Here is a 288,358-nt window from a genome sequence, read left to right as displayed (position 1 = left end):
TCACACAAAATCACCAGCCTTTTGAAAAAATCAAACTTGGAAGATTTTTTCACCTCTTGAAAAATTATTTTTCTCCTTTATTCAGTCATTCGTAATGTTCTTTGTATTCCGTTGTGAACTATTGTTGTGGCACAGTGTTAAAACAGCTGCTGAATTGTCCCTTCCTACTATCTGAGTTACAGCTATATTTTGGTGCTTTGAGAAGCACAAATAGCATGTAAAGTGTTTTGGGATCACACATGATGAAATGAGTTAGTATAACTCAATTGCAAACTGAAGCTATATTTAAAGTTGTTGAAGAGTTTTCATTAGAGATCTTTTTTGGTTTTGTTTTCAGTCAGTCATAGCTTCCCAAAATGCTCACCTTTTGGAATGAAAGTTTTCCGGCCTAGTTTTTTTCTGAAGGTGACTATTTTTTGGAATGTTTGAGGGGAACATAGTTCAACTGTTTTCAAGTGAGAGAAGAATGGAATGGAAAGCACAACCTATTAAGAAGAAAATCTTAATCCCTTGCAAAGTGCCTCTTGTATGGTGCACATTGAATTAGGCTGGGTTCTGCAGAAGACCTTTATTAATTCACTGCATCTTGTATATAGCGGTGTGTCTACACGTTGAGCTGGAGATGTGACATAGCAGACTTACATGGATTCAATTTTTCTGGAATACATAAAATGGTACACAAGATGTTTTACTTGTAGAATACATTGTATATTATATTAATTATATTATAAGGTCAGGCTTGACAAAGCTCTGGCTGGGATGATTTAATTGGGGATTCGTCCTGCTTTGAGCAGGGGGTTGGACTAGATGACCTCCTGAAGTCCCTTCCAACCCTGATATTCTATGATTCTATATTATATTATTTGGGAAATAGTATCTGATCATCATGTAATTGAAGTTTATCATAAGAGGCAAAGTTAAGGTTGTACATTCAAACTTAGTTTTAGCATTTCCTGAATACTTGAGTACTTAACCATGCAACATTACTGATCTGTTAATGTGATGTTTTGATGGAGTATATAAGTATAAGATCAGCCTTCCAGATGAAGTGTAAACAAGCATTGACCATTTTGGCATATTTATTTTTATCAATATCTATGGAGAGAAATTTGTATGGTGTGCACAGAGCATGTCCTGATCAGATGAAAAAATGGTTTGATTTTCATGCAGGGGAAACATCAGGAAGAAATGAATGCAAAGATGATCGCAAAATGTCAATCTTTGGGATGAAATGAGAATGGACTACATTTGTATTATTTCCAGTACTCAGGTCTCATTACAGTCATTTTCCCAATGAATACATGAATAGTATGCTATTTCATCTCCTCATTACCATCTCTGTCATGAAAAGGAGGTTATCAGAATCTTAATGATTCAGTTATTTAAACCTTTTTGAAAGTCTGTCTTTTGAATGACCTGTTTCACCTCCTCCTCACAGGTTACTAAGGATGGGAGTGGGAATTGCCTTCAGATCAAATTACTAAACAATGAAAAGGTCAAAGTAGCACAGATTGCTATTATCTCTATGACAAAGATTATAACAAGAATGGGAAAAAGCCCCTATCTGAATCATTCAATAACGCCCAGCCTCCACCCCATCCAAAAGCAAATGACAGTAACTGTTCTGCAAGGGCTTGATCCAAAGATCACTGAAGTAAACGGAAAGACGCCCAAGGATCCAGATTAGCTTTAGACTAGGGTTGGGATTCACATGAATCCAAATCAGGGCTGGGGCAATGGCAGACAACTGCACTAATGTGGTTGTTCCCATGAGCATGCTCTCTATTTCATGCCAAAATATTTTATGATTGGCAGTTTGTGATAGCAGCTTTGAGCTGGAAGATAGACCTCTTCCAATTTAGGAAGAGACTTTGAATTAAAACTGTGGTGGCCAGTTCAGATATAAAAATTCAAATCTGAACCAACCTTTGAATTTGAAAGGATTCAGAATTAGAATTGCTTGTTTTTAGCCCCTATATAAAAGTAGCACATGACTAAAATAGAAACAAAATCACCATCCTTAACCTAAATTCCATATAGAATGGCAAAAAAAAATTTAAAAAACCTCTGTGTTTGCATCTCTTAATTTCCTACAGCCACTCTTAAGGGTACAGTGAGGTTCTCAAACAATCCAAAACCTAGCAAAGAATTCACACTTTGAGAGTTGTATGTGCTTGGCAATTCTCAAAATGTGTCCCCAAGAGGTTTATACATAACTTGTGACAAACAACCTTTTATAGAGTCTTTCATAATCTTGAACAAATTATTTCATTTGCTTACAAAGCAGCAAATCCTGTCCCCTCCTTTTTTGAGCTGGAAGACATTGACCTTAGAGGAAGCTGTGAGGTTCTGTTGCAAAAAGCATGGGGAGGAAAGGGCAGGACAAAGCAATGAGACTACGCCCTATGAGCCAAAGAATTCTGCTCTGCAGGGGGTTCCTGGGCCTAGCCTACAAGGTGTGGGTAGAAAGGGGTAGAAACAAAGCAGGAAAGAAACATGGGTAAAGCCCATGGATCCAATGACTATATCAGTTTGCTGACCACTCTCCCACAGTGGAAGACTACATTCACTACAGCAGCCCTGAGTGTCTGCTACAGGCTTGTGGCCTGGAGAATAGGGAAGGGTTCCTTTGCTGCCTAACCCCTGCAGATTTCCTGAAGCACGCTGCTCACCCATTTGGGCTATATTCTGGTTCTAGGAATGGTTATTGGGGAAAAATAAAAATTGAAAAGTATTCTATGAAAATAAATGTTTATTTTGCATCAGATTTGGAAGCTACCTCATTACATGGTCTAGCTGAAAGAACTGTCTTCTGCCAGGCGCTGTTTAAAAACATTTCTGAATGCTCTACGATGCTTCACAGACATTTGAGACACTCAACTGGGAACACTGTATGATAGAAGCTGAGATTAGGTATTTTCCAATATCGTTATGACCCTGCGTGTGTTCACTGACCATTTTAAATGGTAAGCACAATTCACAGGCATAGACACTTCATGTTTAAAAAACTGATTTTTCTACGGTAGCCAGTAACATCGCATGAGAGCCTCATGAAACATGCCCAAAGAACAAATACAGCAAAGGATTTATCTACAAAGAATTTTTGAGTCTAAGGTGGCTGTGTTTACCCACATTGTCCCATCTCCATCTGAATAAATAAAGCGGTGTCATGGGATATGCTGGAATAGTGATAATGAGTTTTAAACCCATTTGCCCTGAGAAGTTTCTGCTGATAGTTTGCCTATCAAATGGATTTAAAATTGTATTGTCACTGCGTTGTTTTCTGCACTGATTGCTTTTGTATTGTAGTTCCATGCCTCAATAGACAATTTGATTGTATACATCAGCCACATTGTTCACAGGAGTCTGTCTGTAATGACTTGTAGTCTGAAACCCTTCTTTTTTATAATAAAGCTCCACATTTTCTTCTAAAATGATTTTTAACTTGGGGATGCTACATCTGAAAAAGGATGTTTCACTTTCTGGGTTTTTTTTCCAGCGACATTGCATGTTAGGAGACACTCAGCTTAGTTTTATGAAAGAATGTTGAAGAAAATATTTAGAAGGTAAATACATGTTGTAGTTATAGCTGCAAACATTTCCATGCTTTACACTAGTATAACGTAAACCTCAAGTATCCTGTGTTTAGCTTTCTATTCTTTTAAGTTCATAATGCACTAATCCTGACTCCTGAGGCAAAAATATGTTTCAACAGGTGTGGAGTCTGAAACATAGGAGTAGTCCCATTGGAGTCGATGGGATTACTAACAGTCTTAAAATGAATCCCATATTTAAATGCTTTGCCTAACTGAAGCCTCAAAGATCAGTTTTGAGCCCCTTCATCCCAACAAAACTGAGCCAACCTGTTTAAAATTTTTTATATATTCCTCTGCCAAAGGAGGGCTTTTGGGGGAAAGTTTGGTGGGGAGTCTCAAACATATTTTTGGGGAAACAAATATACACAGGTATTTTACTGTTTGAAAATTATCCTATTTTTTTCCAAAGTGCTCAGGCTAAAAACTCCATATTTTTGTTTTATTTAGCTGGCTTCCATGATGACTGATGCACCGGGTTAATTTTGGAAAGGCTGGGTGGTCACATTGAGAGTTCTGCAATTTAGATTTTGCTAACCTGAACAGCACTCCTTGGTCCAAAATGGAGATGAAAATAACTGCAGACTGTGTTTGTGGACATTCTAAGTTCTGAACTGACCGTGGGCGAGAGAGATCATGCAGGTGACGAAGGACTTGGAGCTAAGGATTTCTGTTCCTCTCTCTGCCACATTGCATGGCCCCACTATATAGCCCTGCGATGGGGTGTACAAACCCCACAACAAGGGGTAAAGGGACTGCTCTGGGCTCAGCCAGCCCTGCCACACCACATCTGTAGGAAATGCTCCAACTGGAGGAGGAGTAAAAAGGCAGGGAAGCAGTTCATTTGGTGGCAGACCATTGGGGAAGAGAGCAGACCTGCAACTCCAGGAGAGCTGAGGGAATGACAGAATCTATCTCTAAGACAACTGTCCAAAGGTCCCTCCCTAAGGGAAGGGACAAGCTGCTACAGAGACAGCCTGAGAGGGAACCTTTCCCTCTCATATGGGCTCTAAGTTTTGTTAATTCCCTGTCATGTGGCTGATACGTCTGTCACCCTTTGTGGGTTGGGGAAAGGTGTGTTACAGCCCTGCTGTTGAGTCTGTAGGGCTGCTCCCACCCCAATCTTGGGGCTGTGTGGCCCTGGGGCCTTAGTCAGTAGCCTGGCCATTGCTAGCAGGGCAGGGTAGCCTAATGGCCAGAGTCAGTAGTACTGGTGAACTAGGCCACCACCCCGGGGCAGGCAGTGGCCAGGACAGGGGGACCTGGGCCCACCCTCAACACCAGGTCCTGATCCAGGGCCCTGTTGGTGGCAGGGTTGCCCACCACCAGCTTGGTGGGGATCCTGCTGAAACACACTGTGCCTGTCTATGGTTCTAGAACCATTTCCCTGCAAAGTTTCCCTGGGTCACTTCCTACCCAATTTTCTGTGGTTCGCTGTCTCTGGGTCTCCACAGTCTCTCCCCTCTCTGTGGCATCCTGAGCATTTGTGTCAGGGTCTGTCTCTGTAGGCAGTCCTCCCCCAGGAGTCAGCAGCACACCTCCTTTCTTGCCAGCAGTCATCCCAGACTGAGCTGCTCTGCTGCCTTTTATATCCTGCATCCAGCTGGAGCATGCCCAGCAGAGCTAGGGGGTGTGGCCTCCTCAGGCAAGAGAGAAGGGTTAACCCCTGCTGTACCAGTGCAGGGCTGTTACATCCCATCACATTCCCCTTTACTTTGTTTGGACTACCCCAGCAGGGGAAGGCCCTAGGACTGAGCTGGCCCAGAAGAGTGGTCCATGCCACGGGAGGAGGCAGTTGCCACCCAAGAAAGGAAGAGAACTACTGTCAAGGTTCCTTCCCCACTCTGAACTCTAGGGTACAGATGTGGGGACCTGTATGAAAAACCCCCTAAGCTTATTTTTAATTTTTATTTTTAAAACTTCCCCAAGGTACAAACTATTTTACTTTTTGCCCTTGGACTTTATTGCTGCCACCACCAAGCGTCTAATAAATATATAACAGGGAAAGAGCCCGCTTGGAAATGTCTCCCCCTCCACCCAAAATCCTCCCAAGCCCTACACCCCTTTTCCTGGGGAAGGCTTGATAAAAATCCTCACCAATTTGCATAAGTGAACACAGACCCAAACCCTTGGATCTTAAGAACAAAGAAAAAGCAATCAGGTTCTTAAAAGAAGAATTTTAATTTAAGAAAAAGTAAAAGAATCACCTCTGTAAAATCAGGATGGTAAATACCTTACAGGGTAATCAGATTCAAAACATAGAGGATCCCTCTAGGCAAAACCTTAAGTTACAAAAAGACACAAAATCAGGAATATACATTCCATTCAGCACAACTTATTTTATCAGCCATTTAAACAAAACAGAATCTAACGCATATCTAACTAGATTGCTTATTAACCCTTTACAGGAGTTCTGACCTGCATTCCTGCTTTGGTCCGGGCAAAAACAACACACAGACAGAGAGAACCCTTTGTCCCCCATCCCATCCAGCTTTGAAAGTATCTTGTCTCCTCATTTGTCATTTTGGTCAGGTGCCAGCGAGGTTATCTTTAGCTTCTTAACCCTTTACAGGTGAAAGGGTTTTTTCCTCTGGCTAGGAGGGATTTAAAAGTGGTTAGCCTTCCCTTTATATTTATGACAACTACCATACTACATGCAGCTGTCAGAAGATGCTTTGTGGTGAGTGGATACCCTTCAAGCTGCCTTAACCCAGATGATGACCTAGGAACAATCACAGGAGGGTGGCCCAGGGAGGGCAGCCTTAAGCATCCCCTGGCTGTCATATCACTGATAGCCCTCAAAGGGCCCTTGGTCGGAGTCCAGTTGACTGGGTTCCCCTACCAACAACCCCCCTGCAAGTCCAGGCCCAAGCCCTAATCAGTAGGTGATGCTACCATACCAACCAACCCCTGATCGAGGACCGTCACAAGCCCTCTTCATTCAGGAATTTGATAGCATTTCACAAACATGAATTATGTGTCATATACTGAGCGGTGGATATCATTATCTCCATTTTTGCAGATGGGAAAGCAGAGGCAGGAAAGTTAAGTAGCTGGCTGAAGGTCTCACAATGAGTCAGGGTGAGGATTAGAATTTGAAGTCACTGGGAGTTTTGCCATTGATTTTAATGGGGACAAATTTCACTCCTAGGGTATGTCTATACAGCAGCTGAGAGGGTGCTTTCCAGAGCAGATAGACACACTAGCTGTGCTCTGCTAGTGCACTAAACTAGCAAGGTGTCTTTGATGGCATGGATGGCACCTTGGGGGGTAGCCACCCTTGTATGTACCCACAGGGTTGTGGTTAGGTAGGACTGCACGTGAGCAGTTAGCCCATGCTGCTGCCTCTACTGTAGCAGCTACCCTGCTGTTTTTAGCATGCTGGCTCAAGGAGAGCTGGTGTGTGTCCAGCTACCCGGGCTGGGAAGTACCCTGCCAGTGACTGTGGATGTACCCGTAATCTGTTAGAACACATTACCGCCTCTGCAAGTATTTGTTAAACTAGAGTTGGGGTTTGTAAATATGCATCACCAGAACCTTAACATGACACTGTAGATGTCAGCAACCAAGAACCTTGACAGTGAAGTGACATTTAAAAAAAATCCACATTTGTACATTTGAATGTGAATGTGCACCAGCAACCTTTATTCTCAATTTTAATGCTCCCATTTTTCAATGTACGCCAGTTCCATAGTAAACTTAATGACATTTTTAAAATTAATTATAGCATATTATTTCTCTATAAGCAGAGGAACAGCCATTCCTGTTTCTCTTTGAAATTACCATTTCTGTGTTTTTGTTTAAATATTCTCTTGATTTTCCACTGAAAATACCAAATATTACAGTTCTTAATACCAAGTGAGCCTGTTGATGTCCAATGAACTGAAATTGTACACATTAGTCCTTCTTATTTCTAAAGTGAGAGTGTAAAACTTTCTAGTAAGAAGGCTAGAAAATGAGAAGAAAAATCAATAAATCACTTATGAAAAAGGATTACTTTCCCCAAATTATCCTAACGAAGCATTTATCATTTTTTAATCCTTCACTTTCTCCTCTAAACTGAATCCAATCATCTGTTTAACTCATGCTTTAGAACTTGCATTTTAGCTTGATGGCAATAATAATCAAGTGCGATAAATTAAATTAATATCCTTACAGATACAATTAGTTTAATAACTTTGCCAGCTCGTTTCCCTTATCATCCAGTTTATCACAGTTCAGTAATGTATTACAGTGCACCAAAGGCTCATTCTTTTTCTGTACCCACAATGGATCGATTAAGATTTTAAACATTGCTTGTTTTATTGCTCAAATTAAAATACCTTGCCTTTATATAGCACCTTTTATCTCAAATGGAAACTAAAGTGCCTTATATGAAGAGGAATATTTTTTGTAGGGTTGAAATACATGAACTGCTGGAGTAGAACACAATGTTCATTAACATTCTCAACAACGTTGCTAACTGTTTAGGACAGGAAGTGAAGAATATTATACCCACTGAAACTGCAAATAAATTTAATAAGAGTGTTGCTAGCACACTGGAGCTTATATTACATACAAGGTACATATGCATACACAATTATTCATGCTTGTACTCACACAGGCTAAAATCTATTCTGCTTGTATAACCTGAGTATTTGGGCTTTACGTTACTAGATCGTAGGCCCTGGTTCTCATGGGAGACTTCAATCACCCTGATATCTGCTGGGAGAGCAATACAGCGGTGCACAGGCAATCCAGGAAGTTTTTGGAAAGTGTAGGGGACAATTTCCTGGTGCAAGTGATGGAGGAACCAACTAGGGGCAGAGCTCTTCTTGACCTGCTGCTCACAAACTGGGAAGAATTTGTATGAGAAGCAAAAGTGGATGGGAACCTGGGAGGCAGTGACCATGAAATGGTCGAGTTCAGGATCCTAACACAAGGAAGAAAAGAGAGCAGCAGAATACGGACCCTGGACTTCAGAAAAGCAGACTTTGACTCCCTCAGGGAACTGATCGGCAGGATCCCCTGGGAGAATAACATGAGGGGGAAAGGAGTCCAGGAGAGCTGGCTGTATTTTAAAGAATCCTTATTGAGGTTACAGGGACAAACCATCCCAATGTGTAGAAAGAATAGTAAATATGGCAGGCGACCAGCTTGGCTTAACAGTGAAATCCTTGCTGCTCTTAAATACAAAAAAGAAGATAACAAGAAGTGGAAGATTGGACAAATGACCAGGGATGAGTATAAAAATATTGCTCGGGCTTGCAGGAGTGAAATCAGGAAGGCCAAATCACACCTGGAGTTGCAGCTAGCAAGAGATGTTAAGAGTCACAAGAAGGGTTTCTTCAGGTTTGTTAGCAACAAGAAGAAAGTCAAGTAAAGTGTGGGCCCCTTACTGAATGAGGGAGGCAACCTAGTGACAGAGGATGTGGAAAAAGCTAATCTACTCAATGGTTTTTTGCCTCTGTCTTCACGAACAAGGTCAGCTCCCAGACTGCTGCACTGGGCAGCACAGCATGGGGAGAAGGTGACCAGCCCTCTGTGAAGAAAGAAGTGGTTCGGGACTATTTAGAAAAGCTGGACGAGCACAAGTCCATGGGGCTGGATGCGTTGCACCCGGAATGCTAAAGGAGTTGGCGGATGTGATTGCAGAGCCATTGGCCATTATCTTTGAAAACTCATGGCGATCGGGGGAGGTCCCAGATGACTGGAAAAAGGCTAATGTAGTGCCCATCTTCAAAAAAGGGAAGAAGGAGGATCCTGGGAACTACAGGCCATTCAGCCTCACCTCAGTCCCTGGAAAAATCATGGAGCAGGTCCTCAAGGAATCAATTCTGAAGCACTTAGACGAGAGGAAAGTGATCAGGAACAGTCAGCATGGATTCACCAAGGGCAAGTCATGCCTGACTAATCTAATTGCCTTCTATGATGAGATAACTGGCTCTGTGGATGAGGGGAAAGCAGTGGACGTCTTGTTCCTTGATTTTAGCAAAGCTTTTGACACAGTCTCCCACAGTATTCTTGCCAGCAAGTTAAGTAAGTATGGGCTGGATGAATGGACTATAAGGTGGATAGAAAGCTGGCTAGATTGTCAGGCTCAATGGGTAGTGATCAATTGCTCCATGTCTAGTTGGCAGCCGGTATCAAGTGGAGTGCCCCAGGGGTCAGTCCTGGGGCTGGTTTTGTTCAATATCTTCATAAATGATCTGGAGGATGGTGTGGATTGCATCCTCAGCAAGTTTGCAGATGACACTAAACTGGGAGGAGAGGTAGTTACGCTCGAGGGTAGGGATAGGATACAGAGGGACCTAGACAAATTCGAGGGTTGGGCCAAAAGAAATCTGATGAGGTTCAACAAGGACAAGTGCAGAGTCCTGCACTTAGGATGGAAGAATCCCATGCACCGCTACAGACTAGGGACCTAATGGCTCGGCAGCAGTTCTGCAGAAAAGGACCTAGGGGTTACAGTGGACAAGAAGTTGGATATGAGTCAACAGTGTGCCCTTGTTGAAAAGAAGGCCAATGGTATTTTGGGATGTATAGGTAGGGGCATTGCCAGCAGATTGAGGGACATGATTGTTCCCCTCTATTCGACATTGGTGAGGCCTCATCTGGAGTACTGTGTCCAGTTTTGGGCCCCACACTACAAGAAGGACGTGGAAAAATTGGAAATAGTCCAGGGGAGGGCAACAAAAATGATTAGGGGAGTGAAACACATGACTTATGAGGAGAGGCTGAGGGAACTGGGGATGTTTAGTCTTCAGAAGAGAAGAATGAGGGGGGATTTGATTGCTGCTTTCAACTACCTGAAAGGGGGTTCCAAAGAGGATGGCTCTAGATTGTTCTTAGTGGTAGCAGATGACAGAACAAGGAGTAATGGTCTCAAGTTGCAGTGGGGGAGATTTAGGTTGGATATTAGGAAAAATTTTTTCACTAGGAGGGTGGTGAAATACTGGAATGCGTTACCTAAGGAGGTGGTGGAATCTCCTTCCCTAGAAGTTTTTAAGGTCAGGCTTGACAAAGCCCTGGCTGGGATGATTTAGTCGGGGATCGGTCCTGCTTTGAGCAGGGGGTTGGACTAGATGACCTCCTGAGGTCCCTTCCAAAACTGATATTCTATGATCCTATGAAAGTAATTGTGTTGCATCAGCACAATGTTAACACTGACAGTTTAAACCCCTTCATAGTTGTCTATTAGTATGTTTACAGAAAAGTTTAAAATATAGCTGTGAACTTTTCTGGCATACATGTGGGCTACTTAATCATTTACCAAGGGTTATCAGTTAGCTTCTTCCTTCCACTTATCTATTCTACTGCTGCTGAGAATACCTACAGCCATTTCTAGTTGAAGCAATATTCATTATTTGAACAGCTAAAGACTGGGATACTGGTACCATGCTATGTAGTGCTACATGAAAGAGTAACACATTTCACTTCATTTGAGAAGAAGGGTGATCCAGGAACTGGGGAGACCACAATTCAGTTTCCTGCTCCACCAATGACTTTGTGTGACCTTGGGCCAATCTCTTAATTTTGCTGTACATCTGTACCTGTAAAACATGGCGTATAGCACTTCTCCCTCACAGGGGTGTTGTAAGGATAAATACCTTAAGGATTGAGAGGTCCTCAGATAGTATGGTAGTGGGGGCCATATAAGGACCACATATTTTTCAGGAGGCTTCCTGTACCTGGGGGATTAACTGTAAACTGGACAGGTCAAAGTGTGTGGCAAAGACTCACAATGAGACAGACAAAAAAGTTCATACAGGAAATGAGCCATACTGTAGGATTCCTTCCACTAGTGTAAACAGGTTTTACTAAAACCTTAGCATCATGATTCTGTAATTCTGATTAAAATAATTTTCACCAATAAAAGAGAGGGGGCATCAAACATGTATAGAACAGCAGTAAGTTTAGCTCTAACATGAGGGACTTTTAAGTATCATTACCTTCTCAGTGCCTTAATTTCCCCTCGGATAAAGCAGTTTTGGGTTTGGCTCTCTAGCCAGACCTCAATAAGAGTCCCCATCTGCTTTGGGCTTCAGCAATCAATGTTGTTGATACAGGGGAGTTTCACACCTTCTCTACCTGTGTGGTAACACAATACATCTTCATTAGCCTTACCTTTATCTGCCCCGTTAATGTAGGGTTTCTAATTAATTTGCCTTCCCCTGGGTCTATCAATTGTCTTTCTCCTTCCTGTTTTTCCTAGTATTCACGATGCAGCAGGACTTCCTCCTACCCTCATCCAGCATCGAGCCCCTAAAAGAGGACTGCTACCATCTCTGGGTCTCCAGTCCACACCGGTATTATATTGCTCCAGGCCTCTTCCTTCACCTACTTCAACCCTTCCTGGGGTGCTACTATGTTCTGCTTCCTCTCAATATCTTTCCATAGTGGCCTTCCTACGATGAGTGCTTCCCTTCCTCAGGTCTCTCCACCCCCTCCTTCAGGTCCCTCCAACCCTCACCTCACCCCTTACAGACCTCTCCTAAACTGAACCCAGAACAGCTTTTTTATAGCCTGGCAGTCACATGATACCTTTGTAACATATATACCTTTCATCCATCTCTCCTGAGCATGACATATCTCAGAAATCTCTTGCCTTAACGGGACGAGCCCCATTAACAGCTGGCTGGTGGTGTCAGCTCTTAAAGGCATCAGGATGCTCTGTTACAGGAAGAAGCTCTCTGAGGCTAAATAACCAGGGCTCAAATTGGTCCTCATTACATTTGGTTAGTTAGGGTATTTTTTTTTTGAGCTTGCTATATTATTCAGAATAGGAACTTTCATTTTTTAAAAAAAGTAAGTCTCCAGGCTTTATAACTGTAGAGAAAACCTTGAAAACATGAAGTGTAACCAGTGTATTGACTCTTTCCTGCATTGGCAGAGAGCCTGAAACAATTGCTGTCAGAGGTATGAACTGTTCTGTTCATGTAAAAAGGAATAACTCAAAAGTACAATGATGATAAATTAACTTATTTATTATCTGTTTCACTGCTGCTCAAAGCACAAAAAAGGGAAAGGGAGGCTCACAGAACTGGACACTGTAATTTTGGTGCCATGAGTGGATGGTGTTTGGGAGAGAATTACCATTCCTTTCCCGCAGTCAATCTTATCTATGGAGACAAAAGGCCAAAAGGGAGGAGCGGAGCCCTTGACTACCGAGACCTGCCAAGAGGGAAAGAATCTCAGAGAGCACAGCAAGACCTCCAAGGTATCTCACCAGACAGTCCCATGCCCGGAGCAGGGGGTGCTAATTAGCTTCTTTAACTCGAGAGGCTGCTGCTTCTCTCCACTAGAGTCTGTCTGCAGACTCAGACAGACGTCACTGCATCTGTTATACTCAAATCACATTTCCTAGCTTTTCTTTGAAACCATGAAACACAGTTTTGAAGAAAATTAAAGCTGAGATTCTGAGGTCGTCACATGCCACTGGGTCCTAGGCCCCAGGCCTGCCCAAGAGAGTATCCAAACCCCAGTTAGGGTGAACTAACTTGGGGAGGCCACCAGAGCCCACGTGATCACATTTTGCACATCTATACAAACTGCTGTGAGTGGTGCCTCGTTCTGGCATCTCAAGTGGGTGGAGCTTGTCTTGTGGGTGGAGCTGTTTTGCAGTTTTGGCCCAACAAATAATTAAGTGTTCTCCTGAGCTGTTTTTTGGTGACAAGAGGAGTAAGGTCTCTTTTATGATGTGGGAGCTGGAAAACTTAATTAAAAAATAACCAATGACATAATAGCTCTTTGCAGTTATCTATCCCCTTACCTCTGAGGATCTCAGAGTGTATTACAAAGTTCAATTAACTTAATAACACCTCTGTGAAGCACATAACTAGGTGATACAGCCCTGGATAAGTTTCTATGTTGCTGTTTTTGATGCGATATTTGGATCTCAGGCGCTTCCAATCCTATTGAGTCTGAGCAGCATCCAGACGCTGTCTCTAAGTCCAGCCTATCAGGCACAATCTATGTCTGATACCTCTTCTTGGGATGGGGGTGCAGTGACCCAGCTGACTGAGGCCCCAAGACAAGTACTGACCCCTCCAAGTTTCCTCATTGTCTTATGCATGTCTTCCCCAGAGTGCCACCCCACATGGGCACTCTGTTTTACAGTTTAACCCTTTGAGGACTACATGGCAATTAAAGCTAGGAACATACAGGCTTTTCAAAAGACCTTATTAAACACACACACTTTACTCATGAAAAAGAACCAGAGATTTTATAGATCAATGGAAAAATAACAAGCACTTGCATGCAAACCCCTCCCTCACCACCACTGGGAGTCTGGCTTTTGGTCAGTGTCCTTCAGAGCATTCCAGTCCTTCCTGTTCCCTCACTCCTCTTGCTCAGCCTTTTTGTTCTGACAATGGTGTGTCCCCCTTTGCTAGAAAGCATCTTTTAAAAACTAGTTTCTAACACCAGGTTTTCTTTCTTTCTTTCTTTCTTTCTTTCTTTCTTTCTTTCTTTCTTTCTTTCTTTCTTTCTTTCTTTCTTTCTTTCTTTCTTTCTTTCTTTCTTTCTTTTTCTTCTGTTGGGGTTTTTCCATTTCATTCTTTGTAAGCTCACTGGCAGAGGATTGTTACCAGTTAATGGATTGGGCAATAACCTCCGCTGTCCTGCCAGGGCAAGGCTATCCAATTGCTGATAGCCTTTGATGGCCTTTTTTCCATTTCTCAGACATTTGCTGTTTTTCACCATGAAATGGAAGATTTAATCCACACTGAAGGTTATAGTCAGAAATAGATTTCAATAAATCAAATGGAATTCATGGGTTTATATAGACATATTCCCCAAACCATCACACTAGGGCACAAAGACGTTGCATAACTTGCTCAAAATCTTGAGATGAGTTGGTGACAAAGGCAGGAATAAAATCTAGGCATCCTTACTCCCAGACTCCTGCTCTGACCCCCAGACAACAGTCTCACTCTCAATATCACATTGTTATTTCATGTGATAGTTTGTATTTCAAACCTTTCATACATAAAAATGGTTGGTGGGTAGAAAGGAGAAGATGATACAACACTACTATGTTGGGCAGCTCCCACAAAGTGTCTCTTTTATCTATGGGCAGTCACAGAGCTTGATGGGTGTGATATCTGCTTTTCATTCATGCTAAAGGACGAGAGAGCAATCAAATGCTCTTTTGTTCAGTAATAACTAAAACAATGGAAACTGGGACTAATAACAAATGTCACTGACCAAAGACTAGACTGAATGCCAGGACAGGGGCTGAGGATTAACTGGATGGAACTATGTGTGTCTTTCAGTCAGTAGCAATTAGAAGCAGCCAGAAAGTAGGCAGAGAGGACCAGGAAAAAATGAAGAGACAGCAAGAGAACCACTTGTAATATGGGCCTGAGAAAAAGCCAGGAGAGAGAGCTTTTTGGGCACAGTTCCTGTTGGAAAGGCAGGCTTGGAATTGTAAGCTTTTTGTCTGTCCTGTTGTTGTGTTCAGGAAAACGAGGCTTTGTACATTCTTTTAAAATAAACAGGACTACAGCAAAACAAAATAAAACAAACAACCCCCCCACCCAAAAAACAAACAAACAAACAAACAAACAAACAAACAAACAAACAAACCCCTGACTCTATCAACAATTTCTCCTCCTAAAGGCAATCACCTGCCAGACCCCAAATATTTGCTAACTGCTTGGGTCAAAACTGGTAACCAACACAATTCAGCAGTGGAATTCTCTAAGTAGGCAGTAAAGCATGTTCTTCAACTGAGTTTTGAATAATAATTACATTTATGTTGCATGCCTAACTCAAGTTGCCTATATTTTACAAGGACAAAAAAAATATTCAAGGGCCTGATTCTAAACCCATTGATATCAACAGAAAGATTCCAACCGACTTCAGTGGACTTTGGAGCAGGCCTGTACTACTCATGCACTAAAAAATCTTCTCCAACTTACAATGAATTTATGGAAAGAATCCACTTCAGAAAGCCTCAAAACTGCAAGTATGCAGCTTAGTAAGGAAGCTAGTATCAGTTGCCTAAAAATAGCATAGATTTCACTATTCAAATCCAGATGCCTGACGGTGAAGGAGCTGCTGCCCTTGCATATTCTGTCTAGTTTTTAGTGGTTTGAACATAAGTGGCAGAAGACTATGTTTAAGGAAAGACTATAAGTGCCTCCTTTTATCAAATGTTCTGTACACCAAAATGGAACTACTCAAGGAGTTTGATTTCATGACATTTTTTCAATGAACTGTCTGGGGACTGATTTTAGGAACGGTACAGAGAGACTGATGAAATGATCAGTGAATTAAATTCACTCAGATGGATCTATAAAAGAACCTTGTACACAGTCTAATATAGTGCGAGGGTTCTTTCTCTAATACTAACTGAACGGGGCCACTTCTTCCTGAAAAGAGTTAGGGCCATATTCTGTCCTCATTTACACCCATATAAGCCCACTGACCCATGCAATCTTGTGAAATTAATTGCTGACTAGGTTTATATGGAGGTTGAATTTGACTCTACAATGGCTAGAGGCAGTTAATGGGCTCAGTAGAGCAGAAGGTGGTTTGGAGCTCACAGAATTAATTGAGAAGTCTGAGGGGAAAACAAAGTGTAGAGGGTAGAGATTTGATTGTGTGAGTCTGTGATGGGAGAAAGGCTAGAGAGTAAGTTGTTTGGGGAATCTGGAAGGGAGGAGAGAATTGACTAATTAAGGACAGAGAATGTATTGAATAGGTAGGGACTAGCGAATGGTCTGGAAGTGTCAGTGGACAGAGAATGGACTGATGGAGTTAAAGATGGACTGATGACGCTGAAGGGGGCACAGGAATCATTGGGGGCCAACAGGAAGGCAGAAGAAGATGATTGGGAAAAGAGATCTTTGATTTATTGATCTGGGGAGGCAGATAGTTTGGGGAGTTGGAGAAAGGGAAGAGGATGGTTTGGACAGGTATTATATTTGTGTCCTGGGCATGACATTAAATTGCATCCTTTACTGCCTTGTGGATACTTCTTGGTGAAGAAAGGCTGAGAGATCTCACCCCAACAGAAAAGGTGCTCACGCTGAAACAGTAGGCAGTTAGCAGCTCTATTTAGGTTGCTCTCTGGCAGAAGCTACAATGTTTATGTCATTGAACATCCAGACTCGCTCTGGCCTTTGGATTCTGGCTCAGTGTTCTAAAGGGGGACGGCAGGTCTATGGCAGCCTCTGTTCCTCTATAAATTTGCCTAGGCATATGCACTGAAGTTCTCTGCAAGGTGGTCACAGGGATCTGAGAGAGGCATAAGGGCCCTGGGGGCAGCTACCAAGTTTTCCAAGCAGCCCTGTTTAGGGATGGTCTCGTATGACGGTGGCCTTAGAAAAGGTGGGTCAAACAAACCCTGCCTCATTGTTTACATCCTGGCTCAACTGTTTTTATAAGCAGAATTGCTTGCTGGAATATTTGCACTTTGACTCCTGGATACGACTTTGAGGAAAACGGCTGTGTTTCAGAACTGATATTGCAGCTCTTTCAGAAACTTGGCTCTCAGACACAGACTTCATAAAGGAGAAAGACTACACCATTTACTGATATGGCAAACCTGAAGGAGTAAGGGGAGAGCATGGTGTAGGTTTTGCTAACAGAAATGAACTTATGTCATCATGTGAAGCTCCAATTGCAGTGTCCATACCTATCAGGACACTTCAAGTTAGCCTACAGAAGGGATTCATCAACCTCATCAGTGTCTATGCTTCAACTATGCAGGCTAGCAATGAGGAAAAGCGTAGCTTTTACCAACAGCTGGAAGAACTGATCAGCAGGATTCCTCAGAAGGAACCCATCCTAGAACTTGGAGACTTCAAGAGTTGGGTCCAATGCTGAGATCTGGCCCGGGATTCTGGGTAGGCATGGCATTGGACATATGAATGACAATGGTCTGAGAGTTCTCAAGCACTGTGCCAGTCAAGGCTTATCAGTGACTAACACCTTCTTTGTTGGTAACATCAGAAGAACAACTTCATGGAGACACCCGAGGTCCAAGCACTAGCACCAGATGGACTTGGTACTGACAAGACGTACATATTTGAAACATATCTTGCATACACAATCCTTCCAAAGTGCAGACTGTAGCACAGACCACTATCTTGCCTGCTGAAAAGTGAAATTTCAAGCTAAGAAGATTCACTGTAATAAAACTGCCATACAACTTCATATTGACTTGTGCCAAATCAATGATCCTGTCAAGAAACGGCTTTTGAATGAAGAAGTAGCAAAGACAGCCAGAAAGAATGAAACTGCTTCAGATGCATGAGAAGTCTTGAAGACAAGTATATACAATACAGCAATCAAGAGTTCACTGGTTCATAGACCATTTGGAGATACTGCTGCTACTCACTGAAAGGGAAAGATCTGCCCTGATCATCTACAAGTCTACTCCTACTACTGATTCACTCAACAACCTAAGAGAAGCTTGTAAGGTTGTTCAGATAGGTTCCAGGAGGTGTGTGCAAGAATTTTGGCCAGGTCTCTGGAACAGCATCCAATAGGCGACTGACACAGGTGACAGTAGATGGTTGTATGAGGGCTTTAGAAAGGCCATTGGGCTGATAAAGAACAAGATAGCCCCTCAGAAAGATCTGGATGGCAATATCATAACTGATAAAGAGAAGCAACTGGAGATGTGGATTGCGCACCATGCAATGATATACTCAAGGGAGTCTGTAGTAGACTAATGTGTGTTAGACAAATTGCCTGGGTTTGAAGTCATGACTTTGCTGGATGCCAAACCTACACTAGAGGAACTTGAATAAAGCATCAAAAAGATTCCTAACAAGAAAGCTTCAGGATCTAACTGTTTACCTGCTGAAATCTACAAATGTGTAAACAAAGACTTGCTGCAAAGATTGCACAAGGTATTGCCACTCTGTTGGAAGGAAGAAACACAAGATTTCCACAAGATTTTAAGGATGCTCATTTCATCCAACTCTATAAAAACAAAGGAGACAGAAGTGATTGTAATAACCACAGAGGTATATCTCTTCTTAACATCATGGAACAGATCTTAAGCCATATTCTTTTACCTAGACTTAGAACTTTAGCTGACAGAATCTATCCTGAGAGCAAGTGTGGCTTCCACTCGGGAAGATCTACCACAGACATGGTCTTCTCTGTAAGACAACTGCAGAAAAAGTGCAGAAAGAAGCATAATCCACTGTACATGTCTTTAAGAAAAACTTTTGACACGGTTAGTCGGTCAGGGCTTTACACTGTTCTGAAGAAGTTGGGTTGTCTACCTATACTGCTAAACATTGTGAAATCCTTACACAATGGCATGAAGGCAACTGTAAAGTATGGAAACCAAGAGTCTGACTTGTTTAACATCAACAATGGAGTGAAGCCAGGTTGCATACTGGCTCCTACATTGTTTAATATTTACTTCTCATTGCTGCTTGAACATGCATTCCGTGATGTTTGAGAGGGTGTCTATCTTAGCATTGGACATAATGAAGGTTTGTTTAACATTGCAAGGTTCAGAGCTAAGACGAAGATGAAGGAGATCATCACAAGGGACCTGTTGTTTGCAAATGAAGCAGCCCTTGTGGCTCACAGTATTGATGCCCTACAACATCTTAGTACCAAATTCTCTGATTCATGCAAAATCTTTGGGCTAGTAATAAGCTTGAAGAGGACTGTTATTCACCAAGGCTTTTCTGAACTCTTTTCAGATATCACCTTAGATGGTATTCATCTGGATGTTGTTGACCAATTTTGCTCCCTTGGCTCTACTGCAGGGGTTCCCAAACTTGGTTCGCGGCTTGTTCAGGGTAAGCCCCTGGTGGGCCATGAGACGCTTTGTCTACCTGAGCATCTGCAGGTGCGGCCACACACAGCTCCCAGTGGCCGCGGTTCACTGTTCCTGGCCAATGGGAGCTGCGGGAAGTGATGGCCCGACCCGTGCCACTTCCCGCAGCTCCCATTGGCTGGGAACAGCGAACCGTAGCCACTGGGAGCTGCGACCGGCCGTACCTGCAGATGCTTAAGTAAACAAAGCATTTTGTGGCCTACCAGGGCTTACCCTGAACAAGCCGTGAACCATATTTGGGAACCCCTGCTCTACTGTTACCTGCAATGTAGTTCTTGATGCTGAGCTCACTAATAGAATCGGCAAGGCAGCTAGGAACAATAACAAATTGTCAACTAAAGGGAAAATCCCCATTTAGGAGACATGTGTTTTATCCACTCTTCTGTATGGCTCAGAACCATGGACAACTTCTGTCAAACATGCCAAAAGATGAAACCACTTTCATATCGGATGCTTGCATAAAATTCTTCGAATAAGATGGCAAGACAGGGTGACATGTGGAAGTGTTAAATCGTGCTGGTATGTCATTCATGGGAACACAGATTAGTAAGAAAAATTGGCTTGGACATGTCAAGATAATGCCGGATTACAGAATCCCAAAGAGTGTGCTGTACACCGACGCTCACAAAGGGTCTCGAAAGAGAGGCAGACCACTGCGCACGTTTCAGGATGCTTGTAAAGATGAATTAGTATCCTTTGGAATCTCGGTGGATGATTGGGAAATGAGTGCAGAAGGCTGCTCTGGTTGGTGGAGTCAGCTTGTAGATGGATCGAGGCGTTGTGACGCAGACTGGATCGAGCTTTGTGATGACCGGCCTCAGAGGAGAAAAGAATCTGCTGCTTGAATTCAGATCATTGCTAGTGCTTGGGTGTGCCCTACGTGCGGATGGGACTGTCAGTCATGTATTGGACTCAGCAGCCATCAAAGAACTGAGAGGCACATACACCATACACGACAGTGCCATCGAATTGATCGTATTTGTGTGATAAGGAACATGTAAATTGTGTGATGAGGATGCGTAATCACAATAGAGTGAGCGGCAACAATCGACTCTTATAATTTTTTTTTGGCGGGGGGGCAGAGAAACTACGACTCATTGCCTTGTATCATGGAGAAGTCGCTGCAGGGACTCCAGCTGGGTGACTTTTTTTTTTTTCAGACAGCAACTCACATAGGAACTAACAGCAGTGCCCTTGGTGAGCACATCTGCGAACACGAAAAATTACAGCACCCCCTCTGCATACTTAACAATAGGGAAAAGAGATTAATGGATTGATGGAGCTGGGGCAGGGCAGAATATTAGATAAAACCACACATTTGTGTGCATGGTACCTTTAGATGAAGAACAATGTGGGGCTACAGGAATCCTGATGGTGGTTGAGAAAGGTCCTGGGAGTCTCATGCTCCCACAATCAGTTTTCTTTGACAGTCAGTTCAAGCACATCACATAAAGCCCTTACTGTGAACAGTTAAATGGATTAGGAGAAAAGTCAGTACAAACATTGATGAAAAAAATCCTTGGCAGATTCAAGGGCTCCATATCTCACATTATAAGAGTGTTGCAACAAACCTTACAAAGAGAGTGTCACTTCAAACAGGAAGTGCTTCTCATCTGCTAAGGTAACAGATATCCCATCAGCACTAAGGCTAACAATCCCTGAAGGTCAGGCCTACAAGAGGAGCAGAATACATCCAGACAAAAGTAGGAGGACACTGTCTCTGTTTCTTGAGGACAACCAGAATGGTATTGACAGAAATAACTCATGCTCGTTCAGGCACTGACAATGAAAACATATGGAGCAGCAAATCTAAGCTCAAGGTGTTGGATCTACTTGGACAGCTGAATACACAAAGTCAATGAGGTTCACAGATAGTGGTTATTGACAGTTGCCCAGTCAGAGGCAGAATAACCCTCACTTTTGTCAAAGGTTCTGACCTCTGTCCAGATGTCTCTATTTGTGAGTTTCATTAATTGGCTGTGTTATTTGTGGTTGCTATTTCTGATTTGTATCTCACAGTAGCACACAACAGGGGTTTAACTGTTTATAACCTTGGTTGATGTGATGTGTCTGAGGCCAGAAAATAACACTCTTGGGCCTCACACTTTTATTAGAGAGAGGATTGGAAACCTCCAATCCCCACACACCCCTCCCATTCCAATGGTAAATTTTTGTGTCATTCCCAGTTGCCAAGCTCTCTTTTTCTGATTCCATGGTGCTCGTGTCTGAGGAGATGCTTGAGCTGGGACCATTCTATTTCTTATTAGTGTTCGGAGGCTGTATCTTCTCCTTCTATTTCTGTGCTGTTCTAAGACCCAGAAGTTTTTTTCAGCAGAAAGGTGTCCTAGTATGTTTGTACCATTGTGAAATCCTATGTTGGTTCAGTATCCTGCTGTTTTAGATGGCGATTTTATCAGATCAGTGGGGAATTGAGCCAGAGCCCAGTGTGAATGCATCTGCTAATTAAAGCTGCAGCTCATGCTTTCCTCCCTCTTCCTGCCACCCCATCTTTCTGTTTTTATCACATTCACAAGCTGTTGATCACAGAATCCCAGTGTTTACATATTCAGCTCTGCAGATCAAGGAAGCCAAGGCTATGTCTACACTACACAGCCTATGCTGGCAGAGTTATGTTGGCATAGCCCCCTAGAGCAGATGCAGCATACACTGACAGAAGGAGATTTTCTGCTGGTGTCAGAACATCACCTCCCCCAATGTCATTAGCTAAGCAAATAGGAAGCACTCTTCCATTGGCATAGCTGTGTCTACACTGGGTATTTTTTGCCATAGCTATGTCGCTGGTGTGTGTGTGCCTTTTTCACTCACCTGACTGATGTAGCTAGGGTGTGTAGTTTTCTTCCACACCCTGACTGACATAGCTATGCAGATTTGTGCTGGAAATGGCCCAACTTGATTATCATACACATCGTAAGGAGAGTGATCACTTTAGATAAGCTATTACCAGCAGGAGAGTGGGGAGGGAGGAGGTATTTTTTCATGCTTTGTGTGTATATAAAAAGATCTTCTACACTTTCCACAGTATGCATCCGATGAAGTGAGCTGTAGCTCAGGAAAGCTTATGCTCAAATAAATTGGTTAGTCTCTAAGGTGCCCCAAGTACTCCTTTTCTTATAGCTATGCAAGTATAAGATATAAGTGTAGACTAGGCCTTAGCTGGTGTGCATTAATCATGTTCACAGTCCCCAAAGAGGGTGATCAAGAATGTACATACCTGGTGTTCGTATAGGCACCCTTTAGGAACTAAGGCCTGGTGCACACTACTAGCTACATCCCTCAGGGCTGTGAGCAAATTTCTCGCCCTGAGCATCCTAGTTAGGTCAATCTAACCCCTGGGTAAGTGCAGCTCGCTCGACAGGCGGATTTGTCTGGCAACCTAATGACCTCCTTGCAGAGCGGTGGCTTAACTATATTGACAGAAAAATCCCTTCCCGCAGTATAGGAAGTGTCTGCCCTCCAGTGCTACCGCAGGGTGGCAGCAAACACAGCTGCAGTGCCCCAGATGTGCCGCAGTGGTTGGCTGTACTATAGACATACCCTACGCTTCTGCAGTGCCAAAACATGTCACTATGAGTCGGTATTTTGGTGGGATTGCGTCATTATGTAGCTTGTGCTATGAAACATTTAACAACTAGTAGACGAAAAATAGTACATACAGAAACCCACGATATGTTTACACAGGGTGGGCCTTATTCTTGGTCTCCTTTGATAAAAAGAAGTTAGGCCTACAAGATGGTTGGCAGCGTCCCTTTGGGAGACGTTAACTTTTTAATAGAGGAATATGAGAAGAAGCTGTATAAGAGAAGTTTGATTTTTCTCTTTATTTTTATTTTTTTAAGTGGCACTTCGTCCCCACATCTGTTCCTTCAGGGCAGTGGAATCCTGCCATAGGCTGAACCCTGTGTCCCACACATTCATGTGCGGATGCTGATAGCCAAGCTGAGCCCCAGCTACGGACTTCTCCTTTGTTCCAGACCAGATGTTGTATTTCTCCTTGGTAACAGTTAGCATGGTGGTACCTTATTATACATCTCTCTCTGGAAATTATGCCAGTGCTACTTCAGAATCGGCTAAGAGCTGTGCTGAATCAATGAGACAGCTGGCACCCTCTCTGGGGACTGAACGTTTTACCTTTTGGATTCATGCAGTCTCCGCTTGCTGAGATGTAGGATGCCATGAATGATTTTTCTCAGAGACAGGTGAGAACAAAAGAGCTTTGTAAACCTAATTCAATAGAAGCTGGAGACATGATGGTCTATTGATTACAAAAAGCCCACATACACAGTCCAGTTGCATTTTCCCTGTAATTGATTTTTGTATGAGCTGGAGGTGGGAATTCTATCAAACAGAAAAATGCCATGTCAGGACTTTACTCGATATACTTGCATGTAAGTAGGATTTCAGCACATATCAATGTCTGTATGGTATTTACAAAACACATAAGTGAGCTTTTTGATCATCTACAGACCATACAGATCATATCCAATTGAAACTGAAGGGGAATATGGATAGGCAGAATGTAATAATTACAGATGGGATCTGACCAAGATACAGGAAATAATGCCCCCCCCCAAAGTGGCATATTGTCTTTAGTGACCACAAGTAAGGAGCTCAGTTTTATTTTATCTGAAAGATAGCACCCTCATCTGTGGGCTGCATCCTAACCGCATCCTGAGATAGTTAATTGATAGTGAAAAGAAAAGGAGTACAAGTGAGCTGTAGCTCACGAAAGCTTATGCTCAAATAACTTGGTTAGTCTCTAAGGTGCCACTAGTACTCCTTTTCTTTTTGCGAATACAGACTAACACGGCTGCTACTCTGAAACCCTTACTTGATAGTGTCTTTGATGGATAACTGCTACCTACTGAATCACCAGTATCTCTTCCTAAAGCCTCAAGATATGCCTTGGAGGGTTCCTGTGCAAATACTGACCAGGCTTAGCTTACGAGATATGACAGGATCACAGTACAAGGTAGCAAGGATGCAGCAGTTGTTTAAAGCTCCCTGTTCAAGGAAGAGTTATCCACAAAAATGTCTTGATTCCTTTTCCATAGGAACCCCCAGCCCATATAACTTGCATTTCTATTTGTAGAATACATACTTGTTTCTGCAAGGTTTCCTGGTGACATCCATAGAATCATAGAATCATAGAATATCAGGGTTGGAAGGGACCTCAGGAGGTCATCTAGTCCAACCCCCTGCTCAAAACAGGACCAATCCCCAACTAAATCATCCCAGCCAGGGCTTTGTCAAGCCTGACCTTAAAAACTTCTAAGGAAGGAGATTCCACCACCTCCCTAGGTAATGCATTCCAGTGTTTCACCACCCTCCTAGTGAAAAAGTTTTTCCTAATATCCAACCTAAACCACCCCCACTGTAACTTAAGACCATTACTCCTTGTTCTGTCATCTGCTACCACTGAGAACAGTCTAGATCCATCCTCTTTGGAACCCCCTTTCAGGTAGTTGAAAGCAGCAATCAAATCCCCCCTCATTCTTCTCTTCTGAAGACTAAACAATCCCAGTTCCCTCAGCCTCTCCTCATAAGTCACGTGTTCCAGTCTCCTAATCATTTTTGTTGCCCTCCGCTGGACGTTTTCCAATTTTTCCACATCCTTCTTGTAGTGTGGGGCCCAAAACTGGACACAGTACTCCAGATGAGGACTCACCAATGTCGAATAGAAGGGAACGATCACGTCCCTCGATCTGCTGGCAATGCTCCTACTTATACATCCCAAAATGCCATTGGCCTTCTTGGCAACAACGGCACACTGTTGACTTATATTCAGCTTCTTGTCCACTGTAACCCCTAGGTCCTTTTCTGCAGAACTGCTGCCTAGCCATTCGGTCCCTAGGCTGTAGCAGTGCATGGGATTCTTCCGTCCTAAGTGCAGGACTCTGCACTTGTCCTTGTTGAACCTCATCAGATTTCTTTTAGCCCAACCCTCGAATTTGTCTAGGTCCCTCTGTATCCTATCCCTACCCTCGAGTGTAACTACCTCTCCTTCCAGTTTAGTGTCATCTGCAAACTTGCTGAGAGTGCAATCCACACCATCCTCCAGATCATTTATGAAGATATTGAACAAAACCAGCCCCAGGACCGACCCCTGGGGCACTCCACTTGATACCGGCTGCCAACTAGACATGGAGCAATTGATCACTACCCGTTGAGCCCGACAATCTAGCCAACTTTCTATCCACCTTATAGTCCACTCATCCAGCCCATACTTACTTAACTTGCTGGCAAGAATACTGTGGGAGACTGTGTCAAAAGCTTTGCTAAAATCAAGGAACAAGACGTCCACTGCTTTCCCCTCATCCACAGAGCCAGTTATCTCATCATAGAAGGCAATTAGATTAGTCAGGCATGACTTGCCCTTGGTGAATCCATGCTGACTGTTCCTGATCACTTTCCTCTCCTCTAAGTGCTTTAGAATTGATTCCTTGAGGACCTGCTCCATGATTTTTCCAGGGACTGAGGTGAGGCTGACTGGCCTGTAGTTCCCAGGATCCTCCTTCTTCCCTTTTTTAAAAATGGGCACTACATTGGCCTTTTTCCAGTTGTCCGGAATTCCCCCGATCGCCAGGAGTTTTCAAAGATAATGGCCAATGGCTCTGCAATCACATCTGCCAACTCCTTTAGCACTCTCGGATGCAGCGCATCCGGCCCCATAGACGTGTGCTTGTCCAGCTTTTCTAAATAGTCCTGAACCACTTCTTTCTCCACAGAGGGCTGGTCACCTCCTCCCCATGCTGTGCTGCCCAGTGCAGCAGTCTGGGAGCTGACCTTGTTCGTGAAGACAGAGGCAAAAAAAGCATTGAGTAGATTAGCTTTTTCCACATCCTCTGTCACTAGGTTGCCTCCCTCATTCAGTAAGGGGCCCACACTTTCCTTGACTTTTTTCTTGTTGCTAACATACCTGAAGAAACCCTTCTTGTGACTCTTAACATCTCTTGCTAGCTGCAACTCCAGGTATGATTTGGCCTTCCTGCTTTCACTCCTGCATGCCCGAGCAATATATTTATACTCTTCCCTGGTCATTTGTCCAATCTTCCACTTCTTTTAAGCTTCTTTTTTGTGTTTAAGAGCAGCAAGGATTTCACTGTTAAGCCAACCTGGTCGCCTGCCATATTTACTATTCTTTCTACACATCGGGATGGTTTGTCCCTGTAACCTCAATAAGGATTCTTTAAAATACAGCCAGCTCTCCTGGACTCCTTTCCCCCTCATGTTATTCTCCCAGGGGATCCTGCCGATCAGTTCCCTGAGGGAGTCAAAGTCTGCTTTTCTGAAGTCCAGGGTCCGTATTCTGCTGCTCTCCTTTCTTCCTTGCGTCAGGGTCCTGAACTCAACCATCTCACGGTCACTGCCTCCCAGGTTCCCATCCTGCTTCCCCTACTAACTCTTTTTGCTTCCCCTACTAACTCTTCCCAGTTTGTGAGCAGCAGGTCAAGAAGAGCTCTGCCCCTAGTTGGTTCCTCCATCACTTGCACCAGGAAATTGTCCCCTACACTTTCCAAAAACTTCCTGGATTATCTGTGCACCGCTGTATTGCTCTTCCAGCAGATATCAGGGTGATTGAAGTCTCCCATGAGAACCAGGGCCTGCGATCTAGTAACTTCCGTGAGTTGCCGTAAGAAAGCCTCATCCACCTCATCCCCCTGGTCCAGTGGTCTATAGCAGACTCCCACCACGACATCACCCTTGTTGCTCGCACTTCTAAACTTAAACCAGAGACCCTCAGGTTTTTCTGCAGTTTCATACTTGAGCTCTGAGCAGTCATACTGCTTCCTTACATACAATGCAACTCCCGCACCTTTTCTGCCCTGCTTGTCCTTCCTGAACAGTTTATATCCATCCATGATAGTACTCCAGTCATGTGAGTTATCCCACCAAGTCTCTGTTATTCCAATCACATCATAATTCCTTGACTGTGCCAGGACTTCCAGTTCTCCCTGCTTGTTTCCCAGGCTTCTTGCATTTGTGTATAGGCACTTGAGATAACTCACTGATCGTCCCTCTTTCTCAGATCGTCCCTCCCCTCTTGCGCGCTCCTGCTTGTGCTTCCTTCCGGTATCCCACTTTTCACTTACCTCAGGGCTTTGGTCTCCTTCTCCCAGTGAACCTAGTTTAAAGCCCTCCTCACTAGGTTAGCCAGCCTGCTTGCGAAGATGCTCTTCCCACTCTTCATTAGGTGGAGCCCGTCTCTGCCTAGCACCCCTCCTTCTTGGAACACCATCCCATGGTCAAAGAATCCAAAGACTTCTCTCCGACACCACCTGCGTAGCCATTCGTTGACTTCTACGATTCGACGGTCTCTACCCAGGCCTTTTCCTTCCATGGGGAAGATGGACGAGAACACCACTTGCACCTCAAACTCCTTTATCCTTCTTCTCAGAGCCATGTAGTCCACAGTGATCCGCTCAAGGTCATTCTTGGCAGTATCATTGGTGCCCAGGTGGAGAAGCAGGAAGGGGTAGCGATCCGAGGGCTTGATGATTCTCGGCAGTCTCTCCATCACATCGTGAATCCTAGCTCCTGGCAAGCAGCAGACTTCTCGGTTTTCTGGGTCGGGGTGGCAGATAGATGACTCAGTCCCCCTGAGGAGAGAGTCCCCGACCACCACCAGCTACCTCCTTCTCTTGGGAGCGGTGGTCGTGGAACCCCCATCCCTAGGACAGTGTATCTCATGCCTTCCAATCGGCGGAGTCGCCTTCTGTTCCCTTCCCTCAGATGTATCATCTAGTCCACTCTCCGCATTAGTACCTGTGGAGAGAACATGAAAACGGTTACTTATCTGTATCTGCGTTGCTGGTACATGGACACTCCCCTTTCTTCTTCTGGAGGTCACATGCTGCCAAATTTCTTCACCATCCTCCTGTCCCCGCAATGCAGCCTGCTCTGAATCTTCAGAACATTCTGTCTGTAGAAGCATATCCTGACGTCTGTCCAGGAAATCTTCAGTTTCTCTTATGCAACGCAGGGTTGATACCTGTTGCTCCAGACCTTGAACCTTCTTTTCCAACATGGAGACCAGCTTGCACTTTGTACAGACAAAGTCACTTCTGTCCTGTGGAAGAAAGACAAATATGGCACATCCAGGGCAGGTCACACAGCTGAACACTCCCATAGCTAGAGATTTTTGCTGAGCTATGACAGTCCGAAGACTCTGTCTATCTATGAGATGCTGTGCGTTGGTGTGTCAGTGCAATGGTGCCCCCTCTGGCCAGGCATGGTGTGGCACCTAGAATCATAGAATTATAGAACCATAGAATCATAGAATATCAGGGTTGGAAGGGACCCCAGAAGGTCATCTAGTCCAACCCCCTGCTTAAAGCAGGACCAATTCCCAGTTAAATCATCCCAGCCAGGGCTTTGTCAAGCCTGACCTTAAAAACCTCTAAGGAAGGAGATTCTACCACCTCCCTAGGTAACGCATTCCAGTGTTTCACCACCCTCTTAGTGAAAAAGTTTTTCCTAATATCCAATCTAAACCTCCCCCACTGCAACTTGAGACTATTACTCCTCGTTCTGTCATCTGCTACCATTGAGAACAGTCTAGAGCCATCCTCTTTGGAACCCCCTTTCAGGTAGTTGAAAGCAGCTATCAAATCCCCCCTCATTCTTCTCTTCTGCAGGCTAAACAATCCCAGCTCCCTCAGCCTCTCCTCATAACTCATGTGTTCCAGTCCCCTAATCATTTTTGTTGCCCTTTGCTGGACTCTCTCCAATTTATCCACACCTGAGCTCACTCAGTCTGATGATGCTGTTGGATAATGTCATTCTGTACCAAAAATCACACCTTTGTTTCTTTGTGTTTGTGACACCTTACGTCCAATAAAGTGCCTTGTTTCAAGTTTAAAAAACCCCCAAACAAACAAACAAAACAATCTGAAAACTCTCTCTGCTTTTAAATCCATTGGAAGGAGGGGTGTTGGTAGGGGAACCCAAGCCAGCCCATTCCATTGGGTTCCAGCTCAGGGCCATTGAGCTAGATAAGCTGGATCAGCATTTGTTGACTCTGGCTGTGCGCTGAGCTCCTTCCTGCCTTCCCACTGGGTTTCTGCAGGCTCTTCGGCTAGTTGGTCTGGTCGCCTCTTTCTAGAGCATTGTCCTTGAGCGGCTCTTCAGGAGCTTTCTGAGAGGAATTCCCTTCTCCAGCCTGCACACTCATCTGGTAGCCACCCCAACCCTCTGCTTCCCCTCCCTCTTATCCTCCCAGCTGCTGTGAGTCTGCCAATGAGCAGGGGCCAGCAGGGATTATGTTTACCCTTTGGTTGCTGGGTGGCGTGGGTGCCTTTGCACTCAGGGATGCATATGAGGATGGAAGAATGGTAAGTGACCGCAAATAAGCATTTATAGAGAGCATTTGTAAGTACTCAAAAGATGTAATAGCAAGTTAGGTAGCAAGAACAACAACAAAACCATATGGCTGGGTCATGTTTTATTGAATGGGATAGGTCCATGAGGGGAAGGATAAGAGCAAAGAGTAAACACTTTCTGCATTCTGGTTGTGTTTGTCTTTTCTCTGGAAAGAAGCCTGAGGGGCTGCTGGGCTGAAAACAGAATTACTTTTCTTTTTTCATCCTCACATTCCTTCCTGCTTGACCAGATTTATCAAACAGCTTGGTCTGGGTGTCTTTTTTTGGAGCAAGTCAGGAAAAGTGTCAGTGCCGTGCGAAGGTCAGTTGCAAAACTATTACTCAATGCTGCTGAACAGAGAAACAACTACAGTCACAAACCAAAGCTTGTTTGTCAGGGCATGCATTACTGATGAAGGGGAGCAGGGCAGGGGAAGGGAAACCAGAACTCAGGGGTGAAAGCCTGATCCTGTCAAAATCAATGGGAGTATTGTCGTTGACTGTAGTGGAGCCAGGATTTCACCCCAATGTTTCTTTTGGGGAGACTTTATTATTATTATTTTTAAACTGCTTAATTTCCTCCTGTTGGATGCTGCTTTTCTAGCATGCTTACCTCTGAATGATCATAATCCTTTAATATGCAGCTAGCACCCTATTTTAACTGCTATAAGGAAGGGTGGGCAGCATTTATAAGAACTCTGTAGTGCATCCTTTCTCTAGGAAGAACATGGCAGTAGCTTTGAAAGAGACCTTTTAAAATAATTGTTCAGTACTCATAGCAGTTACATTAAGAGCTTGAATGGTCTCTTTTACGCACACCTGTTCCATAAATTACGCATTTGATTTTGACTTCACTGGTAAATTTGTACAAGCTGCTGTCTTACTTGCAGGAGGCATTCATGTCTCCCACATCAGGTCACAATAATTTCTGAGTATCATGGGGAGAGAAAGGTGTATGTGATCACACTATTTCTATACATTCCATACAGCTGGAAACGGTCACTTATGAATACATTGCCTTACTTTGTAGATCTGTCTGCAGATGGTAGCATTATATTTCCGAATTTAAGGAGCACAGCAGAATCTATACCTCTGGCATTTCAAATACATAGTCACCATTGAATTACACGAAGAAGAATGTGTTCTACACACTTCCTAGCAGAAAGAAGCAGGCACTGAAATAGCCAGTGACAGATAAAGACAAGATCCCCTGAGCACCAGGACATAGGTCCAAAGCTCAGAGAGGACCTCCAAATTTAGGAGTGTCGATCGTTCACTCCCAAGAAGCCACTACTAAAGAAGTACCCTGTTGCTCTCCCAGACTCAGTCACTTAGGTTTGTCTACATTCCAAAAAAAGTCATCGTAGGTTAGCAGCTAGAGTTGAACACCAAGCTGCCTTGTAGACTTGAACTTGAGCGGCTAACCTGCGTTCAAAGCTGAGGGCATGTCTACACTTACCTCCGGGGTGATTGATCTAGGGGTCGATTTATCGCGTCTAGTGAAGATGTGATAAATCGATTGCTGAGCGCTCTCCCGTCGACTCCGGTACAGCACCAGAACGAGACGCGGAGGCACAGTCAATGGGGGAGCGCCAGCAGTCAACCTACAGCAGTGAAGACACCGTGGTAAGTAGCTCTAAGTATGTTGACTTCGGCTACGCTATTTTTGTAGCTGCAGTTGCATAACTTAGACCAGCTTAGCTTGCCCCTCCCTCCCCCAGTTTAGACCAGGCCTAAGTTGCTGGGTCTTCACTGCTATTTTAACATGGGTTAATTAATCTGAGTTAAGAATGCAACTTTTTTTGCAGTGCACACAGACCTTATGTGAAGAGGCCAATCTTGAGCTTCTTTTACCTGAAGATTCTGTCAGAAAGCTGAGCCCAAAGTCACTAGGCATTTTAGAGACGCAAGGCTTTCTTCTACCCATGTGGGAGATATCAGCCTCCTCTCTTTTTCCCTCAAGCAAGTGAGAGTAGGGAGAAGGAACAGCTTAGACCCCACTATAGTGAAGCAGTGCAGGGAGATGAAACGGTTGAGTTGCCCACCACCATTCAGTGTGGGAAGCCTTCATCAAGAAAAAAGAATACAGCCTCACTGCCAGGAGATGTGGAAGGGAAGGAATTATCTCACCTGCTGCCTCCAGGAATGGGGATGGAGACAAGGAGTATGTGGGGCTTAAAATGTTGGTGGATCTAGGACCTGCAGTTGTCAAAGGACCAAATAGAAAGGTTGAAAAGATGAAAAATGACGTGCTACTCTTAATCTGATTTCAGTGTTATATGCAGGAAATTATTGACAGTAAAGTAGCCATGGTAGGTCTCCAGCAACAATGACAATGTAGAAGATTAAGCTAGTTGTCATTCTTTTGTCTCTTAAATATTGTGTTCTGAAATGACACACTGATGTGGGTGGCCATCTCATTTTGAGTCATATGACCATCATCTTGTGTTGGACATGGAGACTCAAAGCCCAGCAGTTTTGCCACTGGGTAAAAATTAGGTCTTTTTCAGAAACCTACCATTATTTCAATGGAGTTTTGCAGAACAAGCAAACCTACTATCTATTACAGGTTTGTCAAGTGACACCTGGGGTTAGCATGAATCAAATCTCCTCACAGTTTCTATGATGTATAGTTCCATCTCTTCCTCTTTGCTGTTCTGTGAGCTACTTTTTCTCCTATGCGGCCTGGTGCTTAGTCTCCCTCCACTTCATGGAGAGAGACAGGAAAATAGTCTGAGGGCTCACTTATTTTCTCCCCAGGGCAACACTGGGATCCAGACAAAGAACTCCATGACTCAAAAGTCAGTAAACGGTGACATGTAATGAGAAACACATGCAGGGAGAGCCAGCTAATGCCCACAACCTCTGTAAGACCATTGTAATGAAAAGAATCTTGCGTTTGTCACAACCTGTAATCCTAAAATTATCATATTACTTAATAAAATGGAAATTGACATCAGCATATTTCTACTGAAGTTTCATATCTTGCACCCGACTGAGAACACAGAAGCATCCAGTGCAACATAGCTAAATGAAATTCATGGTTAAGACTAGGAAAAAATGCACCACATGAAAATACAAGCGTCATGTGTTTATGAAATCCCATTTCATGAAAATAAGAGTAAAAAGTATGATTTAATTGGTACAACTATGTTTCCTTGCTGTAGTCCCCCTTTTAAAGGAGACTATATAATCCAAACATTGATTGGCTAGTATAAGATTCACATTTTACTTAAATCATACATCTACCCAATAAATGCAAATACACATGAATGTTGAAGTGTAACACTGTGAAGTCAATGGGTTTCCTCTGTGTAATTCAGGAAAAAGTCATGGTACATCCATGGTGAATATCTTAAATATCTTAAAATGCTTACTTGTTTATTAGCACATTCAATTAGCTGAAAGGAGTATGGGTTGCAAAAATGCTAACTACATGTTCATTTTTCTCCATATTCTTGGCCAACAGCACTCTTGCTGACAATTGCACTTTTCAAACAGTCCAGCTTCATACTTAGCATTATTTATGATTAATTTCACTTTACCTTGTATTGTAGTTCTGGCTACTATATCTCATTCTTATATCTCATTCAAGACAAGAGATGCTGTCCAGACTCCGGCTTTCTGTTTTGTATGTGCTCACATCTGTGTGCACTTGAGCTGGTCAAAAGTTTTTTTGGTCAAAATGAGTTTTCAGTGAAAAATATCTTTTTGGCCAAAATCAAAACATTTTTCAAAATGTGTCTGTTCTGACAAAGTTTCATTTATAAAATAAAATGAAACAAAGCATTTTCACCAGAGTGAAATGTCCCATTTTGATTTTTTTGAGTTCAAATGACTTTTAAAAAAACACATTGCTTTTTTATATCAAAAACCTTTTTAATGTTTTAAAAGGTCAACATCAAAATGAAACAATTTGATTTGATTGAAATGAAATGTTTTCATTGACCCCCAAATATTTTTTTCCCCAAAATGTAATTTTGTGGGAAATTTTGAAATTTTTCGGTTTTGTTCTTTTGGACCGGAAACTTTTGAACTCACAGAAGTCCGATGAAAGAGAAAATCTGGTTCCTGCCTAGATGGAGTGTGCACACTTGGCTGCACTAATAATTGCATGCCCAGATGATAGTTTTTGTACACAAAAAGTCCATTTATCAAAACAGATTTTGTGTGTGCAAATTTTACCATCTGCACATGCTGTCTGAATTGTATCTAAAGAAGCATGAACATTTGTCTGGAATTGTCTGTCTAATCTATCACTGTTCTTATCACTGCACTATTTGAGTGCCAATGGTGCTAGTTGCTCATGGTTCAGTTATCCTCCATATGTTTACAACTTCATTCTTTTCATATTTATTCCAGTATTTTAGTAGGGACTTAAGCTAAGTGCAGGAGTGCTATCCAAAAGTAGCAACAACATCAGCTGGAAACAAAAGAGTTGTACTCAAGATGAAGCTGTGTTGATATTTCACTTTTCTTCCTCCCTAAAGTCTTCATAACTCCTTCAGCAGTTTGGGACTATTAACTATTGTATTTCACAGGATGGCATCAGTTCCTAGACATCATCTTTTCCCATCATTATATGGCAAAAACATTTGTATAGAGCTTTTCTGTACTTCAGTTCTTCCTTGATCCTCTTCTGAAGCCACAATGATGTTCATTACACAGCGTTCCCACAATTATCTTTGTCTGTTAAGGAGCTGGTTAGCAAATGCTTTCCTGGGAACCCTGAAAGACGCTTGGCCCTTAATTTCTTACAGTCTTTTTTCAGCAACTACTTAAGTCTTCTCATGTGGAGGGATTAAAAGGTTGCTTTTTCTCTCAGATTTTCATGATGACGTACAGAGGTGAGTATTTTTCACTCAGTCACTAGGTCTTTAAGCAGTATACATACCTGAGGCTCTTCTTCCATTCATCTTCCTTCCTATCTGTTTCTCCTGTGTAATGTCACTTTCATCTCAGTTTTTTGTTAGCAGCTCATCTAGCAGCAGCTGGTACATAGTAGTACAGTATCCCATTTTCAAGAGCCTGATGCTGTACATAAAAGGATGCCTTTCATACCACGGTACTCTTTTTCATCTTTGTCAGTCACTGGTTCTAGTCCAATGACCTTTTCACTTATCTTTACAATACGCCTTTTCAAAATCACAAACAATTTCTTGCCACCAGCTCACTGCCTCTTCCATTTCCACTCTTTTCCTTTGCCAGAACTGTGTCATGTCACATCTTGTCACTGGGTTGTCACCGCTTTATTGAGAACTGATCTTGCATCTCATTTTTATTTTCATTTCACTTGTATACCACAGTGCCTATAACATCCTCATTTAGGGTTTCAAATTCTTGGCACCATTCCTTCCAACAGAAGAAAAAACAGGGTGAGGAGATATGAAGCTAAGCCAAATGACAAAGTCCTACTATAGCTAGAATAAACACTTATTATTGTGGGATCCTTCTTAAACACCTTAGTGCCTCGCTGTATAACAAGCTCAATTTTACACGGGACAGCATTAAAATGTTTGTATCTCATGATAAAATACTTTTATTATGCTAGGTACTAAATACAGCCATGGGTTGTCAATGTTCTTTGGTTTCAGTGATGAACTGCAGGGTTCATGCATCTTTAATGTCAAGAAGGAGAACACTTACTGAAGAGCTGCTCAATGTGCTGTCCATGTTATTAAACATAAAGACTCAAAAACTAATTCAGAAATGTCTGAATTCCTTAGAATATAGGGATGTTGTGAAAGCTGTGATTTCTGTCGGAGTTTGTTTGAGGAAGGACCAAAGGGAAACAAAAGTAACATTTCTCCCAGCTTTGAACAATGAGTATAAGTAGCAACAAATATATAATATGACATAGCTGGCATGCAGATCTTTTAATTTTTTCATTTTCTTGTCAGCAACTGTTAGATTTTGGGGGAGCCTAAACAGAGCCATTGCACTTCTGGTACTAACCCTCCTTGACGACAGGCCAAATGCCAAGTGAGTCAAAACGGTTGCTATTCTTACCCTCCTCAACTCCCCATCACTATAATCTTTACTCCTGTGTATAAGATCTGAGAAGGGGAAAGCCAACACTAAACGAACAGACAAATGTGTCCCCTTATAGAAGGCCTCCAAACTAACTTCACCCAGCAGAGTTCCAGTCGGGGGAGGAGTCACTTAACCCAGTCCGTAAGCCCCTTATCTCAGAGACTTAAATCAGAATAACCCACTTTACAGTCAGAAAAACAAGTTCCTCGGGCCTAGGTTAGACTAGTGACCTGGGGCCTGCAGCAACCAGCATGACTTCTGATGCACTGTCTCACCCCCATCAGCATCCTTTTTTCGTATATATAACCTAGCCTCAGGGCTTGATTGTGAGCACCAGACTGTCCCTTAAAGGGGTAGCACACCCTTCACACCTTGTTAAAAATGGATGGGATGTCGTTTTAGCTAGAAGTAGAGAAGCACATCATGGGAAATGCATAGAGCAGTGTTTCCCAAACTTGGGATGCCGCTTGTTCAGCGAAAGCCCCTGGCGGGCCGGGCCGGTTTGTTTACCTGCCGTGTCCACAGGTTCGGCTGATCGCGGCTCCCACTGGCCGCGGTTTGCCGCTGCAGGCCAATAGGGGCTGTGGGAAGCGGCGTGGGCTGAGGGACATACCGGCCGCTGCTTCCCACAGCCCCCATTGGCCTGCACTGCGAACCATGGCCAGTGGGGAGCCGCGATCAGCCGAACCTACAGACGCGGCAGGTAAAGAAACTGGCCTGGCCTGCCAGGGGCTTTCCCTGAACAAGAGGCGTCCCGAGTTTGGGAAACACTGGCATAGAGGATAGGTCTCTGCCCCCAGAAGATTACAAACTAGGCGCCAGATTCTGCAACTTTGCTTTCATTGAATAGCACTTATACATGCGAGCAGTCCCATTGGTGAAGTCAGTTGGGCTGCTCCTGAGAATTCATCTTGCTCTGTGTGAGTAAGTGGTGCTGATTCAGGCCCTGCATGGGTAATGGTAAGTGCACCCACACAGAACATCTGAACAAGGTCTTTACTTCACATCATCTCTTAGACAGCTTGTTATGGCTTAACAGCTCATTCCCTGGAGATGAAAAAGCAAAGGGGCAGCTCAACAGCAGAAGAGGAATTTCAGATTGACATCTAGGGCCACCTTTTTAAAAATAGCCTCTGCTTTTGCACCAACAATTAATTGTGACTAGTTGATGCAGCTGCAGATGAAATCAGGGAGAAAGTTGTCTAAATGATATAATTTGCACAGGCAGTTAACTGCCACCACATTTTAAAATCTGCAGGTGATAGAGGGCCCAAAATTATGGAGGCAAAAATATTGAGCAAGTTGAAGTCCCTTTAAATATCTGGTCATCAGTGCTGACAACATGATTCAGAAGGGGTTGATCGACTGGACAGTTCCTCAGGGAGACTGTCTTTAGCAGCAGCAACATTGTGAATATTTCCCTTCATTTTGGTTGATATTATAGGATCAGTAAAGCCTTCAGGAATGGAAGACATGCCACTGGCTGTATCCACTGGTTCAACGATGCACCAATGCGCTCCGATACTACAGATTTACTTTTGACTGTGAAAATGAATATATTGTAAGTGTTTATAACACTTGTATTATTTCCCTCAGGCACAATAGGAGAAGGTTCTGACAGCCAGGCCAGAAAGAAACACTGACCAGGAACTCCTGAGGCCCACTCCTGAAAGTCACCTATGGCCTAATCCTGAACCATTGAAGTCAATAGGAGTTTTGTCATGGTCTTCAGCGAGAATAGGCTCAGGCCATTAACCTCTCTGCGTCAGATACCACATACGTTAAAAGGGGATAATAATACTGATCTGCTTCAGTGGGATATTGTGAGAATGAATTAGTAAAACTATGTAAGTGCTAAGTATTCAAAAGTGCATGGAATTATTATATTGACTCATTTAATTAACAGTGAAGTTATAGTCCATTATATTAATTATATATATCTATGTTTAAATACATGTGTGTGTGTCAAATAATGGCTGAAGCTATATTGTGAGGGCTGTATGTTATAGCAAATGATTCAGCGTTTGCAATAAGTTTTCAGTGTAAGCCCTATTTAACCCTTAAAGAAGCACGGATTCCATTTATTTTAAACATATGCCCAATTCAGCATGGTTCAAGAAGGATGTCCAGCCTACCTTGTAATAAAATGCCACCTCAGCGTGGTTTATAGACGATGCCTTACAGGTATGTGTTGGCTTGGAGAAGGTGTCTGGTACAGCATGATGAAGAGAACAGTACGTTCATAGCAAAAATCCCATTTTGGAGCAGCTGTACGGAGCAAATAGTGTGAAATCAATTTTAACAGTGAATATTAAGTTTTACAGCATTATCAGAAAAAGATGCTATCACTAGTCCACAGATTTTACACTATTTTGTCTTAAATAAGGGTTCAACCAATTAGTCAAGAAGTTACAATTCAAGCCTTTAAAATAAGAGTATACAAATGTAAACTCTCTTCCTCTTTCTCTTTCTCTCCTTCTCTCAAGGTTATGCTCCTGCAAACATTTGTACACGTATATATACTATGGAACTGCTCACATGATTAATGTTAAAGCATAAATATTTGTAGGATCAGGATCAGCTAAAACGGCACTCATTTCCTGCACAATCTTGCACGGAGGAGGGACATATTCTGCATAAATCGGAAACCTCCATTACAATAGAAACTTCGTAAATAGAAACCACCATTACTATACATCTGTGCCACAAAGACATACAAAAGGATGTCCACAAGGACTTTAGTTATCTTTTATCTGCTTGAGGTTTAGTGGTGGAGTTTGTATGGTTGAGCTGATACTATCATTGTTTATATTCCAGCAGTGCCAGGAGGCCTCATTCAGGCCTGGAGTCCTGTTGTTCTGAGCTTTGTACAAATACATAAAAAGCCATAGTAAAGTAGGCTTCATCATCGGATTGGATTCATCTTAATTACAGAAGCCCATTTAGTTAGTATTTATAGCTGAAAAATTTAACCATTTGATGATCACATTTTAAAAATAAAATAAAGAGTATGAATTTCCCAGTTGCCCCAGGGTAGGTATATTGATGTAGCTTGTGGTGCTGAGAATCAGTAGAGTATGCCAGATATATGTTTTACTGAAGAGGGCTCAGGGTCACTGATCACTATAGGATGATTGAAGCCATGTAACACAAAATTAAGCTTAGAATAATACTGTAATAAAATGTTTTTGAGAAGTTGCGTTGTATTTTCACAGTGATCTCCTCAGCCCACGGATGCCTCCTTCCTTCTCTTATGCTCAAATAAATTGGTTAGTCTTTAAGGTGTCACAAGTCCTCCTTTTCTCTTTGCAAGAGTGGCTACTGGGGTGAGTTCCTATTTGAACTCCTCTGCTTTCCACTCTTCAACAGTATCCCCAGGTAGTGGATCTTCTCTTATATACTTTGCATTAGCAATTTTCTGCTTCACTGCACCTCCACTATGAGACAAGCTTTAAGATTTAGTGATCTTACAGCAGAGTTGAGTAACAGCACTTCCATTTCCTTTTACAAAAATTGGCATCTCTCTTGCCTTGTGAGAGCCTTAGCCACTGTCACTCAGACGACAGAGGCATCTAAACAGAAATAGCAACAGAGAAACCCAAGGAAAGAGCAACATCAGCCATTTGAACAACAGACATTTAGCTTTTGTATTTCTTCACTATCCTCTGTACATTATGGAGTAATTTTGTGCTCTACATTTGAATCTGAGCATACATCAAATTGAATCTTGGAATCATGGAAATGGTATCTCAGTTCCTGTGGGTGCATATATATTGTATATACACATCTATCTAACTAGTGTGCATTTGGTTAAGAAGCATAATTTCATTGAAGATGAGGTCTGTCCTTTAGGTTTACAGGCACAATTTGTGCCCATGAAATGAATGATGTTCACACATCTGGGTAGCTGCAGTCTTAAGGCAGGTTTCCACAGTTCAAATGTGGGTGTAAAAATGTGGACACAAGTTGGGCCCACAAAAGGAAAGGGACCCTTCCAAAAACTTATTCCTAACACTTGATTTTTTATGAACTGATGGTTTTATTATTGATGCATTGCATAAACTGAAGAAATTCAATAAATGCATGACATAGGACAACCTACTTGTGAAATAGTAGATGTGTTGGCGGTTTGCATGACTGACAAAGTAAACGATGGAGATGTAAGTAGGACAAGTGACCGACCCCCAGAAATGTGAATCTAAATTTTAAGGCCTGTTATGTGATGCTTGACTGATGCTGCATAATCTGCTGAGACGTCAGTGGACAAAAAGGTGATGTTCATCTTTTTGGTTTGGGCTCATTATGCAATTCTGGTTTAGCAGCTCTGAAACCATTTTTCATTCAAAAGAGAGCTCTTCATTTCTGGGTTGGGTGGAATCTTAAATGCATAAAATCAAATACCCTGATTCTCCTCAGTCTAATTTGTTATGTCCCCTAAATGTAAGGGGAATAGTTGTCTTTCTACAGAAAACATACCTCCTTCATCATCAGATTTAAGACAACCAATTATTTAATTGCTTAAGGCCCTGCAGGCATGCACACAACCAACTTACCAGCCACAGTTATTATCATTGATTATTATTTGTACTATGGTAGTGCCTAGAAACCTCAATTATAAATCAGTGGCCCCTTTGTGGCAGGTGCTGCCCCGGGCCACAAGCTTGATGACCGGCGAGGAGTAGACTGGATTGTACCCACCAAATATCATTTCACATAGTGTCTTGCAAAACCTAGAGTTGGCCATGATCTCCTTGCACATAGCTTGGGTGTAATAGCAATGAAGCACTGCTAAGCAGGCTAGGCACCTTAAGAATATGCAAAGTGAAACTCTTGATTAGTTAGGGACGTATCGTGTCTTCACAGGCCCATGTCAGGGCCAGTGCAAAAGTACATCACCCCAGTAAGTGTTTCAGCAGACGTTGTGTCTTAAACAGGCACAATGCTTTCTGGAGCTCACTGGCACACAGGGAGCACATATCTGTTGATGCAGCATGAGGTCCCCACAGCAGCTCACTAACACGGCTGAAGGGCTTAGATGTGAGGAGTAAAGCCATGGCTCAGCCTTCTCTTCTTCCCCCCATTCCTTTATGGTAGCTAGGGCTGCTATCACTATCCTATCCTTACTCTCAGTTATGTATGGGTTGCGGGATGAGGAGGAAATCTTTGGATACAAACATTCATAATGGTTTATGTTAACACTTATACTGTGACTCCAATTTTATTTGGAAATCAGCATCATATTGACATTAAATATAGGTCCTCCATGGATTTACATAGTGATGAATGTTGTTAAATTGGCAAATTGAGATTCCATGTTTTAAGCAAAAATTATAGCCCTACTGTATAATTACATAGCACGCTTTTGTAACAATGCTAAAACTATTCTATAAGGGTCTGATCCAAATCCCATTGAAATCAGGGGGAGTCTTTCCATTGACTTCACTAGGCTTGAGATCATGGTTACCACATAAAAATTAGCCTTAGGTACAGGTTGGAAAAGAGACGGCTAAGGGGAGATATGATTAAGGTCTATAAAATCATAACTGGTGTAAAGACAGTAGATAAGGAAGTGTTGTTTACTACTTCTCATAACACAAGAACTAGTGGTCACCAAATGAAATTAATAGGCAGCAGGTTTAAAACAAATAAAAGGAAGTATTTCTTCATACAAGGCAGTCAACCTGTGGAACTCCTTGCCAGAGGATGTTGTGAAGGCCAAGACCATAACAGGGTTCAAAAAAGAACTAGATAAATTCATGGAGGATAGGTCCATCAATGTCTATTAGCCAGGATGGGCAGGAATGGCGTCGCTAGCCTCTGTTTGCCAGAAGCTGGGAATGAGTGACAGGGGATGGATCTCTTGATGATTACCTATTCTGTTCATTCCCTCTGGGCACCAGGCACTGGCCACTGGCCCAGAAGACAGGATACTGGGCTAGATGGACCCTTGGTCTGACCCAGTAGGGCCATTCTTATGTTCTTATGTTCAGTGTTTACAATCCTGTCAGAGTGAAAAAAGACCGTTTTGCTGTATCGCTGACAGAACACTGTTAAATGCAAAATGTGAGAAAAGTAGAATATCTAGTCTCATTTTAAACATTGTTCTAGCTCTTTGCCTGTTATTTTAAATTTATGAATAGCTGTGTGCATAATTGTCAGTTTATGCTTGGGAAATGTCAGTTTAACGTAGGATGTATATTGCAGTATTATATGAAAACACAAGGTGGCACTGGAGGATTGTACCAATGCACTGTAATTAAATCCCCTTGTAAATCACATCATTGTCAAAGTCAAGGAAACCATAAATTTTTACATTAAATTATATAAACCACAAAAATTGGTCATTTCTCTTTCTTCTGATTTTGGCTTCACTTCCTAAGAATTTTTAGTAAAGTTTTGTCAAGAGGGAAATGGTGATGAGGCAGTACATAGCACAGCCATTACAAGTGTACAGCAAAGTAATCAAACAAATCGACATTCCTTTGTTTTCAAAACATGTATTTGCTAACAGTGTTGATCCTACAGCTGTCTCTTTTTGTGCCACATGTCCATACCTCAGTGATGACTGCACACGAGAAGATACATTTATTTCCTCAATAATTTATTTGCTACACTGATTGAAGCTTTCTTTCACATAGGTGTTTCCCCACCCTTAAATCACTCTAAATACAAAAGCTTTAGTCTGCATTTGGTTAAGGGGTCTTCCGGGATTCACCTGGGCTCTAAAAAGTTTTCACAACACACAGATCAATCCCAATGGTCATTCTGATATTTCACTTTTGTTCTTCATCTTTGAAAATAATTTACACAAGAAATTCATTATTTATCTTCTTACAACATATGAAATTTGGCAACTTTCTCCATCTACATAAGGCGTGGCCCCTAACCACAGTCTAATATTTCTATTACATCTCAAGAATACTAAATATATTGCTCCAGATTCTCTCTTGGGGTAAACTTGCATAACTCCATCAACTTCAGTGAAGCTATGCCAATTTACACCAGCCAGGGATCTAGTCCATTGCACATATTAATATATGCAGCATGTATAATTGAAGTGTCCAATGCAATTATATTTTTGCTTATGGTAATTTGCCATAAAAAGAACATGCTGTACATAAACAAATAGAAAATATAAATGTAACTTCAAAGGCAGACTGAAAAAGAACATAGTATAGTATAACCCTATGCCAGTGTAAGGTTTGCCCGTGTGGAGTCGCTTGCAGGATTGGGGCCTTAGAAAAAAAGACTGCCTAACTGGAACAATGCATGTCATGGCAAAAACTATTGGATAAGGACCTCAGTCTTGCTTCAGTTGAAGGTAATGCCAAAACTCTTATTGACTTCAATGGGAACGGGAGCTGGCCCCAAATTGTATGGGGCACACAATGCCATCAGACTTCAAAAGTATTTTGAACTCGGAAGTTACTATTCCACACACGGTTTGTATTGTAATGAAAAACTATGTCAAGTCATTTCATGATTACAAAAGAAATAGTTCAATGAAATAACTCATCACTCAAGTGCCGTACATCGTGTGCTGTCTGTTGAGTTAGCAGCAAAATCAGGATGCAGTAGGTGGAGCTTAGTTCACCAACTCATCTTACAGTAAAACAATTAAAAAAACCATGGAGTCTGAGTTCTCATGCTATTTAGTATAAGGGCCATTTCCCCTTACCTGTACACACCAGTGATTGTACTAAACATGAAGGAGATTGACAGATGAACCATGCACTTAGTCTGTTCCCTAAAATATCTTTGTTCCTTTATTAGAGGCTCCCCTAAGAAAAAAATAACTTACATGGCTACTGGAGCAATTCTATTCATTTACAGATCCGAATATTAACTTAGTAGCTGGCACAAAACAGTTCCTTTGCATATGTTAACAGTTGTATCATTAAACATAGGAACTGAGGCTGTTTGTTGCTCTACACAGAATGTGTGGCCTCTGTTCAATTCCCAGTGAGAAAGGGATCACATGACAAAAACCAGCACTAGTTTTCAGTCTTGCTCTCATGTGGATGGCCAAAAAGCCAAAGACGGGATGGGCTTGAAGAATGATCTGTCCTCTCACCTCTCAAGATGGTTGTTTCAGAACAGAGCTAAATAACACTGATGGGGCAAAAAGTGGAAACTTGCCCAGCTTTGCCTTTGCTGTGCCTGTTTTGTAGATAAACAGGCAACTTCTGTCCCCAGGTTTGTAAGCCCAGCGCTATTCCTGAGCATGAGGAATTCCCGTGAAAAGTAATAAGAAAGAATGACAGAAAGAAAGACACTATGAGAGTTCTCCCCAATTATAGTAATATTGGGATAGGAAGCTTATTCTTCCATGTGGTATGAATGGATGGCCCTTGACCACATTCTTGGGGAAGAATCTGACATTATGGGCTATACTGTACTACTTAGGCACTATCCCCAGCAAGTACGGGCCAGAGCTGTGCCACCCTAACCTCAGGGAGGGATTTTGCCTCAGAGGGATACAATCTGTTCCCCAGCTCTCCACTGCTCAGTTGCTCTCTATGGAGCAGCCTTCTCAATGGGGCATGCCTGGCCTACTCCATGGATTGATATAGTGCAACACAGCACCGCCCCCCAACCATTATGAGGCAATGTGCACTCCATGTAGTACATGGGAGGAATAGTTCTTGCCCTCCCCCAAGTTCAGGGACTGTGATTTTCCTTAGCCATTGTATGGGGCATGCAAGGGCCACAAGGGATGGCTTCTCAACCTTTCTACTCTCCCTGTGCAGTCACATGAAACCCCAGAGACAGCTGGACCTGTTGACTCTCCCCTACTTTAATTCCTTCTGTAGTGCAATTTAACGCCCTTACAGCTTCCTAACTGGTGCTATTCAGGTTGTGGTTTTTGCACACATACTTTAAACAGAACTTTTGTTACCAAGTTTTCTGTCTTCAACACATTTGGTCTCTGGGGAGTTATCACTTAATAATCTCTAGCGTAACCATCCTGAAGGATCCCAGTACCTGGATATTAAATAAGAGGTTCACTTAGACAGACTTTTTTTCTTTGTTTGTTGTTGAAATCTTATTGTGTCTTTAGGAAAATCACTCAAGTCTTTGTATTTTCTGGACAGACTATGCTCACTACACACTTCCTTCCCATTACTTTTCTTTATGGTGTTTCCTGGTTTTCTTGTGGGTGTAATTAACACTATTGTATCTTTCAGATAGCCACAGTATAACACTTCAAAGATCTAATAAATGAAATATCTGTGAAATGTAAATACTAAGATTTATTACACAGATTACAGTTTAGAAAAAAAGGCCTCCCATGTCAAGAAGATTAAAAAGCTCTTTTACTTATTTTTATTCATGATCTTGACAATTATTTTCTCTCCTTGAATTCAATGGTCTTGTTATTAAGCAACTGCTGAGCATAATCCTTGTTGTAAAGAAGTATACACATATAAATATATAAATTGCATTCCACTGAACTCAAGCTCACTGCTCAAGATTCTGATCATATACACAAGTGCAAATCTGGAATAACTCCACTGAAGTCCATAGAATCATACCAAATTTACACTAGCATAACTGCTATGAGACTCTGGTGCACCTTTGTACACTACAATCTACTCCATTCACAAGCTATTGAGAGCCAGCCTCAGCTCCCACTGAGGGCATGCCTCCTATTGAATTCAGTAGGAACTGGATCAGGTCCTGAAGCAGAAGGGGAAATTATAAAAACGTATCTCAGGAATTCAAGTCTTCTCTGTGGAAGGGGTTAAAATGTCTCTATTTTTTATATAGAATGTAGCAAAGTGTCACTTGAATGGTGTCTCTGGCTGTAATCACTTATAGGTCAATGGAATAAAAAAACCCCTCACAACCATTTTTTATGAAAAGAAATACGATTACTGCAATAAAATCAAATCCTGACCTTGCAAGATTATATAAATAAAATGTAAACAAAGAATGAAGACAAGGAACTCAGTTTGTACAATAATTATAAAAACTTGGTGAAAATACACACAGTTCCATGGAACAACAACAAAAAAAATCTATTAAATATGTGAAAGGGGTCTGTTTTAAATGGACCAAAGCATGGACATTCAGAGTTCGTTGCAATGGGACTATTCACATGAGTGATGTGAACAGGATTTGTCCCCATATACTCTGTAGTGCAAACACACAGAGGCAATGAAGCTAACGGGAGGCCACAATCTGTCTTTGTTGTGCATACACAACACCAATTGTATTCTTCAGTAGTTCAGCATGCAAACTGATAGAAAGATAAAGACTGTTTTGGTTTTTCATTTCAAGACAGCCACCTTGATATACTAATATAGCTCTTAAAGAGATGGAGCAAAACTTCCATTGACTTTAATAAGAGCAGGATTTCACCCATGGGCACTAAGTGTAACTCTGGATCCTAAATAAGCTGAACTTTGGGGAAAATTTAGATCGGGGCCAGATCCTCTTCTGTGTAAATCTCTGTAAGCTCCATTGATGCCAGTGGAGATATGTCCATTTACACAAGCTCAGAATCTGGCCTCAGACTGTGACCTCTGGCCCTCCTCTATTTCTTTTCTGGTTCATAGGTGTTTCCTTTATTTTTATTTTTGAAATGCTGTTTGACAGAAGAAAATAATCATTCATCGTTTGTGTGAGTTTTGTCATGAGGAACTGAGATCTACTTAGTATATACATTTCTTACACACTTATGCACATGAAATATAGTTTGCACAGCCAGCAGGTATGTTTAGGACAATACCTTGATAGTTATTAAATTATTGTTGTGATTTTCTTCTAATTCCAAAAGTAACTGAACTACATGACTATATGGACTAATCACTTGCCATTGTTTTAGCATTTTTTTTGATCCATTTGAGTCTTCTAAAACTATTTTTGTAATATCCACCCTTATAAACTCTTAAATTGGGATTTTTAATGGGAAAAACTCAGTGACTGAGAGACTGTCCTTTTCCTCAAACTGTTCTGCTAAGGACCATTTTATTAAACAGCATACAAATGGCTGCAATTAAAATGCTCTTTTGAAAAAATCCAATACTCCACCCAGGCTACGGTACTGATATTATATAGACTCACATAAAAGTCAAATTATTTTGTAAAAAGTCACTTGTAGTTAATGTCAGATATTCAATAGCATCACATTTCATATGAAAAATGTCACGTGTGCATATAACAGGAATCCTTTGGAACATTTTGTTTTTTTAAATCAATCACAGCCAGCTTCCTACTTGCTTCTTTAGCATGCTGTTTTCCTTCCATCAACCTCTCTCTGCCAACAATATAGATAAGTGACAATAGAAACAGCCTTTCTGAAGTAAAGCCCAATTCTACTCCAACTGAAGTCAATGCCAAAATTGCCATTGACTTCACTGGAAGCTGGTTTGGAGGAACAGCACCTGATCCAAAGTGGATTGAGGAGAGTCTTTCTATTGACTTCAGTGTGCTCTGGATCAGGCTCAGCATGTGTAGAAGAGAAGCCATTTCTTTCAAAAGTATATACAGCCAAAACCTCTCTCTTGTCCCTGTGATTAGACAACTACCCAGGAGTAGCCAGGAAGTGGAAAAGCGCATTCAGGGCCAGATCCTGCCCTTCTTATTCAGGCAAGACTTTCATTTAATTCACTCAGGGTGACATCCTGGCCCTGTTGAAGTCAATAGGAGTTTTGCCATTGATTGCAGTGGGACCAGAATGTCACCCTTGGGCTTTTACCTGGATTAGGACTGTGGGATTGGGCCCTCCAGTGTAATATCCTCTTAATGTGCCTGATTTAACACACATAAAGAAGAGTCGTCCTCCTAGGAACCCCTTTCAGATTTCCTTGGTGCCCAAGCACGCTGGACAGAACGTGGCATGTCCGTTAGTGCTGGGCAGATGCTCAAAGAGCACAGACACGGTCACTAAGGCTCATAACCCCTTTCCTGGGGTCTGATCCAGGGAGATGCTGAGCTCCCTGATCTCCCATTTACTTAAGATATGGGAACAGATCCTTTGACAGTAAGTCTTAGTACATGCGATCTCTGGACATATCAATGCCCAGAATCCTCTTCCACAGCTCACAGCTATCTGACATCAGAATTTGTGGCCAAACACTTGGCCAAACTGAAAGGATCCTATGGATCTTTCCTGCCTTCTCTACAAGTCTGTTCTCCCTCTTATTGAGCCCCTAGACCTGTAAATGAGAGACAGAGGGCTAGATTCTGCCCCCTTGGTCACAATGAGTAATATTTTACTCTGTGAGTAGCCCCATTGAAAGCAGGGGGATTTATTTGCAGGGTCAGTTACTACTCAACTCAGGGTCAGGTTTCAGTGGTGGCCGTGTTAGTCTGTATCAGAAAAAATAAAAAGAAGAAGAAGAAAAAAAGAGGAGTCCTTGTGGCACTTTAGAGACCAACACATTTATTTGGGCATAAGCTTACTGCTCAGTAGTCATGCTCCTGCTAGCACTGGGAGAGCGGTGGAATCTGGCCCAAGGCAAGGGCGGGGGTTATAGGATGTGTTCTTATAACAGTAAGTGGTTAGAGGCTGGCTGTGTGGGATAAAGCTCCTGCAGTAGAAGGCCGCACAATGGCTATTGACAGTGGCCAAAGGGGCAGCAGGTTTGTTTGCTTTGGGGTAGGAAGATGATGGGGCTATTGATCACCTGGGACTCTTTCCCTCCTACAGTTTCATCCCTGTTGGGGAAGGTGGCCAGGGAGCTAGCTAATCCAATGAATCTCTTCATCATTATTCATGTATATTACCGTAGCCTCTAGACCAGAAACCCAAGCCAGGCCTGGGCTACCCTGTGATGGGAACGGTTTCTGAAGTGGCAGAATATTGGGGTGATTTCCTCCAGGCTGCAAGCTTCATCCTCGATAACCAGAGAACCCTACATACACGGGGGCAGATGAGGCTGGAACAGGGATCTCAGACGCCTTGAGGCGTCCAACCTGTGGGTATCCTGAGGAAAGGACATTGTGTCTTACTGGCAGCGTTCATCTCAAAGCACTGATCACAAATCACCTTTTTATGGCCATGTTCCAAACGCAGCCCCCCCACCCCGAGTTTACACAACACTTTGCAGATCAGAATGGAGCCGTCGGGTTGCGGTATTAATCAGCGGGACGTGCTGGGGTGGGGAGCAGCAGGTATCTGGCAGGACAGCTGGAGCCGTGGCTTTTCCAGCCGACCATGCAGACAGGTTGGCTCTTGGTTTCCCTTTTGTCAAACGCTAAATCAAGAGCTTCGGCACGCGACCTTTGGCAACACACCCGGAGAAGGCCGAGGGCTTGGCTAGGGTTCTCCGGAGAAAACAATGCCCCTCCCCGCATTTCAGAGGACCGGGTGACATTTTTAAATAGCCCCCACCCCGTTTTTTTGTTCCAAGACAAAGCCCCGTGGGACGATCGCTGTACAGAAGAAGGCAGACAAGGGCGATCAGACCTCGCTCCTAAGTCACGCCAGTGAGCAGCACCGCGGTGGGTAGCGGGGAGCCAGGCTTCCCAGCTCAGCCCAGAGGGGCTGCAGCGCCCGGGGCTGCTCCCGGCGCCCCCTAACGAGGAAACCCTCCATTAAATCCACGAGGCTGGTAGGCGGCTCCCCCAGCACCTGTAACCCACCTCTTCGCCTGGCTTAGCCTGTCCACGCCGCCTGTCTGCGGTCACCCCACGCCCCGGCTCGCTGGAATTCGTCAGCCGGAAACGATCCACAGAAAGAATCGTACCATTCAAGGGGGGTTGTGTGTGTGTGTGTGTCTGTCTGTCTGTCTGTCGGGGTGGGGGGAAGCCAGCGGCTGAACAATTCTTTATTGGCGTGGGATGTTAATTGCTACTGAAGGGGAAACAGCCTCCCGGTGCTAATGCCGTGAAAAGGGCCGGCAGGCAGCGGCGTGTCCTGGCCGGGACCGAGGAGCCCGGGAGAGCCCCCTGGTGGCAGGGCAGGGCCAGGCACAGCGCCTTGGGCGGGCTCTGATTCGCCGCCCGCTTTGGAGGGACTGATGGGATGCTGCTAAACTCGCCTTTCTCTCCCCCCAGCAGGGACTCTCGGACAGTCCGCGGCTCAGACGCTTTATTTTAAAGACGCGATCGGCCAAGGTCTTTACAGCTAGGTTTGATCAGGAGTGAAACAGCCTCGTGCCCCCCCCCCCCCGACACCCCCCCCCCCTGAGCTCCAGCCAACAAGTCCCGTGTAACCGAGACAATCAGCCGGGAAGGCTTCGCAGCGCGGCGGCCGCGGCGCCTGGCTGCCAGACGGTAGCTGGCGGTCCCGGCAGCCTCTCGCTTCTCCCCCTTGTAAGTTTCCTGCGACGTGGATCGAGTCGGGTCCCAGCCAGCGGCGTCTCCCTTCCCGCACGCTGGATTCACGGCGGCACCTGCTTCCACGGGACATCGACGAGCGTGACATGGAGAGGCGACGCGAAGGGGAGCCCCGGTTCCTAGGAGGCTGCCAGCCCCTGTAGGTTTACATGGAGCATTCCTGGCGCGCCCTGGCTGCGGTCGGACCCTACAGGCAGTACGTATGGAGAGCAGCGCCGGGGCCCCGGCTTGCCCCAGGATGCGGTCCTCCGGGGGGCTAGCTGGGGAGGGGGACATCCGCTTAGCCACATGTCTTCGGGCGACCTGCGGCACGCTCGGCTCGGGGCAAAGCCAGGCACGAGTGAGCAGGGGCAGAGTCAAGGCAGCTGCTTTCTTTAAAGTGGGCGGGTGGGCGCGTGTTTGGCTTGAACAGAGCCCGGTCGGGAGGCGAATCGCGTTGCCCTGATCGTAAGCGTCTAGGCGCCTCCTAGGTCCCCAATCCCGGGAGCTCCTGCCCCCCCCTTTCCCTCCCTTCTCCAGCCTGCTGCTGCGTGGCAGTGGCGGTGAACTAGCAGCCGGCTGGAGCCCGGATCCTCCTGATATAAGACAGCCGGGCAGGTCTGGCAGCCAGTGGCACCAAAGACTCCTGCCCAGCCACCTCCCTCGCCAAAGGGCTCCGCTCCCAGGAGCGCCAGCCCCAGCAGCGCGCCAGCCAACCCCGGACCATGCGATCACTTGGCTCTGACGCTGGATTAACTCGATTTTAATCGTTATTTGTCCCCCACCCCTCCGCCTCTCCCTCCTGCTTCTCCCGCCCCCTCTTCCTCTCTTCCCCCCCTTGCCTCGAAGTCTAACCTTGTCTTGTGGTCATGGGGTCTATAATTTCATTTTTGTCTAGGCTGGTGAGAGCTCTGCTTGTTCTGTAAAGTGGATGTCAGGTGGATCTATGGTCTCGAAGGAACAAAGAGCAAACGAAGGGAAAGCCGCGGAAGTTTGAGCCGGGAGGATGCAGGCTGTGTATTGGTACGCGGTGCTTCTGCTGCAGCCTACTCTCTACCTGGTAAGTTTCAGAGGTCCTCTTATCTTGGGGGGGGGGGCGGAGGGGGAGAGGGAATCGGGCATCACAGACAAAACCAACCAACCAAAACTCATCACCCCACTCGGATCTCGGGCGGGAGCTCTCGGTTCCAACCGCGTGGTCAGGTTCCGGGGCTATTTCTGCTTTACTTTCCCTGCGTGTGTGAGTGTAAAGCCTGTAGGCTTTGTGCTGGGGCTGCAGCTGCACCTGCCGGCGACTTTCTGCTGGCGGGGGGGCTTGTGACACTAACCAGGAGGGGGAACATCTGCGCCGCCTCGCTTTGACAGCTTTCCCCCGGTGGTTTGGGGGGGGGGGGAAGGAGGGAGTAGGGGTCTGTAACTTTCTCTCCGGATTGAAGTGTAGCTTCCAGAGCTGCCGATTCGTTCAGAGGACAAGTGTATGCGCTGCAGGATACTCGGGAAGTGTATAAAGCAGGCGGGGAATCATCGCCCCAGAACACGCCCCAAATAGGTAACGGCTCTAAAAAACATCCTTTCCCCACACCCAGGAAGGTAATAAAAGCGCAGGCTTTCTATGCCGAATGCACATTTTCCGGGGCACGTTTCCCCCGTGCCTCTTCTCTGAAGGGTGTGCTTTGAAATACCCTCTCAGCGTGTCTTCCTCGCTCATTCTGTACGGTAGGCAGGTTCTTCTTTACTACTTGTTACTGCTGCTAGAACCCCTTCCGGGTGGGGATCACTGTCACCGAGCCACAACAGAAGACATTCCTTTGGCCATTGAATACAGTACCGTCGTGTAAACGCTCACTGACAAGCGCAGCTAGTGTTTTCTGTATGAATTGTCATTGACTTCCGTAGCAAATCCCCTTGAAGATTACCAGGGGAACACAAGTAAGCAGGAGTGTTATCGCCTTTAACGCACACTTTAGTCCCTATATAATCACAAAGAACAAAGCAGGGTAGACGGCATGTCTTCAGTTCGCATCCTTTCTTTCCTATGGTGCATAGCAGGCAAATCAAGCTCTGGGGATCCGTTCTCGGGTCGGAAAAGCAGTTGAAGCTGCTTCTAGGCTCAGGCTGGGTGAAAATAAGGAAGAGCTGCAACCACGTAAGTGTATTTTCATAGCTGCACACTTAATGTTCAGATTGGACGAGAGGTGTCTTTAACCGGTCACAGGTTCAATGCAAGGGTTCCGGGCTGCTTTTCTGTGCGCTGCTTCCTACACTTGCAGCATGTGTCCGCCGGAGGGCGCTGCGCGTCAGCCTCAGCCCAGCCCGGGACACGTTGGGGGCGAGCAGGTCAGCACCGGGGCACAGATGAGGGGGCACACGTCTGTGTGGCGCCTGCCCGTACACCCTCCCCAAATGAACAGCAGCAAGTCAAGAGGCATAGCTGAGAAAAGTGAAACCACCCCAGCTGGTCTCCTTCCTCCGCAGGACGAAGCAGACAGCGGGGTGTAGAAGGAGGCAGGTCTGGAAGCTTAGAAACGGGAAATGGATGAGGCGGAATATGATGTAAAACGTAGACACGACAACCATAGCAGACGAGAGGGATGCTCGGGTACCGCTCAGCTAACCCGCGGCAGGACTCGAACACACACACACTCCCGACACGATTCAGGCCCCTCGCGTCACAGGTCGGCGGCACATCTGCAGCAAACGTTGCTACTTTGCGTGAATTTTATAGCATATGGCAAATAATCTATCAAACCCAGGCGCGAGATCGATCCGTTGTGCTACATTTTGAATGTGTTGGCTGGTAGTTAAACTGTTTTGCACTCATTACAACAACAGTGCTGGATTTATTCTAACGCGCCGCAGACTGAACACAAGCGCATTAATTCTCCTTTAATTGTAAACTGGGAGCATTTGAAAACCATTCAGTGTGCAAATTATGCTGATTCAATTACCGTTTAGTTACAGACTTCATTACCTGAATGCCTTCTTTTTTTCGCAGGGCTTGGCATTACAGAGGGAAGGACACACTTTTCCAATCTCCCTCAAAACAATGCAAAAATATGATACAATAAAATAGAGAATAAAAGACAATTTAGGGGGAGGGGACACTCTTCAGCCGGGTTGTAGCTTCTGCCAAAACACTCAGGGAAAAAATAAATCCAAAGGATTTCCCCCCCTCTAACCAGATACTTATTTCTATCATGTCTATGAATGTCTTTATACATTGATTCCAACATCTTGCTATAGATTTAACCTGTTTTATGAGGGGCTTTAAAAGTTCGCATTAGGCCCTCATGTAATAACAATCTGATAGTAGCAATGAAGCAGGACGTTTTGATTAAAACTTTAATGCAGTGTCAGGAACCAGCAAGATGCAACGTTGTGCTATGCCTCTCCCGTGTGTGTGTACGTGTGCGTGTGTATAAGCCTTACACAAACGCATACAACTGCATAGAGCAGTTACAACCAGGATTTAAAGGTTCAGCCCCCAGCCATTTAGGATGTGAAAACAACTACGTTCGGATTCCCACGTAGTTTGTTTGGGGAAGGGTCGTATAGGGAAAAGAGTCTCCTTACATCTAAAACAGACAATACCCAATGACAGTGTACTTATCAAGCTTGGGCTGCACCAAGTTAAACAAATATAGATATTTGCCAGCCTGGACTTCAGCTCAAGCCAGTGTTCTCCCTCTTCTCCCCCCCCCCACCCGCCGTTTCCAATGAAGTCTTGTAAAATACAGTTCTGTTTTTATGGAGATATATAACCAATATTCCATCCGGCCTTATGTGAAATTTATAGAAGTCACTGCTGATACAGATGAATCTTAATGACTAGGAATTTCAGGTGGAGACTTTCCTTGCGAAAACGGTTTCACAGTATTATATTTATTTATAAACAAGGGGGTACTCCAGATTTGAACAGACATATGTTTCTCTCTCTGTTTTGTACTATCTTTCTGTCCAAAGAGGTGAACTGCTTGATATGGTTAGATTTGATTTGCACAGTAGATGCGTTTCCTTTGGCCTAAAGGAGTAGCTTTTTGGTGGAATTAGGATTTAGTCTTTAAGGGCACACGTTTCCTGTTTCCTCAGTCTGGAGGATATGATGTGAGGCACATTGCACTAGAGGAAGTATTTAAATGCTACACTGTTAGCCACGATTTTAACTAGCGAGCCTCAGTTTCACATTGTTCGTTGGAAAGCTTCTAGTTGCAATTTTCTGATTAAAGTTTTCTTAACTGATAATGCTGCATCAAAACTCAAAATCGCCCCTGACCTATCACTAAATGTAACTCAAGAAAGAAAACATCACGCATATATGTAGTCTTAGCACTTCTTAATTTTGAATGATATATATTAAAAGGGCATTTTAGCTTTACCATAATTGCTAAATAAAAAGCTTATTCTCATTTAATTCCTGTACACTTCCAATATGATGGAATAGAATAATAAAAGTCTAGTCAGACACTTTGTACTGGGTTGAAGCAACATGCTGTAGAAGTAGCGAAAAACAGATGGTTCTTGGCAAAGAGATCCTAAGTGGACTTATTTCTCAAGGATGGGCCAAAGAGATGAGTCGTACCATTTCCACACAAATTGCTAAAGCAATCCACTGTAAGAGTGCAAACGACTGGAGTTTGCTGATCACGGCACAGGTATATCCACGGGAATGTTACATTCCAAATGGAATAACAACTTAATTCCTGTGCAGCAGTTAAAGGAAACACGATTGATTTGATAAAGTAAGATGACAAGCATAATTTCACACAATCAGCCTTTTGGAAGGCTTGCATGCAGGCAGTTAAACCATTCCTACTGGAAAATCTTTTTGTCATTCGGCGGTTGAATGATGTACATTCTTCCTGGAAATCTCAAACAGTGAAGGCGAAGTGTTTGTTGGTCGCAAGGTTTCTATATACCTGTTTTCACAATGCACATCGCATAGACTATCCGAGTTCGATTGTTTTATTGTGAACTTCCAGTGCTTTATATTAAACGAACAGGGTGCATTTCTTTCACTCCCTGGCTAAAAGTGACCCATATTCACTGCCTAGTTCTCATCTGCCAAGAGTAGCTGGTGGAGTGCTAAATACAGTAGCAGCGCTGCGGTGGAGGTTGCTGGGAAAGGGGAGCGTATTGTCGCCTTTCCCAAGCTAAAAATGAAGTTACTCGCTACTGTTTTTTCTGTAAATTAAGCTTTCTACTATTTTTTGGTGGCCTTTGCAGTTTTCCATATATTAAAAGTTACATAGCAAAAGATTTAAATTAACTTAAGCAGGCACCACCTTTGGGGAGAATTTTCTGGTCCAGAGCCGGAAGAAAACACTGGTAAATAGTTCCTTTGATGGGAATTCTTATCAGGATGGCGCTTGTAAAAAAGAGGACTTGTGGCACCTGAGAGACAAAGAAATTTATCTGAGCACAAGCTTTCGTGGGAAGTGAGCTGTCGCTCACGAAAGCTCATGCTCAAATAAATGGGTCAGTCTCTAAGGTGCCACAAGTACTCCTTTTCTTTTTGCGGATACAGACGAACACGGCTGCTACTCTGAAACCTGAAAAAAGAGAGGAGATCCTGGTTTTCGCAAGACAAAGGGTCGCAGAAACCATTTATTCTGAGGAATGATTACGCTTGCCAATGGGTTTCAAAATGTACTGCTCGTGTCCTTCGGTGCTTCACCGGGTTTTTAAAACCATTCCCCAACATTACTGAAGTTTGGGGGCCTTCCGATAATCCGAGTGTAGCTTTCCTGGTGCAGATCGGCTGTTTAAAATTGTCCTCAGTGTACGTTATTTTCGGAGGGGGAGAAAACATGAAGTGAATGGCTACAGAGTTTGTGTACCTCTCTGATTTCTATATGTGTCGCATTGTTTGCGGTCATTTCTGCCTGTTTAATGAGAGCAATTGTTGCTGTGAAAGAAGATGTGGCTGTGAAAACAGAATGATTTTTAAGCTCGGTCCTGATGTCCTACTTTTCCAAACATTTCTCTAGGCTGCGAAGGAAAAAAAGATAGGCAGCATTGTCCCACAATAACCACTCTACAATATTTTCAAAGGGGTATTTTGAGCTGAAAGCACCTGGGTATTGCTTTTTCAAATAAGCAATTTCCTGCCTTTGGTTTATTTGATGGGGGACGGGGGTGGGAGGGTGAGCAGAGGATTGGGAATGTTTTTTAGTGAGTTCACACCATCTTGAACTAGACTCTTTTCGTTTTCAAATGGCGTTTAAATACCTAAAATGCTGTCTTTTATATAGAATAGCTCCTCCCTGGAAGACACTGCACTCTGATTGCGATGGGAACTGGCTTGCTTGCAGTTGGCAGGTTTCCTAGTAAGTGAAGAATGGTGATTTCTGTCCAGGGCTTAAGTTCCTAACTCGTGAAGAGGCATGTGCAGCAGGTAGAAGTTTAAGGAGGTTTTCTCTGCACTTAAAAGTCCCTTTTGCATAGTTCTTAGCACACAGCTAACTCTTTTCAATCGCGGAGGGAAGCAGTTTGGAATAGCTTTCGCCTTTTAGGAAAGGCACCTGAATGTAACCTAATATCCCCGCCTCCGTGTGATTAGCCAAGTCAGTAACTAGAGGTATCCATTTTAAGCTCCTTAATATTTCCCTGTCCCTCTAAACCGCCATTTTAATTAATAAAAAGACAATTTCCCCAGTAAATCCGAAATTGCAGAGAAGCTGGTTAGCAAATCAATTGCTCGGAATAAACAGCGCCTTGAGAAAATGACTCCATGACCCACCCTTCCTTTCCTAGGATTGGCTTCTGCCCTTCCGATTGCATTTTTGTTAAGTTACGATTGTGATTTATCAGATAGTTTAACTCACAGCTTGCTCTTCTTGTAAGTCAGCATTAAACCACCTCTTGGGTGCTTTGTAAATACGTCTGTCGCATTTTTATGCAGCAGATTGACATGTTGACGACTCTGCTTTAAGGAATGTGACAATAAAGTGTGTGTGTGGGGGGGAGCCAACCCAAAGCTTGGCAAGCACTTCATCAAGGATAAAAAGGTTCTCCGGTAAGGATGTCACTCATTTTATTGTGAAAGTCGAATGAATTACGTTTAATGAAAGTGCTCCCCAGATGAATATTACCAGCAATTTCCTGAGTTGGCTCTGTCAGATTGATATGAGGAAATGCCAACCTGTATCAAAAAAGATCTCCAATCTCAATTACTATGCAAGCTTTCGAAGAGCTGCTTTTATTGATATGCTATATATTGGCGGATATATTGCAAACTGCTTGCCGTTCAGCAGGACTGCCCACCCCCCTAGTTTATTGTTTAACCCTGCGGATTGTTGGCTGTTGTTTAAACTTCTACCGGGTGCCCTGCCTTCGGAGGGGAAAAAACAACCCACAGTCCTGAAAAGAGGAACAGAGACAACAGCCATGTATTTTACATGGGATCACAAACAGAATAGATTTTATTCTAGTTTTAGAAAGTCCCGTCAGCACGCGTGGGCCTAATCGAAGGTCAACCTAAAATGACTAACTTGAGCCACTGCAACACAACAGTATTGGATCACCCCATTGTTAGTGTATTTATAGGAGACAATCCATAGCATTATAATATTTGTTACTATTCGCAATAGCAATGTTCCCCCTTTCTGCCCCGGCCCCCTAGGGCCTCTTGGGACAATTTAGAATTTCCTTAAACCCAGGAGGAGACAGAAAATCTCTTTTGTGTTGTGAGACGCTTTTCTGTTCTATATACTTTATCTGCAATGACAAAATGTGCTGCTTAGAAAGACAGTTCCTTCCACACAATCCATCTTGCTGGGTTTCTCTGTGATTCAAAGAGGGATTCAAAATACCTCTTCCCTCGCACCACATCCTTTCAGTTTTCAACTCGCAGAGACTGAGCTGGGGGGGGGGGGAAGGGGGAGGGCGGCTGCCAGAGAAGGACAACCTACTGATCTATGAACCACAGTCAAGAACTCCTGACTGCAGGGATCAGGGCCAATGGAATCTGCATAAATGGAAATTCTTAGCAGGCATTATAGAAGAGGCGGGGGGGGGGGGGGATATAACCGCCCACCCTTTCCCATTTCTGGTTATTTTTGATTCCTAATTTCATATTCTTTATTGGAGCCGGGGGGAAACTTTATGTAATGCAAGATTAAGCGACTTTTTTTGAAAAATATCCCCCCTCCCTTGGAGATGTTGAATAGAGCCGAAGCAGTTATTTACATCAGTACAGAAGTAGGGGCTGAGAGCGTGGACCAGATGTTTTAGCTTCAAGCTTAATGGCTTGCACACTTACAAAAGTGACCTGGGCAGGCTGTTTTTAAAACGTTTGCCAGTCGCTGGATTCCAGGACAGTCCAAGCGTCCTGCCTTAGTTTTCAACCGGGAGTGGTAATTTGGAGCAGAAAGGGGTTTCACAGAGCGCCGGCCCGCTGGTAATAACTGGTGGTGTTGTGTCGCCGCGGATTTCCCTCTTGCCCAGAGTTCAGCCGGGGACCAAGGCTGGTGGAGGTGGACTCTTGTCTTTCTTGTCAGTACCCTGGACAGACCCAGTCTGAGAATGGCCCCTCTCCCGTCCCCAGCACACACACACACACACACTCACACACACACACACTCACACTCACACACACTCACACTCACACAGAGCTTCTGGGGCAGGATCCTTATTGCTTTTCAGAACATCTCCAGGACTTCCTTCACCTCTAATGGTTACTTGTTCTCAGCCACCCCAGCACTAGAGTCACGGGATGCCTACTGCTTTTCAGTACCCTGGACAGCTCCTGGACACCCTCTTCCCCCCCACCTCTGACCGCCCAAACACCCGACCACCAGTCACAGTTCGGGGAGCCAGACGCCTCCTGCTCTGCAGCACCCTGGACAGCTCCCCGCTCCCACCCCACCGCCCTGGCACTGAACCAGCCGTCACCTCTCGCCCCAGTCCGCGCTACCGGAGCTGCAAAGTGTGGGCGGGGAGTGACAGCTGCTGTACACTGGCGGCTTCAAGGGGCTGCGCTCCCGCTCCATCTGACTCCAGAGTGCAACTCTCTCTTCCTCGCTGCGGAAACAAAGAGACCGAGCAGCTGAGATTGATGTCTCGTTAACGATCGATGCTACGTTATGCGAAACCACTTGAATAAAACATTTCTCTTTAAGGCTCCCCGCTACTTAAACGGAGACACCTGCCTTTTAAATCACTGCTAAAAGGACCCGACCCCCCAAAACTGGGAACGAATTCCTTGTCCGAGTCACTTAAAAAAATCCCACTTAAAATGTCTCTTTACATTTTTAATTATTCCAGCTTTCAGAGGGGGCAGTGATTATTCACGGGTAACAAAAGAAAACGGCTTAGCAAGCAAATCGATATATTTACTATCATTACTGACTGGGTTTCTCTTAACTGATGCCAAGCCAGACTCATTGTTTTCTATGGCTAAACTGCCCAGGGTGAGGACTTGCGCGGGGAGGGTGGGGGGAGACCTTGAATTTATCATCATTAGATCTGTGGGAAAAGTAACTCATCTTGTTAGGAATGCTTTCATTTGCGCCTCAGTCTTGTCTCTTTCCGCAGCACTAGCTTTGGTCGGAGATATTCACGTTAAATGTATCCGAAATGGACCCTGGAACATTACTGATGTTGAGAAAACCACACTATAGCAAATCCACTTTGTGATTAATTAACAAAGGCACGTCACGTTCCTGGGGACCGACCTAGAGTCACTCTTTTGTTTAGTCAAGACTTGATTTTTTTCCTTTTTTTTTACGAGCACCACCCATTTGATTGAACTCTGAACCGTTTCCTAGTTAGGGATTGGAGCAGAGCAGCGATCATGCTCACTAGGAAACTTTCGGTGTTTGCTCACATGTGAAATAAGCGATCGTGTGGAGCGCCCACGAGCTGCCGTCTTCCTTTAAGTAAGAGATAATCATTAGCTATGTCCTCTGATCGCATAAATCCCAACTTACTATTGACAGAGCTGTCCTCTAGGGGTCTGCTAGCTGAAAGGTGGTTGTCAATAAAACACAGAGTTGACAAGAAAGGTGTAACTGGATGACTGATGGCAAGCCCCTTCAGTAACGGGCTGTGACGGGAACTGCCTGGGTTGGAAAAGGTTTAGGTCACTCTTGCATTGATGTTTGCACCAGTTAGAAGTAGGCGAAAGCATTTGGCGGCAGAGGCAGCCCCGCATCGGCTTAGAAGTGAGCCATTGAATTCCGCATGATCAAACTGTTACACCAGGTCCTGGGGACTGTATTGTCTGATTCGTAGAGATCGTTCTACCTACCAAATGCCATCTTCATTACTGCCTGTGTCTTGCAGACAATCCAGACACAGACAAATGTCTCGGGGAAGGGCGTCTGCTCAGCCCATTGCACCCATCCTCAGCCTATTGCATCCATCTACCGTCTCTTCTTCTTCAGACGGTAGCTGTTTCCCCTCTCTATCGTATTGTGAGGCAATTTGTCTACCAGCTGCTTGGCTTTCTGTTGATATGCCCTGTCAATTAGCACACGTGCCTGTCCAGCTTCGCCAGCGCTTGTTGGTTTGGCACCTCTCCTCTACCACTCCATCCTTAGATGGTTGGTTGACCGTCTGCCTGGAGAGATGATCTGCTTTGTATATTTACAGATTTCTGAAACGAGAGAAACTATATATTGTTTTACATTGTATTCCGGACGTCTATGAAATGGAAAACTCTAGTGCTTTGCTTTCCTCCAACCTCACTTTCTCATCCATGCTCAATCGGTGCAAAGATTTTCTAAGAATAAAAGCTTGGGGTATTTTCTTTTTGGGGGGAGGGGCGTTCTGATTTTCTGTTGAACTTTTAAAATCCACATAATGCAAATATGACTGCCCACTGTTTCTTTGCATATTTTCTAAACTTTTGCCGCTCCCTGGGAAGTGATCCCTTGAGTCTTCCTTTTAGCAGCAGAGCTGACTGCCAACATAATGCCAGGAGTGCAGTGATCTAGTAACATCATTTCTTGGAACCACAATGCCTTTTAGAGCGTCTGTAATTACAATCTATGAGAGATATGTAAAACATATTAAGTGGAGTGTCTTTTAAAAGCTATATTTATGTAGCTTGCTAACAAAGAAAATTAAGGAAGCACTTACTATGTATGTTGTACAGTTTCCTTGATTCAAAAGAAAATGTACTGATTATTTAACTTGCTAGTTATAAAGTCTGAGGATTATGGACTTGACTCAAAACCCATTGAAGTTATAGGAGTCTTTCCATTGACTCCAAAGGGCTTTGGATCATGCCTTATATGCAAAGTGATACCCATAGATACCTATGTTAGACCCAATTTCAAGAAAGTTAAAAAATATTTATTGACTTCTAACTTGCAGGAACAACCTCCCTATTGTTAACCACTGACTCTGAGTTTGAATGTGCAGTTGGCACAATGTTTTTAGCATCAGTCCTGGAGCTGCATGCAAATCAGTGGAAAGAATTAAAAATAAAGTAATGTGTATATACTTAGAGGGGTGATGAAAAGGCAACGTGTGTAGGACAAAACTGGGTTCTAATCTTTCAGTATTAGCTGAGGTAAAGTTCCTATTTAAGTCAATGGAAGATTTGCCTGTGCCAGGGCTGCAGAATTCGTTTCTTGCTGATCATGTAGAGCTTTTTGTCATTGCAAATTTTTTGTTGCTGTTTAGACTCCAGCCTAAATGGAATGCATACTATACTAAACATCTATGCAGCTCTTAAAAGTTTTTAAGTAAAAGTTTTTTTATGACAAAGTCTGACAATGCCAACATATTTATTTTCATATTCATTTTTTGTAAGTCTTTAATGATTGAACTGTAGCAAAACAATTCTTCAGTGATTGCCGTAGGCCTTCAGGTATATAAAACTGCTTGTATGAAGTTAATGGACTGCTTTGTATATTTACAATCTCATCAATAGTGTTTGCATGTATTTAAAATGGGAATAATGTAATCTGGATATGCAGGATTGCTGCACAATCAATAGCAATATACTATAAAATTTTGAGATGTTTGAATCAGAGTGTTAGTTTGATAATCTAACACTAATTTAGAGTCATCCTTGATGTCATTAATAGTTGCTACAGAACGCTTTCTCATACAGCAAAGTTCTCTTTTAACATTTATTTGGGGAATGGTTGACACAAATGAATCAAGAAGGTTTTATACGAAATATTACTAGGTAAAGCATAACAATATTATATTTTTATGAAGTATACAGCTTCTGATTTAAATGATCTTTAAAGATCACAGGAACTAAGATGTAGATGTAGAAAAAATAGAGAGATAGGACATAAAAAAGATGTGCATAGTAAATAACACAATAAACTCCTAGCCATTTGAAAACCATGGGCCGAGTTCTACCACCTCCATTCTTACTAGATATTACCTTACTATGGGATTCTGAGACATTTACTCACATTGAGTGGCATTTTACCCCAGAAGAAGTCCTGGTTACTTCAGTGGGACTACTCATGGTGTATGATACCGGTCATAGTAAGGGTCTAGGAGTCTGTCTCTGTGTGAGTAACTCCATTTATTTCATTGGCACTACTCAGCTATGTATAGATTGTAAACCACTTTTTTGCACAGGTAGGTAGTTACTCAGATGAGGAGTCTCATTGATTTCAGTGTAAGGGGTTCATAATCTGGACCTTAGTAAAGCAGTAGTCAGTGTTAGTAAGTGTAGCAGAATCAGACTCTAAACGTTTATATGGGGTCAGGTTCTGATATCCTTACTTATATTGAATAGCAGCTTACTCTGAGAATAGTTTCACTGACTAATAGGACCATTCCATCATGTAAGATACTATTCAACATGAGTAAGAATATCAGAACATGGACCAAATAGTGTGTCTTTAATAACATTTGGGAACTATAGTACAGCAGATGTCCCGTAGAAGTTAATGGGTGGGTTCAATGCAGTTTTGTTGTAGCTGAGTTGGTCCCAGGTTATTAGCAAGACAAAGTGGGTGAGGTAATATCTTTTATTGGACCATTTTATTTTATTTATTATTTATACCATATTTATTTTATTGTCTGTTGGTCAGAGAGACAAGATGTTGAGCTTACACAGAGGCCTTCTTCAGATGGTTCAAGGCTGATTATAGTGATACTTATAATGATTATAATGATACTTTTTAGTCTTTCAGTTTGTCATAATCAGAGTTTATAAACAGAATGTGTAAATGTGTGACTGGAGTAAGTTAAAGGCATGTATGAATGCTACTTATCTTCATCCCCACAATTTATAGATAGCTATGACATTGTAAAATTATAGTGTTGCACTCCTTTGCAGAGATTACATGTTGGAGAGAGGAAGGGTTTGACATCATGCGGTCATAGGACTATGAATAAATATTAACAGCAGGAGCCAACATCAACTATAGATAACAGGCTTTTGAGGATATAGGCCTTGAATCAGTAAGCACTTAAGAATGTGTTTGAACTGAAACACATATTTAAATTAAGTATCTGCCTTTTTGGAGAAAGATGGGATTATTCATATGTTAAAGATTAAACATATTCTTAAATGCTTTGCTGAATCGGGGCCATATCGAATTAATGCTACCTGTGTTTTGCACTTTTACAGGTAAGTTAAAATATATTCTTCTCCCACCCCAAACAAAATTCCACCACATTTGCTATATATCTAATAAGGTTACAATGTTGTAGAAAAATATCCTTGCCGCAGATCTTGCTGAATTTATTGCCACCTGTTAAAATAATGTATTATGTGTTGCATACAGCCTCTTATCCCAAATATATTCCATTCAGGAGTAATATATAGTAATTAGCTTCTATTTTTGTAAAACGCTTTTTCCGACTCATGAGCTGAGAACTGATCTGGCTGCTGATTCAACATCTTAAGAAATTTGCTGCTAAATATCTTCATCTTCTTTGAAATTAAATAAAAAAATGACTTTTCAAACATCTCATTCTGTTGCCTTTTATGTAATATGGCAATGCAACATCAGGGGCACCATCATTTACTGTTTCAGAAAATTATAAAAAGATGCAAACTGCGGCATATCTGAGGAAATCCTTCATGGTCAGTATACAGTAGTATTTCTCTGTTTTAGATTTGAAGTTTAATTACTATTGATGTAGAGATTTTTTGCTTCTTTCACAAGAAATATGAGTTTGAATGATGAACACAGAAGGCTAGATTTTTTAACCTTACTTATTCTAGCATAGGACACTTGCATATTGATTTAGGGCCCAAGTCTGTTCTGTTGAAGTCAGTGAGAGTTTTGTCTTGTCTTCTATAGAAGAAGAATTGTGTCCTTAGCTTGAGAAGTATCTTACTTTTCAATGAACATTTTGGAGCAATATTTCATTGCCATTTTAGAGTCACATGCAGCTGAATGCAAAACAAGTCCCTAGGCTATTCTTGGTCAGAGTTGGAAGGAAAAGAAAAAGAAAGAACCTTTTGGCCTCTCTAACAAATGTAATAAAACAAATATACATGGGCATGAAAAAGCTTAGAAATGTTACTAATGGTAAACAGTGGTCAGTATGAAATCAGTCCCACAAGGAGTTGAACAACCTCCGCTCACAGTGAAGTCAATGAGAGCTGAGAGTTCTCTAGTCTAGTCCTGTCTAGTTTATCCTTCTTATACTGCACACATCAATCTGGTAGTGAGTCCAGCAGAATCAGGTCCCAGCTTTGTTCTACCACAAGGCTCCTCTTTTAGAGCCCAGTCCTTTCTATCCTTCCACTGGCAAAGCTGCCATTGGCTTCAATAGAGTTTTATCCTGAGTGAGGGCTTTAGTCTCAATCTCTAACTTTTCATCTTTTCAACTCTGAGCTTTACTTATACAATTATAATATTATGAGTGAATCACACCTAATGATACATAATGAATCGATGCTGCTGACAGCCAGTGGAGCGTTTGCTTTAGCTCAATAGCCTACGAAAAGCTTGACAATGGTTAGGCTGCCAGTGTGAACAGACAACTCCATATGATGCTGATCAATATTGTCTCATTGTTTCCTTACACTCCCCCATCTGTGTATATCCATCTGTTGTCTCTTGTGTTGTACTTAGATTGTAAGACAGGGAGCAGCTTTTTGTTCTATGTCTGATGGGCTCTTGGTCCATGAAAATCGCCCTAGGAGCTACAGTAATACAAATATAATAATAATAATAAAATAATAAAAGAAGCAGCTACTACTTTGTTAGCTAGTGGACTCAAGTTCACATATTCATTGAGGTTGAGGCCTGATGGCCACCGGCACAGCTTACACTCATACAATTTGCACCTGCATTTTTATGCCCTCAGAATAGATTGATCACTTGAGCTCCCTAACCTCCCGACTTGCAAAGTGCGCTCAGGAAATTAGAGGCATAAGTGCACCAGCAAACAGGGACGTTACCCAGCTGAAAACATACTTCATAATATATAGATCTTTGGCTCAATTGTGCCTGTTAGGCATGGCTGTGCTTTGGGAGTGACCTGATGTCACTGCACTCCAGGCTAAGCATCAGAGCTATTCTGCTTCAGACTGCCCAGCATGTAGGGGGAGCATGCTTTCTCCTACACTCCTTTATGGGATGCAGCCTAGACCCTTTCAGAGTCACACACTGACTGAGATGGGGCCATGACCCTCCTTATGAGTTCCCCACCACCTCTGAGGTGTTGTGCACCACCCAGTGGAATAAAGAGACAGCAACTCCTACATTCTGGGGAGCACAGGGATTGCAATTGTGCCCTGCCTTTATGTGGGCCATACAAAGGTTGTGGAAGAGTCCTTGAACCCATCCCCCTCAAAGCACACCCAAGCATGGGCCAAACTAATGGAGCCAAATTTGTAATGTATGATGGTAAAAATAAAAAACTGATTAACTGGTATATTTTGTAACCACTTATTTATCCAGTACTAGTGTCTACCTATAGGCTGTGTCTACACTAGCCTTTTTCTCAACATTTCCCACCATTGCACTATCACTTGGGCAGGTCCCACAGTGGGAACCATGATGAGCGTACAGGTGTAGACCGGATGCAGCTGTTTTAACCCACCATGTTGCCTAGCCCTGCTCAGAGGCTGGTAGAGAAATGGTGAGAAATTCTGAGGAAAATACTGGAGTACAGAAAAGATCATAGGGCTCTTTACATCCCATATTCATCTCAGTAGGTACTGACCTGTGAGGGTTCCATAGACTCCCAAGGATATGCAGCCACCGAGACTGACACCCAGGTTGCTACATTTTTCACAGAAATAAGGCATCTGCCTGAATCTGAGCCACGCCCAGGGCCAAAGTCATGGACTCTGGCCTGCTTAGTTGCCACATATGATGACCAGATTCACAGAAATGATTTTAATGTTATTCAGTGTTCTAATGCTGTGAGCATGTGTGCGTGCATGATCTGTTCTTTCATAGAAAACTGATATTATTCAGCAGGCAATGGATGCGAGGGGGAGATGTGAATCCAAAATTGACATTATGCTTGTTGATCTCTAACCAAAGCAAAGAAAACAGCTTAGGCCCAAAGATTTCACCGTGCAATCAGATGGTGGTCAGGGTCAGTGGAGGAAGGAACCTTCCATGCTGGGAGAGGATCTCATCACACAAGTCATCCAGTCAGGGAGGGGGATCAATAACATGTGATACAGCTGCCCAATCACCCTATGAATAAAGAAAAAACACTTGTGATTAAGTGAAGCAAATGCTCCAGAGGCTGGAATATGCTTGCCTAAAGTGTTCCTTGGACACCTATGAATAAATCAGCAGAAATCAAATACATTCTGAATGGATAATACATGAACAGAAAAATGGCCTTATTAATAGCAAACAATGTGTTTGATTAATTTATCTGCCCAGCTATAGTAAGATTTCAATTCCAGGCCCTGCAGGGTGGAAACCCTACCCAATTGAAAGTATATCTATTTTTTATAAGGCTCCTGGATCCAGACATCCTTTGTGTTTATATATAGAGAACACAAGATGTCTGAACCTGGCTCCTTGTCCAAGCTTCTTTGTTCATCCAACCCCAGTTCTTCCTCTGAACCCTGACTCCTCCTCACCTCTGTCTCTCCTTCCACTCCTCTCCTTTCTCCCACTCCACTGCCCCTCTTTTCCCAGTCTCTTTGCCCAGCCAGACCCAGTATCCCTTCTGGCTCCACATTGTATCTCAGTTTCCATCTCTACCTTGTTCCCTGGTTTCCAATCGTAGTCTCCTTGCCCAACCAATCCCTGTCGCTCCTCTCAACTCCCAGTCAAAGTTTCTCTCTCTCCAATGATGCCAGTCTCTAGTTCCAGTTTCCCCTCCCAGCTTCTATCTCCAGTCTCCTTGCCCACCTAGTCCCATTCCCTCTCTCTTCACTCATGCCAGCCCCCAAATACCAGTACACTTTCCCACGCTCCTTGTCTTACTCTACTCGCCTGCCTTCTCAACCTCTCAGGTCTGGCTTTTATCTCCTCTGCATTTAAATCAGGTAGCTTCCTCCTCCACACTGTCTAGTCATCAGGTGCAGGGTCCACTGAGAGTACAGGAGAGACAGGGTCTGCTCTCACTTCTGTATCCCTGGGCCAGAGGGAGCAAACTCAGTCACTGTGTGGAGATGGCAATGGGTAGAGCTATGAGGACCTGGAGCATGCTCAGTGCGCACAGAATTTTTGGAAATGTCAGCTGCCAAAGTCAAAGAAGTCTCTACTGAGAATGTGCAAACTGAGATTTTTGAAAGGTTTTTAATGTGGCCAATGTTAGGCAGATTGTCACAGGAAAAGCCAAAGCATGTTCTTGGCACAAAGGCCAGGCCCCTGCCAAATTTCAAGTCCTTGCTCCAGAACTTGGGTGCACTTGGGCTTTTCTAAGAAAAGGTCATCAGTATTTTTTTTTTTAACATTGCAGAGCAACATGTTTTGTGCCAGCCTTGTTCGCGGAATTATTTTGGCTGAAATTTTCCACAAACATTCAGCCTGAGGTAGATACCCAGCATGGAAAATTTCAGCACAAATGGTTAAAGTTTGGCAAAGTTATAAGCAACTGAAAACAAGGTCTTAAGATGAGAAGAGTCAGGCAATTTTAATAATAGGCTGGGCTACCAGACTCGCCCATAGACATGCACATCCTACTGAGCATTCTTTTGAGGGCAGTCTATATAATGACAGTGTTTTATAAACATCTCCTGTCCTTATTAACACTGTATCATGGGAACCACACAGGTGCTAACCGGACATGCCAAACCTGTGAAAAAAATGCCAAAATTGGGCTTGTTTTTGGCTTAATTGGTTTGTGAGTAGCTTGTTGGCTAGGTTTTGGCTTGTAGCTTGTTGTGTGTTTGGCTTGTAGCTTGTTGCTTCTTTTTTTTGATCGGCTCCTGGCAAGCCGGGGCAAGGGGGGGAGAGAGTCAGGGGTGCACAGTGGGCCCACCACAGTCCCAGACTGCACGCCAGGGGGATCTAGTCACATAGAGTGTTGGGGTTCTTAGGGATTGGCTTGTTTTGGCCTTGTTTTGAATGGGATTAGCTTGATTTTGGTTTATTTACCGTGTGAAAGTTGGCAACTGTGGTGCTAAGTAAAATGTGAGAAAAATGTGCACTCTACCTTTTTAATGTTTGCGTCAATGTAATTATTAATATAGTGATTATATTAGTGCCCACTATGTGCTAGGCACTTTCAGGACGAATGTTCTCTGCCTAGAGGAGTTCACAGTCAAAGGACAGAGAAAGTGGACAGTGATTATGGGTGGGAAACAATAAAAAGAATAGTTCAAAATACTAACCAGTGCCATTTGCTGTAGGCAGCACGGAAGAAGTAGGATTTTAAGAAGGTCTTAAAAGTGGACAGAGTATCAGTGTTATTGATCAACTATTTTCTAAATGTACATGACATGATCTTTGGAACACACGCATTATGACATTGTTGATCCAGGTAAATATTACATAGTCTTTTATTTATCTCTCTCTCACACCTATAAGACCAGGTCTTTTTTAAACAGCCCACATGATTTAGCCTGTTACTGTAGCTGCAAATGTAATTAGTGACCAGTTTGTACATAGGAAGTTAAAGAACATCAGAAACAAAGTCTATCCTCATTGTTTCTTGTCTGACCATCATAGACGATGGGGATTTTTCTTCATCTGGAGAATGAAAACTGATCACTAGTATCACCAGACAAGGGAGAACTACACTGACAGCATGATGGAGAAAGCCTTGCTTCATTTCAGTCTTGTACTACATTTGACCTTGGGAGAGCTGAGTTATGCCTGGGGGCAAAAAATAAAAAATAGATGTTCAATTTTGTCGCAGTATCATCTTTCACCTTTATGTGGATTTAAAAATGTAAATAAAATTGCCTTCTGTAAATGGTATACATGAAGGTCATATTCATATTCTCCACCAGGATTCAAAATGCCATTTGACCCATCATTGGTTCAATAGACAATAATGCATTCTATTAGTTTCTAGTAATCTACTTTTTAAGCATTTTATAGGCCAATATTTTTATGCTTAGTTCCCAGTTTTGAAAATAAGAAATAAACGTTTAAGCACTTCACTGTAGATTTATTTATAGAATGAGCATAGAATGTGTATCAAACATTGACTTTTTAAAATGCCAGGCCTTCCTGGATGACATTCTTAGCTGCAAAAATGGCTATACTGAATATTAGCAGAGACAGGAGAAACCACTCAAAAGGATTTTAAAGACTCTCACCTACTTTTCTTGTTAACTTCACTGTACCTATCACGCTTAATTGTCTCATGGATCTTCTCTTCAGCATGTTGGGCATATTAGTATTCCTATAAAATTCAATACAAGCAAAAGCCAGTGTATTCATTTCTACAGAGAGTGTAGGTGGGTTGGATAATAGCAATAGGAGTTTGAAGATACTCACACCTTTTAAGAATTGGAATAACTGTTGGGGAGATTTGAATAGTATTGGACTATATTAGCTGCTCTATGACGTTGTTGTTTTGATGAAAAACACCTTATGTTAACTCCCCACTAAAAATCCGTGGGTTCATAACAAGATTCTACCTTGCAACATTGCTTTAAGACACTATGGACCAAATCCTTAGGCGCCTTACATATCTGCAGAAGGGTTTAAAATCTGTGGATCTTCTTCACTGGGAACAGAAAGAGTGTTGACTCTACATCTCCTGCTTGAAATGGAGGCGACTTCTGTAAAGGGTCATCTCAGTTCCCCATGGAGAATATAAATGTTGACATGTGAGGTTTGCCATGGCAAGGGTATGGATATGTGTAGATCCAGGTGGCCACAAACTCACATGTGGGACATCAGTGAGCAATGTTTTTTAGGTTATTCCATATATAGCAGTAGGTAGTCTGTGTGGCTGCTCCAGGTTGGAGTGAAGATTCCATCCTCCTCAACTGCCTCATAGTTCCCATTGGCAAACACTTTTTCTTGGTCTTTGCTTGTGGGCTTAGAGTTGGATCCAGTGAGTATAAGAGGGACATGGGGGAACTTATATTTATGGAAAGTGGAATTTGTTTGTAACATTCACACTACATATATGCTTGTAGAAGAGGGTGGGAAAGGAGCCATATGACATGATGCTAAAGGAAAACCTGTCTGTGTTTATTAACCTAGACAAAGTATTTTAAAGAGTGATTTTTTTTGAGAACTGATATGTTTAAAATTAGACTCCTGTAATTTCTGTCAAGGTCAGTGAGATCTAAGGATATGTGTTGAATAACAGTGGGTGATAAGACACCATTTTGTTTTTTTTAGGATTGCTGTATGGTTTGGAGAATTACCTATGTATAACTTGTTTTGATTTTTTTCTTCTGCTTCTTTTGTGACATGTGCATTCTACTTTTGCATAGTTTTTGAGATATATATACAAGCAGAAGACAGCGCCATAACCCAAATTTTAGATATATATTATAAAAATTATGTGACTAAGGATAGCAAAGCACACTAGCTGGTGATATTAATATTTCGGTGCAGACTGTCTGATCCAAAGATCATCAATTAAGTCTTTCTATTGGCTTCAGTAAATCTTGGAGCAGGCCCAAAGTGTCCTTCATCCAAAGATTTCAAAGCTCTTTACAAAGGTGGATAAATATTATTATTCCATCTTACACAGGCACAAAAATGTGAAGTTGTAAGTTTTCAAAAGGATCCCTTTCAAAAGGGTGCCCAACTCCAAATCTCTATATCACTTGCCTAAGTGACTTGCTAAAGGTCATTTGTGAGCCTATGGTGAAGCTAGATTTAGAATCCCATTCTCCTGACTCCCAGTCTTGTGCTGTAACTACTATACCTCAACCAATAAAGACAAACAGCAATATAAAGACAAACTTGATATCAAAGCTCTGATGTCTCAATGTGAGACAATTGTCCTATCTGCCATAAACAGGGACATTCATATACAAATAGCAATATTCCACCTAGCGAGAAAAAGTAACACTATGATAGTTTTACACATTTAATCTTTAACTGAAGCTGCAGAGCCCATCACAGAATAGAGCAATAGGGGACAGAAATACCAGGAAAAAGTATATAGATTTTTCACTGATGATTTTTAAAAATAGACTTTACTTTCTGCTCATTATTTCATTTCTAATCAATTTTTTCTGTAATATTATGTACATTTGCAACTAACTCCTTTAAAATCAAACTTGTTTATTTCACATTATGCTTTGAGCCAAGAGCAGAGTCGTGTGACAACGAACATAGTTGAAAAGAAAGCCAAACGAAACCAAATTCCCAAACGCTCCCTTAGAAAAATATTCAGCATTCATCACTGTTAATTAAGACTTCACAGAACAGTGGCAAACATCATTCTTCTTGGGTGCAGCCAGCTCATAAACTTTAAACAGCCCTAGACTCTGCTTTATCTAACCTTGCTTGCACAGCTGCACCAGACTTCTCCAGAAATCTTTAGACTTTACTGAACCCCTCCAGCCCTTCTTTTGCAGATAATGGCTTATGTACCAAAGTGTGGTAATTACAAAAGTCCATTGTGCTAATACAAACAAAACCAGTCTGGGATTTACTGTTAATTAATAAATTTTTCACTGGTTTCGGAGAGGATTCACTCAGTATTATTTTCACTGAGATGGAAACCACCCGCTACACTTAACCAGTCCAGCAAAAGCAGTTAAGCACACACTTAAGTATGCAACTGGTACTATTGACTTCAGTGAAGCTATTTAAAAAAATAAAGTTAAGCACCTCCTCAAGTGCTTTTCTGGCTTGGGGCCTATGTGCTGCAATGGATGCTGCGAGATCCTCAAGTAAATATAGGGCTAGATTTTTGTGTATCCTTAAAATGGACTCTACTAATGATCCACTATTAAATGGAATTCCCAATTCCTGTGCAAATCTTCCTTCCTGAAATTTACTTTCTATCAAGTCCCTTAGGATGATGTGGTGCCATCTTCTGTATTATACCATGAAGACTAAATAACAGGGAAGTGTCCACATCCACAGTCAGAATACATTGCCTGGACAGCATGCAGTGTACTTAGATGGGGATTTAACTAGAAAATAGGGCCAACCAAAGGTAACTGTTAATTATTTTACATTTTTGTATTATATCTTGGTGATGGAACCCGCTGTATTCACATGTGACAGGTTAGGAATGTCAGTAATTTTGTATTATATGGTAGAGAAATTCATCCCTTTGCAAAGTCCAAGCACCAGGCTTATGCCCTACTTCAAACAGGGCTTAATTAGGATGTCAGCAGTGAATAGGTTTAATATTGGCCCTCTATACGTTGCTGGATTTCACCCAGAGTTATTTTCACTGTGGATATTGGCAGACAAATTGAGCCCTGAGGTAAGTGGGTGAAACTCCATTGGCTTCCATAGGGTGACTCCACACCTGGCTTTGATGTTGTCTATTGTAAAATATTAATAGCATAAGAAAAGAAGAAAATGGTGAAGTGTACAGTAGCTGCAAATTGATGTAGACAATGGCTGTTGCATTGCCCAGCTTCCCAGATGTATTTCTGTTTAGATGTAGGCTTTGGATCAGGCCCGTGAAGCCAAACCTTTTACAGGGACTTTGCTCTCTAGTTCAGGACTTGGCCTTTGGTTCATGGAACTCCCATGAAGTTTTACATATATATATGTATATATATATGTTATAAATGAAAAAAAAACCCAACCCAACCCCAACAAAAAGCCCACCTCTCCCAATAATCCCCCCCATTTGTTTCTTACACAATCACTTCTTTGACAGTAACCACACTTTGAGCAGATCCTATATTTTAAAAGTTCATTACCCTTTAAAGATTGAAAGGGCCCAGCCCTACTCTTCTTGAAGGCAATGGGAGCGTTGCCTTTGGCTTCACCGAGGGCAGGACTGGGTGACTAAGCATCTTAGAAAAATGGATGAAAATTTTGCATCTGTCTGATCTATTTTTCTCTCTGCTATTTAAAAAGTAAACAAATGTGAAGATCATGACTAGTAAAGAGTTAACACATGGGCCTAGGGTAAAGCTTTATCTGCCTACCAAGCTGTCATGGCTCCCAATAAAGAGAAGCTTCTCTTCTTATGCAAACAGTTTTAACAATTTTAGAAGACTTTGTAGGCCTCTCTGCAGGAAAGCTTGTATTGCCAAGTGAGAATCTTAATTTCAGTCATATGCAAGGCCTACAATGCCAACATTCATAAGCAGTCTATGAATAGGAATCAGCAGGAAATTACCTACTTCTTATCAACAGGCACTGTTTGTTCTGTCTGCCAAAAGGTTGGGGGAAAGTATTTAGTATCTTTAGTACAGAAATTGCAAGTTATTTCCTATTTGAAGTGCATTTGCTATGTTACAGCACTAAAATATAACATCCTTTGCACATAGAGAGCACAAAGACTATTATACCTTATAGTACTGCATACCATATATAACAAAAACACTGTGCACTCACATCCTTTCAGATGCAGATACAAGGATCAATTGTGCTCAGCCCTATACAGGTGCATAAGGGAATGGAGGATGGGGCGTTGGAGAAGACTGAAGGAGCCTTCTGACCCCCTGCACAGGAGTCAAATGCAGACTAATGCTCAGTGCACAAGGAGGATTAGGAGAAGCATACGCTGGACCCTCTCAAAGTGTGTTCCCTTTGCCCTACCGAAGACCATTTCTTCCACCACAGAAGGACACTACCATTGACTATGTCAAGTAGGGCTTTTGGAAACACTGGGTCATATTCTCTTCCCACACTAATTTTACAATGTGCTTAATTTACACCAGTTCAAATGATAGACTCATTGTGCTTGCCCGAGGCAAAGTGCTTTCCAGCTCATTGCATTACTTCTTCCCACGGGTTGTGATTTTAAGCTGCAACCGAGCCCAGATAATTTTGCCAGCTAGGACAGCTGGTGGCTTCCTTATTCTTTGTTTGCCTGAAGAAAGTAATGAGCTGTAATCTCCAGAGTGGCACCAAGTGGCTGCTTTCTGGCTGGAGGTGGGCAGCAGAGAATCTACCTCATATCATGGAACTCTCCTCTAGTGTAAAACTGGTATAAAGAGATGGTAGAGGGGTGACAATCTATAAGTAGCTATGTGGGGAACAAATATATAATAAAGGCTCTTCAACCTACCAGAGGAAGGTATAATATGACTCAATGGCTAGAAGTTGAAGCTAGACAAATTCAGACTGGAAATAAAGTGTAAATTTTTGACTTTATCCAATTTATCCAATTATCCATTGGAACAATTTACCAAGGGTCAGGCTGGATTCTCCAAGCAAGATTCAATGTTTTTCTAAAAGATACGTTCTAGGAAATTATTTTGGAGAAGTTCTCTGGGGGAGGTCAGATTAGATCATCACAGTGGTTCCTTCTGGCCTTGGAATTTACAAGACAGTGTAGCTGCCTCTTGTGCGAGCCCCATGCCCAGCCTCCACTGTTGGGACATTAAAGGACTTGCGGGAGCAGAGCTCTGCTACAATGAATTTCCCACTGGCAGCTCTCTTAGGGATCTTATGCTGGTGGCAGAAGTTATAGCTGCTCTTCCGTGGCTCTAACTTATGCCAGGACCAAACAGCACAGGGCCAGGGAACCATAACCAGCTCCAGCAAGCACCCGTCTTCTCTGGGCCTGAGCTCATCTTATGCAGGATGGAGAATCTAACCCAATTTGACTGTATTTGCCAACTTAAAGGAAACTGGTTTCTTATCACAGAGACATCTGCTTCCATTTCAGAGATGACATTTCCTGCTTCAGCTGCTCAAGGCAGAAAATAAAATTGACACGATTTATAAAATCAACTTTTTTCTGTGGCAAACTTGAATTTGTCTTTCAATTGGAGTCTGTGCAGTTCTTAACCTGATGAAAATGGCAAATTGTCCAGGACTCAATCTTCGTTTAACTAATATCTTTACTGTTCAATTTTTTCTCTCTTAACTTTAATTTTTTTTAAAGTAAATCTATTACTGGCTTGACAGCAAAGGAGACTGAAACCTGATTTTATCCAGTGACCCATGGGCTAAAAGCTACTTATCACATTATCAGTCTCCTCAGCTGCCCAGTTACATATAGCTCTGCTTAGCATTTACATTTTCAGTGGTTTTCGAAAACCACCGTGGGAATTTGCAACTCTACAAAGTTACATACAAAATCTACAAGATGTTTTTTATTTTTCAGCTCCTTGACTGTAAATGGAGATTCCATCTTTTGTAAAGCATTTTCAGTGGGTAAAATTACTTCTTATAAATTCCCAGTTTTTTCCATACCAGAGACTGACATACAGTGAGGTTAATCTAACCCATGAACTAGAAAATACAAATATGTTAAAATAGATTAACTATAATATACATAGATATTGTGACAGGGTCGGGGCAGATGGCTATAGGAGAGTAATAGAAGGCAGATATATTAGCCCCAGGCTAAGTAGGTCCCTTTTTCCTGGGTAAGGTAACAGGGAAGGTTCCAGAACAATCAGGAACCTTCTGGAGACAATTAAGACAGGCTGATTAGAACACCTGCAGCCAATCAAGAAGCTGCTAGAATCAATTAAGGCAGGCTAATCAGGGCACCTGGGTTTTAAAAAGGAGCTCACTTCAGTTTGTGATGTGCGTGTGAGGAGCTGGGAGCAAGAGGCACTAGGAGCTGAGAGTGAGAACGCGGACTGTTGGAGGACTGAGGTGTATAAGCATTATCAGACACCAGGAGGAAGGTCCTGTGGTGAGGATAAAGAAGGTGTTGGGAGGAGGCCATGGGGAAGTAGCCCAGGGAGTTGTAGCTGTCACACAGCTGTTCCAGGAGGCACTCTAGACAGCTGCATTCCACATGGCCCTGGGCTGGAACCCGGGGTAGAGGGTGGGCCCGGGTTCCCCCCATATCCTCCCAACTCCTGGTCAAACACAGGGGGAGTTGATCTGGACTGTGGGTTCAGAAAAATGGCCAAGCTGAGGGCTGCCGTGAAGCTCCAAGACGAGCAAATCCGCCAGTAAGCGCAAGACACACCAAGATAGAGCAGGAACTTTGTCACAATATATAAACGTATAGCTATAGAGGTAAAGATGCTGATATAGTTACATATAGATATAGCTATCTAGATTGCTTAATAATACTCCTATGGTGAAAATAAAATAAATGGGCTAGATGCTCCACTGCTTTGCATCTTGTGTTGTCACTTACAGCTATGCAAAACGATTGGAAACTGGTGAAAAAACTGTGAAAGCAGAGTGATAGTGTTTACATCTACTTTGTACAAGCATAAATGACTACACAAAGTACAAGCATGTGTTGGCTTAAGCCCAATGTCATCTCTTGCATTTTTATGGTTGCAGAACTGCTGACCATTGTGACCAAGACTTTCAAAATTGGGAACCTAAAGCTAGGCTCCTGAATCCATCTAAATAAGTAACCAGATTTTCAAAATTGCTTAGAACCCACCAGCTCCTGTTATCATCAACAGATACTCAGGGGGTACAGTGCTTTCAAAAATAGGACTGTTGGGTCAGGTGTCTTTGAAAATTGGGTGCCTAAATAGGTTCTTAGGAGCCAAACTTTCAGCTCCTATTTTGAAAAAATCTTGGCCTACTCGTTTTTCATGGTGGGCGATTAATCACTTAAGTCACACGGTATTGTTCCAGCTGGCTGGTTGGTTGAAACTGTTTGAACATGAGAATAACAAATAATGAACAACTAATAAGTAGTAAAGCTTCAGCAATTTATTTTGTCTGCATATGGTATTTCTATGAGGATATGGTATTTTTATGAGGAACAGCTATCCCCAAAGAGTTGCATGAACTAAAAATCTGTTTGGGAAAATATTTGCAAAGAGGGAATAAAAGGAATGCAAACATCGATGAAGAGAACAGCCATTCTGAATTAGAATGAAGTTTGGTGAACATTGTTTTAGCAGTATTCATAGCTCATGAATACATGTGTCAGTCCAGTGGCACAGCTGTTTGCCCCATTCTTTGTTTTCTTGTCTTCTCCTAATTAAAAGAAATGTTGAGTTTGCTAACAGTGTAGAGGTTTAATTAGGACCCGACCCCAAGTGGTGCTGAGCACTCATAATCTCTCTTGAAATCAGTGGGTTTGATTCTGATCTCAATTTCCACTACTGGCCATTAGTGAAGACAGAGGAGTTATACCAAGTGAGATCAGAAACAGGCCCAGCGCTTTCACAGAAAGTTGAGGGCGTTCAGCACCTTGCAGGATGAGGTCCTTGAGCCATATATAGGACCCTTGATTATCTCAGGTGATGTGGAAAAGATAGATCTTCCTTTTATATGTATTTTTTGTTCATGAAAAGATATGAGAAAAGAATGATTGATTTTCAACATGTATACAATTTCCACGTTTTCACAAATTAAAGTAAAACACCCTTCATGAAAACTATTGAAGATGTGACGAGCCTATTTATACTCTATTAATTTAACTCTGTTAAGGATGAATCACAGATCTTAAGTAATAAAACACAAAATTAATTAGATTGCTCAATAGTGTAATTACTGCTTGATCAACAGTGACAACAAATCGTAGTGCTAGAATCTTCACACGGTATTTGAAAGAGTGTCTGAAATTTAGGGCCAAAGGCAGTCTTTTCCTAATGGGAGAAGGTTTCAGAGAGGGGAGAGGAACAGTATTGGCTGAAGAAAGCCCCCCAAAAGTCAGACAGCTAACATAGGGCAGGCTGGCTCAGGGCAGCCAGGGATGGGGTGTGAACATGCAGTAAGGCACACGTTACTGCTGCCCTGAAAAGGAATAGTATGCACCTGTCTGCTTGCATATATTGCATAGGATAGCACACATTGCTGGCCCTCCAACTGGCAGACCACAGACTTTGGGACTGTGACACGTTAGTGGGCACTGTCCCAGGGTCCTCCTCTGACTGCTCCCTTGTAGGACAATGTACTGTCTTGACTGCTAGGTGAGTAACCCTGCTGGGGCAGTATCTGGGTGTGCTGGGGAGGAGAGGAAGGAAGTGGCTTCCTGCAGCCTCGTCCCGACTGTGCAACAAAGGCCAGGATTTGGCTCCTAACCTGGGGAATGGTCTAACTGTGTTTGGATTTGGAGTACTCTTGCTTTAGACACGTTGGTACACACATATGTAGTGGTTTTTTTGTATTCCTAAACTACTGACACCAGAGACCAAGGTTTTGTTCTGCAGCTGTTGCTGAGGAATGCGCAGCATAACTCAGGAGGTGGTGGGGGTGCTTTTAAATCACCCTTTATGCTCCCAAAATCCTGGGAGACTCTGTGCTGGGAAGGTCCCCTGGCACAAGGTCCCAAGGGGCCATTACCATCATTGAGGTAAGGGATGCTCTGGTCGTGACCCTTACTGCCGCAGCAAGGGGTGGGGTGAAGATACCAGGGCTTTAAAAAGCCCACTCCTAAGTGACCAGAGGAGCTAGCGAACCGGAGTGGCTAACAGGGGAGTTTTGCGAGGGAGTTCTCCAGTGGGAGTGGGGCTAAAACTCAACATTCTTTAAACTTAAAAGTCAAAACCACCTCCTTGATATAAACAAAACAACAACAAAGGAACCAGCTGCAGGAGTAAAAAGAGAATGCAGACAGAAGTCCAGCAACAGAGTGAGGGCTACCCAGTTTAATGCACCCAATGCAGCACGTACGATTCCCTGCCTTATGGGCAAGTGGCGTGTGTGTGCATTCGGTTCAAGGAGCTCCTGACCCTCAGAGACCATGTACAGGTTTTGGAAACCAGAGTGGCTGAACTGGAGGAACTGAGGGAGACAGAGAGGTACATAGATGAGACTTTCTTGGTCACAGTAAAACAGTCCCACCCCCGGTCTGACAGCCTCTGTGCTGTTGAGGAGGATGAAAGTCCTAGGGAAGGAGAGCATCTAACTGGCACAGAGGGAAACAATCCCATAGTTGGGACCCTCCTTCCAGATGATGTTGTGGTATCCTCTCACACTGAGTTTACCTCCCCGGGGGAAGGAACTCTAGCTATTAGAAAGAGACAGATATTAGTAATGGGAGATTTGATCATTAGAAACATGGATAGCTGGGTTTGTGATGAACCGGGAGAACCACATGGTGACTTGCCTGCCTGGTGCGAAGGTTGCGGATCTCTCAAGACATCTAGATAGACTTATGCGTAGTGCTGGGGAGGAGCCGGTGTTCGTGGTACATGTAGGTACCAATGACATTGGGAAGGATAGGAGAGAGGTTCTGGAGGCCAAATTTAGGCTGCTAGATAAGAGATTGAAGTCCAGGACCTCCATGGTAGCATTCTCTGAGATGCTCTCAGGTCCACGCACAGGTCCAGGGCAGAACTGCAGAATCTCAATGTGAGACAATGGTATAGGGAGGAGGGGTTTAGATTTATTAGGAACTGAGGAAACTTTTGGGAAAGGGGGAGCCTATATAGGAAGAATGGGCTCCACCTAAACCAAAATGGAACCAGATTGCTGGCGCTTAACATGAAAAAGGTTGTGGAGCAGTTTTTAAACTAAGGGCTGGGGGAAAGCTGACGGGTGTGGAGGAGAACGTGGTTCGGACAGAGACATCCCTTAGGGGAGGATCTATTAATAGAGAATCTCTATGTCCTAGTGAGGACGAGAGGATGGAAAATGATAAAATACAGGCAGGGTCTGATCAGAAACAGTCAAATAAAAAAGAGTCCCATTCAATTACATCATATAATGGCAGACAGCTAAAAGGAGACAAGTTTTTAAAGTGCTTATATACCAATGCTAGAAGTCTAAATAATAAAATGGGTGAACTAGAGTGCCTCATATTAAATGAGGATATTGATATAATGGGTATCACAGAAACTTGGTTGAATGAGGATAATCAATGGGATACAGTAATACCAGGGTACAAAATATATCGGAAGAACAGAACAGGTCATGCTGGTGGGGGAGTAGCACTGTACGTGAAAGAAAACGTAGAATCAAATGAAATAAAAATCGTAAATGAATCAAACTGTACCATAGAATCTCTATGGATAGAAATTCCATGCTCTAATAATAAGAATATAGCGGTAGGGATATATTACTGACCACCTGACTAGGATGGTGATAGTGTCTGTGACATGCTCAGGCAGATTAGAGAGGCTATTAAAATAAAAAACTCAATAATAATAATAATGGGGGATTTCAATTATCCGCATATTGACTGGGTATACGTCATCTCAGGACGGAATGCAGAAATAAAGTTTCTTGACACCTCAGATGACTGCTTCTTGGAGGAGCTGGTCCTGGAAACACCAGAGGAGAGGCAATTCTTGATTTAATCGTAAGTGGAGCACAGGATCTGGCCCAAGAGGTGAATATAGCTGGACCGCTTGGTAATAGTGACCATAATATAATTAAATTTAACATCCCTGTGGCAGGAAAAACACCACAGCGGCCCAACACTGTAGCATTTAATTTCAGAAAGGGGAACTACACAAAAATGAGGAGGTTAGTTAAACAGAAATTAAAGTGTATAGTGCCCAAAGTGAAATCCCTGCTAGCTGCATGGAAACTTTTTAAAGACACCATAATAGAGGCTCAACTTAAATGTATATCCCAAATTAAAAAACATAGAACCAAAAAAGAACCACCGTGGCTAAACAACAAAGTAAAAGAAGCAATGAGAGGCAAAAAGGCATCCTTTAAAAAGTGGACGTTAAATCCTAGGAAAGAAAATAGAAAGGAGCATAAACAATGGCAAAGGAAGTTTAAAAATACAATTAGGAAGGCCAAAAAAGAATTTGAGGAACAGTTAGCCAAAGACCCAAAAAGTAATAGCAACTTTTTTTAAAGTACATAAAAAGCAGGAAGCCTGCTAAATAACCAGTGGGGCCACTGGATGATTGAGCTGCTAAAGGAGCACTCAAGGATGATAAGGCCATTGCGGAGAAACTAAATGAATTCTTTGCATCAGTCTTCATGGCTGAGGATGTGAGGGAGATTCCCAAACCTGAGCCATTCTTTTTAGGTGATAGATCTGAGGAACTGTCCCAGATTGAGGTATCATTAGAGGAGGTTTTGGAACAAATTGATAAGTTAAACAGCAATAAGTCACCAGGACAAGATGGTATTCACGCAAGAGTTCTGAAGGAACTCAAATGTGAAATTGCAGAACTACTAACTGTAGTCTGTAACCTACCATTTAAATCAGCTTCTGTACCAGATGACTGGAGGATAGCTAATGTGATGCCAATTTTTAAAAAGGGCTCCAGAGGTGATCCTGGCAATTATAGGCCTGTAAACCTGACTTCAGTACCAGGCAAACTGGTTGAAACTATAATAGAGAACAATTAGACATATAGATGAATTTAATTTGTTGAGGAAGAGTCAACATGGTTTTAGTAAAGGGAAATCATGCCTCACCAATCTACTAGAATTCCTTGAGGAGGTCAACAAGCATGTGCACCAAGGGGATCCAGTGTATATAGTGTACTTAGATTTTCAGAAAGCATTTGACAAGGTCCCTCACGAAAGGCTCTTAAGCAAAGTAAGCTGCCACAGGATAAGAGGGAAGGTGCTTTCATGGACTGGTAACTGGTTAAAAGATAGGAAACAAAGGGTAGGTATAACTGGTCAGTTTTCAGAATGGAGAGAGGTAAATAGTGGTGTCACGTTCTGGGACCTGTCATATTTAACATATTCATAAATGATCTGGAAAAAGGGGTAAACAGTGAGGTGGCAAAATTTTCAGATAATATAAAATTACTAAAGATAGTTAAGACCCAGGCAGACTGCGAAGAGCTACAAAAGGATCTCTCAAAACTGGGTGACTGGGCAACAAAATGGCAGATGAAATTTAATGTTGATAAATGCAAAGTAATGCACATTGGAAAGCATAATCTCACCTATACATATAAAATGATGGGGTCTAAATTAGCTGTTACCTTTCAAGAAAGAGGTCTTGGAGTCATTGTGGATAGTTCTCTGAAAACATCCACTCAGTGTGCAGCAGCAGCAGTCAAAAAAGCAAACAGAATGCTGGAAATAATTAAGAAAGGGATAGATAATAGGACAGAAAATATCATGTTGCTTCTATATAAATCCATGGTATGCCCACATCTTGAATACTGTGTGCAGATGTGATCGCCCCATCTCAAAAAAGATATAATGGAATTGGAAAAGGTTCAGAAAAGGGCAACAAAAATGATTAGCGGTATGGAATGGCTTCCATATGAGGAGAGATTAATAAAACTGGGACTTTTCAGCATGGAAAAGAGACGGCTAAGGGGAGATATGATTGAGGTCTATAAAATCATGACTGGTGTAGAGAAAGTAGATAAGGAAGTGTTGTTTACTACTTTTCATAACACAGGAACTAAGGGTCACCAAATGAAATTAATAGGCAGCAGGTTTAAAACAAAAGGAAGTATTTCTTCACACAATGCACAATCAACCTGTGGAACTCCTTGCCAGAGGATATTGTGAAGGCCAAGACCATAACAGGGTTAAAAAAAAAACTAGATAAATTCATGGAGGATAGGTCCATCAATGGCTATTAGCCAGGATGGGCAGGAATGGTGTACCTAGCCTCTGTTTGCCAGAAGCTGGGAATGAGCAACAGGGGGTGGATCATTTGATGATTACCTGTTCATTCCCTCTGGGGCACCTGGTACTGGCCACTGTCAGAAGACAGGCTACTGGGCCATATGGACCTTTGGTCTGACCCAGTAGGGCCATTCTTATGTTCTTATGATAATTTAGGAGCCGTTACCCTGGTCTGTGCTACAGGTTGTTCCCTTGCATTGGAATGAACCTTCCACTGGATGGCCATGCTAGCCTTAGGCCTGCTTTGCACTATTGGTGTAGCAAGAGCATTTCAGGTACAGCTCTGGATGGGGTCCACATAGTGACTGTCACACATGTATTCCTTACAGAATTAAGGAAAAAAGAGGACTTTGATCACATCGTAAACACAAGAGTGAGAAGTTCTCTCTGGTCATGTTAATGTCAAGCTGGTTTCCATTTATTTTTTAATCCAAGTTGTTTCTATACAACAATGAAAATCCTTATCCATAAATAATGGAGCATTAAGTGGCTTAGTATGCATTCCAGATGGGAAGCACTTGTCTTTTAATTTCAGAATATTTTAAACCTGCATCTGGTGGTTCTGCCCTGTAATGATATAAACTTTCCACAATGGAGACCTTTCTACAGTTGCTTGTTCTCTATTCAGGAGATGCTGGGGATGGCATGTTCCTGGAGGATTAATTAATCATAGAATCATAGAATATCAGAGTTGGAAGGGACCCCCAGAAGGTCATCTAGTCCAACCCCCTGCTCGAAGCAGGACCAATTCCTAGTTAAATCATCCCAGCCAGGGCTTTGTCAAGCCTGACCTTAAAAACCTCTAAGGAAGGAGATTCTACCACCTCCCTAGGTAACGCATTCCAGTGTTTCACCACCCTCTTAGTGAAAAAGTTTTTCCTAATATCCAATCTAAACCTCCCCCACTGCAACTTGAGACCGTTACTCCTCGTTCTGTCATCTGCTACCATTGAGAACAGTCTAGAGCCATCCTCTTTGGAACCCCCTTTCAGGTAGTTGAAAGCAGCTATCAAATCCCGCCTCATTCTTCTCTTCTGCAGGCTAAACAATCCCAGCTCCCTCAGCCTCTCCTCATAACTCATGTGTTCCAGTCCCCTAATCATTTTTGTTGCCCTTCGTTGGACTCTCTCCAATTTATCCACATCCTTCTTGAAGTGTGGGGCCCAAAACTGGACACAGTACTCCAGATGAGGCCTCACCAATGTCGAATAGAGGGGAACGATCACGTCCCTCGATCTGCTCGCTATGCCCCTACTTATACATCCCAAAATGCCATTGGCCTTCTTGGCAACAAGGGCACACTGCTGACTCATATCCAGCTTCTCGTCCACTGTCACCCCTAGGTCCTTTTCCGCAGAACTGCTGCCTAGCCATTCGGTCCCTAGTCTGTAGCTGTGCATTGGGTTCTTCCGTCCTAAGTGCAGGACCCTGCACTTATCCTTATTGAACCTCATCAGATTTTTTTTGGCCCAATCCTCCAATTTGTCTAGGTCCTTCTGTATCCTATCCCTCCCCTCCAGCGTATCTACCACTCCTCCCAGTTTAGTATCATCCGCAAATTTGCTGAGAGTGCAATCCACACCATCCTCCAGATCATTTATGAAGATATTGAACAAAACCGGCCCCAGGACCGACCCTTGGGGCACTCCACTTGATACCGGCTGCCAACTAGACATGGAGCCATTGATCACTACCCGTTGAGCCCGACAATCTAGCCAGCTTTCTACCCACCTTATAGTGCATTAATCCAGCCCATACTTCCTTAACTTTCTGACAAGAATACTGTGGGAGACCGTGTCAAAAGCTTTGCTGGTTTCCATTTACCACAAGGAAGATTTCTCATGGGTTATGGTTCAGCTCATCAGCAGAGCAGGGTGGGAAAGCTTGTACTTGGGCTGCCTGAAGTGCTGTTGACATGTAGTTAGATGGAGTCTAATTTTCAGTATCCTGTTACTAGACCAGTAAACTTCAGAAGTTTGTAGTTCAGCAGAGGGTATAGGTAAAGCTCTGCAGGGCAGGAGACACTGTACAATATCAGTTCTAGCTCCTAGCAACATCACCCATTTCCATCCCAATGCTCTGTTCCCTCTTGTGACAGACGTACAAAGAAAACATTTGATGTAGATATTTAACATCAAAATTTGCTTTATAATTTCCCCAAAGTCGGTGTCATTGGCCATTTGATCACTGAACTTCAATTTTACTTGGGATTACTAAAGCCCTGCATGTAGATGTGACAAATAAAATATACAAGCAAATGTCTTTAGTGTGCTTTCAGCCTGCAGCTTCTGGACTAATGGCCAAATTCTCCCCAATCCAGACTAAAGTCTTTGACTGAGTAGAAAAACAATTTCTATGGGCTATTCTTAGGTGAGTAGGATTTCAGGAGATTTTTTTTTTGCTGCATGAAGGCTTGACACCATTCACTGCATGTCTCAGAAAACAGGGCGGACTGAGGTTTTGCAGAGTTCCTGGCAAATTCCAATGTGTGGGGCTCCAGGGAGGATTGCCAGAAGATGCACATCTTGGTGAGTGAAGGGTGGCGCATAGGTGTTTTCATTTGGTTAGGTGGGGAAGCTGCAGAACATCAATGGAGCAGACACCAGTGCCCCCAACCCTGATACCATACACTGAGTTGTATGAGAATTTAAGCTCTGATCCTGCAAACACTCATGTACACATGAACATGACTAAGTGTAAGCATGTGTCTAAGTGTTTGCAGGATCAGGGCCATAACAATAGACATGCATGTGCATATATATTTGTGTATGTACCCACACCCCTGTCCATACTACTACTACTGAGTGATCTGAACTTCTCCTAAAGTAGAAACGAACAATAATAGAGCATTGTCCTTATAGCTTTTTGTTTTTTCTTTCTTTTCCGTTTCTCTTCCTTCACTTATTGTTCTTCTGTATCTTGATTAATCTTTCCCACAGTCTTTATCAGCATCTGTGTTTTCTATTCTCTTAATTTCTCTCATTTCATGCCTTTGAAATGTCATCTTCTCCCTTGAAAACTCTTTTCAAGGCATTTTTCCTTTCCTAGTTCTCTTTCTTTCACACCAGTTTTTCTCTTTTATCTGGTGTTACTGTTTACACCTTTGTTTATTCACTCTGGCTTTCTTCTCTTCTCTTTGTAGAACTTCTCTTTTTTTTTGGTCTAACCCGTACCAACCCATCCTTTCCATTTTCTCCACCAATTTGAGCCCTTCTATTTATATTTCTTTCCTCACCCCTTTGTGCACTCTGGCCTTTATTCTCCACTCTGGGGATACTGGCTTCTCCAGACAGCTCAACTAAACAAGAAGGAACAAAAATAAAGTCTCCCTGAGAAAGCAAAACATGGGTAATATGCTCTGTGACATGCTCCATCAATTCTGCCTTCCAAAAGGGCAGCTGGAATCAGCAGATTCCTAGAAATTTAAAGGAGCAGTACACCAAAAACAAATGCTAGGAGTTATATAGCTATGTGTTCCACAGAGCAAAGTCCTGGAATCTGCATTCTGGTTAGGGGAGCAGGAGTTAGCAACCATACAGTGTTACATACTCAAGATAGCAGCTGTATTCCATGATGTGAAGCTAGGTTGTAGAGGTCTGATTGGCTTTGAACTACTGACCATGTCAAGCCCAGATTTGGCCCTACATATAGGGGAGCAACAGAGGCACCAGACTGGATGGAAGGGGATTCTATAGTGATGCAACTCTCAAGGCAGGGAAGGAGGAGTTAAAATGGCTTTTGCAAGATTATTATTATTTGTATAACAGTAGTTCCCAAAGGCCACAACTGAGATTAGGACTCTGAGCTAGGCACTATACAAATACATAATCAAAACGGAATTAAGTTAAAGCAAATTAAGCGTGTTTATACAAAAGCTTACACTGGTTTAACGGAATCAGTTTAAAAACACACCTTTAGTTAAAGTGGTGCAAGTATGTGTGTAGACATGGCAAACATAGGTTGGGAGGGGAAACAGAGGCACAGAGAGGTGAAATGACATGCCCAAAATCACATAGCCAGTCAGTGGTGGTGCTGGGAACAGCACACTAGTCTCCAGATTCCCAGTCAAGTACCCTAGCCTCTAGACCGCCTTCCAAATATGGAAGCCACTGTCTGCTAGGTGGAATAACTGCAAATGCCAGGAGAAGACCACAGATGCTAATATTCTGAGCTTAGACATTTTCATACAAAAGTGACTAATCAAGCCTTATGGAAGGATGAATTACAATCTGGCTTTGTTTGTAATCAGGCTTTAATATTGAATCACACAATTTTGTGATAAATCAGAAGTTTTTTGACATCTGATAAAACCTGGTGTTATTTACTGCACTTTGTATACATACCTATAATTTGTGTGTAGCCCCTCCCTTAGGGTGTGGCTCAAAGCTCGTCCCTGGCGCTTACTAATTGGAATGGCTTCTCCCCCTCCTCATCCTGGGTTATTTAGTTCAGCACCTGGTGCCACCAACCACGGTGACTCCTCTCTGTGCCTGGGACACAAAGGGTGCTGTCCCCTGGGAAAATAACCAATTCTACTACTTTATTCTCAAGGAATATACTCAAATACCCAAACAACATAATACATTAATTCAAACCCAATCAAAGAGATGCCACACTAAAACTGAGCAATATAACACAGGGTACTTTATTAGGGACATGAAACAAAGGCTTTAGGATAGGAAAGTATTAAGATTAAATAAATCACCAGCAATATAACAAATCCCCCACCTCCCTGCATTTCCCACTGTACCCCCCCAGCTCCCTTCCTAGCACCTTTCCAGCCCAATTTCAAAAGTGACAGGCACTTAGGAATCCAAGTCTCATAGAAAGTCAATGAGACTTCACAGCATTTGAAAATCTGATGTAAGTTCCTAAGTGACTTAAGCACTTTTGGAAAATTTCCCCATAATCTCTCTGTGTAATCATAATCTCAGTAGTCTCAGTTGTAAATTGTAAATTGTGTCTTGTCTCCACTATGTTTTATTGTAGGATAGCTAAGGTGCATTAGTTATCCTACAGTAAAATCACTGTTTTTTTTTTCTTTTTACACAAAGCTTCTAAGGGTTCACCTGATTCTGCAAAGTGATATTATTGGTGATAACGATACTTCCTTTCTTCCACCCTGGTCTGTCTTTTCTGTTTAGATTGTAAGATCTTCAGGGCAAAAATTGCCTATTGCTATCTTGCTGTATAGCATGCCTAGCTCAAAGAAGGCCCAGTTTTAGCTGGGGACTCCAGGTACGAATGTAATAAACATGAAAAAATCCCCACCAATCTGTTCTGGAACAGGCTCTAGAATAAAAACAAAGATGTACAGTGGTCCATTATCCAGCATAATCAATCATCAGAGTTTTCCAAAACACCATCCACAGGGAGCTGTGTCTCACAAGAGCCAATGTAATTACTGTTGCCATTATGGAAGTCCTGGAAGCTAGGATTTTCATGGTTTTTAAAATTGTATCCTGGACTTCTAGTATATTAGGCTTATTTTCAGGAGGACCTCCACACATATGCATCCAGCACTGTGCACACACATACCGTACCCATCCTGAGACATAGTTACACTTGTGCACTCATTTGCACTCATGATGCACATTTTAGAATTTGCACCTAGAAAGTGGGGCAATTTTTCCTGCACATGCGGGTGGGTCTGAAAACATTCAGCCTTTTGGGATTCTTGAATGCATGTGTGTGTTTTTTGATGCAGGAGGGTGGGGGGGGGGGGGTTGGGGGGGATCGTGAGTTAGTAGCTGAGTTTAAGAGAATTGTTGAAGTCTGAGTCCTACTGAGTCATTTAGGATTGCAGAGGCTGGGGTCCAGTAAAGAGCAGGAGATGAGAGACAACCCTGTGGGGATGCAGAAGTTCAGAATGGATTTGTCAGGGGCTAGTGGTCACACTGTGACCATCACCACTAAGGGTTTTCTGGTGGTCTAAGAGCAGGTGCAAATCCTCATTACGTTGCAGAATCAGGTGAACCCTTAGAAGCTTTGTGTAAAAAAAGAAAGTTGTGATTTTACTGCAGGATAACTAATGCAACTTAGCTATCCTACTATAAAACATAGTGGAGACAAGACACAATAGTTTTACCACAAGATAAACGAGGTGACATCAACTCCAAGGGGGGCATTATAGTGTTGACCTTGCCGAGCTACCTCATAGTAAGCTTTTCTCCACTATGTGCATAACTATTCTGCACTGGTTTTGTGCAACGAAATGCACCACGAGACCAATGATATAAGTGAGATATGTTGATGGTATTTTCATCCTTTGGATTGATGACTTAAACTCCCTGATAGATTTCCACCATAACTTCAACAATCACCACCCGTCCATTGAACTCTCTCTAGAACACACCTACACTACCACCAGCTTCCAGGACACCACAATCAGCTACAACAATGCAACCCTCCAGACAACTACATACAAGAAACCCTCGGATCACCACACTTACCTTCATAGATCCAGTAACCACCCTAAACACATTAAGAAATCTCTTATCTACAGCCAGGCACTCAGTTACCACAAAATATGCTCTGAGATACACACCATAACACACTCAAAACTGCCTTTACCGAACAAGGACACTCTACCAGAGAAGTAGATCACATTATGGAACAGACCACCCAAGTACCCCGAGAGAACCTGCTTCAATACAGAAATAAACCCCATTCCAACTGCACACACCTAGTTGTCACCTGTCATCCCACATTGGAATCCATAGAGAGTGTATCATCAAACAATTACAACCCATACTCGATGGGGACCTCCCTGTCCTGAAAGATATTTTTCTTGAACTCCCTCTTCTGGCCTTCAAACAATCCCTGAGCCTCTCCAAACCCGTCATCAGAAGCAAGCTCCCCACAGACCAGGACACACCAACTCAAAGCGGCACCAGGCCCTGTCAGAACAACAGATGCAAAACCTGCTACCATGATTAGCATCCCCCACAAAAACACCTTTCAAGATCCATGGGTCCTACACATGCCTATTACACATATGGCGTACCTCATCTAGTACACTAAATATCTCAATAGCAACGATGTGGGTGAAACTAGACAATCACTATGCTCTCGAATGAACTCGCACAGGAAAAGATAAAAGACAAAAACACTTGCGTGAAAACTTTTCACAAAGCAATCACTCTATATATGACCACTCAGTCCTCATCCTTAAAGGAACCCTGCACAGCAGTTTTAACCCTATGATTACCGGGGTGTTAATGGACCACTTCACCTTGAATGGTCCATTGAAATATATGTTAACTACTTATGCTAAACTATCTGCTTGATCTTGTATTTAGCTGTGACTTGTGATCTTGTATTTAGCTAAGTACCTTTCCCAGACCTGAAGAAGAGACCTGGGTAAGCTCAAAAGCTCGTCAACAGAAATTGGTCCAATAAAAGGTATTACCTCATCTACCTTTTCTCTCTAATAACTATTGTGGCCTTAATTATTTCACTGTAATCAACCTCCTTTCCGCCCCCACCTGCAACCTTTTTTGCAGTGAGGATAAAGCCAAAGTGTTCATGACAACAAAATAGTGATGGGAACATGGTTAGAGTTTCCTGATATTCTAAGTCTCTTTGTTAGTTTAAGGAGATGAACTTTAAAGAGAGATGAACTATAATAGGAGGAAAGCAGCATCTACCCTCTAAAGTTCCTGGGGCTGGGCCTACAAATCTGAATAATGTATAAAACAAGCCTGGACATTTTGCCTTTGAATTTTTGTTACAATGTTCAGGATTTAACAGTTTTACAATGGTTAATGGGGAGGGAGGATAGCCTGGTGACTGAGGCATCAGCTGGGAGATGGCTGACTTGCGTTCAATTCCTTGCTCTACTACAGACTTCCTGTGATTTTGGGCAAATTGCTTAGCCTCTCTGTGCCTCCTTTCCCGATCTGTAACATGGTGATGATAATGCTTCCCTACCTCTCAGGGGTCATGTTGGGGAAACTCCTAGTACTGCTGGGAGGAAAGCAACCACCCATTGAAATTTCATGAAATGATGCTCCTGCAATTGAATCAGTCATGTGAAAAAAAATAGTGATCCATGACTTTTCAGAACTTACCGTGGTGACATTACAGCCCTAAATCATGAGCAAATGCATCATAATGGTACACTCTTTCTTGATCTTATGCAGAAACATAATACATACCATTCAGCAGAGCCCAACCAAACAAATTTGTAATTAAAGTTATTAGATTCTAAGAGTTACAAACAACAGGTTTCTTACGTCCCAATTATAAGAAGATCAATGCAGGCTAGTGCAGTCTGAAATTTTTATGCCATAAAACAAAACCAACTTTTTCATAATTTATAGCCTCTAGTACAGAGAGCTTGTAATAACTGAATGCATCCGATGAAGTGAGCTGTAGCTCACGAAAGCTTATGCTCAGATAAATTTGTTAGTCTCTAAGGTGCCACAAGTCTTCCTGTTCTTTTTGCGGATACAGACTAACACGGCTGCTACTCTGACACCTGTAATAACTGTATAGTGTCTAAACCATCTAACCAATAGGATTAACTTGAGCCTATTGTTTAGGTTTACAAATCACATAAAAAAACAGAGGAGATGGAGGCATTTTAAAGATTAAGGAAGAATTTTTGTTGAAAGCCTTTTAATAAGGTATGAAATATACATTTTCTGATTTGCTGCACTCTGGCGCATTTTACTGCAGGTCTGGTTAGGTGTGAACTACATCATTAGTCTTAAAAAACCAGAACCCACGTGATTCCTTGTGTTCTAGGCAAATGCCTGATGATCAAGCCAAGGTTTATGAACTTACATAGACCGGTACACACAGCTCATATGCCTAACCCCCAGGTGACCACCCTACCAGCTACCTGCATCCTTCAGCTGCTGTACCCACGTCCTTGCAGAGTTATCTTTGCAGTTTTCGGGGGGGGGGGGGGAGCGGTGATCTGATAACCACAATGTTGTAGCTGAATGGCCCAATCTGGAAGACATTAGGGGGCATCTGGTGGTTGCTCCCCACATTTTCTATCTTCAGGAGACAGATGTCCCTGGGAAACAGCACTGACTTCCCATTACCCTAACCATGCCAAACGTTTTCATGGGATCAGAAGTGTCCTCAGTCAGCAGAAGTTGTAGGGAAAACACTCCTGGCTCCTGCTGTCTTTGCTGCTAGGCTATCCCCACTGGAGTTCCATAGAAGCTTTATGTACTATGCTAAGTCTTGTGGGCAGCTATGTCTGTATCATTTAGTGTAGCCATGACTGCGGTTTTTTTGCTTCTGTTGTCTATTAGTGTGTGTGTGGGTGGATTAGCAAACACTTCCCATCTCCTCAAATTCTGTTGCACAAGGGATACAGCTGGTTCTAGACAGGGGTGGGTGTCATGCTCAAGGACAACCAATGTAAATTTGTTACAAACATCTCTAGGGGTCCTAGAGATGTTTGTGAGAAGTTATATCCTGAGTGGGGACACAACTGGAAGGATGGAGGAGTGTATGTGTGCATGTGACTGAGGAGTACCTTTGGAACTTCTGCCTGTAGAGGTTAGCCAAAGTAACCATATCATATCAGCATAAATCCAACTGACTTTCCTGGTTTCAGTGGAGTCTCATAGACTCATAGACTTAAAGTTCAGAAGGGACCACTGTAATAATCCAATCTGACCTCTTGCACAATGCAGGCCCCAGAACCTCACCCACCCACTCCTGTAATAGGCCCAGAACCTCTGGCTGAGTTACTGAAGTCCCCAATTTATTTGTTTAAAGACTTCACATTACAGAGAATTCACCATTTACACTAGTTTAAACCTGCAAGTGACCTGTGCCCTATGCTGCTGAGGAAAGTGAAGAACCCCCCAGGGTCTTGACCAATCTGACCTGGGGAAAAATTCCTTCCAGACCCCAAATATGGTGATCAGTTACACGCTAAGCATGTGGGAAAGACCCACCACGCAGATACCTGGAAAAGAATTCTCTGTAGTAACACAGAGCCCTCCCCATCTAGTGTCCCATCTCTACCAGTTCGGGATTTTTGCTACTGGCAGTCGCCAATAGGCCACATGCCATTGTAGCTCAGTCAAGCTCAGTCTTAAAGCAAGTTAGGAGTCACTGCAGATTTACACAGATGTAGTTAAAATCAGAATTGTGCCTGACAGGAAATCTGAAGAACTGTCAAAGGTATCAAAACAAATACTGATGAGTCCTTTAAATCCATCAAAAGTAGGGCACCTGAGGGAGAGTGAGTGGCTCTCCCAGACCCCCCAGGCTTTGAGGGTGTACTCAAGAGGGCAAGAAGGAACATAAGAATAGCCATACAGGGCATGGGCAGAGTTTGGGGGGGCAAGAGGGGTGTTGTCTCCCCAAACTATCTGTGTTGACAGTGGGGATTGACTTGAAAGTGGACTGCTGAAAGAATGGTGACTGGTGATGGCCTCAGCCCAGGGCTGGATGAGCCCAGTGCCCCTGGCAGGCAGCAAAGGGCAAAATAGAACCACCAGGCAGTGGGCAGAGGGCCAGGAGAAGGGGCCGGCCTTATGGGTGGGTGCCACCCAAGGTGCTGTGGTCTGGGGGGGCCCCTGTGGTGAAAAGGCAAGGAGTGGGGCAGTCTTGGAGTGTGAGGCCATGGAAAGGAGCTCAGGGCAATGGGAATGGGGAGGCAGCAGGCTCCAGGGGGCAGTGGGGTGGGTGGGGAGCCTGGGGAAGCAGCGGGTGCCAGGGGCAATGGGGGGTGGAGGGTGAGGCAGTGGGGAGGCAGGGGTGATGGGGGGATGGATGGAGAGGTGGGGGGCCAGAGGTGATTGGGTTCATAGGTGGGAAGCCCAAGGAAGCAGTGGAAGTACAGGGACACGGAATTTGTCCCCCCCACACACGTGGCCCCCATTGGCCTGGCTGAAGCTGCCCCCCCAAATATAGAAGTCAAACTATGCCTGTGATACTAGGTCTTCCAACAGTGGCTGGTGCCAGATGCTTCAGAAGGAATGAACAGAACTGGGCAATAAATATTGAGTGATTCATCCCATGTCATCCCATGCCCAGCTTCCGGCAGGCAGATGTTTAGGGACACCCAGAACATGGGGTTACATCTCTGACCATCTTGGATAAAAGCCATTGGTGGACTTATCCTCCATGGACTTATCTAATTCTCTTTTGAACCTTCACAACATCCACTGACAATGAGTTCCACAGGTTGACTGTGCATTGTGGAGTCTGCAAGAGATTGCATAGAAACTAAATGATTTTTAATTGATCTATAGCACAAGGATAATGAGTAAATATCTGCCCTAGGCTTGGTCTTTACATGAAATGAAAGCAAAGCACTGTTACAGGTAACGATAACGCCTCCAATCAAAGTCAATAAGTCAGTGGGAGCAGATGACATTCCGTAGAACTAATGATAACAATGGTAACGTGAACAATGGAAAGTTGTAACTTATCATTAAAAACAGCTGAAATCCCCATGGAGGCGTGTAGTGCGTCCAGTGTTGTACACTTTAACATAGACCGGGAAACATTGCTTCAGTACCTGGCAAAAGTAATAGACAGAGTTACTACTGTAGATGAGTATAAAACTGGTATTGCTTTTGTAAGAGTAAATGGTACCTCTAAGCTGTTAGAATTCTTTGAAAGAGTAGTTCTAAAAGGCTGGGGAAAGGAGAACTGGCTGACATAAATTAGGCTTTCAATAGACCTTTTGATAAATACTTTCACAAAAAGCTCTTGATGAAACTTGGTAATCCTAGGGTGAGAGGTAAAGAATCGTCATGGATTAAAAACTGGGTTTAAGATGGAAAACAAAGTAGGAATTGTCCTCCGTGTGTAGTGTGTAATAAAGAGGTGATCCAGAAATCACTGGTAGGTCCACCGAGGCTTAACATATAGCTTAATGCTCAATTTGCACTTGAAATGAAAAGGCAACGCATTTTAAACAGTTATGGTAACATACGTTTTGTGTGTATATGAACAAGCATCTATCTGTCTCGGTTCTTAGAGGATGCTCATCCCCATTGGATCTAAGTGTCAGCAATTGCACTTGGTTGAAGAACATCTACAGTGACTATGACATGTTTTATGACGTAAATTAATCACCACAGAAAAACATCGTTCCTAACCCCAGTGCTGTAATTTACTGGGGCCGGATTTTCAACTTTCATTTTGTATTTGACATGATATATAGGCCACTGTTGGAGGGCTGCTAAAGGGACTTGATGGACCATCCATCTCTTCTGGGATGGAAATTCCTGTGGACTTAGGACTGCATTTCTAACTGTAGTTTAGGGGCCTCTGAGTATAGGGATAGTAGTAGCTCCCTGCTTCACAGGGACGTTGTGTGTCTAATTTGCATGAATAGTTGTATAGTGCTGGACATCTTCTGATAGAAGGTTCTAGAGAAGTTTAAAACATTAGTATAATAGAATGTGTGCAGTCGTAAAGCAGAATAAAAACTCTCCTTCCAATGTTCCAAATGAACGGACCGACCGCCCCTCCCGAATCCAACCAGTATGCGATACTCACCATTGCATTAGCTTCCTGATATTTAGGATCGGTTACATGACACTGAAGCACTGTGGTCTTTCTAATGATGAAATGGCAGGAATGAGTCTCTTTCTGGACAGTCATGCAGCTAGCACTATCTTTGCCTGCTACCTTGCTAATTAACTGGACCAAAACAGACTGGGCCAGATCTTCAGCTTGTATAAGTCAGCATAGTTCCATTGAAGTGAATGGAGTGCTGTCAATTTATACCCTCTGAGGATCTGGCCCTAATGTGAAAGCAAGAGGAGTGACTGCATTACTAAGTCACTAGCCCATGGTGTGGTGCCAGGATTTTAAGAACTGGAATTTTCTCCCTTAGCCTGGCATAAGCCCTGTCCCAGGGGCCATGTCTTTGCAGAGAAGGAGGGATGATGGACTAGGGGGAATTTATTCATTTTCCTATTTAAACAAAAACACTTTCTCATAACACCAAGGCAATAACATCCCTTGACAAACAAACTCCTACTATGAAGCTGCTCAGGAACTATTAATGCTTTGTCCCTGGAAAATATAGAGGATATTGAGAGCACAACAGAACATTTTACTTGTGCGATTGGGAACAAGGGCAAAGACTTTGTATAGGGGAACAGGGCTATCATCATCCAGGACATTAAAAATATATATAAATCCTGATGCTTGATGCAATCTGGTGCATTAGAAAGACAACAGAATTGCTCTTCCAGAGAGCCCAGGGGATAAGTCACCTCTGGTAGGGACAGTTTATTGATATCCTCCAGGGGTGTGTATGAATGGCATCAGAAGCAGGGGCAGCAACCCTGCTTCCTTGCAAGTGGTATTTTAGCCAGGGGCGCCCCTCTCAAACACTCTCCAGCACATCACGATCTTAGCCGCAACTAATCCTCACTAGCCTACTGATGCGAGTGGCAGTGAGAGCAAGATGCTGTGTGAGTAAGGGTCATTAGTCACCACAGATTCTCATTTGTCTAATGGAGGCGGGCAACAAAACCGAAACGCTGCACGATCCATGCAACTGGATGCAGCAAAATATTGGCAATCTGATGCGGAGAAGCTGCAAATGCGTATGAAGCAAACTGCAGTGATTGTTGCTCTTAGCTAATTGAATCCTGTATAATTTAAATATTTATTTTGCTCTTTTCCTTACCATTCTGATGGTCAGAATGTGTACCGTTTGCTTTCATTCATTCATTTATTATTATTATTATTTGCCTAGAGGGATTGGGACCTTAGTATATTAGGCATCTTGGGCGCGTGTATGAAAAGATAGTCTCCAGCCTAAAAGTGCTTACAGCGTAAGTGCGTGGATAGAGACAACATGTAAATACAATAGCTGGGGGAGTACAAGGTGTAACAATTAGGATCAGTGAAGCAGCCGTCATGTATCTTTTGTGGTGGAGGGAGAGGAAAGCTCCTGAAACAATTCCTCTGTATGCAAACACAAGTGCAGGGAAATTGCTGTTTGCCAAACATTCTAGCAACAGAGCTACTCTCTACCAAGAGTCAGATTTTGATCTCAGTCTTTTGACTCTAGTGGAGTGATTCTGGGTTTACTCTGGTGTAACTGAGATCAGAATTCAGCCCCTAGACTTTTAAAACACGGCGACAGGCAGGGATATGTATTCAAAGCCTAAATTGTTGAGTGCATTGCACCGAGACATTGTTATCCATGGTGACTGTTTGTCTACACACTGTTGACAGAATGATGTGGATCTGACATTGGTAAGCATGGGTTATGCCCTTGCCCCCCCTGCAGGTTGTAAATGGCATGTCGACAGGAGTGCACTGACTTAAAAAACAATATTGCTCTCCACTTTCTCTCACTATCCCCCTCTCCCTTCCCCCTCCATTTCTCTCTCACGGTTTAACTTGTAAATGAACACTTTTCTTAGACACTCACTTGGGAAGCTTGAAAATCAGTCTTAAATGATGCTGGATTCCAAATAACACCTTGTGCTTTTCCAAAGCGTAAGGCAAAATTCCACTCATTTGGCGCAACATGCTCTTTCTAATTTGCGCAGCTATGGCACCATCCTTCCAAGCATCCTTCCAAGCATCTATCTGTCTCGGTTCTTAGAGGATGCTCATCCCCATTGGATCTAAGTGTCAGCAATTGCACTTGGTTGAAGAACATCTACAGTGACTATGACATGTTTTATGATGTAAATTAATCACCACAGAAAAACATCGTTCCTAACCCCAGTGGTGTAATTTACCGGGGCCGGATTTTCAACTTTCATTTTGTATTTGACATGATATATAGGCCACTATTGGAGAGCTGCTAAAGAGACTTGATGGACCATCCATCTCTTCTGGGATGGAAATTCCTGTGGACTTAGGACTGCATTTCTAACTGTAGTTTAGGGGCCTCTGAGTATAGGGATAGTAGTAGGTCCCTGCTTCACAGGGACATTGTGTGGCTAATTTGCATGAATAGTTGTATAGTGCTGGACATCTTCTGATAGAAGGTTCTAGAGAAGTTTAAAACATTAGTATAATAGAATGTGTGCAGTCGTAAAGCAGAATAAAAACTCTCCTTCCAATGTTCCAAATGAACGGACCGCCCGACCCTCCCGAATCCAACCAGTATGCGACACTCACCATTGCATTAGCTTCCCGATATTTAGGATCGGTTACATGACACTGAAGCACTGTGGTCTTTCTAATGATGAAATAGCAGGAATGAGTCTCTTTCTGGACAGTCATGCAGCTAGCACTATCTTTGCCTGCTACCTTGCAGTCTAACCCAAAGCAGTCTGAAAGCATCAGGGTGAAAGATATGCCTGTACAGAAGCACAAGGCTCATCACAACCCATTTAAGTCCTCTGCACAAGGATGCAGGTCACTCCTATGAAATAGACATGATCTCTGTTTTGCCGATGTGGAAACTGAGGCAGAGAGGCTCAATGTCATGCCCAAAGACAAACAGGAAATCAATGACAGACCTGTACTAGAACTCACCTCTCAGTCCTGCACCAGAGCCACAAGACTAATCTTCCTTTCTTTGCCTTAGGTGTGATTTACTTTGAAAGTCAAAAGTCATGGTGTGTTACTCTGAAAATGTAGCAGGATAATAAAAATAATGAAGCAGATGTTTAGAGGTCTAAGGGAGCTTTGTTTGAAGGCTACCCCACCATGAACTCTGGTTTCAGTCTCCAGTGAAAGTGTCTATTTGGATTTTAACATTTTAGCAAATAGAACTATTGTTAGCTACCTTAGTATTCAGCTATGTGATTAATTGAGGGACCCAGCAGTTAACGGACATCTCATTAGCCAATTCATGTAGGCATGCGGTGACTATTCGGGATCACATAGCCACGATTCAGATTGACAGCAGAAACCCAATGAAAAAGTAAATGCATTCTGATACATTTTAGCTATGGCGTTGTCATGGGGCTCGGCTTTTTCTTTTCTTTCATTTCCTTTTTCTCATTTTAATTATGTACTCATGATTGTGACAGGTTTCAGAGTAGCAGCCGTGTTAGTCTGTATTTGCAAAAAGAAAAGGAGTACTTGTGGCACCTTAGAGACTAACCAATTTATTTGAGCATAAGCTTTCGTGAGCTACAGCTTCATCCAATGAAGTGAGCTGTAGCTCACAAAAGCTTATGCTCAAATAAATTTGTTAGTCTCTAAGGTGCCACAAGTACTCCTTTTCATGATTGTGAGACACTAACACGGCTGTTTGGAGCCATGCTTAAAGGAAAGTGCTGGGTAAACTTCCCCACATTGCTCTGCTTTTTCACCACAATTTTGCAACATCCCATGCTATTCCAAGGCTGAGCCTCCTTGTGCAAAGGTTGTTAATTGAGTCATATTGCACGGTTGTATTGGGACGGGAAGACGTATTAATGTGGAACTATGCTGGGACTCCAAAACTCATCACTTACGATGTAAGCCATTGATCTATCTGAGTTTCCTGGGGTAAAAGTTATGTCCATTAAGATACAATGAAGCACAAATGATGTATAACATTGACAATCAGAAATGCCAGATAACAGATTTCAAAAGCATCACATTTTAGCTCCAACATCAGCTTTTTAATGGGAAACCTCATTCACTATCATCAGCATTTTGGTCAGCCAGGCATCAAACGCTAGTATTTCAAATGATCCACGTGAACAGTAGTTCGAGTCTCTAGACTATGTGTTCGATCACATTTTCTAGTTATAAATATATGCATTACATAGACAGATACATATTATAAAACAAATACATGCTAGGAACCCAAAATAGAGAGAGAGAAATTAATCCCATGTATAACTCTACCAAAGCTGGTTCAGTAATACTGTCAGGATTAGGCTGCTCTAATTGCACCAAGACCAGGGCACAGGGAGCTGTAACTGGCTCCCTGGCCATCCACCTCTTTACTGAGTCGAACACAGCAGGAGGGGGGAGGAGGGAATGTGCTTCACTCTTTGGGGTCCCACATACTCACATGGCCAGTTAGCTGGTGCTGGTGGGGCAAAGGCATGATTCTGCCTACTCTCTGCCCAGTACTTGCTTCTAGGTACCATCTAGCACACAACCCCTGAGCTCTCTCCAAAGCCCTGGAGCTAAGATCTGGGTTGCCTTAAAATGGCTGTGCAACTGCAGGGAGTCCTTTGCTTCTTAATGTGTGGCTTCATTAGGGCTCACCATAACCTGGTCTAGATCTGCAAACTGTGGGCTAAACAGCTCCAAGTGTCTCCAAAGAAATAACAGATGGACTACTGCTTATAGGAGTCTTCTTTGTTCCTAATGATCTAAAACATTGTATATGAATATGTATTTTCTGTGCTTCCCTTTATATATCTAATTTCCTTTCTCCAAAGGCACTTATAAATGATAGTATTTAATGCCTGCCTATTGGACTCAGAGAATGTTTCTGACACTTGAGTATCAAGGAGTTGGGCAATGAATCTGAGTGGACTAAATCTAAGTGGCTTATACAGTCTTTAGATTTCAGTGAATAGTAGCTAACAACTGCTGCAAACTAAAGCTCCCAGAAGCTACTGTAGATCTTTATTTAATCTACCCATCTATTGTGTGAACTTGCAACCTATATATTGTATCTGGAAAAATGATTCACTAGGATTTGTACACTTTAGAGAACAAGTTTTTTTCCAATCAGTCCTGGAAATTAAAGCCTCTTTTTGGTAGTGATTTGTGTAGCGTTTGCAATTTGTATCCTCACATTTAGGCGTTGCCAGTGTGGTTGCCGCTTCAGTATTTTTGATGTTTCATGGTCAGCTTCTTTTATCTTCTTTGCAGTTCAATTACTGACAAAAACTGCACATAAGTGCTTTGGGTAGTAAAGTTCCATTTGTAAATCACCATACAACGATGAGGCAGACATGTGTACTGTGACCAAAACTTAATGAGATACGGTAGGCTGATTCATTGACATTGATGGAGATTTCTGAAGTTCCAGACTAACTAGCGTTTTCGTCAATGTCTAAAATAAGCAGAGTGTTACTCAAAAAGCTATATAAATTAAACCAAAAGGTTATTTCTTTTTAACTTTTTATTTTTGTCATTGTTAACATGCATGAGTTGAGAAAGATATCATCATTTAAATTATACAGATGTTTATCCTTATTAACATCAACCTAATGCATTATCAAAGGGTTTTATTTTTACAAGCCATGAAGTATTTATTAACACCTGGTTTCCTTGAGTTGTACTGAGTAGCAAACCTTTTGTAACTCCCTGGAATTCATTTAGGTAGCATTTATTCAGTTTGAGTAGTGATTTGATCTGTGTAGTAGAGATAAAACAAATGAAAAAATATTCATCTGCCTCTGAACTATTTCTTGATCTTATGGGGGAGGAAAAAAAATAAAACAGGTCATCAAGAAATTAAACACATAAAGATCAGAGGTAAGATAATGAGCTCATTAACATTGCATGCAGGGTTTGTTCTGAACTTTAAAACATCATATTGCAGAGAAGTCAACATTTAAATGCTGCAATCTAAATTAAAGACTAAACCAAAATGGGCTTCTTTTTCATCCTCTAACAATTAGTCTCTAGATGGATCCATGTTCATGCTTTTTCAGCTGATCTTTCACTTTGTCACGAAGGCGAAGTTCTGAGTTTTAGACTGCTTTTCATTTGTGTTATACACATATAGTTTGTTGCTAGATGCTTGAACACTTTACTGTATACAATACTTAACAGAGTGTACTGGAACTGTGAGAGAGATTTTGGACATAAAACAAAACTGTTGATGTTTGACATTTCTAGCAGCTGTATTTACTTAAAAACATTTTGTGTTTCTATTGGTGCAATTCAAACCTTTGCTTGGTGTAAATGAGGCCTGTGCTGCCCAACAGATGGCTAGAGGTGAGGTGACTGATTGTAAGGAAAAATATCCTGTCCAATCTGCACAGCCATTCCTGAGTGGGTATTTTATAGTCCTTCCCAACTCTTACTGATGGCCAAATAGAGAACAAGCTAGTCTGATTCTCAGTGGAGACTGGAAAGAAGCAGCGATACTCTGGGCTAGGTTGTGGCTTTAGTGTTTTCCCGGAATAAGGGACGTCATGAAACTGCACTGCCCCAGGGCCAGACCAGAGAACAAACTGGGACTCAGATTCACAATTCCCCCCCCCGCCCCCGCCCCACTTGCTCTGGGAAGGGATGAAGTTACTTTATTTCTTTGTGTGGGACAGCTTACTGTCCCCAGGCACTTGACCAATTACTCTGGCCAGTGAGTAGGGTGGGGATGGAGTCAGGCCTTTTCCCACTCTCCACCTCCTGCTGCCCACTTCCTTGGGTGAGTAGCCCCTGCTCTCCCTACCATGGCTAGAATCACAATCTGAGCAAGGGACTGAGGGTGGTTGTTGGGGTCTTACTTCCCTTTATTTCCCTGCCCAGTTGAGTAATGGCAGTGACAAATGAGCCCTTTGTGATTAGTGATGGCTCAGCCATATGATGATGAGCTTATGGAGAGGGAAGGAGTTTGCAGATGTAGCATGGTAACCTTCTGAAATAGACAAAATTGCTTACACAAAATCAGCTCAAGTAGCCACATGTCACCTGGGTTTCTGTTTGCAATCCCTCCCCCACACTGTACAAGGGTAAAGTTATATTATTTTCCAATATTTAGGTCAGAGGTTCAAATCCAAGTTGCCAGTGGACCTGATCCTCTCTAAATAGCATGTGCTTGCTTTGCGTGAGCCATCAAACCAGTAACAGTGTGTGCAAAACTTTATCCACATTTTGCAAGCACAAAAGTGGAGGGAGATACTAAAATTTTTGACCTAAATGAGGAAAGAGCAGCTGAGGTTAGATTTTGCAGAAAAATCCTATGGAATCTATGGAAAACTCCTCTGATAACTGTTAGATACTTGTCTGCTGTCCATTGAATGTAACCAGCCAAACAAACCAAAAAATAATCTTGTTTGGTGCAGACCTCAGTTCTGGCACTTAAACAGCACCTAATATGCCAGCTGCTGCTTTGTTTTTTGTTTGTTTGTTTCTTGCTGTATTAATGGATTGGGCATCACTTTCATTCTCTAGTGAAAAATACGAAAAAGAACATTTAGGAGGACGTGTCTATGCAGAAATAGTGGGGTGGGATGGGGGAATTTGGCAGGGTGAGAGCTGCTTGTGGGAAGAGGCAATCTTTGCATATTTAAATGAACATATACAACCCCATAATTGTACTGAGTGAGTGTGAAGAATCCACTGCAGAATTTGTACGCATGCTCCTTTTACATCTTGCATTTAGTCTCTAAAGCAGCCATCACCATTACAAGGAATAGTAGAGGTCACACCCAGCCTTCATGATCCATTTCCTGCCCCATGGAAGAGCCGTGTTTCCCCCTTGCCTTCAATTATTCCAAAATTGGTAGTAAGAAGATTAAGGAGGAGGAGGAGGAGGAGGAGGAGGAAGGTGTGTGTAAGTTCTAGTATTTGTATTAGTGTTTCATGTATTTCTCTTTGCTTGTGTATTGTTTTCAGTGGCTATTTGATGAATCCTGGTGCCAAGAGCTGGTCTTAACATAATCTTTCATTCTTGGCTGGTAAAATACTGAGAGAGATCAGATACCAGATTATTTTGGCTCCACAAATGGCTCAGTGGGACACAAGTCTATGAAAATAATAAACATAAATACCAAGGTATTTCGGTTTCTGCTGATTTAGGATGCATACCCCTAGTGGTGGGACACAGTTTGCCTCCCCAGGTCCAATTAGCAATAACACACTCTCCTCAAAGCAGCTATGGGCTGATTTTAAAAACTGTCCCTGAGCTATCATCATGATTATTGACTAACTGCAAGTGCAAATGACCAGTTATGGGTCTAACTGTTGACCACCAGTTATAGCCATTTATGCACAAAATTATCATGACTGTGCACATTATCACGATAACTTGCCATGTACATTATGTACAGAACTAAATGTGCATGGTTGCATATGCAATCACATTCACAGGGTTTAAAAAAAAAACCATCAGGCTCCTACCTGTTCGAATGGGAAAGTAAGAAGCCTGTCGAACTGTTTTCTACCTTGCTCAGACAAAAAATCCATTGTATTTATGCTACAAATCTCCTAGAATGTTTTGGCATTTGGGGAGTATTTAGCTGGCCAGTGCTTATAGAGCACTTTGAAAATCCCTGGTTAAGAACTGCAAAGATCCAGAGTTTTCTACAAAAATGTCAATAGTTTTATAATAAGAAAAAGATTTAAGGATGTAAGAAGTAAAAAGCATGTAGCTTGACAATGCTAGTAATTTAATCAGTACCCCACCCTCTTGTTCTTTAACTTTTAAGTGAATATATTTAATGAAAAAATATTGGATGATTATATTCACAGCTGATAATTACACATCCACAGTATTATTCTTTATAAAGTGCATATATAGATGTACTACTGCGTATTGTTCTTTTCCATAAAAATACCTGAGTGCACACACACAAGTTTGCATCTTTTTTTGATGTGACAGGATACAGCACTTTTAAAAGCATTTTTACCAGTGTTTACCACTTGCTTTGTTTCCAGTCTGCATGGCTTACTGCTTATTGTAATTTGAAAAGATTATCTTACTAGGGTAATGAACAATAAAAAAATTTGTAATTCATCCTAATAAGCTTGAACGGTAACCCACATGCCATGGACATTTCCAGCCAGGCATAATTTATTCCCATCTTTGGCTGGGAGACAGTGTGTGTCTTCTTAACTGAGTCCCTGACAGATGGTTTAAGCTTTTTCAGGACTACATTTCCAATCATTTTGCCCATATTGCAAAATTGGCCTTGAAAAAGGGTAAAGAGTTGTTATGCTGCATTAACATCCCTTTTGAATTGCTTGCTGTGAAGGGCATGAAAAAAAGAAGGAAATCAAAAGAGTACTGCTTGAAAACTATGCTATTGAAAGTTCCAAATGTTAGCCATATTGATGATCTTATGTTATATTAAAAATCTCAATTGAAATGTGAAAGTGGACACATTAAATGCAATAATCAAAACACAAACATTCAATAACCCTGGTTCATAAGCCATTCAGATCATATGGGAAGTGTTAAAAGTGCCGGAATTTAGGAGACTTCCTATAGTCTTAAATCCTACTGATATGTACCACCGCCGACTATTAGGTGAACAGAGATTTTCATGGCACCTTTCAAGTTTTGCTACCAGCTCCTAATGAAGGCACTCAAATATCTGCATTCATTTTCCAAGAAACATGAATTGATCCCCTTTACTATGCCAAATTTCCAGTTTCTTTTGCAGCTTCAGCTGACTTCTTCATATAAAGTGCTGTTCTTTTCTTCTTGCCTCCTTTTAGTTTATGATCAAAATCAATGAGGACTGAAGCTTTCCACAGCCATTTATAAAATGCAATTACTGTATACAACACACAGTAAAGCTCCTGTGGTGTATATGTTGAGACAATTTATGCCACTTACCTCCAGAGAGTTATTGATCTTCCTCTGTGAATGTCTTACAAAAGGGCCCCTGAATGCAAGCTCAAGGAAATATGTGGTTATTGGGCTTGATCTATAATTTGATTAATAATGACCTATTACTTGAACTCTGCTCCTTTTCACACTGGTTTTTGTGACCTGGCCTCATATCTTTGATTTTTCCCCCCACTGATCTCCTTCAGATGAATACCTTGTGTTGCTGCCTCTAGGCTCCATCATCATAGTGCTCTCCAGGGTTCAGACCAATGGCACCACAGCAGGAGGCTGCAATAACATGGCAGGGTTCTTTTTTACAGAGATGGAATCTAGGAAGTCTTTGTTAATCCTGAAAACAAGGGGTTGTACAGTAGCTGCAACCGTGCATGTGACTTGATCCGTTTCTTTTAAGCAATTTCCTGCCACCCAAAGGAAGACAAAACAGTTCCAGATAAAGGGCCCACTTCTGCCCCTGACACATAAGCTGAGGCTTCCCTTAACTTGATTTAGCTCCTGTATTTCAGGGCCAGAATTGGGCCCCGGAACAAAAGGGAGAGCCCATCAATTGAGCATAAAGTGGGGGATATTTTATTTATAATCCTTTACAATTCTGGTGGCGGAATTACTGAACAGTAAAACACTTTGTCTGCAAAGACCAGACCTCTATTACTTGATCTCTCAGTACCTAGTCTTAGGTAAATTCCTCAAATAAAAGAGCATCTAGCAGAGTCACTAAACTGACAGTTTCCATTTCTAAGTTCACATTCCTTGGAACTCTGCAGGACTGTTAGTAATTTGCTATATTGTGTGAAAAAACATTGTGTATTGAACGAGTGAGGATCCAGAAGAATTTAATTCCCTTTGGGCATGGACCTGTGTGGCAATGTAAGCTTCGCCATTATATGATTACAGTAAATTGTTCAACCTTGTTCTGAAATAAATGCCCTCTTTTGGGATTAGATAGAAGTTAATTGCCTATTTTGATCACCTTGTAGGCAACAAATGCTATAGTGTGGCCGACAGCATAATACAGTAACATGCATTGGAAATGAGAATAATGGTTTGTTCAAAGGACATCGTCAGTATCATTTGGTCCAAAATTGTCCAAAGCTAATTAATGATAGGATCATTTGAATGGTTTCTATGACTTCCAATGAAAAAAAATGTTTTGGTCATTTAAAATATTCCTTTGCAAGGCTGTGAACCAAGCACAACAGAGCATCAGAATCAGACTGTGGAGCTTACTAGAACTTTAGCAAAACCAAAGTATAGACAGAAAATATAAGAAACAGATAAACAGAGTAAAAGGCGAAATCCCATTAGTTTTCAAAGTGGTTTTCATTTTAATAATCTAAGGTATTATAGTAAGAGAATTGCATCAGATGGGGAGTCAGCACCCTGGGCTGAAATCCAGGGCCCATTTAAGTCAATGGGAGTTTTGCTCTTGAATTCAATGGGGCAGGGATTTCACCCTGATTCTATTCCCAGCACTGGCAATGACTGCTTGGGCAAAGTCACATCACCGCTGTGCCTCAGTTTCCCCAGTGGTTGTATTATTTTAAGTGCTTTCAGATGTTCATATGAAAAGCTGAGTATTATTATTATTACTAATAAACAGATAGGGCCAATTAACCCCTAGAGAACTCTGCTGAAATCAGCATAATATAATGGAGGTGAATTTGACTCACGATTTTTATTGTTACAGCAATCCATGGAGTAATCTGTTGAAACCAAGAAACTAGATTGCAAATTTAGTAAGAGACAATAAAATCTTGGACAGTAGAGAGGAAAAGACCTAAAGTCTGCCAGTTTCACTCCCTTATCAATGCAGGACTGTTTCCTATCATATATTTTATAGTGTTTTGTCCACTCTAATTGTAAATAGATTGTCTAACATGTGAAGTTTATGGACAAAAAAGTTCACCTGAGAGCTGAATATGATAAACTCTTCATAAAGCAGAGTGTGATTTAAAGCACTCTCCTTCCCCATGCTACAGTAACTGTGTTTTTAAACTCAAATGGCCTAAATCTATCCTTCTTTACACTTGTGCAACCATACTGACTTCAGTGGGGTTGTATGGGAATATAAAAAAGGCCAGAATTTGGCCCTAGGTAAAGAACTGAAAGAAACCCTAAGCTGGAAAATTCAGTGAATGTTTGATTGTATTAAAAGTATCAGGATCAGCCTGTTGGTCGAGCTGAGCTATGCTTGGTGCAGGACTGGGGAAGGATAGGGAAAAAGTCCCCAAAGCCAGAAGGGACCACTCTGATCATCTAGTCTGACTTCCTGGGTAACGCAGGGCATGGAGCACCACCAAAATAATTCCTAGAGCGTATCTTTTAGAAAAACATCCAATCTTGATTGAAAAATTGTCAGTGATGTAGAATCCACCATGACTATAAATTATTCCAACGGTTAAATATTTATGCCTCATTTCCAGTCTAAATTTGTCTACATTCAATTTCCAGCTATTGGATCATGTTATAGCTTTTTCTGCTAGATTGAAGAGCCCATTATTAAATATTTGTTCGCCCTGCAGGTGCTTTATAGATTATGACCGAGTCATCCCTTAACCTTCTCTTTGTTAAGCTAAATAGATTGAGCTCCTTGTGTCTATCACTATAAGACATGTTTTCTAATCCTGTAATTATTCTCCAGGCTCTTCTCTGAGCCCTCTTCAATTTTGATGAGGGACAAGTCAGCCTGAGGCATAAATTAGAGTAGTCTGAGGGTAACAACCCTGAAGGGGACACTATACCAGCCAGCAACTGTGAGAGCAATGCAATGCTCTGGCTACGCTTGCTTGTCTCAATATGCATCTTATGCTAAGACCTCAGGAGTGGGTATTTTAGAGGCTATGCAAGCTCTATGCTGTCTGGGGATTGCCCCACCTGGATGAATTCTCAGATAGCTGATTAGGAAAGTTTTCTGCCCTTTTTGAGCTGCTGAAATGGGATCTGTCTAATCCTCCTTACTCTAAGGAGTTCTGTTTCTTTGTAGAGTAATACATAAATTTATGTTTGGCACATTTATAAGATACTATTGTTACACAATGAATGTTAAACACCTTTGACTCACCTGAGCTGACAATTGAAAGTTGTATTAATTTTTAAATAGGGATCTTTAGGAACTAAAACCAAGATGTGGACTGGTAACAGCAGCTTGATCTAGCTTGGGTGACCTGAGAGGGATCAATGAAAATAAGTGGTGTTTATTCTCAGTCTGGCAAACAATCCCTATGCCTGTGCCTTTTCATTGTCACAACAGCCCTTGATTGACACTGAAAAATTGAATTATAATATGGGCTTGATTCTCCACTGCGCCCAGTCTGAGCGTAGAGAGAGTGGGGGCTGTCAGGCAGCCAACTGCAGTTTCCTATCAAGCCTTGATGTAACTTAAATCCACAACTGTGGGACCTTATAGGAACAGAGAATTAGGTGTAACGGAACCTCACTCTGCCACAGTTCCTCCTCTCCCTTCCAGCCCCACACTCCAACACGTGCCCTTCCTTCCCTGAATGCTGAGTCTGGCAAAGGAGGTCGTGGATCTGGCTCAGCAGGCAGGGGAGCTGCCTCTGCCAGATTTATGCCAGAGGAGAATCCCCCTATAGAGGGGAAATTTTCTGGGTCACTCTTTTGCTGCTTTAAGTTCACTTTGCTCCATTTATGCGAGCCTGGCAGACGGGAGAATCCAGCCCTATACCTATATATTATATAATGCATCACCTATAGTATATAGAGTACTTTATATATATTAACTTAAATGGCTCTGACATTTGCTACAAATTACTCTAGGGATAAAAAATATATCAATAGCCTTTGAAGATGAAAACATACCACAGGCTAAATCATTAGAAAGCTTCCTGAAATCACAAGCGTCTCAGGAAGGACTTGTTTTGGTGACCCTGAGGGCAAGTCTCTGACATTTTCTTTTTCTCTGCAAAGGCACCTGACAAGCTTCCGTAATTTTGTGATGCTGTCAACCATGTACTTTTTCTGTCCTTGCATCACATAAAGTTCAACTCCTTATAGTATTTGTCAGTGTCACTCTATTAAGGTGGGTGATGCTATTTGGCTTCCTTATGGCCTTTGGCTCCTGCATTCTTGTTCAAAGGGACCTATGTCCAGTCACTTTCTATTCCCTAGTTGAGGATCAAGAGCTACATTGATATGAAGTAGGTTTTCTAATGATCAGTGACAATAGGAGATCTTGACTAACTTCTGAATCCACATGTACATGAAATCGGCTGGCTGGATGGCTCTTTTGATAGCATACCATTGAAGGTGCTTTTTATATGACAATCTTTTGTGAAAACAAGGCCAGAAAGCCATGCAGATATGAAAGGCCTTGTTTCTTGAGAAATCATCTCTTATGCAGCAAAATTTTGTCTAACATAAACAATCCCACTTGCTGTGCCCATAAGAACTCCTAGCACATGTCTGCCACAAATAGAGGAATGCAGTACATTTGATTTGATCACAAATGCATATACAACTAGGAAGCATATTTTCTTTTATCAGGTTGACTCAAAGGAAAACAGTAAGGGAGCCCAGCAGCAGACGGTCCCTACTCCAGCCCAGAGGCTGTTCTGAAGCCTGGAGCAAAGCCAGGGCAACGGCTATAAAGGAGGCCACTCACAGATGCAGATGCCTGTGCTCAAGAAGTGTAATCCAGATCTTGACAGCTGCCAGACTAGCCCCCAGAGTGGCCAACCAGTTGGCTCTTTTGAAGGAGATGACAGGAAGTGGCCAAGGGGACCAGTATGGCAGCCCTCCAATTGTAGGACTATAGCAAAGCCAAGTAAATACCGTGGTTGTATTGAGGAGTTCAGAAAGAGAGGTTCTCCCGTCAGCAGAATCCTAATCTGTGTACTGGTTGCAGCTGAATCTGTGTAACATGAAGGGTTTTAGAGTGAATGTAAGAATAATATGAAATACTTTTGCCTCCTCCCACTTATACCCAACTCCACAAGGGTCCAGGGCAACAGGAGCAGGATTATAAAAACCCAGCCTTCCCATCAGGAACCCATGGATGTCAGTACAGGCTTCCCAACTGGGCTGAGCATTATAGCCCTGTAGGATATCAGGCTTTAGATTTGTTATATTTTTATTTCTAAAAAGGCTATTTTAGTTTATTTCTAATGATTTTATGGCTCCCATTGAGCCCGGCAGAGCTGGCCTTATGTTAATGGTGACACTTGGCTTCATAGGCAAAAAATAGTCCCATTAATTTATTTTTAAAAATTGTCTAAAATCTTGTTTGAGGATCTGCATAACTCATTCATGGTTATGCCATTCATAAGTAATGCACCCATCCCAAACTCATGCTAATAAAAGCTTTATACACACCACAACATCGCCTCGTCTCTCTTTTATATATAGACACACAGCACACACACAGAGGGAAAGTTATAGCCTTGTTGGTATCTTGAATTGGGGCACCACATGTGTATAGGTTCTACAAGCCCTATACCTTCCATAACACTGTCATCCCTGCCTAGCAGTGATGCCTAAGCAGCATTTTTGTGGCCCAGAGAGTGGCTGGACTTTTCATATCCAATGGAATTATTTACATGCATAAATTAATCAGGTGTAAGTACTTGTGGGATTGGGGCCTCGGTTTTCCCCTTTGACATGATTTTACATAGAAAGGGGTGGCATTATAGAAGAGGAAGGTATTACTATTATTGTTACTACAAGAATGAAAAATGAGGTTTCCTACCTAAGATCTTGATTGTGCCTGGTCCAATACAGTTGCATAAAAGGTAGAAAGGAAATAGAAACCTCCAAATTATACTCTCATGGAGTGGCTGGACACAATGCCAGTCGTTGCAATAACATGAACCAACTGCTTTGGGCTAACACAGTGGCCAGTGTTATTATAATTATTAATAATGAACAGATTTATTACCATCGTGCCTAAGGACCAACCAAGAATGGGCCCCATTGTGGTAGGCACCGTATAAACACAAAGTAGTAGCCAATACCTGCCCTGGAGAGTTTACAATCTAAATAGACAAGACTGACAGAGGGTGGGGGAATGGTTCCAACACAAGCAGAGTGAACAATGTGATGGTGGCAAATGGCATGTCAGTACAATAGGTTTTTTGGGAGGTGGTTGGTTTACTTAGGAAGGGGATAAGGGATAGGGAAAGAAAGATATATGAAAAGGGGAGTCTGAAAGGAAGGAGGATGAGGGGGACGGGAGGGGAGAAGAGGGTGGGAGGGGCAAGTGTGGTCTTCAAACTTCAAGGTCTTCAAACTACAATTTGAGGACTTCAATAGCATAGATATAGGTGTGAGGTCTTTTTTAGGAGTGGTGGGTGAAATTCTGTGGCCTGCATTGTGCAGGAGGTCAGACTAGATGATCATAATGGTCCCTTCTGGCCTAAATATCTATGAATCTATAAGTGTGCAGTGAAGCTGAGGTGAAATGACTGCTCTAACCTGCTCCCCTCCTTCCTCACAAACAGTCAATCAGCACAGGGCAGAGAGAGTCCTGTCAGAACTGTAGAATATTCTCTGAATGTCCAGAGGTCCCTGCTTTGGCTGCTTCTGCAGCTGCTCCTACCAGCTCTGGAGTCTCTGGCTATTTCCTCCCGGTAGTTTTCCCCCTAAGGCCACATGATGGGGAAAGAGGGAGAGGATGCGCCCACTTCGGTTCTAGTTTCTCTAGGACAGACGGGGTCTCCTCAGCACAGTTCTGGATGCATGGGTGGGAGATGGGGTAGGGAAGGTTTTGGAGGGAGAGATGGCTCCTGCTGGGCTAGCCTCCATAAAGTGGTTGGTGTTTTGCCCCTGCACGAAAGCTGGTCCTGTATAGGAGAAGTGCATCTTGCGGCTTGAGGAAGGGTGATGAAATAGTTGTGTTCCTCCTCCACTCCTGAGATGCTATCCTACCTGAGGCACAAGGCCTTCAGGAGATCCTGTTGGTGCATTGCACTTCCATGCCACCTCCAAAGTACCCAGTGGCTGAAGAATCACAATCCAGCCTTAATCCTGTTAGCAGTTGACTAGTTCAGTGAGCACTGAAATGGGATGTACTTAATGGGAGAAACCTGTACCATTTATAACACCCAAATATCTTCTTTTTGCTGCTACTTTTCTGTTTTCTTAAAAGAACTGACATATCTGGAACGTGTTAGCCTTGCTGTCTTAGTTTGTCAGACAAATGGTTGAAACATGTTTTCCCATTTATACCCAACTCCACAAGGATCCAGGGCAACAGGAGCAGGATTATAATTTTTTTTACTTGGAGGAAATAAGTACAGTTACAATGAAATCACCTTGAGAATTCCCACTGTGGAGCAGACTCTGGAGCTTCTCTCTTTTTACATCACCAGAAGAATTAGTGGAAGCAGTTGCTCTAAGCAAAGGGAATGGTGTTGTATGAGGACTCTAACTTTGGTAATTAAAAGGTCCAATCCTATAAGGCGATAAGAGTCTTCTTCAACTCTCACTGGCTTCTGTTGGAGCTGAGAGCACTCAAATCTTTACAAAAATCAGACCCAAATATTGCAACAGTGAAGTAAATTTTCCATAGCATAGTGGCTATTACGCTGAGGCAAATTAATTTAATCACTGCAATATTAAAAACAGAGCAGCTAAAGACAAATATCTGTTGTAACGTTTGAGGGTTTTCTCCCTTTAACTAGATATTCTCATGTTTGTATTCATGGTCCTTTCTTTGGGTCAGACACAGCTCATGACATTTACAGCAGCTCTGGATCTGCTGATTTCTGTTTATCATTTGAATGCATATTGCTGATAAAATTAAACAGAAATTAAAAGCTAGAAAGACACACTCCCCAGCCAGGACCATCAACTACGCTTGAAAGAGGTTTCTGTTGGGTCCTCCAACGTCATTATCAGAGAAGCTGCTGTGTTTTCTCTGCAGTAGGAACGCTAGAGATAGTTTCCTCCTGGCTCCAGCAATTTCCTACAAGTAATAAAATCCCAGGTAAATGGGAAATCTATTTACATTTTCCAGCATCAGTCTGATATGCTGAAACAGGGAGCATGGAGAATGTGCTTACTTGTCCCATGTTTTCAAATGGTGTCAGCAGGTCTTTAATAACTTTTCTTGGCCATATTACTGTTTGTTCAAAGGTATTAAATAAAGAAACACTGGGGATGTGCATGAGATGTTGATGAGGGATGATCTCAGCTAGTTTGCTTCCAGACTACTGCGGTAATTGGAATCACAATCTGGCCCTCAGAAATTGAAGACTTGACTCTCTGAACCTTCTACATGAAAAAGATTATTGCAGAAACATGCTCAAGGAAAACTCCAACTGGCATCAGTGATCATATTGCCCGAGTAGGGAACTGAGTAAAGATTTCAGGATTTGGCTAATAAAGAGGATTTTTATCTCTATCAAAGAGAAAATATCCAGGATACCACATTGAAACCAGCAAGAGGGACACGAAAAACTTTTACTGCAAAGCCTAGTATCGGCTCAAGGATATTCTGTTGGAATACAAGACTCGTTAACTGCTACTGGGAACACGTGGTAGGCATAATGGAAACAGGTGGGGCCTTGTGCTGCTGACTATTTGATTTGTGTTAGGTCTAGAAGACAACAAAAGTACAGTCGGGATTAAAAAAAAACACAGCTCATCTCAATCACCTGTCTGTATTTGAAGTTCTTGAAAAACCACAAGAAAGGAATTGTAAAAGATTTAATGCGAATTGGTTTGCTGAATTATTACTGGGTTTTGTGGAATTTTCTGAAGGTCATAGCAGCTCTGAGACTAACAACTTGCTAACAAAGGTAGAGGGAAGGCTGTCATTTCTTCCATACCAAAGATGCAGGCCATGGTGTTAGCAAACTCAGCCATTAGGAATGTTGACAGCTGGGTGTGTGGTGACTGGGCCTGATAGGTGCAAAGGTGGCAGGTGTCATGAGACTTGCAACTAAATGTCTTGTGAGAGCTGGGGAGGATCCCATGGCCATAGTGCCTACTGGTACCAATGGCATAGGGAGAGGGAAGAGTAACAAATGTCCTGGAAGTGAAATTTAAATAACCAAGAAAAATTACATTTATGGGAACTTGCTCTGAAATGCATCTAGTTCTGGATGCAGGATTAGCTAGACAGGAGGGGCCCTAAAGGTCTCATGCATTGATGAAAAGATGGTGAAAAGAGGAGGAGTTTAAATTTATTAAGGGTTGGAGAAAGTGGTAGAGAAGGGGGAGCCTCTGCGGAAGAGTTGACACTTTATTATTGCCACAGTGGGACGAGACTCCTGGCACAGACACTTGGAAAAGTTTGGGGGACTATAAAAAGTAAGAGCTGAAGGAAAGCTGACAGGTGCTAAGGAGCACTCAGTTCAGCCAAAGGCATCTGCCAGGGATGTTGGTAAGGTAAGATAAAAGAAATTTTAGTCGAAGTGAAGGAGGGACAGGTTGCGATCACAGAGGTACGTTCCAGAAAAGTAACTGGATGTCAAAGGAGGGGTCAGGGAAAGATTTTCCTCCTACCCCAATACATTCTGGAAGGTTTTTATTTTAAATTTCCTTCTAAAGCATCAGGGATGGGCACATCTGGAGATCAGACACTGGGCAGGGTGGATCAGGTCTCTGAGGTGGCACCAAGCATACTCTGTCAAGCGCTTGGCTGTCTGGTTCTTGCTCGCATGCTCAGGATGTAACTGATCACCATACGTGGTGTCAGGAAGAAATCCCCCCCCCCCCAATCAGATTGTCAATGACCTTGGTTTTTTTTTGCCTTCCTCTGCAGTGTGTGGGTGCGGGTATTTCTTGTCTGGGTATTTCTTATTTAGTCATTTCCTTGCCATTGCTGGGGCCTTGAGCACTGGTGCACCTTGGTTTCTTCTATTCTCTGCCTGTGGCACATTACAAGGTAGTCTTCTGTGGGTCTCATTTAATTTGATCTAATTTTGGATGTTGGATTTAGTGTGTGGGAGCTGGTTGCCTGTGATACACTGAAAGTCAGATTAGATGATCTAGTGGTCCCTTCTGGTCTTAAACTCCATGACTCTAAATAAAAAGAACCACAAAGCCTAAAATAAAATCTGTAAATATCGATATACTGATGAGCAAAGTTTAAAAGCAAAACAAGGTGAACCAAAATGCTCAGCAGTGAGAGGTGGCATTGACATAATGGGGATTTCTAAAACAAGGGGAATGACAGCAGTCAACAAGATACTGTAATACCTGGTTATAAGCTATACATAAAGGGTAGATGAAGTCACCAAGGCGGTAGAATGGCACTATACCATAGAATCAAGTGACATACATTTTCTGAGTGGAGACAGTAGAATCTGTCTGAATACAAACCTGAAATCATGCAAATATACTATAGGGATTATACTACCAGGCCTCTTGATCAGGAAGCACATATTACATGTGTAAATATTAAGAGGCAGCTAAGTAAAACAATAATGGGTGACAGCAAATACCCACATATAAACTGGTCAAAGTGGCACAAGGCTTAGAGATGCAATTTCTCAACAGTTTACATGATTGCTTCTTGAAATATCTAGTTCTATAGCTCACAAGAAGAGAGAATATTCTTAATTTAATGCTATGTATGACACAGAAGTTGGTAAAAAAGTAACTATGGTAAGCCACTAAATACTAGAGACAATAATATAATTAAGTTTGACTCACTAAGCTGGTTTGGGGTGAGAAGCTGATTATTGTCATGGATTAGAAATTGGCTAAGAGGAAGAATAAAGGTGAGAATGAATGGACAATTTTCAATATTGAGAAAGATTGTATTAAGACTGGTGTTGTTTAATATATTTATTAATGATTTGGAAAAGGGGTTGAAGAGGGAACTGGAAAAATCTGGAGATGAGAAAAAATTATTTAGTTGAGAGATTAGAGCAGACCTAATTATAATAGGTTAATAGACAACACAACGGCAGATGGAATTCAATGCTGGAAAAAAAAGCAAGATAATGCTAATTAGAAGGGATACTTTGAACTACGCTTATACATTGCTGGGTTCTAAATTAACTATAACTACTCAGGAAGGAGACCCGGGTGTTACTAAAATTTTAGTTTGAATAAATAATACTGTAGATATTATAATGCCATTATTTAAATAAATGGCATATCGTCATCCGAAACCATGTTCAGTTCTTGTCACAGAGTCTGCTACAAGATATAGCAGAGGGGGTTCATGGGGGGGCTATGAAAATAATCAGAAGCATGAAAAGATTTCCATATGGAAAGACATTGAAAAGACTGAGACTGTTTAGTTTAGAGAAAAGAGGAAACATGAAGGAGGAATGGTATAAAGAAAGTGAATCGGATGCTTCTATTTGCTTTCTCTCAGAATTTAACAACAAAGGGACATTAATTGAAACTGAAAGAAAGCAAATTTAAAACTGATAAAAGGATATACAACACAATATTTAATTAACCTGTGTAACTAATTGCCACAGGATATTACTGAGGCCACGACCTTATCATCATTCAAATAAAAGATTAGACATTTTTATGTATAATGAGAACATCCACAGTACATTAGGTAGGATAAAACAAACAAAATATCAGGGATATAAACTCTATGTATAATTCAACCATTGCCTGGGATTGGAAAAAACTTCCCCCATGGGCAGGTTATTTCATAATTGCCAGCTATGGCTATCTTTTTTCCTTCTTTGTAAGCATCTGTACTTGTCCACTGTCAGAGATGGGATACTGGACTACCTGGGCCACTGGTTTAACCGAATATGGCAATTTTTATGTTCTTACATATCAGCAGAAGCCGCAGGAAGTACCGTATACTGTGCAATCTCCTTTTGATCTTTGACATCTTGAATTCCAATTCTCAAAGCTAACTGAAATTCACAGGGGAAGATGCCAAATACTTTCTCATCACACACCAGATTTACTTAAGAATTCAGAGTTTTCCTGTCATAAAGCAAGTGCTGAGACCAGTGGGACAGAAACTGGTTGTTTTGTATCTGGCTAGATTGACCCTTGAGTGGTGGGTGAGTAAGATATATTTTCTGACATCTGCTGGAAAAACTGCAATTTTCCAACACTAAAAAGAAAACAAGTGAGGGAGGTTATGGCAGTTCTTTAAGGCATCCCAGACTTTGACAAATGTACTGGGTTTTGAGGATTCCAGTTGTTCTTTGCAATGATTTACAACTAATGTGGCATCAGTGAACATGTCTTTTTGTGCAAAGTTGTAACCTGTGCAGCATGGGTACAGAGAAGGGCAACAAAAATGATTAGGAGTGTGGAACAGCTTCTGTATGAGGAGAGATTAAAAAGACTGGGACTTTTCAGATTGGAAAAGAGACGACTAAGAGGGAATATGATAGAGGTCTATAAAATCTTGACTGGTGTGGCTGCAGTTCACCATTCCCGGCCAATGGGAGCTGCAGGGGGCCGTGCCTGAGGATGGTCAACGTAAACAATGTGTCTCACGGCCCACTAGCAGATTACCCTTATGGGTCACGTGCTGAAGGTTGCCGACCCCTGCCCTAGCCTCTGTTTGCCAGAAGCAGGGAGTGGATGACTGGGGATGGATCATTTGATGTTTGCCCTGTTCTGGTCATTCCCTCTGAAGCACTTGGCATTGGCCACTGTTGGAAGACTGGCTACTGGGCTAGACGGGCCATTGGTCTGACCCAGTATGGCTGTTCTTATGGCTTATTTGTATACGTTTTTATGATATTTGTAGATAGGAAGATATTGTGAGGTTTGGTTTGGTGTTTTAATGCTGTTAAATTTTCATGGACAAAACCAAATGACCTTTTTCAAGTGTGAAGAATGTATATTTTTAAAAACTGCTCTTTCTGCTTCACTTTAAGAACCTATTTTAAGGTTCATTTTAAGAACCTAGTACATGTACACACACTTTGAATCACATAGCACTCTAGGGTTAGACTGGACCTGCATGGCTGCGCAGAGGAGCAAAAGGGTGTAAACCCCAACTCTCCCTTATGGCCAGATCCTGAATCTGGTTCTGAGAGGTTTTACAGGGCTGCTACACAGCCATGTGAGCAAGTGAGTGAGGTAGGGCGAGCTTTGACTATTTCCCTTCATTGACCCAGCCAGCAGAGCTGAGCTGATGAAAGGTGTGTGTGAGAGAGAGGTGGGGGAGGGAAGTAAGATGTATACTGTTAAGGGCTGCAGTACCTTGGAAAAAGTGAGGGAGCAAGGAAGGAAATGTGATACAGAGAGAGCTCCTGCTGGGGTGGGGCAGCTTGGTTCTGCCCTTTACCTGCAGCTAAGAAGAAATTCTCAATCTAGCCATTAATTGAGGTGTTATTCTTATTTTACAGTGCCCAGAAGCTTCCTAGGTGCTTCCCAGTACAGATAGTCACACATGGTTTCTGTCCTAAGGAGCTGCAATTTATTTTCACACTTGGCACTACATGTGGGATAACAAAACAGTAGGTTGGGGAAGGTCACAGCGGTAAGGGTATGTGGTTTCTCAGCAAAGCCATGGGCACAGCGAATTTGAACACCTTTGTTTTGCATTTACATCCACTTTAAGTGTGCTTTACACTGCCAGAGTGGTGTAGAGAGGCCTTGCAAATTGGAGTGAGGCCCAAATGATTTAGTGAATAAATATGTCTTGGTTGACTCACATGTTATGGATATCATAAAAAAAAGTTGGTCTTAAAGAGGGGTTGAATGATAGGTGGATATTGGCCTGGAGAACTAATTTGGTGAGGGAATTACATGTTGCTAATGGGAACTGTCTCTGAAGGTATTTTATTCTACTGTTGTCATTCTTAGACAGTGATGTTTGTAGAAACCCACCCCCACCTGCCCTGCAACACTGGCAGATTGTGAAAGCATCCAAAATCATCAGAAGTACCATCTCGAGTTTCTGTTGCCATAGACTGAAGTAGAAGCATACTGGGTTTGGACTTGGACATATTTCCAAAGCATATGTTAACATGGTTATTGCATTTCAAAACTGACATGTTTTTCAACACAGGACATCTGTGCTGATAGACAGTATCTGTGAAGTGCACACAAATATGGAATTAAATGCACAGTAAATATACTCATGCAGGCAATGCATTTCAACATTGCAAAGGAGAAGAAGACATGCATGGTGACCTTCTACTCCTCCTACCTCCTTTCCCCACACCTCTCCTGCCCACAGACACCATCAGACCCACTAAACAGCTCACAGTGCTCGGAACTGGTCGCAACACTGTGGTTCCTGATGCTGATGGGAGCTACCTCTTGTTGCTATTGGGACCACATTCCCTCATAGTCCTAGCTCCAATACACCCCTCCTCTTGTCCCCTGGTTGCTGGAGTTACCTGCCCAATCCATCCTGCCTGGAGGATGCTGGAGGGCCATTATTCTCAAGGAAATTCTGTGGAAGGCTCCACATGGGGAGAGGTGAGCTGCTCAGGCCATGTGCCCCCACAGAGATGGCTTTGCAGGGGTTATATATGACACAGTGACCACTGTGATGGGTACCCCCCAGGATGCTACCTGGAACTGGGATACCACTGATCCTCCCTGACCCACCAGCCTGGGCTTCCTTTACATTGTACTGCTGTGACCAGCCTGCCAAGCCCTCTCCTAGGCTTCAACCTGCACTTTTACCAGTACACATACAGGTAGGAACACACCCAGCTGCAGGTACATACAGACACTGATCAGCTTCGCATGGGGAGGCTTCAGCTAAGGAACTTCCCAGCTACTCAGGCATGCACCCCCCCCTCAGAAGTGTAAACCCAAAATTATACTGTCTTGTGCTGCACAGAGGCCTGTACAGTGTAAGCTCATGAAATTCGCCCTCTCCCTCAATGTAGAGAGGAAATATACATCAGTTTCTGCCCCAAGTTATGATTTCCACACACACTGGTTTTGACACACACTGGTTAGATAAAGCAAAAACAAGTTTATTAACTACAAAAGATAGATTTTAAGTGATTATAAGGGATAGCAAAAGATCAAAGCAGATTACCTAGCAAATAAACAAAACACACAAACTAAGCTTAATATACTAAAGAAATTGGATATGAATAGCAGATCCTCAGCCTAAGTGATGATACCAGCAGGCTGCACATTTTTAAGGGGCAAGCTGCACTAATTTACAGCTTAAAATCCCCAGGTGTTCCATTCACAGTCTTAAAATCCCTTTAGCCTGGATCCAGCACTTCCTCCAGTTCAGTCTCTCTGTTCCTTAGGTGTTTCCAAGAGTCTCTTTGAGTGGGGAGTCAGTGAAGAATCATGATGATGTCACTCTACTGCTTATATAGCTTTTGCATATGGTGGGAACCCTTTCATTTCAAAGCTTGGTTCCCATGCCAGCCAGTGGTATCCCAAGCTGGAGTCTGGCACCAGGTGACCTGATCACATGACCCTGTAGTGTTACAGCAGCCATGAGTCAGAGGCTGTTTGTAGTGTCCTGAGGAAGACTCCCTCGGTTCAGGAAGATAAACTTCTTCTAAGGCATATTGTTTTCCTAATGGCTCATTAACCTGAATGGGCCCTTCCCAGCCAGCCATGTAGACTGAGAGTCTTTTGCCTAGTGGTTCCCCAGGTGTAAACACATTTGTAATACAGATATATCGTCAATATTCATACATTCAGATACAAAAATGATACATACATACAAATAGGATAATCATATTCAGTAAATCATAACCTTTCCTATGATATCTCACATGACCTATCTTGCATAAAAGACAGCATCAGAATTATGCTATAATCATATTATAATAATATCACTGTGAAGAATATGGGGTGCAGTGTCACAATCACATTTACTGGAGCTTGTTAATTGGCCCCAAAAGCTGTTTATTACAATGTTTTGGCTGATGAAGATCACCCTATACAGGTATATCTCAATCACACTGCTCAGATGGAGGCTCTCACACACTTGAAATAGTAAAACTTCAAATCCTATACTTTCAAGGTTTTAGCATAGAATGTTTTGAACATTAGCCTATTATTCGTGGAATTCTATTTTGAGCTTCAAGATTCTTTCTTTAAAGCTTTGTAAATTAAGTTCTCTTTTCCTTGATTTCTAAAAATAACTACAGGCAAATCCAGATTTTATGAAGGTCTTGAGGGACAACTAACACCTTCATAAAAATCAGGGTTTAGTTAAAAGAAATTTCAGATTTGATACACATTTGGGATGGATATGAATTTTGGATCAGATGGACATTCACGGTTCACCTGCACATCCTTTCTTTGGACCAATAGCAGTGGTTATTCTTTCAGAGGTTAAGCTATTGTGCTTTGTCCAGTGGACATTCTCTTGACAATAAATATTATAACGAAGGCCTAAATTCTCCCCTCCCTTTGGAAGGCACAGTGGGGCTGAATGACAGAACTTGTGGTTTTGCTGCATGTAGAGGTTATGGGATAGATAGCCAACAGAGAGCTTCTGTAGAAATTCGGTGGAGACCTGTATGCTTGGAGCTCTGATCTTCATGGTCTCCATCTATTGTAACATGGGAAGGTGCTTTGGGGCTGTGGAGAACTGTGGCTAGTGGATGCAGATCCACCAACTAAACTCGTCACAATGTGTTTGTGCATTTGGGGAGGGGGCAGTGGCCACACAGAATATAGCTGTGGGCCTCTGCAAGAGTGTAGAAGTCCACGTTGTTGGATTTCAGTGCAGGGTCAGAGCCTTAGACATATTTTTACAGTCTCATAAGGGTGGTAAAGAAAGATAATGCCTGACAAGTCTGCGTGAATTCGTTAGTAATTAGACTGGATATCTGGTATGCATTTGATACTGGATCACTCAGATATTGATTTATAATGTTGGAAAACATAGCATGGGAATGATTTATTATAAGGGATTCAAAGGTGCGTTAGAATGAGGAAAAGAGGACTGGTCAGGGATGGGAAGCTATAGCAGGTAGGAGGACACAACAAATCTCAGAATTAGAACCACTTCAGTTTATTTTGTATATTATAATGATAGCTGGTGATGACATAATGTGTATACATAAACTGACCTTGAGGAAGGATTTAACTTTAAAGGTAGTTACATATCTTGATAAGTAATTCCGTAGGATCAATAAATGCCGAACAACAATTGCAAAAGAAATAAATGTTAAGGAACCAAAACACACCCATGCTGATTAGAGAAAAAAAGTCAATATTTTCAAATTGGCATGGGTATGTTTAAGCATCTACATTTTTAGTTAGGCACTAAATAAAATTGGCCTGATTTTAAGAGGCTGAGCTTTGTTTCAATAGGAATGCCAAGTGTTAAACATATTTATATCCCTAATTATGGATTTTGAGGCCAAATCTTGGTTAATGGAAAATTTGCCGTTGATTTTAATTGGATCAGAATTTGGTCCTATGTACTTAACTGTAGTTACCCACTTTTGAAAATTTTGGCCTGTATGCATGTTGTAAATAAAAGTTGACAAGGAAAGAATATCCTTAGTTTTTGTTCACGTGTTCCTCTCCAAGCAAAAAATTAACCAAATCCAGAAGTCTAAACCTCCTTTTGATCACTCAGAAGCCAGAATAATCAGTGTCTGGAGCATGGATAAGATTTCATGGGGCTGAAATTCTGAGTTGTTGATTTCTGAAATTTTGAGTTGATGAAAAGGGGTAGGAAATATAACTGCAGTGCTGGCAGTTTAAAGATGACCAGAAGGCAACAAAAACAAGTTAAAAAGAATTAAGAGATGGCATGATAATTTCACAAAAGAAGATCAAAGCAGCTTTAGTAATGCTAGTGAGGAATTAGCTACTGATGATGAATGATCTCAGATCGGAGATCAAATCTAGCCAGCTGGAAATGAAAACTTCTCTGGAACACCAGATGCAAACTGTGCAGAAGGATATGGAATTACAGTTACAAACATCCAGATTGGTCTGGTATATAGATCAAAGAGGTAAGCAACAATTTAACTGACAGACAAAGCTTTCCAGGATATGATTAAGAGCCAAAATCTTTGCTGGCCTTGGAACTTAACAGAGAGGACTTAAATACCCGGGAAAATACCAGGAAAAAAAAAATCATAGGTCTGCAGAATATTCTAGAAGTTTACAGGCCAGATGAAGAAGCAGAAAAGAAAGAGACATTCGTAAAACAAACCTTTTGAAAGATTTTTCTACTCCTACTGCAACTCACAGAGGCCCAGAGAGAAGAGATTAAGTTATCCCTGCTTGAGCAATGGTGGGAATATATTATGGAAGGCTTCTTTGGTCCACTTGTCTATCATATCTCAAATGAATTGTTGGGGAGAAGAACAAAGTTTTTAGCATCTAACCTAAATGTGCCAGCTTTGCTGCTGCTGCAGAATTTATCCTCAGAAAAAGTGAGTTGTTATCCAGCCCTTGGTTGCAAGCCCTGTATATGTCATTTGGAGCCAGAGCTCATCTAAGTCCAGAAGAAGGAAGAGATTACACCTGATCTGTCAGAGGACCTGAGGACATTGGCATATCCAGCATTTCTAGATACCAACATAGGCTCCCAGTATAAGTTAGCAATGAACATATTTATTTATGTCCAACTGGACTTGGATTTGCAAATTAAAATCTATGAACAGAATATGAGAAAATGTTGTATGACTGTGGAATTTGCGGCAACGCTGGAATTGTTCTGCTCATTTGCTCATTTGCACAGCAAAAAAAGATAGCAGCCTTTGTGTGAGAGGTGGAAGCAGCGGTGCAGCCTGAATCCTGTAAGTACAAATGTGAGTCAAGTGCTCACAATGAGAAAGTGGAATGCTAAATGGATGCATTAAATGTCTGAGATACATGAAAATAAGTTAAATGTAATTGATTGTTCAGGGAAGAAATATACAAAGGAAAGGCTCCTAAACCTCCAGGTCTTAACATGAAAATTTGGCTCAAGCTTATTAAGGTGTAGCCAGGGCCACCGCAGAATCTGAAGAAGTGTAAGTGTTCCTGGTTGTCCTGCTAGAAGAGTAGAAACAATTTTACGAGGGGTGGGGTGGCGGGGAAGGATGAGCGCTCCAGATCAGTCAAAGGACCTGATTCTCCTCTCAACAAACCACTTTTTACACAAGTGTAACTCCATTTACTTCAATTGAGTTACTTCTGATTTACCCTGGTGTAAATAAGAGGAGAATTAGGCCCCAGAACTGTACAAGTGAGGATCTTGATATTGAAATAGTGTGTGACAGGCCCAGTGATTTGCTGCCAAGATTTGAACAAGGGGACCCCAGAAGGGTTCCATGTCAGTGAGCTAAACGTGTGACATTTCTTGGTGAGAATAATATTGTCCATTAACCCTCTCCAGATCAGATCTAGATTAATTATGTGCTTTTGCTACTATTTTTCAATAAGTCATTTTATCATGAATCTATCTACACTGACTTTTCATATCTCATGAAAAGCAGAGATTAATATCTCAATAGATATATTTTGAAAGATATGATGAGTTTAATACAAAGACTGAGAAGGCAATATTCAGATCTGGATTCAGATCTAGATTAGGTTTAGTATGGGGTTTAGAGTGTGGGTTAAAGGGGCTATGGCTTGGATTTGGATTAAAAAAAACCTACAAGCTTAAAGCTCCAATGGTGGAAATCTGTTCTTACGGGATTTTCCTTCATTTGGGGCCCAAATCTTCCAAAAAACTCCCACTATTTTTGTTTTGTGAAATCCAAAACAGAACTGAAGAACAGGCCACATCTGGCTTTGAAGTCGACCTGGAACCAAAACCTAGAGGTGGTTTGAGATCTGGGAATTCAAATCCAGTCACCCCCACAATGAAATTTGAAGAGGGTCAGATCTGACATTCTGTTTTTGGCCCAGCTCTAGTTTCATGTGACCCTATCAAAGATCACTGTTTCTCATGCTCTATTTTATTGTGGAATGGGATGGTGTTTGATTTTTATTGATATTGTTGGTACCTGCATTGTTTCTTATGGTTGCTTTCATTACTGTTGCCTGTTTTTAAACTGTAAGATGTTACAGTATTTGTAATGTACCTTGAGGTATAAGTAAATATGGAAGGTAGAGATGACTTAGGTGGGCCTACCCAATACCTGAGAGTGTGCTCTACTGATTATTTTGTGCACAGATTAAACTATGCCCATAGATGATCACCTAAGGAAGCTATAAGCAAAGTGCTGAGTGAGTTTAGCAGGGCAACATCCATTGAAATCAGTGAGAATCATATTGCTAGAAACCCATGTACATTTAAAAGTACATGTAATTTGCAATGAAGATTTTACTCACACGATGAAAAATTATTTAAACTCTCAAAATTAATTAATTAATTAATTATAATTAATTATAATTAACATATTCCATATAATTAACATATTCCAATCTAGCTGTGTGTATTTTTAAATCTGTTTTCGTTTGCTAGTGAAAATGGCACTCTTCTAAATTCTCAGCGAATGATCCTGTGATACCAGATTTGCAAATATCGTGATCACCTGGCAGTATTCTGTGAGTTTATAGGCTGCCTGTGAGACCATAGTAGCTGCTCCAGCAGAGGTAAGCAGGGAGCAAGGTAGAATGCCGAAATGTATCTACATCTACTGGTGCCTGAGGTATCTAAAAAAATGTGAAGGGGCCAGGATGAACACTCTTCAGAGGGTTGTGCTTGCATTAAGCAGCATACAAATTCAGGAAGCTGAGAGAAATGAAAAAGTGATGTTTTCTGCAGATTTTTATTATTTGTTTGATCATAGAGCCTCGGAACTCTTAGAGCCAGATTCTGCGAGGGTGGCAAGTATCTTCAACAAGAGTATTCAGTACCGCTGAGGACTGGACTCTGATGGACAGATATGCAAAACCTTGTGTTGTAGCTGTTTACTCATATTATCCCCTGTAGCATTGTTCTGATTAATATAAACAACAATATTTTAGAATTTATAGGTGAAACATTGTACAAGCAACTTAATGTTCAAGTGGAATATATTTCCCTTGCTTGCCACACTAATCAATAGGTTAATTAATGGTCAGTTTACAAAATACATATGTTCTATACTATTGATTATTTTCATAATTAAAACACAGAAAATTCTAAATATCAACAGTTTTAGATCAAATGGCATCATTAGCATGCAGCAGAGAACATACGCCTACATTGTTGATACCATTTTTCTTCTTTAATCCAAGGCAGCTAAGCTAACTGGCAGCACTTAACGTGATTATGTCAAGATCTCACACAAGTTAGCTCACAGCCAAGGCCTGACATGTAGAGTCAATACGCCAGGGCTAATTATGTTGATGTAGAAAAAGTTACCTTTCTCTGTGAATGATAAATGCTTCAGGTAGATAAAAGCATGTTTGTGTGTTTTGGATTTCACCCTAAAGATTGCACTGAAAGGTCAGCAATCTTTGATGCAATTTAATTACAATATTGTTGATTATGCATGCCTCGTAATCTAATACTCTGATCAAAGGACAAAGTATGGGGTTTGAAAAAATGTATTATGACTCTTAATCACCATTTCAGCTCAATGATGAAGTATGGAAGTGCTAGTAAGGTCCACCTGTGAACTCTTGAAATGAACGCTATAGCTACATTCATTCTGCTTGTTTTTATTTCTTCACAAATTGAACATATTAGCATATTCTTTTCTCTGAGATTTTGTTCGATTGGTGACATATGAACTGGATGGGGAAAGTGGCTCACTGAGATTATTGCAAAGACCTAGGATGCAATTTTTTTAAAAAAGTAAACAAATGCTAATTAAAAAATAAACATTTCCTGGGTTGCGCTCACTGTTCTCTTTCTGACCTTGCTCACTGAGGCTGTTTCTGATTTCATTGTAGCACCCATTATTGATGGAATAATTGTGAATACCCCAATCATGCTGCCACATTTCTTTTATTTTCAGTTGCTTATTTAGTCAGATGAGTAGGTGCTTTTTAAACTGCATGAACATGAATTTAAGCTCACGGGGAAATTGCCTCCTTGCTTAGCCTGTTTCTGTGGTCCCTCAGTCACACACATGCCCAGACTGCTTCAATTTCATCACATACACCTTTATTTCTCAGTTCTCTAGCAAACAGAATATCACACAGGTATACTGCAGGCAGAGACTTCTACACAACTGGATGTCTGAGCTCCGCCCCTTGCTTCCTGTTCCTCCCACTTATATCCTCCCAGCTACTGCCAGTTGCATTAAGAGAAGAGTAATTACCACCTAGGTGTCCCTAATCCCCTCAATAGAAAGTGCTGCTGAGCCTGCAGCCTTTTCTGTGCTGCAGTGATCAGGGTGTTGCTGCTAGCAGTCTGTCACAAGGCAGCACAAACATCCCCAAAATTCTTATATGCATAGGCCTTAACCTACAGGAGGGACTTTCTCTAGAAGTAGTACTCCATGTCCATTCACTCTTCAGCTGCTCTTCTTAGACAGCCCAAATGGTTGCCTGTGAGGACAAGCAGTGATGGTGAGAAATGTGTTCATATTAAAACACCACTGACTGTCCCACAAACACTTTATTCCCCTCTGTTAACATGACTTAATCCTGAGGTGGAAATACAACTTCTGTAGGTCAAGAAATGACATTACAAAGTTAGTAAATTGGTGGGTTTTGTTTCCATGTAGTCACAGTATAGGTGTTGTCCTCACACCTCCTGGAAAATACTTCTTTGGAGACTGACTCTGGATAGCATGCTGATAGTGTCTTGTGGGTAAAGGCACAGGTAATCACAGTGATGTCAGCTGGTAGGTAAATCCTGTGATTGGTGGTACGTGAAACCTCACAGAGCTTTCTAGTGAGTTTTCTGTTTACTTTAGGTGAAAGGTACCTGGAACCCTAGAAATTCTTTCAAGAAAATACTGTTTATCCAATATAAGCTTTAGCTCATCTTGAAAATTGTGACTGAGAAATGTGAGCTGCTGTATTTTCTCCCCAGGACTGACAAGCTAACTTTAAAAATGTCTTACTGAAAAAGTGTGGTGTGCACTGTTGAGTTTCTTCAGGGTCCACCCCACTCTTCCAAGACAGATTTCTTCAGTAATGACAGTTCACAGAATAACTCCCTAGGGGGAAATAAAATCTTGGCATCTGTACTCCTTTTAGGAACAAGTATTCTGAAGAGCTATCCTTGTTGCCTAATGAACCAAGGACCCAAATCTTGGATTTCATTACTGTTATGCTTCCTTATCCCAGTAGAGTCTCTTATCAGAATGTGGACTCATTAAATGCAAGAGGCACTGAGCATCACTCCATTAAAATGTGCTAAGCTAACTTGTTGTCTGACATAAGGTGAAATAAAATATAATTATTTCAGAGTCATTACTACTAGATTACAGAGAACATCACAGGCAAGAAAGTGTGTAAAATGATTTGGTATTCTAAGACCCAGCTTTGAATGTGTATGCAGTCTATTTGGCCCAGGGTCTTCTAGTAGACTAAGCATAGGAGAATTAAAGAGGAACCCTTGAGGTATAATCCTGACTCAGTCACTATTTTCTTGTGTGGCTTTGAGAAAATCACTTAGGGTCAGTTTCTGCCTGGTCTGTGAACAAATGCACAGGAAGGACCATTTCTCCACTGTTATGCCCCACTATATGTTGTCCAGGCACAACATCCGGTGCCTGTGCTTTGCTAAGTAAATTATTTGTCCCTGCTAGTGACTGCTCTGTGATCTACAGCATGATACATGTTCCCTGGAAGCCAGAGATCAGGGAAGTTGCAACCATGCTTAGGAGGTAGCAAACAATACAGTAGCCCCCAAGAAGGTTTTATATTTGCCTGCTCAGGGATAACAGTTTTGGACACTGGGGTGCGGGGGGAGGGAGAAAGGAGAAACTAGAAGTCTCATGTTAAGTTATGTTACGAATCTTGTCAGCATATGATGGGGAACAGCACAAAAGAATGGGTGGAAAGTAAATGAGCACTAGAATGGAGAAAGGTTTGGATTTCAAATCTTTCAAAGGTTTGCAAAGAGATATTATTTCCTTTTGGACTAATACTTGAAGAGAGCTAAAAAAGCACAGTAGATCCCTCTGTTAAGTATGTTCATGTTGACCAAAGCATACTGCAAGTCACAGGATACTTAAATAATCCTTGAATATTTCAGCACATTTAATCCCCAAGTTTCCCTTTAAGATCTGTCACAAGGTTGATACAGCTGCACGATGAGGTTTTTTATGTACAAGAATTAATTTGAATCTACTCATGTCTGAGAACTTCACTCCTATTTAACTTAAACCAAATGATTTGCAGGAAAAACAGCAAATTGTAGAAAAAATAATGATTTGTAGGAATCTGCAGGAGGTCCAAGTCCTAAGTCCAAATGTGACATTGCTTACAATTACATAACTAGTGTTCCCATGCATTTATCCCAGCACTCACCAATAGCTTGTAACAAATTATAGATTTACACACAGAGGTTTCTATGCAGGACTTTGTGTGAATAAAATGACTATAATTTTTTTCTACCAAAAGAAAAGAATCTATCAAATCCTTGTGGAGAATATAATTTTCTTCCATCTAGTTTTAAATAGTATTAGCACTGCAATCAGTTGTTGAGGTGAAAGATAAACACTTCTGGACCTGAGTCTGAAAACGTAAAAAACACTGACAATAAAGAGAACAGCTCCCTAGCCTTTGTATTTCAAAGGGCATTAACATTTTGCTGTACAGGCTTTATAGCTTCTCAAACTGTTTTCCCCCTCAGTGAACTATTTCATTATTTAAAAACCTGCTACTTGTTCTCATTGAACATTTGGAAAAATCCCAAATTTTGTTTTAGGTTTAAGCCCGAAGATTTCATCATATTATTTCTCTGTCATCATATAATATTATTATTTGATAATTGTTTCTGATTACTTTCCACAGATTAAATTTCAGGGATCATAGTAAATATGTAACATTTCAGAAAAAATAGTCCAGCTCTGTCAGGAAAAAGGGAAATTTAGTATCGTTAATGCTTAAACTACATTTGGAAATAGCACAGAGAAGTCAGTGTCCTATAATTATAAAAGAGAGCAATAACAGTGGGATAAAGATAACCCCAGGTGGTCATCTCCAATGCTTAGAAAAAGGAAACCAAGTAAATATGGGCAACAATCCAATTCTCAGCAGCGAAGGAAGCGTCTGCTGGTGAAGAGAATAGTCGGTGGAGGCCGGCGGGGGGAAAGGGAGAAGTGATGGGTTTCCACAGATGTGCCAGTAGGAGAAAGATGGGTAACAAAGAAGGAAGATGTGAAGATCTGAATAAGATGGTTGAGTGCAGTCACATCACACACTGTGTTTCTGTAACATTTGGGTTTTGAATGGTGTGTTGTAGATTTCATTAGTCTATGTTTGTAGAAAGAATGGCTTCCTTTTTGTCAAGGTAGAGCACTGACGTTGATATGAGATCATGGCTTCTGATTTAATTGGGGATTGGTCCTGCTTTGAGCAGGGGGTTGGACTAGATGACCTCCTGAGGTCCCTTCCAACCCTGATATTCTATGATTCTATGTTTATGTGATTTGCGACTTTTGTCTTCCCATATCAGGTCAAACCACATATACCAGGGGTGGCCAACCTGAGCCTGAGAAGGAGCCGGAATTTACCCATGTACATTGCCAAAGAGCCACAGTAATACGTCAGCAGCCCCCCCTCAGCTCCCCCCTGCTCCCAGAGCCTCCCACCCACAGGCAGCCCTGCCAATCAGTGCCTCCCCATCCCTCCCCGCACCTCCTGATCAGCTGTTTCATGATGTTCAGGAGGCCCGGAGGGGGAAGAGGAGGAGTGAGGTCATAGTAGGCTCAGGGGAAGGGGTGGAGTGGGGGCAGAGCCAGGGGCTGAGCCGTGAGCACCCCCTGGCCCTTTGGAAAGTTGGCCTCTGTAGCTCCAGCCCCGGAATTGGTGCTTATTCCAGGAGCCGCATATTAACTTCTGAAGAGCCGCATATGGCTCCAAAGCCACAGGTTGGCCCTCCCTGACATGTACAATCCTTTACATGTAAAATGCCTTTGACTGTCAATTTTAAAAAGAATGATTAGAAATAATGCAAATAGAGTCAGATCTTGTGGTTCCTACAGGTTTCTTCAACCCTTCCTTGGAAAATCTCCTCTTCAGTGGGAATTTCACTGAGTAAAAACTGATAAGGACCTTTTGATTTGGCCTTTAATTATTACTACAAGAAAAATCAATGGTCTTAGAGCCATTTAAACAATAAAAACAGAATACATTGAAAATTATTAGGAACACAGGAATTGCCATATTGGAGCAGATTACTGGCTCCACTAATCCAATATCTTGCCTCTGATGGCTGCCCATATTTGAGACAGCCGGGTTGATTTATTGCTGTTTTATTACAGGTGAATTTTTAAAACGATTCCAGTGAAGACAAAATATAACAGCAGCTGCTGCTATTATTGACAAGGGTACCTCCAGTTAGACTAAGAAACAAAGTGCCTAGAAGACTAGTATAATGGATTGGGGGAGAGCAACCCTGTAAAGGATGATGTACGAAACACTTAGTCCACAGAGTTTTGAATATATGTGGCCAATCATACCTTCGCTCACATCTGTGCTACAATACAACCTCAATAATGTATCATTTAAGGCTAGACTGTATCCTTACAAACTGTTCTGAGTAAGGAATGGCTCACAGCTGCACTATTCTTGGAGCAGACCACAGAACAATTCCTCCCTGCTTTCTCATTGCTTGGGGAAAGAGTGAGTTACTTCACCCTTTTTCATGGAACAGCTTGCTCCCAGGTAAGTGCCTGGTCTGGCCTATGAGTGTGTATGTTTGAGTGGTGTTTTCCGCACCTTCCCCTTTTCTCCCCCTTGTTGAGTGCAGAATACAAGGCAAGTAGCCTCTGCTTTCCTCCCACAAATGGCGTTAAAATCTGAGCAGAGTCAAGCAGCAGAATACTTACTCCTCCTTACTCCCCAGCATAACTGAGAAAGGTCTGTAACAACCTAACCATTCATAAGCACTACACAATATTTTGTTCTGCTATTTGCCTCATTTGGAGTCTCTCTCTCTTTCTCTCACACACACACATACGCGTGCCCCTTTACTGTTATGTGTTATTTCCTTCCCTTTCCCTTTCCCTTCTACACATTCATTTGCTGTCCCTAGCTGGTATAGTCTTTTCTCCCCTGTGCTTTTGTGGTCTGTAGTGTATCAAGAAAAAAATAAATAAAACATTCAAATAAAAACAACATGAAGAACACAGAAAGAATCACACAGAGAGGACCTGGATGTGCTGTATGGGGCTGTAATACACTTGAAAAGTCTGTAACATTTATGTGCAAGAGTGCACACTTTGCTTTCTATGCATAGCCGTAAATGGTCCACAGTATCAGTGGAAGAAGAACAGGAAGGGTTTTATTTATAGTACTCAATGTCAAAAAAGAACTTGACACAGAACTGAAGTTTTGCAGTTTATGTAGGTTATGAAAATGCACTTTAGCATACATAGTGCAGCTATCAGATTCTGAAGATTAGCAAGGAGGCGGAAACTAACCAAGCTGGAAAAGCAAACATCAGAATTTAAATATAAAGGAAGAAGACAGGGCCCATTTTTGTTAAAACACCCAATAGATTTGCATGTTTGTATTCAGCAGAGTAAAATCTTTTGCCAATGTTGTCACATTATTTTTAGCTGACATTTTGAAGTCTGTATCTTTGATAGATGTGAAAGGAAAATAGCCTGTACTCAGATGATAGGAGATATTATTAGATCATGAGCAATCCAGATCCCTCAGAACAGAGATTATGTTGAGAACAGACTAAGATGTAACTAGACAGGTTGTGAGGAGATTAAGATTTGCAGGATGGAAAGATGTGAACTGGTTGCACTGCCTGACAAGTGCTTCTAAAACAGACTTTTCTCCCTTCTCTGAGGAACCTTTTTCAAACACTGAAAGATAATTACTCATGATTTAGTCAGGGCATACTGGGGTAGACGTGGAATCTTGCATCCCTGTGTATAGATTAGGTCATGTAGATGAGTAGCTGCAGGGCAGAGCACCGTGATTATGATATTCACAGTGACAAAGTGGAACCAGGTGGACTGGAGAAAAGGTGAGGACAGTGTTACCTAACACAATAAACACTGATCCTCAGCTGGTGGAAATCCACGTAACTCATGTGCTGATTTAGCATTTAGCTTGGAGACCTGACAATAACTACTGGATCCTCCCCACTCTTACATAGAACATAAATGTTCTTGCATCTGTATGGAATTCCAGCATTCAACATTACAAAAGATGTACCAAAAATCCTGGTGTTCAGTCCTCTTCTTTCATCCTGAGCTTTAAAGCCAGCTAACATTTTCCTTTTTGTCTTGCTTACTTTTAACAACACAGCCCTGGGGTCTCTTTATAGCATATTAAAAACAAAAGGTCAAATTCTCTGTTGGTGTAAAAGAGTACAACTCTATTGATTTCAATGGAGTTTTACCCATTGACATCAGACAAGAATTTGGCCCTACCCTATTCTTCACTTGACTAAATATTTGGGCTGGTTGAAAATACTCTGTTGAAACTTTTTGGATGGAAAACTGGGTTTTATATTCAATTCATTTTTTCATGAAAAGTGTCTTTTTCCATAGAATATATTGAATTTTTGTTGAAAAACTGAAAACTTTTCAACCTAAAATTTTGGTTTTCATTTTTTTGAATGAAAAGTCAAAATTTTCTGCAGGAAATAACAAAACAAAACAAAAATCTGACCAGCTCTACTAAAAAACTTTCAGCTAATAAAAATTATTGGATTATAAGATGATATATTCACTCTGGAAACATGCGTCTCTACCACAACCTTTGGATCGAATCCTGAACTCCTTTCTTACTTAGTTTTCATGGCACATAACTGTCATCCCAAGAAGTTTTATCATTGGAGATGGAGTAGAAATCACATACCATTCCTATAGGGGACACTAAAATGAAGGAATCAAGGCAGAAGAGATAACATATGAAAGGAAGCAGAAGGAATTATTGCCGCTAAGCTTTCAGAGCAGGGTGTCAAAATGGATTGACTTCAATGTGATTTTTCCTCAATAACGACTTAGTTACATTTATTAGTTAGGACCTCAGGAATTTGGACCATGCTTTGATATTTCCTCAGTAACTTTCCCTGTTACTTAGCATGAGTAAGTGTGAGAATTAGACAGTGTCTGAAATAGTTTTGCTGTTAAGTATTGACAATTCTCTGATTAGTCTTGTTTTTTTAAGGCACTTCCATGGTATATATTACTGTCTTCATCGTTGGATTGTTGATAGTTACTTTCTAATAAAAAGAAAAGGAGTACTTGTGGCACCTTAGAGACTAACCAATTTATTTGAGCATAAGCTTTCGTGAGCTACAGCTCACTTCATCGGATGCATACTGTGGAAAGTGTAGAAGATCTTATTATATACACACAAAGCATGAAAAAATACCTCCTCCCACCCCACTCTCCTGCTGGTAATAGCTTATCTAAAGTGATCACTCTCCTTACAATGTGTATGATAATCAAGTTGGGCCATTTCCAGCACAAATCCAGGTTTTCTCACCTCCCCCCCCCTCCACAAACTCACTCTCCTGCTGGTAATAGCTTATCCAAAGTGACCACTCTCCTTACATTGTGTATGATAATCAAGGTGGGCCATTTCCAGCACAAATCCAGGGTTTAACAAGAACGTCTGAGGTGGGGGGGTAGGAAAAAACAAGGGGAAATAGGCTACCTTGCATAATGACTAAGCCACTCCCAGTCTCTATTCAAGCCTAAGTTAATTGTATCCAATTTGCAAATGAATTCCAATTCAACAGTTTCTCGCTGGAGTCTGGATTTGAAGTTTTTTTGTTGTAAAATAGCGACTTTCATGTCTGTAATCGCGTGACCAGAGAGATTGAAGTGTTCTCCGACTGGTTTATGAATGTTATAATTCTTGACATCTGATTTGTGTCCATTTACTCTTTTACGTAGAGACTGTCCAGTTTGACCAATGTTGTCAAGGTTCCTCCCCCATTCTGAACTCTAGGTACAGATGTGGGGACCTGCATGAAAAACCTCCTAAGCTTATCTTTACCAGCTTAGGTCAAAACTTCCCCAAGGTACAAAATATTCCACCCGTTGTCCTTGGACTGGCCGCTACCACCACCAAACTAATACTGGTTACTGGGGAAGAGCTGTTTGGACGCGTCCTTCCCCCCAGAATACTTCCCAAAACCTTGCACCCCACTTCCTGAACAAGGTTTGGTAAAAAGCCTCACCAGTTTGCCTAGGTGACTACAGACCCAGACCCTTGGATCTTAAGAACAATGAACAATCCTCCCAACACTTGCACCCCCCCTTTCCTGGGAAATGTTGGATAAAAAGCCTCACCAATTTGCATAGGTGACCACAGACCCAAACCCTTGGATCTGAGAACAATGAAAAAGCATTCAGTTTCTTACAAGAAGACTTTTAATAAAAATAGAAGTAAATAGAAATGAAGAAATCCCCCCTGTAAAATCAGGATGGTAGATATCTTACAGGGTAATTAGATTCAAAAACATAGAGAACCCCTCTAGGCAAAACCTTAAGTTACAAAAAAGATACACAGACAGAAATAGTTATTCTATTCAGCACAATTCTTTTCTCAGACATTTAAAGAAATCATAATCTAACACATACCTAGCTAGATTACTTACTAAAAGTTCTAAGACTCCATTCCTGGTCTATCCCCGGCAAAGACAGAATATAGACAGACACACAGACCCTTTGTTTCTCTCCCTCCTCCCAGCCTTTGAAAGTATCTTGTCTCCTCATTGGTCATTTTGGTCAGGTGCCAGCGAGGTTACCTTTAGCTTCTTAACCCTTTACAGGTGAGAGGAGCTTTCCCCTGGCCAGGAGGGATTTCAAAGGGGTTTACCCTTCCCTTTATATTTATGACAAATGTACATGGCAGAGGGGCTATGCTGGCACATGATGGCATATATCACATTGGTGAATGTGCAGGTGAACGAGCCTCTGATAGTGTGGCTGATGTTATTAGGCCCTGTGATGGTGTCCCCTGAATAGATATGTGGGCACAGTTGGCAACGGGCTTTGTTGCAAGGATAGGTTCCTGGGTTAGTGGTTCTGTTGTGTGGTCTGTGGTTGCTGGTGAGTATTTGCTTCAGGTTGGGGGCTGTCTGTAGGCAAGGACTGGCCTGTCTCCCAAGATTTGTGAGAGTGTTGGGTCATCCTTCAGGATAGGTTGTAGATCCTTAATAATGCGTTGGAGGGGTTTTAGTTGGGGGCTGAAGGTGACGGCTAGTGGCGTTCTGTTATTTTCTTTGTTAGGCCTGTCCTGTAGTAGGTGACTTCTGGGAACTCTTCTGGCTCTATCAATCTGGTTCTTCACTTCCGCAGGTGGGTATTGTAGTTGTAAGAATGCTTGATAGAGATCTTGTAGGTGTCTGTCTCTGTCTGAGGGGTTGGAGCAAATTCGGTTGTATCGCAGAGCTTGGCTGTAGACGATGGATCGTGTGGTGTGGTCAGGGTGAAAGCTGGAGGCATGTAGGTAGGAATAGCGGTCAGTAGGTTTCCGGTATAGGGTGGTGTTTATGTGATCATCGTTTATTAGCACTGTAGCGTCTAATATTTCTCACAGCTCTAGCAATCCATTTTGACATCTTCTCTGAAGGCTTTGTGGCAATGATTGCTTCCCTAACATCTCTTTAGCATATAACATTATCATCAAGAGCTTATCTGGTACCAACTGGAAAGCATTGGTAGTGATGGATGTAGACTGAGCTTATATGAATATAATGTGTTTTTATAAGGCCACCAGTGTACTGGGTGACCACAGTAACTTGAATATGACAAAATGATTAAAAACATACACTTGAATATTAAAATGTACGTAACCCAGGTTAATTTTATGGACTGCACCCCAGAAATGGGAAAATCAGTAGGTTGCATTGAAAAGTTTGGATTTTATTAGTCTGAATGCATAAATGCAGGCTTAGCATGATTATATGCTGATAAGTGCCTATGTAAAAATATCACTTTGATACATCTGCTCCCTGACTGAGTATTATTTACTCATTTTACTGCTCAAAAATAATTATTCTTCTTGTTATCACTGTAGGGTTGAAATCTGAAAACAATTTAAACTCACCTACCTTGGGGGTTCTGCTCCTAAACCTTGGTTCAGGTTTGCCAAGAGGTTTATGAATCAAGACTGAGTTTCTGGGGTTTGAACTCTCCCTTCTCTCCTACACTCCAGTTGCCCTTCTTTACAGTTAAAGTCTTCTGGGGAGATGGCCTGGTAACTTGCACCTCCATACCTGCTTCCAAGCTCTTCAGGACCACTGTGTGACTGCTCCGTTCCTGCCTTCTTCCATGTTCAGGGGAGCTTTTCATCCTTGTTCTGTCCCAGTCCTGCTCTTCTTTGGATAAGGATTGAGAGACAATTTCCCCTCCCCCATCCTGCATCCCCCCATCCTGCAAACATACATCCTTCTCTCACTGCCTCCACTAGCTGGATGAGCCTGGACTCTGAGAGCTATCCAGGTTTCTTATAGGGATAGCCCAGGGAATACGAGGTTATTTGTACTGTCTCTGGGATATCCTTGTCTATTTAATTCATCTGCCAGCAGCCGTGGAACCAGGAGATATTCTTCCTCTAATTCTGCCCTTAAGGGGCAGACTCCTTGCCAAGACTCTAAAGATGAGGGCCTGTCAGAGGGGAAGAGAGTGAATACGATGGGAGGGAGGGATTGTTGTCTTTATTTGAAGGAGATCCTTCTGCAAAAACCACTGTCCACTGAAACAGAAGGCCTGAATACACCAGTCAAGGAGGAATGGGAATCGGTGTGGAAGTGCTGCTTATCTAGCTATCTTAGGTATTTATATAGTCCCAATCACCATAGTATCAGAGCACTTCACAACCTTTAATGTATTTCACCTCATAACACTCCCATGAGGTAGGGAAGTGCTAATATTCCCCATTTTGTAGATGGGGAAGTGAGGCACAGAGAATGACTTGCCCAGGCCACACAGCAGGGACTTGAGCATGGCTGTCCAAGTCCTTGAAAAGTGCCCTAACCACTGGACTATCTTTCCTCTCACCCTTACCCAAGCCAGGGAGAGCAGGGGGAGCTGTGCTTCCCTTTGCTACCCTTTACTTTAACCTCTGGCTTTAATCCCCCCAACCACCCCAGCTCAGGTGTGCACTACCCATTGGATGGATGTTTTTTTGTGATGTCCATATAGCTATGGAAGAGCAAGACAGATTGTATTCTGGTTCTAGCATCCTCCAGAAACTTGGCATTCAAGGTTGTTTGGTAAAATCTTCATCACTTTATTTATTATCTTTACAGCATAAAAATCAGAAAGAACACAGCTTTGTTTTCAAATCTCAGGCTGAGTTTGCAGGGTTGGCAGCTGGAGGAAAATAATCTCTTGATTTATAAACTGAGCAAATTTGATATAGAAGTCAATGAAAGTGAATATATATCGAACCATACAGAATCACTTTTATGTAACCAAACTTTATAATCCTTTTCTAGGGATAAGGTTGCAAGTAAACTTAATTAAAAAACATAAAGACCCACAACTTTTCACCAAGCGCTCTTCCTGCTACACTCAATGTTTGGGAAGTAGCCAGGCTTTTCTAGGGCTTCAGCACTCTTGGATGTTCATTCTCTGTATGCCCTACTTTGTAAGTCATGGTGCATTAATTCCTTACTTGCCCTCATAACATCACCTCTAGCTTGGTGGACTTGCTTCTCAAAACTGTGTAAGCACAGAAAGATCTTAATTAAAATAAAAGGATCATTTACAAAGCATAAGCAGATCCTGGCTCCTGCTCTGGCTGCTTATCCAGCTTGCTGGGAGGGTTTGTCCCCTGTTCTGGAAAATCCTATGGAGCATAGCCCTGCTCTAGCAGTCCTGATGCCACCCCCTGGCAGAAGTCTGGTAGCAAGGGGATGTGGTGGAGATGCCCTTCTGCTTGGCAGATCCTGGGGTGCGAGAATGGCCTCTTAGGGCTGTGACCAGTCAGGCATAAGCTCAAAGAGCTTTGAGGCTGCACAAACTTAACAGGAAACAAGCTCAGTCCCCAGTGATCCCAGAATCAGGGAAGCGTAAAGGTAGTTAAACACCACTTTTCCTCCCCTTGCTGAACTGGGCTCAGCTTAGCTGGACTCTAGGTTCTAGGGGAATATATATTTAAACGTCAACTAAATTTTTTTCCCGAAAAAATAATAAAATCAACACATTATCTGTGGAAGCTAGAGGGCCAAAGATGACGACTGCAAAGCATGGCATATGTAGCTGGTGTGACAGAACTTTAAAGAAGCAACATTTGGAGCTGTGGGGACTCATCTACCCGTCATCTTAATCCTAGAGCATAATACATTTGTCAGTACCTGATTCTTATTATTGGCAGGAATTCTAAAAATATTGCCAGTTATTGTGGTACCTCTCTGAATGATCGTCTGAACCCAGCTATAATCATAATTTCCTCTACTCAAATAAACCTAATGAAATGGGAGAAATAGTACAGTTGGATAATTTGTGTAGCAATAAATTAAAGTGCTATCTGGACTGTCTACCAATTATTTCCATGTAAGGAAATTCAGGACAGATCACCAACATGAGATTCTTGTTCTGAAGAGTGCTGTTTGATTGTGTTTTCTCTCATCTTTAACCAACATCTGAGACCAGCTTCTCATTATCAGCATTCATATCTGAGTCAGCAGGTATGTGAACCTATATTTGCTTCATATTCTTGTGGCTGGGCTCTCACATAATTACATAAATGGATAAAATGATCATTCCCCTCCGTTGTTAACCCTGCTCAGGTCTTATTGCTTCCTACACGTGTGGCACCAAAATTATCTTCTGGATGAGCAGTCACCCTTATTAATAAGCACCATAGTTGTGGAGGGGACTTTATGGAGATTTTTTCAAAAGTCAAATCACTGCCCCAAGAAGTTTACAGAATTACAAAAACAATCTCCATGTTGACTTTAGCTGTAAGAAGTTTAGTTATTCCATTTTCTTGAGATCCAGGCTTATTCTTCATTAGTAACTATGGCTGGGATTTCTATAGCAGCCTGAAGAAGTTAGGAACCCAAATCCCAAATGAAAAACAATGATATATGGATGCTTAACTCCCTGAGGTGACTTTGAAAATTGCAACATTTCCCAGCTGCACTCAAACCTTGTTCTGAATAACTGCTCGAAGGGGAAGGACACCAGCCTGAATGCTTGACAACACCTATAGTCAAGGAGCACATTCTGTTAGTGAATTGCAGTGTAGTTTTAGCTGTGTAGGTCCCTGGATATCAGAGAGACAGAAAGTGGGTGAAGTAATATCTTGTAATAGACAAACTTCTCTTGGAGAAAGAGACACACTTTTGAGCTGCAGAGCTCTTCTGGCCTTAAAGGCTATGAGTGTATGAACAGCAGTTGCTCCAATAAAAAATATTATCTCACCCACTTTGTCTCTCTCATTCTGTTAGTGATAGATTTTTTAAAAGAAAGAGGCAACATAAATTACACCTACAATTATTATACTCGTACATGCAACATATGTATTTGCATGTGCCAATGCCAATTTGCCTACACAATTGCAGTAACTGTGTATGTAAAAGCACATCTGCTAAAGCATATATATTTATAGATCTGAACCTCAAGCATTAAAAAAACAAACCTCTGGTGTTTAATTTAAAAAAACCCTCAAACCTACGCTGATTTCCCCACATTCTCATGTTACAATAGTGAACCTTTTTGTGCTGATGTTACTACAGATTTATTGTGCTTCCCTGCTCTTAGCCACAATTTGAAGAAGAACCTGCTGGAAGTATTGGAAGAAGCAGGTAACACAGCCTCATCCATCTCTCCCTTTTTCAATAGACTGTGCTTCTATCTGCCTCTTCCATCAGCATCTTTTAATCTTTTACTTAGAGTAGGCAGTGGGACTTGAATGTTCATCTTAAACTGTGGATCAACTAAGGCAACTGAGATGAAATAGGGAGACCTTCTATTGGAAATTCTTATGTCCTGGTCACATTTATTATATGAAATATCCATCTAGATGAAAGTGGATGGACTGCTACTGTCCTTTTCAAAATTGTGCCTTAACGATTTCAGTACTTCTCAGAAGTCAGCTGAGTGTGGGTATTATTTGACAGATGCCAGCTTGACTTTTGCTGACATAGTGTGGCCTCTGACAAAGGTTGCAAATTATTGGGCAAAAAATTTCAGCAGCTTCTCTTCTCCATGGTAAATGTATGTGTCTGTGAACATAACTCTGGTCTTCTGCTCCTCTGCCAGCCTTCACAGAATGTACAATTTATAGCTTCCCCTTTTTGATTTCAGTGAGGGTAAAACATCCTTACCATGTTGTTCTCTAAGGGTCAGACTCTGCTTGGGCTCTAAGCGATCGGGCAGTGAAGTGGAGGATATGAAGAGCAAAAAGGTCAGGTGGAAGAGCAATCTCTGTGTTCATGAGAGTGCAGGGAAGGAGTTCCTATTCTCCCAGTGGTTCATGATGCTCAAAAATGAGCAGGGAGGGATGGGGACATAAGGAGGAGCAAAGTAACAGGAACATCCCTCCTGCAAGCTGGGGTATTCAGGGATGCATTCTGCCATTCTGAGCCTGGCACAGAATGTCTCTAGGTATGTCCACTGTGGGAAGGGCTGTGCACTGCCTTTATTTTGGGCCTGTCTAACACTGTTACATGATTTTACTTTCATGGGAACATAGTCATGCTTAATAAATCTGCAAAAAATACACACGAAATCCAAGACCTCTGAAAAGGAGTATAGCATAAACACCAAAATCATGAAAGTAAAATATAATTCCAACAGCAAAAGTTGCCTTGTAACAAATAAATGCTTCCCTTCCATATTTACAATGTACCATTTAGGACTGAAACTGAGCATTAACAAAAGTGAATGTATTTCATTGATCTTCATTGTGCAAGCTCAGAGGAGCACAAAAAATAAGCAAAAAGAAGAAATAATGATAAGTAAACACATCTTTAAAAATTCACTCTGTTTTAACAATCCTAGATGTTTGTTGTCAGTAGCACAGGTAAAGAAGTGTGTTCCAGTTTTGTTAAATACAAACTTGAGAAAAATGGCTAAGTCACTGCAAGTACAGTAGCTGAGACAAATGTTGTTTGGAATGACACCAAATGATCTGGAATACTTATGATATGTATCAGTTATGAAAACATATTAACACTCTGCTGCAAGGCTAGTTTAATGTTCCCCAGAAACGCACAAATGAGATACTGTGCAATTGCTGGATAAGTATGAGGTGGTACTTTGTATTTAACGGTGCAAAACAAAGGCTGAAAGTAGCCAGAAAATTCTGCCAGTTTCAGCTTGCATGATTTTGGGTAGGCTTGGTCGATAATTTTTTTTCTAATGAAACTGCATTTGACAAAAACACTGAGACTTTTGATTGAACAAAATTTGTCTTGAAAATTATCAGCTTTCGGTGGCAAATTTTTATCAAAACGTGAACATCAAAAGCCAAAATATTTCCGTTTGGAAATGCCCTCTGGTGTATCATGGACATTACAGTTGATGGAAGTTTCATGCCCCTATTCTTCTCTGTGGGCCAGGTTCCTGAGCCAAACAACACCTCCAACGATGCACCACTGCCAGGAACTCTCAGGATTTACCGCGGTGGCTCCATAAGAAGGGAGGACACAATGCATTATGGGAGATGTAATATAGCCTGGGAACCTGGCCCACGGAGAATGAGGTTCCATAGTGAGATTTCTAAATCACAATTGTTGTTTTATTCAGCTGAAAGCTTTTGGCTGAAATTTTTCAGGTTTTGATTTTTTGCTGAAAAATTTCATAGACAATTTTGACTTTTCTTTTCTGTGGGGGAATATCATTTTTTTCCAACCAACTCTATTTCTGAGAAACTTCACTGTTATGTTAGTTTAATGAATTTCTTCTTCAGTTTTGGGTCCATCTGACTCAGGGATAGATTTAAGAGTCAGAGCATGGTCAGCAAACATACAGCATGAGGGCCAATGGTCATGTCACCTTAGGCTTTTTTAAATATAAAAAATTTAAAAAAACTCATAAAATAAAAATCACAGGCCTAAACAAAAGTCGAATCTCACCCAAATTGTGTTGGTTTGTGTATTTTCAGTTACTGGAACCTTGCACCTCATCAGCACTTTTTCTTAGCAAATTGTCCTATGATGCTGTACAGCTCCAACCTAGCTGTCTCATCTGTCTCAATTGCAGGGAGAACAAGGTCACTCAGCTGTGTCCATGACAGTGTTGAATGAATGTAATTTTTGATATGTTTTTATGTGCTCATTCAGCACTAGCTACTCCACTTGGTCTGGTGAGAAAGTGTCTCCACAATATTTCCATTTCTGGTAAAACATTATCAAGAGAACATGACACTATGAAATCCAAGTAGCTCTGGACTCCAAGTGACAAATTGAACACCTCTGTGTTATTGGTAAAATCTTGAAAGACATAATCTTGTGAACCAAGTCTACAGGAAAAAAACATGAGTGTTTCCCCATGAGTTTAAGAACTTCCTCCTTTGTCTCTTCTAAAGTTATATCTTGAAGTCACCTGGGATGGAGGAAACTGAACAGAGTAGCTACCTTTTGAAATCCCACCAATGTGATCTATGCCATCATGTGCCAGCAATGCCCCTCTGCCATGTACATTGGTCAAACTGGACAGTCTCTACGTAAAAGAATAAATGGACACAAATCAGATGTCAAGAATTATAACATTCATAAACCAGTCGGAGAACACTTCAATCTCTCTGGTCACGCAATCACAGACATGAAGGTCGCTATCTTAAAACAAAAAAACTTCAAATCCAGACTCCAGCGAGAAACTGCTGAATTGGAATTCATTTGCAAATTGGATACTATTAATTTAGGCTTAAATAGAGACTGGGAGTGGCTAAGTCATTATGCAAGGTAGCCTGTTTCCTCTTGTTTTTTCCTACCCCCCCCCCCCAGATGTTCTGGTTTAACTTGGATTTAAACCTGGAGAATGGTCAGTTTAGATGAGCTATTACCAGCAGGAGAGTGAGTTTGTGTGTGTATGGGGGTGGGGGGGATGTGAGAAAACCTTGATCTATGCAGGAAATAGCCCGACTTGATTATGTAAAGAGTTGTCACTTTGGATGGGCTAGCACCAGCAGGAGAGTGAATTTGTGTGGGGGGGGTGGAGGGTGAGAAAACCTGGATTTGTGCTGGAAATGGCCCACCTGTTGATCACTTTAGATAAGCTATTACCAGCAGGACAGTGGGGTGGGAGGAGGTATTGTTTCATGATTTCTGTGTGTATATAAAGTCTGCTGCAGTTTCCACGGTAAACATCTGATGAAGTGAGCTGTAGCTCACGAAAGCTCATGCTCAAATAAATTGGTTAGTCTCTAAGGTGCCACAAGTACTCCTTTTCTTTTTGCGAATACAGACTAACACGGCTGTTCCTCTGAAACCTGTCATTGAGATTTTAGTTTCCTGATCATATTGTCTAAGACCTCAAAATATTTCCTTCAATGGTTGTCCTTTTTTCTAACACAAAATTGTGTGCAAATTCATCATCCATGCAGTATACATGTCTCTTCCTGTGGCTTGGATAGTTTGCTTCCCACCTGTTCTGAGATTCTTTTATAATTTCCTCAAACTTTTCTTCAGATCTGAGTTTGCTGAGCTCATTCACTGTGCTCTCAAATGTCCAGATGACTTGAAACAGGTCAATTTTCTTTAACTGAAGGATTCCAGAGGCTGCAGTCATGATAACTAAGATCCTATTCCACCATAACACATTGAGGTAGAACATCTGATCCATCAAAGACAGGTTGCTTTTTGCTCAATGTATGTGCTTACTACTGCTGCATTCAGCAACAGTTTCATCTTCTAGGCATTCAATTATACTCTGAAAATTTACTATCATTGCCTCAGTGACTTTCATTTGAGCTGCCCATCTAGTCTTGCAATCTGCCTTTAGTTGTAAAGGTCTCCTTCATTCTTCAGAAGCCTGTTCAATTTCATCTGCTGCATCTATCCTGTCAACTTCTTCAAGGGCCTAAAGTGCATCATCAAGTTCCTTTTCCCTTTGCATAACTGTACTCTCTCAAGCAAGAGTTTGAAGATAAAGATTATTTTTAGACTTAAAAGCAGCAGAGTCCTGTGGTACCTTATAGACTAACAGACGTATTGGAGCACAAGCTTTTGTGGGTGAATACCCACTTCTTCAGATGCATTTTTAGACTTAATCATTAATGTTTCCCATTGATGGCTAGAGTCTGCAAAATAGTTATATATTTCCTGAAAAGTTGTGAAGAAAACCTTCAGGTCTGGAAGGGTCTTATTTTCAGCAGTATGAACCAAAACTAGGTTAATCTGAGGTAGAAGTATGGTCCATACACTTTGTCTGCCTTGCCTGAAAGATAGCTTTTTTTTTTGCTTGAAGTCCTCCACAAGCTCTGGCCATACCACTGGCTCCATCATATTACTGTCCAGATATATATTTGGGGTCTAATTCATACTTGAAGAATAAAACATAGGTTAACAGGTCACATAAGAATGGAGCATCTACCTCACTTACTGCCACAAAGCTTACAAAATGCTTTTTTGATATCTACTTTTCCTTCAGTTTGATCAATATTAACAAAGCGATGCAAAATGGCCATTTGATCAAATTGGCTAATATCCATGGTTGCATCTGCAATGATAGTAAAAAAGTAGCTTCTTTGAAGCTATTAAGTATGCATCTCCTGGTTTCTGATGCTAAAAGATTTGTAAGTTCATCAGTAATTGTCAAGTATTTGATTCTCTTGGTGTCACTGATATATTGGGCAACAGTTGTATTGTGTCTGGCAAGTAGCTTAATGATGCTCAAGTAAATATCACATTGTTGCTCTCCAACACTTTATGGTGGCCGTGGAAGAGGAGGCGTCAACTAGTTAAAATTTTGACTGTGTCAAGCAATATTTGTAATACTTCTTGCCATTTTTATTTTCAGATGCTTGTTTATCAAAACATGCACTGACAGTATGACACTTTGCTAACTATACAGCTACCTCGTATGACTGCACATGTTCTTTGCTCCTCCCATGAACAGACACTGACTTTAGCATATTCTTCCAATCATTGAAACCTGTTGCCCATGTTAATTTTCAAGTTCCTATGTCCCTGAACAACCAACAAATGTGACAATATGCATAAGCTAAAAGATATGAGTATACTAGTCCTGTGATATGCAAAGCTTCATGTGGTGCATTGTTTTATTCCATAAAATGAAGATGAAAAATGGTGGTTTGTAGGAAAAAAATAAACTGTCTATGTGGAATATCACTTTCAATGAGCTGGCGAGGACCAGTCTGTTCGAGCATATGCAACTGAATCTTGAAAGTGATTTTTATCAGATGGGAACTTCAAACCTATTTCAGCAGGAAGACGGCTCTGATGTACTACATTGTTGCACTGCTTATCTACAGGACCTTTGGTTTTGCTCCATTCAAGTTCATCTACAGGTCTTTGGGTTTTTCAGCTTTAAGATCATCTATGGGAACTTTGGCTTTGTTGGTATGTAGCTCAGCTTACAGGGTTTTCAGTTGTGCTGGTTTCAAGCAAAGTTTCTCTAGAAATATCATCAGCAACTGCTACAGGTGAAACTTCAGAGGTACTGCACAAATTGTTTCCCTGACTTAAACCTTGACACAATGACAAATTCATGCTTGCTGAATTGAGATGAAGTTCTTGACTTTCTACTTCAGACTGCAGGCACTGATCAGAACGTTTACAAAAGGATAGTTTCTGCTGCTCAGGATCTTTGGAGGCAATTTGTAAGAACAAAATCTCTCTTTCTTTTTGTTTTTTAAAACCAGGCTTCTATTTGTATTTATGGTTTTCATTTTCAGATACCTTCTAGTATGAGAATAAGGAAGTTGGAAGTATAGGCTGAAATAAAGTATTTTTGTACTGCTTTATTTATCTTTCAGTTGTAGGGGTAATACTAACAAAATGTTGATTTTCTGTGCAGAATCTAGCAGAGATATGCAGAACTAGAGTGGGGCTGGCTGGGGAGAGTGCTGTGGGGCTGGGGAGAGGCTAGAGCAGGCAGGCACATACCTCTCAGTGTCCCACAGCAAGAGGAGGCTATGGAAAGAAACTACATTTCCCAACAGCAGCCCTTTCAGCACTGGAGCATACCCAGTGGCTGTGACCCCTGCTGGATGGGATAGGGAACATCTGTTCCTATCTGCCACTGTGTACTGGGCATGCTCAAATGCTACAGGACTTTGCAAAGGCATTGCAGGGCAGGTGGGTGTGGGTTTACTAGGACCGCTATAAAAATGGGGGCTGATGGCTGGGAGTGTGTTAGATACATGTAACTCATGCATTTGCATCAGCACTGAGGCGGCGGTGGGGAGGGGAAGGGGGGGGCCCTGCCCCTCCCAGTGAGGGGTGACCGACTCAGTTACTTGTGAGGGTATGGCCCCAGAATCGAATGGGGGGGAGGCAGATGGCAGTGGCAGAGGAATAGCTGCTGCAGCTGTTCAGGGGCCCCTGAGCTTGGTGGTCCCCTGCAGACTCAGGGCTGCGCAGATGCAGGCTGCCCAGGGGTGCTGGGACAGTTTGTATAGTGGGGGTTTTGAGAGCCATTGAACCAAAGTGTAAACCCTAACTATAATGGAAACCACTTCAAGCCAGGGGGTGCTGCACCCTTAGTTCCAGGACCTATGCTGCTGCCATTGTTTGCAGCCTGCTGGCTCCTCTAGGAAGAGCAATGTGCTGGTCCCCACATTTCAAGTTGCCTGGGAAGGGAGCCTCCAAAACAGTGGCTGTGCCATGAATTCTGGGGAATATTGGGACAGGCAATGGCAGAGCCTCTGTTTTGGTCAGAGGCTCCTCCTCCCCCCCCTCCCATTGCTGGGGCAAATTCAAATGAGGGCAGCAGGCATTGGCAGGCTGCTCTTCTTAGCAGCTCTGACTCTAGCTCTGGTGGCAGCAGCAGAGGTCGCTTGCAGCTCTTGGCTGCTGCGACAGCAGTTCTGGCTTTGGCAGGAGCAGTGGTGACGGCTGTAGCTGCAGAAACATCGGTGCAGGGCCCAGGGAACTGGATGTGGGGGAGGCAGGTGATGAGGCAGGGAAAAGTGTGTGTGTTGGGGGGAGGGTGAAGGAAGTGAGTGTGCATTTGAATGTGGGACGTGTGCGGGGGCCAACAATAAAAACCTGCACCATGGCCCGTCTTTTTTGTTCTCCTGCTTCTGGCAGATGGGAGAAGGAGATGGGGTCCGGACTAGGTGGGGCCTAGTCAGCATTTTCTGACCTCGCTGACTGTTAAATCTGCCATGGATCTGACTCCAAAACCTCAAGATGGACATTCCACTTAAAATAATGCTTAACATTCCTGTAGTATTTTATATCTGTAAAAATGCTGGACAAACTTTGAGCAGGCGGATGGGTCTGATAACATTTATTTTACAGATGGGGAACAGATAGTTAAAATTGTTTGCCCAGGGTTACACAATATTTTAAGGGAAGAATTGGTATCAGAGCCCAGAAGTTCCTGTCAAATCTGTATCCTGTCAGCTAGGTCACACTGCTGCTTTCCTTTGTGTCCCCCGCATACGCCACACAGTCTTCCCCCAGCATGCCAGGTCTAGTAGGCTCACTGACTCCAAATGTTATTTTCTTGCAGGTTGGAGGCTTGTTACATAATCAGGAGAGAACTATCTGGTCACACAGAAAGCAGATAAAATGGCTGCTGGACCTCCCTCCAGTGAGATAGGGAAAGTGATAGAGTTTGTCTGTTTCACGAAAGGGACATGATGTGTCAGAGAGAAGCTCGAAATGTGTCACTTCTGGGCTAGAAGTACTGATTTTTGCCTGGTTTCAGCCTACATACAGCCCCCAGAATATTTCCCTTACTTCGAAAATCTTTTAAGTGCCACCGCATAATAGGTTTCCCCATCCTTTAGATCATTAGTCAGATAAATTCTGCTACTGTTTTTACCCAGTCATGCCCATTAGGCCAAACTCAGATCAAAATTGGGCCTAGAATTTAGCCCATCAATTGTAAATATAAAAATCCCAATGGAGAAAATAGCACTTAAAATGGTTGGGGCCTAATCCATGAGTCTCACCTTTCTCAGCAACATTTATTTCTGCATATGGACCAGTCCTGGTGTTTGGTGACTTGGATACAACTGGGTAAGTTCTGCCTAGTTCTTATGCAAATGTGCCAAATGACTGAGGGAGTCGGGGTCTCCAAACACCTTCCCTTTATGGGGTTCCTCAAGGGGAGCAGTGCCCCAGAATGGATGAAAAGGAGAATGAAGGGCAGAACCTTGGTTCCACCCCTGCGTTTCAGCCAAACTTGCGGGCGGAGTATGCAGCACCCTCCCTGTGCGCTGAGGAGCTCTGGGGAGCAGACTTCCTCCAGTGCTGCCCTTGGGGTGGTGTAGCACTGCACTGCCCCTAAGTCAAGTCTTTGCCCAAATGGCCTGGTGCTTTTAGGCTCATTTTCCACAAGCCCAGCACACAAATGTGTAAGTGTGGAGGGAGATCTCCATCTGGATCTGCTAAAGCACTCGCTGTTGCTGATAAACAGATTACATTTAAAATTAACTTGAAGCAAGAGCAGATGACAGCTTTGAAAATGTTGTTAAATTGAAATATGAATGGGATATATGCTACTGTGGGGGGGAAAAAGCATGCTAACAGAACAGTTTAAATAGCAGGCTTCTCCTTCATTCCTTTTCTTCCAAGTGCTTGTGGTAAATTACTGGCTTACTACTCAGACGCCAGCACATATTTCACCACCTTGTTTCATAAGTCTCAATACAGCGGTTAGTGGGAGGACAGCCTGTAATTATGCTGTAAGTTATCAAACAAACTGCAGATGCATAAATGGGAGGGTAGGGTTAGAGACTTGGTTTTGAAAGGGAACTTTAATATTAAACAAACTTGTTCTTTTTGGAAGGGGCAAAGTGGAAAAGTGGGGCAGAATGTATTGTGGGTCTGACTGAAGAAACCAAATCTTTCCCCAAAGCTCTGTGTATTTAGAAAAGGCACTAAGATATCACAACCATAAACGTTGCCTTTCATTTAAGCAAAGGACACTCCTTTTAAAAATAATTCATCTTATGATTTAAAGCATCACACGCACATAGGCAGTGAATGGTCAGATTTTCAGTGTGATGCAGACACAAAAAATTGTGCTAGCACATTAATCAGACATGTGGATACACTATAGCTAACCTGCACATTCAGAATTTGCATGCATATACGGTAGCTATATGCAATCAGTTTTAGCTATCTATCTTTGATACCTCCTCTAAAAAGACTCAGACTTTAAGGCCATAAGGGACCATCATGATCATCAAGTCTGATCTCCTACACATTGCAGACCACAGAACATCACCCACCTACTCCTGTAGTAGGCTCATAGCCTCTGGCTGAGTTACTGAGGTCCTCAAATCTTGATTTAAAGGCTTCAAGTTACAGAGAATTCACCATTTACTCTAGTTCAAACCAGCAAGTGACCTGTGACCCACGCTTCAGAGGAAGCTGAAAAAGCCCAAGTTCTCTGCCAATCTGACCTGGAAGGAAATTTCTGTAGTAACTCAGCATATGGCAGTTAGTTAGATCCTGAGCATGTGGGTGAGACCCCCAGCCAGACACCTGGGAAAGAAATTTTTGTAGCAACTCAGAGCCCTCCCCATCTGGTGTCCCATTTCCAGCCATTGCAGATATATGCTAACAGCAGCCGCAGATGGGCCATATGCCATTGTAGGAAATCTTAAAACAAGCTCAATCTTAAAACAAGTTAGTTTTTTTGCTCCAATACACCACTTGGAAGGCTGTTCCAGAACTTCACTCCTCTGATGGTTAGACACCTTTGTCTAATTTCAAGCCTAAACTTATTGGTGGCCAGTTTGTATCTATTTGTTCTTGTGCCATCATTGACCCTTATCTTATGGTGTTTATCCCTCTGATGTATTTATTGAGAGCAATCATATCTCCCCTTAGCTTTAATTTTCTTAGGCTAAACCAGCCAAGATCCTTAAGTCTCCTATTGTAAGGTAGATTCTCCATTCTTCTGATCATCCTAGCACACCTTCTGTGCACCTATTCCTGTTTGAATTAATCTTTTTTAAACATGGGAGACCAGAACTGCACACAGTATCCCAGATGAGGTCTGACTAGTGCCTTGTATAGTGGTAATAACACTTCCCTATTTCTATTGGAAATACCTCACCTGATTCATCCTAGGATTACATTAGCCTTTTTCATGGCTGCATCACATTCCTGATTGACCAGTACCCCCAGGTCTTTCTCCTTCTCTGTCGATTACAGCTGATATATCACTACCTTGCAGCAAGATTTCTTGTTTTTAGTCCCTAAGTGCATGACTTTGCACTTTGCACTATTAAATTTCATCCCATTTCTATTACTCCAGTTTTCGAGGTTGTCCAAGCCTTCTTGTATGATATTCTGGTCCTCCTCCATATTGGCAATACCTTCCAGCTTTGTGTCATCTGCAAATTTTATCAGCACTTTCCCATTTTTTGTGACAAGGTCACTAATGCAAATGGTAAATAAGACAAGTCCCAAGATCAATCCTTGCGGAGCTCCACTAGTAATCTCCCTCCAGCCTGACAGTTTAACTTTCAGCATGACCCATTGTAATCTCCCCTTTAACCAGTTCCTTATCCACCTTTAGATTCTTGTATATACCCCATCTTCTCCAATGTAATTTATAATTTCCCATGTGGAACTGTATCAAATGCCTTACTGAAATCCAAGTAGATTAGATCTACTGCGTTACCTTTATCTAAAAAATCTGTTATCTTCTCAAAGAAAAAGATTAGGTTGGCCTGGCATGATCTACCTTTTTAAAAATCATGTCGTACTTTATCCCAGTTACCAGTTACCAATATGTCCTTAACTACTTCCTCTTTCAAAATTTGTTCTAAAACCTTGCATAAAATTGAGGTTAAACTAATGGGTTTATAGTTTCCCAGATTACTTTCCCAGATCACTTTTAAAATGTAGATACTGTATTTGCAGTTTTCCAGGCACAAGGTATGACCCCCAAGTTTATTAATTCATTAAAAATCCTTGCTATTGGGCTTGCAATTTCATGTGCCAATTCCTTTAATATTCTTGGATGGAGATTGTCCAGGCCTACCAATTTAGTCCCAATAAGATGTCTGAGTTTGGCTTCCCTTTTGATGTGGTAATTTCTACTCTATATCCTTTTTCCCATTAGCCACTCTGCCACTGCCCCCAAGATCCTCAAATTAAAAATTGAGGCAAAATATTCATGTAGATGTTAGGCCATACCTAGATTATCTTTGATGTCCACCCCATTCTAAGTGCTTAGTGGTCCAATTCTTCTTTCCTTGCTTTGTTTTTATTTACATGGCTAAATAAACTTTTGCTATTGGTTTTAATTTCCTTTGCTAGGTCTAGCTTTACTTGGTTTTTGGCAGTTCTAACTTTTTGTCTTATATTTTCTGACCTCTAAGAGGTAGCTTTTCTTTCTGATTCATCCCTTCTTCCATTCCTTGTAGGCTTTCTGTTTCTCTTAATAACCGTTTTGAGATGCTTGTTCATCCAGTTTGGTCTACAACCCTTTCCTATGATATTTTTCCCACTTGCTTGGGATGCAGGCTTCAGATAGTTTCTGTAACTTTGACTTAAAGTAATTCCAAGTCTCCTCCACATTTAGATACTTGAGTTCTTCAGTCCAGTACACTTCCCTAAAAAAAAAATCATCAGGGAATTAGAATTTTTAAAGTTTGGCCTTAGAAATCAAGGACCCTAGTTGCAGACCTATTTTTATTTATCCTCCCATTTAGTTTAAACTGAATTAACTCATGATCACTTGAACCAAGTTTGCCGTCTACAGCTAGTTCTTCTACTTACCAGTATTAAATCTAAAATGGCATCACCTCTTGTTGGTTTGGTGACTGTTTGGTGAACAAATCTGTTGGCTATCACATCCAGGAATATCTGGGCCCTACCATTATTATTAGCCTTTGTCCTCCAGTCTATATCTGGGAAATTAAAATCTTCCATAATCACACAATTCCAAGTAGTATTTGTTACATTAAAATATTAAAGAGGTCGATATCCAGATTAGATCTGGGGGGTCTGTAGCATACCCCAAGCATTATACCAGAGGAGCCTCTGTTATCTTTCTTTCCCAAAATGTTTTTGACCCAAACAGACTCTGTTTTATCTATTTCATCACTTCTAATTTCTTTACAGTCTACCTCGTCATTAATATACAGTGCTACTCCACCACCTTTACCTTTATTTCTGTCTTTTCTGAGCAGCACATATCCTTCAATACCTGTATTCCAGTCATGACTACTATTCCACCATGTTTCCATTATTCTTATAATATCTGGTTTCACTTTCTGCACTAATAGTTCTAATTCCTCCATTTTGTTGCCCGGGCTCTTTGCATTGGTGTACAGACATCCTAACTGTTTCTGCTTTGTATCACCCAGATTCCTCACCTGATTAGGTGCAGTCATTTTACTGCCTTCCTGACTTTTACTCAGTGGTACTAGCACTATCTTTCCTATTCTTGTCCTTTCTCTTATCCTTTATTGGTCCTTTCTCCATTTCTGTATTGTTATTTACTTGATTCTCCTCCCATTAATTATTAGAATCAGGTGTGGAGATTACAGGAGCATCTCCCAACCATCTCCCACAAATTCCTCATCTAAAGCTCTTTGAATCAGTTGTGCCAACCTCCATCCCAGAAGTCTATTTCCCTCTCTACTCAAGTGGAGTCCATCCCATGAGAACTGGGGATTGGTAATCTGATTAAACAAAAATCTGAGCTCAGCCTCTGCTGAAAACTTAAAATGGACCCAAACCCAACCCTTTTGCAGGGTTTTGTATTGTATTTGTTTGCTTTTTGACCATATCCTTGTTCCAAGCAGAACTAGAAGCAGAAATGCTGAAATACCATGAAAAAAGCTGTTCTCATAGTATTTCTAACTCAGCTCAATGCAGGAAATGCCAGGGATCTCATCTTCGACTCCACTTCTACAGATCCAAGAGGTCTGGATCATTCATACAATTTTCGGATAAGCATCTGGACATAGGGGTACTTGTCTGAATGGAATGAACCTCCTCCAAGCCTTTTAAAGTTCACCCATCCATAATGCTGTACCAGTAAATCTGAATGTGGTGCTGCTATTGATATTATACAGTGAGTGTGCTCTTTATACAGTTAGAATAAATGTTGTGTCAGCCTTAAGCTTAGGAGGAGATGGTTGAATCGTATTTGTCCAAATATAAAGCTAGGCAAATTTGTACCTTTGTGGTTTTACAAAACAAATTCAAACCAGTGGATTGACTAATTTAATGATTATAACCAGTGAACAAATGGGAGGCTGTGGGTTATCTGTCAATTATCCCACATTGACATGCGGTGTTGATACTGGCCACCCAATTCCCTAGTGATTGATTGGATGCATTTGTGATAGTCTATACATATTTGAAGGATGAGGGAGGAAGAAGAGAACAGCAAGGGTAGAACTGTGAAGAAGCAGCTTGGTATCAACAGAACTGGGGTAGAGGACAAAGAGCGAGTGGGAGCGAGGAGGAGGGAAGCAGAAAAATCAGACGCCTGTTATTATTCATATGACCCTTAGAGGGGAGACTGTCTAAAGACCAGAGGAGGTAGAAAATGGAGGCAGGGAGCCTGTTCGTAACTCTCACTTGAGGTATTTTTGGTATTTGCTTTCTGCTGCAGTTTGACCTTTTGTCTGAATGTGTCAGCTTGCCTGCTGTGGAACCAGCATCCAGGGCTTGTATGGTTCAGAAGGCCAGGGATATTTCATGCTGATCAGGCACTTAATACATTGTCTAATACATAAGGCATGCAAATTGTCATTACAGCCATCTGCAATTTTCTACAAAGGTTAATGCCTTTTAAAGGAATTTCTTTTTCTGGTGAATCCATACCATGCCAAACAACTATAGCTCTATTATTGCAGTAGCACTGAGCTCACCTTTAAAGGATACAGGTGATCCCACATGAAGCACGTTAGTATTCTCTTCCTTTTCATAATCATAATCAAGGAGTCTGGTTAAGTGTAGCTCTCAGTACGTGAATGTGTTCATTGTTTACAAAACCAAGTACCTAAAGCCTAGCCACAACAAAAATTCATTACTGAAGAGAACATTTACTTACATCTTCATTATACTCCTGTTTATCCAAAACCCTATTAACCAAACATCCACATTATGTGAATCCCCTCCTTGTTCCCCAGCATGAGATACATGTCCCCCACCATGACTGTGAGGAAGAGGAGCTCTTGGCCATGGTGGAAGCCACCCAGCTACTGAATGGCTCCCGCAGCAGTGCATGGAGCCCCCTGCAGCCCGGCTGTTATGGGACTGCTCACTCCCATGACACCAGTCCCTGCAGGTGGAAGGTGCAGGGTGGTGGAAGATGCTGTGGTCCTGGCTGGGAAGAACAGATATCCCCCCAGCCAGGTCTGCAAGGAGGAGGAAGCCACTCTACTGTTGAATGGCTCCTATCATCTCGGTTATCCAAACTCCCAATTACCCAAATAAAATCCATGTCCCCCATGCTGTTTGGCTAATTGGAAGTATATATTGCACTGCTTAACACGTGGATTGAATGAAAATTGACCATATGAAATGGCTCCTTCTCACTTGAGAGCTCAAGTGATCACGTCTGAAAGATCAAGTGACTCCTTTTACATGTCAATGTCGAGAAAAGCGTCTGTTAATAATCACACATGCTTGCTTCACTATCCTAAGTTTTTACTACCTTTCACTCCTCCAGCTATTGGAGAGTGAGCTGGATTCTATTCTGCTACAGGCTACACCGGGAGATCTGTTTGATCACATTCTGATTGCTCATTTTTTATTAGTGACAATTCGCGCGCCAGACAGTATCTGGTATGTCCAAGGCTGAGGTTGCAGGGCTGAGAGTTAGGGGGAAAAAAGCCACCCTTTCTTTTGTATTAGTAAACTCAGCAGGTTGATCTTGAAGTAAGCTGGGTCGAGAAACAATACCATCTTTACTGTCATTTTCCAGAGTAGAATTACACTTCAAGTTTTAAAGTAGACCATAATTTGCTAACCTGAACTTGATTAAATGACACACTTTATAATGAACATAGAAAATCAATGCTCTGTCCTCACTTCTCAGCAAAGAATTATTAGCACAGCCCCATAGCAAAGTCTCTCCATTACTAAGTTTCCAGTATTTTTTAAAAACATATACATTACATTTACAAACATACTAGTATTATAAAAAATTAAAACTGAGTTTCAATTGAAAAGCAAGTGAACAAGAACACTCTGTGATATATTAACTTTGCTTAATATTATGTTTGTTCATTTAGGTCTCAGTTGGACCTATTGAAGTTAATGTCAAAGCTCTCATTGGTACCAATATGCATTGGATTAGCCCTTAAGGACCTGATCCTGTACCACTGAAGTAAATGGAAAGACTCTCGGTGACTTTAATGGGTATTGGATTGCATCCTTACTAACCTAGGGCTAGATTGTGGCATTTAGCTACAGCCTTGAGTAAGGAATGGCATTTAAGTCCTGTTGTATATGAAGATGTGTTAGAAAACTGGCACATCTTTAGAAATATTGGTATATATTGTTATTTATTTTTGCATTATGCTAACACATAGAAGCCACAACAGAGACCAGGATTCCACTGTATTAGGTGCTGTAAACACACACGCACACACATAGAGAGAGAAACATTCCTTTCCCTAGTTAATGTTTTGATCAAAAGACATGATAAGAGATGGTAGAACATCTATTTGCTTTCATTATATTTAAAGAGAGGATATAAAGTCAAGTATACTATATATTTTGATAGCGGGACACCTTTTTAGGTTCTGTCTTCTTGAAAATAATGAAACTTGGAAATATCGATATATTAGGGTCTGATCCAATGGAAGTCTTTCCATTCATGTCACGAGGAGCTGAGTAGTTAAAGTACAACCACACTCTTACACAAATAGCCTGAACTGGCTGACCTTCAGAGACTACTCAAGGCCTACCTCTTCACCTAGGCTTAGTGTAGTGAGGGCACAATGAGGGAAGTCAGAAATTGCAGTTACATCCAGTCATTTTCAGGTTTCAGAATGGAGAGAGGTAAATAGTGGTGTCCCCCAGGGGTCTGTACTGGAATCAGTCCTATTCAACATATTCATAAATGATCTAGAAAAAGGAGTAAACGGGCAGGTGGAAAAATTTGCAGATGATACAAAATTACTAAAGATAGTTAAGACCCAGGCAGATTGTGAAGAGCTACAAAAGGATCTCTCAAAATTGGGTGGCAACAAAATGGCAGATGAAATTTAAGGTTGATAAATGCAAAGTAATGCACATTGGAAAGCATAATCCCAACTATACATATAAAATGATGGGGTCTAAATTAGCTGTTACCACTCAAGAAAGAGATCTTGACGTCATTGTGGATAGTTCTCTGAAAACATCCACTCAGTGTGCAGCGGCAGTCAAAAAAGTGAACAGAATGCTGAGAATAATTAAGAAAGGGATAGATAATAGGACAGAAAATATCATGTTGCCCTATATAAATGCATGGTATGCCCACATCTTGAATACTGTGTGCAGATGTGGTCGCCTCATCTCAAAAAAGATATATTGGAATTGGAAAAGGTTCAGAAAAGGGCAACAAAAATGATTAGGGGTATGGAACAGCTTCCATATAAGGAGAGATTAACAAGACTGGGACTTTTCAGCTTGGAAAAGAGACGGCTAAGAAGAGATATGATTGAGGTCTATAAAATCATGACTGGTGTAGAGAAAGTAGATAAGGAAGTGTTGTTTACTACTTTTCATAACACAAGAACTAGGGGTCACCAAATGAAATTAATAGGCAGCAGGTTTAAAACAAATAAAAGGAAGTATTTCTTCACACAACGGACAATCAACCTGTGGAACTCCTTGCCAGGGGATGTTGTGAAGGCCAAGACCATAACAGGGTTAAAAAAAAGAACTAGATAAATTCATGGAGGATAGGTCCATCAATGGCTATTAGCCAGGATGGACAGGAATGGTGTCCCTAGCTTCTGTTTGCCAGAAGCTGGGAATGAGCGACAGAGGATGGATCACTTGATGATTACCTGTTCTGTTCATTCCCTCTGGGGCACCTGGCACTGGCCACTGTTGGAAGACAGGATACTTGTCTAGATGGAGCTTTGGTCTGACCCAGTAGGGCCATAGTTATGTGCTTATGTTCATTGAATTCAGACAGAATTATACTGTAAGGCATGCATCCATTCTGTGAAAAATCCAATTGATCAGAATATCTTTTGCTGCATCGGGCTGGTAACAGCCATAACATTTATCCTGTTTAACACATACTTCCAGCTACCTAATCACTGAGGAGCAAATAGACAATTTACAGCCCATGAGTCTGCAAGTGAGGCAACTGGGTGACATTAATTCCTATAACCAGTCTTCCAGTAGCTACAGGGACATTTAGCATGTGGCCCACTTGCAGTATGAGTGTCTATAAGTCAGACTGAGATCACATTCCTTAACAATCCTCATGAGAATGAGACCAATAACAACCACATGCAATTACCACCACTAGTAGAGACAGACAGCTCCGCTACCTCCTGGTGTTATGAGGAGCAACAGCTCCATGGTCATATCACACAGAATCCTAGAGGGAAGAGAAAGAGTTCTACCAGCTGAAAGAGGAGTGCAGGGGAGATATAGTTACATTTCTACTAATACAGGATTAATTGCCGCTTTTGCTGCTATATAAATGCTATAGTTGTGGATAGCAGAGAAAAGAAACAGAAAGAGAGAAGGTTCAACTGTGGCCATGCTTTGTAACCAACATCTACTCCTATGTTGTTCTGGAAGAGACGGGGAAAACAGACACTGTAGAAATAATAAATGGCGGCTGGGCTTCTGGTGGCAAGGAGAAGTTCTCATTCCACTTCAGAGGTCTGCAAGGCATAGTCTCCAGGAAATTGAAAAGCTGCTAGTGATGCACCAAATAAGCATTTTTTTTAAAGCTAAAAGTATTTTGGGAAAAAAGATGTCAGGCACTGTGATGACTTGGCAGCTGCCCAACAAAGAGCAACTAGAAATGTGCGGATCAGCATTTGAGAAAAGTTTGGGAAGAATGAAGTTGCATCTGCTTTTCAAAAATAGTTTACTTTGCTATTTGTCTTCTGTGGTTGCTGGGTGGAGGGGAGAAATCTGTGCCTTGTTTGTGGCTTAGCGCAAAAGAAAATATTGAAAACATTTTTTTCTGACGCTGGGAGTTATAGGACATTGAAATACTAATGTTTATCAAATGCAGTACTTATCCTGTTACAGCTGGGACTGTAGAAACTGACACCATGGTATAGTTTGCCTGTGTCTCAGACATACAAAACCCATGAAAATGGCTTCTGCACTGAAATAATTCCATATGAACTCCCACTAGCTTCATCTTGCACCTCTGAAGTCAATGGAAGTTTTGGTATTGACTTCAGGAAGCAAAACCAGACCCTTTGTGTGCTAGAGGACTACAGATTCTGGCCCAAGGCAGTTATAGACTTTCTAACACTGATAGTATTGTAGAAACATAATCCAGTCTCACGCAAAAGGAATTTTCTAAAAATCCACTGAAGGGAATTTAGCTTTCCAATATCATGTGACGTGTATGTGGGAATTTGAAGTTTCTAAGAGAACCCAAAGAGAGCAAAATAGCACATCATTCTCCCTTCCTTCTCCCCCCGCCCTTCACTGCAGGCCACATATATTTTGTTCTTTATTTAAAAAGCAAAGGGAGAGATTGGAACATTTCAGATTTAATGAATATTTACACTGGAGAATCAGCCAATGGTTTGCTTCATGGGCACAGAAGCCTATGCCCTCATTCTCCAAGCCTTTGTATTCAGCTGTAGACCTTTGTAAGTAATTCACAGTGAGTAATTTAACCAACTAATTTAGATTTCACCTCTCTTTCTGGTTGCAGAATGTCCACTAGCATGTTGAAAACTCCTTAAATCTTTTTGATATTCCAAAGTATTAAATTATATTTTCCTCACCTTTTTGAAAAAAAAAAGTTCTTTAAACTGTGAACAGTTCTCTGAAGGAATTTGAGTCTGGATTTGTGCTGGTTAGTTGTGATTAGCCAGATACGTTACATGGTATTGTTTCTATTCCATGTTAGGATAAGGATGTGAGTATGAGCATGTGTGAAAAATGTTATTTCTCCAAATGCACATTTGACTTTGAAATTCACTTTCAGCAGGCAGTCTTGCCAATTTCATGAAGTTTACAGAAAGCAAACGCAATAAGGACACAAATAGGGCAGAAAAAAACCATTTAAAAATTCAAAAGATATTCTAATATTTTGTGTGGTATCCACTCCCCTGTATCATGAGCAGAATTGATTCTGGTATAAACAGGGCAAATTTTCATTTTTCAAATGTTCAGAAACCTGAAGGCCCACAGACTCTGCAATTATAATATATTTGCACGTGTAAACTGGATAGTTGCCCACTCAAGATGGCAGATTGTGCAGCATGCAGAATTACCCAGCATGGATGTGTTCCAACTGTTTTGCTTAAGCAAATGGAAGTGCAAGCATATGAGTGCATTTTTGTAGGTGCAAGAGGGACTCCACTTTTTTGAAAACTTGATCCACTCTGTTTACCTAGCCTCTCTCAGCTGTTAGATCACAGGAATGGATTTTCCATGGGATTTGTGTTCCTAGCTAACTTAGAAAGTTCTTTTGAAAATTCTACCATCTACATTTTGAATGTGATCTCCTACATGGCAATAGAATGTGTGTAAGGTCTGAATCTGGAAAACGTGAGGACCATGTGACCCCATGGAGTTTGTGCACTGCTCAGCATCTCTTCAGAGGTGATGATTAGCACCTTGTGGCATCAGTCCCTTGTTGTGTGACAGGCAAGTGGTATTTTAATGAAAGAGAGAAGTGTGTCTCAAAACTAAACACATTTTAGCTTTTACAACTATTTTTATAGTTTGTGTCAATCTTCCAGAGCCTTGGGCAGTGCAGGCAAAACGCCAGCCTTGGCAATCTTTTGAGATACTCTAATATGCCAAGTTCTGGCAGCCTCACATTGTTATCAGAATTGTTTTCTCAGCCTTAGTAAATTGCTCCAAACATTGTTGATGGCTCTTATGGATATGGCATCCAAAGAGACCATAAGTTTGCTAGTGAAACGTTGCAAAGAGAATAGAAAGAGTTAGTGTCACTTCTGATTCTCATTACGCTTTTTATCATGACAATAGATTAATAAGAGCTCAGTTTCTGCTTTGCTTATAGTCTTTTCCATAATAATACGGTATTAGAATCCTAGTGCTTATCATACTCAATGACATATTCCATAGTGTTACAAAATGTAGTGGAAGTACACATATTATTACATATAGTATAGTATTACATGCAAAAAACTGTCAGTGCAATATCATGAGGGAGACTTTACATGCTCAGGAGAGTCAGGAAATTAAAAGTTATGATTCCCACAGCAATGTTAACTTGGCCCTTTCACATACAGAGAAATTTTTACTACAGTGTTTGGTGATTACTTTTAAGCCAATATGTAATGAGGATGTTTTGAGTCCTGTGGGAACCATAACTTTGAATGTCCTGACTTTGGGACATGTAAATTATCAACCATAATGTTGTATTAACATTTATATTCTTTTCAGTATAATTTCATTGATTTAAAAACATAAATAAAAAGGAAAAGAAGTGAAAATAGTCCCTGATGCTATTTAAAAGCTTTTTAAAATGAAAAACACTAATTAGTTGCATGTGTTCATGCAGATTTGCAAATTCACTATCTAATCAGGATTTTAAATACATCTGTGTTTATTATACCGTGCATACACTGTTAGGGCCCAATCCTGAGAGGGGCTGAAGGCCCACAAATCCCATTTTCTTCACTGTGAGCTGTGGATGCTCAGTACCTGTTTGTTCTGTTTAACGTATACTTCCAGCTACCTAGCCACTGAGGAGCAAATAGACAATTTACAGCCCATGAGTCCACAAGTGAGGCAACTGGGTGACATTAATTCCTATAACCAATCTTCCAGTAGCTACAGGGACATTTAGCATGTGGCCCACTTACAGTATGAGCATCTATTAGTCAGACTGAGATCCCACTCCTTAACAATCCTCATGAGAATGAGATCAATAACATCCACATACAATTACAACCACTAGTAGAGAGAGACAGCTCAGCTACCGCCTGGTGTTGTGAGGAGCTCAGTACCTTTCAAGATCAGGCCTTGTTATGCATTTAGGGCGCAATCCAATGCCCAGTGAATCTTTCAATTAACTTCAGCGAGCTGGATCAGAACCTTAAGCTTGACCCAGGAAAGCATTTAAACATGAGTAGACCCACTGACTTAAAAGTTAGGTACATGCTTAAGTATTTTGCTGGCTTGGGGCCTTAAATCAGCCAGGAAAATGAAACTCTTTGTGGGACAGACCATCTTTTTGTTCTGTGTTTGTACAATACCTAGCACAATGGGGTGCTGGTCCATGACTAGGGGACCCAGTCATTATGGCAACACAAATAATAAATAAATAATTAAATAAAATGCATTGTGGACCAGATCCTGCAGTGGGCTAAGCACCCTCAGTTACCACTGAATGTAATATCTTGTTGAATTAGGCTCTGTACATTGTTTTCACACAGTAATACCTCTGTTTCTCATCTGGTGCTTCCAAGGGCTTGTCCATCTGGGGACAGTGAAGAAAGTTAATCCAAATGAACTTTCAAAATGGATTAGTTAAACGGCATTAAACCTGTGTGGCTGCTCTGATTTAGAATGAAAGTGGCCTTAATTCCATTTAGCTTAATTCACTTTGTGAATACAAAATTCACAAATTAAGCTAAACTGAATAAGGCTACTTTAATTCTGAATAAGAACATCCACACAGCATTTTAATGCAGTTTAATTAATTTACTTTGAATTCACACCTTTAGTTAATTTGGATTAATTTTCCTGACTGTCCCAGGTAGGCAACCCCTAAATTTGGCAAGCTATGCATTCCTTCCTGGTGACTAAACACATGTAAAATTTGAAGTTTGCAAATGAAATCTTTTTGGAGTCAGCAACGCACAAAACTACCAGAGCATTTTCTTTAAAATTCAAAAGACACCTTTTTGAAAGGAAAAGCTGATCAAGTTAAATTTTATTGTAAATTCTTCACCAAAAAATAGTAAATTTTGGACTAAAAACATACATGAAAAAATTCAGTCCAAATGAGAAAATCTTTCAGAATATTATAAGCACCTGTAAATAGACTTTAGAGCAAAAGTGCCTCTCCATCTAAACTGTAGCTTCTCAGTTGCAGTAACAGAAATCTATAACAATTTGGAATATTATACAATTTTTCACACTGGGAGAAGGCTTTTCTGTTCTGGCTCCTTGGATCATGGCAACCTTCCCTTTACAGAAGACAGTTTTGGACGTGACATGATTTCATCTGGTGCAAGGCAACATGGCACCAGGAGTCTGCCAGCCAGAGTTAGAGAGATAGCAATTTATCATTCCCTTAATGGATTAAGCAGTGTTGCTCTCAGCTCTTGCTGACCAGGTATCAATCAGAATCAGATACTCACTCCTATATGTTAGGGAATTGCACTGGCACAAGGCAATAGGATCACCCAGATATTGCGCTTTAATGAGCTGGCTCTTCTTTTCTCCACAGGTAGTCAAGGGATGTCTAATAATGCTACACAAATGTTGCAAAATAAAAAGTACAGTACACCTACTATACCACAAAACCAGGATAAAAATATGCAGCCTTATTCCCATGAGAACAAGAGAAACAACGAAACATTGATGAATTGCAATAAAATTCTATTAATACAGTGAAGTGACACACATAGCAGTCAGGCTGCAGTTGTAACACTCTATACTGAAGTGAAGAGCAAAGACCTCTTTTATGCCTGTAATATTTTGCACTCTCTCAGATGTCACTGATTGGTAGATGACCTAATTTTGGAGCACCACTGGTGACAATCTAGTCAGAAATTGACATAATTATTGTGTTTTTCCCCTTGGAAATTAAAACATGGGTAAATTATTTCTATTTAAAAAAGGAAATGTTTGTAGTTTGCAAAAATGTTTCCTATTGGCGCTTGCAGCATTGCTTTCGGAAATGGTATTATTTGTCATTTTTGAAAACTGCTCTTAAGATGCAGAAGTTGTTAGTGGAGTCGTATAATTTATTAGTAATATCAGCTTCACAAATATACTGGCCCTAAAGACAGAATTAAGGGTTGATTAATACGCATTGTGTGCCTTTCATATCACATTTGCAAAATTAGGATGATATTAGCAGTTTCCATAGGAAAGTCTTGCAGTAAGTAAAAAGGTTCTGTGCATTTGGTGGTGGACATAGTGTGGTAACTGAGAAGTTTCTCAGAATACACTCTCCTTTTTTAAGTGATCACCCGGGGATTGGGTTGTTGAATATTTTGGGCAGGATGGTCACAGTCTATTCTGAAAATATCTTTCCTAGAGGGGGTTCCCCCCCAAAAAAAATACTTCTGGGAAAAATGGCTTTTTAACTAACTGGTAATTTTTGTAGAACATTTTGATTTTCATCAAAGAATTTTTGTGTTTTATGCTTTTTGGCTTATTGACAAAAATCTAAAATTTTTCAGAAAAAAATGGACAAAAATGAAAAATGTTCATTTTCATTGAAAATTTTTGTGCATATTTCTTTGGTGGTTACCTCCAATCTTTCTGATAATGCTGGTTTTTCACTAGTATTAGACTTCCTACCCATTTTGGTCATTCCACTAATAACTCTTTATGTGGTCTTATTTATTCAAGCTGTACAAAAGTAAAATGGTCACCTATTCAAGGCGGTAGGTGCCCCTGCCATAAATTACTAAATCAAATCAAAGAGCCTGCAGAACACAAAACTCCCCTCCCAGTCCCAGATCTACCCTGTACTGCTGTCATTATGTTTCATCAGCAATTAGTGATGTGGAAGAATTGTAGGAAACAGCATTTCTTAAAAATATTCTGAGAGGCCAATGTTTCATGCTGCCTCAGCTTGCATTCCTGAGCCCTTGGTTCCTCTTCACCAATCTCCTGAAACATGTCCCCCTTTGTACAATACTGCTTAGCAGATCTAGACTGTTGGATCTAGACTGTTCTCAGTGGTAGCAGATGACAGAAGGAGGAGTAATGGTCTCAAGTTGCAGTGGGAGAGGTTTAGTCTGGATATTAGGAAAAACTTTTTCACTAGGAGGGTGGTGAAGAACTGGAATGAGTTACCTAGGGAGGTGGTGGAATCTCCTTCCTTAGAGATTTTTAAGGTCAGGCTTGACAAAGCCCTGGCTGGGATGATTTATTTGGGATTGGTCCTGCTTTGAGCAGGGGGTTGGACTACCTGACCTCCTGAGGTCTCTTCCAACCCTTATAGTCTATGATTACATAACTCCCGTGAAAACCCTCCGCAGCGGCCGGCACAAAGAGATGTGAATTGCATTGTGACCTGAAGTTCACAAACTCATGAGAAAGGAACTTGTTCCGGAGCTAAGAGCCACAGTAGAGAAAGCTGTACCACCAATCTCCTCTCTTTAAAGCTGAGGGTTCCAGCTTCAGTGTCTCTGATGTCTGGCATGAGTAAAGAGAGGTAACTCTTAAGAAGCATAGTCCAAGGTTATTTAGGGAGGGCTTTAGAGGTTAAAACTAACAACTTACATGTATTGTCCCACGTTTAAATATAATCAGACATACATGTTCCCCCAAAATTCTCATTTTAAGTTATCCAATATCCAGATATTGTAAGGCATGTCTGTACAGTTCCTGGAAAACTAGATTGTGAAGTACATTGGCACTTGAAAGGGTTCTTGCTGATATAGCACCATTGAAAGAGTTAGCATATGTTTTTCATGGAAAATAAGGCCAATATGTATCTGAGTGACCAGGAAGGAGATCTTTGAGAATGGGGTGTGTGGAGGGGTGAGGAAGACAGAGAGAAAGAGAGGACACAAAATGTTTTCTAGCTAATGTTGGTACTAGTTCTTTCACTTTCCAGAACAGTTGAGGTTAAAAGAAATGTGTTTCGGTTTATTGCAAGCAGAAACGTGAAAAGGCTGTTTATGAAGATTATGAAGTTTTGCCTATTTCAAATATAGGTAAGAGTTTGTTGTTTAGAGTTGATGGGTGAAATCCTGGCATTCCATCAAAGTCAAAGGGAGCTTTGCCATTGGCTTCAATGGAGCTGTGATTTCACCACAGGTTTGGCAGCCTTGAGGACCCAGTACAATGTGTATTTATTTGGTTTGGCTTTTGGTTGATTTTTGATCAGTTTTGTAGTTTATCCAATGACTTGGCTACAGTAGTGTTTTTGCCAGGTAAATTTTGGCTATGTCTACATTGAGAGCTGGGCGTGTGATTCCCATAGGGTGACCAGATGTCCCGATTTTATAGGGACAGTCCCGATATTTGGAGCTTTGTCTTATGTAGGTGACTATTACCCCTACCCCTGTCCCGATATTTCACACTTGCTATCTGGTCACCCTAGATTCCCAATTTGCATAGACTTACCCATACTAATTCTCCTCAAGCTAAAGTGCTAAAAATTGCAGTGTAGCCACCCATATTACCCTACTGTTTACTTCCATACCCCTACTCAGTTTTGTTGCCTTTCTCTGTGCTTTTTCCAATGTGAATATAGCATTTTTGGGATAGGGCAACCAGAACTGCATACAGTAGTCAAGGTTTGTGTGTACCATGGATTTATATATTTTCTGTCTTACTATCTACCCCTTTGCTAATGGTTCCTACCATTCTGTTAGCTTTTTTGCTTGCTGCTGCACATCAAGCAGATGTTTTCAGAGAACTAGCCACAAAGACTCCAAGATCTCTTTCTTGACTGATAACAGCTAACATAGTTGGGATTATGTTTTCCAATGTGCATTACTTTTATCAATGTGGAATTTCATCTGCCATTTTGTTGCCAGGTTACCTAGTTTTGTGAGATCCCTTTGTAACTCTTCAGAATCTACTCTGGACCTAACTATCTTGAGTAATTTTGTATTGTCTGAAAACTTTGCCACCTCACTGCTTACCCTGCCCCCTTTCCAGATCATTTCTGAATATGTTGAACAGCACAGATCCCAGTACAGATCCTTGGGGAACCCCACTATTTACCTCTCTCCACCATGAAAACTAACCATTTATTCCTGTCCTGGAATCCCCAGACTGTAGCAGTGCATGGGAGTCAAAGCCTGCTTTTTTGAAGTCCAGGGTCCTTTTCTGCAGAACTGTGCTGCCCAGTACAGCAGTCTGGGAGCTGACCTTGAAGACCGAGGCAAAAAAAGCTTTGAGTACTTCAGCCTTTTCCACATCATCTCTCACTAGGTTGCCTCCCCCATTCAGTAAGGGTGTCAAGGTTCCTCCCCCACTCTGAACTCTAGGGTACAGATGTGGGGACCTGCATGAAAAACCTCCTAAGCTTATCTTTAGCAGCTTAGGTCAAAACTTCCCCAAGGTACAAAATATTACACCCGTTATCCTTGGAATGGCCGCTACCACCACCAAACAATTACTGGTTACTGGGGAAGAGCTGTTTGGACACGTCTGTCCCCCCAAAATACTTCCCAAAACCTTGCACCCCACTTCCTGGACAAGGTTTGGTAAAAAGCCTCACCAATTTGTCTAGGTGACTACAGACCCAGATCCTTGGATCTTAAGAACAATGAACAATCCTCCCAACACTTGCACTCCCCCTTTCCTGGGAAATGTTGGATAAAAAGCCTCACCAATTTGCATAGGTGACCACAGACCCAAACCCTTGGATCTGAGAACAATGAAAAAGCATTCAGTGTTTTACAAGAAGACTTTTAATAAAAAATAAAAGTAAATAGAAATAAAGAAATCCCCCCTGTAAAATCAGGATGGGATATATCTTACAGGGTAATTAGATTCAAAAACATAGAGAACCCCTCTAGGCAAAACCTTAAGTTACAAAAAAGATACACAGACAGAAATAGTTATTCTATTCAGCACAATTCTTTTCTCAGCCATTTAAAGAAATCATAATCTAACACATACCTAGCTAGATTACTTACTAAAAGTTCTAAGACTCCATTCCTGTTCTGTCCCCGGCCAAGACGACTACAGACAGACACACAAACCCTTTGTTTCTCTCCCTCCTCCCAGCTTTTGAAAGTATCTTGTCTCCTCATTGGTCATTTTGGTCAGGTGCCAGCGAGGTTACCTTTAGCTTCTTAACCTTTTACAGGTGAGAGGAGCTTTCCCCTGGCCAGGAGGGATTTCAAAGGGGTTTACCCTTCCCTTTATATTTATGACACGCCCCCCAAATCTCAGCTAGGGTGAAACACTGGCTGGGATTTCTTCCTGGAGCTCTAGGAAAACAGAGTTAATAAGACACATGCATCTCTAAATATACTACCAAGTACATAAAGACTAACAATATTTTCCACATCTCAAGGACGATTTTAACCAGTTGATTCTGGGAAACTTTCACGGGAGAGTGCATCAGCCACTTTGTTAGAAGCTCCTGAGATGTGTTGGATGTCGAAATCAAAATCTTGGAGAGCTAAACTCCACCGAAGAAGTTTTCTGTTAGTTTCTTTGACGGTGTGAAGCCACTTTAGTGCAGCATGGTCGGTTTGCAGGTGGAAACGCCGTCCCCAAACATATGGGCGTAGCTTTTCCAGAGCGTAGACAATGGCATAACATTCTTTTTCAGTGACTGACCAGTTGCTTTCCCTCTCAGACAGTTTTTTGCTGAGAAACACTACAGGGTGGAATTCTTGATCAGGTCCTTTCTGCATTAAAACTGCTCCCACACCACGCTCGGATGCATCTGTGGTTACTAGGAACGGTTTGTCAAAGTCTGGGGCCCTTAGTACAGGGTCAGACATGAGTGTCGCTTTAAGCTTGTTAAAGGCCTTCTGACACTTTCCGGTCCACTGAACAGCATTTGGCTGTTTCTTTTTGGTTAGGTCTGTCAGTGGGGCAGCGATTTGGCTGTAGTGCGGTACAAATCGTCTGTAATAACCGGCCAAGCCTAAGAAGGATTGAACCTGTTTCTTTGACTTTGGGACAGGCCACTTTTGGATAGCATCCACTTTGGCCTGTAGGGGGCTGATAGTTCCTTGACCCACCTGGTGTCCAAGGTAAGTCACTCTGTTTAGGCCTATTTGACACTTCTTAGCCTTAACAGTTAGTCCTGCCTCCCTTATGCGCTCAAGGACTTTTTGTAGATGTTCCAGGTGGTCTGCCCAGGAATCTGAAAATATGGCCACATCGTCAAGGTAGGCGACTGCATATTCTCCTAATCCCGCTAGGAGACCATCTACAAGTCTTTGGAAAGTGGCGGGTGCATTTCGCAGCCCGAAAGGGAGTACATTAAATTCATACAGCCCGAGATGTGTGATGAAGGCTGACCTTTCCTTGGCAGATTCATCTAGCGGTACCTGCCAGTACCCCTTGGTTAAGTCCAAGGTAGAGATGAACTGGGCCCTTCCCAGTTTCTCTAATAGTTCATCTGTGCGTGGCATGGGATAGTTGTCTGGGCGAGTTACAGCATTTAGCTTACTGTAGTCCACGCAAAAACGTATTTCCCCATCTGGTTTGGGAACTAGAACCACTGGAGATGCCCATGCACTTTCAGAGGGGCGGATTACACCCATCTGTAACATATCCTGGATCTCCCGTTCTATAGCAGTTTTAGCTTGAGGAGACACCCGGTAAGGTTGGACCCTAATTGGGTGAGCATTACCTGTGTCAATGGAGTGGTATGCCCGTTCAGTCCGTCCTGGGGTGGCTGAGAACGTTGGCGCGTAGCTAGTGCACAGCTCCTGGATCTGCTGTCGCTGCATACGCCCAAGGGTCATGGAGAGGTTCACCTCTTCCACACCACCAGCACATTTCCCTTCGTAGTAGACACCTTCAGGCCACTCAGCGTCGTCTCCTCCCTGGGCTGTAAACTGACAAACCTTTAATTCTCTGGAATAAAAGGGCTTTAGAGAATTAATATGATACACCTTAGGCTTTCGGTTGGAGGTGGGGAATGCTATGAGATAATTAACAGCTCCCAGGCGCTCCTGGACCACGAATGGCCCTTCCCACGATGCTTCCATTTTATGGGCCTGGAGCGCCTTTAAGACCATGACCTGGTCTCCTACTTTGAAGGAACGCTCTCTGGCATGTTTATCATACCAGGCTTTTTGCTCTTTTTGAGCATCCTGTAAGTTTTCTCTAGCAAGGGCTAAAGAGGTTCGGAGGGTGTTTTGTAGGTTGGTTACAAAGTCCAGAATGTTAGTTCCTGGAGAAGGTGTAAATCCCTCCCATTGCTGCTTCACCAACTGCAATGGCCCCTTAACCTCACGGCCATATACAAGTTCAAATGGGGAAAACCCTAAACTGGGATGTGGTACAGCTCTGTAGGCAAAGAGCAACTGCTGCAATACTAGGTCCCAATCATTGGAGTGCTCATTTACGAATTTACGTATCATGGCCCCCAAAGTTCCATTAAACTTCTCCACCATGCCATTTGTTTGATGATGGTAAGGAGTGGCAACCAAGTGATTTACCCCATGAGCTTCCCAAAGGTTTTTCATAGTTCCTGCCAGGAAATTAGTCCCTGCATCTGTGAGGATGTCGGAGGGCCAACCTACCCTGGCAAAAATGTCTGCTAGTGCCTGGCACACACTTTTAGCCCTGGTGTTGCTTAGAGCTACTGCTTCCGGCCATCGGGTGGCAAAATCCATGAAAGTCAGTATGTACTGCTTTCCTCTGGGTGTCTTTTTCGGAAAAGGACCCAGAATATCCACAGCTACTCGCTGAAATGGAACTTCAATGATGGGGAGTGGCTGGAGAGGAGCTTTGACCTGGTCTTGGGGTTTTCCCACTCTTTGGCACACCTCACAAGACTGGACATAGGTAGAAACATCCTTGCCCATTCCCTCCCAGTGGAATGACCCCCCCAAACGGTCTTTGGTCCTGTTCACCCCAGCATGGCCACTAGGGTGATCATGGGCTAAGCTCAAGAGCTTGGCCCGGTATTTAGTTGGAACTACCAACTGTCTCTGAGGATGCCAGTCTTCCTGGTGTCCCCCAGAAAGAGTTTCCTTGTATAAAAGTCCTCTTTCTACAACAAACCTGGATCGATTAGAAGAGCTGAGAGGCGGTGGGTTGCTCCGTGCCGCCGTCCAAGCTCTCTGGAGGCTTTCATCTGCTTCCTGTTCGGTCTGGAACTGTTCCCTTGATGCTGGAGACATCAGTTCCTCATGGGATTGTGGACCTAGGCTTGGTCCCTCTGGAAGCGATATAGGGGATGGAGCTGTTTCTGTTGACTGTGAACCGCTCTCCGCTGGTGCACTATGTTGGGATTCAGGCTCCGGCTGAGCCTCTTGTGTAGGGTTATCGGCTGCTGCCAGTTCAGGTTCGGTGGGGCCCTCTGGTGTTGAGGTTGCAAGTACTGGATTCAGTGCTGACACGGGGTCTGGTGTTGGTTGTTTGGCTGGTTCCGGTTCTGGGACTGGTTCCGTCTGGGTCTCTGGGACTGGATCCACTACTGCTGTTGCAGACATTGGCCTGGGGTCCAGGTCCATCACCTCTGACTGGGTCCTGATAGAAGTTTCCGGAACAGAGCTAGGCCTCACGGCTTGTTTAGCCTGGTTGCGGGTGACCATTCCCACCCTCTTGGCCTGCTTCACATGATTGGCCAAGTCTTCCCCCAACAGCATGGGGATGGGATAATCATCATAGACTGCAAAAGTCCACATTCCTGACCAGCCCTTGTACTGGACAGGCAACTTGGCTGTAGGCAAATTGAAAGAGTTGGACTTGAAGGGTTGAATCGTCACTTGGATCTCTGGGTTGATTAAATTGGGGTCCACTAAGGAAGCATGGATAGCTGACACTTGTGCTCCGGTGTCCCTCCACGCGGTGACCTTCTTCCCACCCACACTCACAGTTTCCCTCCGCTCCAAGGGTATCTGGGAGGTATCTGGGCCTGTGGACCTCTGGTGTGATTCCGGTGCAATGAACTGTAATCTGTTGGGGTTCTTGGGGCAGTTGGCCTTTACATGCCCCAGCTCGCTACACTTAAAACATCGTCCAGCTGACGGGTCACTGGGGCGAGGAGGGTTGCTGGAGAACGGGGTGGTGGGACGATAAGGGGTCTGGAGGGTTCTTTGGGAGGTAGGTGGGGCTTTGGGCGGCCCCCGGTAATAGGGTGTGGTCTGGGGTGGTCCCTTCTGGTCTCCGCTCCAACTGCGACCAGTTTTCTTCTTCTCTGCCACCTCCACCCATCTGGCTCCAATCTCTCCTGCCTCGATTACAGTTTTGGGTTTCCCATCTAGGATGTATCTTTCTATTTCCTCAGGAACACCCTCTAAGAATTGTTCCATTTGCATTAGGAAGGGCAAATTTACTGGAGATTCAACACTTGCTCCTGATATCCAGGCATCCCAATGTTTTACAATGTGGTAGGCATGTCGGGTAAATGACATGTTTGGTTTCCACCTTAGGGCTCTGAACCTCCGACGAGACTGCTTGGGTGTTATCCCCATTCTGACTCTCGCCTTGGATTTAAACAGTTCATACTTGTTCATGTGTTCTTTAGGCATTTCAGCTGCCACCTCAGCTAAGGGTCCACTGAGCTGCGGCCTCAGCTCTACCATGTATTGGTCAGTAGAGATGTTGTACCCAAGGCAGGCCCTTTCGAAGTTTTCTAAGAAGGCCTCAGTATCATCACCTGCCTTGTAGGTGGGGAACTTTCTGGGATGGGAAGTGGTACCTGGAGAAGGATTGCTAGGGTTTGTTGGTATATTCTGCTGGGCCTTTATCCTCTCCATCTCCTCCACATGCTTCCTCTCTTTTTCCTTCTCCTCCTCCACATGCTTCCTCTCTTTTTCCCTCTCCTCCTCCACATGCTTCCTTGCCTCCATTTCCCTCTTGTGGGCAGCCTCTTGGTGTTGTTCTGCCTCCCTTTCTTGTTCCTTCTTCAGCTGCATGAGTTCTATCTGTCTTTCATGTTCCCTTTGTTTTTCCTCAGCCTGAAATTTGGCTAATTCCAGCTGTAGTCGAGCTGAGGATTTGGCCATTCTAACCTCTCTGTTTTTAACTAACTTTACACCCGAGGTTTAGAAATAAACAAACAAAACTTGGCTGTAAAATTTTGCTGTGCTGGAATAGAATACCTATTCTCTGATAGTGATTGTCAGCCTACAGAAAAAGACAATTCCCTTGTCTCTGCTCTGGGCCCAAATTAAAGCAAAAAACCTCCAACTACTTGGAAACCTGCTTACCCAGCCCAAAGAAGAAAAAAATTTCTTTTCAAACCTGTGCTCCTTGTAAAACAAAAAAAAAAAAAAAAAAATCAAAATCCTAAAAAAAAAACCCTGCCACTTTTGTCTCCAGGCAAATGGGTAGAGCACACACCCCCTATTTACTTTTAGGAAGAAAAGAAAAAAAAAAAAAACCTCTGGGTTGGAAGACTGTGAATTTCCCTGCAGGAGTTAAGTACCCTGCCTCCAGGCAAAGAAAATCTGCAATTCACAAGATAATCCCCTTTTGTCTCTGCTTGGCCACAAAGCAGAGAGAAACCAAGCTGCTTTCAGTTTCAAAGCTGCCTTCTGGACTTCCTAAAAATTCCTTTTTAAAATCTGTATTTCTAGTTCAAAAAATCTCAACTGGATCTCAAAATGATTTCAGGTTAATCCCACCACTGTGCCACCATGTCAAGGTTCCTCCCCCACTCTGAACTCTAGGGTACAGATGTGGGGACCTGCATGAAAAACCTCCTAAGCTTATCTTTAGCAGCTTAGGTCAAAACTTCCCCAAGGTACAAAATATTACACCCGTTATCCTTGGAATGGCCGCTACCACCACCAAACAATTACTGGTTACTGGGGAAGAGCTGTTTGGACACGTCTGTCCCCCCAAAATACTTCCCAAAACCTTGCACCCCACTTCCTGGACAAGGTTTGGTAAAAAGCCTCACCAATTTGTCTAGGTGACTACAGACCCAGATCCTTGGATCTTAAGAACAATGAACAATCCTCCCAACACTTGCACTCCCCCTTTCCTGGGAAATGTTGGATAAAAAGCCTCACCAATTTGCATAGGTGACCACAGACCCAAACCCTTGGATCTGAGAACAATGAAAAAGCATTCAGTGTTTTACAAGAAGACTTTTAATAAAAAATAAAAGTAAATAGAAATAAAGAAATCCCCCCTGTAAAATCAGGATGGGATATATCTTACAGGGTAATTAGATTCAAAAACATAGAGAACCCCTCTAGGCAAAACCTTAAGTTACAAAAAAGATACACAGACAGAAATAGTTATTCTATTCAGCACAATTCTTTTCTCAGCCATTTAAAGAAATCATAATCTAACACATACCTAGCTAGATTACTTACTAAAAGTTCTAAGACTCCATTCCTGTTCTGTCCCTGGCCAAGACGACTACAGACAGACACACAAACCCTTTGTTTCTCTCCCTCCTCCCAGCTTTTGAAAGTATCTTGTCTCCTCATTGGTCATTTTGGTCAGGTGCCAGCGAGGTTACCTTTAGCTTCTTAACCTTTTACAGGTGAGAGGAGCTTTCCCCTGGCCAGGAGGGATTTCAAAGGGGTTTACCCTTCCCTTTATATTTATGACAAAGGGTTCCACACTTTCCCTGACCTTCTCCTTGCTGCTAACATACCTGCTAACATAACTGTATAAATCCTTCTTGTTACCCTTCATATCCCTTGCTAGCTGCAACTCCAGTTGTGCTTTGGCCTTCCTGATTACACCCCTGCGTGCTCGAGCAATATTTTTATACTTCTCCCTAGTCATCTGCCCAAGTTTCCATTTCTCGTAAGCTTCCTTTTTGTGTTTATCTCACTGAAGATTTCCCCGTTAAGCCAATTTGGTCGCTTGCCATATTTGCTATTCTTTCTGCACATCGGGATGGTTTGTTCCTGAGCCCTCAGTAAGGCTTCTTTAAAATATAGCCAACTCTCCTGATGGAGTCAAAGTCTGCTTTTTTGAAGTCCAGGGTCCATATTCTGCTACTCTCCTTTCTTCCTTTTGTCAGGATCCTGAACTCAACCATCTCATGGTCACTGCTGGCCAGGTTTCCACCCACTTCTACTTCCCCTACCAATTCTTCCCTGTTTGTGAGCATCAGGTCAAGAGGAGCATGGCTCCTAGTTAGTTCCTCCAGCACTTGCACCAAGAAGTTGTACCAAACACTCTCCAAAAACTTCCTGGATTTCTGTGCACTGCTGTATTGCTCTCCCAGCAGATGTCAGGGTGATTGAAGTCCCCCATGAGAACCAGGGCCTGTGATTTGGAAACTTCTGTTAGTTGTCTAAAGAAAGCCTTGTCTACCTCATCCTCCTGGTCTGGTAGTCTAGAGCAGATGCTCACCATGACATCACCCATGTTACTCTCACTTCTAAATTTAACTCAAAGACTCTCAACAGGCTTTTCTCTATTTTCATACTGGAGCTCTGAGCAATAATACTGCTCTCTTACATACAATGCAACTCCTCTACCTTTTCTCCCCCACCTGTCCTTCCTGAACAGTTTATACCCATTCATGACACTGCTTCAGTCATGTGAGTTACCCCACCAAGTCTCTGTTATTCCAATCACATCATGACATGATGAAACATGATTTCTCTTTACAAAAACCCTATTGACTCTTCCACAACATATTGTGTTAATCTATGTGTCTGATAATTCTGTTCTTTACTATAGTTTCAACCAATTTGCCTGATTCTGAAGTTAGGCTTACTCGTCTGTAATTGCCAGGATTGCCTTGGGAGCCTTTTAAAAAAATCAGTGCTACATTAGCTATCCACCAGCCATCTGGTACAGAGCTTGATTTAAATTATAGGTTACATACTAGAGTAGTAGTTCTGCAATTTTATATTTGAGTTCCTTCAGAACTCCTGAATGAATACCATCTGGTTTTGGTGACTTATTACTGTTTAATTTATCAATTTGTTCCAAAATGTGTTCTGTTTATTTCATCAATTTGTTCCTCTGAGCACCTAAGTATTTATCCTCAAAGGAGATTATATTTAGAAGGTGTTGATTTAATACAGTATGATGACATGTGTGCCCTTTCTCAGTATCTTACCTTTGTTCTCTTAATTTGGCTTTACAGAATGCTACATCGCTTACGGAAATAAATAATAAATACCATGCCTCTTGATGATTGCATAGATTCACTGGCTATTTTAGAGAGCTGGTTCGGACATCCAGATCATTCAGAGTTCAGAAGCAGTATGCCTGCCTGGCTTTTCTTTACATAATCAGCCATTTTGTTGGGGATGATGTGGATATGCATCTATATATTTATTTTGCAATATGCATTCAGGATCCTTTTTGTGCATTATGGGAGGAGCACTTTCTGGTTTTATGTTAGGCTTGATGTTGGGTGAAATTTTTTGATTAAAACATTTTTTTGGTGAAAAAACGCAGATTTGGGTCAACCGAAATATTCTGCAAATCAGTGTTGATTTCCCCTAATTGTTTCACACCAAAACAGAACAAACAAACAAAATAAAATAAAAAATTGAATGGTTTCATTTAGAGATTTTCAAAACAAAATGTTTCAATTTTTCAGTTCAGGATGACTTTTCATTTTGAAATTTCCTTCACTTTAATAATAAAAATAGTAAAATAAAATAAAAAGCTCAATCCTGAAACCAAATGTTTCATTTTGGGTCAAACAAAAGGTGTAGCTCAACCAAAAACCTCTATTTTACTTTTCCAGTTTGTGGATGGCTGAACGGCTTAGATTGCTAATGCTTTTTTCTTTGTCCCAGTATCCCTTGTCCTCAGTATCCTAGCTTTTGTTTGATGTAATTTCCTTAGGTAGCATAGCAGATTGCACATTGTCCATTTTTGTAGACAGTTCTTCAATCTTTGTGTTGATATCCTGCACTAGAGAGCTCTAATAAGGTTCTCATTCCAGCTGTGCTGATGTAAGTGAGGATGGCCTGGAGCATGCTTTTGCTTTGGTAGCATTTCCAATTGGCTACATCAGACGTTCTTAACGTATTTACCACTGTGGGCCACATCCAATTCTACCTGTATGGCCCTGAGGATGTCACACGGGCGGCAGCTTTGTGCTTATTGGGCCGCAGGTTGAGAACCACCGGTCTACATCTTCGCTTTTGGATATAAAGAAGTTTTGTGCAGAATCTTATGGTTTGGCTTTTTCCCTGTCTTTTTTTTAAATGCAAAACATTTAAATGTTCTTAATTTGAAAAGCGCCCTCCAATTGTGTGTCCACAATTTAGAATCTAGAAATAACTGTAGGAACAATTTTTCATGTGAAAATAATTGCAGCTACATTATATAGCACTTCACCTGATTGCAGTTTTAATCTCTTTCCCACAGAGCTTTGGTGAAGTGTGTGTTGTGTGCGTCTCGGTCTCCATAATAGTGTTTCTGAGTTTCTCTCTGCATGTTTTTCATCTGACTGTTACTGAAGATCATACAGTACATTGCATTTGGTGGTTTCATTAGGTTCTTCTCTCTTTTTAAAATTAATTATGTTTATTATAGTAGTGCCTGAGGACCAACCAAGAATGGAGCCCCATTGTGCTAGTAGTAAAATGTAAACAGACAAGACTCTGGTTGTCAGTATAAGTGCTGGCGCTGGAGGTAGCAAACTCGCATCTCCTACCCTTCCTAAAGATTACTTATATTTTCAAAGTGAAAAGCTGGGACTGCAGAAGTGAAGAGTGTCCCAGGGAAGTGTTTTAGCAGGGATGACAGGCTGCGGAATTCTAAAGAAAAATGAAAAAGAAAATCCTGAATTGGCCCCACAGAAGCCTGTATTCTCTGTTCAATGAATCCTCCTTCTGCTGCCTGCAGCGTACATACTTTAGGGACTCCAGAGGCTAGAGGATGCGGAGAGCATGTGGATAGAGCTTTATAGTCTGACTCTGTGGGCTAACCTGAATTAGACCCACAGAGGCCCGAATTCCCTTGTTCTGTGCCTCCTCCCTCTGCTCCCAGCAGTCTCCATGCTGCAGGGCCAGGTGTCTTTGGAGACAGCCAGGTGTACTGCAGCCTCCAAGAGATGAAACAGCTCTAGTCCATGGGGCTTCTCCAGCAGCAGCAAATAGTACTGCACCCTGCAGGGTGTCAGTCATACTACATGGCATATGTAATATAGCTCAGCGCTTCTCAACCTTTTTATTTCTGAACACTTCCCCCAACATGCTATAAAAATTTCTCGGCCCACCTGTGCCACAACTGTTTTTTTTGCATATAAAAGCCAAAGCCTGCATTAGAGGGTAGCAAGCAGAGCAATTGCATGAGGTCCCATGCCACAGGGGCCCCCGCAAAGCTAAGCTGCTCAGGCTTCAGCTTCAGCCCTGAGTGGTGGGGCTCATGGCAGCGTGGCTTCGGCTTTCTGCCCTGGGGCCCAATGAGTCTAATGGTGGCCTTGTGTGGCGGCCCCCCTGAAACCTGCTGGCGGCCCCGCAGGGGGCCTCAGACCCACGGTTGAGAACTGCTGAATAGCTGATAGCTGTAACATGACTGGCCTCAAATGGCCAGCCACCCCTACTTAGATGTTTTCCTTTGGTTCATCTGTTTCTTAATTTTTAAAATTCTTACCTGATTAATTTCTCAATGCTACTTGGTATGTCAGCTTTCACATACCCAAAAGATAGCCTTTGTTGTAGATCTCTGGTTTGATTTATTCGGTAGTGTTGGATATTATAACAATTACTTATTGAATAAGTACTTATTGAGCTTACCACCAATGTGCTACTATCACATTATTCACTTTTTTATTCTAGTGATAATAAGCTGAGTCTTTTTCAGGCTTTTGATAGGATTATGAATTCTAAACTATCAGGTTTTTATTCGAATTTAGTGCTAACAGCCCTAATTAATTTATTCAAAGAACCAAAGCTACTGGGGCCAGTTTGCCATGAAAGGTAGCGTGCATCAAGCCTCCACTTGTGTGGAGATTCTGGAATTGTGTTTATTTTCTGTTGTTAATATTGTCTGTATTCAGAGTGGTTACTTTCTTGATACTTATATTCGTGACCCATATGACTGTTCAGGAGTACATAAGAAAGGATATCTTTTGCCATTATAAATATCATAAGAATCTCCTTCACACCTGGCTGTGTTCATTCTTCAACCAAATTCACTGCCATAATCCCTTTGCTTAAGATAGCTTCCTTGGCTGAGGACAATATATTGAATTATTGTCACCTTTCCAATTTGCCTTTATAGACATGAGACTGAAACTGCACTGTCATATAATTTTCCAAATAATAACCTTTGAAAGTAAACATGATCTTTTTGATGCATTTCAGTCAGAAACGGGACATGGCTGTGGCTGGCACTAAAATGACTCTTTTGAAGGTCTCCAAAGATCTTCTTGTTGGCAATGGATTTCGGAGCCTTTTTGTTACCTGGGCTTTAGTGTTTCATTTATTAATTGTATTTGACACTTCTTTCATTGTCTGGATTTCTACGGGATTCAGTTATCCAGTTCAGTGCTTTTCCTTTACATTTTTCTAACTTTTATTTATTTACCATATCATACTTAGTGGTCACCATTAGAAGTCAACATTTACCAACAGTTACTACACAGTGGACACAGTGATTTTCTCCTACTTGGAAAAGGCAATATCTGTGGTATATCAGATGCCATGATATGGGTAAGGGTTAGATGGTATTAATTTGGCACAGGCCTAATTGTGTTGGGTTGGCAAAGAGCTGCCCTCCTGTAGGCTGAACTCCTGGAGGGAATATGCAGTGGTACTTGCTGTATCACTGCTTTGGATGGTGTAGCCTGCTGTCCCATGCTGGCATGCCCAGTGCACTCTGTAGGGTAGTGCAGGGTAGGCATAAGGTCTGGGACCATCATCTTCCCAAACCTTTTTGAGATGATTTATGTCCACAAAAGTGCTTAGAGGGACCAGTCCCTGTGTTACTGTAAGTGCAGGGACACCTCTTATAACTAGCCCCTGCATGCTTCTCCAGAGCACCTGTGCTAGGGCAAGAAATTATCTGGCTGTAAGTGTGGGCAAATGTTGATTTTTTTAAAATAGAGATCACTGTATGAACACATTACGGTTGTTTCTTAGGCCCAAAGGACACCATGCCAAAATAATCCATGACCTTGTCCCTGAGACTCCTAACGAGGGTGCAAATTAGTGTCAAGTGGTGTTTCTTGTGACATAAACACCTGTCTGCTAGGAATCGGGATTGAGGATACCAAATCCTTTCACATGCCACCAAATTTCCTTTCAGTTCTAACACATTTGCTCCTTTTTGGGCTACATTTGAACCTGTGACCCATAAGCGCATGGCATGTGATTGTGAATATCATATTATCCCTCCCGCATCAGGCCACTTTGTGTTAGTTCTCAGTGCTTGGCATGATTTCTGCTTTCAAATGTAAATGTATATCTATTTTGTCTAATCTGGTTCATTATTAACTACAGGGCCTGAGCTTTAATAATATTAATTGACAGAATTCCTTAAGATACATGGGAACAAAAGGGCCATACACATTTATAAAAGTGTAGTATGGTGGTGCTTATGTGTCTATTTTGGCACAACAGAATGCCAGTTGGGGGATGGCAAAGGCTAATACTCAACAGATGGCAAAGTCCTAAAACCCATAATAATGGCTGCAGTTATTTTCATTACTGTCATTTGGTGACACATACAATAGTGGGAAAAGACTGGAACTGGGTAATCACAGTAAATATACTCAAAGGGACCAGATGCACTTCAAACTATCAAAATGGTGATGGATGTTCAGGCTGAGTGCCACTTCTGCTCATATGCTAGGTACATTTATTGCTAAGGATTAGAAGCCACATTGCTTGTTGTCATAGACAGCACTGGCATTTCCCCTTTCTGTAATAACAAAGGGGAAAATTGGCATATGTTGTAATGTATACACAGTACTCTGCGGAGTTTGAGTCTGTGTCTCATCACATATATAAATTTAGTTTGCAGATGTTCAGCATGAGTGATCAAAATACCCATTTTTGACAAAAATGATTTGTTGTGGAAACCTAAACACTTTTCAGAATAGATCCTAAGTCTCTCTGAATAGTACTGATTAAAATAGCATTAGTTTAGGGAGAAAAGTCATCAGAAGACTGCATTTCAGAGTTTCACAAATTTAAAGAGATTTCCCTCCTCCCTTTACAGTTCATGAAGACTATGAACTGTTTGATATTTTTCTTATACTTTGGAGTTTTTCTGATTTTTCTCAAATCTGAAGGATAAAATTATGATAATCTCTGCTCTGACAGAGACATTGGCTTTCTAGAAAATTAATTAGATCATATTTGAATATTCATATTGCTGCTTTGCATCTAACTCTGTAAAAATAGTTCTTGTTGATTGCCTGGGGATTTAGGAATGACCTACCATGACCCAATTAAAAAAATGTACAACAAAGCAGTCCTTTTTTCTGAGCTGTTCATTATAGACTCTACCATTGTTATATGTTCACTGGTTTTAGCTCAGCTTGTGTTATAAGGCACTAGGGTGATCCTTTCATGTTTACAATATTTTTCTAAAATAAAAAAAATCCATGTTGCTTAATATAACAATTCTTTACCAGGATCACAAACTGTACAACAAAGCTGGGACATTTCACATCTGCTGTTGGTGATTTAATACTCTTAATATTAAGACAGCTCCTGCTGGGACAAATTTTAAACGGTCTCTTCCCTCTGCTGGGCTAACAACATAATAGGGATCAAGAAAACAGTTCCGAACATGGCACTGCTAAAATCCCTGCAAGAAATTCTAGGTTAAGTCATCGTTCTGACCCTACTTTTTTGTAACCAGTGCAAAGCAAATTGAGAAAACCTGCAGAAAAAGGCTAGTTAAACTGGTCTGCTCTTTTGTGAGGTGCTGTCGAGCTACTTATCTGGGGTCTTTGGTGCAAATCCTGTTACATTTCATGACCTGTATAAAATAGAGCATTAAACCTCGCCATAAACAAGGGGAAATCATAATTCGACATGAATGGGAAATTGAAATTATAACAAGACACTTACAAATCTGCTAATAAGATGAGACAGATATTTGCTTATGTTGCAGCAGTGACAGCTAAAAAGAGCACAAGCTTATTGAAAGGATTTTCTTATTTTGCAAATGTACTCTGTGTATATTTGTGCTGCAATTTCAAAGTGTGCTGTTTGCATTGCATTCAAAGCCCACTGTAGTCTATGGGAGTCTTTCCAATGATTTCAGTGGGTTTTGGATCAGGCCAATAAAGCATATTTAATTTATTCAAGCCTCATGCACAATTAAGCTGGACACCTTGTGACTATAGCCCTTCAGGCTGATTTGGGACCAAAACATGGGCTATACTGGGACTCATGAATTTTGGTTCAGTTCCTACCTCTGTCCCAAATGTCCTGTGTGAACTTGGGAAGGTAATTTAGCTCTAGATTGTGATTTTAGGCAGAGCCCTAACCAGCTGCAGCTGCACTATCCCAGGAATAGCTGAGACATAGTGCCTCAGAGACAGACAGTCCTTACTGTCCATCCCCTGCTTCCTCCTTGCTCTGGGGCCAGGAGGGGTATTATTTTCCAAATTACAACACCCTTGTACAGGGCAGCTAGTAGAGGGATGAAGCCAAAGGTCCACCCATTTCTCACCTCTTCCTGACCACTTGCTCTGCAGAAGAAATAAGTAGACACATTTTGCCTGCTTACCCCTATGTACACAGACCCTCGAGGTCCTGGTAATCCATGCAGCATTGTAAGGGTTTCTACTCCCCTTAATCCATTTTATAGATGCATAGTCCAATTTACAATCTAGATTTAATATCTCTGGGCTTGGTTTTGCCATCCTTACTCAAACATCTTACTCTGCATATAGACCCACTGAACTCAATGGCACGTACTGAGTAATAAAGTCGCTATTCAACACAATTAAGGGTGGCCAAGTCAAGCCCTCTGTGATTCCATTCTCCATGTGTAAACTGGGGATGATCATATACCCCTATTTTAAAGAGGTGTAGTGAAGTGAAAATAAACGAATGATTATGAAGGGGTTGAATACTATGGCACTGAGGGGCATATTAAGTAGCTAGATACCTAGACAGACAAGCTGAAACAAAGTAGTACATCAGCAAAAAATATGAAAAAATAACAGTGAAAATGTTATTTGAACTTATTTGAATCTCAGAAATGTTCTGGTTAGAGTTCCTACTTGACCAATACAGCATGTCTCTTATCAATAAAAATGTAGACCATACAGGAACACTGTCAAGTAAAAGTAGCCATTGAGGCACCGATACTTAGCTTTATGAGGTGATCTTTTTCTTAGATTGAAATCTCTTCTGGTCTCTGTAATGAGTCATGCTAAGTCATGGCACTATATAAATAATTATTATTAATAATAATGACTATTATGGAAAGAATGCTGACCTTTTGGTCCTGAGTTTTATTTGAACTTCCAATATTGCATGTACAATTTTGCACTTCCGGTTAAATGTAGGGGTGAACGTACAGGGACAATGAATTGTGATCCCCGAATTGGAGGTCATTTTTGAAAATGCAGATCTCTGTCTTGATACTTTTAATTTTTATTATACAAAATATTGAAGGAAATAGAGGGTCTGAATGAGGTAGAAACTGTGGCAATGCAGTGCTAGTTTTGTTCAGCTGGTCCAAAGGTGCTTAGATATTACAATCATGTGCTGTGGTTTTTTTCTAAATGTTAATCAGTATTGAGTAACCTAGTGCTGAAGTCTCACTCAGGAACAAGACAGTAATCTTTCCAGGGAACATAGTACTATATTTTAAAGACCACAGTCCTGCAGCAAGTGTGAAGACGAACCAAGTGTTACAGCAGATAGTACAGTGGTTCTTAAGCTTTTTGCTGTTGTTGTTGTAGATGATTCTTCTTGCAGTGGAAGGGTGGATAAGTGCCCTACCCCATAAAAGAGAGGTGAGGTGGCATGATCAAGGTCCCCAGCTGGTCAGTAGCAGAGTTAGGATTAGAATCAAGGTTTCCTGAGTTCCAGTACACTCCTTGATGCCCTGGAAAACACTGTCTTCCTACCTATAGCTTTATAAATACTTTTACAACGAGGATGGAGTAGGCACAGGTTGAAGCAGATTTCTCTGATCCCACTTCTACACTCCTCTTCATTGCAGCTCCTGTAAGATGATCTGGTGCCTCATCAGAAACCACCACAAAGCTGTCTTTAAAGAACAGATACCATTTTTAACTTTAAATAGAAGTGCCAACAGAAATGATGACACCAAGTGCCTTCTTTTTCTTAAATAGCTGTCTTTGCTTCAAGTCAGTGTTTGGGCAATAACCCTGAAAGCAATTTTTAATTATGAAAATCAATTAATGTTTTCATTCCAGCTACTGCAGGTGTACAAACAGTTTAATGTCAAAATTCTCATCAATTCCAAAGTGCTGCATATAGAGGGAACTGGAGTTCAAAACTCATTGAAATAAATCAGCGAAACAGTTTATTTATAGCATTTTCTTTTGAGTCACACACTGTATGGCATTACTTATACTGTAGAACTGATACTCAAGATTAATTTCAATAGCATTCTATTGACACTTTCTATGTTTGACCTAGGCTAAAGCTATTTAGCTGTGAGATAAAGCTTTTGTCCCTATTAACCAAGTTTTTTCTTTCTACTCTAAGGGGGAATTTCTCCTCCCAACCAATTTGGGCTTGATTGAAATTCCATTGAAGTCAATGGGAGTGTTTCCATTGACTTCAATGGGCATTGGATCAGGTTCTTTGTGAGCACCTAGAAGACAATAGTATGATTAGTAGGCAACATGGATTAATCAAAACCAAATAATTTTCCAAACTAATTTCATTTATTTTTCAGTAGATAACCGTTTTGGGCCTGCCTCCGTTGAAGTCAGTGGAAAAACTTGAAACTCTTTGTGGATAGAATAAACACAGAGAATACAGTGGCCCAAATTTTAAAGAGTGCTTTCTAATTTTGGGAGTGAAACATGAGACACATAGGTCCTGATTTTTAGAGGGAGTTGTGAGAGCTCATTAACCTCTGAACTATACACCCCTAAATGTGTCTAAAGCTGGGTACCAGAAAACAGAAACCCTGAAACAAGAAGCCATTTCTAAAAATGTGTTCCACTGTATCACAAGTTTACTAATGCAGCGTAGTTGTAGCCATGTCGATCCTAGGATATTAGAGAGACAAGGTGGGTGAGGTAATATCTTTTATTGGACCAACTTCTGTTGGTGGGAGAGAGACAAGTTTTCGAGCCACACGGAGCTCTTCTTTCTTTCTTTCTTTCTTTCGTGTGGCTCGAAAGCTTCTTTCTCACATAACAGAAGCTGGTCCAATAAAAGATATTACCTCACGTACTTTTTCTCACAAGTTTAGTAAAGTATTTGGTGCATTCTTATAGGAAAATTAGAGATAAATGTATGATTGGAGTTACTGAAAGGTAGTTACATAGCTGAGAAATCAGAGAGTGTAATTATCAATGTGTCAATTTCAAACTAGGAGGCGGTTTGGATGATGGAGTCCCACCTAGTTCAATATTCTAATTACTGACTTGTGGAGGGAGCTTAGAGTGTGCATACACATAACAAAACCTTTAGAAATAGAAAATACCCCCATGCGTCTTTATATTGTACAGAAACTGAACCTTTCCAATGCTTATTTAACACAAAGTGTTTTAAAGCATGTAGAGTTGATCCCCAAAGGATACAAACAATTTGCATAAAGCATAGAAAAGAGCTCAAGATAGATTTTCAGTCCATTATTTGAAAGGCCCTTTTATCATTTGTGGAGTGGTGGATTAGCTCTTTAACAGAAAATAGCAATAATTAGTTATAATACCTGACAGAACTCAATAAATATTTACTGTTTCAGGATTATTTATTATTTGTATTACAGTAGTGCCTAGAGGCCCCAGCTGAGATCAGGGCCCTGCTGTATTAGGCACTGAGAACAATGGAATCTTGGTACATAACTAGGGCTCCCAGGCACTGTGATAATAAAATGAATAAATAATAAATATCTAAGATAAGGCAGTCCCTGCCTCAAAGAACTTACAGTCTAATATAGGTAACACAAAGAAAGGAAAGCACAGAACCAAAGTGACTTGCCCAAGGTCACAGAACAAGTTAGTGGCAGAACCAGGAATAGAACCCAGGTTTCTTGAGTATCTGTCTAGTGCCCTCTCTGCTGGACCATGTTGCTTCTCAGTATAACCTGCCTATATTTAAAAAAAAAAATCAAAATAGATGTTAGAAGTATCTCTCATTGTTTCTGGCAGACCCTTTGAATCCCTCCACTAGCTCCAGGGGTGCTGGAGCAATTTGTATAGTGGGGATACTGAGAACCATTGACCAAACTGGAAACCCTGTATATGATAGGAAACACTTCAAGCCAGGGGGTGCAGTAGCACCCCAGTACATCTAGTTTGAGCACCTATGACTAGCTCCCCATTACATCAAGCTTAAATTTCTCTTCCTTGCCTTCACAGCCTTACACAACTCCTTCCCTGTATACATCTTCAACACTGTCTTTTCCTGCATCTTCTCTGCGAATTCTTAATTTCCTTTGAACTGGTTCATTCATCCATAATCTCTCTGGGCACTGTGCCTAAGCATTACAACCAGTAGGTCTTCTTACATTCTACGGTATCTCTTGGCTGCCAAGAGCTTTCATTCAGTCTCTTCATCTCCCCTCCCCTCTCTGTTAAGTGTCCTGAAAGCCCTCCTGCCCCCATTACTACCCTCTTTCCTCCCTGACATTCTCAATCAGTCCTTTATAGTTGGGTGCCAGTATCTGAGTCAGATGGGAGTCTGTGCTTTGCTGCAATTTTCCAGTCAGGAACTGAAGTCTTTAGCACTGCAGTCTGCATATTAGCGAAGTAGCCTGCACTGCTTTGTCCTTTTATATTGTATTTTCAGATAGCTGATCATCCTTTCCGCCTTCCTTCTTGCTCATTGAAAAAGTGATGGAATGGACAGTGAATGAACACATACCGCAATGAGGCAAAACCAGCAAAGCAACCATAACACAGAATGCATTAAGCATTCAGCTTCTGATGTATTCCCTTTATTTAAAAGGAATTTAACAAGTAAAGAAGAACACATATTCCTAGTGAATTCAGCTGAACTGGTGAAGTCCCTCTATGCCGAGCGAGGAGAAGGGGATGGATGCTGAAAGCCTGGAAAGGGGGATCCAATATCACTTACGTGCTCTGCAGGGACTCTATCTCCCCTACTGTGAAGGCTACACTGGGGCCGGATTAAAGTGGGATGCAGAGGTGTGGGGACAGGGTCAGTGGATCTAAAAATACGTGGGATGGATTCCCTCCATCGCTTTTTCTAGGCTGTCTATAACCTGAAGTTTAACCTGACCTCAGTTATTACAACATAGTAATATCACAGTGCGGTTGTGCTGCCTGTTTCCTACTTCAGTAGTTCTGAAACATCTCTAAATTCCTCAGTTCAGGTTCTGGCTTGGTTTGACAAAGATCTTCAGCCGTCTACAGTGGTGAATTTTAGTGCAGTACCATGTGGGATTTCTGCAGATGAGCCATTATTGACTGATGACCACTGTATTTTGCATGGACATGAAAAGATCTTGTCCTTTTCATGACATTAGCCTCTTGCCAGGTGTCTTTGGCCCAAACTTTCCCCTCCTCTTATGGTTGGGCATTGCTCAATGTGTGGTTAGTTACTGCTCTTCATCCCCATTTTATAGATACTAAATTTATATAATTGTAAAGCGTAGTGGGATCTTTTGGGATTTACCGTATAGTGAGAAGTGATGCACCAATTAATTAGCTGGAATTTTCAGACTAGTCTTTGGGTGTGTCTTCTTCAGGCCGAGCTGTAAAATTAAAATGACAATGGAATTAAACCAGGGCCTAAGGGCTTTGGTGATGTCAGAGCGTGAAGCACTCTCTTGATGGGAAACCATAAATGCTAGAGGATTTCACAGATGGATGACATAATTCAAAGTAAAAAGAAAAGGAGTACTTGTGGCACTAGAGACTACAGTACTAGAGACTAACCCATTTATTTGAGCATAAGCTTTCGTGAGCTACAGCTCACTTCATGGGATGCATGAAGTGGAAAATACAGTGGGGAGATTTCTGTGCTGAATGTTCCCTACCGTCTGGCTAGCGGAGGTATTCAGCATATATTTCTAGGCTTAATTCCATTTTCATTTTAGCACTGCAGTTCACCTTTAACCATTGTATGTGCTATTCTAGAGTTTGATCTTGAAGTCATCTGGAGAGACAGCTTATTTGAGCTCAGAGAGTAGTCGATGCTTTTGCAGCTGTTTGTATAGACTCTTGCCATTTTGTAATCAGCTCATGCCTTTTTTGCATTAGGTGTGTGACACTGTTTCTGCAATATAAACTGCACATTGACAAGTCAAACTATACACTGTTGTCATCTGCCAGAATGTGATAGGAACTTATTTACAGTTGAGGCACCATCTATAAGATCGTGAAATGAATTTCTCCAGCTAAAATAAAGACATAAACTGGCACTGAAATAATATCAAAGACAAATTTCTCCTCTTCAGAGATTAGACTCCCAAAAACAACATTGCTTTTTATTTTTGGCAAGAAAAACAAAAACTCAAAAGAAAATGAGCTGATTGTATATTAAATCTAAAGTGCCACAAACATCATTTTTAAAAAACATATGAAGACAATGTCCCTGCTCCAAAAAGCTTACTATGTAAAGCTCTAGTCCTGCAGTTGATGCTTTGTGGCTGCATCCCTGTACTAATGCAGAGCCCCTTGAAGTCAGGCATAAAGGCATAAAGGTGGGTCTATGCTAAGTTAATTGAGGGATCAGGGCCTAGGGCTAAGATGAAGAGATAATAATCAAACAGAACTATGGCTATGATAAGAGAAAGGCTGGATCAGTGGTTACAGCACTAGTTTGGGACACAAGAGGCCTATGATCAATTCTCTGTTCTGCCACATACTTCCTGTGTATAGCCTCAGTCACGTCACTTAGGGCCAGATTTTTAAATGTATTTAGGTATCTAAAGATGCAAATAGATGCCTTGGGGGATTTTTGAATGTGCCTAGTGCCTAACTCCTATTGATTTGAAAATTCCATTATTTTAAATTTATTTATCACACAGTGTTGTCTGAGATACCACAGATTTCCTCCTCTGCCTAGGGACTATAAGAATAGGAAACAGCTGTGGCCTGAGATAATATTGTGTGGTAACTATTGGCAAATGTTTCTTTTAAATAGCCATCGACTGCTGTATAGAGTGCCTTTCATTTCAGAATCTAAAAGTGCTTTATAGTCATTAAAGCAACACACAACATGGTAGTTTCACATCCCAGGATTTCATGCAGATATTTCCATTCATTCCATCTGAGTTAGCAACCACAAGTTACCTTCTGCATTCCTGCTCCAAATCTCAGACTGAAACTCAGTTGAAACTGGCATATTTTTGCTAGTTTGGAACAGAAATCATACCAATCTGTGAATTTTCCATTATTTTAAAGTAAACCTTTAGGGCCATACTGTAGATGATCCTTGTCAGAGAGTGTGGAAGGAGGTCTCTTTTCCAGCTTGAACCTCCTATTTCAGGATCAGCCAAACAGCAGTCTCTGTGCTCAGAATTGTGCAGGGCCTATTTCCTCAGGTAGCCTGAGGTTAAATCACCTTGAAAAAGTTGGGTAGGGCAAGAGGGAGGTGGGGCCAAGGCCTTATCACCCTCTGTACTGGCCCATGAAGCTGGCTGAGCAGACAGGGGGGAGCTTGTTGTACTATCCTATGGGTAATAAGAAGAACTGTGAAATGCACAAGGTTCAGTCACAATTCAGAGTGTGTTGCAAGGTTCACTTTAAGATCATGAACCTTGGGTGCCAAGCTGGTCCCAGTTCCAAGTGAACTGAGGCCCACTTTTGAGTTGGCTGATTTTGTGTCAGATGGTGTAGCTTTACCATCCAAGGAAGAATCCTGAGAGGGCACTGTGTCTCCCAGTGCTCTCTGCCCACCGCACACTTGCTAGCAAGCCTGGTCAACACAGTCTTCTCTTTGCACCTGGCCAACTTACCTGGCTAGTGACGAGGGAGAAATGAGCTATGGCTCTAACTCATCCCCTTCTCTTCCCATTCCATTTGGGGTGATTTAGACCCCAATGGTTGATACTAAGGAAGGAGCAGGTCCTGTGCGCCCCTGAGAATAGGCACTGTTATTGTGCCCGGCCCCTGTTGTACTATCACTGGATGGTCAGTTAACCGATTGATAAACTGAGGCACTTAATGAATTTGCTCTAGATTACACAGTGACTCATCTGAAAAGCTGGAAGAGAATCCATGAATCCTGACTCCCATCTCTTTGTCTAAGCAGTAGAGCACACTTTCCTCAGCATATATCTCTTCAAAATTGTGTTCCACAGATTTTTTGTGTGTGTGATTTAAAGTTTTAATTATAGAGAACAAAAGGAAATGTACATAACAATTTCAATCAACATCTTGCTATAAAACATGTGCTGGCTTTTTCCTTTTAAATATTATTTCCATCCATTACTTCCAAGGGGCTTAGAGATATGAATCATTCAACTGAACTTAATTTGAAATTGCAACAATTTACTTGTACAAATTATAGGCAGAGATTTCTGTGTTATCCACATATGATTATATATTGACCACAATATATTTGAGGTTTAGAGTAGAAAGTTTTCATGTTGGCTGGAAAAAAGGGACTGGCAGTGGGATATATTTAAGTAGCAGCCTCAGGGTGCTGTTTCCTCCTAGTTCAACGAAGGTTCAATACTGTTCCTGATAAATCAATCTTATAATTATTTTGTGTGTGCATATAGATATACCCACAATCTAGAAAAACAATATGAATACACAATATATTATATGCATATTTTGCAAATGGATATTTAGAAACCTTGCTTTTAATTATATTGTACAGTGGTTGCACAGACTATACCCATTTACATTCTATTTCAAAAGTCTTAATTTGACAATTCTGCACTGACAAGCAGCCTATAGTGGGCAGCCATTTCTCACTGTTTACAAAGATTCCACATACTGCTAGGTATCTAATTGACATTAGACACACATCTAGTTGTCAACACACACAGGACAGTTTAATGAAATGATATAGCACTGACAAAGAAACAACAGAAGGCAGCGTGATGACAAAGCATCATTGTGGGCACGGAAAAGATGTAGGGATGTGCTGATGCTGTGTTGTAGGAGGATATTAGAACAGCAAGGTGGAGAGAGAGACAAGCTTTTGAACTTACACAGAACTCTTCATGTCTGGGAAACATACAAATTTGCATCAGCACAGCTGTGCCACTGTCTGTCGGTGAGACCTGGTAGCTATTGTCAGCGGGAGAAGCTCACTGTTTAGTGCTTTCTACATATGGGGATAAGGTCGGTGTGACAGGTTGCTGGCTAAGGAAATCTGAGCCAGTCCTCTCTCACACCAGCTCCAATCAAGAAAGAGGAATTTGAGCTGGCTGACTAAGCCCAGGCCTGATTGGCAATTGGGGAACAGCTGCTGGCCTCATTAGGCAGGGACTATATAAAGGCTGGCTGGAAAGAAGCCAGGAGGGAGAAGGAAAGGAGGAGCTGGTGAATTAGAGAGAGTGGGAACTCTTCTCTGCTGGCTGCAGGAGCTAGCTAGCAGTCCCTGACGCTGTACGATTGAAGCTGTTTGTAGCTAGACGGTGGTGGGAAAGGATACTGTAAATAAAGAGCATGGGTGATTGCACCAATGCAGACATCTCTGGCTGGTTTGTAAGCACCGCAGGGGCAGAAGTGAGGAGGGCACAGCAACACCCTGTTACACTTGGTATAACTAGGTTGCTCAAGGATTTGGATTTTTCACATCCCTGAGCACCATAGTTATACTGAAGTAAGTATTTCATGTAGATCAAACCTCACAGTGTCACAGCTAAATACAAGGTGGAAGAGATTGTTTAGCATAAGTAATTAACATATTTTAAGGGACCATTCTAGGTTAAATTGCCTGTTAACACCCTTCCAGTCACAAAGAGGAAAAGCAAGTGGGAGGGGAAGAGCAGCTGAGTGGGGTTGCTAGAATTCTTTGAGGTGGAGTCAGCAGAAGAATTCTTTCACAACAATGACAACACCACTCACAATTACCACATCCCCACTGACAATCATAAGGAAAAAGAATCATCTGACTGGACACCAAGAGAGGATGAAACCTCATTCTTGATAATTACATTGATTGCTTTAGTAAAAAATTGACCATAAAATCCTTAAACATCATATCCACCAGAATATCTCCACCACCGAGAGGACAGCTATACAATCCCTGAATTCTAACCACAAGATAATGATCAAACCAGCACACAAACGGGGCGTCATCATAGTCCTTAACTGTGATGAGACCATTAACGAGACCAACTGACAACTCTGGCACCACCTATAATAAAGAAGTCAAAGACCACCCCACATCACAGTTTACCCAGGAATTTAAGGATATCATCACATCCTTTCCCAAATAACTCCAAGAGAAACTCTACAAACTCATCCCCCATTAACCCACCCCAGAGACCTTCTAGATGCTTCCCAAGATACACAAACAAGGGAATCCAGACAGACTCATCATATCTGGCCCATGGTACTCTCACTTAAAGAATATTTGGACTCATAGAAATCATCTTCAAGCCACTCACCACACAAAAGGTCAGCTTCCTCCAGGACACAACTGACTTCCTCTACAAACTCTGAAACATTAACAACCTCCCTCAGAACACCATCTTTGCCACCATGGATGTTGCCACCCTGTACACCAACATCCCTCAAAATGCGACATTGCTGCCTGCCTCAAATATTTACAAGACAATGGACAACTTTCATATATACATCCTAAACTTCCCCATTTCACTCTGACTCATAACAATTTTACATTCAACAACAAACACTTTGTCCAAACCATGGGAACAGCACCAGGTACTAGGATGGCTCCCCAATCTGCCAACTTCTTCATGGGCCTTCTTGAAGAAGAATTTCTGGACAAATGCACCACAAAACTAGTGATATACCTGAGATACATCAATGATATTTCCATCCTCTGTATAGATGACTTAAAATCCTTCATAGATTTCCACTACAACTTAAACAACCACCCTGCATTCAATAAGCCTGCTCTGAAACACTCCCACACGAGCATCACCTCCTGGACACCACAATCAGCTGCAACAATGGAACCCTACAGACAATTATATGCAAGAAACTCTCGGCTCACCACTCCTACCTTCGGAGATCCAGTAACCACACCAAACACACCAAGGAATCTGTCATCTACAGCCAGCCACTCAGTTACCATAGAAAGTGCTTTGAAAAGAAAGTCTGGCATATACAATATAACGGACTCAAAACTGCCTTCACCAAGCAAGGACATTCCACCAGAGAAGTAGATCACGTTATGGAACAGGCCACCCAACTACCCCAAGAAAACCTGCTTCAGTACAGAAATAAACCTCCCTTCAACTGCACATGCCTAGTTGTTGCCTATCACCCCAGACTAGAACGCATACAGGGTAGCATCAAACTACAACCCATACTCAGTGGGGACCCGATCCTGAAAAAAACCTCTTTTATGGCCTTCAAACAACCCCTCCCCCGCCAGCCTCTCCAAGCTCATCATCAGAAGCAAGTTCTCCATAGACCAGGACACACCAACTCCAGGTGGCACCAGACTCCCGCCAGAACAACAGATGCAAAACCTGCAGACATCTTTTCCACTGCTACAATGATCAACATCATCCACAACACACCTTTCAAGATGTATGGGTCCTACACATGCCTATCACAACATGTGGTGTATCTCATCCAGTTCATTAAATGCCCCAATAGCAACTATGTGGTGAAACTAGTCTACACTGTGCTCTTGAATAAACTCACACAGGAAAATGATAAAAGATAAAAACACCACATCACCTGTGAGTGAACACTTTTCACAACGCGATCACTCTCTATCTGACCTCTCGGTTCTCATCCTCAAAGGAAATCTGCACAATACTTTCAAAAACTGAGCCGGGGATCTTAAATTCAGTGGACACTGGATTTATGGCTTATTACAACAATCTATAACCCACTAACAAACCCCTCTCCCCAGCTGCTTGCCCCTCCCCTTAGAATCATAGAATCATAGAATATCAGGGTTGGAAGGGACCCCAGAAGGTCATCTAGTCCAACCCCCTGCTCAAAGCAGGACCAATTCCCAGTTAAATCATCCCAGCCAGGGCTTTGTCAAGCCTGACCTTAAAAACCTCTAAGGAAGGAGATTCTACCACCTCCCTAGGTAACGCATTCCAGTGTTTCACCACCCTCTTAGTGAAAAAGTTTTTCCTAATATCCAATCTAAACCTCCCCCACTGCAACTTGAGACCATTACTCCTCGTTCTGTCATCTGCTACCATTGAGAACAGTCTAGAGCCATCCTCTTTGGAACCCCCTTTCAGGTAGTTGAAAGCAGCTATCAAATCCCGCCTCATTCTTCTCTTCTGCAGGCTAAACAATCCCAGCTCCCTCAGCCTCTCCTCATAACTCATGTGTTCCAGTCCCCTAATCATTTTTGTTGCCCTTCGTTGGACTCTCTCCAATTTATCCACATCCTTCTTGAAGTGTGGGGCCCAAAACTGGACACAGTACTCCAGATGAGGCCTCACCAATGTCGAATAGAGGGGAACGATCACGTCCCTCGATCTGCTCGCTATGCCCCTACTTATACATCCCAAAATGCCATTGGCCTTCTTGGCAACAAGGGCACACTGCTGACTCATATCCAGCTTCTCGTCCACTGTCACCCCTAGGTCCTTTTCCGCAGAACTGCTGCCTAGCCATTCGGTCCCTAGTCTGTATCTGTGCATTGGGTTCTTCCGTCCTAAGTGCAGGACCCTGCACTTATCCTTATTGAACCTCATCAGATTTCTTTTGGCCCAATCCTCCAATTTGTCTAGGTCCTTCTGTATCCTATCCCTCCCCTCCAGCGTATCTACCACTCCTCCCAGTTTAGTATCATCCGCAAATTTGCTGAGAGTGCAATCCACACCATCCTCCAGATCATTTAGGAAGATATTGAACAAAACTGGCCCCAGGACCGACCCTTGGGGTACTCCACTTGATACCGGCTGCCAACTAGATATGGAGCCATTGATCACTACTCGTTGAGCCCGACAGTCTAGCCAGCTTTCTACCCACCTTGTAGTGCATTCATCCAGCCCATACTTCCTTAACTTGCTGACAAGAATACTGTGGGAGACCGTGTCAAAAGCTTTGCTAAAGTCAAGAAACAATACATCCACTGCTTTCCCTTCATCCACAGAACCAGTAATCTCATCATAAAAGGCGATTAGATTAGTCAGGCATGTCCTTCCCTTGGTGAATCCATGCTGGCTGTTCCTGATCACTTTCCTCTCATGCAAGTGCTTCTGGATTGATTCTCTGAGGACCTGCTCCACGATTTTTCCAGGGACTGAAGTGAGGCTGACTGGCCTGTAGTTCCCAGGATCCTCCTTCTTCCCTTTTTTAAAGATTGGCACTACATTAGCCTTTTTCCAGTCATCCGGGACTTCCCCGGTTCGCCACGAGTTTTCAAAGATAATGGCCAATGGCTCTGCAATCACAGCCGCCAATTCCTTCAGCACTCTCGTATGCAACTCGTCCGGCCCCATGGACTTGTGCACGTCCAGCTTTTCTAAATAGTCCCTAACCACCTCTATCTCCACAGAGGGCTGGCCATCTCTTCCCCATTTTGTGATGCCCAGCGTAGCAGTCTGGGAGCTGACCCTGTTAGTGAAAACAGAGGCAAAAAAATCATTGAGTACATTAGCTTTTTCCACATCCTCTGTCGCTAGGTTGCCTCCCTCATTCAGTAAGGGGCCCACACATTCCTTGGGCTTTCTTCTTGTTGCCAACATACCTGAAGAAACCCTTCTTGTTACTCTTGACATCTCTGGCTAGCTGCAGCTCCAGGTGCGATTTGGCCCTCCTGATAACATTCCTACATGCCCGAGCAATATTTTTATACTCTTCTCTGGTCATATGTCCAACCTTCCACTTCTTGTAAGCTTCTTTTTTATGTTTAAGATCCGCTAGGATTTCACCATTAAGCCAAGCTGGTCGCCTGCCATATTTACTATTCTTTCGACTCATCGGGATGGTTTGTCCCTGTAACCTCAACAGGGATTCCTTGAAATACAGCCAGCTCTCCTGGACTCCTTTCCCCTTCAAGTTAGTCCCCCAGGGGATCCTGGCCATCCGTTCCCTGAGGGAGTCGAAGTCTGCTTTCCTGAAGTCCAGGGTCCGTATCCTGCTGCTTACCTTTCTTCCCTTCTTTTCCTCCCCATGACTGGAAGGATGTTAACGGGCCACTTCACCTTGAATGGTGCCTTGAAATATGTGTTGACTACTTATGCTAAACAATCTGTTCCACCTTGTATTTAGCTGGACATACTCAGTAAGTTTCTCAGACCTGAAGAAGAGCTCTGTGAAAGCTCAAAAGCTTGTCTGTCTCACCTAGAGAAGTTGGTCCAATAAAAGATATTACCTCACCCACCTTCTCTCTCAAATGTAGGGATGGAAGCAGTTATAGAACCTATGATCTGTGGTTACAATTTTTAATGTTACACCCAGAGACTGTAAAAGTAGAATCTTTTTCAAATTTAAGACTAGACAGAAATAGGGATGTTAATGATGGTTTGGAGCAGAGTTACGGTTGTTTGAGTTACTTTATTTTACACTCGGTTTGTCTGTAAACCTTAACTTTGAATTTCTAGGCTCTCTTTCTAACATTGGTAATTTTTACAAAATTACAATGTCCATTCAAGGTTTTCTTTGGTTTAAGTAATAGATTCCACCTTAAACCTTGGTTAATGTGGTTGTTTGCCTGGGAATGAATACAGTGTCCTATGTATGTACTCTCTTGACTGCTATTCAGGAACTTCAGCTAGTGCAGGTCACAGCTGCTAGTTTCCATAGAGGTGCTTCTCTTATGATGTATATTATAACTGTGCGCAATAAACGGCATTCTGTCTGTTTCTGGATGCTGTTCAAGGTGTTAATTTTCATCATTAAAGCCCTATTACAGTTTATATTCTGAATAGCTTCGAAATCACCTTTCCTTATGGACCAGCCTGACAGATGAGATCCAATGTGATGCTCTTGTCAGTGGTCCCCCAGTTTGAAAATTGAGGGATTAGAATTAAGGAGTTGTCATTTTTTTGGGGTGGGGGGGCACTTGAATCCTGGAATTTACTTTTCCTGTTGGTCCAACAAAGCCCATTTTTTTTGTTTTCAAGGCACTCTGCAAGCTTTATCTGCATGTATTTATCTTTGTTTGAGGGAGGTGGCCTGAAGTGATTGAGTTTAATTTTGGTATTTTGAGAGAGTGCTCACTGACTTGACTTTTTGACAGTTTAATTATTTAATTTATAATTTGTTTGAACTGATTCACGTTGGGCAGAGATGTTGTGATGGGCATGTTTTTAACAAATTGCAAAATACATAAAATAACCAACACACAGATCTCTTAATGGTGAAATCGTATTCAAGGAAAATTTTTAAAGATCATTACTCAGTCTTAGATAGGGCTTCTATCTTCAGCAAATCTCTTGATTAAGAAAACTACCTACGGTATGCAAAAGGACAGCAGGGCAAATTTACTCTCTTGGACAAATCTTAGAATAATGAAATGCTGACATACTGAACAAGAATCTCTAAACCCCAAGCTTCTCCAAGGTCTGTGACCTACTCATCCTTCATTTGGATTGAAGATGACAATTTGAAGCTTTTGTATCCCTTAAAATTTCGGTATTCAAAAGGTGGATTAAGAGGAAACTATCTACACCAAAGTTTTCAAATCTCTATTGAGACTATCATCTGCCTCATCTACTAGATTTTGAAATAACAACATGACTCATCAAATCAAAAATGGTAACAGAAGAACTCAATCTAACTGAATATAGCAACTTCCTAGGGTGATAATTATTAGATGAAGAGGAGGGACATGAAATAGTCATTGAAAACAAAAATGATCCAAATAGGTAACTTTAATTAAATCATAACTGAATAAAGACAAAGTATAGTTGCATCCACATAAATATTAAAATCACCCATCAGCAAAATTCTCATGTAAAGAAGTACAATTCCAAGTCAAGTCTGACAGAAATTCAGAAAAGTACTTCAAACAAGCTATGGCCCTTGGGACAGGGCATAAATAACAGTAACAAAAGAAGGACTAACCCAACAGATAAATAGCATGGGCCTGATTGACCACTGAATTTACGCTTATGTAATTTCACCGATTTCAGTGCTGGTTCACCAGTGTAAAACTGGAACAACATGCTGTTGAATCAGGCTCAAAGTTGTTAGGGGGCTTATTCCTTCACCCACTTACTTCCCTGGTCCTTCTCGCATGAACAGAGAGCAACAATACCCAAAGTCCAAAGGTGCAAACAATTCGATGTTTATTGGGGTGAACTTCCAGCAAGCATGATTCCAGTTTCCTTCCTTAGTGTCCCCCTTCCCAGCTCTGACACCATAGAGCCTTACACCTGTTTCAGAGTAGCAGCCGTGTTAGTCTGTATTTGCAAAAAGAAAAGGAGTACTAGTGGCACCTTAGAGACTAACCAATTTATTTGAGCCTTATACCTGTGTCCCTGTTCCCATTCCTGCCCTTAGCCAAACATGATTCCAATTTCCCCACCCCCATTCCCTGTTCCCATTTCCCCAAACTTCCTGATTGACTGCAGACTATATAGTAAAACTTGAGTTCTTCTTAGCTATACCTTAACCAATCATTTTACTGAAATTTAACTAACCAACCCTAACATATTGTAACATGATTATTTAACCAATTATATCCCACCACCTTAATTAGTTTATACCCAGCAAAGTTAATTATACAGCAGACAGAAACAATCACAGAACCAGACGGAGATTATACAGACAAACAATGGGGAAATGGGGACTACAGTGGTAGAACAAACACAGAAATGAGGATTTCACATCCCAGCTATTGATAAGTGAGTTCTTGCCAGACAGGATGCTATCAAACTAAGTTTCCTTATACATCTTCTAGGCACTTCCCTTTCTCCGGAGGTGATAGGCATTATCAGGACAGGATTGTATTCCTAACAGCCCAATCACACCTTATTTCAGTGTGACTAGTTTGGAATGTGAGGAGGTGACCATTCGCTTCCCAATTTATGGCTGCCTCTGTTGCTTAGCCAAAGGCCTTAGCCTAGGAACAGGGCTTCAGACTGTCACAGTAAGAGAAGGCCTTTACACTGGCAGACAGTGATTTTGATTCTTTCTTTTATACCTCTAACTAGCCAAGTGATAAGAATACACCTAAATTCTTAGAGTATAGGCCTTTACAGACAGGCCTGAATATCTATATCCTAACAAAAGTATTCAAAGAACTCCCAAAATTTAAATAACTCTTGTACATGTTTATCAATAAAACAGGACTGCCATCACATTTAGCTGTGGGTAGCGATAAATCTAATACTCAGGCTGCAGTGAGGGACATAAAAGCATGATTAGCTCAGCCAAGTTTCGGTAGTGTCCAAAATATCAATTCAGTGACCTAAAGTGAAATTATTAATTATTATTATCTTCAGATTTCTACCATTTTGTTTTGGCACATGGAGTCTACCATGTCTGTGGTTTTCGATAAAAATCTAAACCCTGAAATATGACTTTGGCATTGTGCAGATTTGAATCTGAACATCGGTACCACACAAAGGCTCGATTCTTCTCTGACTCAGATTAGAAATGTGAGTCATTCAAATCAATGGAGTTATGCCAGAGTAAAGGTTTGTCCATATGGGGAAATTGACAAAAATAGCCTTTTTTAGAATAAGCTATTCTGCAGTGGCTATTCCCTTGTGGACACTCTTATTCCACAAAAATAACGAGGAGTCCTTGTGGCACTTTAGAGACTAACAAATTTAAGGTGCCACAAGGACGCCTCGTTATTTTTGCTGATACAGACGGCTACCGCTCTGACTCTTATTCCAGAATAAGAGTGACTTTTCTGAGTTAGCTTAATCCACTTTGGAAATACATAACACTGGTACATATGAGACAAGTATGATGCCAGGTAACCAATTGTCAGGAGTGAAATTTTTTGAATGAAACAGTAATAGTGTATGTCTTCGCTCAGAGTTAGCAGAAGCAGCCTGTCCTGTGGCAGTTACTATACCAGATTACATTCCTTTCTTACTTACTTTTTCAATGTCATAGTAAAAGCTCAGAATAAAACTTATGCAGGTTATGAGCATTTTTTGTAAATTAAGGCTATATTCAAACAGCTTGACATTTTATACCTTCTATTTTACTTCTCCCTCTGCTAAAATGAGTGCTGGTAATGCATATATTTTGTGTACTGGAACAGGTCATGTCCCTTTCCGTCACAGTCCACCCTGTTTTGTGATTGTGCACCCTTGGATGCATAATGGAGATATGGCCACTTGTGCATAAAGAAGCATAGGTTAAATGAACTGTAAAACGTTGTGCTTTATTGGACAGCACATTTTGGACTTTTTTCCCCTGAGTGAATTATTCAAAAGTCCTGCGTAAATGGTGCGTAACTTTAAATTGGATCCATGGACTGCACATCAGATATTTGATTCTCCTCTTTAACTTCATTTATCACTTAATAACAATATTGCTTTGTCTTTTTTATTAACTTTTTATATTTTCAGTAATGAGCAAATATTAGAAAGTAGTGCCTAATATCTTAAACTGTTATCTCAGATTTCCTCCTCTCATTTAAATAATCCTTCATGCTGATTTGAGAGGTCATTTCTTGCTGATTCAGAATGCTGGTGCAGGTGAAGGAGTGTGATTGTGTTAGGATAGAGATTGAAATTGATATTGATATGAGACACATTGAAACTGATATTAGATGGGATCAAAGCTTATTGTGGAAAGTCAGGTAAAGTTAAAGAGGATATTCTGAGAGATTAAGATTCTCTTGAAAAGTATGCAGGTTTCTTCTGAACGTGGCTTAACATTTTTAAGATGGATCTGTTCGCTTTTGACAGGATTGATTGAATGAACTTGGAGGGAATGTTTGCAATTGATGGATGGAAATAGAAGAGCACTCTTCCCCCTCACTTCCCCTGCCCCCGCCCCCCCACACACACAAAAAGAAAAAGAAAAAGAAAAGAAAAAGAAGATTCATACATTTTTAATGAAGGGAATATTTTTGATAGAATGGTGTGTATGTGTACATTCTCCTGTGGATTCCTGTGACCTGTTCAGCATATAATATTGGGTTTAATGGGGCAAAATTAGATGCAAACAGTGCGGAGAAGTGGAGTTTCTCATAGGCTGCATTCACATTGTTCTTCCCTTTCAATTATTTTTCTAACTACTCTAGTGTAAAAGCCATAAAGGATTGAGTTTATGTCAGAAGAATAATCTTAAATTAAAGGGAATCTTGTGATTAGATCAAGATGTGATACTGCCTGGAGGAAATCAAAGAGGGATAGTCAATGTGCATGTGGCTTCACCACAGAGCCAAACCGTGCTAACAGCACAGAGCTGCACCACTCCAGTGGGAGCACAGGGAGGCAGGCTTGCCAACTCTTGCGATTCTCTCGTGACTGTAGTAATTTGAGGGTGTATTTTAACCTGTTTCATGCAAACATGATGAAAGAGTGCCAATTCATGAATTTTCCCATATTCAAAATGGCCACCATCTGCTATCACTGCCAATGGGGCTGAAGCCTGAAAGGTGGCCACCATGTCCCTACAGGCTGTCTGCATGTGGAAGTAAGGCCACCCTTAATAAAGTTGGAGGCTGTCTCCCACTATTTTCAATTAGATTGAAGCCAGGCCTAGAGGCAATATGGCTGTCACTCTGTGGTTCAGAGTCAGGGAGTTAGTCAGGGACACAAGGACTGTGAGGAGCAGAAGAGACACTCTGAAAGGTGGATGAAAAGAGTGAGGGGAGCAGGAGCATGGGAATGAGGTGCAGGGAGATGGGGGAGAGAGGGATGAGAAGTGGAAAGACAATCAGGAGGAAGGGGGTGTAGGACAGAGCAGTGAAGGGGAGGGAAGTGGGGTGAGGATGGCCTGGAACAGTGGGAGGCAAGGCAGAAGGAGTGCTGCCCAGTCTCAGGCAGAAAAGTGGAGGCACACGGAGGTGGGGGAGGGCGGGGATGGAAAAGTCTGGGAAGTGTTGCTTCCTTCTTTTCATCAGTGGAAATAACCTAGGAAGGGAGAGAGTCAAGATAGAAATAGGGAATGGAGAGGTTAAGTGAAGGCTCCATCTGAGCAGCCGGGGATAGGCGTACTTTTTTGTAATAAAGGTTGACTTTTCAATCTGAAATTCTCATACATATGTTGGCAGAGGAGTAGGGGGAGTAAAGTAAAAAGTAAACAGAGTCTAAAAAAATTTTTTGATTTTTTAAAAAATCTCATGATTTTGAGAGGGAATCTCAGGCTTTTTGGTCTATTGCTTTTGGCAGTACTGAGGAGGCATTCTGTCGCTTTGTGTTGGGGGACTGCTACTCTCCTTTCAGGGGTGCAGTTTATTCCTCCACAGAATAACTGCATATAGCTCTGCCTATACCCAAATTGTCTCTGTCCCTTTTGTCTCATGAGTTGTTCCAGTGGATGGAGAAACACAGTAATAGCCCATGAGGTTTGCTGAGTGTAGAGGCTACAGTTCAAGGCCTCTCTTCAAAAAGTCTAATCCTAAAAAGCATGTGAATGTTTGTGCCTGCATTTGCATGTAGAAAAACCCACTATTCAAATGGGGTACACGTGCAGAAAATGAGAAACTGCCTGTGGAATTACTTGATTTTCTGCTGTGGATTTCATGTGTGAATTTGGGTAGATCTAAGGTATGTATACATGCATTATTTTGCAGCTGGAAAAGGCATCTTCCTTTAAAAAATATGTAGCCTTTATTAGAAAGGTGCTAAAATTCTTCTCTAGATGACAAAGGGTGAAATCAACTGAATATGACTATTCATTGCAATGCTGATCTAAAGTAATTGCTATAGTGGTGTACATTAAAACAGAGATTTTAATTAAAACAGAGAATTTAAATGTCAGACCACAAAATAACTATTCCCCTCCTGTGCAGAACTGGTGAGGTAATGTCTTGAGTAATGCATGAGTTTTAAAACTATCAAAAGATAGTTCATTTGGTCAGAATATGAAAGGCAAGGAGAAAAATTAAAAGTTTAGGAACTATTGTCTGTGAAGGGAACTTAATAACTGAAGGGTGGAATATTCTCTCCCCCTCTACCATGCACACTTTGAGATCTGCACACAGAAGGGATGTTCCACTTTCTACTCAAAACAGTGGCATATTGTCTCCACAACATCATCCCCCCGTCCCTGTTTAATGTGGAGGGAAGAGCACTCTTTGGGCTTGCTTGGGGATCTGTGCACAGAGAGGAGGGGGAGCAGTGTATGAGAACAAGTATGCTATGAACTTTATCCTCCCAACAACGCCCCCATGGCAAGAAAAAATACTTTCTTCTCCACAAGGCAAATGCTTGAGGGAAGTCCCAAGAGCAGTGGCATGTGTAGTCTCTAATAGCATGGCACCACTGGTTTGCACCATCTGGTAGTCAGAGAGGGGAACAGGGACATCCTGATCTAATATGGACGTATAGTGCCTTCAGGGGGATACCTCACTCGGACTATGAGGAGACTCCATGAAAACCACAAATTCCTGATTGTTCTTTCCGAGGAGATGGGGAAGGAGAGACTTGGAGGGGAAATGAGATCAAACAATGTACCCTTTATGGAAAAATTGGATGAAAAATCAAATGCTCTTCTCCCATTGTTTTTCTCCTCCATGTTCCCTTCTCATAGGTTTCTCTGCGGAAAGGGTGATTTGGCTCTTAATTTGAATGTTCTCTAGTGAATGCTAAATCCATTTCTATTGTTTTAATATAGCACTGAGTGAAGACAAACTTTTATACAGCTTCTTGACATATATGTATTAGGAACTAAGAGGAAGCCAATAGTTTAGGTCCATATTAGAATATGATAGTTTAGAAGTATAATGTATCTTATATTATAAGGTCTTGCAAACCAGGTGTGAGATTCTAGGAAATAAGACAAATGATTAGTCCTTGAGGGCAGTTTTCACAAGTGCTACCTGTCACAATTGGGACTAGGTAGATAATGGAAGAGTGGAAATGGCTGAAAAGCTAGTGCACATGATAGGATTTATATTTCTTTGGTGTCAGGGCTATTACAGAAGAGGGAGCAAATATATGCTCTATTTGGGAAGCCTGTGCCTTACCAGAAGGGTCACCACAGTAGTAACGTAGAGGACAGATATAACAGTGTCGGGAAGACATTTTTAAGCACTGCATATGAGAAACAAGAGGTCCATAAAAAAAACAGTAGAAAGAGATTAGTGTAATTTATTGATGGAAGCACTAGACATTAAATTAATGATTTGCCTCAGTGTTCACAAAGGAGGATGGGGGACAGATGCTGGAAACAGTCATAAATTTCCCAGGAGAGGAAGAAGAAATACTGAGGGAAATTAGGACCATGCCAGGACAGATGATCAGGATATTAGAATGTCTGAAGACTAACAAAGCTCCAGGGCCAGATGGAATCCATCCCAGAATTCTGAAGTGGCAAAAGAAATAGGAGAACCTTCATAGGTGTATTCAAAACCATCCTGGAAACAGGGAAGGTGATGATGGACATGAAACAAACCTTATACAGTATTTAAGGAAACTAGGTAGAAGATGGGAAATTACTGATTTATAAGCCTAATTTCTGCAATAAGGGACAGTGACAGCTAATCAGGCACTCTCTAAAATGTTATGATTTAATTAAGGTCAGCACAGATTCATAAAGGGAAGACTTTTAATATTATAATTGGTTGAGACAACCAAATTAAAAGTTGATTGTGGGGAAGCTTTAGACATAATTGCCATGGACTCGAAGAAAACTTTGGCTACATAAAAAGCAGATCTTAGTTTGTTAAACTTCTTGGGACAGGGACAATGTTTTTGCATTTCTTTTTATAAGGACCTGATTTTCCAAATTTCTGACTCCCTGCAACAGTCACTGAGCTTGAGCAGGGCTATGGGAGCTGTGCACTTTTCAAAATCAGACCCCTGGCACAAAGGGGTCCCAATCCTGAAATTAATAATATATTCTGATCATAGTGGTAATAAATGACCAATTCGGTAATGCTGGTTTAGTTGGATGTGGGGAGGAGATGATGAACGTCAATAAAGATAATACTTAGTCCTATCTTGAGGGCAGGGGACTGACTAGAAGACTTCTTGAGGTCTCTTCCAGTCCTATGATTCTATTAAACATTGAAAAGGCTTGGATACTGGAGCTACTAGTTACTGGGAGTCCTAGATGAAGGAAAATGATTAGTGTTATTCTGCCAGTATCAGTATAATGATCATTTTTGTTTATTTTAGCAATATTTGGAATCAGGAACGCAGGCAATGTGGTGGTGCAAAGTGATAATGATTCAAAATGGTGAGGAAGTAGTTAATATGAAAGAGGTGGGCAATACAATTCACAGTTACTTTGGAGAGCTCAGGAACATTGACTGGCAAATTGTTTCTACAATTAATTTAGAGAAATATAAGAAAATTAAACCAGAAGGGGGAAAAAAACAAAACAAAAACCCAAACACCTCACAGTCCTGTGAAAATGAATAATCCTTCAAAAGCCACATGCAACAAAACACTAATCAGGAGAAGGATCTAGAAGAAGTAGAGCTGGGTATATAACTCACTTCTCAACATAACGTTTAACAATAATGAATACAGCAAACAAAATCAGGATGTATAAACAGAAGTACTGAATATCAGTCAGAGGAAATTACTGTAGCATCCTATAAAGAACCAGTAAATCCACTCTGGGAAACTGTTCATTGTCTGTCACTTTTAAACTCATATTTTATTGGTATTTCAATATTGAAGAGAACATCTTTATACAAATATATAGCCCAATAATTCTACAAAACAAAGCATATGGGTCTGCATGTATTATTGGAATAAAATTGATTCCTAGGAAGATCCTGGTCTGTCATCAACAAGTGACACAGTTTTGCTAAATGTTTTATAACTAACCACTTTCCCAGTACTGCATGACACTTTGATTAAAAAGACTAGACTGATATAAAATTAACATGGCACACATTAAATGGATTAAAAGTTGTCTGATAGGTCTCAAAATGGGGAATCGTGGGGTACATGGGAAATCATCATCAAATGGGTGTGTTTAAAGAGGGGTCCTGTAGGGACTGGTTCTTGGCCCTACACTATTTAACATTATTCTCAATGACCTGGAAGAAAACAAAATCCTCACTGACAAAGTTTGCTGAGGACACAAAATTTGGGGACTGGTAGGTGATGAAGAGGGCAGGTCACTGTTAAAGAGTGATGTGGATCGCTAGGTAAGCTGGGTGCAAGCAAATATATGTTTAAACACAACTGAATTAATTATACACATCTAGGAATAAAGAATGTAGGATGGGGAACTCTATCCTGGGAAACAATGACTCTGAAAAAGACTTTGGGGGTGGTGGTATACAATCAGCTGAAGATGAGCTCCCACTGCAATGCTGTAGCCAAAACAGTGATCCTCGGATGCGTAAGCTGGGGACTCTTGAGTAGGAGTAGAGAGGTTCTTTTACTTCTGTATTTGGCACTGGTGTGGCCACTGCTGGAATATTTTGTCCAGTTCTGGGGTCCACAATTCAGGGAGAATGTTGAGAAACTGGAGACAGTTCAGAGAAGAGCCATGAGAATGATTAAAGGATTAGAAAACATGCCAAATAGCGATAGACTCAAAGATCTCCATCTATTTAGTTTAACAAAGAGAAGGTGAAGGAGTGACTTGAGTACAGTCTATACGTACCTAGATGGGGAACAAATATTTAAAGGCGAGTTCTTCAGTGTAGCAGAGACGGTATAACATGATCCAGTGACTGGAAGTTGAAGCCAGACAAATTCAGACTGGAAATCAGGCATGCATTTTTAACAGTGAGGGTAATTAACCATTGGAACAATTTACCAAGGTTCATGGTGGAAATATTTAAATCAAGACTGGATGTTTTTCTAAAAGATATACTGTATTTTGAGGAAGTTCTATGGCTTGTGTTATACAGGAGGTCAGACCAGATGATCACAATGATCCGTTCTGGCCTTGGAATCTATGAAATGTATAAGAATCATTAATGAATAAGGGAAAAGGACCCAGTATTAACATTCTGTATGCATATGAATAATTTTTTATAACGTAAAGAATTAAGAATACAACTCAAGACAAAACAACTTTAAAGGGGCCCAGAGAACTGCAAGGCTCAACACAAACCACATTAAATTATTACTTTGGAGTTACAAGCTTCTGTCTTTTGCTCTGTAGTACAGTGTTGACACCTGTTAAAAATAAATCTGTGCCTTTATAGACAATGTCCTGTTTTCTCCTGGGAGTTGCCAAGTTTTATTTCTCCCTTCCCCCCTCATTGTTAATAAAAAGAGCACAGAATCATGGTACAGGTACGATAACCATCCTGCCCCAGACACAACAATTTGTCATTTATGTGTTCCATAAAAATGGGGTCTTCTTTGTGGTTGAAGTCTGGCATCTGTGGTGTGTGTCTGCAGGTAAATTCCAACAGATTAAAACCTTTTTAGACCTGCCTGTAATGCCATGAATGTAGTGTTTGCCCCATTTCTAGTTTTCTAATGTGGATTCTCCTTTCAAGATCCACAGTTTTTAACAGCATTGATTAGTAACTTGAGACCAAAGTCCATTGAAGTCAGTGATCCATCAAAGTTAATACAAAAATTTCAGTGGGCTTTTGATCAGCCCATATGTTCTCTGGCATTTTGGACCTTCAGCTTTTTCCACATTCACTGGAAATGATTTCAATTGTTTCCTCTGAAGAGGGCAAGGCAGATTAATCGGATTTCATCAAGGTGAAATTATTTTCTCACAAGATATGGATCCTGTTTGCTGAGTCAAAGATTTTGAGGAATCTGGAAAGAAAGTGCTCATGACACTCAAGAGGGAATGTGAGTGAGAGCTGAAAAAATGTCATGTAATTTTCTATTCCATTGCTTTTTAAAAGAGGCAGAAGAAAAGCCTCCATATTTTCCAGGAAGGACTGAGCATATATTACAGTACCTGAAAGTGACCATCAGTGCCCACTGGAGTCATTACTTGATACTGCTTCATTAAGATGGGTAGCAGACTGCCTGCTTATTATCCCTTGAAAGTTGGAATGGCCCTTGTGTGGATGGGGATGGTGGTTAGGATAGTCGGGAATGGGGAGAAGTGACTTCCTCTTCAGATGAAGGACTCTGCCACTAACACTCAAGTTGATAAAATCCACAAATTGCACCATTTTTAGTGCTGCCTCTACTAGTGTTGTTGCTAGACAAACGACTGTTGCAGTTCCCTTTAAGCATCATCCTTTTTTCCATTCCATGTGTCAGCCCAAATATCATGAGTAGTTTGATACTCCAGGTGCTAGACCTGCACCTTATACATCTTTTGAGTCAGATCTGCTTAGACCAAAAAAACAAATTTTTTTTCCCCCCACTCAGCATTGCTGAGCCAATACGTATACATCTGTGGCAGAGCAAGCTGCATTCTATTCTGTCTGCTGCACCATCATCATCAAATTGCTAGTGAAAGTATGATTCAGGAATAACAGTGTAGGTGACAGTTGATGTATGAAGTAGGAAGAACACATCTTAATTTGCAGATCTGAATTTGAGCTAGCAAGGATAGCAGACAGGAAAATCTTGTTTAGACGTGTAAACTGTGAGAATTTGACATGAAACCCACTAATGAAAAATAAATATGGAATGCCAAAATACCATCGATACAGTCAATTTTCTATCAAGAACAACAGCTTGTCCCCCCCCCCCCTTCCTGTACTTGTAAATGTTCACTGTCTCCTTTTATACAGATGTATTTTATTTCTTGTTATTTAATACAGCTGTGTGAAAAATGTCACGTCTCAACGATTTCACAGAATGGTCACCATTAAAAAAGTCAACATTTCCCAACGGGCACCATGGAGTGGTATTTGAAGCATCACATTTCTATTTCTTACTCCCATATAAAATGTCACAGAGTGTTAACGGTGGGCCAACGTTAATTTTTAAGTTCTCAATTTAGTAAAGCATCACGATTCAGGACAGCACTTCAAAATGTGCCTTAGCCCCTTTTTAGTACATATAAGTTGTCTGAATTGGGGCCTAAATGATGAACAGTAAAGGAATCAAAAATTGTGTTGTTTTGCTGTGCTAATGAAAACCTGAAAGAGGGCTTTTTTGCCCCACATTTTTTGGAAAGGCAAAATAATAAAAATAGCCCAAACATTTTTGCTCATTTTGAGTATTTGGTCAAGGTGTCAGCTGCTTATATACCATAGAGAAGGGTGCTGTAAAAAGAGAGAGAGAGAGAGTATTTCAAAGCAAGCAGGTTTCAAAGAGCAGGTTTGTCCTGGTTATTTTTTAAACTTTAGACTGGCAAACAGAGTTAAAAATGAAGCAGTAATAATATTGCATTTCACTAGGTATAGCTGTTTACAGCAGAAACTCTATGAAAGAGCAATACACGCTGCCATTATTAGGGGGTTTTTTGCCTAGGAAATTCTGTGCATCCCTAGTTAAGCACAAAGTGACTTGCTGAATTTTATCTCCATTAGCTCAACTAACAAGGCCCAAACGAGTATAAAATGGTGTGATTTTATGACACCTCAGGGAGGGGAACCCTGTTATCTTTGGTGGCCTAGTGGGGTAAGTATCTCACAGTACGTTTGCAGCTGGGAGTTTGCCTTTAATGAAGCCACTGTGCATGGTAATATAGATAAATAAATAAGGTCCCAATCTTGGAAGCCCTTTGCAGGTGGAACTCATATTGTGTTCATTGGGTGTTCTGGGTAAGGAGGGCTTGCTGGACAGGGTCCTGAATAAATATATGTTTGCTATTGTGTTATTAGTTCCTGAAATTTCACACCAAAAAAGACTCTCCATGTGTGAGTAAGGTGGCTTGAGGCATGTGCAGGCTCCCCAAAATGTGAGTAGCCCTAAATTGTTTTTGCTGAGAGGCACCTCTGATCATTCTGACCTCCCACTTGTTTCTGTTGACCAAAGGAAGCACCGCACCCTGGTTTAGAGGCATCTGGGTGGCATGTGTAAGATTAGGACCTCTGACACTCAGACACCCTTGGACACTGCTTACATCTACTGGTGTAGCAAGGTAGTCTCTTTGGTGTCACTTACATGCCAAGGACCTGAAAGTATATAAAGGAGTATAACAGAGTGGAGTGGGGTCAAAAGTACAGCACCAAAAGTGTCACTTCTGAATCTAGCCTTCTGTCTCTAGATTTCTGGGTGAATGGGCAAGGAGCCAGCCAAAAGACCAGAGAAGGGCTCACATTTGGCTCCCAAAAGGGCCCTTGCTTCTGTACCAACCATAAATATCTTTGTGTGCACCTCTGAGTTGTAAAACAGTAAAGCAATCCCCAACCCCATCCTCCTTCTCACCGCCTGCAGCACTGTCCCCTTCTTCCCTCCTTCCCAGCACTTCCTCCAGCTCAGAGTGGGAGTGGAAAACTCTGAACTACAGCAATTGGGAAGAAGGGAATGATTTTGAGCGGAGTGATCTGAGAGGGAGGTTGAGGGAGCTTTTTCTTTTCAGCCACCTTCTTCTTCTCCTTTAAAGATTCAAAGCTATAGATGGGCACTCCAGCAGGGTCCCAGGATGCTGCTGGAACATCCAACCAGCTTGCAAACTGGCTCCTTTCGGGGCTAAGTGAGATGAGGCAGGGAAAGGAGTTCTGCATGTCAGAGAGGTAGGAAGGCAGCTGGTTGCCTTAGCATGACTGAAGGGTTGTGAGATCAGAGACCTCTGGGATCAGGGCATGTAACAGCTTCCTGCTAAAGGCATGTAAGGCCTTTAGCAGGAAGCTGTTCTTCCTTCATAAAGCAGCAGCTCAAGAGAGAATGGGAAAAGGGAATCAATATATGCCAGCAAAGTGCCTGTATAGCATACTGCTGTGAGGGCCAGATCCAGAGTCCACTGAAGGTCATGGAAAGGCTTTCATTGTCTTCTATGGGCTTTGGATCAAGCCTCTGAAGCAGCCCAGTTTAAACACATTAATCACTATTGCCTCTGTTGTGCTCAGTTTCTTAAATTTCAGTTAACAGAAGGAATTATTTTCAAGATTTATCTCACTGGTTGTCTGACTTGATTGGTTTCCCATTAAAAGCTGGAAACCAGTTGGGATGCAGAAGATGCTTTCATGATGGAGGAATTACTTAAATGGGAAACTGTCAGTGCAAGGACAGCTGATGATTGTACACTCTTTTCCATTGATATAGTTGGCTATTTTCTTGTTCTTACAGCACAAATACACCAATGTGTTGGCTATAAAGCCTGGCTGAATTTTCATATTGGCTGCAAACTTGTGATCATTCTCAACTGATCTTTAAAAAGGGCATTTGCTCTTCCCTTTATTTGATTTCTATCTGCAGTTATAAAATTAATCTCCCCACCCCCTGCTGCAATGAGCTGTATACGTGAGAGTTCAGTTTCTCTTTTAGCATAAAAAACTTTTTCACAAAGTTACAAGCGGTTGAGTGCATTTCTTTATTTATTTTAAACAAAGCTCTTGTCGTTTTGTGCATTTCTATTTTATCCATGTCATTTTGGTTCTTTTGTTTTATACGTCACATTTTTTCAACATTCTTTTTTCTTCCCTTCAAGCCTGGTTTATAGTCTCTGACAGGATTCTTTCTATGCTATCTGCCAAAACATCTGTTCCTTTCCTGAATAAAAGGCTTCCTTCTCCAGAAAGTGTCACATAGGTCCACAAAAACGGTAAACCTTTCTTTCTCAAGCCGACTTTGCCAATGTTAGACCAGTATTTAGAAGCTTTATACCCTCATCTGTCTTGTCTCATTTTTCATTATAAGTAATTCTGGGAGTTTATTGGAAAAATGACTTTGCATCTTTTGAATTTCAACATACACATTCATTTTCAAGACCCAATTTTAGATATTTGTACTTTCTATTTTTAATCCTGGTTTGTTCCCTGCATTACTAATCAAAGCAGACTTTTTTTTAGTGTTTTAAATACCCTTTGTATTCTGAAGTCTATGCCTAAAACTGATCCCAGATAAACAGACTTTTGTTTTATACTATCCATCTGTGTTGGTAGGACCACTTTTATATTAGAACTTTTATTGAGCAGCTTCTAATATAACTGCTTTAGTCACATCTTTTGGACTGATTTCTTGATGATGCTACAATTTTGCCTATCGGGCAGCCAGAGTAGGTTTGCTTTTGGATTCCATCTATGACTGACTAGTTGGCCTGGGTCAAGTCATACAATCCTTCAGTGCTGCAGTTTTCCTATCTATGAAATTGGAATAAGAATTGTTACCTGTCTAACAGTGATGTTGTGAGTTTGGTTTATGTTTATAAAATGCTTTGAGAATCTCAGGAAAATTTGCTCTATATGAGCAAAGTAGTAAAGTTTTCTCAACCCTCAGTATGTTATTTTTAATAAATAGCTGATATCTGCCTAGTGCAATTTAAATATTTTTATTTCTTCAATATATTTAAAAAAATCCATCCTTTTCTTTTTATTTTACACAGTTGAGGAAACCAGGACATTTTTATTTGCGTTATTCTGTGGCCTGAGTGGCTTGTAGCTTGTTGTTTAGAACATTGCCTCTTGAATATATTGGTATTTATTCTATAAAGAGGAGGGGTTGCAGGTGGATTTATTTCAAGTTCCTGCAAATAACTAAGGCCTAATAATTTAAATAGTCTGGGGGGTAGAGGTCAGAAAGACCGTTCTCCTAAGAGTAGCTGTGGGGGTGTTTTAGGCTGTGCTGAGAGACATTTCAGTCTTCTGAAATTTTCAAGGTATAAAATTCCACAAAATTAACTGATGAAAAATTCTATGCGAACTCTGATTGAAAAAAATCCACAATTTCATCCACCTTATTTCTGGGAGAAGTGTGTCTCCATTCTAAGATGGGAAACAGTGGTACTGGGGTTTCTCCGTGGAACTTCACCAACTCATCAACCTGTAAGAGGGCAACCAAGTTTCACTACATTCTCTCATATAATGTCAGAGCTTTTCTCTGTCCCCAGCAACAACTGGTAAAAACCACCTGCTTCATGAGTAATTTTTGTTACTAATGGAGAAAAGTCCCAGTATAACAAGGAAGCAGGGGAGGAAAGATCCCAATACTGATGAGAATGGAGAAGGTAATAATGTGCATTTCAATATAAATTGATATTGACTGGGAGATTCAGAAACCATACGGCAGATTTAGGTCTTGGCCACACCAGTACATTATTTTTAATTAAACAGTAGAAAAGGAATGCTATCTTCCTTGTGGCTGGAGCTGATATCTAAGCAGTCTTTAAATGACCAAGCAGGGAAGTAACTCCCATTTTAACCTTCTATGTGGGAAACTAACATCTATCCCATGGGGAATCCATAGACTTTTAGAAACGTAGTACTGTACCATGCTATAAATTGTAGGACAATAGTAAGTAATCTGTCACAGGATCCTTTAGAAATTTATGTATATATATGTATATTATGTATACACTCTGCAGCAGAGTTGCTGCTGCAACATGCCCTCTCATGACTGGATATGGCATTGCAGCAGTTGTGTCTCAGTTTCCCTCTTGGATTCTTTGGCCTATTCTGGCTATAGGGGTGGCCTGATCCTCTGACCAAGACATCTTAAAGAGTCTGACCCCTTTCTCCACAGGGCCACAGAGTTCTTTAACATGCCCAATAGAAATATAAAGACAACTGAATCTTCAGCCCTAACCAGGCTCAGCTGGCCACCCCTCTTCCTCATAGGCAAGCCTCAATTATAATGCAAGGACCTCCTATCTGTCCTCGGGTTCCTGTGCCTCACCCCATCCCTTAGTCTAAGGCTGGCACAGTTCTCCAATTCCCCATGGTTTCAGGCAGGCCTTCATCCCTCAGCAACTCCTGATCTTCCCCTCGGCTTCAGGCTCACCTCAGGAACAAAGTGTCTGCTTCCTGCCCTTCCAGACTTATTGGCCTTCTATTGAGGCCCCTTCCCAGAGAGAGGGAGCTCACTACGTCCTCCCCCTGGATCTCCTCTCCCAACTGACCTTCTCTCTCCTTTTTAAGTCCATCCCTCCCCTTCACCTGAGCATGCCCTCCCTTGGTGCAGTCAGTAGGTTACTGGCATTCTCAGGCTCCCTTAAACCTTCTGATGCCTATGCTGGGGTTAGATATCTCACACATACATGTATGTAATGGCAGATTATTTACTAACTACTAACATATATGAAAATACTAAAACCTGAACTCTGTACCAGCTTCTGCTGGCCATTTGTGAGATGACATCAATTTCCTAGTTCCTAAATTCTGGTTGATCTCTTATTATTATTTAAATTTGAGATAAGGATAGACTATGTGCTCTGTAAGGCTAAGCAGTCAAAGCAGAGGGAATCTGAATTAACTTCTGAGGTCACGTAATTAGAGCCAGAGACATGTCTTTGAGAAACAGTGGCTGTTTTACAATATCTTTGCAACATGAAGGAGTAATTGGATCAGATCAGGGGCAATCATGGTTCAGAAAGACTGAAGTAAGGTGTATTACAGACTTAAAATTAGTTACATTTACTAAGATGCCTGGATTTCTTTCTAGAAATGATGCAGTCACGGAGGCAGGGGGAAGAATAATTATGAAGGTCTTGTTGCAATCACTGTGTTATAAAATGAGGATATGCATTTGAATGCTAGGACTTTAACCTGCTGCATGTATTTTATTCCTTTAACCTTCTATCTTCTGCTTGAATGGGAAAGATAAAGCATTTTAAATTGGTACAATCTAGTAATGTCCAAGGTAAGTCAAAGAGAATCAAAATACTCTTGATTCTATTTATTTGCCTTTTAAAGTCCATTTTTAGATCAAGGAATATTGGCAACTAGAGGCAAAGTGGACTTTTGACCACTAGTAGATTATCTGCAGTGGAATATCTACAGAATTTTTCCACTGGATCTCAGGATAAACATAGGCTAGGAGGAACAAGTATCATTGATTCCAAAGCCAGAAGGAACCATTGTAATCATCTGGTCTGACATCCTGTATAACACAGGCCATACAACTTCCCTGAAAAAATTCCTAGAGACTCTCTTTTAGAAAAACATCCAATCTTGATTTAAAAATTGTCAGTGATGGAGAATCCTCCCTGATCCTTAGTAAAGTGTTCCAGTGGTTAATTACTCTCACCATTAAAAATGTATACCTTATTTGCATTCTGAATTAGTCTAGCTTCAACTTCCAGCCATTGGATCGTAATATATCTTTCTCTGCTAGATTGAGGAGCCCACTATTAAATATTTGTTCCCTGTGTAGGTACTTTATAGACTGTAATCAAGTAACACCTTAACATTCTCTTTATTAAGCTAAATATATTGAGCTCCTTGTGTCTATCAATATAAAGTGTCTTTTCTTATTCTTTAATAATTTTTGTGGGTCTTCTCTGAACCATCTCAAGTTTATCAATATCTTTCTTGAATTGTGTGCACCAGAACTGGACACAGTAGTCCAGCAACAGTTGCATCAGTGCCAGGTAAAATAACCTCTCTACTTTTACTCAAGACTCCCCTGGTTATGCATCTCATGATCAGCTGTTGATCATGATCAGCTCTGCCACCAACAGAGGTTTTGTTCAATAGAAAACTAAAAACAAAAATGCCTAATTTTGTAGAAATTGATAAAAATGACTTGACTATATATAAAAAACCTGAACAAACAAAAACTGTTAAACAAAAAGTTTAATATGACTGGGGGTCATGAGAACTTGAGTGTTTGCAGCAACATGATCATGCCCGCATCTATGATGGAAAAACTTGGTCAAAAAAGGCAGAGGTCTCTTGTGAATTGGCTTCTAGGCCCTATGAGATTGTCACTGCTGAGGGACTGACATATAGACGAAATAGGAGACACCTTCAACAAATCCCAGGCTGAAGGGAAGACAAGGAGACAAGTCATGAGATAGCAAGAGAGGAAGAGTTCAAGTCTTCAGCGATGGAGGAGCATGGCTGGTACTTAGCATCACAATGTAGAGACTGAAGCAATGACATATAGATCCATGAGACCTAGCAGGCACCTCAAAGACTAATAGAAAATTGTTAGTGCATTATTAGGTTTCTTTACTTGTATATATACTGTTGTGTATTATGTTTTTTCATGTTTTTTTGGAAAGGAGAGATGTGAGGAAACCTTTTAAAGAGAGCTATACTTGGGCTCCACTGAGTCTGACAGAGCACAAGGCGATGCCGTGATACAGAGAGTCTCACAGAGAGCAGTCAGACTTCATGGATAGTCTAGGTCTTACAGCTAATAATAAGCATCTACCTCAGTTTTGTCTAAGTATCCTTCATAAGAACCCACAAATATTACAGTTTACACTAGCTGAGGATCTGATCTCACTTATTTAATTATAAAACATGCCTATTTACAATTTTAGGTTGGGCTCACCTGAATTGCAGGTCACTTAAAGTAATCTTTAAATGAAACTATTAGAGGTCTAAGGTGATGATTTGACATCCCTCATCTTCAGGTCAGTTCACAAACAGGAAGAGCTCAGGAAGTAGCAGGGCAAATTTCCAACATGTGCTTCAACCATGAAATGATAATTCTTAATCTACTTTTGAATGGGTGGCAATCTCAGTGCCAGTTCTGTTTGTTCCCTCGCTAAACAGATTACCAGGAAGAGCATCCACTGGCAATTTGGTGTTTGTGATACAGAAAGTGTCTATTAGGAAATGGATTGTGATCACTAATTGATTTCACATATACTACTACCCATCAACCAATAGACAGTTGATCACTATTGACCTTTGCTGGATTTGAACTAGAAACCTAGAGCTAAGGGTCTCTAAATCATTATCAAACATCCCTGCCACATCCCCCGCTATGCAGTGTTGTTTTTAACCCTACACTGTCAACAGGAATAGGCTCAGAAATGCCAGTGTTAATTAAAATCGTTGGTTGATATTTTCAGACTAAATATGGATACAGCTGTCTTACTACAGGTGTCCAAGTCTGAAAACCTGGGCCTACTCTTCCAAGACCTCCAGATGAGCATTCTGACTTGAAACCAATGGCAGTTCCAGTCATCAAGGAATTATAAGATTAGGTTGTTTTACTGACAGTTCTCTCATCAGAAACAGAGGTTCTGAATCTTGCCAGTTACAGTTTTTAGGAGGCTCAGTGAACATTTGTTGGTTTCAGCTTGTATAAAGTTCCCACCTCCTAAGTGCCAGGAAAATCCCAAACAACTCGAGATTTGCCTTGTGTTGGGTTTTATTACAAAAGTTGTACATATGATTAACAACAAAATGCTTTTGCCTCCGTGTGAAGTTTCAGGTTTCTGTGTGAAGCACAGAGAAGCAATTTTCTTTTAGTCATTCCTGAATACATTTGCCTTGTTCTGGGCTTACAGTTTCCCTCCCTGACTCATATTGTTCTTAGATAAATACTGGCAGCTTTCAGGCTTTCATTTAATCATAGATACCATTGTGATGGGTGTCTTATTTGCAAATATCAGTCTATCCTGAGCTTAACAGGCAAACAATCAGGATTTAACTACTAAAACTATGCAACAACATTCTTACAAAACTCACACTTGGTACATACGTGTTTTCTCTGACTGTACTTAACATTACATAAAACAATACGCTACCTGGTGGCTGGTAATCATAGTTAAATTGGTATTAACTTGGAGAAAACAGTTTCTTATGGATATGACAGTTGAGTGGGTAGGTTCATATACCCAAGAGAGGGGTGTGTGTGTGTGTGTGTGTGTATATATACACACATATATATACACATACATACATACACACATACATTCACATACACACCCCTTGGGGATATGAACCTACCCCACTCAACTGTCATATCCATAAGAAACTGTTAACTGGTTAATGATGCTTAAGATGCATGCATACTTAACTTGTTCATTTACTGTATCAAAAAGCTACAGCTTGGCTTTATTTCTTATAATAGATGGTTTGCAGATATCAGATACTATTTTTTAAGGTCTAGTTTCTATCCATATTGCCACTGATTAAGTTTATCTAAGATAATGAATTTGGTTTCAGTTTTGAGCCACTTTGCTTAGGAAGTTGGATATTGTGAAAAACGTTAATTTACAAGAAACCAAATAGCTTTGTTAAACAGTATTATTGCAGGATTCTGAATCTCTTGTGTGTGTTGACAATGGGAGGTTGCAGCCCACATTTTAAATTTTAAAGGGAAAGACACGATGGGAAAAGTTTTGTAAAATGTTTGATTCTAGAGGTTTGAGACAAATAGAAATAGTTTCCTTCAATGCCCAGTTAATTCAACTGGAGTCTTTCCCCAACTTAAGTGGGCACTGGACTTGACCAATACATGTAAAAAAATAAAAGCCAGAAATAGAAAAACTTTTTAAACTGACCCACTTTAAAAACAGCAGATTAAGCTAAAGAACTCTGGGCTTAATCATGCTCACCTAACTCATGTGATTATTTAAAAGTCAATGAAGTTAGTTATGTGATCAGGGTGAGAAAGATTTAGTCTTTTGTCTATATTTGCAGAAATCAAATTCAAGTTTTATTAAATACATGACAATCCAGTGGAAACCAGGGATGGGGGGAGGATTGCAAATGGCACCCCCATGAGCAAGCAAGGCCCACTACACCCTGAGGGGATTGACTTTAAGGGAGGGCAGATGGTGTTGGCAACTATGGCTCTTTGCATGGCTTTCAGCTGGGGGAAAATCCCTGAAAACTGAAGTCAGAGATCCATCCCCAGGGCGTGAGCTAAATCAGCAGCTTGTGGCTGCTCTGGCTGGTTTTCTGCTCTTTTTATTGCCACAACTTGCCTCTGGGCTGGCTTTCTGACACCAAAAAAGCTTGTGACCTTTCCAATTCATTTAATCTGATTTTATACCTCTGCCAAATAATTTAATGAACCTCTTTTTCATGAATGAACAAGAGAGTGTGATCTATTGTGTAGGGCATTGGATTGGGAGTCAGGAGATCTGGAGTCTATGCCTTGCTCTGCCACTGTCCTGCTATGTGACTTAGGGCAAGTCATTCATATGTTTCTCCTTCAACCCTTTCTCTGTCTTGTCTATTTAGACTGTAGCTGCCTTAGGGCAGACACTGTTTCATACTGTGTATTTTGCAGTTACTAGCACAATAGGGTCCTGATCTCAGATGGGGCCTCTAAGCTCTCAAGTAATATAAATAAAAATATATACCATTAACTATTGTTAATGAAAGAGACAATAGCAGCTCTCCTTCACACCAGGCAAAATGGACTGCTAAGCATGGCTATTTAAAATGTGGTTTAGAAAATATATTGTAGTGAAACTATAAGTGTAGGAGTGAGGTTTTTAATATTTTTTCAAAGCTATGTTTTGTATCAGTGGTTGGCAGTAACAAATGAAATTTTCTTGCTAAAGTAAATTTGTTTTCCATGGCTGCTCAGCCACAGAACTATAGCAGATGAGACCATGAAAAGATACTTCTTGCTTTTGAACAGATATAGGAATATTTCGATAGATTATGATCTTCATCCATCTTCGACTAGGTAACTTGAATGTTTATTCTCTTAAAGGCAATCAGCCAAAATCTGGAATGATTCACTGCTGTGAAATCCCATGCGTAAAAGTGGCTGGACAGCTGTAAGCATAGACAGAATTTACCTAAATGACTTCAACACGGCCAAACCGGAGATGGTCAAAATGATCTGTGGTCAAATAAAAATCAACTCAAACATGAAGTTGGTTTTTTGTTTTTATTGTTCCAAAAATTCTGTTTTCTCCTTTTTCATTTGTGAGTACCTCTGCACTTCCTGGTTCCAGGTGGAACTGCTATTCCACAGCAAAGTCTGAACTTGTGGTATTTTCATATCTCCCCGACATGCTGGAGATCTAATCTCAAAGCCTTGTCTTGTGAGAATTCCAGCTTAAATTCATGGATGCCTGTGGTTTTCTAAGGTTCAGATAAGCCTCTAAATCCCACACATTTTGTGGGTTTCCCAATAAACCAAATATTGGCCAGCATGAAAAGGCCAAACAAGTCCCAATTTGTTTTACCCATGTGACTAGCCCCTGTGAAGTCAGGTTTGAATACCAGCTTACCATCCCCTTCTCCCCTCTGTTTTTCCTTCTAACAGAAAAAGTGAAAAGTGAAGACACCACAACTTTATTAGGACAGAAACAGCATTTGCTGAAAAATATATAATCTTTCAGCCACCCGTCATTTGGAGGAAGCACTTAGGACTGGGGCACTCCTCTTTAATTTATTCGTTTGGACCAAGATTCCTTAGGTCACATTGTGTCCAGCTGCTTCATGTGTAAGATGAGGGCTCAAGAAGTCTCCCCCTGTTGTTTTGCACAGCAGCTGAGTACAACTCAAGTAACTGCAGATCAGACATTTGGAACTTTTTCTGTAGAATTTAAAAGAGAAAATATGAAGAATTTATGAAATTTGTGCTCAGGCTTTGATAAAATCTCATTCCTGGATTCTCTGGACACATGAGCTGTGCTTGGCACAAGTTTACAAGTATAAAATGACTGTGGTATTTGCCAACACAGACATTAAATAAACAGTATTTAACCCATTGTCAACCACTTTGGGATAACTTGAGAATGAAAAGCCCTGTATCAAACTGTTATGTTGCAGGCACACAACAACCCTGACAATTATGCTTACTGTCCAGTAGCTGGATGTGCTGAGACAACATTCATATATTTCCCCTTAAGTTTTTCCTTTCATTGGGAACAATTTTTCATAGAACATCCTCCTTCAACTTGTGTGTCAATGCCCTAAGGCCTTTTTACTCATCTAGATTTAAATTAATGACCTCACTGATGACACCAGCAATTGAACCATCGCTCTCAAGAGCCAAGAACAGCATATTGAATTTGATTAATACTGCTGGCTACTAATTTTCACTTTTAATTAGGTATGACACTATTGTAGGAAGAAAATACTGCAGTGCATAAAACAAATAGCATGCATCTGCGGCAGCATTCTACTGTATGACCCCAACCTGTTTTATTTAGTTGAGCTGCTACTGAACGTTCTTCCACAACATCCACTTGGACTGATAATGAGAAAAATACCACAAGCCTAAAGCCTACCTGTTAAAGTTTAAGGATAATCTAATGTGAATAAGTAATTTGTCAGACAAATGTTGTTAGATTACATGATGCGTGAACATGTATCTAATGGCATTGGGTACTTTCCTTTATCTCTTTGATACATTTACTGGATGAGTGTCATGTGACAATAGTGAAGAATCACAGAAAGACCAACATTCTAACACAAGAGGTGGTATTATCCCTGAAGCTACTCATGTCTCTGCTTCACAGTAGAGGTTCTGCTGAGAACCATTCTTTGCCCCTCTGCTGCTTGGTTTCTTGTTTGGGCATTAAAGAAACAGCACTCTTGTTCTTTCAGTGGAGTTTTGCTGGCTTTTGACATCTACACACCAACTGAGCAAGTAGAAAGCAAACATACTTAGCAAAGAAAAAAATTCCCACTCCTCATTACATTCTCAAGGATTGGAAGATTGTGCTGATAGTGTTCACAAGCCAATATAGCGGGAGTATTGTGTACTCCCAAAGGGAGACATTTTGAAAAGCACATAGAATTGAACTTCACTGGAAGTTAGGCATACAGCTGCCCTTTGCGCCTTACAAAAAATCTCCCCTAAAGTATTGGAGTGTTAGTCTGTATCCACAAAAACAATGAGGAGTCTGGTGGCACCTTAAAGACTTACAGATTTATTTGGGCATAAGCTTTCGTGGGTAAAAAACCCACTTCTTCAGATGCATGGAGTAAAAATAAATATATTGGTACATGAAGAGAAGGGAGTTACCTTACAAGTGGAGAACGAGCATTGACACGACCAATTCAATCAGGGTGGATGTGGTCCACTCCCAATAACTGATGAGGAGGTGTCAATATCAAGAGCGGGGAAATTGCTTTTGTAGTGAGCCAGCCACTCCCAGCCACTCCCACCAAATTAATAGTGTTAAGTTTGCAAATGAATTGTAGCTCTGCAGTTTCTCTTTGAAATCTATTTTTGAAGGGTTTTTTTTGAAGGATGGCTACTTTTAAATCTGTTATTGAATGTCCCGGGAGATTGAAGTGTTCTCCTACTGGCTTTTGTATGTTACCATTCCTGTTGTCTGATTTGTGTCCATTTATTCTTTTATGTAGAGACTGTCCGGTTTGGCCAATGTTCATGGCAGAGGGGCATTGCTGGCATATATCACATTAGTAGATATGCAGGTGAATGAGCCCCTGATGGTGTGGCTGATGTGGTTGGGTCCTATGATGATGTCACTAGAGTAGATATGCAAAAAGAAAAGGAGTACTTGTGGCACCTTACAGACTAACAAACTTATTTGAACATAAGCTTTTGTGAGCTACAGCTCACTTCATCGGATGTTGTAGCTCACAAAAGCTTATGCCCAAATAAATTTGTTAGTCTTTAAGGTGCCACAAGTACTCCTTTTCTTTTTGCGAATATATACTAACATGGCTGCTACTCTGAAACCTGTCAGAGTAGATATGGGGACAGAGTGGGCAACGGAGTTTGTTACAGGGATTGGTTCTTGGGTTAGTGTTTTTGGGGTGTGGTGTGTAGTTGCTGATGAGTATTTGTTTCAGGTTGCGGCGCTGTCTGTAAGCAAGGACTAGCCTGCCTCCCAAGGTCTGTGAGAGTGAGGGATTGTTTTCCAGGATAGGTTGTAGATCATTGATGATGTGCTGGAGAGGTTTTAGCTGGGGGCTGTACGTGGTAGCCAGTGGTGTTCTGTTATTTTCCTTGTTGGGCCTGTCCTGTAGTAGATGACTTCTGGGTACCCGTCTCGCTTTGTCAATCTGTTTCCTCACTTCCCCAGGTGGGTATTGTAGTTTTAAGAATGCTTGATAAAGATCTTGTCTCTGTCTGAGGGATTGGAGCAAATGCGGTTGTATCTTAGGGCTTGGCTGCAGACAATGGATCGTATGATTTGTCCTGGATGGAAGCTGGAGGCATGTAGGTAAGTATAGTGGTCAATAGGTTTCCAGTATAGGGTGGTGTTTATGTGACCATTGCTTATTAGCACTGTAGTGTGCAGGAAGTGGATCTCTTGTGTGGACTGATCCAGGCTGAGGTTGATGGTGGAGTGGAAATTGTGGTAAACCAGGTAGAATTCTTCAAGGGCCTCCTTCCCGTGGGTCCATATGATGAAGATGTCATCAGTGTAGTGCAAGTAGAGGAGGGGCGCTAGGGGATGAGAGCTGAGGAAATGTTCTAAGTCAGCCATAAAAATGTTGGCATACTGTGGGGCCATGCGGGTATGCATAGCAATGCCACTGACTTGAAGGTATAAGTTGTCCCCAAATCTGAAATTTGGGTGAGGACAAAGTCACAAAGCTCAGCCACCGGGTGTGCCATGGCCTCATCAGCGAAATGTTCCTGACAGCTTGTAGTCCATCCTTTTGTGGAATATTGGTTAAAGATCTCCTACATCCATGGTGGCCAGGATGGTGTTTTGAGGAAGATCACCAGTGCATTGTAATTTCCTCGGAAGTCGGTGGTGTCTCAAAGATAGCTAGGAGTGCTGGTAGTCTGAGGAGAGTGTCCAAATAGCCAGATAATCCTGCTGTAAGAGTGCCAATGCCTGAGATGATGAGGTGTCCAGGATTATGGATCTTGGGTAGCAGATAGAATACCCCTGGTTGGGGCTCTAGGGGTGCGTCTGTGTAGATTTGTTCCCGTGCTATAGCAGGGAGTTTCATGAGCAGATGGTGTGGTTTCTTTTGATACTCCTTAGTGGGATCAGAGGATAGTGGCCTGTAGAATGTGGTGTTGGAGAGTTGCCTGGCAGCCTCCTGTTCATAATCCGACCTGTTCATGATGACTACAGCATCTCCTTTGTCAGCCCCTTTAATTATAATGTCAGAGTTGTTTCTGAGGCTGTGGATGGCGTTGCGTTCTGTACGGCTGAGGTTATGGGGCAAGTGATGCTGTTTGTTCACAATTTCAGCCTCTATGCATGTCTGCACTCTATGTAGAAGTCCAGTCTGTCAACAAAAAACTTAAACAAAAATCTTCCAAAACAGACTTCAAAGAGAAACTGCAGAGCTACAATTCATTTGCAAACTTAACACCATTAATTTGGGCTTGAATAGGGACTGGGAGTGGCTGGCTCACTACTAAAGCAATTTCCCCTCTCTTGGTGTTGACACCTCCTCATCACTTATTGGGAGTGGACCACATCCACCCTGACTGAATTGGCCGTGTCAATACTGGTTCTCCACTTGTAAGGTAACTCCCTTCTCTTCATGTGCCAATATATTTATTTTTACTCCATGTATCTGAAGAAGTGGGTTTTTTACCCACGAAAGCTTATGCCCAAATAAATCTGTTAGTCTTTAAGGTGCCACCAGACTCCCTAAAATAGACATCTATTTATACACAATAGGTAACTGCAGATGAAAACAGATGATTGTTTATAACAGGAATACATGGGCTGGCCATAGAACTGCTTCTTGTGTATGCGCCTGTTTTCATTTATGCATGCCTATGATGGTTGCACAATTTAGGTGACTATTTTTTAAAATTTGTCTCTCAATATCCTTGACATGAAAATGACACATTCTATCAGCATTAGTGGCTACTGTAACCTTATCAAATAGCAGTTTTGTGCTACTTCATGCAACTATGAATAATCCATTTATCAAGCGGATTAGTTATATGAATATTCTAATGCTTCTCTACAAAAAATATGGTGCAGTAATAGACTACTCACATTGACTCACAAACAGCAGTAATGGTCTACTCACATTGATATTAATATGGGAGCTTTTAAATTTTATTGATTTATGGAAGAGCTTAACAATGAAGAATTTTCAGCTAAATGTGGATAATTAGTAATAAGTTACTAGAGGACAATGTTTTGCACATTAGAATACTGTCATCTGCTCCGCTCAATCAGCACAGAACTGCTATTTTCTTGACCGCCTTAGAGTCTTTTTCACCTTGTTCATCCTAATTATGTGGTTATTCATTTATATGAAAAAGGGCATCTTCTTGAACATGGTGGGTATATATATATAGCAGACGACAGCGCAGATTTTTATTAAAATATTGCGCTGTGACCTTTCAGCTATATTCTAATTTTATTTAATATTTCTTTCTACATGTATGCAGAAACTGGCAAGCCAATATTAATAAAAGAGGGCTTACAGGAGTGTGGAATCAGAGCAATAGATCCTTGACAAAAGTTATTTACCTAGCTAGAGTTTCATTTGAAAGTTAACAGAACTCTGTGATGCTTGTATAAAGCAGTGGTCTTAAAACTCTGTTAGACATTTTAACCCACTTTAATTTATTCCATGAAAATTTAATCCCCTGCTGAATGGAGCTGGTGTGAATTTTCAAAAGTCATAATCCACTGAAGTGAAAAATCTTTAATGAGGACATAGGCACCAGGCTTCAAGGGTTTAGTTTAAATTCTTTCTAAAAATGTAAAACAGAGGGCAAGAGTTAATAGGATATTTCATACAGTTACATTTCAATCCTCCTCCAAATCTTTATAAATTCACTTGCACCTCCACCATTAGAACCATTCTGGCTGAATTTCTCACACTTCTGAGGCAAAAATGAAGAGCTGTAAAATCGTAATGTGAGGAACTATGCTGTGTATTGTAACTCCGTTTTCTTTCAGATTACAGACTATTATATTACACATGATGGCATAATGTCTTCTAAACTGAAAGAGAAATGACATGGTTTACAAGCCAAACTGCATACATTCTGACATAATTATTTTATCATGCAAGAAAATGAAAACAAACTACACAACATCAGACACTTTTCTGGCTCTTCTGCTGCTGTGGAAGTTTTGCCATTGAATTTAGTGGGGACGATTTGTCCCTTAAATTGAAAAGTTATTAATGCTCTCTGTAAAATTGTTCCATAGAAACAATTGTAAACATATTTTTACTTACTCAGTGAATTTTTTAAATTATATTATATGACATAATACCTGTAAGAGTCACTTGGGGCCAGATTTTAAAAGATCTTTAGGCACCTGGATATTAAGGATGGAAATAACTGACATGACCATTTGCATTAGTACTGTATATCAGATTTTTTGATGAAAACTAAAAGTTTTCTGCACAAAGCAGACACAGTCTGCAAAAAATTTTGTTCCATCAAAAATCCAATTTTCCACAGGAAAACAATTTTAATGGAAACAATTTTGACCAGTCCTGCCCAAGATATCTCTGACCCTGTCAGCAATGCTTGGACAATATTTTCACTAGTATGGATGACTGCACATTTCCAATGTGCAGTAGTTGGCATGGAGGGCATTTCTCAGCCTTAGGTCTCAGAGTATTTTCATTTTCTTATTATCTTTCAAGTATAATTTTTATGCTTTTATTTTATTTTCCTCTCATGGTACATCAAGGCAGAGAAAAAAGCCCAGATTCTCTTCATGCCCTTTTCTTTTCTAACCTCTTGATTATTTACTTAAGAACTATAAAACAACTTCTAGAGCCAGATCCTCAGCTGGTGTAAATGGAGCTATGCAATTAATTAATCCAAATGATGATCTGGGCCTTAAAGCTTAGACACCTTCTGCATCCTTGTTTCTTAGGGATCATACTGATCAGTGTTCATATGAGAAGAACAAGAAATGTGCCCTTTGTTTTGTTTCCCGGGAAATTGCAGCAACATCAACAGCAGAGGATGTTCTAGTGGATTCAGCTGATCATGTGCGCTGAGAACTGGAACCTCAGCAAAGTAGATCAAAGTACAACAGGGTCCTAAATCTTCAGATCTTCCCATCAACCAACCAACAAACAATAATGTTTATGCATAGACATTGGATCTAGGTGAGAATTCTGAGTGCTTGTGTCTTGTCATTAGAGTGCCATTTAGACCTATGTGATGTTCATATTCCTGTACTAGCAAAGTACCTGAGGCATCTGGCCAGGGAGTCAGAATACTGTGTTGCTCTACACAGTGAATATGCAAACACTGAGCTGACAAATTCCTATTACGGTATGCCAGCCAAAATTAACTTGGGTTTTTTTGATTAGTTATTTACCTGAAGAGAGAAATTTCCTACCTTGAGTATTAGATTGTTTGTTTGCATTTCCATTTGCCCTCAAGTATTCATACATTTAGAGGAATAAATACATAATTTCTAAACCAATACTGTAATTACATATAATGAACTGTAATAGATCTACAGTATAATGAAAGACTAAGAAATCAAGAGTCATTTTGTACCACTTGGATATTTAAAAAAACGTATCTGATCTCAAGCATCCAGGTTTGGCCTACGGTAGGTAATAAGTTCATGTGCATGAGGGATGTCTTTAAATTGAACCCCAAAGGCTTTGAGGTAAATGAGTTACCCTCTCTTAGGGAGTCTTAAATGAGACAATAATACTCATGAAAAACACATCTAATGAAGTTAATGTCAAATCAGTGAAATATCACTGTGAAAATGTCTTCAGTCTCTAAAAGGATCAGACAAAGACTGGAGTGTTTTGTTGAAACTCAGTGAAACTGGACATACAAATCAATTCCATAGTCATGAAAATATACTTTGTCTCCATAATATAAACTTCATATATTATTTTCACTGAAAGCTCTGTCAAAAATTACAAAAAATATATTGAACAGCAATTTGTCATTATTCATGGGAAAAGGATGACCAGACGATAGTGTGATTTCTGATACCAAGAGGGTCTGGTGACTCTATCTAGAGGAAATATGCATTCTCCATCTAAAAGGCCAGGACCAAGGCCCATTGTACTCATTGTGAGTCTTTCAGTGAGCTCTGTGGGCTTTGAATCAGGCCCCCAAATATCTTCTACTCTTTGTTGTAGTTCCCTTCTGAACACCACCTTCCACTATTATACTCATTTAAAAATTGAAAGCATTTCTTTGTTGAAGAAAAAAAAATCATGCATTGTAGTAGGTATACCTGTCAGCATTTCATACTTTACCTATTACTATTTGTATTATGGTTGTGCCTAAAGCTCCCAATGAGAATCAGAGCTCCTTTGTGCTACGCACTATATAAACCTATAGTAAGAGACAGTCCAAAGAGCTTCTGTTGATAGAAACTTAAATCATAGTACAGATTTTGGAAATGTAGTGTACAGTACAACCCAAATAAATCTTGACATTTATTGTCCATGATAGTTAAATTTACTGTGATGTTTATGTAGGCCCAATGCTAATTATAGCGAATACTACAAATCCCCCATCCTGCAAAAATGTACTCAAGTAACTTTCCATGTGAGAGGAGTCCCACTGAACTCTACTGCAGTATGGTAAACAATTCAGTGCAGAACATATCAAGAATTAAATGGCACCTGATATATATTCAGTGAGATGGGGGAAGAGAAAGCAAAATGGATGTTATAGTACATGTATTTTTGAACTGTGTGTACATGCTCTAGGGATGAAGACATTCACAACTAATTGAAATACTTAATATTTTTTGCATATCATTGAATATTGAAAATTGGTCCTGTTTTCATGATATTTTTATGCTAAAATGGGATCATTTTCAAGTGCAATAGTTTTTGCTTAACAAACGTGCAAAATGTCATAGGTTTGGATGTTTTCTTACAATTATATTACAGTTTCTGTGACAGTTTTGAGATGGTTGGGTAGATGTGAACACATATATAACAAAATCATAAAATAAATCCTGCTTTTCCACATGGCTGTATTAGCTGTATTCCACTACATGGTGCGCACATCTGGGGGGATATATGTATAGTTACAATACAACACAGTAGTAGTATGGGAAAAAGCTATAGGGTTAAAAACAAGATACTATCATTTTGCAAATAATACTACTTTGATGAGCAATGAATTGTATTGTTAGCCCTTTTGGGTGCTCTTATACTGTTTAGTCAGACTCTTTGCTTAGATGCCTGACTAGGGAGGGCAGGAGCAGGTCTTTAATCATGAATGCAGCCAGTTACCCAAATAGAAAATCACAAACAGAGGTCTCAGGGCCAACTGCGTGACTAGAAGCTCTTAAACTATTACAAAATCAATGAGAGTAACAATCAATTGCGTTTGTTAGGTCAGATATGAAACAATGTGTCTTGCTTGGAATTTGAAGCTTCCATTTAAACTTGAGATATACTAGCTTTTAAAACACTCATGATTTGTAGCCGACAGCAAGTATTTCAGAAATACCCACTTCTTCTCTGGGGTGCTTGGTTTTATGTAGTCTAAAAAAAGAGCTTTTCTTTAAAATGAGCTTTATGGTATTACATCCGGTTATGTGGGAATTTGCTGTTTAATCCTATGAAATGTAACTCACTGGAACACAAATGTTTTTTAAAAAAAGGAAGGAGAAGAAAAAGCAAACTGACGAGAGTAAAATATGAAAATAAGCAATTTATTTCCTACCTTCAGATTGCAGGTACACTAAATCTGCTAGTTAACTGCTTAGATTCATGCTAGACTGGCACATTTCTTTTAACCACATTTCTCCTATTTTGCTCTCACTCCTCATAAGCCTCTGCAAAATTATGTTCTAAGTCTCTCTCCCCATGATATCTTCATTGCTGCTTCATTAAGTAGTTCTCCTTCAGAACATTTCATTACAGCCTCTCTCCTTGCTCACTGAGTTGATGCTAAGACACAGGTACAAACCACCTATCAAATGCTTGGCAGTATTTATCCTTCCTGCCATTCAAAAGATGGAAAAATCATCCAAGGGATTAATCCTAAATAAAGAGCACATTCTATTTATTTCTTCTCTCTGCCCTGTCCCCACCCCAACTTGAAAGGCATTGGTGCTATTCTGCTAATACTCTGACTGACTTAATTTTTTTTTAAAAGGCTGTCATTGTACCTGTCATCCCTTCAAGATGTTTAGTTTCCATGTAGCATGTCTGGGAGGGGGCGTAACTACCCTGGGAAGAGAAATCTGGTCAGCAACACAGTTCAATTCCATGTTTATCAGGATATGGAAATATCTTTGTTATATTTGCTGCCTTTCAATACAAATATCTCTAGATTGCACCAGCAAGAAGGCTTCACACTATACGTGTTATATTGTTTCCACTGAATTTCAGGGAGTGGCGATATGTCCAGTTAATTTTGATAAAGGGAGGAGGCATTTATAAAAGCAAACAGGATAAAGGGATGGCTCCTAAAACACCTGTATGATGAAAGTACCAGCGAGGGCTGCTGTGATGCTCATTGTAGCTAGGCAAAGGAGTTAAGAGCAGCATCGGTCCACTTACAAAACCAAGACTATTCAGCTTACCCTTCAGATAGTATGACAGTGTGTACTTTATTTTTAAAGCTAGAAGGGAAAAATGAATATGGTTAGCTTAGGTCTTTTTGCTCTGGTGCTGACAGATGTGAGAAATTGGCCCTGACGTTTTTAGATTCCTCAGGATTTCAGGGCAAGGTTTTCATGATTTTATAAAACTTTGATCTGTATTTTTGAACTGTTCATTTCACTTAGATATTCACTTTTGTAATCTTCACTTTAGGAGTCAAAACACTCACTTGGATTTCAATGCTGTATAATTCACTTGGGACTGAAATATGGCTTGGGCTGCACAGTGGTACAGGGATATCAGGCATCCCCTCTGCAGAGCTGTTACATCCTCTTTGCCTATAGGTGGGGGTGGGGGGAGAATTGGGCAGAGCCTTGGCTTTGCCCTTTCTCATCCTTAAAACTAATTTTAACTCTGTTTAATTCTGAACTATAATCTCTTTGGCCTTAGATGGGAGCAATGGGTTTTGTAGGTACCTATCTCAATCTGATCTCTTTTTTCCCCCCCCCCCAGGTCACATGTGCAAATTTAACAAATGGCGGCAAATCAGAACTTCTAAAATCAAGCAGCTCCAAATCCACACTAAAGCACATATGGACAGAAAGCAGCAAAGACTTGTCCATCAGCCGACTGCTATCACAGACTTTTCATGGCAAAGAAAATGATACAGATTTGGACCTGCGATATGATGCCCCAGAAACGTATTCTGAGCAAGATCTCTGGGATTGGCTGAGGAACTCCACAGATCTTCAAGAGCCTCGACCCAGAGCAAAGAGACGGCCCATTGTCAAGACTGGGAAATTTAAGAAAATGTTTGGCTGGGGCGACTTTCATTCCAACATCAAAACTGTGAAGTTAAACCTTTTAATAACTGGGAAAATTGTTGATCATGGCAATGGGACGTTTAGCGTTTATTTCAGGCACAATTCCACTGGCCAAGGGAATGTATCTGTGAGCTTGGTACCCCCAACCAAAATAGTGGAATTTGACTTGGCACAACAAACGGTGATTGATGCCAAAGATTCCAAGTCCTTTAACTGTCGCATCGAATATGAAAAGGTCGACAAGGCTACCAAGAACACACTCTGCAACTATGACCCTTCAAAAACATGTTATCAGGAGCAGACCCAAAGTCATGTGTCATGGCTCTGCTCCAAGCCCTTTAAAGTAATCTGTATTTACATTTCCTTTTATAGTACAGATTATAAACTAGTACAGAAGGTGTGTCCTGATTACAACTACCACAGTGACACACCCTACTTCCCTTCGGGTTGAGAATGAACAACATGTGTCTGAGACTCAAGCCTGAGGAATAAAAGAGGTCATATGACAGGGCTGTTACCTCAAAGAAGAAGGCTACCCCTATTGCCTGGAATGTGTCTACACTCTTCTGCTGCTGTCAACTGGCTGAAAATATGTTAGTGGAAAACAATCTAATGTAATTTCTGCCCAGTCAGCTCCATGTATCAATCTAGTTGTAAATCACTATGGATTCGAAATAAAACCACACAGACAAGCACTCTTTTCAGCTCACCTCTATTAAGATTCCTGTTAAGAGGGCTTTCATTGTCTGATACATAATGTTTCAGGATAACCTATCATCAAGCCAAAAGGATTAACTAGACAGAGAATGGTTTCTAACACAAACTGTTTTGGAAATCAACGTTAACGTCTTGAATACATGCCAATCAATAACCCCCACTCATGCATTCTACTGCTTAGACTAGCTGTACTGGTAAATAATACTATAGGAGTAAATGCTGGTTAAAATGGGGGTGGGGGAAGTGTGTCTAGAATTCAGTATTCCTCATTATATGAACACAGCAAAGTATAGTGACTTTTTTCCAGCATTCAGTAGGCACATTCAAGGTGGCGTTAGGTGGCTCTTTTTCTGTGGAGGGAGCCTATTACTAGTAAAGATAAGCAGACATTTGGAATTTACATGTGGGCAGACATTATTGTTACATATTTCTTCACTGAACATTTAAAATGGCAGAGTTGAGACCAGCTGAGCTACTTAAAAACTCTCCAACTGTTCTGCAAGAAGGAAAATGCCTGATAGACAACATGTAAGTTATAAGTGGCTGTTTTATCTTTATTACAAATATTGTAACAAATTCAATATCCTAGTCTTCATTTGTATGAATGGTTTGTATTGTACATAGTTTAACCAGTGTTATTTGAGCTGCTTATTAATATTAACTTGTAATTGTCTCTCTGCTTGTTATTGGTTAAAAACAATCAAGGAAATGAGGAATCCATTTTATCAATGTAGCTGTAAACTCCATTAAAAAGACAGAATAATGTACAAAGCATTTATTCAGCTAAAGTATTGTTGAGAGCTATACATATACAACATTACAATCTGTCTGTATTTAGATATTTTATTTCCAGACAAAAAATGAACTGTACATAAAAATAAAATACTTAAAGTTGAGTTTCAATATGTACTGTGTAGATGGTGGTTTAAATGGTCCAACAAGAAGACTACGCTCAAACTCCATCATGGTTTTCAATCTCCTGTCTTCAAATTTGTGCAGAATTATTCCAAGCTATAGCACGCAGGCAGATCTCAGTGCCGTCATAGGGCCTTGTTGACTTCAGTGGGAGCCATCCCTCAAAGAACAATTTGCAGGAGCAGGGCCTAAATTATTATTAGTCATAAATGAAAGCAACTTACCAATTTAAAAGTAGGAAAAGTTGTTCTGTGTGTGCACAAGTCTGCCTTTGCCTTAATTATAGCCTAGTGCAGGCAAAGACCTCCTTGTATGTAGTGGAAGAATTTTATCCCTCTAATAGGAAAGCAGTTGATTGTGTATCTTTTTTGTATATAGCAGCACACTTTGCCCCACAGCTTCCAGCTATCCAACCACAATAACTTCACTGGTATGTTTACACCTAATTGAAGGCGGCTGGAAAGCATCTCAGATTCCCTCTCATTTCTCTTAGGATTACCATTTGTGCCCACCCACACATGAATTTTATCCTTCGCTCCTAGATGGCTGCCAAAGCTATGCTGAGAAAAGTCTATGCAGGAAACAAAGAGAAGCCTTTCCAAAGCCCAAACATGCACTTCTCTAATGCTCCGGAGATTCAAAGGTCTAAGAAGTGAGAAATCAGAGACCATGTCCAATCCCATGTTGAATTGCCTGGGATTTAAATCAAGATCCCAGATGACTCTTGTCACCTTAACCCTCTTACTAAAGAATAGTATGAAAATGAAACAAATGAATAAAACTAATGACAAATGTTTCTACCATTGACTATAAGTGAAGGAGAAGCTTCCACAGTATCAAGTCTCTAACTCCTCGGAAACAATATGATAATGGAAATTATTCCTTCATAATACAAGGGGACAATCTTATCACCCTGGATCTGTGAACTCTGCACAGTTTTGGAGAAAAAGATGGTCCAAGCCATAAAGTTCAGATTCTGATCCACATTTCCACAAAGTCCAGGAATATGCAGAGCCAGGATTTTACTTCTGCTCCACCTCTGCTAGTAATTGTGAATAGACTGCTAGTGATTCATGATTTGTATTCTGTGAAAAGTATCTGTTCTGCATATTATAATACATAAAGTTGAAATACTCCACAGTAAGGACGGGCTCCATGTTGAAGTCAATGGAGCCAGGATTTCAGCTTAGGAGTGTGTAAAATACCAGTATTAAACATTATTAGTAACCATTAGAATGATTAATAACCTTTTACACAGGGCATGAGCCTCCACTGACCGGCACTTTTTGTAGTCATTTATATTTGTGCAAAGTGGGTGTAAAATGTTATCACTGGTAGTAATTTATATCAGCTTTGTATGTGCACTCAGTGGTCACCATTTTCAGGTTTTCCTACTCCTTTTTTAAAAAAAAACTTTCCAAATTACGCAATAGATACATGCTTGCTTACTATATACCAATAGCACAACCGCTGTCAATAGAAAAACAAACCAACCAACGGATAGTGAGTGAGTCAACTCCTTCTAACTATGGAAACTTGGTACTTTTTGCTGCTTCTGTCACTCTCATTAATACTATCTTCCTTAACTGTTTTTTTTTAATTGACTACTGTTTTTCATGAACTTAATTGACTTTGGACTCGGAATAGTCCTTTTAGTTGATCTGGATGTGAATATGAATTATAACTCAGTGCATTGCTGAGATACCTAGTTTCTTCACAAGACTCTCTTGGGGAATATTGCATGTGAGGTAAACTTGCTGAAACATGGTTTTAGTCTTCCCATGTGAAAACTGAATCTAATGAATGTAAATACATAGTACCCTGGCTCTGTTAGACAATGTACTTCTGGGTAACTGGGTCTGTGAGTCAATAGTGCTTAGTTAGACCAGGCAACTTTGGAACACAAATCTCTGGCATAAGAAAGATTTTGGGTGTTGCACATTTTCTTTCTAAATGTACATATTTTGGAATTGAGAGGGGTGATGTTTGGTTTTTAACAAACCAGGCTATTGAGTATTTTCTTTGTCTGCTTCTTGTTTTGTTTTAAAGTTTCATAGAATATCAGGGTTGGAAGGGACCTCAGGAGGTCATCTAGTCCAACCCCCTGCTCAAAGCAGGACCAATCCCCAAAATTGTCTCATGCTTTTTATCATTATTTTACTATGTATGCAAGGAATAGTTTGATAATGGGATATGGGACTCGAAAATATTTGCTACTGACCAATCATTATTACAAAGTGACTAAGAATGTATGCTATGATTCACAGTATGTATGTATGACACACAGCATCCTCATATAAATAAAAAATCCAAGATGGTGAGGCACTGAATGCACTAGATCAGATGGTAACGTAGTCAGCTATGAGCTGACTGGTTCAATGCCAAGGCACTAGTGGCATTAGTGACACTAGAATGAAGAGGGGAAGTATAAAGACAGAAAACAGGGATACACAGAAGCAGGGCTGGCTTTACTTTTTTAGCTGGATCACAGTGCTAAACTTTTAAGGAAAATGGGAACACCTTCAGTTTATGTAATGACAATGGATATTTTTGTTAATCTACGTCAGAGGCAGAATATCCCTCTTAGTCTCTCCTTGTTGAGGCTTCACTTGTACGGTTGTAATATAGCCTGGCCCCCTCCCAACCATCAGAGATCAGAAGCAAATTAGCAATTCCATATGAAAAGCAGCTCTTTGAACTTTGTTTGCTTAAAATGTGTGATGTTCCAAACTAATGGAATTCAGTGGGAACTCCTTATAATGAACAGAGAAATAGCAAAAATTCCATTCACGGTAGAGTGGAATGGAAGTCTCAGATTGTGTCAGTTCATATAACTATGCGGATATATATTTGTTCATAGTGATGTTTTATATAAAAAAAAGTCTTCACTCTAAGAAGGTTATATTGTAATTCAGTGGGTGGATCCTCATGTATTCGCGTTCAGAATTCTATACTCTAATTTGGAATTCTCTAGGTAACCCAAATTGCTATGCAAACAATCTGTTAGATAACTGTGTAGGCAAACATGCATTGCAATGAATCCTTTGTTCTGACTTGGACAGCCACCAGAAATGGACAACCTCCTTCCGCTCCCTTTAACATTTTGACCAAAGGACAGTGCTCGCCAGATAATATTGAATTGCAACTTCAGCACTGCATGTGACATCCATGCCCTTCTGGATTATACTAAACAGAGTCTAAAACTTGAAAGGAACGTTCCATCCCTAGTGAACTGTATTTGATTCTGTATCTAACATTAGTATGGATTTTAGGTCAAGAAAGATGCAGAGGAAAAGTTTCTATAGTTCATTAATATGATCATGTCAAAACACAGAGGAGTCAAGGGGCCAAGATTCCCACTGACTTTAATGGGAGCTGGATTGGAACCAAAAAACTATTGCATGTAAATAAGACAAATTGAGTTCAATTATGTATTAAATATGTATTTTACACAATGTGTAAAAATCCTAACTCCACTCTTTTTTCAGATCAGCCCTTGAAACGAGAGCAAATAGTGAACATTAAAATTATCAAGCCATTCGGTCTTCCTTTTCTAAATTTAACCACAGATGATCCACATGTTATCTTCATGACACATACATATATCCTGAACCTCCTTAAAAAGTTGCCGTTTCATAGAATCATAGAACTGGAAGGGACCTTGAGAGGTCATCTAGTCCAGTCCCCTGCACTCGTGGCAGGACTAAGTATTATCTAGACCATTTCTGACAGGTGTTTGTCTAACCTGCTCTTAAAAATCTCCAGTGATGGAGATTCCACGACCTCCCTAGGCAATTTATTTGAGTGCTTAACCACCCTGACAGTTAGGACGTTTTTCCTAATGTCCAACCTAAACCTTCCCCCCTGCAATTTAATCCCATTGCTTCTTGTCCTATCTTCAGAGGTTAAGGAGAATAATTTTTCTTCCTTCTCCTTGTAATACCTTTTACTTACTTGAAAACTGTTATGTCCCCTCTCGGTCTTCTCTTTTCCAGACTAAACGAACCCAATTTTTTCAATCTTCCCTCATAGGTCATGTTTTCTAGACCTTTAAAAATGTTTGTTGCTCTTCTCTGGACTCTCTCCAATTTGCCCACATCCTTCCTGAAATGTGGCACCAGAACTGGACATAGTACTCCAGTTGAAGCCTAATCAGAGTGGAGTAGAGCAGAAGAATTACTTCTTGTGTCTTGCTTACAACACTCCTGCTAATACATCCCAGAATGATGTTTGCTTTTTTTTTTTTTGCAACAGCGTTACACTGTTGCCTCATATTTAGCTTGTGGTCCACTATGACCCCCAGATCCCTTTCCGCAGTACTCCTTCCTAGGCAGTCATTTCCCATTTTGTATATCTGCAACTGATGGTTCCTTCCTAAATGGAGTACTTTGCATTTGTCCTTATTGAATTTCATCCAATTTACTTCAGACCATTTCTCCAGTTTGTCCAGATAACTTTGAATTTTAATCCTGTCCTCCAAAGCACTTGCAACCCCTCCCAGCCTAGTATCACCCGCAAACTTTATAAGTGTACTCTCTATGCCATTATCTAAATCATTGATGAAGATATTGAACAGAACCGGATCCAGAACTGATCTCTGCAGGACCTCACTCATTATGCCCTTCCAGCATGACTGTGAATCCCTGATAACTACTCTCTGGGAAGGGTTTTCCAACTAGTTTTGCACCTACCTTACAGTAGCTCCATCTAGGTTGCATTTTCCTAGTTTGTTTATGAGAAGGTCATGTGAGACAGTATCAAAAGCTTACTAAAGTCAAGATATACCTTGTCTACCACTTCCCCCCTAGTCACAAGGCTTGTCACCCTGTCAAAGAAAGCTTTCAGGTTGGTTTGACATGATTTGTTTTTGACAAATCCATGCTGACTTTTACTTTTCACCTTATTTTGTTCTAGATGTTTCCAAATTGATTGCTTAATTATTTGTTCCATCATTTTTCCAGGTACAGAAGTTAAGCTGACTGGTCTGTAATTCCATGGGTTGTCCTTATTTCCCTTTTTATAGATTGGCACTATATTTTCCCTTTTCTAATATTCTGGAATCTCTCCTGTCTTCCATGACTTTTCAAAGATGATATCTAAGCCATTAGAAATTTCCTCAGTCAGATCCTTGAGCATTCTAGGATGCATTTCATCCAGCCCTGGTGACTTGAAGATTCTAATTTGTCCAAGTAATTTTTAACTTGTTCTTTCCCTATTTTAGCCTCTTCTGATCCTACCTCATTTTCACTGGCATTCGCTATGTTAGACATCCAATCACCACCAACCTTCTTGGTGACAACCAAAACAAATAAGTCATTAAGCACCTTTGCCATTTCCACATTCTGTTATTTATTTCCCCCGCCCCATTGAGTAATGGGCCTACCCTGTCCTTGGTCTTTCTCGTGCTTCTAATGTATTTGTAGAATGTTTTCTTGTCACCCTTTATGTCTCTAGCTAGTTTGATCTCGTTTTGTGATTTGGCCTTTCTAATTTTGTCCTTATATACTTATGTTATTTGTTTATATTTATCCTTTGTAATTTAACCTAGTTTCTACCTTTTGTAGGACTCTTTTTTGATTTGTGAAATCTCTAATGAAAACTTGCTCAGAATAACTGCATTCTTGTCAAAGATTGTGTGCCTTAAAAATAGCAAAATAATAATTTTATTTAACTTTTAAATTGCAGTAGAGTCTAGAGGTCAGCCAGGTCAGGGTTCCATTGTACCAGGCGCTGTACAAGCGTATAGAAAATAGCTCCCTTCCCCCAAACAACATACAATTTTCAAGCCACCAGACATCAAAGCTATTGTAAATTGTGTATACACAATTTTAGAGGTATGATTTACACAATTCTCTATTTTTTTTAAAAAAATGTATACATTTCTCAAAGATACTCCAAACTGCTATCCAATATTTGCGAATATTTTAGCTTAAAAGCCTTCCTGACTTTTTGTAAAGGTTCTCTTCCAACTATAGCAGCGTTGGGTGGACCACAAAAGGTTAAGAGGTTTGATTGATTTTGCAGAAGCAAAAGTTTGAAGACCTGAGTTTCACTTACACTTAAGGCCCTTTTGTGAGTCAGAACATTTCCTGCAATCTTTTAAATGTACTGCCATTAAGTGTCACTTTCAAATCCGAAAACTTTCAGTTCCATCAGGCAAGTAAATACATGAGGGTCTCATACTATTGGCTAAGAGAAAATAATGGCAATTTTAAACTATAGTTTTCTCCTACTGCAGTGATGCTAAAAACAACAAATGGGTTTATTCTCAAAATAATTTTGAGTACATCCATATTTACAGCAAAGTTTAACACCTATCTTTTTTTGTGGCTTATGAAATGAACACTTGCTAAAATTCAACAGCCACATTTCTAAGGGGCAAATAAATTCCTGGGACTGTGGAAATGTTGCATTCACTTGGGTATTAGGCACCTGATAGCGTCTGCTGATAAGTATAACAGCGTCTCTCCAAAAGGGTAACTGCCTCCTCTGGGCAAAATAAAACCTTTTCATTACTTTCTACTTTTCCTGCTAATTAACTAAAATGTTATCATTACCCAAACTAACAAATAGATCATCTGTTCTGTGAAGGAGTTTATTTTTTTCTGATTAAAATGTTAAATGTTTCTCTTCAACTTGTTTATTTCACTTGTGCTGTACAGTTGGCAGTTCTCTAGTTCAACTTAGACTGTCAAAGGAGTGGAATAAGTGATGTTAAATCATTTATCTTAGTCATTCAGAAGAATACAAATATATTAAAAAAAATCTCAGATACTTGTGATGGCTTCAGAGCGGGACCAGACCAGCTGCTCACTGCAACTCCAGTCCTAATTAACAGCAGAAAAAAAAATCTACAGGATGATTAAGTAAAGTTAAAGATGTGAGACAAACTGACAAAAGCCAAGGCAATTACAAGTTAAACCTGACACTCTATTCTGCATTCATCTCCATTTTGCCTGGGTATTGCAGTACAGATGGCATGAAAATCAGTGTAAATCATAACCCCTCTTTTGTTGGTGTAGGATGCCTGGTAGCAGAACCAATTTAGTTCCTTGCCAAAGGCAGATTTTGGGAAGATGGGCTACACAGGGGGCATACATCCCTTACATAAAGTGAAGCAGAGTTTTATGGTGGCTCGTGTGAGATATCGCAGCACAGATGCTATGAATGTTGCACTTCATCTAGGTTATTCAGTTCCTGGTACAAGATGCATAAACCTCAAGCTGAGCAAAAATGGAAGTGCCAGTTATTGGTGGAGAAGGAATCTGAAACAATAAAAGTATGACAATACATAATAATTACCATGACTGTTGTAAAGCACTTTGAGCTTCTTGTATGGAAGGAACTATTTAATTAGTAACACGGCAGGGAGGTACAGGGGCGAGGCTGGAAGATCTACTGCTAGGTGGTGTGGTATGCGCTAAGTACAACTTTGCTAACCATAATGGTAAATACTAAGAGCAGAAAGAGGAACTGCAGAACATCCCCATTCTGTTCCTGCAGAGATAGAGGACTGTGAAGATGCCAGGAGGCCTGGTGGGGAAGAGGTTTCCATTCCCTTCCAATGGCCCCATTACACAGCCCTATATTCAAGCTGTGATCTTATTGGGAGGATTTGAGTCTTACTGATCTAAGACTCACACTCTGTCTACTAAAGGCAAAACAGGTGAAGGCACAGATGGATGGTGGTTCATGTTAAACTTTACATTTCCTTGTCTTTGTCATAAATTTAACAATTTATGTAAAAGCAGATATTTTATACTGCAGGTGTCAATTGATTTGTCTTTGTTTAATGGTAGCTGCTTATTTAGGGCTACTATACAAAATGTGTATTCATAAAAGATTCAACATCAGAAGAAAATTTCAGAGTAGACATACAGGTTAGGTATATAACTCCCTTCCCACACCCACACATTTCCTAAGATCCTTTTACCACCCATGAGTTCACAGGCATTCACTTTGCATTGGAGTGATCAGTCCCTTTCTAGTTTTGGATTGATGATTTTTTTCCAATAGTATTTATAGTAAGAAAAGTTGCTATCTGGCGCTTAAGTTCTGAACCCAGCTGCTCCTTTCAAGCCATATTTTATTTGTTTGCCAAAAATCAAATAGTTTTTAGTATTGACAGCACCCCAGAAAAGCAAAATTTATTCATCCACGATCAACAGTATTGCCAGCTATACTCAGATTGCACAGTGGAAGTTGCTGATTATGAGTGAAGCAGAAATAACACAGCTTGTCAGGAATCATGATGATCTTGAAGAGATGACGGGTATAGTTTTGTTTTGCTCTTCAATTGGGGGTCAGGGAGAGGCAGATGCCTAACAAACTGTCACCCTAAATTTCCATCTTTGAAGCCAGGTTTCAGAGTAACAGCCGTGTTAGTCTGTATTCGCAAAAAGAAAAGGAGTACTTGTGGCACCTTAGAGACTAACCAATTTATTTGAGCATGAGCTTTCGTGAGCTACAGCTCACTTCATCGGATGCATACCGTTGCATCCGATGAAGTGAGCTGTAGCTCACAAAAGCTCATGCTCAAATAAATTGGTTAGTCTCTAAGGTGCCACAAGTACTCCTTATCTTTGAAGCCCTACATCATAGCTATCACGATCCTGCTATGGAGGACTAGACAGAACTCTCTGTAGTAGCCAGCAGCTTTGCTCCTTAAATCCCTGAAAGGGGTTGCTGTTGTGTGATGCAAGTTACTCCTCCAAAGAGGAAGAAACCAACATTTTAAAAATTTGGGTGGGTGAAATTAGGCACATATGTTTTTATTTCATTAATAGCCTTCAGGCAACTCAGTTTTAAAATTTTGCCCTGGGTATGATAGGTCAGCATTGCTGCTGGCACATGGATAAGAGTTTGACAGCTCGATTCCAAACTGGATCTTCCACAAGGTTGTGCACAGCACTACCATTGGACCAAACAAAACAAACAAAAAATTAAACCTTAAATGTAACCTTATCTGAAGATGGTTAGGTTAGTGAGCCACAGAGAACAAAAGTGATATCAATAGTTGCTGTGTAACTAAATGTTTTCACTTTGGGCTATGTCCTTATAACACTATTTCAATAATCTCATTGAAGTAGATGGGACTGGTGGTATTTTTATTGTTTTTTTCCTAAATATACTAACCGCCACTGCTTTAATCAAAGATATTATAGATAGAATTTCTATCAGATGCTCTAGTCCATCTCTCTACCAATGCAAGAGATGGTTTCCTACAATACATTTCTTGGTGTTTTTGTCCAGTCTCATTCTAAAAGTCCCAAGGAAGTGAGCTTCTGTCTTTTTCCTAAGGAAGACTATACCACTGTCTAATACAGCTGACTGTCGGAAAGCTTTTTCCTCATGTTAAGCTAAAACATTCCCTTTTCCAGTTTCATTCTTTAAGTTCTAGTTACACTCCATGATTCACATTAAGTTCTCATTGTTTCAACCCTACAAACACTTGTAGACTTACTGTATCTGATCTTAAATTATCTAGCCAAACTATCTGTATTTCTGCCATTTAATCACCTTTCCTCAATCAACTCCTTCCAGTGCCCTGATCATTTTTGTTGCTTTTCTTCTCACATCTTTCTGGTAATGAGATGCCTAAAAATGAATGCAGAATTCCAGGTGCAGTCCCACCAAAGCTGAGTAGGACTATTACCTTCCTGCTCTGTGATTAAATGCCTCTGTGCACATAGCCCCAAATCACATTGAAAGTTCATGTCATATTGGCTGTTCACAATCACTTCTAAACAGTGGTCCACTGTTGCCCAGGTCTCTTCCTCTTATTCAGTATTTATGTTTTAGATTAGTTTTTCCTCAAGGGCATTAACAGACATTTTCCTAACTTGTTACTTCCTGCAGCTGTTTCCTCTCTGGAGCCCCTTTCTATTATACTTCTGTCACACCTTCTCCTTATATAATGTCACCTGTGAACTTCACTACTGTGCTTACTCTCACTTTCAAATAATTGATTAAAATGTTAAACAAGAGCAGTCCCTGCAATGATCACTCCCTTTCTCCATTGGCCCCTCACCATAGCTTGATAGATTGCTGTTTGTTATTTCCCTTCTTTTAAGGTCATTGAGCCATTTTTAGTACACACAATAGTATTTTAATCTAGGTTAATTAGGATTACTTTTCCACATGAGAGTTTGAGAGATATGTAATCAACTGTTTTACTAAACTCCATCTAATAGGATGAATGCATCAACTAATTTTGTAATGCTACACACCAAGAAACATCAATGTTACATAAAATTATTCCTCATCTGAGGATTTAAGTGTAATCTAAAATGGGGGAGGGAGGTTCCTAATCACAATGGGGAAACAGCTACAGAAAAGGTAAAGACCAGATTTTCAAAGACAGTTACGTGCCTAAAGATGTAACTATAAAGAACTTCAGTGATTTGCTCAGTGTCAGAGCAAATCAATGACACAGTTGGGAAGAAAACCCAGAAATTCAGATTTCCACTCCACTGTTAACCACTAGATGCATCTTTCTTTTGCTTCACTGGTATCAGCTGTTTCCTACCTGTACTCTGCCTCAGTCAAGTGAGAACATAACAGGAAGTTATAACACAGAGTTTCAATAGCCAGCTTGTGATTTCTTTCCCTGTCCTAAAAGAAAATGCCCTGAGACTCCTTTCCTGTTCCCTACTCTTATGTTGTTCAGAATACCTGGTGGCGAGTTACCAACTGAAGATAATTAGCTGTCACTTATCATCAATTATCTTTTCACATGTCTCATTTACAAATTTCTGTAACTTTTAGTTGGCTCATCTACCATATCCTAAACCTTCTCTCCCTCGCAGAAAATGGGGAAGTAGCCATTCCACTGGATACTAACCTTTCACCTGCCAGGTTTGGTTATGTTCCATCTATCATCAGTGTGGGACATATTGCAGTAAATACACAGGCTGTCTGTTGTGCTCCCTCATTTAGCTCAATTGGTTCCTGATTCAGGACACCTTCACCTCATTGTAACATGCAAGCTGAGCAAATCTGCTATAGAAATTCTGATGGAGAATACATATGAAACACCAAACCCTCTAAAACACAAGTTAAATTACCAAATACAAATGATGGAGATTGCCTCCTTTGTAAATTTTAGCCTAGTGGCGATGGTACTCAAGTAGCATGTGGGAAACCATAGTTCAATTTCTTTCTCTGTCTCATAAGGCAGAGGGATTTGAACAGGGGTCTCCCACCTCTCCAATAAGTGCCCTAGCCACTAGACTATGTGGAGTGGTCCATCAATCTCTCCTATTGAAGCTGTTCCACTGTGTATTGCTAATTAAATATTAAGTGGGCAAGAGTGATAATGACTGTATAGTCCAGTGGTTTTAGTACTCACCTGAGAAGTAGGAAACTACTCTTCAAATCCCTTTTTCTCCTCAGGCAGAGTGGGGAATTGAACTGGGGTTTCCCACATCCTAGGTGAGTGCCCCAATACAGTGGGCTAAAGCATATAGGAGCACCCCCTCATCTTGCCCTCCCCCTTGAGGATTTTGGCTAGAATATCTATCAGAGACAGGATTAGAATCCAGGTCCCATTCCCCTCCACCCCAACTTGGGCTCTTTTCACTGACCTCTATACAGTCAGAAATAGCAGTCAACAGGAGAGTGGGATTGTGAGGGGGGTGAGAAAACCTGGATTTGTGCTGGAAATGGCCCAACTTGATTATCATACACATTGAAAGGAGAGTGATCACTTTAGATAAGCTATTACCAGCAGGAGAGTGGGGTGGGAGGAGATATTTTTTCATGCTTTGTGTGTATAAAAAGATCTTCTACACTTTCCACAGTATGCATCCGATGAAGTGAGATGTAGCTCACAAAAGCTTATGCTCAAGTGAATTGGTTGGTCTCTAAGGTGCCACAAGTACTCCTTTTCTTTTAGTCAGAAATAGTGTATTTGATTGGCCAGATTTAAATTCAGATCTCTAAAGATGACTTATTGCTAATATAGTAACAATGCCTGAACTCTTTTTATTCATTTTTGGTTTCCAAAAATATATCCATATCCCTCCCTTTTCCACCCAAATTTACAACCCCAGCTCTCCCCAGTCTGTAACAATCCTATAAATCAGCTTAGGCTCACACAGGTGGAGGCTTAATGGTGCAACAATTACCAAACTGGCATTTTTACCGTGGCACTTTTTAGACCACAGTCACACAGTTTAATGAAATGAATATGCAGGGACTAAGCAGAACACTGATTACTGACTAAACGTGAAAACTGCCATGTATCAAGGGAACCAGTGATTTTTTTTCTTTTGTCTGCTTTGGGGAAAGGAAAGACAGAAACTTTGCTTTTGTACTCGAGTGGATTTTTGAGCGTTAATTTGAGGCAGAAAAGTCTCTGTTTTTGGAACTAGTTACTACTAGTAAAGGCCCAATTTTATGCCACAAATAGTAACAAGTGAAGTAATTTTCCAAAGGAGGAGGAGATCTGTAGTTTCTTTCAGGTTCGTGCTGCCAAATCCTTATGGATTAGAAACAGCCCTGTGCATTCCTGCTGCCGGTAGGAATACCAGCTTTGCCTGGATTATGGCACCACAGAGGTCCCCATTTGCCTTGTTTTTACAAAAGCCATTTCCTCAATCTCCTACATTGTAATGGGCATCATATGGCTAAAATAAGCTATGCATGGCTGCAAAGGATTTTAATCTTTTCATCAACACAATGATTTTGACCTTTAAAAATGTTTTTGATTGCGATCTCTAATTTTAGGTCATTTAGTTTTAAATGGAGTTGCTCCTTGTTGATAAGCTTTTAAATGCAAATATATGGATGACAGAAACCTACCTGAGGCTACTTTTTACATCATTTTATTATACGTTAATATCTATCTAAGGCACTTGTATGGGCCCTATTACTGTCATATTTGAGAGCCTCACAATCTTTAATGTATTTATCCTCACAACACCCCGGTGAGGTAGGGAAGTACTATTATCTCCCTTTTACAGATGGGGAATTGAGGCCCACAGGCCCAGATCCTCAAAGGTATTTAGGTGCCTAACTCCCATTGATTTCACGCAGCACCTGCATATATTTGAAGATATGGGCTTAAGTGACAGCACAGCAGGGACTTGAATATTCATACAAGGTAGCACTCAGTAGCTGCAATCAAAATGACAGCCCCATTGTACAAGATGCTCTGTAAACCCATACAAAGGCAAGATCTCTGCAGCCAGGAGTTTATAATGTCAGAGAAGTGACATATGGAGAGGGAAGGATGCAATCAGATCAGTACAAGTTTATATACATATTTTTAATTTTATTAACTCTTATAAATAAAGTACCAATTTTTGTCATGTGCCCTCAGTCTGGCCATCATAAACTGGCTCATTTCCTACAGTGTCTGGGCAGAGATGGGTCCTTTTTCTCTTCAGTTGTTTATATTTCAAGTTCTCTTAGGGCCAAGTTGTGGCATTTAATCAGAGGCCCAAGTCAAGGACAGTGTGAAGCATTATCATCCCAGGCAAAGCTCTGTAAAGGATTGTATCTCAGGAAGGAAAAATGCCTCTCCAAGCATCCCAAGATGCAGTGCAACTGCCCAGGCCGCAACCTTTAAGATGGTTCAGTCTGATCCCCCTAATGTTGCCACCCATGCTACAGGAGATGGCTCTGCCTCTTCCCTACTCCCTTGAGCGAACTGGGCATTCCTGTGTGGGCCTGCACAAGCGGAAAAAAGGCTTCTTGCATTTCCCCATATCCCCTCCAGCCCCACACTATGCGGTCGTGAAAGGGTCTGTTACCACAGACTTTCCTTTGTTGCACATATTCCATTTGAAGACAAGCTGCTCTTCTAAGAGATGACAACACTTCTCCATCTACAGTTCTAGGACATTGCTTTGAGGTTTTTGAAAGGCATTATTGAAGACTGTCATTATTGCCAATCTTTTCTTTGCAGGTTTGAACTATCCAATGCCCTCGCAATATCACAAAATAATATATGGACAATCTGAATCACACAGAACAGTTCTGAAGGTCTATGGACTGAAAATAAATTGCTGGTTATAAGAGATTTGGCTGCAGATTCTATTTGTCTGTCAATCATTTGAAGTAACTGAACTGGACATGATCTTGAAATGGGTACAGTGTGTTTGACTTGAGACCGTGTTTTTCTGCTGTGTATATTTTCAAATATGGCATCAGATATCACCCTCTATCATTTCGCTTTCCAGTGAATGTTACATTCAGTTACACTCCTAATGATTTAGATCTTGCAAACATTTGCAATCTTCTTATTGGGTCAGTATTTGGCCACTTTTCCTGCTATGGGAGGAGGGTGAGGAGAATAAAAAAGGACTAAAAGAGCTTTGGTTGTTTAGCCTACAAAATGAAGGTTGAAGCGATATGATTGCTCTCTATAAATTCATAGAGGGGTAAACACCAAGATGGGAGAAAAAGCTATTTAAACTAAAGGACATTGCTGGCACAAACATAACTGGGTATAAACTGGCCATGAGTAAATTCAGGCTGGAAATTAGAATAAACTTTCTAACCATCAGATGAGTGAGGTTCCGGAACAGGCTTCCAACAGGAGTAGTGAGGGGAAGAAGTCCAACTGGTTTTAAAATGGAACTTGATAAATTTATGAATGGGATTATATGATGGGCTACCTGTGATAGCAGCAGACTGGACTCAGTGGCCAGGAGGTTCTTTTAGTCCAATGTTCCCATCTCTCTCCATGCTAAACATTGTGGTAAATATTTACAAAAATATCAGTTCAGTACTAAGCACTCAGTTTTATCCAAATCCCTAATCTGAACCCAAATCTGACTGCATACCCTACTCCTTTAGGGCATGAGCTCAAGCCAATTGAATTCAGCGACAACACTTCCACTGAAGTCAGTACACTTTTGTTTAGCTACATAATGGCTGCTACTCCTGACTGCCATCCATCCTAGCTCAAATGGTTGGCTGATTTAGTGTAGGCATCACAACAGAAGTGGGGTTGAGAATGTACCTGAAGCAAGAATGTCATAGGTAGGACCCTTCCAAATGTGAAATCTGGTCTCCCCCTGTGACTTTTGTGTGCTTTTACCCTATACTATACAGATTTAACAGGGGAGACCAGTGTTTCTCAAATTGGGGGTCCTGACACAAGAGAGAATTGCAGGGGTGGGTCACAAGGTTCTTTAACTGGGGGTTGAAGTATTGCCACCCTTACTTCTGCGTTGCCTTCAGAGCTGGATGGCTGGAGAGCGGTGGCTGTTGGCCGGGCGCCCAGTTCTGAAGATGGTGCCCCGCCAGCAGCAGCACAGAAGTAAAGGAGGCAAGACCATACCATGGCTTCCTTACTTCTGCGCTGCTGCTGGCAGCAGCTCTGCCTTCAGAGCTGGGTTCCCATCCAGCAGCCGCCACTTTTCAGCTGCCCAGCTCTGAAGGCAGCGTCACTGCCAGCAGCTGCGCAGAGGTGAGGGTAGCGGTACTGCAACCACCCTTACAATAACCTTGTGATGCCCTCACAACTCCTTTTTGGGTCAGGACCCCTACAATTACAACACGATGACATTTCAGATTGAAATAGCTCAAATCATGACAAAAAGGAGTACTTGTGGCACCTTATTTGAGCATAAGCTTTCGTGAGCTACAGCTCACTTCATCAGAAGCATGTAGCTTATGCTCAAATAAATTGGTTAGTCTCTAAGGTGCCACAAATACTCCTTTTCTTTTTGCGGATACAGACGAACACGGCTGCTACTCTGAAACCTATCAAATCATGACATTTACGATTTTAAAAATCCTATGACCATGAAATTGACCATGAATTCGGTAGGGCCCTAGTCATAGGTGAGTATATTACTGGGAACCTGCTGGAAATTTAATGGAAACCTGTTAAGTGGGGTTATCAGTTAGGTGCATTTTGATGGGTTAGAGGAGGTAGAGAAGACCCTGATGTGTCTGGAGACTTGGAACAAGAAGGGCTATGAAGTTCAGAGAACCTGATGGAAGGAGGGTATCTTGGGGATATAGTATCATGATGAACTTGGAGCCTTTTTGGAAGAAGCACAGTTTAACAATTTACAGTATAACTTTACAGTTATCTCTGGGAAAGGCTACTTTGGAGTTCGGCCTTTCTGGGGGTTTTCAGAAAAGGATGATTTTATGGGAGGGGTGATTATGGGAAGTAAGGAACACTATTTTCTGATACACAGAGAAGAGACTGAAAACTGAAAAGGCTGAGGTTCAGATATGCTTAAGATATGCAAACAGACAGTCCAAATTAAAACAACTCCTCTGCTCCTTTAGACCTTAGCCCACCACTAATTAGCCTTTGTATTGGTAGAATGTCATTTGTCCGAGATCTCTTTTACATATGTTTGTAGAAATTTGATGCTCATGCAAGTGAAGGTCTTAAAGCCCCTTCAGCACCAGAACCAGACATGCTGTATACAGGCTGGGACAACTCAGCCAGATCACCGCTTAACGTTGTACAACACTCCAGTTATACTTGCTCATCCTTAGCACAGACCATAAAGCACTATAAATTGTGTGATGTATCACTCATTAAAGACTTGGATGAGCTCTCCAAACTCATTCACTCTGTAGTTTGAGATCTGAGTTGAACTTGAGAAGTCAGAGGTGAAAAATTAGTGCCTTCAGTCCATATAATTTAGCTCCCAAAAATATAAAGGAAAATTCAGCCCTACTGTAAGCAAGCATAGATGGATGCATTGATCTTGGTGGAACTCTGACCATTTACAGCAACGTTGAATTGGCCCACTGTGAGAAATTTGGGGGAGGTGATGTAATGCTTTGGCATCTTGTAATGTTTTGCTTGTTTGTGGGGATATAACCTGTCTGCAGCAGATCAAAAAAGAGTCTTAGCCATGGTCCAGGAGATTACATCTGAACAGACTTTACCAGAAATATGCTCAGTATGTAAAAAGAATAGCAGTACAGCTGACAATATTCATTTATGTCAAGAGTTAACTGTTTATGCGTTCAGTGAACAGAACTTACAACACTATCTTTAATAGCACCATCTGGTGACTTCCAAAAGTGTTTCACTGCGAAGATGTGGAATTAAATGGCCACATAGCTTGAAATTTCATAGTGTTGCAGTTAGCCTATAAGTAGGAAAAATGCTATACTACATGAAAGGGCTGATGGAACTTTTTTTTCAGATCAGATATCTGCTACCAGACCTGCTATCTTTATTTATTATGACAGACAGAAGCTGCATGAATTGATAAGCAACTTCTGTATCTATGAATGGCTGGATACTGTGGTTCACTGACTACTTGAGTTATACTTGGGTAATTTGGCACATATCATGCAGAAAACACAGTAAACTCCTCACTCATGGTTATTCTGTTTTTTTTTTTGCAGAGCTATGTCATTTTGTTTTCTGCATGCACTCCACTCATACTAAACTTGTCGTCTGTCATCTAGCTCACTCCAGCGATTATCTGAATTCTTTAGTGCATTTTGGGAACAGAAATCATTATGGAGGCTGAAAACATTTCCATCAGTTATGTACATCTGGACAATTTTAAGTGATTTTTCCTTAAATACAAATACTCTTTTTCATGGGCCTAAAGAATATATTTGACAGGCTGCTTGCCAGATTTTGACAAGAGTCTAATTTTGATGGGAGCTGAGAAGGTTTACAATGAATGGGTGCACTGTCAGTTTGGTAAAAGCATTCAACAGATCCCACATTTGGGTACGCGTTTCATATTCAGTACCTAAATAATTCCTTTCCATTAAAAATCAGCTTTAGAAAACATATTTTAGTTCATTTCACACTGTGTTAATTGTGTAACACACTGTAACCATTACCTTTTACCAGCCACAGTTGCTCATCTAATGGAAAATGATGAATTTAACAAGGAATTATTATAGCTGTTTGATCTGAGAATGCACATGTGGACAGTGGGGGCTGCTGGTTGGAACATATTCCATTTTCACCCCCGATGAATACATAATTGAATTACAAGCCTCATTTTAGCAAAAATGTACAATAAACTGATGAGCCCTCTGTTTCATAGTTAAACATGTTGAGTAGTAAATATATATTTGAATTCACTGAACAAATGCAGACAATTTAGGGTGGCTTAAAGGCTACTGTGAAATATACTGTATATACTGTATATATATATAGTGTATATAATACTGTATATTATATTTGTATCTATATGCAAAACTGAAGGGCAAATATCCCTTTTTACTATACGTTAGAAGAATTTTGCAGCAATTTTCATGACATATAGGAAGGGCTTTAAATCTCTGACTTTGGAAGTCAGCTTTTATCTGTCTCACTGCTAACAAGAGAAGTAAGCGGTATACATGTCAATACAGTACAAAAGAGTTACAATGGAAAACATAGCACAGCACTGATAAGAATGGTGTTTCAGGTTCTGCTTAATTTGAACAGACAAGGGGCTGAATAGTGGTGTTGCTCCCAATATTTTGGGGCTTTTTAAATTATATTTTTATCAGCTTAGTGCTAATGAAAGTAATCAACTTTTAGTTTTGGTCTGAGTTAGATGTAACACAGATGCACATTAGGCAAGTCTAGTACCTGCCCTTTTCGGTGGCCAGCAACTAAGAATTCCAAGTAAGCAGAACATGAGGGATGTAATGATAAGTCATTTTGGTAGTGCTTCAGGTCCCAAATAAGACCCCATTTTGTCACTTGTTATACAAACACATAGGGTGAAATCCCAGCTCCATTGAGTCAATGGCCCTTGGTTACAATGGGGACAGGATTTAATCCATAGTAAGAGATAGTCCACGCCCACAAAAGCTTATAGCCAAAATAGACAAGACAGACTAAGGATGGGAGAATGGAAATGTTATTAGCCCCGTTTTACGGAGGGCGAACCAAAGCACAGAGGCATTAACTGTCTTGCCCAAAATCACACAAGAAGTCTGTGGTAGAGCTGTTTATTGAACAAAATCTCCTGAGTCTCAGTCCAAAGCCTTCGTTCGTCCTCTCAAAATAGCAGCTGTTTGCCTTGCATTTAATGAATACCAAGCAGAAATAATTTCAAAAAACAACTAATTTGTGCACACCCTCACAAAGGGCCAGAATGTGGAGACCTTACTCATGCTGCTGAGCCCTTACCCATGGGAGTAGTCCCATTCTGGTCTGTGGGACTACTTGTCTGAACAGTGGCTCACCAGGATGAGTGAGGGTTCCATGTTCTAGGTCCAAATGTGTTTCAGCAGTGCTTGAAAACCAGACCTATATGGAAATGATGAATGGCAAAAAATGATTATCCTAGAAGTCTCTTTTAAAGATCGAACTACGATTTACAAACATGTTACTGCCTTCAGCAGAGTTTGAATTGCTGCAGCAGACCTCAAATGTCTACAGCATCCATTTTAGATTCGTGGTGCCTTTTGGTATTGTAACAATATAAATATGAATGCAAGAATGAAATAGACTACTCATTGTAATCCATATTCCCTCATGGCCAAATTGATCAAATTTGGATGACTAAATAAGTGGTCGGATTCTCAGAAGTGCTGCACTCACACCCACGTCTCGATCTGTGTTTAAAACCATTGACCTTCGGCCAATTGTGCAGTGTCCTACAAAAGGAAGCCCTTGACATTTCAGCAGACTAATTCAGTGTAGCAGCTATGTAGTGAAGTTCCTGACAAAAGGCTCATCCTCATTTAGGGTTATCAAGTTAGCTCTTTGTTCTGTACCTTCCAGGATATCACATGTCATCTCTTGAATATAAAGACAATACAAAGCCAATGCTTAATCCACTAAGCCTGTTTCCCTCTGACTGAAATTGGTATTATTTTGAATTCCAATTTCCATGACTGCACTGGGTCTGGGATTCATTGCCTCTTAGAATATGGTGGCAAAAAAATTCATTGCATTGCTGTACAGCTTAAAGGAAATCTTTTTTCTAATTTTGATTTTTCTTCATTACATTGTTATTTATTTAGCTTATATGATGGAACACTGATAAATTGGACCCTGCTCATATTGCATGTCATATTGGTTTGAATTACAATGCTTAAACCTCCCAGTAAGTGCAAGCAAAACTGGAGAGATTACATCTTTGATAAGATTACAATCCCCTCATGTAAGTAATATTAAAATTGACTCTGAATATAATCAAGAATTTGTCCTGTTATCTTTAATTGATCTTCCATAGAAGGATAGTGCCAACTGTAGATGAAATTGCAGCAAATCACAAATCAAAGGAATAATGTAAAATACGACTGTAAAACAAAATGGGAATTTGTGCCTATCTTGGACCTTAAATGTTATAAATTGGCTCACACTGACAGGAGAGGCCATCTGACACTTTTGGAAAGAGTATGTGGAGCAAAACAAAGACAACACAAAATTATATGCCCAATTTTTAAAGAAATGCAGGTTCACTGAAAGTGAAAAAAAGGTTTTAGCAATTTTAACGTTTTTACTTATTTATTTATTTATTTATTTATTTATTTTGTTTTTTAAGCAGTTAGACTAACACAATGAATGGTGAAAAGAGGTGGATGAAAAGAAGGGACATATCTCTCATGATATTTTTCACAAATATTTTTCCTGTATTTTGACCAGTCTCACTATGAATTCGAAAAAATCAAATTTCTTTAACTGCCAACTGGTCTTTATTTGAGTTCACCTAATTGGATACTAATGTAAACTTCATCCTGCATTTTGCTGAGCACTTTCAAGTAGGTGCTGAAGCCACAATTTTAAAATGTAGGTGCCTAACGCCTTGTTTTTAGAGTGGCTTGGAGGTGTTGACATCAAAGGCAGTTGTGGGTGCTCAGCAGTAATGAAAATTAGGCCACTTATTTATGTGGCTAATTATAGAATTAGTTATAGAATTTAGGCAACAAATACTATGAAGCTTGAACTAGGTCTTGGGGGTGGGGTCAAGATGGCTGTAATCTGCCATTTTTATACCCTTTCAATCCTGCCACTGTTTGCAGGCTGGTTGGACCCCTGGTGCCACTTGGAGCAGATTCTAGCCTGCTCTAAGTTATGAATAACTGCAACAGCTCCCAGTGGGCTGTTCTGACAGCATTCTGCCCACATCCCTTTCTTTGGCCATGCCCTATTCTGCAGTCACACACCTCCTATGCTGGGGGAGGAGGCTGTTAGGTAATGGGTTATTCTGCTGGAGACTGCCAAGAAGTGACAATGAGATAACCAGCTTTATGAAATAGCTTCCATCCCCACTGAAAGACTTTATACAAAAGCTCTTGTGGTTTGTATAATTCCTCCAGTACTAGTTCAGCCATACAGTAGACAGTTTGAAGTTAAATATATAAACAGTTCCAATACATTTTGGTGGTGCTTAGGCGTTGACTTATGTGGTTACCATTTTGTAATACTTGTATATTCTGAAATTCTTTTGCTTCAGTTATTGTCTGTCTTTCTTGTATGCCATATGTTGTGTATTTGTATGCATAATGTATGTGTATAAGAGCATAAGTTAATACCTGCATGTACAGGTTGATGTTTTCTGTACTTTGCACCTCCTTTAAACATAATGTTTTGCTATACACTATTCAAAACATTAAAAACCTTTGGGTAATGTGCCCAGCCTTTGAACAATAATAATAACTAAGATATAGATTGCTTTTTTGCTTTGTGTTAACTGTGACTTTTTTTACTGTCCGTGTCACTTCTCATTTGTTCCCAAAGTGGAATCACTGACCAGTGTGCTCACACAGAATATAAAACACAAAATAACAGTAATAAATAATTAAATATCCTCTATTCTTTCTCCTTTCCCGTATTAGACTTGTGATAGTTGGAGATTCAGTAATGAAACACAGTGAGAACTTGTCTTTGTTTTAGTTTATAATATACTGGCTAGTGTGCATACATACTATCAAACTCCATGGGGTATAAAATCGTGTTGTCCGCTACTGGCTGACCTAGAGAGATTAGCTGTAATACTACTAAAGCACGGATTATTCTTTACTACACTTTAGTAGGTAGGGACTTGGGGGAGTTTTGGACCAAAAGTTTTATTGCTGTTTAAGACTGTGAAGCTCATGAAACCATGTCATGTAGCATAGCTGGCAACAGTGAGTATGTATGTAGCCAGGGGATTGTTACAAGCTCAATATGTGACATAGTAGTGCAATGAAATCCGTGTCTGAATGGCTGACAGCAGGATGTCAAAGAGAGTTACCGTTTGTCTAACAGGAAGAGTGGTCTCAGAGGCAAGGGGCAGCCTTTACAAAGGTTTTTATGTGCTTCTCCTCCAGGATCCATTACAAGAGGAATTGCACACTATGAGAGCTAGTCAAATACTCTTTGACAAACACATAATTCAGTGAAAGTTGCTGTTTCTCTTTGAATCATTTAGGAGACAAACAATTTTTCACAGTATTCAAATAGCTCTATAGTTGGTTTGAATATTTCTTAGAAATAAATTTGAGATATAACAATTTTCACTGTGCAAAACAAAGAAAGACGCAACCCCTGCTTTGAAGAGCTCACGCTAGAATATAAAATGAGCTGCAACAAGTGAGTGTAACAAAGAAAGGAGGAAGGAAGGGGAGAAAGGACAAAAGGGAAGCAGGTTACCTGGTTACGCAGGCTCACTACATACACAGCTTAATGGTTGCAAGTCTTTTACAAGTTTTGTTTTCAGTCAGATTATTTGCTTTATGTGCATGCCTAGAAGATTCACTTGATGCCAGTATGTAAGCAAGTACACATTATTTTTCAGTCCAGAGGTTCCTGTATTTCAGTAGTTGGTGGAACAATTCCCCACACAGTATACAGAGTAAGTAGGCTGCCTATCCATTTATTAAGTTTGCAAAGCACCTGGTTAGATGGAACCTTTTCAAAGGTTTCTCGGTGCGGCCATCTCATAATAATTGAAGTATTTATGTAATGCCATAGATGTGGCTGGTGTTTTACAAAACAGATGACGATGTTTTCCTAAAGTACTTTAGATTGAAGAGCCACATTCTGCATCCCTTAATACAACTACTATCAAGTCTGACCTTACATAAAGGTGAGACAAAAGGGGGAGATGACAATATGGGAAGGGGGAGGGAGGAGACAGAATAGAAATAATTACTAGGTCACGTGGGAGGCTAATGCACATGTTTTGATTTGTATAATTCTGTTTAGCTATCTGATTAGCATGGTGGATGTGGTCAACATCCGGGTCAGAAAGGGAGTTCCAGAGAGAGATGGCAATGTGAAAGAATACACAGAGATAGGTATTGGAAAAGAACACTAAACTGAATCCAAATGAATAACTTGGTCTGGTTGATAATAATAATAATGGCACCTGGTTCTTCTACAGCACTTCTCATCTGCAGACCTCTGAGCACTGTACAAAGGAGGTCAGCTTCACTACTCCCTTTTTACAGGGGGGAGATTGAGGCACAGGGAGGAAGGTGACTTGCCCACGGTCACTCAGTGGGCCAGTGACAGAGTCAGGAATAGAACACAGGTCTCCAGAGGCCCAGTCCAGGGCTCTACCCCATAGACTGAGTAAAACTAGAGAAGAGCAGGAAGGAGCTAAATTGTAACCTACTATTATTAGTATTAACTCTTATGGAAGTATTTCCATCCAGGTTATTACCATAGGTTCTGATTCAGGCATCAGATTAATTACAAAGATTAATTGTCGCCTTGGATGGAGCTAACAAATACTATCTCAACAGCAGGCATGAACTCATGTCTAATCATGAGTTATTATTTGTTGATGCCCTTCAAAGTGAGATCATGTTTGCTGCTTTTATCACCTACAAGAATGCATGTGAATTGGCATTTTTCCTACTTGTGTTGCTGGCCCAGATGGGCTGCCTGCGAGAAATTTCTCAGCTTCTTTAATGACCCACATCTTTGGTTTAGGCTGAATAGCAGGCAGCGCATGGTGACAAAGTGTATGCTGTGCTCCTCTAACCCTGGGTGGCTTGTGCTAGACCTAGCTGGTCCCCTGCCCAGTGAAGACACAAAGTAACAATATAACATCCAGGGATCTGTGGGCATATTGAAACCCTGGTTGTCCCTTTGTCCCCTGGCCACAACCCCTTAAGGGCCAAATTCTGATACAATTCAACATGAATAAAGGTATCCTACTCCATGAACAGTCCAATTGAAAGTCATGGGATTACGCACACAGTATGCGAGTCAGAGCATAAGAGTTTAGCCCTATAACAGTATTAGGTGATGTTGTGAGAACAGGGTGGGATGGTCATAAGAGCCACTGCACCAACTCTACACTACTGGAGGATCCTATTACTTGGGGTGATTGCCCCATGTAGGGGGATCCTCCAGCAATGTACAGCCGGTGTTGTACCTATGCCAACTTTACAATCTGGCTCTGCTGGTGGTGTGGCCCTTACTGGACCCAAGAACGTGGTCCCATATTTTTACTCAGATACTCTGAGACAAGCCAAGTTCTAAAGATGTTCAGACTTCTCCGCCCAAACTTTATTCTGCAAGTCTGTCTTCTTAATGGTACCTTTAGTTCAATAAAGAATGTCTATGTCCATTCAGGTTTAGCTGCGTTGCTGAGAAAGTTGTTTACACACATCTGCATTATTCTAACCTTCCATTCCATAGGGGCAATTTATCCCTAGCACTGTCAATATCACACAGCATGAACCTAAGGCTCATCACAAGTCTTGTTTTAATTACTCTGCTTGTCTCTGTATGGCCAGTTAGTATTTGCGATGGTTCATTCTTCCAGTTTTATAAAATAAATGAAACCATTCTCATTGGATTAATAACCTGTCTTTGATTCTGTCCATCTATTTTTGAAAACATTCAGTTTTGCTTTAAAATCTAGATTTTCAGTGAACTGCCTACATAATTACTATTGTATTGGAGTTGTGAGAGACCTTGCTGGGTGCATGTTAATCGCACTTGCCCAGCATAAGTTAGAGCTGCCTGAAGGGGCTGATAGGGCAGATATAGATCAACAGAGCATCATGGTACCCAGCCACACCCCCTAGTCCGGCTTTCAGGATGTAGTATGGCATAGGGTCTCCTGAGACAGGTGATTCTCCTAGAGCTATAACACTACTTTCAAGGCTACTTTGCACCCGCACAGAGGGCACAAAATCAATGAAACTGGTGAGCCACAAGCTTATGTTATTGTCACAATGAGATCACAGAATTACAGGAATCAGAACTGGAAAAGATCTAATAAGTCAACTAAGGCCACCCAATTTTCCTCATAATGTGGCAAAACCCAGACAGATTTTAAAAGGCACTAGATGTAACATAGAAAAAAATGCTGGTTCTAACCAGGGAAGTGAGTAGTAAATTTAGGGTTTATTTAATATTCCACATACCACTGTGCATATTCCTAAAATGTCAGTGCACATTTTAAAAAATTCACTGCACATTGCAATTCTTTGAGGATCCATAGCATCATGTTATAATTCTGAATATGGTTTATGGTTTATGAGAGAAGCTTGTAGTTAGACAGGTTACTGTGTCAGAGACAAGAGGAGGAGGAAGGAGAGTGTGAAGGGGAATATGAAAATATCACTATAAAATGCTTTAATTCAATAGGCAACCTGGATTATTTCATAGCAGCATTTCTCTTTCCCTATGCCACACCCCCAGCCCAGGAACTGGAAGATAAAAAGAGAACAGGAGTTTGGATTAATATCTCACAGCAGTTGAAAGGAGCCTGCCATGTAGACATTTATGAAAGACAGCCAAGTGGTGCAGTGGATTAACACTGTACTTTCCTGTCAATACTGGAGACCCGAGTTCAAGTTTGGCTTGGATAAGCAACAAAGGGAAATACAGTTCATAGAGCTGCAATGGTCTATTTGAACCTTCCCCATGGGGATGGGAAGATCTGTAAAATAATGATTCACCAGCCCCACCCCACACTTACTATGCCTCTGGGGATGGAAGAAACGGGTGTGAATTTTTCAATTGTGTTAGCTCAACTGGTTTAGCTTACTATGACTGAAAGCTCTGTTAAGATGCAGGCTAACATATCTGAAGCTGTGTTAGCTGGTCATATTGTAGTGTAGGATCTCCCCTACACTTACTTGCTAGGCTACAACATGGCCAACTAACAGAGCTTGAAACATGTTAGTCTTTCAATGGCGCTTTTCAATCGGGTTGAGCTAATGCTGTGGAGCTAGGACCATTGACAAAGACAATTTTTTTGCCTGCCAATACAGGGTCAGTGTGCTGCACCACTTAAACCCTGAGTAAAGGGCTTTTTGCAGGACTTTGGCACATAGGTGAATTTCACCTCCTCTTTGCTGAAAATATATGGATACGATGCTGATTAATTGTATTCAGGAATATCTAGTAAGAAGTAAAATTTGTTTTAAAAATTAAGCTACAATGGAGAAACTTTAATTAAACCCCTTGAAGCAATAAATCAGCAACAATATATTAGACCAAGTGAGATAGACTCATTTTCCTATAGATGCCGGTATCTTTTCTGTGGGATGTAACAAAGATATTATATCAGTGGAAGATAAGTAAATGGCACTTTTAAAATTACAGCAGTTCCTCACTCTATGAATACATATTAAAACAAATGGGTTGTTCACTGCACTCTGTAAATGATAAACCTTCAGAAATAGCTGCCCCTTAATTTCAAGCAGCATTATCTCGAGCAACAATACTTCAATGATTTTGTTCTTATTTTTAAATGACCTAAGCACAGGGTAAGCGACTGATAATGTTTGCTTCTCAGAATTCTATTGTAAAATGATCTCTTCATTTTCCATGATAGATTGGCTTGAAGGAAATCACATTTTGGATGTATCTAGTAATTACCAGCTTTTCCTAGATACATCTAAATTAAAGCACATATCTTAGCAAAATTCACATTTGGAACATTTTAAATCAGAACTATATTTTCAACAGGAGCAGAGGACCTTCTAGACTTATCTGTGGATTAGTATAGTGTCATCCACATAAATCTTATGAAAGATAGAATGAGTCTTCAATAGTGACAATAATGATGATGATTGCAGTTAGATTAATTTAGCCAAAGAAAAATAAGGAATTATATATGTTGTATTTATTTCTAAGATCTACACTTTATGTTACGGTTTAGTCTCTAGGTTAGAATGTTAAATCTTTCCCCCCATAATTTAAAATATGGATGATGGTTTTGTGAAAGTTAAGAAAATTATTTATTTTAGGCCTCACTTTCATTTTTGTTGTATTTATATAGCACCTAGCATAATGGGATTCTGGTCCATGACTGGGGCTTCTAAATGCTACTGCAATACAAGTAATAAATTATTATTATTATTATTATTATTTGGAACTTAATTCCCTGCCAGGGTCATTGTTGAAGCTGAACCATATTATGTGGCCAGAATGAACTACTGGGAATTTATTTTTTAAAAATCATTCTTTATTTTGAAACATTTCTTATTGAAAAATATATAAAGCAAGCTCTTGGAAATATGAAACTTTCAATGCTTTCTATCATGCAAAGAAGTCAAGATAACTGTAATTTAAGTATCCATATCTAAACAAGTGTAATTTCATTTATTTCGAGATCAGGGACTAATATTTTCTGGAACCTTGCATACTTGTACAAAGTATAGTTATACCAATCAAACAAATGTATATGAAAGGCATCTGGGATTTTACTGAATAAAGATTTCCCCCCATGTACATACTACAGACACCTGTGGTACCTTTAGCTAGCTCTGTAAGAACAGCTGAAGATAGTATTGGCAGTGTAAAAGCTGATCTCACCAAAACTGACAGACTCAGTGAAATAAATTTGCATAAGTAGAATTGAGGGGAAATTTCCCTCTGCTAAGAAATTGAGAACAAAGATCTAGAGTGAACTGGAAACATGGGGACAAAATGGAGATAAAAGAATGAGATCGTTAGGTCAAGTCCTTCAATCAGCTAGTCTATTTTTCAGACCCAGGCTAACTCACTGACAAAAGTACACTATTACTCTTCAATCACACCTCAAGTCTGCAAATCTCTTGATGTCTAGAAACTTTGAATTGTTTTGCATGATTTATGCAGTTACATTTCAACTTAATAACTTTAGTTTCCTCTGCATACAGTACTTTGCAGGGCAGTATACACTAGGGTTAATGTAAGATGTGTCATTTTATTTTTACATAGATTTTTTTTAAATGTCTGCAGTGTAATCTCTTTGTAATAGAGGTAACATTAAAATGCTATATGAAAAATTATGTAGACAGAGCCAAATCTGCATAACCAAATTGAATTAATTAGAAAAAAACCTTTATACCTTGCCACTAGGATTTAATATGAATTTGAGGAAATATAATTTCTGAGAGATGACAATTTTGAAAATACGAGGATGATTTTCTGGTTTGAATATATAACCAAAGTTTATAAATAATTCCTGCCACCCCCGCAAAATGACAGTCACCTAAATAGTAATATATTTGCACATACACTGGGTAAATGCTGCAATAAGGCCCATCACAGATCTATTGTCCACTCCTATTAGTCATCTCATTTGGCAAACTGAACATGAATCATTTGTGTCTAGCAGCCCTTCTGTAGAAAAGATCACAGAAATAATATAAGATGTTGAAATGGCAGAAAGCCATCCTCCCAGGAGGGTTTTGCCAATTAGGAAAGAGCTGAGAAGCTTGAGATGGAACAGGCAGCCTAGCAAGGATCAGGATCAGAAATAGGAGAGTTTGAGGGGAAAAAAGAAGAAGGAAAAATTGTGTAAGTGGAATTAAAAAAAAAAGAAAACAAAAAGAAAACCAGAGGTGCAGCTGGTAGTGTGAAATTAAAGTTTAGAAGCTGCTTCAAAATGCTTTAGCCCATAGAACCTGATCCTCCACAGCTTTGCACTTTGTGTATTCATTTACACCTGTACCCAACTGAGTGTAGTGCTAGTCTGTGTTAGCATTTTACATTCACATTGTACCCATGTAAATGACTAGACAGTGTACAAGGCAGTGGAGGATCAGATTCAGAAGGTGGGTAGTATTTTGATTTTAGAATGCCAGTTTTGATAGGGACTCATACCCTGCAGAGGGCTATATTGGAGTAATTATTTTAAGCCAGAATGCGATGCCTCGCTCAACATGACAAAGCTGATATTGGACCTGGGTTTTATTGTACAATGAGAAACCCTTCTCATTGGGGGAAAGCACTTCACAGAAATCCAAAACAGGAAAAACCAATCAATGTGGCTGAGGATTCAGCATAACATGTAGAATCAGCCCTTTGAGTATGTGGCCAAGGTATTCAAAGCTTTAGACAATGACCATACGGGTAACATTTGGGGAAAGGATAACCTCTGCATGGACAGTTCTTAAAAAAATGTCTGATAAATGGATAATAAATAAATTTTAAAAAACCCATCCACACAGATAGCTTAACTGAGCCAATGACAAATTGTCAAGGTGCACAGAGGAGAACTTCTTCCTGTGTGTTTGCAAGTGGCGCCTTCCGATTTTAGAATCGTCCATGGATTTGTCACCCGAACTTGCAGTCGCCATACGCATCGCCTTTGTAGGAACAGGCTCATCCAGGATCAGGCTCATGATTATGCTCTATTCAGCCAGGCTGTTAATGAAAAATAACCCCACATGTGCTGTATCAACCAATACTAGCACAGAATTACTATGAACACTTTGTCACGTACATTGGAGTAGCGTCTCAGGGACTCAGTGAGATTGGGGACCCATTGTTATAGGGGCTGTAAATATAAATGGGAAGTTTAGGTCCCTGCTCTGAAGATCTTACAGGTGGAACAGACAACATACAAGGGGAAATAGGGGCAGACAGCAAATGATTAGCCTAATGTCAGACAGCAGGTCAGTGGCAGAGTCAGGAAGAGAATCCAGGTCTGAATCCTAAGCTAATACCCTAGCCATTAGACCACATTGTCTTCCATTTGGCCCTAAAAGTAACATTTCTCTGTTATGCTTTGAAGTAGCAGTATGCTCAGACTCACTCCCGGACACTCACTCTGGCAGTGTCCACATGTGACATTGCACTCTGGCTTGCAGCACAGCAACTTGCTGTGTTGACAAGCCCGTAGTTTCTAATCCTATAGTCAGTACTGTGAAGGTGGGCCATTGTACGTATATGGGGCCTCACTGATTTCAATATATGTTTAACACCAAAACTAATGCACTGTCTCACGGAGGCACAGATCTTGCAACAAGCCAAACATGGCCAGACCCGTGCACCATGGGAGCTCATTATAGCCCTGAAGCCTTAGTATGAGTATCCAACTAGACACCTTAACATCTCCAGTTGCCTGTTCCCACTTTAGCAGTCAAGTACTATCCAATCAAAACTACAGAACAGTTAACTAGTTGCTATTTTTAATGAATTTTCATCATTTTTTAAATGTACCATTAGAATAAAATTTTTCCTTAAATCCAGTGTTTTTCTTTCATGTTTTTAAAAAACTAAGACACAAAACTATTTCCTCCAGAGGGCTCAATTGTGCTTAAAAATGAAGTTTGTAGTTCTCCTTACATCCATTGGAAATATAAAGGATTCTCTTGTTTAATAAGAACACTCGTTCCTTAACTGACAAAGGAAAGTTGAGTCAAAGAGCTGGCTGAACAGTATAGAAGTGAATTGTGAATATTTTGTGAAACAGTGCAGTGAGTTTCTTCCCTTTTCTTCCTTGTTCATTAACATGTAGAAGATTAAGCTGTGAAAATATTTGTGAATCCTACAGCCTGAAGGAATTTGAGCAGGAATGAAGATGCCTGTGTAAACTCCTACCAGAAGAGTATTACTAAGTTGTCATTATTTGCTATTCTTCCTTTGTTAGTCTTCTGTTTCAAAAGTTTCAATCTTCCAATCAGGGAGCAGAAACAACACCATATGACACAGATGACAAATAATTGCATATCATAGATATCAAATAAGAAATGTAAGATGTAGTTCACAGGCAAACCAGAGGCTGAAATTGATTCATACAGTGAATTCAGTGAATACTTTTGAATAGAAAGAGTATGCTTGGAAAACAGGATTAGTTCATGAATTCTTCAGAAAATCCACTCGCCCAGTCCATAGCCAGGTTTCTAGGCTGCAGCAAAGACTGCTCCCATTCTCTCCTTGGCCATTCTTCCAGCTTAGTACCTGGAATAGATGTTCCAGTCTCTTCTGTGTTACTTACACAGTGTATTAGAGCTTCTGGAGCTGTATATCTTTTAGCCCTTCCCATGAACCATCCCCGTCACTGCCTTTGATGGGCAAGGCGGGTCCATAGCATCCCTCCATAGTACTGTATGCATAAGGTGCAGCAGACCCTTTGCACATGGCAGTTCCCCTCTCCTCCAGGAAGCCTCATTCTGAGCCAGGGTGGAGGCTCTTGTTCTTACCATCCACACCAGTGGGTATTTCACCCTGAGCTTCCTTTCTCACCCTTAATTTGAAAGAAATCTGTTTAGCCATTTTTTAATTAGAAAACCATAAAGGGAAAAGTAGTCAGGAGTTTTAAGATGCATTTTCTATGAGGTTAGTGATCTGTGAACGAAAAAATTCTCTTAGCAGCATTGGTACGATGAATTGTAATGGTTCCCCTAGGGCTATTAAAGGATCAGATCATTAATCGGTGGACTTCAAATTCTTTAAATATGCCTTAGAACATATTGATGGGCTCTGAAGGAGCCAGAAAGACAGTATTTCTTAGGTCCCATATATACATAGGTATTTTTCTAATATGCTCAATTTAAAAAAAATGCTAATTATATATTTGCCTGATATACTAATATGGCCCTGATTCTGCCACCCTTACACATGTGGAGAAGTGAGTAGCCCCATTGAAGCCAGGCAGAACTGGGCTCAAAATAAGGTTGAAACTTCTCCTTTTTCTCCTAAGAACATTTGGCCTGATCTGTGCCAAACCAGGCAAAATGGGCCAATTTCAGACCTGGTATCAGTGGAGGAGCTGCTGTTTGTGCTAGGTCTGAATTTTGATCTGTGTATTTAAATGTCTGGTGAGTTTAACCCTCTCTCCTTACAGACCATCTATCCATAACAGCAGAAGAATAATTCAGAATAACATGAAATCTCCCATTCACCGCAACAACCACAACTGATATTAGCTGAAGCCATCAAAATTACAGGACTGATGCCATTCAGTCCTGTAATTCAAAATTTGAACAAGAAAAGTTCAAATTCTCCATGTTTACTTCTTCTCATCAACTACTGGAGTCTGTCACTTTACCTGAAGCTGATTTGGTATTTCCAAGGTATTGGAGTTCTATATTTAATTTTCACCCATTTTAATTTGTTTGGAAAGAGGAAAATGGTATATATAAGCAAGCAGTGCTATAATCTATTTTTTCTAGAAAATAAATTAAATGTTTGCTGGAACTAGAGCTGGTTGGGAATTTTTCAGCTAAAATTTTATTAGAAAATGTTGTTTTGTTAAAACCAATTTTTTTCATGGACACATATCAGTTTCAGCAAACCTTTCGTCAGGAATGATTCTTAGTTTCTGGATGCAATTCCAGGTCAAAATGTAGATGTGGGTATTAGAGTTTGTATAAGAGTGTGTGTGAGAGAGAAAGAGAAGCAAGCCCCACTAAAGGATAGTTAGTAGCTTGGTGGTTAGGGCCTTCATCTGGAATGTGGCAAATCCAGATTTAAAACCCTGCTCTGTCTGATTCAGATACGGGTCTCCACTGTCCCAGATGAGTGCCCTAACTTCTGGGTTATTAGCGATTCTGGAGTGGGCTTTCTCAGAATTTGTCAAGAAAAATGTTGAAAGGTCTGGTTTTTGTTCCAGCGCAGAATGGAAACAAATATTGAAACAGCAACCTTTTTTGTGAAATGAAATTCTTGTTTTACATTTAGCCCTAACATCTCAATGGAATTACTATAGGAATAATTATCAGTAAAACATCCTGGTTTCATGAATCATATTGCGATGTCCATCCAGTATTTTCTAGTTTTACATTGTTCATCGAGGAGGTACAAGCTGACTGGTGTGGGGAAGGAATCTAGTAAATTCAAAGAAATATTCGCTGCAACTGAGAGGATTCATTCAACCTCTCCAATGATATCTTTAAAAATGGCTAGACTATTTTCGAACTTGTCCATACACTTGCCTACGCTTGCGGCAACATGCAGGGTATCTGTAGGGAATGGCAGGCTCTGACCTGTGCAGCTACCTGCGCATATGCATGCATTAACTCCAGGGTAGGTACCCTGCCTGTCTCTCTACACACCCAAACAATGCCTCCCATATCTACACTGCAGTTTTTAGCAGTGTATGCCTCCCCCCTGCCAAAGCCTTTCTCCACTGCCAGAGTCTTGCACTGTGGTGGAGAAAGGCTCCAGCAGCGGGACACTACACTGCTAAAAACAGCAATGTAGACATGGGAGACACTACTTGGACATGGAGAGAGACTGTCAGGTATATACCCTAGGGTTCAGTCATGCAGAAAATTCTTCTCTACACTACTTGCCGAAGCGGTGCCTCTTTATCTGCTCTACTATTTATACCTGTGCTAGCTGGACACCCAGTGCCTATACTCTACACCCCACTGGAAGTGTAGACCTACCCTTTGTGGCAGGGTTTGCTAAGTTATAAACTAGCTAGTATATTTGTGTAACACTGCCTTCTGTTGACAGGTTTCAGAGTAACAGCCGTGTTAGTCTGTATTCGCAAAAAGAAAAGGAGGACTTGTGGCACCTGAGAGACTAACCAATTTATTTGAGCATGAGCTTTCGTGAGCTACAGCTCACTTCATCGGATGCATACTGTGGAAACTGCAGAAGACATTATATACACAGAGACCATGAAACAATACCTCCTCCCATCCCACTCTCCTGCTGGTAATAGCTTATCTAAAGTGATCACTCTCCTTACAATGACAGGTTTCAGAGTAACAGCCGTGTTAGTCTGTATTCGCAAAAAGAAAAGGAGTACTTGTGGCACCGCAGAGACCAACCAATCCACTTGAGCACAAGCCTCCGTGAGCCACAGCTCACCCCATCGGATGCACAATGTCTTCTGCAGTTTCCACGGCATGCATCCGATGAAGTGAGCTGCAGCCCACGAAAGCCCACGCTCAAACAAATTGGTTAGTCTCCAAGGTGCCACAAGCACTCCCTTTCTTTCTCCTTACAATGTTGTATGATAATCAAGGTGGGCCATTTCCAGCACAAATCCAGGTTTTCTCACCCTCCGCCCCCCCTCCCCCCACACAAACTCACTCTCCTGCTGGTAATAGCCCATCCAAAGTGACCACTCTCTTTACAATGTGCATGATAATCAAGGTGGGCCATTTCCACCACAAATCCAGGATTTCTCACCACCCCCCTTTTCCAAAAACCACACACACAAACTCACTCTCCTGCTGGTAATAGCTTATCCAAAGTGACCACTCTCCCTACAATGTGTATGATAATCAAGGTGGGCCATTTCCAGCACAAATCCAGGTTTTCTCACCCCCCCACCCCCATACACACACAAACTCACTCTCCTGCTGGTAACAGCCCATCCAAAGCGACCACTCTCGCCACAATGTGCACGATAATCAAGGTGGGCCATTTCCAGCACAAATCCAGGTTTTCTCACCCCCCCGACACACAAACTCACTCTCCGGCTGGTAATAGCTCATCCAAACTGACCACTCTCCTTACAATGTGTATGATAATCAAGGTGGGCCATTTCCAGCATAAATCCAAGTTTAATCAGAATGTCTGAGGGAGTGGGGGGGGGGAGGAAAAAACAAGGGGAAATAGGCTACCTTGCATAATGACTTAGCCACTCCCAGTCTCTATTTAAGCCTAAATTAATAGTATCCAATTTGCAAATGAATTCCAATTCAGCACTTTCTCGCTAGAGTCTGGATTTGAAGTTTTTTTGTTGTAAGATAGCGACCTTCATGTCTGTAATTGTGTGACCAGAGAGATTGAAGTGTTCTCCGATTGGTTTATGAATGTTATAATTCTTGACATCTGATTTGTGTCCATTTATTCTTTTACGTAGAGACTGTCCAATTTGACCAATGTATATGGCAGAGGGGCATTGCTGGCACATGATGGCATATATCACATTGGTGGATGTGCAGGTGAATGAGCCTCTGATAGTGTGGCTGATGTTATTAGGCCCTGTGATGGTGTTCCCTGAATAGATATGTGGGCACAGTTGGCAACGGGCTTTGTTGCAAGGATAAGTTCCTGGGTTAGTGGTTCTGTTGTGTGGTATGTGGTTGTTGGTGAGTATTTGCTTCAGGTTGGGGGGCTGTCTGTAGGCAAGGACTGGCCTGTCTCCCAAGATTTGTGAGAGTGTTGGGTCATCATTCAGGATAGGTTGTAGATCCTTAATAATGCGTTGGAGGGGTTTTAGTTGGGGGCTGAAGGTGATGGCTAGTGGCGTTCTGTTATTTTCTTTGTTAGGCCTGTCCTGCAGTAGGTGACTTCTGGGAACTCTTCTGGCTCTATCAATCTGTTTCTTCACTTCCGCAGGTGGGTATTATAGTTGTAAGAATGCTTGATAGAGATCGTGTAGGTGTTTGTCTCTGTCTGAGGGATTGGAGCAAATGCGGCAGACTCCAGCGAGAAACTGCTGAATTGGAATTCATTTGCAAAGTGGATACTATTAATTTAGGCTTAAATAGAGACTGGGAGTGGCTAAGTCATTATGCAAGGTAGCCTATTTCCCCTTGTTTTTTCCTACCCCTCCACCCCCTCAGACGTTCTGGTTAAACTTGGATTTATGCTGGAAATGGCCCACCTTGATTATCATACACATTGTAAGGAGAGTGGTCAGTTTGGATGAGCTATTACCAGCAGGAGAGTGAGTTTGTGTGTGTTGTGTGTGTGTGTGTGGGGGGGGGGGGGTTGGGGGGTGAGAAGACCTGGATTTGTGCTGGAAATTGCCCACCTTGATTATCGTGCACATTGTGGCGAGAGTGGTCACTTTGGATGGGCTGTTACCAGCAGGAGAGTGAGTTTGTGTGTGTGTGTTTTGGGGTGGGGGGTGAGAAAACCTGGATTTGTGCTGGAAAAGGGCCCACCTTGATTTTCATACACATTGTAAGGAGAGTGGTCACTTTGGATGGGCTATTACCAGCAGGAGAGTGAGTTTGTGTGGGGGGAGAGGGGGCGGAGGGTGAGAAAACCTGGATTTGTGCTGGAAATGGCCCACCTTGATTATCATACAACATTGTAAGGAGAAAGAAAGGGAGTGCTTGTGGCACCTTGGAGACTAACCAATTTGTTTGAGCGTGGGCTTTTGTGGGCTGCAGCTCACTTCATCGGATGCATACTGTGGAAACTGCAGAAGACATTGTGCATCCGATGGAGTGAGCTGTGGCTCACGGTGGCTTGTGCTCGAGTGGATTGGTTGGTCTCTGGGGTGCCACAATTATTCCTTTTCTTTTTGCGAATACAGACTAACACGGCTGTTACTCTGAAACCTGTCATTGTAAGGAGAGTGATCACTTTAGATAAGCTATTACCAGCAGGAGAGTGGGGTGGGAGGGGGTATTGTTTCATGGTCTCTGTGTATATAATGTCTTCTGCAGTTTCCACAGTATGCATCTGATGAAGTGAGCTGTAGCTCACGAAAGCTTATGCTCAAATAAATTGGTTAGTCTCTAAGTACAAGTACTCCTTTTCTTTTTGCCTTCTGTTGGATGCTCAATTGTATGACATAGGCCCTATCCTGCTCACAGCTTGTGAAGATTCTAATGGCTTGTCTGCACTAGAAAGTTGTACCACTTATTATATGGATAGAGTTAAAGCTGTAAACCCTCCCTTGACCCACCCCAATGTAGATGCAGTTATATCAGTATAAAGGTGCCTTATAGTGGCGTAACTATTCTGTATGGAAAAGGCATTAATTATGCTGGTATAAGCATATCAGTATATATCAGTATAACTGTATTCACATTAGGGCTTATACTGGTAACAGAGGCGATGTGTAACTGTGATGGGGTGTGTGTGCATATTTTGAACCCACTCCTTGTTAAAAAAAATATAAACATAAACTCTGGCAGAAATCGGGGAATGGGGGGACACATGACTCCACATGTTTCCCCCCACATCACTTCTGTCGGTATAATTAAATTAGTGAAAAATTCACACCCCTAACCCAAATAGTTATACTGGTAACACTTTTAAGTACACACCAGGCCTCATGAAAATTCAGGTGGTAGGGGCTTTGTATTTAGAAGCAGAAAAGTGTAGTTTCAACCATTCTGTTAGCATGAAATAATGAATGACCTTGGTATGCAGCCTGGTGACAATGGCTGGTCATGGATACTTTTTATCCAATTTCAATTTTGGGGGGTGGGGGTGAATGCAGAGGACAAGAGCAATCTGATCACCAACAGTACCTCCATTACAAAAAATTTATGCATTTTGCTAGTAGCTCTATCTTACTGTGGATTCATCACCGTTAGGTGTTATACACAATAGAATTACCATGGTAGACCTTTCTGTTTTGAAAATAGGCTATAGAAAAGCATGCAAGAAAGGGTCCTGATGTTATATACCTTTGATTCCTTCAGACATTAAACTGTCCTTCTAATCAGAACATAGCTATTCTTTGTATAAGGAGTCCTGTCACTAGTGAAACGATAGGATCATTTATATTTTGGATCAACACGTACCAATTAAAGAATCTCTGGTGTATTAAGAGGGTTTATTTGGTCTTCGTTCTATTGTTGTTTAAATGCCAGTAACGGCCAATTGTTGGCCATTGCTGGCTCCTTGTTTTTAAATTGACAGCTCACGGCAGGAGGGCACTTCAAAATGTCTGGCAAGCTCTTTGCTCCTCATAACTACTGCTGTGCTCAGCTAACTGAGATTTGTGGTAGCACAAACCTTTGAATGGCTGACAGTGTACTAAGCATCAGGTACATTAGCTTTTTCGTTACCATTTTAACTTTTCCTATCACAAACCTCTCTCATGATGGATTTTCTGTCAACTGAATTAATAACAAACCAAACGGGGGGAGCTATTTTTAAATGAAAATTCTTATCACAAAAACTTTCTCCTGGAGGGATTGTCTTCTGTAATAGGTTACATAACATGAAAATACATATTTTTAATTGCAGGTTGTCCCTCCCCCATCTCAAGCCCTATGCAGGAGACAAAATTAAAGTAAACCAAAACATTAAACCCTCAATTCTAGAATAACATTAAGGACTCTTGTGCCAAATCTTGGCCCCGGACCATAGTCTCTTTGTGCAGTGGTGCAAAGGGACATAAAGCTGGCTTTACAAGCTGGCTGAGGAATTCTTCCCCATTGGCTGGTATACCTGTGGCATAGCTGGATCTATGCCACTTACTCTGGCAAAGAGAGCATGTCAGAGGTATGCTGGAGGCAGGGAATGTGGCTGGAGCACTCCAGCTGGCATGACAGCCCATTGAGGGTGGTGACCAGCCAGCACAAGCTACAGCAGCTGCTTTGGTTTGTGCTGGGGCCCAAACAGACTGTCAGTTTGCCCCAGGAACAGAGGGAGCATAAAGGTTAACTGTCTTTTCCCCCTGGTATATTACACCACGCACAGTTCTACTAACCCCAAGACTGGGCCCATTGGCAGCTTCCCTCCTATTTTTTTCAGAGATGGCTGACTGACGCAAGAGGAAAAGTGCTGATAATTAAAATAACAAGCAGAGAAACTAAACTATTTTCTTTTAACTTCAGTTTCCCATATCTTTACATTGGCTATTACAATATTGAAACAATAAGGAATGTACATTTCATTCAGTAACCATAATAGAGCCATGCAATACAGTTATGGGTCTCAGAGTAGCAGCCATGTTAGTCTGTATCTGCAAAAAGAAAAGGAGTACTTGGGGCACCTTAGAGACGAACCAATTTATTTGAGCATAAGCTTTCGTGAGCTACAACTCACTTCATCGGATGCATTATGGGTCTATTACAGGAGTGGTGGTGGGTGGGGGGGGATGATGTTCTGTGGCCTGCAACGTGCAGGAGGTCAGACTAGATCAGAGGTGGGCAAACTACAGCCCGTGGGCCGACCCTCCTGCCCGGTCGGCTGGTCCCCGGTCCCTCCCCTGCTGCCCCCCACCTGCAGCTTCAGCACGCCGCACAGCCGGTGCAATGCTCTGGGCGGCCGGGCAGCGCAGTTGCAGAGCTGCAGCCTGAGCCAGTGCTCTGGGCGGTGCGGCTGCAGAGCCACCAGCCACCGGTGCTCCAGGCAGCGCGGTAAGGGGGTAGGGAGCGGGGGTGTATAGAGGGCAGGGGAGTTCTGCGGAGGTGTGGATAGGTGCCAGGGTGGTCAGAGGGCGGGGATGAGGGGAGTTGGAGGGGGCAGTCAGGGGTGGAGGGTCTGGGGCTGGTCAGGGGACAGGGGATGGTGGATGGGGCAAGAGTTCCATGGGGGGGGCCAACAGGGAACAGGGGGGGTTGATGGGGTAGGAGTCCCGGGGGGGGGGGCATCAGGGGACAGGGAACAGGGGTGTTGGATGGGGCAGGAGTCCCAGGGGAGCCGTCAGGGGGCAAGAAGCGGTGGGGGGGGGGTCAGATAGGAGCCGGGCCACACCTGGCTGTTTGGAGAGACACAGACTCTCCTAACGGGCCCTCCATACAATTTTGGAAACCTGATGAGGTCCTCAGGCCAAAAAGTTTGCCTACCCCTGGACTCGATGATGATTATGATCCCTCGTGGCCTTACAGTCTATGAGTCTCTGTGTCTGTTTGGCTCAGAGCTCCACCAAAGTCAAAACCAGCCTTGGTTACAGTTCAGCCTATATTTACAAACCAGAAGTGGTTCCCTTCCACTTTCTTTAGTTTCTGCAAACCCTCTGCTGAAACTAGATGTAAGTGGGGGAATAGTCCCACTATTGTGGGGAACTTTCCTGGCTTCTGCACTACCAGGGTAAAGTGGGTTAGCGAAAGGATATGGTCCTCACTCCCACTTCCTTTACCCAGTGCCTCCCTGCCCTTGAGGACTCCCCTTCCACTCTCCTGTCTGGCAGAGTCCTCATAACCCCAACAAAGGTTGACCCAGGATTCCTGGGGGGCTCGATCCCCAACGCTGCTGTGGTCACCTAGGACAGGGGCTAGAGTGTCCCCACTCCGGGGTACTCTCTCTGCACTGGGCACTTCTCTGACCCACTGACCATTACATACAAGTTAAAGCAAATGCAAGTTATTTAATCAACAATTAATTTTAAAAAGAATAAGAAAAAATGGGAAAGGTTAAAGGAAACACATCGACCCGCTCTGTGGCAGGGAACATCACAAACAGTGTGTCTGGAGTGTCAGGGCACTTCACAGTCTGTTCCTTGTAAGTTCCAGGCCTTCTTCTCAGGCCTGGCTGTGCTGCAGGGATGCTGTGGGTTGGACACACTCTCTGGTGGTGGCCACACACTCTCAGGCTCTAAGTGGTAGGACCCTTCTTCCCAGTGTCACCCCCACCCTGTCGGGGTTATGATCCAAGCCTGGCCTGCAGAGCCTCTTGGCTGAGGTGTCTCCCTGTGCTGGGCCCACTGCCCAGGGTCCCCCTCGCTCTTCCCAGCTGCTCACTGCACCCAGCTACGGACTTTTCCAGCTCCAGCTCCACCACTCGGTCTCTGCGCTGCTGCTACTGCTGCTCTGCCTCCAGCTCCCTGGGCTGCTTCTTTGGCCCCTCTGCCTCTGGTTGCTGCAGCTCTGCTCCCGGGACAGGTCTGCTCTGCAGGCTGCTTCTGTGACTCTGCTCCCAGCACTGACCTGCTTCCTGGGCTGCTTTTCTGGCCCCTCTAGCTCTGGTTGCTGCAGCTCTGCTCCCAGGGCAAGTCTGCTCTCTCTGGGCTGTGCCTCTCGCTTTGCGGCTGCAGTTCTGCTCCCAGGACAGGGTCTGGTCTCTCTGGGCTGCTTTTCTGGTCCCTCTGGATCTGGCACAGCTCTGCTCCCCAGCTTATCTTGGTCCCCTGCTTTCTCCTTAGCTCAGCCCCACTCTGTCTGAACCAGGCAAATCCAGCTCACACGGAGGATGGGACCTCCCTGGCCTCCTGACTCCCTGATTAGCCTGCCCGCCCTGTCATTCAGGCCGACCTGAAGTATTGGCCTCTACCCATTATTCCTGGGGGCTGTCAGTCTCAGGGTCCTGATTCCCCATCAACCCTTTTTAGTACTGGGAGCTAGCCAACCAAAACACCCCCACTGAATGTTAGTAAGGGGGCAACAATCCCCTTACATAGATATTACCTTACTCACCACCCCCTGATCATCTTTCTCCAGCACCACTGTCCAGATATTCATGAAGAGTCTGAAGTTGCTGTTTGGCAGTTTTCAGAGTAACAGCCGTGTTAGTCTGTATTCGCAAAAAGAAAAGGAGTACTTGTGGCACCTTAGAGACTAACCAATTTATTTGAGCATGAGCTTTCGTGAGCTACAGCTCACTTCATCGGATGCATACTGTGGAAACTGCAGCAGACATTATATACACACAGAGATCATGAAACAATACCTCCTCCCACCCCACTGTCCTGCTGGTAATAGCTTATCTAAAGTGATCATCAAGTTGGGCCATTTCCAGCACAAATCCAGGTTTTCTCACCCTCTGCCCCCCCCCACACAAACTCACCCTCCTGCTGGTAATAGCCCATCCAAAGTGACAACTCTCTTCACAATGTGTATGATAATCAAGGTGGGCCATTTCCTGCACAAATCCAGGTTTTCTCACCCCCCCCCCCACCCCCATACACACACAAACTCACTCTCCTGCTGGCAATAGCTCATCCAAACTGACCACTCTCCAAGTTTAAATCCAAGTTAAACCAGAACATCTGGGGGGGGGGGGGAGTAGGAAAAAACAAGGGGAAATAGGCTACCTTGCATAATGACTTAGCCACTCCCAGTCTCTATTTAAGCCTAAATTAATAGTATCCAATTTGCAAATGAATTCCAATTCAGCAGTTTCTCGCTGGAGTCTGGATTTGAAGTTTTTTTGTTTTAAGATAGCGACCTTCATGTCTGTGATTGCGTGACCAGAGAGATTGAAGTGTTCTCCGACTGGTTTATGAATGTTATAATTCTTGACATCTGATTTGTGTCCATTTATTCTTTTACGTAGAGACTGTCCAGTTTGACCAATGTAAATGGCAGAGGGGCACGGTCATATGGAGTAAGTCACATGTCATTTCTTCTGTGTTCTTGACTGATCCTACCCTCTGTGATTAGGAGGGTCAGCAGAAGCTGTATCATTTGGTTTCTCAGAAAGGCTGATTCTTTTCTGTAGTGCCATTCAAGGAAACTAGATTACATTACTGGCTGCCGGCAGTAGTGCTTTACAGCAGAGACTTCCTGAAACTAACATCTTAGATTAGATGCACTTAGACTTAACATGGTTTAGTGGCCTCTCAGTAAAGGAGGCTTTGGTTAAAGATGAATTTGCTTAGCTCATCAAACCTTTTCTTGCAGAGTTCTTGGGATCCAAAGCAATGCAGGTCTCCATCAACTCTAGTCTGCAGAGTTTATAAATTGTGAGGGGAGAGAACTCGCAGTCTGGGGAGTCTTTATTGGAATTCCAGGATCAAGCAATTTGCAAGCTCTTAAGTGTCCATTCATGATCCTACTGCCCAGTACAATAATACAGAATGCAAATGCATGCTTTACTCAGACATGGTATTGAGTGTAAATACATACTACATTCTTTCCAAGGCTTAGCAAGGGCTGCTGGTTAATGTAGTCCACATATTGATTCCTTGGGTGTTATATCCTTGCTTCTACCCTATACAGGCATAACAGGGCAAATTCATCCCTGGTATAATTCTACTGACCTAAATGAAGTTACATCTAGAATTAATTTGACTAATTGTCTCCATCGCCATTACTTTTCATCAGAGCAATTCTGGGTCTCTGTATCTTCTCCTTTAGCCTATTTGTAGAGAGTTGTCTACACTCCGCAGAGATGGGCAAGATGTATGGTGCTTTAAAAAAAATTCCTTATGTAAATTATTCTCTTGGGCCCCGTCATCATTTTGTAGCTCTTCTGACTAACTTATAAAATGCTCACGACTACCTCAAGAGTATTACAGCAAGCTGCCAACAATTTAAGAGACTAATTCACTGGGACATTCCTAGGACCACGAATCCAAAGGGACATTAGTAGGACCCTGAATAGAATAGAAACATGACATCTAATCTTAACCATTAGCCAACAAGATGGGTTACCTCCTTCCATTTACTTTAATAAAGGGTTAATTAGACATCATTGTTATAAAAATGATATTAATTAGGTGAATGAGGCGAGCAGGATTTCTTCCAGCAAATATGAATGTACACTTTTTCCATTATAGTAAAAACTGTCTTCCTCTGAATTGGTCAATTCAACTGAAAACATGATACAATAATACTATGGGTGTATATTAAATTGTGAATGAATGAGGTGTGTGTTTTATTAAGGAGTTTGTTGCAGAATGATTCTAATTTTTAACAGGAATCCTGATGGGGATTGCTGGAAGCATACACTCCCGAGTGCCCTGGGGCCATGCTCTGCCTCTTCAGCCAGCACTGCTCACTTTTGGAGCTGAACTAGCTAGCTCCAGTCCACTGGCCGAACAAGGTCAGCAGGCAACATGTTTGCCAAAATCCTTCTGTAGATAGAGGGTGAAATCCAGGCTTTGTTTAAATCTGTAGGAGTTTTTCCATACATTTCAATGGAGCCAGGGCTTAAATTCTCAGAGATTATTTCTGGAGTCCTTCATGCCTTCCCTACATTTGGGGCTCTGGGCTTTAGCTGCGGGGTGGGGAGTCTCGGGGCTTTAGCAGGCACCGGGGCTCAGGGCTTTGGCCCCGTGGCAGGTGCCAGGATTCAGGGCTTCTGCCCTGTTGGATGCCGGGGCTTCAGCCCCATGGGGTGCACCTGGGCTTGGGGCTTCTGCCCCTCAGGGCACGCTGGAGCTCAGACTTTCAGCCCCATGAGAGGCGCCAGGGCTCCCTCTGGTTTGAAAATATTTACTGGAGTTCCACTCCAGATGGCTCCGGCTGAATTTAAGCCCTGAATGGAGCCAGGATTTCACCTATAATTTCTGCTGCTGAGCTCAGTAGCCCTGGGATATGCTAAAGAATGATGGAGAATTGTGGGCTGAGTCTTTAAAATTAAAGGAAAATTAACAGAGAAAAAGAAGTTATAACTTTCCTTGGGAATTCCTTCTTAGGAAGAGAGGAATGAATTATATCAATATGTTTCTGTTGCTTACATTCAGCATTATTTTTGATATGGACAAACTATACATTTTTTACTATTTCTTTGTATTTAAAAATAGTTGGCTTGATTCACCCCTACATTATGTTCTATGCTAATTTGATTTCAATGGAGTTACAGGCACCGGAGTAATGCTGGGGTGACTCGAGCCTTAAAGGTTAAAATTAAACTACACATACGTTTATAATTGGGGGCCGTAGGATAACGATAGGATCAGGTGCACATTCTTTGCCATTTTACTGCCGATTAAAAGCAGCTAACCTGGTTTTCTGAAGACAAAATGTAATAAGCCAGATCCCTAACTGGTATAAATCAGCATAGCTGTGGTGAAATCAATGGTAGTATGCTAATTTATCCCAGCTGAGAATCCAGCCCACTGCTTCCTCATGCCCATGTTTGGTTTCCTTATCAAACCAAAACATTTGTCTAATTTCTATTTAAAAAATGAATGTACAGTATATTAGAGATGAACTGAGATTGGATTTTATTTCAGTCAACTGGAGCTGCTCTTATTGCTACTAAAATTTCTCTTTAGTTGTGGACACCCCAAACAATGTAGAGAGGCCACACTTTTTTACATTGCTCACAGACAGGGTTCTTTCCAAAAGGCGGTATTTCAGTGGTGTCGATATCACAGAATATGCTAATCAGTAATAAGCCATTCTGTGATATCTTTCCCATAAATCCTTTTTATAGGGTGATATTTACAGGAATTATGTAATGCAAGATGTCAGCCGCCATTGGTACCAAGATTAGTTTGCTATTTAAACTACCATTTTATCTGCTGGCCTCGAAATATCAGTGCACTCAGATACCATATACTGGAATTTGTGCAAACTAGGGACCCAATCCTGCTGCCATTGCAGTCAATGGGCATTTTCCCATTGGCTCCTGTGGAATCAGAATCAGACTCTAGGTTTGATGCATCATTAGTATGAATCAAAGCAAATCTTGTTACTTTTCTATTTGAAGCACAGTATAGTCCCTGAGTACAAAATCCAGGGAAAATTCTGATCTGCTGTTACATGATCTGGGCCTTCAGGTTTCAGCAATTTTCTAGTAGAATAAGAACGTATTGTATACTCAGTGCACAGAACTTTATGAATCTTTGTGCAATATCTACCAGTTATACTCTGACATTATGATGACATCTCTGTTACTTCATTTACAGAGTATTAGCAGCCCAAAGATTCTATTTTCTCCAGGTTTCTCCAACGTCCATTCATAAGTATGTGCTATCGGATACCTTAACATTAGCAATTATTTCCTTGGCTAATCCTCAAAAGGGGGGGAAATTATTTTAAAATTAGTGACCTTAAATGTGCCCCTCCAATTGCATTCTGGATGACATTTTAGTCTAGCACTATATTTATATCCCTTATTTGATTTTAAGTTTTGTGCTATATAGTATTTTAAGTTTAATCAAAAGTCAACTTAGAAAGGCCATTCTGCCTAAGGGATATTTTTCCATTAAGTATTTTGACATATTGGTGGCCTTGAGGGATTATTGGTTTTTGAAGAAATATTAACCACTGGAAATTTGCATTTTAATACAGTTCTCCTCAACTACTCAAGCAATTTTATTTTTAAGACCTGTGACAGGCTTCAAAGTCTTAGTTCTAAAGCAATCTCGTCAAGAGTAGCTAACAATTTTATTACAAATTACTAAGTTTCCTAATAGTTTTTCATTTTAAAATCCCGTTTGAGGTGTCTGGGAAATTAATACTAAAACTTTGTAACTTGTTCTAAAACTAGCCTTGCAAATTTTGCAGAACTAGGAAGGAATTTTGAAAAACAAAAAACAAATAAACAACCTCCCCCACTACAATTATAGTCTCCAAATCTCAGGAAGATGAGAACTTTTATAATTTGTTTTCCCTGATCAGTTTGTAAAAATGAAGTTCATATATATTCACGGCACACACAGAGAGAAGTTAGATAAGCAACATAGAATACTCTTTGAGGAAGAGCAACATAATACTACTTTATTTCATAAACTCCAGAACACAAGAACCAAAACCAGAGACACATAAAGCAGGAGAATTCCAAACAGTGAAGCACAACTTGCCTCACAACCAGGCTTTCTGCAAACTGATTGCTGCTGCTAGTCCCAGCTCCCTAGCCTGCAAGCTAAACCAGGAACCCCCCCGAGCATTTAAAGTGTCAGCTTACAATATCTATAAATTTTTCAATACACCCCAATGAAAAATAAGCCATTACAGACATTCTTGCTGGTTCAACTTACTGTCTCTTACATCAGTAAAGTGAAGGAACAGGAAAAACATTCATAGTAAACTTGGAAGCGATTGCACAATATTTGGGGTCTAACTCCTGCCATCATTATGCACACAGGGTTGGATCTGATTCAACGGCCATTTAAGCCAATGGAACATCCCCCATTGACTTCTTTGTATCAGGCCCATAGGTGGCTCCCAAGCCAGTGACAGTTTTGGATATGTGTCGAGCTCTGTTTCCTGAAATGGTAGTAGTGCTGCTTTATGTACGTAGATCAAACAGATAATCTAATCGAGTCTGATCAAATCTATGTACATGAGTTAGACTAGATTAGATAGGGATATATCAAGAATGAGTTTACAGATAAAAGTTGGATACTAAAGGAAACATAACTTAAATTTTAGAGTATAATTCAGTGTGTCTACACCAGGAGCTCAGGATATGATTCCCAGCTGGCATAAACATTCTTGCACCAGCTCTCATCTCAGCTAGCGTGCTGAAAATAGTAGTGTAGCCACAGTAACACAGGCAGCGGGGGCATGGGCTAGTTGCCCCGAGTACACGCCCGCCTGAAGCCTGTCTGTGTGAACGTGGCGTGGCTCGCCTGTGCTTCTGCTGCCTCTGCCTCCTCCTGAGGCTAGACTATTATTTTTAGCTTGCCAGCTCAGATGACAGCTAGCTTACATACATCTCTTCGAGCTGAGAATCACACCCCCAGCTCGTAGCCCAAGACCGGCTGCAGATACAGACCAATGCATTTCAAAACCAGAATGCTTTGTTTTAAAACTAGGGGTTCATGTTACAATGTGATGAAATATGCCTTTCTTTAGACTTGAGAATAATGTGTTGACTCAGACCCCACAGATGACTAGGAGTCACAGACAGGAATCTGATTAAAGCCAGAGGCTGCATCTTTATTCATGTAATTAAAATAAATGGGGAGATGCAAAATAGCCACTTCACCCAAAACCACCACTCAGCAGATGACAGTCCAGTGTGGTTTTTACCAAGATTATATAAATCAAACTAATAGCGAAAGAGAGGGCTTCCTCTAGATTCCTCACCCCTCTCTCTAGATTCATAGATTCAAAGGCCAGAAGGGACCATTGTGATGATCTAGTCTGACCTCCTGTATAGCACAGGCCATAGAATGTCTCCAAAATGATTCCTAGAGCTACCAAAGCCAGCATCCAACAGCTAAATTTCCCACCACCCTTTGCTCATAAGTGTGTTAAGGGTCCAGTGCAGTCCAAGAAACCTATCGTAACTGAAACCCAACAGACAAGACAAAGATGGCTATCATTCAAGAATAGAGACGGGATTGGAGACAAATGTCTCCATGTCTGGGAAAAGACCTTAAGATACTCAAATCAGGGGTTGACCTACCAGTGAGCTCTCACAGTGGGATCTGAATGACCCACTCAGGCCTTGGGGTGTATAGAGACTATGACCAGGACTGATTCCATTCCTTAGCCATGAGGGGTACATTGGGACTGAAATGGCTAACTATGGGCCTTATCCTTGCTAAGAGCTTCACATAAAGAACGGTACCCAAGAAGCCATTTGCAATGCACAAGAACATTTCATTGTTCCTAAAACACCCAGGAATTATGTTACATATTCTTGAGTGCTATCTCCTGGCACCTTATCTATTAGCTAGTAATTTACAAATATTCAGCCAACTCTCATAGCAAACATAAGCCCCTGAAGTCAATTGAAATCTTCCCTTGGGTTGGGTCCCAGCATCCCAGGGGTATCTATCGCATGCTGATCAGATCCAAAGTTTCCTCAGACAAGTGGGGGAAGGGGAAATACATTTATATGTGTGCTTAAGACTTAAGATGACCTTAACTACTAATTTCCTTACTGTGAAGTGCTTGGGTTGTAACAGGGATGTACTAGGGCAGTGGTTCCCAAACTTGTTCCACCGCTTGTGCAGGGAAAGCCCTTGGCGGGCCAGGCCAGTTTGTTTACCTGCTGCGTCTGCAGGTTCGGCTGATCGCGGCTCCCAGTGGCCCCGGTTTGCTGCTCCAGGCCAATGGGAGCTGCTGGAAGTGGTGTCCAGTACGTCCCTCAGCCCACGCCACTTCCAGCTGCTCCCATTGGCCTGGAGCAGCGAACCGCGGCCACTGGGAGCTGTGATCGGCCAAACTTGCGGACACGGCAGGTAAACAAACCGGCCCAGCCTGCCAGTGGCTTTCCCTGCATAAGCGGTGGAACAAATTTGGGAACCACTGTACTAGGGAATTACACTGTTGCCCTTTACTACCATTAACCTGGGTTTGGAATTTCCCAAGATTTGCTAAATACATTTAAGATCCAGTCTGCCTTCTGAAGTCCTACTTATTCATTTTTCTCTCTTTCCCCAGAAAACAAAGTTACATTTTTATAGATTTTAAGTACTGTGTATGTACAATGTATGTGAGGCGGGTAAAATGCAGTTGTTGAAATGAGCCCTGTTAAAGAACTTTCCTGTTTAAACTACTGGGCATGGTGTGAATGCTATATTTCAATCCAAAGATGTTTCAGTGTGGTAGCATTATACAGTCATTTCTCTAGTCATAACTGGATGTAAATGTAACGTTATCTTCCAAAACATCAGCTGTCCAATGATTATATCAATTACAGCTTCAGAGGAAGCTAAGTACACTTTGTGGGGCATTTTTGCATTTAACCAAGAAAAAGATATCTTAGAGGAGACAGTATATGATTTTAGGCATTTTCATGCTTTTAAAACCAGTTTTCCCTTAGGGTTGTTTGCGGAACAAGGAATGCCTGACTTGTCCAAAGTCACACCAGTGACTCATTCAGGATTATAATTCTGGATTCTCCTGATTTACAATCATTTAGAGTAATAGTGTTGCCGGCACACAGTGCCGAGAGGCAAAACAACAGCAGGGGTTGGTTCGCTACCCGGTGAGCTTCACCCAATAATCATAACGGGGTGGAGAAGCAGAAAAGTTTATTTGCAGCTGCAAAAAGGTACAGGGAGAATAGAATCTCAAATCCTGCACCCAGAGCAGGAAGTTACACAGGCTTTTATACATCCTTTCTTCAGCATACTTGCCCAATAGCAAACTGCCCTAAGTATCCATATAGCCAGCCAATCCAATTACCAGCTAGTTCCCTTGTTTTTTGTATCATTTGTTAAACTATACATAAAGGTGCTTTATTCAGCATTGTTCTTCCATATCTGCCCTGTTTAGCCTTGTTTAGTTTCAGGCAGTCTGACTCTGCAACATATTGTTGCAGATCCTCAGCATAACTGCTGTGTGTGCCTCCAGGCAGGGGGGCCAAGGACACTTGGGCCTAGTACGCATAGCTGCTGCGAGTGCCTCCAGGCGGGGGGGTTGGGGGGGGCAAGGACACTTGGGCCTAGTGCGAGGGGGCTTCATCGACACTCGTGGTCTTCCATCCCCTCGAGTTACCTAGTGGCCATGCCCCAGTGTCCCCAACAATAGTGAAATAAACTCACATAATGTAATAAAGCCCTGAGCATGCATATAATTATACTTTTGTGTCAGTTTAGGCATGTGAGTAGTCCCAGTGGAGGGGCTCACTTCCTTGAACACCCAGCTTCCCAGGGGTCATCTTGAGAGTCACAGATAATCTCAGCTCTGGTAGAATAAGGCATAAATGGACATACGGTCTCTAAAGCTCCAATCCTGTAAAGCAAACACACAGGATGGGCCTCTGTGCCTGCAAGAATCTGTCTGAAAGCTGGAGTCTGCTCATGGTGTTCTCTTTACAGGAATGGGGTCTACAATGCAAGAACCCAAGCTTTAAAACATCTTAAGATATTGCTCATTATTAAAAGGATCTGATTCTTCAGCAAAATGCAAATTTATATTTGCTTCATTTTTAAAAACAATACCGTAAGAGGCAGATTTCAGAAACACCTACATGATTTGGGAGTACAAGTTCCATTATCGTTAAATGAATTTATTCTCCTAAATTCTTTAGGTGCTTTTGAAAATAACCTCCTATGTGTCTGGGAGAAAAACAGTCTAACCTTACCCACATGCATATATGGAATGTATATTATTAGGATTTGATTTGATCATACTGTAATTTTTACAGGAAAAAAATATTGCAAAAAACCTCTGAGAGAAAAAAAAACAGTTTTTTGGAGAAATTATTCTTTCTTCCCAGTGAATTTCTTCCTAGTCTGCTATGATGTTATTCAGTGTTAGAGACAAAAATACAGGTGAAAACAAGATATTTTGAGCATAAATGTGTAAGACATGTCTATGAATAAAAGAAAAGGACAAAATTTGCCGCACCTCCAGGGTAGCTAGAAGTTATATTCAACCAAAACACTATTTGTTCTGCTATTCATAAATTCATAGATTCCAAGGCCAGAAGAGACCATTGTGATAATTTATCCTGACCTCCTGTCTGACACAGGCCGTAGAACATCCGCACTTGCTTAAAAATTACCAGTGATGGAGAATTCACCATGACCTTTAGTAAATTTTTCCAATGGTTAATTACTCTCACTGTCAAAAATGTACATCTTATTTCCAGTCTGATTTTGTCTACCTTCAATTTCCAGACATTAGATCATGTTATACCTTTTTCTGCTAGATTGAAGAGCCAGTTATCAAATATTTGTTCCCCAGGTTGGTGCTTATAGACTATAACCAAGCAACCCCTTAACCTTCTCTTTGTTAAGCAAAATACATTGAGCTCCTTGAGTCTATTATTATAAGAGATGTTTTCTAACCCTTTAATCATTTTTGTGTCTCTTCTCTGGACCCTCTCCAATTTATCAACATCCTTCTTGAACTGCGGACACCAGAAATGGACACAGTATCTCAGCAGTGCCAAATACAGAGGAAAAATAACCTTTCTACTCCTACTTGAGATTCCTCTGTTTATGCATCTAAGGGTCACATTAGCCATTCTAGCCACAGCATTGCACTGAGCTGATTATCCATCAATTTTCTTTCAGAAGACCCAGGATAGAGTCCCCCATCCTGTAAGTATGAATTACATTCTTTGTGCCTAGATGTAAACATTTAGCTGTATTAATATATATATATATTGTTTGCTTGTGCCCAGCTTATCAAGCAATCCAGATATTTCTTTTTCAGTGAACTGTCCTTTTCACTATTTACCACTCCCCAAATTTTTGGGTCATCTACAGACTTTATCAGTTATAATATTTTGTTTTCTTCCAGGTCATTAATAAAAATATTAAATAGCATACGGCCAAGTCTCTCCAGGATTCCCATAGAAACACACTTGCCTCATGATGATTTTCCAATCACAGTTACAGTTTGAGATCTATCAGTTAGCTAACTTTTAATCCATTTAATGTTTGCTGTGTTATTTTCATATCGTTCTATTTTTTAAAATTAAAATGTCATGTGCCTTACAGAAGTCTATGTATATGACATCAACACTATTATCTTTATCAACCAAACTTGTAATCTAATAAAAAACAATCTAGTTAGTTTTACAAGATATATTTTCTATAAACTCATTTTGACTGGCATTACTTATATTGCTCTCCTTTAATTCTTACTTAATTGAGTCAGGTATCAGCTGCTTCTTTATCTTGTCCAGGATCAATGTCAGATTGACAGTCCTATAATTACCCAAATTATTCCACCCCATTTAAATACTGACACCAAATTAGATTTCTTCCAGTATTCTGGAACTTCCCTAGTGTTCCAAGACTTACTGAAAATAAACATTAATGGTTCAACAAGTTCCTGAGTCAACTCTTTCAAAATTCTTGGACAAAAGTTATACAGACCTGCTGATTTAACTATGTTTAATTTCAGTAGCTGCTGTTTAACATCCTCCTGAGTTGCCAGTAGAATGGAAAGAGTGGTAGCATTAGATATAACTCTATCATGTGTTTTTTTCCGCATATACAGAACAGAAATATTTATTGAACACTTCTGCTTTTTCTGCATTATTATTGATCATTCTACCATGTCCATCTAGTACTGGACCAGTACCATCATTGGGATTCTTTTTGTTCTCAATATACTTTAAAAATATTTCTTATTGTCCTTAACTCTGCTGCCATATGGACTGGGCCATGGCAGTCAAGTCTAGTGGTCAGAGCCAGGGTCAGACGCCAGGAACCAAAGCCAAAATCAGAACTGGAGTTGGAATCAGAATTATGCCAAGGATCAGGGCTGGAGTTGGGGTCAGAGTTACACCAAAGGCTGAGCTAAAATCAGTGTCTGGAATCACGATGAAGCTCAGGACTGGAATCAGAGTCCGACAGCTGTGCCAAGGACTGAGCTCAAGTCAGGAACCAGGAAACAATGCTGGGCTCAAACTGAAGTCAAAGTCAGATAGGAGTACCAAAGATCAAACCAGAGTAAAGGAACAGTGCCAGAGTGAGTCAGATACAAATATCAAAGGTCAAAATGGAGTCAGGGAACAATGCCAGGGTCAATCCAGAGACAGGATCCTGTACAGCAGTTGCTCAACTTCCTGTGCTGCCTTCTGGCTTAAGTGATTCATCTGGGCCAATCAGTGGGGCCGGATGTCTTTTCCAATCAGGAACTTCATGGCAGAGCCTCTAAGGGGTCAGAGTTCTGTTAGCCCCCTCTGATGCTAGTTCTAAGAGCTGTTGGGTGGTGGTTGCCATCTGGGCACCACTGAGAACCCATGGGTCCAGGTTTGAAACCTGTGATCCCTCACAACTGCCTACAGAATTCTCCTTGTGTCCCTTTGCTCCCTTGTCAGTTTTGTACACTTCCTAACTTCTGATTTATATTCATTACTATCAACTTCCCCTTCTTCCATTTGTTTTATATATAATATCTTCCTTGGATTCCCCTCTAAACCACGTCATTTTTTTAAACCAATACGACCTTCTTCGTACACTGTGGGATTGGGGTTTTTGGACTTTTAGTAAAGTGTTCTTAAACAATTCCCATTTATCATTCACTTTATTCTGATTAAATTCTTCCTCTTAGATGATTTGACTCATAATTTTTTCAACTTTGCGAAACTGACCCTTTTAAACCACTCAGAATATATGTTACTATCGGACTTTCTTCTGTTTACCACATTATAAATTTGATCAAGTCATGATCACTTGTACTTAAGCTACCATTAATTTAATTGAAAAAAGTTTATCTCATGGAACATTCTGTAAAATCCTAGACCATTTTGATAAAGAGGGAGAATAGTAAGATATGATAAGAGAGGGTGTATATCTGTTAAATGAAGAAAGCCAGCAATAATGAAGGGAAAGTATGAAATAATGTAAAACTAGGAAAACCAAATGTCAAAAAGGAAACAAATTAAAAAATTATTTAAAAAAATGCTATAAAGGCTGAAAGAGATAATCTGAGCCATGAAAATGAAGAATCATAAAAATAGCAATGGTAGGAAGTACTTTGGATAAATAAATGGAAACAAAGAAGAAAATACAGTGTGCAACTGCTGCAGGTCAAAAGGACTGGAACAGACTGAAGCAGAAGATTCCTACCCCACTTCTTGAAGTGTTAAAAACTGAAGTATACTGTATTCATGAGGAATTTAACAATAACCACTTTGAAATCCACTAGATAGTAAAATAGTAAATACTAGAAAATAGTAAAACACACATCATCCAAATGGTTTCTAGAATGAGAAGACAGCTTTGTGGTCCAAAAAGTAGAAAATCTGTCCAGAGGAAAAAACATCCTGGTTCTTCTTCTTCAACAGGCCTCTGTTAGAAACAGTGACTAGAGTTAGAAACCATGACTAGAAACAGTTATAAACAGTGACTAGACTCTATGCTGACCCAGTTGGCTTAGACACAGACAGGGCCCAGTGATTGGGTCTACTCATAGCAGCCTGGTGACCATTCAGAGGGGTACTGGGCCAATCATAACTGTATTAACATTTATTCTAACTCAGGAATTAAGCCATTAAATAGAGTGTAAAAAGAAAAGGAGGACTTGTGACACCTTAGAGACTAGCAAATTTATTTGAGCACAAGCTTTTGTGCGCTACAGCTCACTTCATCGGATGCCTCCACTGAATGCATCCGATGAAGTGAGCTGTAGCTCACGACAGCTTGTGCTCAAATAAATTTGTTAGTCTCTAAGGTGCCACAAGTCCTCCTTTTCTTTTTGCGGATACAGACTAACACGGCTGCTACTCTGAAACCTGTCATTAAATAGAGTGTGTAATTCAACAATATTTGCTTCTTGTGAATTGAAGTGGTTGGGCTGGATCCATGCATGGAATGTCAGTGGACAGATCAAGGGATGTGGAAGTTGTTCTCGGCCTCAGGTCTTGGGCAAAATTCTCATTGTCTTTGAACTCTGTGGCATTTAGACTGCAGGATTTGGCATAAAGGTAATAATCTGAGGAAGCACCTAAAGTGAAATATTAACAGGAGGTATTATTTGCTGCAACTTTGCTGTGGGAAAGTTTGGTAGAATTTGTAACAGTTTGTTATTAAAAAAATCCTGAACAGTTTACTTAGCATTATAAAGCCATGCTGCCTTCTTATTTAAATCATTTATTTTTATTACTTGTAACCCATGATGCTTTAACCCTGTCACAAAATTGACCTCATTATTCAGATGGTTTGACTAGCTAATTTAGAAGACCAAATGTGTCAGAAAAAAAGTGAAAAAAAATCCGCCATTTTTCACTTTTTGCCTCAAGCATGTAACTATGAATGATTCATAGCACTTCTTGCTCTGTGACAGTTTCATTATTAAAAGTTTATTTAATTATCAATACTGTGCCCTACTCTATTAAGAAAATCATATTTTATATTGACTATTACTTGTGAATGAAGTTATCAGTGTCATTCAATCCACTTGGAATCCTTAACATCTGTTCCATTAAGCTGATGGAGTTTGTTATCAACATGTTTAATGCAATATATTTTCCAAGGACATATTGGCAGCTGCTCCATGTGTTAAGAGCACTCTTTGGCATAGACAAGTATATATAGAACAGTGCATCCTCTTTGCTGTTGCTACATGTTTGGGGTATTTCTTTTTAGGCTA

The 288,358-nt window shown here is 41.4% G+C and overlaps 1 protein-coding gene across 2 annotated transcripts; it reads left to right on the top strand.

The window, feature by feature from the left end:
* The first annotated feature begins 49,958 nt into the window (after positions 1-49,958).
* On the top strand, positions 49,959-233,012 carry NXPH1 (neurexophilin 1). 2 transcript variants are annotated; one of them, XM_073333865.1, is made up of 3 exons: positions 49,959-50,229; positions 50,968-51,129; positions 231,120-233,012. In XM_073333865.1, the coding sequence occupies exons 2-3, from the start codon at positions 51,076-51,078 to the stop codon at positions 231,879-231,881; spliced, it is 816 nt and encodes a 271-aa protein (XP_073189966.1). In that variant the 5' UTR covers positions 49,959-50,229; positions 50,968-51,075; the 3' UTR covers positions 231,882-233,012. The 2 variants fall into 2 exon arrangements, with proteins under 2 accessions (XP_073189966.1, XP_073189965.1); XM_073333864.1 differs by having other exon boundaries at positions 49,959-50,286.
* The last annotated feature ends 55,346 nt before the right edge of the window (positions 233,013-288,358 follow it).

The sequence above is a fragment of the Lepidochelys kempii genome, chromosome 2 (assembly GCF_965140265.1).
Source record: "Lepidochelys kempii isolate rLepKem1 chromosome 2, rLepKem1.hap2, whole genome shotgun sequence".
Taxonomy (NCBI): domain Eukaryota; kingdom Metazoa; phylum Chordata; order Testudines; family Cheloniidae; genus Lepidochelys; species Lepidochelys kempii.
This window is presented reverse-complemented; position numbering and strand designations above follow the sequence as displayed.

Coding starts and splice junctions, on each gene's coding strand:
- NXPH1 (XM_073333865.1), top strand. CDS start 51,076: ATGCAGGCTGTGTATTGGTACGCGGTGCTTCTGCTGCAGCCTACTCTC. Junction 51,130..231,119: donor TGCAGCCTACTCTCTACCTG/GTAAGTTTCAGA, acceptor CCCCCCCCCCAG/GTCACATGTGCAAATTTAAC.